This window comes from Oncorhynchus kisutch, linkage group LG17 (assembly GCF_002021735.2).
Source record: "Oncorhynchus kisutch isolate 150728-3 linkage group LG17, Okis_V2, whole genome shotgun sequence".
NCBI lineage: Eukaryota > Metazoa > Chordata > Actinopteri > Salmoniformes > Salmonidae > Oncorhynchus > Oncorhynchus kisutch.
This window is the reverse complement of record NC_034190.2, coordinates 64118788-64377724: the sequence shown is the minus strand read 5'-3', so window position 1 is coordinate 64377724 and position 258937 is coordinate 64118788. Positions and strand designations below refer to the sequence as shown.

Below are 258937 nucleotides of genomic sequence, written 5' to 3'. Positions count from 1 at the left end.
AATCCATGAGAGGCAGACTCGGCCACAGATGTCACATTTGTAGGCCGGCCCGAATGTTGTTACCTCTTTGCTTCTCTGTTGAGCTAAGGCTAGTTTCTCTTGTCTGCAGCCCTCTGCGACGTCCCTGCTGCCAGTGGAGACGATCCTAACACTCTTCCCAGGTGTTGACGTTGATGGCAAAGGACTTGAGGTCTTGCTTGCAGACATCTTTATAGCGTAGCTGTGGGTGGTCAGTTGGTATCTTTCCAGCGGACAATTCTGTATAGAGAATATTAATTCCGACGAACGTGGCCCAGCCTGCGAAGTCGTCGCTGCCTCAGAGGGAACATACTGGGTAGCTGTGCTCTCTCCAAGTGATGTCCAGTATTCGCCTCAGGCGGTGCAGGTGGAAGTTGTTTTGCCTTCGCTCTTGTTGTGAGTATGGTGTCCAGGTTTTGCTGCCATACAGGAGCGAGCTGGTGACACAAGCTTTGTACACCTGTACCTTTGTGTGTTCTGTGGTTGTTCCATACCCTGTATGCCAGTTTACCAAAGGTGGAGACTGCTTTTCCGATGCGGCTGTTGGTGATGGTGGACCCAAGGTAAGTGAAGTTGCTGGCGAGGTGGGAGGCAGCACATCTTGTTTAACTCCACCTCAGATTTTGAAGGGGTCTGAAGTGGACACGTCAAACTGGATGTTGCATGTTGGTGTGGAAGGACTGAAGTCTATGGGTTGGCAATCTCGTTTTTATGAGTGCCTTGAAAACACTAGCCAGATGCTATGAAACACAGTGTTGATTGCTAATTATCTGTGTGCGTCATGATTGCCTCATGAAGGACTCACTCGGAAGTGTTTATAAAATCACATTCCTGCGTATTGCTTAACCAACCGCTAACAGTCAAGTTATTGATTCAGCCCCCTTCTGAGATGATTAGTCATATCCTGCTCTGCTCAGAGATTCAGATGTTCCTTCCTGGAACATCGCTGAGTATAACAGAATAAATACAGTGCATTCGGAAAGTATTCAGATCCCTTGACTTTTTCCATGTTGTTATGTTACAGCCTTATTCTAAAATGGATTATTGTTTTCCCCCTCATCAATTTACACACAATACCCCATAATGTCAAAGCAAAAACAGGTTTTTAGATGTTTTTGCAAAAAAATGTAATCTAACCCCATTACATAAGTATTCAGACCCTTTACTCAGTACTTTGTTGAAGCACCTTTGGCAGCGATTACAGCCTCCAGTCTTCTTGGCTATGACGCTACAAGCTTGTATCCTGAGCTGTCTGGGACTGGTTTTCATCAAGGATCTTTCTGTACTTTGCTCCATACATCTTTCCCCCATCCTGACTAGTCTCCCAGTCCCTGCTGCTGAAAAACATCCCCACAGCATGATGCTGCTGCCACCACCATGCTTCACTGTAGGGCTGGTGCCAGGTTTCCTCCAGATGTGACGCTTGGTATTCAGGCCAAATAGTTTAATCTGGTTTTCATCAGAACAGAGAATGTTGGTGAGAGTCCTTTTTAGGTGTCTTTTGGCAAACTCCAAGCAGGCTGTCATGTGCCTTTTAACTTAGGAGTGGCTTCTGTCTGGTCACTCTGCCATAAAGGCCTGTTTGGTAGAGTGCTGCAGAAATGGTTCTCCTTCTGGAATGTTCTCCCATGTCCACAGAGGAATTCTGGAGCTCTGTCAGAGTGACCATCGGGTTCTTGGTCACCTCTCTGACCAAAGCCCTTCTCCGATTGCTCATTTTGGCCCGACTGCCAGCTCCAAGAAGAGTCTTGGTGGTTCCAAACTTCTTCCATTTATGTATGATGGAGGCCACTGTGTTCTTGAGGAGCTTCAATGCTGCGGACATTTTTTGGTACCCTTCCCCAGATCTGTGCCTCGACACAATCCTGTCTCTGAACTCTACGGACAATTCTTTCGACCACATGGCTTGGTTTTTGCTCTGACATGCACTGTCAACTGTGAGACTTTTATATATACAGGTGTGTGCCTTTCCAAATCATGTTCAATTAAGCATCTTTTTCATTATTGGGTATTGTGTGTAGATTGATTAGGGGGGGGGGAATAATTGTATCCCATTTTAGAATAAGGCTCTAACGTAACGGGAAGGGGTCTGAATACTTTCTGAATGCACTGTATGTCCAACATAGCTCCGCTGGACTACACATGAAGTGGTTTTACAGGGGAGTATCAAAATATGGCTCCCCCTCCTGATCGCTCCTCTTGCAGTGGTTCAGATGGGCTAGTTTGAGTTTCACAGGGCTAGTTTGGTAGCTCTGAGGAGGGAGGTTGTCCTTGACCTTGAGTTGTGGAGAGCAGAGTGGGAGGAGAGGGGCGCTGGGTGGTTCAGTTCAGCTAAGGAGTAGAGGGGGGCTCGAGGCAGTGGCGTAGCGGTTTGGTCTAGACTGCTTTGGGAGAAGGAGTTGGTTCGGGGAGAAAAAATGCCTACTGTAACAGTGCTGATGCACGATTTGAAACATGAAGGGAGGGCAAATGGAATCCCTGGCAGGAATCTCTAATCCCAGTGACTGGGTCATGGAGCCACTGGCGACCGCGTGAATGTACTTTGCAACCCACATGAGGGGAGGAGAATCTAGCATAGCCGACAACTAACAATTACCTATTCATTATTTGACTTGATCATTTGATTATTTGAAGTGCTCCAGGGAAAGGGGATAGCATCTAGCACTTGTTGAAAGTTTGATCACTATCAATTACTTATTTTCTTCTGTCTACATTATATGCCAGGGACCGTCGACCCAGAATGTTGTGTTTCATGGAGGGTTTGTTAAACTGTAGCATGATGGGTGAACAGAGCAGCACGAGCTGGGGAGACCGACTCCAGACCAACAAGCCTGCCTCTCCTGAGACGCATTGTTTCAGCAGCGGAAAGTAATGGACCTTTTAGTTTCCTTCCCCACAGCACAGAAGCCACCGTCCGGCCTTCCTATCTGTAACTAGGGAGGACAGGACGTGGCCTGGTGGAAGTGTCTGCTTGAGAAAACAGTGCCAAAAAGCATTCCCTTGAAGGGAAGATATTGCTAACCAGTACTATCTACCGTTATCAACACTTCCTCACTTTACTATTGTGTGTGTGTGTGATCCATCTTGACACAACATACAGTTGAAGTCGGAAGTTTACGTACACCTTGGCCAAATACATTTCAACTCAGTTTTTCACAATTCCTGACATTTAATCCTAGTAAAAATTCCCTGTCTTAGGTCAGTTAGGATCACCACTTTATGTCAAATGTCAGAATAATAGTAGAGAGAATTATTTATTTGAGCTTTTATTTCTTTCATCACATTCCCAGTGGGTCAGAAGTTTTACATACACTCAATTAGTATTTGGTAGCATTGCCTTGAAATTGGTTAACTTGGGTCAAACGTTTTAGGTAGCCTTCCACAAGCTTCCCACAATAAGTTGGGTGAATTTTGGCCCATTCCTCCTGACAGAGCTGGTGTAACTGAGTCAGGTTTGTAGGCCTCCTTGCTCGCACACACTTTTTCAGTTCTGACCACACATTTTCTATAGGATTGAGTTCAGGGCTTTGTGATGGCCACTCCAATACCTTGACTTTGTTGTCCTTAAGCCATTTTGCCACAACTTTGGAAGTATGCTTGGGGTCATTGTCCATTTGGAAGACCCATTTGCGACCAAGCTTTAACTTCCTGACTGAAGTTAAAGCTTTCAGGTTATGTCGATATAGGCCCCGTTTTACTGTGGATATAGATACTTTTGTACCCGTTTCCTCCATTATCTTCACACGGTCCTTTGCTGTTGTCCTGGGATTGATTTGCACTTTTCGCACCAAAGTACGTTCATCTCTAGGAGACAGAAGGCGTCTCCTTCCTGAGCGGTATGACGGCTGCGTGGTCCCATGGTGTTTATACTTGCATACTATTGTTTGTACAGATGAACGTGCTACCTTCAGGCGTCTCCCAAGGGTGAACCAGACTTGTGGAGGACAATTTTTTCTTCTGAGGTCTTGGCTGATTTCTTTTTGATTTTACCATGATGCCAAGCAAAGAGGCACTGAGTTTGAAGGTAGGCCTTGAAATACATCCACAGGTACACCTCCAGTGGACTCAAATGATGTCAATTAGCCAATCATAAACTTCTAAAGCCATGACATGATTTTCCAGAATTTTCCAAGCTGTTTAAAGGCACAGTCAACTTAGTGTATGTAAACATCTGACCCACTGGAATTGTGATATAGTGAATTATGAGTGAAATGATCTGTAAACAATTGTTGGAAAAATTATTTGTGTCATGCACAAAGTAGATGTCCTAACCGACTTGCCAGAACTCTAGTTTGTTAACAAAACAATTTTGGAGTGGTTGAAAAACGAGTTTTAATGACTCCAACCTAAGTGTATGTAAACTTCCGACTTCAACTGTATGTTGTGTTGTGAGCATGTTCTTGCTTGATCTTTAGTAATTTTGTGTTTTCTATATAGAAAACATTTGGAAAACATGCTCTTTCCATGACAGACCTATCAGGTGAAAGCTATGATCCCTTATTGATGTCACTTGTTACATCCACTTTAATCAGTTTAGATGAAGGGGAGGAGACGAGTTAAATAAAATTCACAAAATTTAAGTCCTTGAGACATGAATTGTGTATGTGTGCCATTCAGTGGGTGAATGGGCAAGACAACAGTTTTGGAGAGTATTCAAACCCCTTCACTTTTTTCTCATTTTGTTGCTGCCTTATTCTAAAATGGATAAAGTAGTTTTTTTCCCCTCGTCAATCTACAAGGAATTCCCCATAATATTCCTTTTTTGTGCAAATGTATTCAGATCCTTTACTCAGCACTTTGTTGAAGCAGTGATTACAGTGTCGAGGGTTCTTGGATATGATGCTACAAGCTTGGCACACCTGTATTTGGGGAGTTTCTCCCGTTCTTCTCTGCAGATCCTCTCAAGCTCTGTCAGGTTGGATGGGGAGCGTCACTGCACAGCTATTTTCAGGTCTCTCCAGAGATGTTCGATCTGGTTCAAGTCCGGGCTCTGGCTGGGCCACTCAAAGACATTCAGAGACTTGTTCCACAGCTTGAGACTGTAGGCGGATTGTGGCCTACCCTGTTCATAACTAAACTGCTAATGTATGAGAAATTCTAGGTCTCGATTACACCCCCACCCTTAACCGTACTCACAGAAGCTTACAGTCCACATCGAAGAATGGGGAGCCGCCCAGACCCATCGTAGTCAAATTCCACTACCTTCTTGGGAAGGAGGATGGCATCACAATACTAGTTTGAAAAGTATTTTTGAATAGTATTTTGAATAGTATTTTATTTACAGTACATGGCACAGTGATTTTTTACCAACTAGCTGCGGCTGGATAGCCTCGGTGCTTGGTGGCCTAGTCGTTGGAAGGCTTGACTGTAACTCCAGGATGGCCCAAGTTGGACCATCCTTATTGTCACATGTATAAACCTAATGAACACATTTAGATACATTTGCTGACCAGTAGTACTGTAAGAAATTGGGGGATTAAGGATATACCTTTCTCATTTAATGGATTTGACTTATTCCAAATTAAATTGGACATGTAGCTGTCCAGCTGTTTTGAACATTGACTTGGGAAATGGGAATAATTTGGAATACGTGCAATAACCTAGGTAGTACAGTCATCTTAACAGAATTAATGTGACCTGCTAATGAAAATGTAAAGAGACGACAACCTTGTGAAATCCTTCTTAGTGCGCGCCAGGTGTGTTTTGAAGTTATGTTTAAAGAGCCTTAAATGAGCTTGTGACCTTTATCCCCAAATAAGTAGACCTGATGCTCCACCTTAAATGGGAAATTGGCATAATGGGGAGGAGCACACTTTTTGGTAGGTTTAACTTATAACCAGAGAATGTCCAATAGATGATAGGGTATGGACTCCACAGAGATGTAGAAAAGAAGATTGTCTGCATATAAGAACACCTTGTGAGTTCAGTAGCCCCTTAGTATTCCCATAATCCTCTAGTCCACATGCAGGCTGATAGCAAGAAGCTCAATAGCCATATCAAATAGGAAAGGGGATAAACAGCAACCCTGCCTGGCCCCCCTGTGGAGAGGGAACAGAAGCCACTGGGGACGAGTACAAAATCTTAATCCAGGAAAGGAATGACGTGTCAAACCCAAATCTCTCTAGTACCGTAAATACATATTCCCACTCAACCCGGTTGTAAGCCTTCTCAGCATCGAGAGATGACAACCTCTGGCTGTCGAGTTGAGTGGGCAGAATAAACAACAAATAGCCGGCGCATATTATAGAAAGATTACCTACGTGAGACATCAGGTTTGGTCTGAGTTAATTATATCAGGTATCACTGTCTCTAAATGGCGCGAATTGACCTTGTGAGAATTGCATAATCGCAGCACAAAAGGCTTATAGGGCGGTATGAGACAGTCTTTTGGATTCTTGTCCTTTTAAGCAAAACCGAAATAGTCGCCTGGGTAAGTGTCTGGGGCAGTGTCTGACTAGAAAGGATTTCAATGCACATTGAGGATAGGGGATAGTTTAGAGGAGAAATTCTTTATAAAATTCAATAGGGAAGCCATCAGGCCCAGGAGCTTCACCGCTCTGCATGGACTCGGGTGCCAGAGTAGCTTCATAACTTATTGAGGCATCCATGTTAGTTTGTTCATCTGAATTGAGACCAGGGATGTCCAGATTGTAAAGAGCAGAGTAGAATTACTTAAGTTGATTTGATTGATTTCTTTGGGATTGGTAGAAGTTAAATCAGCTGCAACACAGATTTCAGGTATGGTGATGCTAGCAGCGGATTGTCGATGCTGGTGAGAACTTGCCAGCTTTCTCTCCGTGCTCATAAAATGGCTGCCTCGACTTAAACAAATGCTGCTCCATTTGTTTATTGGAAAGATTGTCAAGTTCCAATTGGTGTGCAGGCTCTCTTTGTAGAGTTCAAGAGTCGAAGAAGAGGCATACCTGTTGTCCACATCTAGAATGAGTTGAGATAGCTCTGATGCGAATGAGAATGAGTTGAGATAGCTCTGATGCGAATGAGAATGAGTTGAGATAGCTCTGATGAGAATGAGTTGAGATAGCTCTGATGAGAATGAGTTGAGATAGCTCTGATGAGAATGAGTTGAGATAGCTCTGATGAGAATGAGTTGAGATAGCTCTGATGAGAATGAGTTGAGATAGCTCTGATGAGAATGAGTTGAGATAGCTCTGATGCGAATGAGAATGAGTTGAGATAGCTCTGATGCGAATGAGAATGAGTTGAGATAGCTCTGATGCGAATGAGAATGAGTTGAGATAGCTCTGATGAGAATGAGAATGAGAATGAGTTGAGATAGCTCTGATGAGAATGAGAATGAGTTGAGATAGCTCTGATGAGAATGAGTTGAGATAGCTCTGATGAATGAGAATGAGTTGAGATAGCTCTGATGAGAATGAGTTGAGATAGATCTGATGAATGAGAATGAGTTGAGATAACTCTGATGCGAATGAGAATGAGTTGAGATAACTCTGATGCGAATGAGAATGAGTTGAGATAGCTCTGATGAGAATGAGAATGAGTTGAGATAGCTCTGATGAGAATGAGAATGAGTTGAGATAGCTCTGATGAGAATGAGAATGAGTTGAGATAGCTCTGATGAGAATGAGTTGAGATAGCTCTGATGCGAATGAGAATGAGTTGAGATAGCTCTGATGAATGAGAATGAGTTGAGATAGCTCTGAGAATGAGAATGAGTTGAGATAGCTCTGAGAATGAGAATGAGTTGAGATAGCTCTGAGAATGAGAATGAGTTGAGATAGCTCTGAGAATGAGAATGAGTTGAGATAGCTCTGAGAATGAGAATGAGTTGAGATAGCTCTGATGAGAATGAGAATGAGTTGAGATAGCTCTGATAAGCTTTTAGTGCGCTTTTTTTGGTCATGCGCTGTGTATGAAATTATTTGGCCCCTTAGATATGCTTTTAATGATTCCCACACAGTAGATTGAGACATGTCAGGGGTGCAGATGATCTGTAAAAAGACATCAATGTGAGTTCTGTATTTTTTAAAGGCACTACAGGATAGTAGTAGTGGGTCAAGTCGCCATGCGCGTTGTTACACAGTACTGTCCAGAAAGTGGATATCTAGCAGGTGTTACGGTTTTCTAGTGGTGATGAAGGAGAGTCGGACCAAACTGCAGCGTGTCGATTGCGATCCATATTTATTAAACAAAAACACGACTAAACACTACAAAACAATAAACGTAATGAAAACCGAAAACAGCCTATCTAGTGCAAACTAACAGAGAGTAACAAGTAAGACACTAAGGACAATCACCCACGACAAACTCTAAGAATATGGCTGCCTAAATATGGTTCCCAATCAGAGACAACGATACACACCTGCCTCTAATTGAGAACCACTCCAGACAGCCATAGACTTTGCTAGATAACCCTACTAGCAACAATCCCAATACCACCACCAAGACAAACACACCACAATTACAAAAACCCCATGCCACACCCTGGCCTGACCAAATGCATAAAGATAAACACAAAATACTTTGACCAGGGCGTGACAGGTCTATGGTCTGAGATAATGATGCGGTGATATTGGCTATTAGTTAGAAGATGAATAATTATATTTTCCAGCAGGAAAAAGTCCATTCTGAGTTTGAGCGGTGGACTGTGTAGCAGTGGGATTGCTCCTCCTCCATGGATCAGACAAATGATAGGATTCTAGAAATGAGTTGACTACTGAACCTGATTCTGAAATAACATTGTTGGGCTTCGGTCTGGATCTGTCGAGACTTGGATGTAATACACAATTGAAATCTCCACCCAGTATCAAATGATGAGAGATCAGTACGGGGAGTGTTGCAATGTGGTCTGAGAAAAATTAAGCGTCATCTCAATTAGGACCATAGAGGTAAGCCAGAATAACCTCTATGCTAAACAATTTCCCCATCACCATAACACATCTGCCATTAGTATCTGAAATGACTTTCCCTCTGACTTTAGCACCAAAGTTGGAGTGAAGTATTTGGTCTACCCATCCTCTCTTCAGTTTATCATGGTCGCTGAACTGGAGATGGGTCTCTTGGAGAAAAACAATGTCCGGATTTAAAGACTTAAGATGAGCACACACGCGTCTATGCTTGACCACAGGGTTCATTCCTTTCTATCCCCTGGAGTATGTGAATTAGGCATAGTCATAGTAATCATACTAACATTAATTTGTAATCACATGGCCAGTGTGCTGAAAAGGTCAGAGTAATGAAAAATAAATACAAGAAAATACCCAGAAAACCTTGGACCCCTGTGCTGGCCTTGTTGCATCTACCTCTCCTAGACTAGAGCAAAATACTACCATGTTAAACCGAGCCTCAGTATAGCTCTATCCAACTATGTTCTCTAATGTATCTTATGCATATTTGAAGGATAATAACAATATTCACTACCGGTCCAAGGTTTTAGAAAATCCTACTCATTCAAGGGTTTTTATTTTATTTTAACAATTTTCTAATAATAATAATAATAGTGAAGACATCAAAACTATGAAATAGCACATATGGAATCATGTAGTAACCAAAATGTATATTTATATTATAATTTATATTTGCGATTCTTCAAATAGCCACACGGTTTTGCCTTCATGACAGCTTTGCACATCCTTGGCATTTTCTCACCTGGAATGCGTTTCAATTGACAGGTGTGCCTTGTTAAAAGTTATTTTGTGGAATTTCTTTCCTTAATGCATTTGAGCCAATTAGTTGTGTTGTGACAAGGAAGGGGTTGTATACAGAAGATGGCCCTATTTGGTAAAAGGCCAAGTCCTTATTATGGCAAGAACAGCACACTTGCACATCATCATCTGCACATCTATCACTCCAGTGTTAATGCTAAATTGTAATTATTTCACCTATGGCCCTGCATGTCCCCAGGCACCCTCATTTGTTGACTTCTGTGATCGAAAAAGCCTTGGTTTCATGCATGTCAACATCAGAAGCCTCCTCCCTAAGTTAGGTTTACTCACTGCTTTAATACACTCCGCCAACCCTAATGTCCTAGCCATGTCTGAATCCTGGCTTAGGAAGGCCACCAAAAATTCTGAGATTTCCATACCCAACTATAACATTTTCCGTCAAGATAGAACTGCCAAAGGGGGATGAGTTGCAGTCTACTGCAGAGAGAGCCTGCAAAGTAATGTCATACTTTCCAGGTCCATACCCAAACAGTAATTAAAAAAATTACTCTCCAGAAATAAGTCTCTCACTGTTGCCGCCTGCTAAAGACCCCCCTCAGCTCCCAGCTGTGCCCTGGACACCATTTGTGAATTGATCGCCCCCCATCTAGCTTCAGAGTTTGTTCTGTTAGGTGACCTAAACTGGGATATGCTTAACACCCCGTCAGTCCTACAATCTAAGCTAGATGCCCTCAATCTCACACAAATCATCAAGGAACCCACCAGGTACAACCTTAAATCTGTAAACAAGGGCACCCTCATAGACGTCATCCTGACCAACTGGCCCTCCAAATACACCTCCGCTGTCTTCAACCAGGATCTCAGCGATCACTGCCTCATTGCCTGTATCCGCTACGGATCCGCAGTCAAACGACCACCCCTCATCACTGTCAAACGCTCCCTAAAACACTTCTGTGAGCAGGCCTTTCTAATCGACCTGGCCCGGGTATCCTGGAAAGATATTGGCCTCATCCCGTCAGTTGAGGATACCTGGTCATTCTTTAAAAGTAACTTCCTCACCATTTTCGATAAGCATGCTCCGTTCAAAAAATGCAGAACTAAGAACAGATATAGCCCTTGGTTCACTCCAGACCTGACTGCCTTCGACCAGCACAAAAACATCCTGTGGCGGACTGCAATAGCATCGAATAGTCCCCGCGATATGCAACTGTTCAGGGAAGCCAGGAACCAATACACGCAGTCAGTCAGGAAAGCTAAGGCCAGCTTCTTCAGGGAGAAATTTGCATCCTGTAGCTCTAACTCCAAAAAGTTCTGGGACACTGTGAAGTCCATGGAGAACAAGAGCACCTCCTCCCAGCTGCCCACTGCACTGAGGCTAGGTAACACGGTCACCACCGATAAATCCATGATAATCGAAAACTTCAACAAGCATTTCTCAACGGCTGGCCATGCCTTCCTCCTGGCTACTCCAACCTCGGCCAACAGCCCCCCCCCAAATCCAGATAGCAGATGTTCTGAAAGAGCTGCAAAACCTGGACCCGTACAAATTAGCTGGGCTTGACATTCTGGACCCTCTATTTCTGAAACTATCCGCCGCCATTGTCGCAACCCCTATTACCAGCCTGTTCAACCTCTCTTTCATATCATCTGAGATCCCCAAGGATTGGAAAGCTGCTGCAGTCATCCCCCTCTTCAAAGGGGGAGACACCCTGGACCCAAACTGTTACAGACCTATATCCATCCTGCCCTGCCTAAGGTCTTCGAAAGCCAAGTCAACAAACCGATCACTGACCATCTCGAATCCCACCGTACATTCACCACTGTGCAATCTGGTTTCCGAGCCGGTCATGGGAGCACCTCAGCCACACTCAAGGTACTAAACAATATCATAACCGCCATCGATAAAAGACAGTACTGTGCAGCCGTCTTCATCGACCTTGCCAAGGCTTTCGACTCTGTCAATCACCATATTCTTATCGGCAGACTCAGTCGCCTCGGTTTTTCTAATGACTGCCTTGCCTGGTTCACCAACTACTTTGCAGACAGAGTTCAGTGTGTCAAATCGGAGGGCATGCTGTCCGGTCCTCTGGCAGTCTCTATGGGGGTGCCACAGGGTTCAATTCTCGGGCCGACTCTTTTCTCTGTATATATCAATGATGTTGCTCTTGCTGCGGGCGATTCCCTGATCCACCTCTACGCAGACGACACCATTCTGTATACTTTCGGCCTGTCCTTGGACACTGTGCTATCTAACCTCCAAACGAGCTTCAATGCCATACGACACTCCTTCCATGGCCTCCAATTGCTCTTAAACGCTAGTAAAACCAAATGCATGCTTTTCAACCGTTCGCTGCCTGCACCCGCACGCCCGACTAGCATCACCACCCTGGATGGTTCCGACCTAGAATATGTGGACATCTATAAGTACCTAAGTGTCTGGCTAGACTGTAAACTCTCCTTCCAGACTCATATCAAACATCTCCAATGTAAAATCAAATCTAGCGTTTGCTTTCTATTCCGCAACAAAGCCTCCTTCACTCACGCCGCCAAACTTACCCTAGTAAAACTGACTATCCTACCGATCCTCGACTTCGGCGATGTCATCTACAAAATAGCTTTCGATACTCTACTCAGCAAACTGGATGCAGTATATCACAGTGCCATCCGTTTTGTTACTAAAGCACCTCATACCACCCACCACTGCGACCTGTATGCTCTAGTCGGCTGGCCCTCGCTACATATTTGTCGCCAGACCCAGGTCATCTACAAGTCCATGCTAGGTAAAGCTCCGCCTTATCTCAGTTCACTGGTCACGATGGCAACACCCACCCGTAGCACGCGCTCCTGCAGGTGTATCTCACTGATCATCCCTAAAGCCAACACCTCATTTGGCCGCCTTTCGTTTCAGTTCTCTGCTGCCTGTGACTGGAACGAATTGCAAAAATCGTTGAAGTTGGAGACTTTTATCTCCCTCACCAACTTCAAACATCTGCTAACCGATCGCTGCAGCTGTACATAGTCTATTGGTAAATAGCCCACCCAATTTTACCTATCTCATCCCCATACTGTTTATATTTATTTACTTTTCTGCTCTTTTGCACACCAATATCTCTACCTGTACATGACCATCTGATCATTTATCACTCCAGTGTTAATCTGCAAAATTGTAATTATTCGCCTACCTCCTCATGCCTTTTGCACACAATGTATATAGACTCTTTTTTTTCTACTGTGTTATTGACTTGTTAATTGTTTACTCCGTGTGTAACTCTGTGTTGTCTGTTCACACTGCTATGCTTTATCTTGGCCAGGTCGCAGTTGCAAATGAGAACTTGTTAAACCTGGTTAAATAAAGGTGAAAAAATCAATAAACAGGAAAGAAAGACCCAGAGTTACTTCTGCTGCAGAGGATGAGTTCATTAGAGTTACCAGCTTCAGAAAGTACAGCCCAAATAAATGCTTCAGAGTTCAAGTAACACACAGCAAATGTTTAGAGGAGACTGTGTGAATAAGGCCTCCATGGTTGAATTGCTGCAAAGAAACCACTACTAAAGGACACCAATAAGAAGAAGAGACTTGCTTGGGCCAAGAAACATGAGCAATGGACATTAGACCGGTAGAAATGTGTCCTTTGGTCTGGAGTCCAAATTTTTGGTTCCAACCGCCGTGTCTTTGTGAGATGTGGTGTGGGTGAACGGATGATCTCTGCATGTGTATTTCCTACCGTAAAGCATGGAGGAGGAGGTATGATGGTGTGGGGGTGCTTTGCTGGTGACACTGTGATGTATTTAGAATTCAAGGCACTCTTAACCAGCATGGCTACCACAACATTCTGCATCGATTTGCCATTCCATCTGGTTTGTGCTTAGTGGGACTATCATTTGTTTTTCAACTGGACAATGATCCAACGCACCTCCAGGCTGTATAAGGACTATTTTACCAAGAAAGAAAGTGATGGAGTGCTGCATCAGATTACCTGGCCTCCACAATCCCTTTGGAATGAGTCGGGCACCAGAGTGAAGGAAAAGCAGCGAATAAGTGCTCAGCATATGTGGGAACTCCTTCAAGCCTGTTGGAAAAGCATTCCAGGTGAAGCTGGTTAAGTGAATACTAATAATGTGCAAAGCTGTCATCAAGGCAAAGGGTGGACATTTGAAGAATCTCAAATAAACAAATAAATATTTTATAACACTTTTTTTGTTTACTACATGATTCCATATGTGTTATTTCATAGTTTTGATGTCTTCACTATTATGTATGTCCCCCCGACCAACCCCATCCACTTGGGATACAATAATTGGAAAATTAACCCAGTATAATTTAACATTTGTATGAATGTAATCCTCGGTTAAACATCCTAACAAGCCAGAACACCAAAAAATGACTGGCAAATGCTTGGTAATTAATACCTGTCCTGCAGTATTAATTACAGTCTGTACAACCTAAGCACTAAGGCGGACCAACCAGTCAAATAGTAAAGAATAATACAGGTGGTCCTTTGGGAGTATACACTTGTTAGTATTAAACATGCTCACAGTATGTTAGTAGGGTATCCTATTAAGACATGGACAGAGAGAGCTCAGTGTCTATCCGTAGGTAGGTTTGCACCCATGTTTTGAATCCCACTGTCAAGAACTCCCTTATCTGATCCCAATTCCCAAAATCACTTTAGCTTTAAACAAGCAAACTGCATCTCTCCATTAACATCTAATCTTATTACAGTTCACCTTTATTTAACCTTTATTTAACTATTTGAGAACAAGTTCTCATTTACAACTGCAACCTGGCCAAGATAAAGCAAAGCAGTGCGACACAAACAACAGAGTTACACATGGAATAAACAAGCGTACAGTCAATAACACAATAGAAAAAAAAAGGAAAGTGTATATATACAGTGTGTGCAAATGGCATGAGGCGGTAAGGCAAAAAAATTGGCCAATCTCTTCCCAGCATCACAGATTGACACGGCATTCCAGTTCTGACATAGGAATGGTCTGGTGTTTTTTTTGTGACACATTTGTCTCATTCGATGCTCTGAGGGTTGACCATAATATTCCCAATATCCACTTTTTTATATACCTGCAAACTCTCAGCTTTGCCAAAAAACATTTCCCTTAATTTCTACTCGAGCCCACTAAATAAATAAATCAAATCACTGTGTCCAGTCGAGAGGTGCTTAGATCTTAACCTGTATCTGAAGGGCACAATCTCCAGATTATATGACATAATACAGAACATTAATCCCGCCTTCCTTGGCAAATTCTAAATCTGCATGGGAGCAAGACATGGGTGGCAAGCTGCCCGACGATGATTGGTAACCAAGTATTGAGCATATCCACATCTCATCATTTTGAAAAGGCATGGGCTCATTCAGTTAAACATTTTGCACTGTCTCCATTACTCTAATGACAGATTGGCAAACATGACACCAGTGTCCAGTGACTGTGGGACACATTTTGGTCATGCCAATCTTTGAGTGGCTTCTGGGATCCCATTTTGAGGCATTCTCACAGTGTAATACAACTGTTAGCCTCAACCCATTCACTGCTATTTTTGGGGTACATCCCCTAGACCAGGATACTACCACACATCAGGTGAATGTAATATAATTGACCTCGCTGCTAGCTCGCCGTCTTGTCCTCTTTCTCTGGAAGTCTATAAATAAAATAATCTATAAATGAAGTACCCAAAAAATTTACAAATAAAAATAGAGATGATGGCCACAGTGGTCTTGGGGACCTTCAATGCTACAGAAATATTTTGGTACCCTTCTCCAGATCTGTGCCTCGACACAATCCTGTCTCGGTGCTCTACGGACAATTCCTTCGAACTCGTGGCTTGGTTTTTGCTCTGACATGCACTGTCCACTGTGGGACCTTATACAGACAGGTGTGTGCCTTTCCAAATCATGTTCAATCAATTGAATGTACCACAGGTGGACTCCAATGAAGTTGTACAAACAACTCAAGGATGATCAATGGAAATAGGATGCACCTGAGCTCAATTTCGAGTCTCATAAGTGAAAGGTCTGAATACTTATGTAAATAATATATTTCTGTTTAAAAATATTTTTATTAAAAACAAAACAAATTTAAACCATTTTAGATTAAGGCTGTAATGTAACAACGTGGAAAAATGTAAGGGATTTGAGTACTTTCCGAAAACATTGTAAGTGCCTTTACAATGGGGTATGATAGTAGGTGCCAGGTGCACCAGTTTGTGTCAAGAACTGCAACGCTGCTGTGTTTTTCACGCTCAACAGTATTTGTGCGTGCACATTCTGGAGCAAGTCCAGGGGCGGGTATTTCTAACCCTGCTGTCAGGGCCTGGCTACAGTCAGACCGTGGGAATGTGGTTAAGGATTTCTGTGGTATTTTTAATGTTTGTTATTAAATACTCCCACATGGGGCCATGACCAAACCCTCTGTCCCCCCTCTCTCGCTCTCTCCTTCTCTTCCTCCCCTACATATTTTTCTTTCCCGGGGAGGAAAAGCTCCCTGGATCCGATAACAGCGTGGCTCACGTTACCGTGGAGATCCGGGAAGAGCAGCTGACAACTGTTACTGCAGCTGGAGAAGTGAAGCATCCATTGTCACTGCCAAGAGGCACACTATACTTTATACCAGCCCCACCCTGCACACCAGCTACAGTATACAGGTAACTGCCAAAATAAAGGAAACACCATCATAAAATCTCTTAAATGGCTTTGAGCCGCCAGACTAGCTTCAATGCGCCTCGGTATAGATTCTACAAGTGTTTGGAAATTCCATAATTTGGTATTTTGTTGGTGGTGGTGGAAAACACTTTCTCAGGCTTAAGTTTTACATTGGTTTGAGATCTGGTGACAGACAGGCACACACCCTATGCTCCTTTTTAGACCCCTCTTTCAAAGTCAGAGATCTATTCTAGCCAGGACAGTAAAAAATAATAGGCAACTAGATATTTTTTATACATGACCCTAAGCATGAAAGGATGTTAATTGCTTAATTAACTCAGGAACAACACCTGTGTGGAAGCACCTGCTTTCAATATACTTTGTATCCCTCATTTACTTAAGTGGTTCATTTATTTTGGCAGTTGCTACATGTAGCTGCTATATCACTGGCTTGCACTGGGAGGAATTTGTCAAAAAATGTATGTGATACCAAAGCTGGACAGTTTCAGTTGTTTCAGCGAGACATTTCCCACATTACCCAGTGGGATTCCCAGTTAGATATGGACCAACAGGTGATACTGTGTCCATTAGCCAACGCTAAGCAGACAGAATTGAACAAACCTCAGCAGCCTATTTAGCCAGTGAGCGCCAACCCTCCTCTGAACACAGTTTTGCATGTGTAATTTAACATCACTTCTGTTTCTATCTTTTGCATTACACTGTCTTATGATACTCATAGGATCCTACATTCTTACTTGGCATGTGTTAGTTTTGAATTGCATGTATACCATAGATATTCTGGGTGATCCATGCTTTGCGGCGTATTCATCCCTCCTTGCATGTTTATAAGCAAAATATCAATGATTCCCTCTTTATCTCTGTGGACACTCTATGCCAGCCATTAATGTACTTAATCATCCACTACTTCCCCCCCCCCCCAATGTTTCTCCTCAACGATCTATTTTTAAGGATGCACGCAAGAGAGCATTCACAGAGACAGAAAAAACGTATTTTCCACACAAGCAGCCAAATTTATCCTTGTGGTTTTCCGTGTGTTTATTTTCATTTCTGGAGGGACAACATATCTGCGGGAAAACCAAAAGCTGAGGGCTGGTGCTTTCCCTCTATGGAGTGTAACGCTGGTAAAAATAGAACGTATTTTTTGGGGACTGGAATTGGGATTGAAATGTGTATCCCAGGGGTTTGCTCAGATTGCATGATGGTGAATCATACTTTTCTCACTCCACAGAAAATTGTAAAAAAAACACTCACCCTCTAGACAATAGAAACTGGAACATTGTAATTGTCCATTTGAAATCCCAATGATTTATCGTATAACTGTCACGTAACTTTTCTATGGAACAGCAGCTCTTTTTCCTCAATTCCACTGCTCTTCATTCCAGCTGATTACATGTTGACGGCTGTAACTGTAAGAAGTATGTGTGGGTTGAGAGGAATTCTGTCATTGGAAAATCCTCCTCTGCTGTGACTTTTGGTTTGAATTATGTTAACTTCTTCGGGATCAAATCAAAGTTTAATTGTCACGTGCGCTGAATACAACAGGTGTAAACCTAACAGGGAAATGCTTACTTACAGGCTCTAACCAATGGTGCCCAAAAAAATGTGTGTGTGTGTGTGTGTGTGTGTGTGTGTAGGTAAGTAAAGAAATAAAACAACAGTAGAAAGACATTTGAAAAAAGAGTAGCAAGGCTATATACAGACACCTGTTAGTCAGCCTTATAGAGGTAGTATGTACTTTTAGGTATCGTTAAAGTGACTGTGCCTATATGATGAACAGAGAGTAGCAGAAGCGTAAAAAGAGGGGTTGGCGGGTGGTGGGACACAATGCAGATAGCCCGGAAGGGAAGGGATCAGTGTCCCTTCCATGGGATGGTTGAGCTAACGTAGGTAACAAGAACATTTTCCAGGACATAGATATCTGATATTGGCAGAAAGCTTTAAAATCTTGTAAATCTATCTGCACTATCCAATTTACAGTAGCTATTACAGCGATACCATGCTATTGTTTGAAGAGTGCACAATTTTGAACAAAGTTATTAATAAACAAATTAGGCATTTTTGGGCAGTCTTGATACAAAATGTTGATCTAAAATGCAGTGGTTCATTGGATCAGTCTAACACTTTGCACATACACTGCTGCCATCTTGTGGGCAAAATGTATACTGCACCTGGGCTAGAATAATACATTATGGCCTTTCTCTTGCTTTTCAAAGATGATGTTACAAAAAAATACAAAATAACATTTTTTGTGTGTGTATTTTACCAGATCTATTGTGTTATATTCTCCTACATTCCTTTCACATTTCCACAAACTTAAGTGGAAATGTTTCCTTTCAAATGGTACCAAGAATATGCATATCCTTGCTACAGGCAGTTAGATTTGAGAATGTCATTTCAGGCGAAAATTGAAAAAAAGCGGCGGATCCTTATTAATTTCAGGAATCCATGGCCACTACCTCAAGGGGCACATTAAGCACAGCAGCACACCAAATACTATAGACCCTGGATAACCGGCAGTCTTGGACTGGCCTACTGTACCATGTTTACCTCTAAGTTAACAAAGGAGAATTCTATAGGAATCAAAGGCCCATTCCACTCTAAGTTATCCATAATTAGAATGTCTGTAGTCTGTGTGTCTGTCAGTGTGTCCATCTGTCTGTCTCCTCTCTGTCCAGCTCCAAATTGCAGACCAGCCTCCACAGCCTGTCATCATTTCACTGCAGCAGCTGGGAGATGGAGTGGAGAGAAGTGGCTGTCGTCGCTGGATTGGTGACTGGATCTTCTGGTGAGTCAAGTCTCTCTGCTGCTCCTGGATGAGACGAAGACCTGGCTGGACATAACAGGTTCGTATTGGCTTAGTGTCACATCTAGAGGCTTGTCTCTGTTAGTGACAGTTTCCTCAATGACTTGTCATCTCCTTCAGAGATCATAGTATTCGGCAGCAGTCAGGGTGCAGACGGTTGGCCGGTCTTCTGTAGGGGCCGGCCAGATAGTGTAACTGTGACTAATAGAAAACATAGAATCATGCAGCGTGCACAAACAAAGATGTGCCTGTGTGTCTCCAGAGCTGGGAATGGCCCAGATGATTGGCTGCAAGAGGAAATCATTTCCACAGTTGCTGCTCCATTTCATATAGAGGGGTTTTGTATGTGTGCCTATTTTGTTCCGCATGTCCTCATTGTCTCCAGTTGTAGGCCTTTACAGTGCCTTGCAAAATCGTTTATACCCCTGGGATTTCTTCACATTTTATTGTGTTACAAAGTGGGATTACTCAAAATATTCAAAGGTCAAGGTTGATTAATACAAATTTGATTACTAAAACATAGTTGTTTCATACACATTCAGCCCTTTGTTCAGGCAAGTCTACATTAGTTCAGGAGCAAAATTTGGCTCAACGAATCACATAAGTTACATGGACTCACTCTGTGGGAAATAATAGGCCTTAACATAATTTTTCTAATGACTAACCTTTCCTCTGTCCCCCATGCATACAACATCTGTAAGGTCCCTCAGTCTAGTAGTGAATGACTAACCCTTCCTCTGTCCCCCATGCATACAACATCTGTAAGGTCCCTCAGTCTAGTAGTGAATGACTAACCTTTCCTCTGTCCCCCATGCATACAACATCTGTAAGGTCCCTCAGTCTAGTAGTGAATGACTAACCTTTCCTCTGTCCCCCATGCATACAACATCTGTAAGGTCCCTCAGTCAAGTACTGAATTTCAGGCACAGATTCAACTACGAAGACCAGGGTGATCCTCATGAAGAAGGGCAGTGATTGGTAGATGGGTAACAATAACAAATCAGACATTGAATATCTCTTTAAGCGTGGTCAAGTTAATAAGGATGCTGTGGATGAAGTATTAAACCACCCAGACAGCTCAAAGATAGTCGTACTTCTGACCTGAGCTGCAGGACAGGAATGAAACTGTTTAGGGATGTTACCATGAGGCCATTAAAACACATACACAGTTCAATGGCTGTGAGAAAACTGAGAATGGATCAACAACATTGTAGTGACTCCACAATAATGACTTAAATGACAGTGAAAATAATGCAAATATACAGAGGAAAAATTCCAAAACACTATTTTGTATGCGACAAGGCACCAAAGTAATAATGCTTAGGGATACACTTTTAGGTTTAAATGCATCACTGAGTAACTGCCCCCTTATTTTCAAGTGTGGTGGTGGCTGCATCATGGTATGGGTATGCTTGACATCAGCAATTCCTGGGGAGTTTTTCCAGGATAAAAGGAAAGGAGATGGAGCTAAGCACAGGCAAAATCCTAGAGTAAAACCTGCTTCAGTCTGCTTTACACCAAACACTAGGAGAAGAATTCACCTTTCAGCAGGACAATAACCTACAACACAAGGATAAATGTACACTGGAGTTGCTTACCAAAAAAAGACAGTGACTGTTCCCTGAGTGGTCAAGTTACAGTTTGACTAAAATCTGTTAGAATTTCTATGGCAAGACTTGAAAATGGCTGTTTAGTAATGATCCCCAACATCTTGACAGAGCTTGAAGAATTCTGAAAAGAATAATGGACTAATATTGCACAATGCAGGTGTGTAAAGCTCTTAGAGACTTGCCCAAGAGACTCACAGCTATAATCACAGCCTAAGGTGTTTTATAACATGAATTGACTCAGCGTGCTGAACACCCCTGCACCAACTATTTTAGTTATTTAATTTAACAAAAATTCTAATTTCTGTAACTAGGTGCACAAGGTACTACTGTTAAATCGGTTGCTCTTTGGCATCTTAATTCCTATTAAAATGCTAAAAATGTTCTTCCACTTTGACATTACGGCAGACTCAGTAGCCTCGGTTTTTCGGATGACTGCCTTGCCTGGTTCACCAATTACTTTGCAGACAGAGTTCAGTGTGTCAAATCGGAGGGCATGCTGTCCGGTCCTCTGGCAGTCTCTATGGGGGTGCCACAGGGTTCAATTCTCGGGCCGACTCTTTTCTCTGTGTATATCAATGATGTTGCTCTTGCTGCGGGCGATTCCCTGATCCACCTCTACGCAGACGACACCATTCTATATACTTTCGGCCCGTCTTTGGACACTGTGCTATCTAACCTCCAAACAAGCTTCAATGCCATACAACACTCCTTCCGTGGCCTCCAACTGCTCTTAAACGCTAGTAAAACCAAATGCATGCTTTTCAACCGGTCGCTGCCTGCACCTGCATGCCCGACTAGCATCACCACCCTGGATGGTTCCGACCTAGAATATGTGGACGTCTATAAGTACCTAGGTGTCTGGCTAGACTGCAAACTCTCCTTCCAGACTCATATCAAACATCTCCAATCGAAAATCAAATCAAGAGTCGGCTTTCTATTCCGCAACAAAGCCTCCTTCACTCAAGCCGCCAAGCTTACCCTAGTAAAACTGACTATCCTACCGATCCTCGACTTCGGCGATGTCATCTACAAAATGGCTTCCAACACTCTACTCAGCAAACTGGATGCAGTCTATCACAGTGCCATCCGTTTTGTCACTAAAGCACCTTATACTACCCACCACTGCGACTTGTATGCTCTAGTCGGCTGGCCCTCGCTACATATTCGTCGCCAGACCCACTGGCTCCAGGTCATCTACAAGTCTATGCTAGGTAAAGCTCCGCCTTATCTCAGCTCACTGGTCACGATGGCAACACCCATCCGTAGCACGCGCTCCAGCAGGTGTATCTCACTGATCATCCCTAAAGCCAACACCTCATTTGGCCGCCTTTCGTTCCAGTACTCTGCTGCCTGTGACTGGAACGAATTGCAAAAATCGCTGAAGTTGGAGACTTTTATCTCCCTCACCAACTTCAAACATCAGCTATCTGAGCAGCTAACCGATCGCTGCAGCTGTACATAGTCTATTGGTAAATAGCCCACCCTTTTCACCTACCTCATCCCCGTACTGTTTTTATTTATTTACTTTTCTGCTCTTCTGCACACCAATATCTCTACCTGTACATGACCATCTGATCTTTTATCACTCCAGTGTTAATCTGCAAAATTGTAATTATTTGCCTACCTCCTCATGCCTTTTGCACACATTGTATATAGACCCCCCCTTTGTTTTCTACTGTGTTATTGACTTGTTAATTGTTTACTCCATGTGTAACTCTTTGTTGTATGCTCACACTGCTATGCTTTATCTTGGCCAGGTCGCAGTTGCAAATGAGAACTTGTTCTCAACTAGCCTACCTGGTTAAATAAAGGTGAAATAAAATTTAAAAAAATAAAAATAAAATTACAGAGTATTTTGTGTAAATTGTTTGCCAAAAAATGAACTACAGTATTTTAATCCCACTTTGGTCAACTGGAAGAAAAAAACGTTTTCATATTTTTATAGGGGATATGGTATACATGGATACCTCTCAAAGGGGCTAGGAAATATTATCAGCCACCTTCAGTCTGTGAGTAGAAGTGTAAAATAAGGTTATAGACTATAGTAGAGCAGCCAGATGTATTTGATGACTAGATGGTGGTGCTATTACTGCTGGGTCTGAAGATGAGGGTGTAGCCCCCAGACATGTTACAGTATGGAGGACTGCAGTCATGACGGCAGGCTGCAGCAGCCACAGAGTCAGGGCTGTGCTGTCTTACAGGAAATGACTTCACAAGGTGCTGGGACCTCCACCCCTCTCTGGGGTTGGTCTCTCTGGTCCCTCTCTCTCTCTCTTGGGCCGCATCCTTCAGTTCAGCCTCAGACAGCCTAAAGTGGGTTATTTATTTTAGTTCGCCTTGTGAGAGTTAAAAAAGGAATGTTTCAGCAACATAAAATGTTTCCTGTTTTGATGACTCCCCCTCTGAAAGTATTCACTCTGCAGAAAAGTCCCTGAAAAAAGAGCGGTGATGGTCTGCAATTTTTTATTTATTTATCCAATTGAATCAAATCAAATTTGATTTGTCACAGGCTTTGTAAGCAACAGGTGTAGAATAACAGTGAAATACTTACAGCCCTTCCCAACAATGCAGAGAGAAACATTTTAAAAACACAACACAAGGAATAAATGCACAATGAGTAACAATGACTTGGTTACATACACAAGGTACAGGGTTACAAGGTAATTGATGTAGATAGCCTATGTACATATAGGTAGGGGTAAAGTGACTAGGCAACATGATAGATAATAAGCATTAGTAGGAGCGTGTGATGAGTCAAAATAGTTACGTGCTAAGGGGGGTCAATGCAGATAGTCCCGGTAGCTTTTTGATGAACTATTTAGCGATCTTATGGGTTGTGGCTATTGACGCTTTGCTTATTGGATGGCTCATCGGAGGTCGTAGCGGGATTTCTTATAAGTGTCTGGATTAGTGTCCCTCTCCTTAAAAGCGGCAGCTCTAGCCTTTAGCTCAGTGTGGAAACAGAAACAGTCCTGTACCACGTGTACTGTGTTTCTTAAAATTCCTGTATCTTTGCACGTGACAGGGTCGTTTGATTACTTCATCAGTAGTGCCTCTATGCAGTTGCAGAATTGGTGATGTGAGACAGTGTGGCGATGTGAGACAGTGTGTAGTTCCTCAGTCTGTCTGCAGCTTCACACCATCAAAGCTGTCTGAACCACCCCCAGCCAAGCCCTGTGGGACCCTGCTGCTGCTAACCTTGTGAATGGGGAACTGACTGTATCTGGGCAGAGCCTTGGCCCCTGGCTCTCTCTCTCCCTCTGGGTCTGTCCACCCCTCACATTCCTCCCTCCTCCTGCCTGAGCTCTGCAGCTGCTCCTCTTACTCATGCTGCTGCATGAGAGAGAGAATTTGGTTTGGGGGGCAGTTGTTATAATATGTATGCTTAATACACTATATCCAAAAGTATGTGGACACCCCTTCAAATTAGTGGATTTCGCTAATTCAGCCACACCCGTTGCTGACAGGTGTTTACAATCAAGCACACAGTCATGCAATCTCCAAAGACAAACATTGGAAGTAGAGTGGCCTTACTGAAGAGCTCAGTGACATGCCACCGTCATAGGATGCCACCTTTCCTACAAGTTAGTTGGTCAAATGCTCAGCCGCAAAGTGGTAGGCCACACAAACTCACAGAATGGGACTGACTTTGCTGAAGCGCAATGCGCGTAAAAATCATATGTCCTCTGTTGCAACACTCACTACCGAGTTCCAAACTGCCTCTGGAAGCAACATCAGCATAAGAACTGTTCGTCAGTCGCTTCATGAAATGGGTTTCAATGGCCGAGCAGCCACACACATGGCTAAGATCACCATGCGCAATGCCAAGTGTAGGCTGGAGTGGTGTAAAGCTTGCCGCCATTGGACTCCGGAGCAGTGGAAACGCATTCTCTGGAGTGATGAATCACGCTTCACCATCTGGCAGTCCAAAGGAAAAATATGGGTTTGGTGGATGCCAGGACAATGCTAAAGTTTGGTTCAGGCTAGGCCCCTTAGTTCCAGTGAAGGGAAATGTGAACTCTACAGTATTCAATGATATTCTAGTTGATTCTGTGTTTCCAACTTTGTTTCTACAGTTTGGGGAAGGAACATTACTGTTACAGCGTGACAATGCCCCCGTGCACAAAGTGAGGTCCATACAGATATGGTTTGTCAAGATCGGTGTGGAAGAACTTGAGTGGCCTGCACAGAGCCCTGACCTCAACCCCATCGAACACCTTGTGGATGAATTGGAATGCCGACTGCAAGCCAGGCTTTCTTGCCCAACATCAGTGCCCGACCTCCATATTAATGCCCATGATTTTGCCATGAGATGTTCGACGAGCAGGTGTCCACATACTTCTGGTAATGTAGTGTACGTAGGTGGCACTGTGCATTATCATTTGTGTGTGTTCATGCTTATGGCATTTACCAACTGTGTTAATCTGCCAAATCTCTTCAAGCACCATGTTTGCACGATGTTATAATTATTTTGCAAGATAAATGTTTACTTGGCTGAGGATCTGAAATAGCTGTGTCTCTGACAGACAGGCCACAGCTGACTGGAACAGCAATCCCCCATCCACACACCCCAACCGACGCACACACACGTACAATCCCTCACCCAGTCTCTCACACAAATACCTTAGTGTGTCTAAAGCACATTTGTCTCTACCAAACCATAGCCTTTTCTGATGTCTTTCTAAAACCCCTCCTCTACATTTACGGCTGGACCGACCGGACGGTTGGGAGAACACTATCCAATCAGCCTCTACATGCCCTGAGACAACTGGCTCTGCTGGACCCTGGAAGATCCAGCCTCTGGTTCCTTGCTGCCATTTTCCTTCCTCTGTTTCTCCCAGACTCGCTCTCTCCATGGGAATTTCAGTAACAGGGAAAATGATTTTCCTCCTGACCAGAAGTACTACACCAATGTCTACCGGGATGAATTAATGAAGCTAATGTGCACAGACGTAATAACGATAAAGGTCAATTAATAGTCTGTCAGATACGTCAATATTAGGAGGACAGTAGGACATTGAGTATGCACAGGGTGTGTGTGTTCATATCTTAGGTATAGGTGTGTGCGTGCGTGCTGGAGAGAGTATTATGTGTGGCGAGAGAAACCACGCTCTAGTTTAGCACTACTCTGTAGGGAAGAGAAAAACATGACCCACTGGGCAAAAACGGGTGGAATCAGTGTTGTTTCCACATCATTTCAACCCCAAAAATCCATGTGAAGGCGTTGAATAGTTTTTGCAATGTTGATTCAACGTAAGGCCATTGTATATTTTTTTCATTACATTGTTTTTCACCCAACTTATAACCTAAATCCAATGACATGGTGAAATGTTTTGTTGATTTCACGTTGAATTCACATTAGTTGATAACTGAAGAAAATGGAAATCAAAACTAGACATTGAAGTGATTTCTGTGCCCAGTGGTGACCTTTGTGGTGCACTGCTCCCCAGCCTGGTCTCATAGACAAGACGTAACATAGTAAAAGTGAATCTGTGACACTCAAATTAGCATGATATTTTACATTTGGTATGGTTGCATAAGAGAGAGAGTTTTGTTTTTGTCTTAAGTAACCATCTCATCACAGACAACTTTAGGATTGTAGCTCATTAGCAACTTAAACTACTTTGTACTTATTAGCTACTTTGGAACTACTTGGCATGTTAACTAACCCTTCCCCTAACCCTTTAACCTCTAAACTTAACCTCAGCCCCTAACCCTAACCCCTAGCCTAGCTAACATTAGCCACCTAGCTAGAATTTGTCACATACAGTCTTGGGCCACAACTGGCAGTACATTTAGCAAATTCGTAACATATACGAAATGGGTGATGCACATACGCAAATGAAGACATACCGAAAGATATCATACTAAATGGAATGTCTCACATTTGTGACTCGTTTCAGGAAACTATGCGTATGTCGCGGGTCACTACTTCACAGGAGAGCCATTTGTACGTTAAATTAATTTAAAAAATCTAAATATAGTTTTTGCCAGAAATGTCTTCTGGGAGCTCGTAAATTCACTCTGGCGATCTACTCCGATATCAGAGCACTCTCATCTGAGTGTGCCAGAGTGCAGAATAACTGACAAATGTACAAATGCTCAGCACCCGTTGAATATGGCCAGTGTCAGTAAACGTTGGCAAAAAAGCGTAAATTGTTGCCAGCAGCACAGTTGCAGTCATCAACACTCTGGATAACATAAAAACATCCTGCTAGGGTGAGTAAAACGGTCAGTGTGCAGTTCTCTCACGTTAGCTAGTTAGCTTGAGTACTTGACTGTTAGAACAGAATGCTCAGATCAAATATTGTTGGCGCTGCGGTCCAAGACACTGCATCTCAGTGCTAGAGGCGTCACTACAGACCCTGGTTTGATCCCGGGCTGTATCATAACCGGCCGTGATTGGGAGTCCCATAGGGCGGTGCACAATTGGCCCACCATCATCCGGGTTAGGGGATGGTTTGGCCGGGGTAGGCTCTCATTGTAAAATAAGAATTTGTTCTTAATTAACTGACTTGCCTAATTAAATAAAGAATAAAAATATATATATTTAAGAGATGGGTGGGTCTAAAGCTTAAGAGGGTGTGAATGATGTTGAATTGGGTATAGACAGAGGAGCTCTCCAGTAGGTACCAAACATTCAAAGGCCATTTTCTCAAAAAAGAGAAGTTATAAGTTTATTAACTTTCAAAGCGGAATTACTTTCCTATTGTTCCTCAAATGCAGTATATGATATACCATTTTGTAGCTCTGTGTCTCTGCTTTTATCCAATGTTGTTACATAAGACTGAATCAAGGCAGTTGGTCACATTTACTGAATTATACGAAATACTCTGAGGCCAGGTTTCACTCCCTGAGAGGCCAGAGTCAGTACTTAACCCCTGGGACCAGTCAACATGGAGTCATGTCACATAATACCAGACCCAAACACTCTGACCCGTCTGTCTGAGAGCGCTCTCCGAATAGCCAATCTCTTTCGCCTAAAATGACATACCCAAATCTAACTGCCTGTAGCACAGGACCTGAAGCAAGGATATGCATATTCTTCATCCCATTTGAAAGGAAACACTTTGAAGTTTGTGGAAATGTGAAACTAATGTAGGAGAATAACACACATTAGATCTGGTCAAATATGATACAAAGAAAAAAACATGCGTACTTGTTATATATATTTTAATCATCTTTGAAATGCAAGAGAAGGCCCAGAATGTATTTTTCCAGTTTAGTCGCAATTTAGAATTTGTCTGCTAGATGGCAGTAGTGTATGTTCAAAGTTTTAGACTGATCCAATGAACCATTGTATTTCTGTTCAAAATGTTGTATCAAGTTTGCCCAAATGTGCCTAACTGGTTTATTGATACATTTTCAAGTACATAACTGTGCACTCTCCTCAAACAATAGCATGATATTATTTCACTGTAATATCTACTGTAAAATGGACAGTGCAGTTAGATTAACAAGAATTCAAGTTTTCTGCCCATATCAGATGTGTCTATGTCCTGGGAAATATTGTTGTTACTTACAACCTCATGCTAATCACATTAGGGCACGTTAGCTCAACGGTCCCGTGGGGGGGGGGGGATCACCGATCCCAAAGAGTCCCAACCCCTTCACATAATGTGCACCCTAACTTCTTACATATTACTTTGAACATCCATTGATGCAATTTCTCTCTCATTACTGGAAACCAAGGTAACCTTACTCCATAATTGACACAGTGAATAATGTTGAGAAACCAGAGTATTGCCACATACATAAATCTAAAAGTAGGTCAAGATGAAAAGTGTTTCTAAGTCTTTTCCATAAACATGCTGATGTAATGGTGACCTACAAAAGCAGATGGGGTTGGGGGCCCTCTACAGTCGCCTGGCTGTTCCGCCCCAAATGCCTGTTGGCTGTACAGGAGAAAAAAAGAGCACCAGCGCTTTAAAATCGCCTTCTCAACACACCTTTATGTTCTTTTCACTTTTTTTTCTGTTCTTAATAATGTTTTTGTGTTTGAGTTCTGGCTGTGTCAAAATTAAAACGGGATTGAAACTATTTCCCAACTAATTCCTCCTCCTCCATGAAACAAAGCGATAGAAACATGTTTTTATCCAAATGTTGTTGTTTTTTCCAACAGCAGGTAGATATGTTCCACTTGGTGGAACAGAAAGAGTAGGCTCTCTGAGTGAGCAGCAGCAGCCCAGGGTCTCTGTCTCCACGGAATCCATTAGGAATCTCAGAATCATTACTAAGGTCAGGGGGTCAAAGGGTTATGTCTGCTCTTACATCACAACCACGACCAGCATTAATTAGCATTATCCACCATGGCCTCTCAACTTTCTCAAATCTCAGGACCAGACCAAGCCGATTGGACCTGTGCTTAACCATGGTTTGACCATGTGATCCAGTTGAGGACAACAGAGGGGACATGATGTACCAGATGTTAACCAAAGGAAACAGTCTTCTGGAGATGTTAAACATCCTCTTGTGTGACTGATATTGGTGTCTAATACATGGTGCAGAAGCATCCAAAACATGCTGTTAAACCCACCACTATGTCCTTGAGCAGAGAGCTCTGTCTGCTGCAATCATCAGATATGGCCTTAAAGATGGGCCTCAGAGATTTTAACCCAGGCCCAGGCAAGCATCTGCAGCCTGGGCAATAGGGAGGGAGGGATTGGACATGGAGGACGAGAGAAGAGCATGCATTCTTTCTCTGTTCTGGTTGCATGTGAAGCTGAAGGCTACATAGCGTTACTGTGGTTCTGTGTGCTGTAGTGAGTCAGGCCTGTTTCCCAACAGCACCACATACACAGCCGGACCAGACCACACAGACACCAGGACCCTGCTGGGACTCTCTGCCCACCTCTCACAGAATCTCTCCCTCTTTCTCTCGCTGTGTGTGTATTAATCCCACAGGACTGTTTCCTCTGTCATTCTATGTCCTCAGTTCCCCATGTTTTTCTTTCCACCATATTGTTATTTAAATGTTGAAGATTCTTTGTCAGTATGCGGAAGAGGAAGCGACAAGTTATACTAGAAATGAAATAGGAGTCTGCAGCTGAATGCACAGTGATCCAAAAACAATCTGAGCATTGTTATCATAGGGGTAGATTTATTTGACTGGTTGTAAGGGTTGTGTACAGGCCAATATTAAACCAGATGAAAGCCTAAATGAAGCAGGAGAAAGGGAGGTTGACTTGGTTCCAGCCCAGAGAAGGAATTCCTCTTTCCCAAAGGGGAGTCGTCACATGTCGATTTTTTTAATGTTGCATTTTACAATGGGATTGTAACGGAGCTCATTTCAGGATACAGTGAGGGGAATGTAAAATAAGACATCCCCCTAGCCACTGTCATACAGTTTAGTTTTAGAAATCCATGGTTCACTAATTTGTGTGATGAAAATAAAGCTAATAGACATAGTAACATATACAGCAACAGTCCGTCAGTGAAACATTCCATTCATACTCTAAGGATTCCAAAAGGCTGTCTTTGGCTGTCCCCATAGGGGAACCCTTTTTGGTTTCATATTGAACCCTCTGTGTAAACGGTTCTACATGGTACCCACAGACCCCCCCCCCCCCAGTCTGACAGATCAGTACCTATCCTTAGTGGCTTTCTACTTCTACACTCATTTAACTGTGGCCTTTTGCATCGAGTCAACATCCACCTAGACTAGAATGATATATATTCCACACCATGTTCTCTAACCGACAGATCTACAGTATCATAATCTAGATTCAGAAAATATTTTCACATTACATCCCCTACACTCAGATTCAAAGATTAAGTTATTTTTCAAATACTGTGCATTCTCCCTCAACCACACGGTTGCATGGTTCCAATTTTTGGAAGTAAACATTGCGTAAGAAGAACATGTGCATTCATTCCACATCTCTTTCAAAGCGGTGTACATTGTAAGCAGGGCTACAGGGAGTCTAGACTTAGTGCCTCCTCTCTCCTGTCAGTTGGAGAGTGGCGTTAGATGCAAGGCTTAGCAGAGAGGTTGGTAAACTAAACAGAGGGGAGAGGACACAGATCAATCACTGCAAACATCACACATCCACATCTGTAGGTGTTTGTGAGTGTGCATGTTACGTACCCACTCTAGTAGGACCTCAGCCATGTATTTAATCTTGTTAATGATAAACACGTTCACTGTGTTTGCTGCTCTGCCGACAGTGACGCACAGCATTGTTTTATTTTTCCAGAATGAAATTCATCTGGCTTGAACAGTCTTCATAACCTGCAGCCAATTTATCAAGTCGTATTACAGTAATGAATGTGAAGGGCTTGGACTGGTTTTGTTAATGGAACTCTGCTCTCTAGTTTGATCCACAAGACTGCAGACTAATTAGTCAAACTGACCCAGTCAACAGTTTACTAACAATTAGCTAATCATCCCATCTACTATCAGCTCTCCACAGTGTGAGACGGGCAGTGCCATAAGAGACATGTTAATCCATGTCCCCCTGGTTCACCTTTCCCCCTGGACAAGAAATTCAATTAGGGTGAAATCCATCCCCTTGTGTGAGCAGTCAGACTGGGTACAGACTACTGCCTGTTGTGGCCCAGCAGCAAAGGCTAAACAGGGAGTACTGGGGGAGCTACTGTTATCACAAGATATGATGTGTGTGTGTGTGTGTGCATTCCTAGCAGTGAAACAGTGATGTTGGTATACAGTAGGACAAACAGCAGGGCTAAACATCTCTTATCTTTACCATTGTTGTTTTGTATATCATTGTTTGCAGTTGAGGCATAGTTTGTTTTCCATGTGGATGTCATTCTTTTTGCCCTTCTAAATGATTTTTGCATCTGTGTGTTGCCTCCTGATATAGTGTTTCCTGCCATTGTCTTTAGTAGACTGCCTCTGGCCCTCTCCGAGCAGTGCAGGTCCCTCCTACCTTAACCCCCCTCGCCGCAGCTCCTCTCTCTCACTCTCTCACACACACACACACACACACACACACCGCTACACACACACACACACACACACACACACACACACACACACACACACACACACACACCGCTACACACACACACACACACACACACACACACTGCTACACACACACACACACACACACCACTACACACACACCGCTACACACATCGCTACCCACACTCTAATCCTCTCTTTCTCTTCCTCTACTCTCCGCTTCAGCTTCTGAGGCAACTCAGACATAAGCTGCCCCAGAGTCAGCAATAAGGGGGGCAACTGCGTACAGGCTGGGCATACGTGTGACTGTGTGTGAGAGTCCACCAGTCAGCTCAGAGTGGTTCATCTCTTTCTCCCACTTCCTCACTCTCTCCCTCTGTGCCTTTTGTTCCCGCCCCTCACTTTCTCCCTGCTAGCCTGGATAGAGGGAGCTGACCTGCATGCTGTGGACTGGATATGGCGTAGAGACACCCTGACGCTAACCTAACTGGATGTTCACCCTACGAACTGGTAAGAGCCTGCTTCAGCTCTACTCTAACTGTGATAGTATGCACTGGGAAAAAAGGATTGCAAAAGGGTTCTTCGGCTGTCCCCCTTTTGGATTCCATGTAGAATCCTCTGTGGAAGGGATTCTATATGGAACACAAAAGGGTTCTACCTGCAACCAAAAAAAAGGTTCTTCAAAGGTTCTTCTCCTATGGGGACAGCCGAAGAACCCTTTAAGGTTCTAGATAGCACCTTTTTTTCCCCCCACGATTGTGGAAGGAGAAAGTCTCTATGTAGAAATGCCTTATTTTGTGTGTGAGAACTGGCTTTTAATTTAACAAGTCACTGGTGTAGTAACTTTGTTCTGTGTAAACTTTAGTTTTTTTTAAGTCCGTGCTTTAGATATTAACTTAGTACCCAGTAAAAGTGCTCTCTCACTCTATCATTCTCGCCCTTTCCCTGGCTTCTTTCCCTCTCTTCTCTTCTCCCCCGGCTCATTATGCATCCCCCTGCTCATGTTACCGGCTTCCTCCTGTGGTTTTCAGCACAGGTTTCTCCTCTGCTCTGAGTGTGCTCCCACGCTCCCTCAAAGAAAGGAAGGAAAACAATGAGAAGCATTTGCGGAGCCACAAGATGGAGCTGCTTTAATTTGGCCTGTGTCTTTAATAGACTGGAACATTTAAGTGTGGCTTTTTTTTGTTGCGTGTTTTGTTGTTTTTGGAATCACGTTTTCTTTTTTGGGCAGAGGGGTGAGAAAATTGGAAACAGACCCACCCACACTAGTGAGTCAGCCCGCATTTGTGGAGTGTTAACTTTAAGAGGGCAGAAAAATTGTCAAAGAGAGGACCTGCTAAAGGCAGAGGGAATTTGTTTTTGGTTATTCTGTTGATGTCACTTAATCCCCTTCGTTTACATGTACTTAGGAACCGGAGAGGAGGCTGCTCTGGCCCCTGCCATGGGCTTTTTTGAAAGGGAGGGAGTGGCTTGTGTTCATCTGGGACACTCCCAAGTGCTGAGTGCCGAGACCTTCCTCACCCTGCTCCCAAACACTCTGTTTCCCTTTGCATACACAACTGTTGGAGGGGTAGCAGAGTTAACTTGACTATGCGTAGGCTGGGGGAAGTCGATGCGTGGCCGCTGACGGTGTCCTACATGTTATCATAATAACACCAGGGGTTTGTTATGGCGATACATACAGTATTTAACCACCTTGTCACTACAAACTCAAAATCGATCATTCTCCACAATGAACCGCATGCAGATTTGTTTTACGTTCATATACTGTACAAACAGACAATCTCAAAGAATGCTTTCTATCTAATCTTAGTTGTTAGATTTGTGTATTTTTGTCACCGACCATAACCGATACCTTAATCAGGCTGATAATGTGGCACCTCACTTTAGAGTAGCCCATCATTCCCTATCCACATCCCTTACATTCCACTCTGATCCTATCAATTTATCTAACTTTCTATCCATGTAGCCTTTGTCTTCTCCCTCAATCTGACTGTCGCTGTCTGTCACTCATCTCTTCCTCCCTGCTGGCAATGCAGCCTGTGTATTCAGTGATAAGGGGCAACAGCAGTAGCCCTTCCTGTCCTGGCAGGAAGTGTTGATTTCCACTCCAGTCTCTGGGCAACCCTGTGCTGCGTCCACTGGGAACCTCCTTCCACTCTCAGCATGTGAACAGCTCGCAACACACATGGATACGCATGCACACCCACCCACACACAATTATTTTGATCAGAGTGGCTGTGATTTAATGCCCTACCGAGTAACACCTCTTTCAGACTGGAGGTAGCATAGTGGTGTGGAGGGTGCACAGTGGCTGTGTGTGCTGGGTCTGAGCTGTGTCTATAGCTGTAGGTCAGGAAGGGTTAAGGGGTCACATGGAGCCCAGGAGCAGGAGTTCAGAGCAGGATATCCTGTCAGGATATGGTTCTCTCTCCCCTCTATTCCCAGGCACGGGAGGGCTGTGTTGGAGCTTGGAGTCAAAGCTGAGAGTGAAGGCAGGGGGCAGGGTGGGTATTGTCACTCACGTCTCAAAACACATGGAGTGACACGGAAAGTTTGCACGTTGCCATCCAAGCGTTGTGTATCTATGGCAAACTTGTTTGGTGTATTTGATGTTGGACGATAGACAATGGTAGGCCTGATTTGTGCCTAGTGAATCAAGATGGAAGTTGGGAAATTATAGCCGACCTGTTGTTTTGTTGTGTTTGGTATTCCAGAGATGTTCTTATCCCTGTGGAGGCCACATGAAGTCTTTAAGTGAAGAGGTGATTCAGATGAAGGGGTTGAGAGTAATGAGGTGGAGTTAGAGGGGTCATGGAGAAGATGAAGCCACAGGGCAGCAAATGGTCCAGAGGAGACAGATAAAACAGTGGAGTGATTTCCTACCTGACTGCCTGCCCCCCTCTGGTGATATAGTGTAACTACAGATGCTGAACTTCAGGCCTCATAACAAACATTGTTGATCGTTACAATCAGAAAGTATTTTAACTTAGTACTCGTGTGACATTTTATATAATTCTAGGTACATACAGTTATCACATACAAGGACTAGATAGGCAACCGTTTCCTTGGCATCATACAAGTAACCGATGCAAAGAGAGACAAAGGAAAGACAACAGGAGAGAGAGTGACAGGCTGTTTCTGGGTTTCCAACACCCACCTCCTTTGTCTTGTTATTGTTGCGATATGAAATCTCATTCTGGATGTCATTACAGAAATTGTGGTGCCCCTCTGGGATTCCCCCTGGGCTATTTTGTTATCTCGTACCATATTGATATTGTCTACATATTGTCATGCATGAAATCAGTGTCAAGTTCCATTTGAGTAGGAGATTTACTTTGCTTGACTTTATTTTTCTTCATGACAACAGTTGAGGTTGATAACTATTCTAGAGAGACCGTCACGTGGGCTGTTTACTTTGGTTTTGGAAAGTGACTCTGAGCCTGGTGGGGTACTGAGTGTGAACAGAGCTGCTGATAATGTCGAGGATGAGCTGCTGTAACCGAGACGTTCCAGTTGGGCCTCTGACACAGCCGTATGTTTCAGACGCTCGCTCTCACACACCCGCCCACCACGTTAGTGAATGAATGGACACTAAAAAACATGGAACACGTGTTATGCATGTCCCTGTGAATTTGTGTGTATCTGTGTATGAAGTATCTGTGTATGCAGTATCTGTGTATGAAGTATCTGTGTATGAAGTAGATGTACGTGTGACGGATAAGCGAGGCCCAACTGACATACAGTATGCTCACCATCATGCTCCTAATTGGTGTCCACTACAGTTAGTAATGTATGTGTACAGGGATGTTTTGGTTTCTGTACTGTAAGATGAAGGGAAACTACTGTAAATAAACAGGATTATACCAAACTGGTTCCGGTTTCTTCATGTAGCCATATAACAGAGAACAGAGTGCATCGTTTTACTACAAACAGTGTGCACAGTAGTTTTATCATATTGTGCAGAACCACACACAGGGTTAAGAGGAGAGCATTATATTTCTTTTATCATAAAACCAAAGAAGACCCCCCAAAATGGCCTATTCTTAACCGACTGAGCACTTTTCTCATTTAAAACTTGTAACATGGGATTTCCACCAAGGTGCTAAGTGCTGGTCAGAGAGCCCACGGATTATTTTTCAGGCCTTACTGTTGTACAGAATGTGCTTTAGTCTTGCAGCAGCATTGGAATATTGGCTTGGTGTAGATGTGGAATGACTCACAATCCTGTACTGTAAACCCAGACCACACCCTCCTTCACTGCTGCTCCCTGCTTTTACAAAGCTAGCACACCCTGTTATCCAATTTCTGTCAACCTCTTTCAAACACGCACACACAGTACACACAGACATGCGACTCCACCCTTCTCTAAACTTCCACTGATCTCATTCTCAAAAAAACTGTCCTGCAAAAAAGTCCCTTCTCTCTCGCTCTCAAAATACTCTTAGTGTTATAACTGTATGGCTGCTTCAATAACTCCTTATCCAATATTCATCACATTCCTGCTGGCTTCTTAAAGAGAAGGACCATGCTGGCCACTGGGACCTCACAGCAGACGCACTACTCCCTCCTCTCCCTTTCCAGCTTTTAGTTTTTTTCTCTCACACTGCAGTAACAAAGTAGAAGCCTATCAATTGACATACACTGAGTGTACAAAACATTAAGGATATCTGCTATTTCCTTGACATGACTGACCAGGTGCAACTCAATATTAGGAAGGTGTCCTTAATGTTTTGTAAGTGTATATTTCTCTGTTTCACTCTCCCACGGGCTAGTGTTTCTGTTCAAGGATATTTACCAGGAGGTTTTCTGCATAAAGTCACTACACTACTGATACTATTCACACCATTGTGTATTGTGTTTCATATTGGTGAACTATGAGTCATACTCCACAGATTTAAAATGATCTAATTTATATACATTCAAGTAAATGCACAGTGCTGAATTTTCACAAGCAGACAAATGCATACTGTCCACACATGTAGCTAACATAAAGCCCAAAAGTGCCTTGATCTAAACAGCCTCATGAAGTTTGATTCAGTGGAAAGTCTCTTAACAGCTGGTCCACAGAACTCTAATGTAGTTACATCTGTTTCTATATTGAATTAAAATGCTTGTAATTACCAACTTGCTGCTTTTAAGCACAAAACAGAAGTGATTCTCTTTTAAGCACAGAACAGAAGTGATTCTCTTTTAAGCACAGAACAGAAGTGATTCACGGCAGGAAAACATATTTCACACAAATATAGAAATATAGATGAAAATTCACAAATTTAAATTCTAAAAAGCTCTATTCAGGAAGAAACCCATTCACAACCATGCCTATATTTAGATAGTGAGAAACAACATCTGTATTATTTCTTAAACCATATACACTTAGATGCTGAATTAGTGTGGATATCTCTTATCTTGATCATTTGTTCAGTGGTGATGGAGTAGGCCTATAAGGCATCATTTATACAACAGAATGTTAAATTGTGTGTGTAAAGATCAGTTGAGAGGCAGGGTGTTACATGAGTTGTGGTAAGCTCAGGCTGTCGGCCTGACATTTTACACTAAACAACAACCACCACTGTTGGCAACCTCTGGTCTCCCGGTAGCTGAATGCCACATCGAATCGGATTAAACTCCCTAAATGGATGGCTTTATAGCTATGCTACCCCTTCCCTGGTCATCTTGATCAGACATTGTACTAGACATCAGAAAAACTGAAAGTCCCTGTTTGTAAATGAGTGTGTGCGTGTGTTTCTGTGTGTTGGAGACAAGAGTGTAGAGTAGATGCATTGAGGCCAGGGCAGGCAGAGAGAGATGTAATCGGATATAGTTGTTTCATATGACCGGGTTTGCAGGCTGGCTGGCATTCAAGGGCCAAGAGGTTTCACTAAAGGTCAAAATGACAAAAACACACTGTGCTTGTGTTGTGTGTGCCTGACTGACTGAACGCTGACATACACTTCTGTATACTGTATGTGTATGAAGGCACACTACCGGTCAAAAGTTTGAGAACACCTACTCATTCAAGGGTTTTTCTTTATTTTTACTATTTTCTACATTGTAGAGTAATATTGAAGAGATCAAAACTATGAAATAACACATGGAATCATGTAGTAACCAAAAAAAGTGTATATTTGAGATTCTTCAAATAGCTACCCTTTGCCTTGACAGCTTTTCACACTCTTGGCTTTCTCTCAACCAGCTTCATGAGGTAGTCACCTGGAAGCATTTCGATTAACAGGTGTCCCTTGTTAAAAGTGAATTTGTGGAATTGATTTCCTTCTTAATGCGTTTGAGCCACTCAGTTATGTTGTGACAAGGTAGTGGGGTATACAGAAGGTAGCACTATTTGGTAAAATACCAAGTCCATATTATGGCAAGAACAGCTCAAATAAGCAAAGAGAAACAGTCCATCATTACTTTAAGACATGAAGGTCAGTCAATTTGGAAAAAAAGTTTCTTCAAGTGCAGTCTTAAAAACCATTGAGCGCTATGATGAAACTGGCTCTCAAGTGATAATGGCGCTGGAGAAGAAGGCAGAGGTTTTATGTGTCCCCAACCGATCGTTTTTTTTGTTTGTTTATTTGCATTTTTTGTAACAGATAATTTTTTAAACGTATTTTGTACATAATGTTGCCGTTAACGTCTCTTATGACCGAAAATAACTTCTGGACATCAGGACTGCGATTACTAACCATGGACTGGCAGAATCCTTTTTTCCTTTAACATGCCCGACGTGAACGATATACTGCTTTCTCGGGAACGAGAGGAGGCGGAGAAAAGGGGCCAAAGGGCAGGCTGCCTTCCGAGAATTCCTAGGCGATCGAATAAACCCCCACTTCCTTCCATTCTGCTAGCTAACATGCAATCTTTGGAGAATAAAATAGATGAATTACGGGCAAGATTAAACTACCAACGGGACATTCGAAATGGCAATATCTTATGCTTCACGGAGTCGTGGCTGAACGACAACACTATTATACGCTGTACCGGCAGGATTGAACAGTGAAGTCTGGTGAGAGAAGGGGTGGCGGTCTATGTATTTTTGTAAATAACAGCTGGTGCACGATATCTAAGGAAGTCTCGAGGTTTTGCTCGCCTGAGGTAGAGTATCTCCTGATAAGCTGTAGACCACACTATCTACTTAGAGTTTATCTGTATTTGTCGTAACTGTTTATATACCACCACAGTCAGAGGCTGGCACTAAGACAACATTGAATGAGTTGTATTCTGCCATAAGAAAAACGCTCACCCAGAGGCGACGCTCCTAGTAGCCTGAGACTTTAATGTAGAGAAACTTAAATCCGTTTTACCAAATTTCTATCAGCATGTAAATGTGCAACCAGAGGGGGAAAAAAAACTCTAGACCACCTTTAGACCACCTTTACTCCACACACAGAGACGCATACAAAGCTCTCACTCGCCCTCCATTTGGCAAATCTGACCAGAATTATATCCTCCTGATTCCTGCTTACAAGCTAAAATGAACTGAATCAATAAAAAAGTGGTCAGATGAAGCAAATACTAAGCTACAAGACTGTTTTGCTAGCACAGACTGGAATATGTTCCGGGATTCCTCCGATGGCTTTGAGGAGTACACCACATCAGTCATTGACTTCATCAATAAGTGCGACTGTACATACCCCAACCAGAAGCCATGGATTACAGGCAACATCCACACTGAGTTAAAGGCTAGAGCTGCTGCTTTCAAGGAGCAGGACTTTAACCCAGAAGTTTATAAGAAATCCTGCTATGTCCTCTGACAAACCATCAAACAGGAAAAGCTTCAATACTGGACTAAGATAGAACCGGTGCAGTGCAATTCAGATGCTCGTCGGATATGGCAGGGCTTGCAAACCATTACAGATTACAAAGGGAAGCACAGCCGAGAGCTGCCCAGTGACACGAGCCTACCAGACGAGCTAAACTACTTCTATGCTCGCTTCGAGGCAAATGGCACTGAAATATGCATGAGAGCACCAGCTGTTCCGGGAGACTGTGTGATCATGGTCTCCGCAGCCGATGTGAGTAAGACCTTTAAACAGGTCAACATTCTCAAGGCCGCAGGGCCAGACAGATTACCAGGACGTATACTGTGAGCATGCGCTGACCAACTGGCAAGTGTCTTTACTGACATTTTCAACCTCTCCCTGTCCGAGTGTAATACCAACATGTTTTAAGCAGACCACCATAGTTCCTGTGCCCAAGAACGCTAAGGTAACCTGCCTAAATGACTACCGACACGTAGCACTCGCATCTGTAGCCATGAAGTGCTTTGAAAGGCTGGTCATGGCTCACATCAACACAGTTATCCCAGAAACCCTAGACCCACTCCAATTTGCATACTGCCCCAACAGATCCACAGATGATGCAAAGCTTTCATCAAGGCAAAGGGTGGCTATTTGAAGAATCTCAAATATAAAATATACTTTGATTTAACACTTTTTTGATGATGATTCCATATGTGTTGTGTCATAGTTTTGATGTCTTCACTATTATTCTACAATGTAGAAAATAGTAAAAAAATAAAGAAAAACCCTTGAATGAGTAGGTGTTCTAAAACTTTGGACCGGTAGTGTATGTCGGGAGGTTAAGGTTCTATCTGCATTTTTGTCAATGTAATTATTGACGTAGCCTTGTTCTGTTCAATGTTCTCTACCTATATATTTCTCTAAATACCTCAATTCAAATTGCTGACACCATTCAAACCAATGCGGGTTCGGAACTTTGAAGCCAGTTATCTCAGGATCATCTTTTTGCAGATAGAACCTTATATATTTTAGGTCCCAGTGCCATTGATTTCTGTGTAGTTGTTTTTGTTCAGTTTTAGCATGGTTTCTATCCCTTTCGACTCACATGATTGACTTTGATTTAAATTAACACATCAGACATGTCATTATCAGGAACTACATTTCAGCAAAAAGACATAGCCTAACAGTTGACTGCGCTGTTGCTGCCATTCTGAGAAGTAGGGCTGACAAAGACGATCTTAGCTGAATCTAAATTTGACCTTGTATTTCATTGAGGGACATTATTTAGAGTGTGCGCGTGTGTGTCTGCCTGCCTGCTCAGAGACAATAACCAGTACTGAAGGTTTAGGCTAGAGGCTGGGCTCAGTGTTTACTCTAACCCGTGTGCCGCATGGTGCCACAGCATGGAGCTTGGTGTCCCAGGGGCCCAGCTGAGCCCCGCCTGGTACCCAGACAATGGCTGCCTTCATCCTGGCTTCCTCCTCCCTCCATCCATGTCTGCCTCCATCCTCTCTGGACCACCTTGTGATCTGGGGCAGAGGTTGCCAGGTCTGATCCTGAAAGGCCTAAAATAATATCTGTATCTAGTTAAATGACTTGGAATATAAAGAAAAGTACATCTTGCCTATTCTAATGTAACTTCGAGGAAGCCCACGATCTTGCCGTGGAACTTGGTTTGGGAAATGTATTTGAGAGTACTCATCTTGCATCTTTTTGGAAGCTTTGACTTATTTTGTGTAGTGATTTGACATTTAAAACTGTGTGAGAGAGTGAATCCTTGTCAGGTTGTGTAATTGTGCAGGTGGGAGTTAACTACGCACATGTAGAACACAGCTGACCACATCCTGTACATATAGAACTCACATAGAGGCCTCTTCCTCTCAAATTAACTGACATCTGAAAAATGCTAAGAATCTTACAAAAAATACATTTCAACATGTTTTCACAGTGTCCTCTCTGAGTCTAGCTTCTGTTTGGACATTTTGGATCAATTTGATTCAATTAAATTCTTGGAAGTCCCAAGAGTGTGTTGCATTGGCTTTCAAAGATTGTTATTAAAAATTAGGCACTGCTTCATCTGGGGAAAATAAAATAGTTTAGCATCAGTCTAGAGAGACAGATTGACTGCTGTCTTTTCCATTTGGGTGTTACATACAGCGTGGTTCACGTTGGCCAGCGCCTTGCCTCCTGTGAACCTAAGCTTGTGCCTGTGTTTGATCATATGTGTGTGCAGTGGCGGTCGGTGCCATTTAAGATGAGGGTGGACGATTTTCTTTATTTCGGAGCGTGGCCTTATTTCTATTACAGCATTTGGATTCACACAGCTCAATGTAACATCAATATGTTTAGGCCAGGGTTTTCCAACCCTGTCCCTGGAGAGCTACCTTCCTGTAGGTTTTCACTCCAACCCCAGTTGTAACTAAGATGATTCAGCTCATCAACCAGCTGATTATTAGAATCAGGTGTGCTAGATTGGGGTTGGAGCAAAAACCTACAGAACGGCAGCAGGGCTAGAGAGCCCTGGTTTAGGCTACTACTTGATTTTCCCCTATACCCACCATGAGGTTGCTACAACCTAGCCAACGAATTATGGTTTACAATGTAGTTGCACAGGTCATGAACACTCTAAGTAATTAAGGTGACAGACTGACATTCAATAACGCCTTGCACACTCTTGCCTGCATCTAGCTGATCTACAGGTGTAATCATTGGTCCAACAATTGCAAACAAGAGTTGCTATTGGACAAATTCAGGTAGGTTTATCCACATTTGCTTCTGTTTAAGAATTGTTTATTTTTTAACAGGAATGGCAGATTGAATACATCCCTGATCACCCGCAAAAACAGTTCACTTTCATAGCAGCCACATAAACAGCATGATCACTTTGCTCATTGTATAACTCCTTCTCGCATCTATGCACTCTCCTCCTCTCACCTTTTCCCTGGGGGAGAAAAAAAAATCTCCTCCTCTCACCTTTTCCCAGGGGGAGAAAAAAAATCCAAGCCAAACCTTCATACCATAACCGCTACACACAGCCTACATTGTTACCACCATATTAGCTAACGTCCTAGTCAACATAGCTACTAGAACTAACGCGTTAGTAAACCCGCTACAATCATGCAGTTTAGCAGTCAACTACTCACCACATTTTATGCACTGCAGTGCTAAGTTAGCTGTAACTTATGCTTTCAGTACTAGATTCATTCTCTGATTGTTTGGACAACGTGTCAGTTCATGCTGCAACAGCTCTGATAGTTTGGAGGACATCCTCCAGATGTTGTAAGTCTATAGAAGGGGGTGAGAACCATGAGCCTCCTAGGTTTTGTATTGAAGTCAATGTACCCAGAGGAGGACTGAAGCTAGCTGTCCTCCGGCTACACCATGGAGCTACCCTACAGAGTGCTGTTGAGGCTACTGTAGACCTTCATTGCAAAACAGTGCGTTTTGAATTAATTATTTGGTGATGTGATTATATGTATTATAGTTTAATCTAACCCTAACTTTAATGTTTCACTATTTTTATCTTCATGAAATTCACTGAGGAGGATGGTTCTCCCCTTCCTCCTCTGTGGAGCCTACACTGGTGTGTGTGTACCTTGCTGTGGGCTGCTAGACTGCTGTGCCGTTTTACTGTCACACAGGCTGTGTTCTCGTTATTTTCAGCTCATACCGGATGTGATTCAGATTGGGGAATTCTATAATTGACAAGACAAACCACACAAACGCACACATACATAAACACCCACACTTTGGGAGGATTTCTGGTAAGGGTGCTGGGCTCCCCCTGAGCTTATGCATTTAAAGGTGAGTATGGGCTAGGTTTCGTTTTTGGTGTGCATGAACGGTTTCTTTTACTGTTGGGCTTGAAAACTGGATCACAGATGCTGAGTGGAAATAAAAGCAGTGCTCAAGCTGGGAAAACAGCCTTTGAAAGATTAACTAAACTCTTTCATCTCATTGAGCACTTTGTCATTTCCTGTCCTCAAAACACACAACCCATGCAGGTGATGCTCAACCTCCTTCTCAAACCCTCACATTGTATTCTACGCTTCTCTACAAACAATGCAGGCAACTGTCACTCAAATGTTTTAATCTAAACGTCACTGTTTATATCATTACTGTTATACAAAGCATCAGGGTCACAGGAAGAGGCAGTGGGAGACCTGTGCATCATGTGACAGATAAAGGGACGTGTATGGGTTACCTTGTCTGAGAAATACACAGGAAGCCCTTGGTAACTATTCCTTCCTCTTCCAAGAAACATTAATCTATGATGTGACTCATAACTGGAGGAGAAAGGTATTGGTCAAGGAGCACCGTTTCCTAGAAGGCTATGCACTCATTAAGACATTTTGTAGAATTCATCTGTGAAATTAAAGTTGTTCAGATAAAGCTGACAAACATGACGTTTTCACTTTCGTCTTTTCTCTGAGTTTCATATTTCCCTGCTATACTGCCTGCTACATGAGCCAATAACCACTTGAGCACTTCTAAACACTTTATCATACTGTGCAGTTTACTTGATTGTGGTCATACATGTACAAATGTAGCTTTAACCATACATGAAAATGCTACTTTGAGAAACATTTTGGAAGAGTGGATATGCGTTATTACACAAGTTGTAACATGTTTATAGTAGTGTTGTCCAGAAAGTGCAAGTAAAGGACTGTCGTAACAGTTATTCTGTTCCAATAAACAGCTGCTGCTATGTCAGCAGGTGGAGCTGTAGAAACCATCTGACAACAAACTGTGAACAAAGTTTCAGACACTGATACGTAGTGGTTCGGATTGGCTACATAGTGTACCAATAGAAAGCTCATATGCGGAAACAATGGTAGAGAGAAGTCGTGTGACGCTATTTTTGGTGCTACCCGCTTAGATTTCTATTTTCGTCTTCTTCAGGGGCTGGACATACCAAGTTGCTTGCGATAACTAATTATTTCTCCCTCACTTGTAGCCTACTGACGAATCTCATCCTTGGCCACCGGTCTCTTTCCCTGTATGTTACTCGACAGTCATTTCACAAATAGGCTTCACAGGACTAGTAACAGACGACATTGGCTTTTTGGAGGAATATTTATCATGTGGATTTAGAACCTGTTGCGTTGTTGTGACATTCTTACAAGGTAACACATTTTCTTTCATGTGCTTACCAGATAATTGTTCTGTGTTATACAGTATTGCAGCAGTAGGCTAACCGACCTACCCGATGAAACTAACTGACATAGTGTAGCCTATTATTGGTACGTGCAGTTAGGTCTGTCATTCTACAAATAGGCTACATTTCGAAACATAAGTCCATTTCAAAGGGGCTACAACCATCGTATCCTGGTGGGATGTCTTTTAAACGCTGCCCTCTGTAAGCAGATGTTCAGGGCAGCAGTTTTTTTTTCCAGAGTGAGAGACCGCATTCCATTGCTGAATTGTTACACATTTCTCGGGAAAATCTATTACAATTTGTAGGTTATTTGTTTTAAAACAGCCTACACTTTTCATATACTTGAAGTTCGCTATCATTTAGGGGGCATGGATAATTAATTGCCTGTGGTTGTGAGTAATAAACGATATCTCCCCGATATCCCCCCGTCTGCAGATGGAATCACGGCGTCGGGACCTACGGTAGACAAAGCCCGGGACAGCTTTTTATCAAGTGTCAGGTAGCCCCCCCTTGTCACTTGAACTGCGCACTAACAAATATGTAACTACTTATTGCCACATATCACCTCACTGTCTTCAGAATAGTAGACTTACAAATATGATAGATTTTTCCTCCAGAATGAGCCATACATTTAAACAAACAGGCTACATCTGTTTGCAAATTAGTCATCCCCAACCAACTATTCACGGTTGTTTGAACAGGTCTCAAAAGTAATGCCGTTTTCAGAAACTAGCCGATCTATGCACTGGCAAATATGGAAATATTGAGAAGAAACATTTTGTTGTGGTATATGCTGCTAATGAACATCTTTTTTTTTCTTCATGATTAGTCACTAGCATGATTGTCTAGACATATTTACTTTTACAGCAACACAGAAGCGAGAGCATGCAAGCACACAACAAGACTACAGTAGGGTGACATTGGCTAGGGGATCCTATGTTCTTATGTTCTCACACCACAAGACTACAGTAGGGTGACATTGGCTAGGGGATCCTATGTTCTTATGTTCTCACACCACAAGACTACAGTAGGGTGACATTGGCTAGGGGATCCTATGTTCTTATATTCTCACACCACAAGACTACAGTAGGGTGACATTGGCTAGGGGATCCTATGTTCTTATATTCTCACACCACAAGACTACAGTAGGGTGACATTGGCTAGGGGATCCTATGTTCTTATATTCTCACACCACAAGACTACAGTAGGGTGACATTGGCTAGGGGATCCTATGTTCTTATATTCTCACACCACAAGACTACAGTAGGGTGACATTGGCTAGGGGATCCTATGTTCTTATATTCTCACACCACAAGACTACAGTAGGGTGACATTGGCTAGGGGATCCTATGTTCTTATATTCTCACACCACAAGACTACAGTAGGGTGACATTGGCTAGGGGATCCTATGTTCTTATGTTCTCACACCACAAAGTACTACCAGAATAACAAAGTAAACACAGTACATATGAAGAAGTAAAACATGTACAGCATCTGTTTATTTTGTACTTTCAGAAAGGCTAATATGTGTGTGGAATAGTTAGCACTGAGAGCTAAAGTCTGACTGTGCATTAGATCTGAGTGATAGCCCAAGCTCTTGCTGTGCCAGGCACATGTTCCATCCATGCAAAAGAGGCCATCTTCCTGGAGAAACGGAGGGAGGTCATGTCCGAAGCTGCAGTGTCCCATTTCATGTGTCAGTCCGGGCCAACTGACACGGCCAATCTCTTTTGTGTCCCTCTAATCTGTCTAGGGTTGAAAAACGAGGGTGTATTAGTTGACCAGTAAACTACTATCATTTTGGTATCTTTCAAGGATTATATGTCATCTATCACAAGACATCTAGTAACCCTTTTGGTACTTCCGATTATCACAGGTGTCTGTAATCATGTCTGGCCTTCTGTGTGGCCGTCTCACATTTGTAATAATGAAATAAGATGATAAAAAAATGGAATGACAAAGCTGTTAAACATTATCCTCCAACTTAGTGAAAACCATCGGGTTTAAAATGGGCTATTTATTTCAATATGTATTTGTTTTCAATGTTTTTGGCGTCAAACTGGTGGCAGTTGTGAAAAAAGACAATAGTTGGAAGAGCTGCAGAGTTAATTCAAATGGTTGTTAAGATGATTTTTCCATTAATTAGGCTATATTCGAATGAACCATGTGGTTTATCTACTAGAAACTCATGGACACAAATACAATAAATGAAAACTATGAATACTTTTTTTATTTTATTAAAAAGTTATTCAAGTATAAATGACCAAAGTTATGACGGATTGCCATAGATTCTGTTAATTACCAAAATTACTGAAGATTTAGTTAACTTTGGTAAATGACCGGTAGCTTTACAACCTTCTAATCTGTTCCTATTCATCAGAACGCTCTGCCTCTCCTTCTCCTGTAGCTGTTAATGCTGCTCCGATGAAACACAACAATCCCCCTTAATGAAGTGAAGTCAACGAGGTTATTAAAAGTAGTCTGTGGTCAGTCAGTACCTTGTTGTGGTTGTTACTCAGCTCCTCCTGGTGTGATTCTACGATAACCCACCACAGAAACATTATGAAGCTCAGCGTCAGTTAAATATCTTTTCTAGTCATTTGGATTTGGATCATGCCACCCTGTTCAGAGACTGGATCCAAGTACGTGTCTGTGGTTTGGTCTTTGCCTGGACGAGGTATCTGTTGCTTGTAAAACCACGTAGTGAAGAGGATGGGAACCTAATAAACATAGTCTTACATTTCCTTAACATACCAGGAGAGGAGGAAAATGTAGAGTGATCACAATAGCAAGATTGTTTTGCAGGGAGCTGCAGTAAAGATCAAGTTTCTGGTTGAAACCAGGGTCAGCTGACTCCCTCCTTCCCTCCACGCCGTCGCTGCTGTCTTGAGAGTAAAGGCCCAGCGGGTTGAACTTAACTCTTTTATTCTTAGTCAGGGAGCCTGAGACTTTTATTCCTGTCTTATTCCTACTGTATGTACGACACTACTGAAGTCGGATGGATTGATAGTTCGCGGTGTCTTATATCCAGGAAGTCATTTGATACAGTTCGAGGTTTATTATCCTTGTAGGGCCACAGACCTTGTGATCTCTGGAATCAAACGTTGTTGAACGGTAAATGTGGAGTCTGGATCCCTGAGCTAACGCAGGCCTGTCAATTCTGCTGTGTCAAATCAATTAGTCAGGGTTTAACCTGGTGACTTGCCCCTATTTAAGTTGTCCAGAATTTTCTTTAGTAATGGCAGCATATGCCTATAGCATTTCCCTCGGAGGCCAGTTGGACATGCTAGAAAGTTCAACTTCCAGCTCTGCACCAGGAGCTCTGTCTCTGTACTCAGGTAGTGGTGGTCTGGGCGCTGGTCTATTGGCTGTCAATGGTTTGTGCGGTGGCAGTCAGACTCAAAGATCCATGACCGTGGGTGACTTGTACTGGTCTAGGATCAGATTGCCTGTTGTTGCCAGGCAGGTCATGTGATCCCCTTTAGTCTCCGGCGTCTGGCCTGTGTAATGCAGACCATGAGAAAAGAGCAAAGGCCATGGAGAGCTGCTTTCCCAGGATGCACTGTGGCTCTCCTTTCTGCCGTTCTCTGGTAGTCGGGTCAGATCAGTTCGTGTGAGGCTGTGGTATAACGACAAAGCAGGGAATCATAGTCTCACCTGTCTCTATCCTCCACATCACCCCTTCTCTTTTTTTCTCTTGCTTGATACCGCAATGTTGCCGATAGACAAAATCCCATTTGCTTTACTAGAACATGGCTGTTCACAGAGCACCACTAGTCTATAACATGGCCTTCCTGTGGTAACTAAATGCCAGGAACCAAGAAAATGAATCTACTTATAGATGGGAGGCTTGTTTACTGGATTTAGAGATTGCTAAGTTTCTGGTCTCTGATAACGACGGGGTTTGCAGTTATTTATTCAGTATGTGTGTGCGTTACCAAGAATGTTAACATCCTCTTGTTTTTGTTCATTCAGTCAGAAAAGTGTGACTGCATATTCATGAGGTGTGTTCCCTTCAAAGGTTTTCCCAGAACAGTTGTTAAAGTTTAAAGTCTTAGAGTTGGAGAGAAAAAAACTGCAGAGCGACTCAAACTTGGTATAAAAAAAAGATGAGCAACAGAGCAGGCAGGAGAGAGTGAGCTCGCGGCAGAGTGAGCTCGCGGCAGAGAGAGGGTGTGAGAGAAAGGGTGTGAGAGAGAAGGCGTGCGAGAGAGAGTGTGCGTGCAAGAGGGAGAGTGAGAGAGAGTGAGTGAGAGAGAGTGAGAGAGAGTGAGTGTCCGTGAGAGAGAGAGCGGGCGTCCGTGAGAGAGAGAGCGGGCGTCCGTGAGAGAGAGAGCGGGCGAGAGAGAGGGAGAGAGAGCTGGCGAGAGAGAGGGAGAGAGAGCGGGCGAGAGAGAGCGGGCGAGAGAGAGAGAGGGAGAGAGAGCGGGCGAGAGAGAGGGAGAGAGAGCGGGCGAGAGAGAGGGAGAGAGAGCGGGAGAGAGAGCAGGCGAGAGAGAGGGAGAGAGAGCGGGCGAGAGAGAGGGAGAGAGAGCGGGCGAGAGAGGGAGAGAGAGCGGGAGAGAGAGAGGGCGAGAGAGCGGGCGAGAGAGAGAGAGGGAGAGAGAGCGGGCGAGAGAGAGGGAGAGAGAGCGGGCGAGAGAGAGGGAGAGAGAGCGGGCGAGAGAGAGGGAGAGAGAGCGGGCGAGAGAGAGGGAGAGAGAGCGGGCGAGAGAGAGGGAGAGAGAGCGGGCGAGAGAGAGCGGGCGAGAGAGAGCGGGCGAGAGAGAGCGGGCGAGAGAGAGGGAGAGAGAGCGGGCGAGAGAGAGGGAGAGAGAGCGGGCGAGAGAGCGGGAGAGAGAGCGGGCGAGAGAGAGGGGGCGAGAGAGCGGGCGAGAGCGGGCGAGAGAGGGGGCGAGAGAGGGGGCGAGAGAGGGGGCGAGAGAGGGGGCGAGAGAGGGGGCGAGAGAGGGGGCGAGAGGGAGAGAGAGCGGGCGAGAGGGAGAGAGAGCGGGCGAGAGGGAGAGGGAGAGAGAGCGGGCGAGAGGGAGAGGGAGAGAGAGTGGGCGAGAGGGAGAGAGAGCGGGCGAGAGGGAGAGGGAGAGAGAGCGGGCGAGGGAGAGGGAGAGAGAGCGGGCGAGGGAGAGGGAGAGAGAGCGGGCGAGAGGGAGAGGGAGAGAGAGCGGGCGAGAGGGAGAGAGCGGGCGAGAGGGAGAGAGCGGGCGAGAGGGAGAGAGCGGGCGAGAGGGAGAGAGCGGCGAGAGGGAGAGAGCGGGCGAGAGGGAGAGAGCGGACGAGAGGGAGAGAGCGGGCGAGAGGGAGAGAGAGAGAGAGAGCGGGCGAGAGGGAGGGAGAGAGAGAGAGAGAGGGAGAGAGAGAGAGCGGGCGAGAGGGAGGGAGGGAGGGAGAGAGAGAGAGAGAGAGCGGGCGAGAGGGAGGGAGAGAGAGAGAGAGAGCGGGCGAGAGGGAGAGAGAGAGCGGGCGAGAGGGAGAGAGAGAGCGGGCGAGAGGGAGAGAGAGAGCGGGCGAGAGGGAGAGAGAGAGCGGGCGAGAGGGAGAGAGAGAGCGGGCGAGAGGGAGAGAGAGAGCGGGCGAGAGGGAGAGAGAGAGCGGGCGAGAGGGAGAGAGAGAGCGGGCGAGAGGGAGAGAGAGAGCGGCGGAGGGAGAGAGAGAGCGAGCCGGCGGGAGAGAGAGCGAGAGAGGGAGCGAGAGAGAGAGAGAGAGAGAGGGAGAGGGAGAGGGAGAGGGCAGGTGAGAGGGGGCGGGCGGGCGAGAGAGAGAGAGAGCGGGCGAGAGAGAGAGAGCGAGATGGCGGGTGAGCGAGAGAGAGCGAGATGGCGGGGGCGAGAGAGAGAGCGAGATGGCAGGAGAGAGAGAAAGGGAGTAGGCAGATGTAAGGATGTCAGAAATATGTAATTATCTGCATTTGTGTGTGCTCATGTGCAGTTTAACTTAACCACTGAATTACACTGTAGCCTCTCCTGCTCAGGAAGCAGTAAACGTAGCAGAAACTTTCCTTCATGACTGTCTCTGCCAAGCTGGCCTTTGCTTGTTCTGTTTTCACAGTACCTTAGTGTTAGCCACCCAGGGGCCATCCATCTCTCCCCGCCCAGGGGCCTTCCTCTCCTCCATCTCTCCCCGCCCAGGGGCCTTCCTCTCCTCCATCTCTCCCCACCCAGGGGCCATCCATCTCTCCCCACCCAGGGGCCTTCCTCTTCTCCATCTCTCCCCACCCAGGAGAATTCCTCTCCTCCAGCATTCTCCACCTAGGAGCCAGACCACGACTCAATACACAGCGCTGACCTCTGAGTTATGTGTCAGAACTTTTGTTTTCCTGTTCCGCTCTCAGGGTGATGTAGGAAGAGAGGGTGAAAAGGGAAGAAGAGGCTTCAGGGACGAACAGTACTCCAACAGTGGAACTGGACTTGTAACTGTCATGTTTTATTTGTAATGACAAATTCCACATAAAGTTTGACTTTAATGAAAGCATCTCGCATAGTGTTTCTCTTTGAAGTCATGGTTATATAGTAAATGAAATCTAATGTTATTTGTCACATGCGCCGAATACAACCGGTGTAGACCATATAGTTAAATGCTTACTTACGAGCCCTTAACCAACAATGCAGTTAAGAAAAATAAGCTTAAAGAAAGTATTTACTGAAAAATGAAATTACAAATAAAAAACAATAACGAATAATTAAAGGGCAACAATAAAAGAACAGTATCTTTGGCTTTATACAGGGGTTACTGGTACAGAGTCAATGTGGAGGCTATATACAGGGGTTACTGGTACAGAGTCAATGTGGAGGCTATATACAGGGGTTACTGGTACAGAGTCAATGTGGAGGCTATATACAGGGGTTACTGGTACAGAGTCAATGTGGAGGCTATATACAGGGGTTACTGGTACAGAGTCAATGTGGAGGCTATATACAGGGGTTACCGGTACAGAGTCAATGTGGAGGCTATATACAGGGGTTACTGGTACAGAGTCAATGTGGAGGCTATATACAGGGGTTACTGGTACAGAGTCAATGTGGAGGCTATATACAGGGGTTACTGGTACAGAGTCAATGTGGAGGCTATATACAGGGGTTACTGGTACAGAGTCAATGTGGAGGCTATATACAGGGGTTACTGGTACAGAGTCAATGTGGAGGCTATATACAGGGGTTACTGGTACAGAGTCAATGTGGAGGCTATATACAGGGGTTACTGGTACAGAGTCAATGTGGAGGCTATATACAGGGGTTACTGGTACAGAGTCAATGTGGAGGCTATATACAGGGGTTACTGGTACAGAGTCAATGTGGAGGCTATATACAGGGGTTACTGGTACAGAGTCAATGTGGAGGCTATATACAGGGGTTACCGGTACAGAGTCAATGTGGAGGCTATATACAGGGGTTACTGGTACAGAGTCAATGTGGAGGCTATATACAGGGGTTACTGGTACAGAGTCAATGTGGAGGCTATATACAGGGGGTACCGGTACAGAGTCAATGTGGAGGCTATATACAGGGGTTACTGGTACAGAGTCAATGTGGAGGCTATATACAGGGGTTACCGGTACAGAGTCAATGTGGAGGCTATATACAGGGGTTACTGGTACAGAGTCAATGTGGAGGCTTTATACAGGGGTTACTGGTACAGAGTCAATGTGGAGGCTATATACAGGGGTTACTGGTACAGAGTCAATGTGGAGGCTTTATACAGGGGTTACCGGTACAGAGTCAATGTGGAGGCTATATACAGGGGTTACTGGTACAGAGTCAATGTGGAGGCTATATACAGGGGTTACTGGTACAGAGTCAATGTGGAGGCTATATACAGGGGTTACTGGTACAGAGTCAATGTGGAGGCTTTATACAGGGGTTACTGGTACAGAGTCAATGTGGAGGCTATATACAGGGGTTACTGGTACAGAGTCAATGTGGAGGCTATATACAGGGGTTACTGGTACAGAGTCAATGTGGAGGCTATATACAGGGGTTACCGGTACAGAGTCAATGTGGAGGCTATATACAGGGGTTACCGGTACAGAGTCAATGTGGAGGCTATATACAGGGGTTACTGGTACAGAGTCAATGTGGAGGCTTTATACAGGGGTTACTGGTACAGAGTCAATGTGGAGGCTATATACAGGGGTTACTGGTACAGAGTCAATGTGGAGGCTATATACAGGGGTTACTGGTACAGAGTCAATGTGGAGGCTATATACAGGGGTTACTGGTACAGAGTCAATGTGGAGGCTATATACAGGGGTTACTGGTACAGAGTCAATGTGGAGGCTATATACAGGGGTTACTGGTACAGAGTCAATGTGGAGGCTATATACAGGGGTTACCGGTACAGAGTCAATGTGGAGGCTATATACAGGGGTTACCGGTACAGAGTCAATGTGGAGGCTATATACAGGGGTTACCGGTACAGAGTCAATGTGGAGGCTATATACAGGGGTTACTGGTACAGAGTCAATGTGGAGGCTATATACAGGGGTTACTGGTACAGAGTCAATGTGGAGGCTATATACAGGGGTTACTGGTACAGAGTCAATGTGGAGGCTATATACAGGGGTTACTGGTACAGAGTCAATGTGGAGGCTATATACAGGGGTTACTGGTACAGAGTCAATGTGGAGGCTATATACAGGGGTTACTGGTACAGAGTCAATGTGGAGGCTATATACAGGGGTTACTGGTACAGAGTCAATGTGGAGGCTATATACAGGGGTTACTGGTACAGAGTCAATGTGGAGGCTATATACAGGGGTTACCGGTACAGAGTCAATGTGGAGGCTATATACAGGGGTTACCGGTACAGAGTCAATGTGGAGGCTATATACAGGGGTTACTGGTACAGAGTCAATGTGGAGGCTATATACAGGGGTTACCGGTACAGAGTCAATGTGGAGGCTATATACAGGGGTTACCGGTACAGAGTCAATGTGGAGGCTATATACAGGGGTTACTGGTACAGAGTCAATGTGGAGGCTATATACAGGGGTTACTGGTACAGAGTCAATGTGGAGGCTATATACAGGGGTACCGGTACAGAGTCAATGTGGAGGCTATATACAGGGGTTACTGGTACAGAGTCAATGTGGAGGCTATATACAGGGGTTACTGGTACAGAGTCAATGTGGAGGCTATATACAGGGGTTACTGGTACAGAGTCAATGTGGAGGCTATATACAGGGGTTACTGGTACAGAGTCAATGTGGAGGCTATATACAGGGGTTACTGGTACAGAGTCAATGTGGAGGCTATATACAGGGGTTACTGGTACAGAGTCAATGTGGAGGCTATATACAGGGGTTACCGGTACAGAGTCAATGTGGAGGCTATATACAGGGGTTACCGGTACAGAGTCAATGTGGAGGCTATATACAGGGGTTACCGGTACAGAGTCAATGTGGAGGCTATATACAGGGGTTACCGGTACAGATTCAATGTGGAGGCTATATACAGGGGTTACCGGTACAGAGTCAATGTGGAGGCTATATACAGGGGTTACCGGTACAGAGTCAATGTGGAGGCTATATACAGGGGTTACCGGTACAGAGTCAATGTGGAGGCTATATACAGGGGTTACCGGTACAGAGTCAATGTGGAGGCTATATACAGGGGTTACCGGTACAGAGTCAATGTGGAGGCTATATACAGGGGTTACCGGTACAGAGTCAATGTGGAGGCTATATACAGGGGTTACCGGTACAGAGTCAATGTGGAGGCTATATACAGGGGTTACCGGTACAGAGTCAATGTGGAGGCTATATACAGGGGTTACCGGTACAGAGTCAATGTGGAGGCTGTATACAGGGGTTACCGGTACAGAGTCAATGTGCATGTAGATAGAGGTGACTATGCAAAGATAATAAACTGAGTAGCAGCAGTGTAAAAATGTGGGTTGGGCAGGTGTCAATGCAAATAGTCCGGGTTAGCTGTTCAGGAGTCTTATGGCTTGGGGGGTAGAAGCTGTTAAGAAACCTTTTGGACCTAGACTTGGTGCTCTGGTACCACTTGCCGTGCAGTCCTGGATGGCAGGAAGCTTGGCCCTGGTGATGTACTGGGCCGTACCCACTACCCTCTGTTGTGCCTTGCGGTCGGAGGCTGAGCAGTTGCCATACCAGGCGGTGATGCAACCAGTGGTGCAGATGTTGAACTTTTTTTGAGGATCTGAGGAACCATGACAAATCTTTTCAGTCTCCTGAGGGGGAATAGGTTTTGTCGTGCCCTCTTCATGACTGTCTTGGTGTGCTTGGACCATGTTAGTTTGTTGGTGATGTGGAAACCAAGAAACTTGACACTCTCAACCTGCTCCACTGCAGCCCCGTCGATGTGAATGGGGGCGTGCTCAGTCCTCCTTTTCCTGTAGTCCATGATCATCTCCATTGTCTCGATAACGCTGAGCAAGAGGTTGTTATCCTGGCACCACACTGCCAGGTCTCTGACCTCCTCCCTATAGGCTGTCTCATCGTTGTCGGTGTTCAGGCCTACCACTGTTGTGTTTTCGGCAAACTTAATGATGGTGTTGGAGTCATGCAGTCATGGGTGAAGAGGGAGTACAGAAGGGGACTGAGCACGCTCACCCCTGAGGGGCCCCAGTGTTGAGGATTAGCGTGGCAGATGTGTTGTTACCTACCCTTACCACCTGGGGGCTGCCCATCAGGAAGTCCAGGATCCAGTTGCAGAGGACGGTGTTTAGTCCCAGGGTCCTTAGCTTAGTGATGAGCTTTGAAGGCACTATGGTGTTGAACGCTGAGCTGTAGTCAATGAATAGCATTGTCACCTAGGTGTTCCTTTTGTCCTGGTGGGAAAGAGCAGTGTTGAGTGCAATTAGGATAGCATCATCTGTCGATCTGTTGGGGTGGTATGCAAATTGGAGTGGGTCTAGGGTTTCTGGTATAATGGTGTTCATGTGAGCCATGACCAGCTTTCCAAAGCACTTTATGGCTACAGACGTGAGTGCTACGGGTTGGTAGTCATTTAGGCAGGTTACCTTAGTGTTCTTGGGCACAGGGACTATGGTGGTCTGCTTGAAACATGTTGGTATTGCAGACTCGTCAGTGACAGGTTGAAAATGTCAGTGAAGACACTTGCCAGTTGGTCAGCGTATGCTCGAAGTACACATCCTGGTAATCCGTTTGGCTCTACGGCCTTGTGAATGTTGACCTGTTTAAAGGTCCTGCTCACATCAGCTGCGGAGAGCGTGATCACACAGTCATCCGGAACAGCTGTTGCTCTCATGCCTGCTTCAGTGTTACTTGCCTCGAAGCAAGCATAGAAGTAATTTAGATCATTTGGTAGGCTTGTGTCACTGGGCAATTTGCGGCTGTGTTTCCCTTTGTAGTCCGTAATAGTTTAAGAGCTTCCACAACCGACGAGCGTCAGAACCAGTGTAATACGATTCAATCTTAGTCCTGTATTGATGCTTTTCCTTTTTGATGGTTCATGGGATGGCATAGCTGAGTTTCTTAAGCGTTCAGGTTAGAGTCTTGCTCCTTGAAATCGGCAGCTCTACCCTTTGGTTCAGTGCGGATGTTACCTGTAAGCCAAGGCTTAACTTAACTTAATATTAGGATTTTGTGCACCAGCTGTTATTGACATATACACAGACCGTCACCCCTTGTCTTACCGGAGACAGATGTTTTATCTTGCAGATGCACGGAAAACCCAGCTAGCTGTATGTTATCCATGTCGTCCTTCAGCCACGACTTGGTGAAACATAAGATGTTACCGTTAATGTCCAGTTAGTAGGATAGTCTTTTATTATCCAATGATTGCACATGGGCTATTCGGACTGATGGTAGAGGTGGATGACCCACTCGCCGTCAGGATCCTTACAAGGCACCCAGACCTACGTCCGCAATATCTCAGTTTCTTTTTGAATCACAAGGATCTGGGCCTTGTCGGGTATCAGCAGTAAATCCTTGGCGTCCAACTCGTTAAAGAAAACATTTTATATCTAGTACGAGGTGAGTAATCGCTGTCTTGATACCCAGAAGGTATTTTTGGTCATAAGAGACGGTGGTATAAACATTATGTACAAAATGAGTTACAAATGACACAAAAAAAAAACAGTGCCACAATTGGTTAGGAGCCTGTAAAACGGCAGCCATCCCCTCCCGCGCAATCTCAGATTTGTGGTTGCTCCTCCATGGTTCAGTGCAATAGGCTTGTGACACCCTTCCTGGGATGAGAGGCTGCTATGGAGGCCGTTACTGGGTGCATTCTCTAAACAACATGACCTAGAATGAAACAGCAGTAATTGATGCATGCAAGACCAGTGCAACCTTCCATATCGTACCACGTCGGCTGCGGCACAGCAGCACTTGATGTGACTCGTCTGTCAGTAACGATGTTAAGTTTTTTATTTTCTCGCTAAGAGATAGGGTGCTGATAGTGGTGGCATGGCTGAGACAGGTGTGTGTTGTTGTGTGGTTTGTTGATGTGGGTGTGTTGGGCCAGGCTGACAAGGGGACCATGCTGGTTCCTTTCCTTTGAAAGATGCTGTGTTGAGTGTCTTATCTCACTGGGGCTTTGTGGGGAATGTGTTTGATTTCGGGGGGTGGGTGGAGACACAAGGGGTATAGGGTAGGTGAGCAGACCTGGAGGGTGTAGGGTAAGACTGATATTGTCACTCTTGAGAGATAAACATGTCATCTGTCACATCCTAGCTACAGCACACTTCCAGGGAACCATGTCATCTATTGTTCATCAGTTCCTGTGTGTTTGTGTGCATGTGTGTCTTAGTGCTGAGCGATTGACCGAAATGTCGTTTTTAAATGAAAAAAAAAAGTTATTCACCACTGTTCAATTATTTCAATGTATTTATTTTTTCTGTGAGCTCAATGGCAGTTTTTTAAATAAATAAATAAGATCAACCCCGAACTGTGTGATGTAGTTTCCAACAGACCAATATTCAACATAGTTTAGCGCAGAAAAGTGGTAACTACAATGACCATAATCCATTGCGTGCCTACTTGTCTTGTCTGTTTCTTTTATACCTGATACATAAGAAACAGAAGGCGTGATTGAGGGATAGAAAGCAGTTGCTTCGAGGTATCTCTACCTAAAAAAATATATATATCTAAGTGATTGATAGTTGGTATTCAGAAGTCGTAAAAGTATGCCTTATTTACTTTGAAGAACTACTAAAATAGTGATTGTCAGACAACAGCTCTATAGAGATGAGATGATGACTTAGAATTAAACAACACAATAAAAAAAATGTAGTATACACAAATGAAATATTTTGTAAAGTAATGTGAATAAATGATAAGCAGTAATGGACAGTCAGTAGCATCATGGGACTTTTATTAATTGATTTATTCTGTGTTACAGCATTCAACCCACATAATGCATAGTGCTGTTCAAAGAAATTATGGAACTGATCATTCAGCGGTGTGTATTTTTTATTTATTTTACCTTTATTTAACTAGGCAAGTCAGTTAAGAACAAATTCTTATTTTCAATGACGGAACAGTGGGTTAACTGCCTGTTCAGGGGCAGAACGACAGATTTGTACCTTGTCAGCTCAGGGGTTTGAATTTGCAACCTTCCGGTTACTAGTCCAACACTCTAACCACTAGGCTACCCTGCCACCCCCTATGTGTGATGTGGTGGGTCCACTAGGGTCATCGCTTTAGGGTAATTTCGACACAGAGGGACGGAGATGACTGGAATGTTTATGTCGTGAATGTGATCTGAATTTAGAATGGTCTAGTATAGCTTTGACGTGCCTGCCGTCCATGGAATGCCTTGTAAAAATGATTCTAAAAACACACGCAATGATTTAAATCTTGTTTTTATGACTGCTCAGAATAAGTTCAGCTTTTTAAAGGCACTTTACACGTCTTCATAAGCTTTATTTTGGAATCCTGCGATTCCATTGGACTAAATTATACACAGAGGTTCGCGTAGGTTGCAAGCACCACTAAGACAAACGCTATGGCAGGACACACACTATATTATGCACTTGAAGACTAAGGTATGGACAAACAGAGAAACACTCGAAATACTCTGAGACAAACGAGCAGGCATCCACACCCGTGCGCGTACACCCACACACACACCCACACACAGGCTTTAAAGGGATAATCCAAACCACTAATTCCCATGATTAACACTGATAAATAACATATGTGAAAACAATATTTTTATGTGGACAAATGTTTCATTTTGTGAAAATAGTTATGCAAATCTGTTGCAGCTCAATTTGACTGCAAAACCCACAATGCAATGCTCTTTCTTACGCTGTCTGGCTAGCTAGCTACACACAAAACTACCAAAGTCAATATCAGCATGTGAAGTAGCTAGCTAGCTGTAAAATCACCTAAACCAACTGCACTATTAATTTAAGAATTTCAACCTGCAGTTTGTCTCAGCTGGCCATTATGTTGCTACGGCAACAACTGCCCTTTCCCACGTTTCCCACAGACACAGCAGGCGCGTTGCGACTAGTTGAAAAATCTGTCGATGTGCCCTTGAGCAAGGCACTTAACCCTAATTGCTCCTGTAAGTTGCTCTGGATAAGAGTGTCTGATAAAGACTCAAATGTAGAATGTCATGACGATATAGACTGATGGATGTGTTCTGGACAAGTATGCCCATACCATCTATTGGCTGATTTGGTGATCTGAAGTGCAGGTCATCATTTGAAATTGTTATGAAATGTGATAAGGGATCATGCTCTCTTCATTAACAAGGAATGACAAGTTCCTACACGATTTCCTCATTTCACAGACTTAGAAGTAAAATCATGGTGACCATTTGTATTTTAACCACTGATAGAGCATAGACTTTCACCAAATTGACAGGGGTTTCATGATTTTCTTTGTGTGTGGGGGGGGGATTATCCCTTTAAGGGAGTGACTGACCAGATAGCCTCACCAGCTGCTTCTGAAGCAGATGGTCTGAATGGCACTGACAGCTGTGGATTCCTTCAGACCCTCAACAACAAAAAGAGAGAGGGAGGTATCAGAGTATACAGTATGTGAGTGACAGGTGTTATGATTGGAAATCCTGTCTTGCACAAGGTTGGTTTAGCAACAGTTAAGAGAAAAACACCAATATCCTGACTGTGGCAAGACACCACTGAATGCTGAGGAAGACACATGACACAGTACATTATTACTAATACATTCAGGTTTATAGGAGTCAATGGCCTTGATGAAACAAGAGTCGGTTTTAACTATCAATCCCTTACTAACTCTTCCATCTCTCTTCTCTCTGTTGGTTAATTTGTTTGTTGTCCTGGCGCCTATGTAGTGAGTTATCCATTAAGTCACTCAGTTGAATGGGTAGCAGCTCCCCTTCAGCCATTTACTGGCTGGGCTACTGGCTGAATGAAGCTGGGGCTGGGGAGGCTGGAGAGGAGAGTCCTTCTGGCCCCTCGTCTTTCAGCTCAAATTCCATGTGAGGAAGAAAGTCTTTTTTTTCACCCTCTACAGGAATAGCTTGGTCTTGACAATACTGAACTAGCAACACAATTATTTGACAGAGCCTGTCTGAATAGTTGTAGAGTTATATCTCTACACTCGTGGTTTATTTGTAGAAACATCTGGTGTACATTGTTTACTATTGTTCATTTCAGAACAGCGTCACGTGGTTATTTAACAACAGTATTAAAGTGCATATGTTCTATGTTTGCATCTGAAGTGTGTATTTGCATTCATTTGGCCACTGAGCTTGGCTTTGGTTATAGCTTTACATAATACCATCTCACCAGAAGTTACTGGCTGGGAAGAAACCAAACCGAGGCTAAACTTTGCAAACAGGAAGTGTTTCTTTCTGTCTCATTGTTGTATTTTTATAGACTGCACTTCCTTTTGCCTGCTGTGGTTGCCATGGTTACATCAGCCCCCTGATCTCTGGTGGTGTTTATGGGATGGCCCAGGGCAAAGCAGAGCAAGGCTCTGTCTGTCTGGGAGCTGAGCCTGAATAACGGCAGTAAGAGTGATAGAAGGAGGATGTGGTCTGCTCAAAGATGAGTAGAGAAGAGAAGGGTGTAGCACCTCTGACTAATTATAGAGCACAGAAAGCAGAGGCAGAAGTGCTGCTGTGTGTGTTCTCATATCTTGCTATTTTGAAGTGTGGTTGGCTTGTTGTTTGGAACCTGGCCTTGTTTCTGTCCCAGTCTCTGTCCCCCTGAATGTGGCTGAAACATGAGTTCTGATCACTAAGACGTCCATGCTTGAGCAGGAAACCAAACAATAGACTACTATCAAAAATGAAGTCAGGGGAGCAGTTGGTGGGGAGGGCTGTGTGTTTGTTTGTTTATGTGCGTATGTCTAATTTAAAAAAAAGGCTGAGCACTTTTCTGGTGAAGATTAAAGCTCTTGCTCTGTTCTCCCTGCTTTCTGGGGCTGTCTGGCTCTCTGGAACTCATATTCACACTGCTCTGTTCTCCCTGCTTTCTGGGGCTGTCTGGCTCTCTGGAGCTCATATTCACACTGCTCTGTTCTCCCTGCTTTCTGGGGCTGTCTGGCTCTCTGGAGCTCATATTCATACTGCTCTGTTCTCCTTGCTTTCTGGGGCTGTCTGGCTCTCTGGAGCTCATATTCACACTGCTCTGTTCTCCCTGCTTTCTGGGGCTGTCTGGCTCTCTGAAGCTCATATTCACACTGCTCTGTTCTCTCTGCTTTCTGGGGCTCTCTGGCTCTCTGGAGCTCATATTCACACTGCTCTGTTCTCTCTGCTTTCTGGGGCTCTCTGGCTCTCTGGAGCTCATATTCACACTGCTCTGTTCTCCCTGCTTTCTGGGGCTCTCTGGAGCTCATATTCACACTGCTCTGTTCTCTCTGCTTTCTGGGGCTCTCTGGAGCTCATATTCACACTGCTCTGTTCTCCCTGCTTTCTGGGGCTCTCTGGAGCTCATATTCACACTGCTCTGTTCTCCCTGCTTTCTGGGGCTCTCTGGAGCTCATATTCACACTGCTCTGTCTTTGTAAAGGGAGTAATGGCTGGTTACAAAAACAAAACAGAAGCCTGTGGAGAGTGAGAGAAAGGGAGAGAGGGGATAGAGAAACTGGATAAGTGCAGAGGGATGCAGACACTTGGTTGTGACATTTGATTTGATTTGATTTGATTTGATTTGGTTGTGACCCCTTTAAGAGCGGCACAGGAGGTTTCAAGGCCCAGTTTTGAGAGCTTTTGTCCAACTTTTTGAACAGTGACAAATCTCACCCAATTAATACCAGTAGTATTTCAACAACCCATGTTACGGTAATGGACTCTTTCTCATGTTCTGTAGTAACATACTGTATGGAGAGACAGTGAGGCCCTCATACATGGTCCATCGTGTTGTTTTCCATCTGCACCTCCTGAACCTGCAAACGGAAACCTGAGGTGTTTTGGAAACTCAGGTCAGGACAGAATGCATAATGCATAAACCTCTGCTCCACTGTCAAAGAAAGAGGTAGACACACACACACATTGTGAGTTGACATTGGTTAGCTTTGACGTTGTTTCCCTTGTCTACAGGTACCTGTAATCTATTCTGTCTTGAACAGTGTATATATATAACGAGATGTGCTTGTCTGTTTTTATTCAGAAACTAAACTGCTCTGTGTTTTTCCTGGAGCTGTCAACCACTGTTGACAGGTCCATTTCACTTCGCTATGTTTGTTATCCTTGTTATACAAGCTGCCCTGTGGGCAGAACCTTTCAATGCTGATCTCTCTCTGCTAGAGCTGCTGCAATCAGATAACACACACACACACACACACACACACACACACACACACACACACACACACACACACACAGAGGTAGGCCTCAGGTGATTTACATAGCGATGAGGGCTGGAAGCACACCTTGCATTGGTTGTCTATAAATAGCTCTCTGGCAGCCCTGTCCTACCACACAATCAAATGAGCTGGCCTGATAGGATCACATCACACTTTACCAGTCACACTGACAGGATCACACTACACCAGTCACACTATGACAGGGTCACACTGACAGGATCACACTATACCAGTCACACTATGACAGGGTCATACTGTGACAGGGTCACACTATACCAGTCACACTATGACAGGGTCACACTGTGACAGGGTCACACTATACCAGTCACACTGACAGGATCACACTATACCAGTCACACTGTGACAGGGTCACACTATGACAGGGTCATACTGTGACAGGGTCACACTATACCAGTCACACTATGACAGGGTCACACTGTGACAGGGTCACACTATACCAGTCACACTGACAGGATCACACTATACCAGTCACACTGTGACAGGGTCACACTGACAGGGTCACACTATACCAGTCACACTGACAGGATCACACTATACCAGTCACACTATGACAGGGTCACACTATACCAGTCACACTGACAGGATCACACTATACCAGTCACACTATGACAGGGTCACACTGACAGGATCACACTATGACAGGGTCACACTGACAGGATCACACTATGACAGGGTCACACTGACAGGATCACACACTGACAGGATCACACACTGACAGTCACACACACTGACAGTCACACTGACAGGGTCACACTATGACAGGGTCACACTATGACAGGATCACACTGACAGGGTCACACTGACAGGATCACAATGACAAGGTCACACTATGACAGGGTCACACAAACAGTCACACTGGCAGTCTCACTGACAGGGTCACACTATGACAGGGTCACACTATACCAGCCACACTGTGACAGGGTCACACTGTGACAGGGTCACACTATACCAGTCACACTGACAGGATCGCACTATGACAGGGTCACACTATGACAGGTTCACACTATACCAGTCACACTGACATGATCGCACTATGACAGGATCACACTGTGACAGGGTCACACTATACCAGTCACACTGACAGGATCACACTGTGACAGGGTCACACTGACAGGGTCACACTGTGACAGGGTCACACTATACCAGTCACACTGACAGGATCGCACTATGACAGGGTCACACTGACAGGGTCACACTATACCAGTCACACTGACAGGGTCACACTGACAGGGTCACACTATACCAGTCGCACTGACAGGATCGCACTATGACAGGGTCACACTATACCAGTCACACTATGACAGGGTCACACTATACCAGTCACACTGACAGGATCGCACTATGACAGGATCACACTGTGACAGGGTCACACTGTGACAGGGTCACACTGACAGGGTCACACTGTGACAGGGTCACACTATACCAGTCACACTGACAGGATCGCACTATGACAGGGTCACACTGACAGGGTCACACTATACCAGTCACACTGACAGGGTCACACTATACCAGTCACACTGACAGGATCGCACTCTGACAGGGTCACACAATGACAGTCACATTGACAGGATCACACTGACAAGATCACACTGTGACAGGGTCACACTGACAGTCACACTGACAGGATCACACAATGACAGGGTCACACTGACAGGCTAACACTATGCCAGTCACACTGACAGGATCACACAATGACAGGGTCACACTGACAGGATCACACTATGACAGTCACACTGACAGGATCACACAATGACAGGGTCACACTGACAGGATCACACTATGACAGTCACACAATGACAGGGTCACACTGACAGGGTCACACTGACAGGATCACACAATGACAGGGTCACACAATGACAGGGTCACACTGACAGGATAAAAAAATGACAGGATCACACAATGACAGGGTCACACAATGACAGGGTCACACAATGACAGGGTCACACAATGACAGGATCACACAATGACAGGGTCACACAATGACAGGGTCACACTGACAGGATCAGACTATGACAGTCACACTGACAGGATCACACTATAACAGTCACACTGACAGGATCACACAATGACAGGGTCACACTGACAGGATCACACAATGACAGGGTCACACTGACAGGATCACACAATGACAGGGTCACACTGACAGGATCACACTATGACAGTCACACTGACAGGATCACACAATGACAGGGTCACACTGACAGGGTCACACTGACAGGATCACACAATGACAGGGTCACACAATGACAGGGTCACACTGACAGGATCAGACTATAACAGTCACACTGACAGGATCACACTATAACCGTCACACTGACAGGATCACACAATGACAGGGTCACACTGACAGGATCACACTATGACAGTCACACTGACAGGATCACACTATAACAGTCACACCAGCCTGAGAGAAGCCATTTACAGGATACAATGTATTATTCCACAGCTGTATTTCTTCCTCTGGGAAAGTTTAAGCAACTGTATTTCAGAAGTCATACTCATCTCTGGTGTTTCTTTTCTGATGTGCCTGTTGTGTGTGCTCTTTGTTGTAAGTTATGTTCTAAACCTTTATTAGTGGGAGGTCGATGGACACAGTGGGCCATGAACATTCCTGCTGTAATTCCTGACATACTTACCCTGCAGAGAAAATATACATACTGCTGCGCTCTCTCAACCCCTCTTATCTGACCTGACTTTGTCTAGCATACTGCTACAGCTCAGAGAGAGGGGAGGAGTGGACAAGGGAGGATAAAATAAGAGGAGTGGACAAGGGAAGAGAGGATAAGAGAATAGAGGAGAAGGGACAAGGGAGGAGAGGATAAGAGAATAGAGGAGAGGGGACAAGGGAGGAGAGGATAAGAGAATAGAGGAGAGGGGACAAGGGAGGAGAGGATAACAGAATAGAGGAGAGGACAAGGGAGGAGAGGATAAGAGAATAGAGGAGAGGACAAGGGAGGAGAGGATAAAGAAGAGGAGAGGACAAGGGAGGAGAGGATAAAAGAATAGAGGAGAGGACAAGGGAGGAGAGGATAAGAGAATAGAGGAGAGGACAAGGGAGGAGAGGATAAGAGAATAGAGGAGAGGGGAAGAGGAGAATGGACAAGGGAGGAGAGGATAAGAGAATAGAGGAGAGGACAAGGGAGGAGAGGATAAGAGAATAGAGGAGAGGGGACAAGGGGAGGAGAGGATAAGAGAATAGAGGAGAGGGGACAAGGGAGGAGAGGATAAGAGAATAGAGGAGAGGACAAGGGAGGGAGAGGATAAGAGAATAGAGGAGAGGGACAAGGGAGGAGAGGATAAGAGAATAGAGGAGAGGGGACAAGGGAGGAGGGGATAAGAGAATAGAGGAGAGGGGACAAGGGAGGAGAGGATAAGAGAATAGAGGAGAGGGGACAAGGGAGGAGAGGATAAGAGAATAGAGGAGAGGGGACAAGGGAGGAGCGGATAAGAGAATAGAGGAGAGGGGACAAGGGAGGAGAGGATAAGAGAATAGAGGAGAGGGGACAGGAAGGAGAGGATAAGAGAATAGAGGAGAGGGGACAAGGGAGGAGAGGATAAGAGAATAGAGGAGAGGGGACAAGGGAGGAGAGGATAAGAGAATAGAGGAGATGGGACAAGGGAGGAGAGGATAGAGAATAGAGGAGAGGGGACAGGAAGGAGAGGATAAGAGAATAGAGGAGAGGGGACCGGAAGGAGAGGATAAGAGCATAGAGGAGAGGGACCGGAAGGAGAGGATAAGAGAATAGAGGAGAAGGGACAAGGGAGGAGAGGATAAAGAATAGAGGAGAGGACAAGGGAGGAGAGGATAAGAGAATAGAGGAGAAGGGACAAGGGAGGAGAGGATAAGAGAATAGAGGAGAGGACAAGGGAGGAGAGGATAAGAGAATAGAGGAGAGGGGACAAGGGAGGAAAGGATAAGAGAATAGAGGAGAGGGGACAAGGGAGGAGAGGATAAGAGAATAGAGGAGAGGGGACAAGGGAGGAGAGGATAAGAGAATAGAGGAGAGGGGACAGGAAGGAGAGGATAAGAGAATAGAGGAGAGGGGACCGGAAGGAAAGGATAAGAGAATAGAGGAGAGGGGACAAGGGAGGAGAGGATAAGGTAATAGAGGGGACAGGAAGGAGAGGATAAGAGAATAGAGGAGAAGGGACAAGGGATGAGAGGATAACAGAATAGAGGAGAGGGGACATGGGAGGAGAGGATAAGAGAATAGAGGAGAGGGGACAAGAAAGAGAGGATAAGAGAATAGAGGAGAGGGGACAAGGGAGGAGAGGATAAAAGACTAGAGGAGAGGGGACCGGAAGGAGAGGATAAGAGAATAGAGGAGAGGGGACAAGGGAGGAGAGGAGAGGGGACAAGGGAGGAGAGGATAAGATAATAGAGGGGACAGAAAGGAGAGGATAAGAGAATAGAGGAGAAGGGACAAGGGATGAGAGGATAAGAGAATAGAGGAGAAGGGACAAGGGATGAGAGGATAAGAGAATAGAGGAGAGGGGACAAGGGAGGAGAGGGTTAAAAGAATAGAGGAGAGGGGACAAGGGAGGGGAGGATAAGAGAATAGAGGAGAGGGGACAGGAAGGAGAGGATAAGAGAATAGAGGAGAGGGACAGGAAGGAGAGGATAAGAGAATAGAGGAGAGGGGACAAGGGAGAAGAGGATAAGAGAATAGAGGAGAGGGGACAGGAAGGGGAGGATAAGAGAATAGAGGAGAAGGGACAGGAAGGAGAAGGGACAGGAAGGAGAGGATAAGAGAGGAGAGGGGACAGGAAGGGGAGGATAAGAGAATAGAGGAGAGGGGACAGGAAGGGGAGGATAAGAGAATAGAGGAGAAGGGACAGGAAGGAGAAGGGACAGGAAGGAGAGGATAAGAGAGGAGAGGGGACAGGAAGGGGAGGATAAGAGAATAGAGGAGAGGACAAGGGAGGAGAGGATAAGAGAATAGAGGAGAGGGGACAGGAAGGAGAGGATAAGAGAATAGAGGAGAGGGGACAGGAAGGGGAGGATAAGAGAATAGAGGAGAAGGGACAGGAAGGAGAAGGGACAGGAAGGAGAGGATAGAGAGGAGAGGGGACAGGAAGGGGAGGATAAGAGAATAGAGGAGAGGGGACAGGAAGGAGAGGATAAGAGAATAGAGGTGAGGGGACAGGAAGGAGAGGATAAGAGCATAGAGAGGAGAGGAGTGGACCGGGAGGAAAGAGCAGGGAGGAGGGGAGGGGAAAGGTTCAAACCAATAAAGCCCTTCATCCTCTAGCAGTGGACTGGAACATAGTTTAGACTCCCAGTAGGATCCAGGCCAACCATCACAGCAACACATACCTCACTAGTGACTATCTACCCTGACTGACCCACAGCCAGGCCTCACTATTGACTACCTACCCTGACTGACCCACAGCCAGGCCTCACTAGTGAATACCTACACTGACTGACCCACAGCCAGGCCTCACTAGTGAATACCTACCCTGACTGACCCACAGCCAGATACATAGGCTTCTGTTGTCAACAACGGCATGACAATGATCAAGAACGCTGCTATATTGACACTCATTTTGTACTGTGCCTACGCAATGGGGCAGAGCTAGGTTGTCACCTCAGGGACGACTACAGAGGCTTAACTCCAACAGTTGCCTGTTGTGGTGCTACAGGCCATTACATATCCGCCTGTCCAGTAAAAGACCAGACTCATCAGCTAGGTAAGAGTACTATAATACTGGTACTATAACAACACAGGGCGAGACCCAGATGCAGACACAGATGGTCGAGTCTCTGATATTTATTCAAATACAAGGGGCAGGTCGAGGGCAGGCAGAAGTTCATTAACCAGGTCAGAGTCCCGAAAGGTACAGGGGGCAGGCAGCAGAGGTGTGGACTCAAGTCACATGACTTGGACTCAAGTTGAGTCACATATGATGACTTGCAGCTTGACACCAATGACTCGTGACTTGACTTTGACCTTATGACTCGACCTGACTTGATACCCTCCCCAAGGCCAAATTAAAAATGATGCTATTAAAAAAAGTGCAGCGCATCAACTCTTCATTTAACGGATTACAGTTTGAATCGGACAGCAGCCAATCAAATTGTGCCAGCTGAGAAAAAGTTGTGTGTGGCAATGCAGAGGAACGTCGGTGTAACGGCGTTCTTCGTTTGTTGAAGGAGAGTCGGACCGAAATGCAGCGTGGTGGTTAATCATGATCTTTAATGAAACAAATGACGGAACGATACATGAACTAACTTATAAATACAAAAAACAACAAACGGAACGTGAAAACTTATTACAGCCTATCTGGTGAAACTACACAGAGACAGGAACAATCACCCACACAAGACAAAGCGAAACTCAGGCTACCTAAATACGGTTCCCAATCAGAGGCAACGAGAATCACCTGACAGCTGATTGAGAACCGCCTCAGGCGTTCCGTCATTTGTTTCCTATACAACACCCCTAATCAGCCGCGATCCCAAATACTACAAACCCCAATACGAAATACAACACGTAAACCCATGTCACACCCTGGCCTGACCAAAATATATAACGAAAACACAAAAACCTAAGACCAAGGCGTGACAGTCGGTGGGTGAATTCAGATTGAGCCATTGGAAAGATGATACACTAAATTATTATTTTCGGATATACAGACGTGATTACGGTGTCCTCTCTACACTGCCATCGAACGACCGCAGCAACAAGGTTTGTGACTTTAGAAGTGGGAGTGTTTTTGGCTCAGTGTGTCAAAATAGGATAAGTAAGTACTTTTTTATATGCAGGAAAGGTAGACATCTTTATTTTGACATACGAAAATGCAACAGATCCTCTTCAATCTGCCATTTCTTACTGTCAATATTATATATTAATATAAATTATAAGTAATAACCTAAATAATAATGATGAAATGCCATGATAATAAAAAAGTGTAATGGGTTGTTTAAAAAATATATATTTGGAAGTAAATTCATATAAAAGTCTACAAACATAATTGTTACCTCCCCTTTTTACACAGGGCCCTATAGGCCTAAGAGAACAGCAACATCTCAACAAAACACATCAAAAACAATACAAAAAGGAAAAACCAGTAACAGGGTGCAATAGTGAAAATGCATGTGTCTTATTACCTATGTGTCTTATTACCTATGTGTCTTATTACCTATGTGTCTTATTACCTATGTGTCTTATTACCTATGTGTCTTATTACCTGTGTGTCTTATTGCCAATGTGTCTTATTACCTATGTGCCTTATTACCTATGTGTCTTATTACCCATGTGTCTTATTACCTATGTGTCTTATTGCCTATGTTTCTTATTGCCTATGTCTTATTGCCTATGTTTCTTATTGCCTATGTTTCTTATTGCCTATGTTTCTTATTGCCTATGTTTCTTATTGCCTATGTGTCTTATTACCCATGTGTCTTATTGCCTATGTGTCTTATTACCCATGTGTCTTATTGCCTATGTGTCTTATTACCTATGTTTCTTATTGCCTATGTGTCTTATTGCCTATGTGTCTTATTGCCTATGTGTCTTATTACCTATGTGTCTTATTACCTATGTTTCTTATTGCCTATGTTTCTTATTGCCTATGTGTCTTATTGCCTATGTGTCTTATTGCCTATGTGTCTTATTGCCTATGTGTCTTATTGCCTATGTGTCTTATTGCCTATGTGTCTTATTACCTATGTGTCTTATTACCTATGTGTCTTATTACCTATGTGTCTTATTACCTATGTGTCTTATTGCCTATGTGTCTTATTGCCTATGTGTCTTATTGCCTATGTTTCTTATTACCTATGTTTCTTATTGCCTATGTGTGACGTTGTGTCAGTGACAGTCCTCTCCAATCTTACATTTCTTAATCTGTAGACTAGACTAATACTTAGAGGTAATAACTTGAATACTAATATGCTACTGATAATAATGGTAAAAGTTGCAGAGATAAAAGCCACTTGTTTCTTTCTGAATAGTTATGTCGGTGAACGTGTACATTGGCCTGGCCAAGTACCATATTCTCAAATTTCAAGGCCGTCACAGCCCTATTCAGTCCTGAAGTTTACAGGGCTATGCTACCTGTTGTAGCTGATGTGATGTGGTGTCCATCCTAAAAGTTGTGTTTGGCTGGAACAGTTCCGTTATGTTTCCACATGTTGAAAACAAAGGGCAGCTCCGAGACGTACACAGCACAGCTAACCCTGCAGGAAATCCTGTGCTGCAGACAGGAATGGCATGCCAGGGTTGACCTCGTGCACTAAACACACACACACACACACACACACACACACACACACACACACACACACACACACACACACACACACACACACACACACACACACACACACACACAGCAATAGGTGGGCCTGCAGGAAGAGGGAAGGAGGTGTTGAATTATACTGAGAGATGGTGAAAGACTCCTCCTCAGGAATACAACACACACATAGAGGGTGGATCATAATAACACAGTGACTTTCTCAGGGGTGTCAGGTTGTCATAACAATCCCCTGCTTTGACCTCTCTCCCTTTTCTTATCCTCTTCCCTCCCCTCTGCTCTCTACCCTCTCCTCCTCTCCCCTCTCCTCCTCTCATCTGCTCTCTACCCTCTCCTCCTCTCCCCTCTCCTCTCCCCTCTGCTCGCTACCCTCTCCCCTCTGCTCTCTACCCTCTCCCCTCTGCTCTCTACCCTCTCCTCCTCTCCCCTCTCCTCCTCTCATCTGCTCTCTACCCTCTCCTCCTCTCCCCTCTGCTCTCTACCATCTCCTCCTCTCCCATCTCCTCTCCCCTCTGCTCTCTACCCTCTCCCCTCTGCTCTCTACCCTCTCCTCCTCTCCCCTCTCCTCCTCTCATCTGCTCTCTACCCTCTCCTCCTCTCCCCTCTCCTCTCCCCTCTGGTCTCTACCTTCTCCCATCTGCTCTTTCCCGTCTCCTCCTCTCCCCTTTCCTCCTCTCATCTGCTCTCTCCCCTCTCCTCTCCCCTCTGGTCTCTACCTTCTCCCCTCTGCTCTCTCCCCTCTCCTCCTCTCCCCTCTCCTCCTCTCATCTGCTCTCTACCCTCTCCTCCTCTCCCCTCTCCCCTCTCCTCTCCCATCTGCTCTCTACCCTCTCCCCTCTGCTCTCTACCCTCTCCCCTCTGCTCTCTACCCTCTCCTCCTCTCCCCTCTCCTCCTCTCATCTGCTCTCTACCCTCTCCTCCTCTCCCCTCTGCTCTCTACCATCTCCTCCTCTCCCATCTCCTCTCCCCTCTGCTCTCTACCCTCTCCCCTCTGCTCTCTACCCTCTCCTCCTCTCCCCTCTCCTCCTCTCATCTGCTCTCTACCCTCTCCTCCTCTCCCCTCTCCTCTCCCCTCTGGTCTCTACCTTCTCCCATCTGCTCTTTCCCGTCTCCTCCTCTCCCCTTTCCTCCTCTCATCTGCTCTCTCCCCTCTCCTCTCCCCTCTGGTCTCTACCTTCTCCCCTCTGCTCTCTCCCCTCTCCTCCTCTCCCCTCTCCTCCTCTCATCTGCTCTCTACCCTCTCCTCCTCTCCCCTCTCCCCTCTCCTCTCCCATCTGCTCTCTACCCTCTCCCCTCTGCTCTCTACCCTCTCCTCTATCCTCTCCTCCTCCATCCTCTCCTCCTCTACCCTCTCCTCCTCTCCCCTCTCCTCCTCTCCTCTCCTCTGCTCTCTACCCTCTCTCCTCTCCTCTGCTCTCTACCCTCTCCCCTCTCCTCTCCCCTCTGCTCTCTACCCTCTCCTCCTCTCCCCACTCCTTCTCTCCTCTCCTCTGCTCTCTCCCCTCTCCTCCTCTCCTCTGCTCTCTACCCTCTCCCCTCTCCTCTCCCCTCTGCTCTCTACCCTCTCCTCCTCTCCCCACTCCTTCTCTCCTCTCCTCTGCTCTCTACCCTCTCCCCTCTCCTCTCCCCTCGGATATGTAATGGCCTGTAGCACCACAACAGGCAACTGTTGGAGTTAAGCCTCTGTAGTCATCCCTGATTCTTGAAATATATAACTCATTAATGATATATACACATTGATTGATATACGTGTGGTGCTGTAAAGAGCAAACCGTCTTACCACACCCTTCCAGAACCCCAGCTGGGCTCTATTAGCCTCCTAACTGGGAAGGTTCTGGAAGGGCGTGGTAAGACGGTTTGCCCTGTACAGCACCACAATGCCTCATGAGTTAGCTCAACTGTCATACTCCATCAGAACCCAAAATATAAGCTTGTTTTACTCCAATATTTGTAAACAAAGTCAATGTAAACGAACACCGTATAGCCTCAACATATTTTTTATATCATGGATGGACAGTTCCTTTGTTGTTGTTGCTTTTACAGTAGCAGTGGTTCACTTTGTTATCGTTTCAACTGCCAATATCTTCAGCAATGTTACTTTTGAAAAACTGCATACACATTATGCTCAGACATATTCAAGCCTTTTTTCCTTGGAGGATGTTGTTTGTGCTACATATCCTCTCGGCCGATGGATCAGGACCTCTGATGAGGAGGACAAACAAAAGTCACCATTGAAATTAGCAGCAAAGCCTGAAAGAAGTGTTCCTCCCACCCCAAAATAGATGCGGAATCCATGCCAATTAGAGACTCCATACCAGTCAGGGTCAACAAGAGGAGGAGGGGGAGGGAGAGTGGGAGGAGGGGGGGATGGAGGGAGAAGGACGGAGGGGGAGGTGTCTGACCAAAGTGGAGCAGATGTCACTTGGTCAACACTTCCTGTTTTGTTGGCCTTTTTATTTTGAGACGGCTAATTTGGAGGGCCAGCCAATCGCTGAGTCTTTGGCTCTATGTGTGGAGTTGGGCCTGAGATTTACACTGAGTCTTTGGCTCTATGTGTGGAGTTGGGCCTGAGATTTACACTGAGTCTTTGGCTCTATGTGTGGAGTTGGGCCTGAGATTTACACTGAGTCTTTGGCTCTATGTGTGGAGTTGGGCCTGAGATTTACACTGAGTCTTTGGCTCTATGTGTGGAGTTGGGCCTGAGATTTACACTGAGTCTTTGGCTCTATGTGTGGAGTTGGGCCTGAGATTTAGACTGACACTTTGGCTCCCATTGTTCCCGTTTCCCTTTCCTCCTAGCAGACCTGACCACAGAGGACATCACTCAGCGTCAGCTCAGTGTGTCTGTCTGCCTGCCTCCATCACCACAGACTTGCCACAACTATCTTTTTTTACCAGACTTGACTTGTTTTGTAACCCCAAAATAAGGACACAAATCAGCAGTTCACACGTGTTAGTTTCTTTCCCTGGATGTGTGTACTTACTCCAGGTTTGTACTACCGTTATGATAGTGGACAAATCATTTATTCATGCAAAATGAACATGTCAACTCATGAGTGGTGATAGAGGTAAAGTGGTTCAAGTTACAGAAAGAAAGAGAAAGTCTTTCTGTAACTTGAACCACTTTACCTCTATCTATGTTCTGCCTAATAATCTTGAGGGATAGAGGTTCCCGTACACACTGGTCATACTAGAACCGATCGAGGGCGAAGAACGATAGAGTTCTGGGAAGGAGATGTGGAGGAGAGACTGATTGGTCAGTGTCCAGTGGGACTCATCCTAGCCCTGAACCAGGCTTCAACAGACACATCTGATCTTCATCATCACATCACGCCATGACTTGTTGGCTCTGAGGAACAGTTTTTCCATCTGCCAGTTTCAGATTTCAGACACTCATTGTCAAGACGCACAGTTGACCTGTGAGCAGGGCTGACCGTATTACCGCCACACCGGTAGTCATGTACCACTATCATTGAGTGGCTGCTGCCAACATACTGACTCAAACCTCTAGTCACTTTAATCATAAAAATGGGATGTAATAAATGTATCATTAGCCACTTTAAACAATGCCACTTTATATAATGTTTACATACCCTACATTACTCATCTCATATGTATATACTGTACTCTATACCATCTACTGCATCTTGCCTATGCCGTTCGGCCATCGCTCATCCATATATTTTTATATGAATTCCTTTACACTTGTGTGTATAAGGTAGTAGTTGTGAAATTGTTAGGTTAGATTACTTGTTAGATATTACTGCATGGTCGGAACTAGAAGCACAAGCATTTCGCTACACTCGCATTAACATCTGCTAACCATGTGTATGTGACAAATGAAATGAGAAAAATAGAAAACCCTTTTGCAATTATGTTAGCACAGCTGAGAACTCTCTTCACTGTTGATGTTGAGACTGGTGTTTTGCGGGTACTATTTAATGAAGCTGTCAGTTGAGGACTTGTGATGCTTCTGTTTCTCAAACTAGACCCTCTAATGTATTTATCCACTTGCTCAGTTGTGCACCGTTTTCAGCTGTGCTAACATAATTACAAAAGGGTTTTCTAATGATCAATTAGCCTTTTAAAATTATCCGCTTGGATTAGATAACACAAAGTGCCATTGGAACACAGGAGTGATGGTTGCTGATAATGGGCCTCTGTACACCTATGTAGATATTCCATAAAAAATCTGCCGTTTCCAGCTACAATAGTCATTTACCATATTAACAATGTCTACACTGTATTTCTGATCAATTTGATGTTATTTTAATGGACAAAACCTCTGTTTTTCTTTCAAAGCAAGGACATTTCTAGGTGACCCCAAGCTTTTGAACAGCAGCGTATCTCTTGATTTCCAAGGCATTCTAGGGTTTGTATCATTCTAAAGTTTCTAGCATATTGGACCTGTTTGAAATGACCACTTTTATGCTCCACACAAGACAATCCACCTGCCACACCTGCTCCGGAATGGGGCAAATTGCCTTTCCATTTTATTCAGCTCAGTTCAATTATATGTTTCTGACTATAAAATCATATAAGACTTATATATTTTCTGCTAAAGGAACAAGCCTACAGCCTTCGGCATTGAGCATTGACAGATAACATACAGTAGACCAACTCATATTCTGTCCTTCTGAAATACATTTGATTCATGATGTTTCTTTAGACCCAGCTAAACTAAATCATGGATTTATTGTGATGGTGTGTATTCAATTGATTTATTAGACTTTTTAAAAAATGTTTACATGTATTTGTTCCAAAGGCACACATCAGTGGCTTGTATGTTTGGAGGCCTGGAGATGCTAAATGTGTTTATGTTCATTAACGGTCAATTACCGTGAGACAGGCAATCTTTTGCATGACAATAACCAGATGACAAAATGTCATGACTACCACAGCCGTACCTGTGGGAGGGTCAGACAAACAGGGTCTCTTTCTCACAGCACCCACACACACACACACACACTCACCCCCTTTCCCAGTAGGATCCATTACTGTGGAAACTAAAGGCGAGTCTTAAGTGTCTTTCCTGTGAGAAACAAAATAGTTGTGTAGGTAAATGTGGTCCCTCTCTTTGTGTGTTCTAAATATAGTTGGCAGTGGGAGAGAGATGGAAACAGGAATGACCCTGGTGTTTTCTGCTGATGAGTGGCCCCCTCTGTTTCCTTGTATGAGTCGCTGCTGTTACGTTCCTGGAATAATCCACGTGTTCTACCGACTCCCGAATCTCACACTATTCGCTATATAGTACACTACTTTTGACTAGGGCCCACAGGGCTGTGGTCAAAAGTAGTGCACTATATAGCGAATAGGGTGCCATTTGAACGCATCCACAGAGCCTGTTGACTCCTCGTCAAGAAGGATTTAAATCATTCCAAACATGATGGCGTTCATGTAGCCCCTGCCAGGTCTCCTTCCTCCACTCCAGCCTCCTAATATGGAGGCCCTAAACCCAGGGCTGTGTCAGAACATGTTAGGGCACAGGTGTTACAGCTGCGTTTACACGCAAACAACAACTGGACGTTGACAGACAAAAATGTCTGTCAGAAAATGCCCCCCCCCCCCCACCACATTCTTACACAGAAACACACTACGGCGTTAGCACTCACGCAAACACACACACACACACCTCATCAGCTCGTTTTCATTCGTACAATAGGGTTGTGAAAAGCACATTTTTCATTCTATTGATAAACACTGTTTTATTGTTTGTTCATTAGCAGTGGGGAGTGATTGATGTAGTCTAACAGTAATAGTCTAGTGAACAATGGACTGTTTGTTTAATGACACAGTATACATTGATGCTGTGCACTGTGAGGGCCTGTAAACAGCCCTTTGATTTCCATGGACGTCCGAACTAAAGCATGAGCTACATCATCCGTTTTCCCCATTCAGGGGTTGAGAGCACACAGCTGGCTATAGCAGTGTGTATGAAGGAGGCTTTCCTCCTCAAACACAGTGCGCACTACACTAAACACTAACGCTGAGAATTGCCAGGGACCTCACGAAACGATATTATCACAATGCTTAGGTGGCGATTACAATATATAGTGCTATTCTCACAATTCAACAGCAGTGTTAATGGAATCTATGGTCTCTCACCCTCAGTCACGACACACAACCTCTTTAACCCAGCTGTGAGGTGAAGTTCTGCTGCCTGCAGATCTTTACACTAGACAGAAACACTGTGTTTATACAGTATTTTCCTCTTTCCCCTTGTTTTTACTGGTGCTGCTCATGAATTGGACACAAGCCAAGTCAACTTTCATGAGTGACATGTACATCATTTGACTCTCACTTGAGACCTGTCATGGAGTTATGAACTCTCTACCCAAGACTGGCTGGGAAATGTCATGGAGTTATAAACTCTCTACCCAAGACTGGCTGGGAAATGTCATGGAGTTATAAACTCTCTACCCAAGACTGGCTGGGAAATGTCAAGTCTTTGTGTTTCATTTTTTGGGCTGTATGTGGGTGTGGGTGTGTTTGTGTGTGGGTGTGTTTGTGTGGGGGGGGGTATGTGGGTGTGGGGGGGGGGGTGGGCACGTGTCAGCACTGTGTAGGAAGACATGCATCTCTTTCCCAAACCCTTCCTGGATCCTGTTGAACGTGGTGAGGCATCTTCCCACTGACTCCCCCATGCAATGCAAATGTCCCAGAGCAGCATGCAAAGCCATAAACATCTGCCATTTATGTCACTGAAGAATGTAGAGTTAGGAGAGGAGTGCAGCCCAGTGGAGGAACATCGAGCCCTGGGAGTTAAGTGCTACTGCTGTACTGTAAGAAAACACTGGATCTGAAGTCCAGAGGTTGGTAGTAAGGAATTGATTTTCTGAGAAACTCAACACTCTCCCCTCCCTCCCTCCCTCCCTCCCTCCCACTATCAGAGTCCTCGGTGTCGGCGCCCCTGGGGTCAGTCCCCATGGACCTGCGTGTGACGGAGCGTGTGATGCGGCCGGGTTCGGACACAGCCCTGCTGACCCCCCTGCACCCCCCGCTGCTCCTCAGCCCCTTCTCCCCCCAGCCCTGCACCCCTTTCTCGCAGCAGCAGCTGCACCAGCACATACGGGTACGTTCTGTATGGCTATGCCCAGTCCCAGCACACAGTCCCCAAACACTCACACACTGCCAATCCAAGCATTTCATTACATGTACTTTATTTAATGTTTAAAACCTGTAATGTTTACATTTGTGCAAATCATATTAGTAATGACTTTCATGCTCCATTCGAGCTCATTAGTCCAAGTCTTTTTGTCAACCATATGTCACACATTCCCAGTTCAGAGGGGCTTTTTCCTGTTTCCACACATACTTTACTGAGTGTCTCATTGTATTTCAGTTCAACATGGAACAACGGAGACGTGAGCAGGAGCAGGAGAAACAGCAAGAGCTGCAGCAGCTGTGGCACAAGGACAAGAGCCAACAGAGTGAGTATCACTGTGTGTGTGTTTAGTTGTACTATCCTTGTGGGGACCAGAAGTCCTCACAAAGACTGTAAAACAAGGGACAATTCGGACAAGTGTGGACATTTCGCTGGTCCCCACAAGGATAAAGGCTATTTTAGGCAGATTTACAGTTAGGGTTAGTGGTTAAGGGTAGGTTAGGGTAGGCTCTGGTTAGGTGTAGGAAAAATTAGATTTTGAATGGGAATCAATTGCTTGGTCCCCACAAGGATAGAAAAACATACATGATTGTGTGTGTGTGTGTGCTTGCACACTGTAGTATTGTTGCCCTGATTTGAAAATGTTCTGCACAATCTGGTGTAAAGAGAGAGATCCATCAATGTCACTTTCACAAGATAAACATCCTGCACGCACGCACACACACACACACACACACACACACACAAACATAAACACAGATCCACACACACACACACACACTCTGCAAATGTACATTTTCACCCCACTAACTTAAGAATGTGTTGTGCAGAAGAAAACATGTAGACCCACCCATTTGAGAGGCATTTCCCTCTGCCTTTTCCCAGCAAACTGAGTCATCATAAATTGCACCTATACAAAAATAATACCAAATCTCTTACAACAAGCCTCCAAACGAGCTTCAATGCCATACAGCACTCCTTCCGTGACCTCCAACTGCTCTTAAACGCTAGTCAAACCAAATGCATGCTTTTCAACCGTTCGCTGCCTGCACCTGCACGCCTGACCAGCATCACCACCCTGGATGGTTCCGACCTTGAATATGTGGACATCTATAAGTACCTAGGTGTCTGGCTAGACTGTAAACTCTCCTTCCAGACTCATATCAAACATCTCCAATCGAAAATCAAATCAAGAGTCGGCTTTCTATTCCGCAAAAAAGCCTCCTTCACTCACGCCGCCAAACTTACCCTAGTAAAACTGACTATCCTACCGATCCTCGACTTCGGCGTTGTCATCTACAAAATTGCTTCCAACACTCTACTCAGCAAACTGGATGCAGTTTATCACAGTGCCATCCGTTTAGTCACTAAAGCACCTTATACCACCCACCACTGCGACTTGTATGCTCTAGTCGGCTGGCCCTCGCTACATATTCGTCGCCAGACCCACTGGCTCCAGGTCATCTACAAGTCCATGCTAGGTAAAGCTCCACCTTATCTCAGTTCACTGGTCACGATGGCAACACCCATCCGTAGCACGCGCTCCAGCAGGTGCATCTCACTGATCATCCCTAAAGCCAACACCTCATTTGGCCGCCTTTCGTTCCAGTTCTCTGCTGCCTGTGACTGGAACGAATTGCAAAAATCGCTGAAGTTGGAGACTTTTATCTCCCTCACCAACTTCAAACATCTGCTAACCGATCGCTGCAGCTGTACATAGTCTATCAGTAAATAGCCCACCCATTTTTACCTACCTCATCCCCATACTGTTTTTATTTATTTACTTTTCTGCTCTTTTGCACACCAATATCTTTACCTGTACATGACCATCTGATCATTTATCACTCCAGTGTTAATCTGCTAAATTGTAATTATTCGCCTACCTCCTCATGCCTTTTGCACACAATGTATATAGACTCCCCTTTTTTTTCTACTGTGTTATTGACTTGTTAATTGTTTACTCCATGTGTAACTCTGTGCTGTCTGTTCACACTGCTATGCTTTATCTTGGCCAGGTCGCAATTGTAAATGAGAACTTGTTCTCAACTAGCCTACCTGGTTAAATAAAGGTGTTCTCAACTAGCCTACCTGGTTAAATAAAGGTGTTCTCAACTAGCCTACCTGATTAAATAAAGGTGAAAAAAAATAATAATTAAAAGTAGAGGAAAACAGTAATGTTGTGCTCTGTCTTTGTGTGGCCATAAATACATCTGTGTGGTCTCTGAGCATTCCTCCAGTCAGACAGTATCTGGTAGGGCCTTGAAGAGGAGGGGAGGGGAGAGGATGAGCTGAGTAATGATGTTTTGACCTCTGCCCTGTGGGTCCCAAACCTGGTTCTCTGTGAGTGGCTGTCAATGGACCATTGTGGCTCTGAGCTGCTTATCTCTGTGTTTTGTGGGCTGGAGCTGAGGCATGCTAGACATCACGTGTTACCTGGTCCTCACACAGAACCCACTGTTCCCGTTGCCTTACACACACACACACACACACACACTGGGAAGGTCAGGTCCATCTGTGGATAGAGGGAGAGACTGATAGAGGGCCATTCCCGTTGTTTATTTTCTTTTCTTTTTATTTCACCTTTATTTAACCAGGTAGGCTAGTTGAGAACACCTTTATTTAACCAGGTAGGCTAGTTGAGAACACCTTTATTTAACCAGGTAGGCTAGTTGAGAACACCTTTATTTAACCAGGTAGGCTAGTTGAGAACACCTTTATTTAACCAGGTAGGCTAGTTGAGAACACCTTTATTTAACCAGGTAGGCTAGTTGAGAACACCTTTATTTAACCAGGTAGGCTAGTTGAGAACACCTTTATTTAACCAGGTAGGCTAGTTGAGAACACCTTTATTTAACCAGGAAGCTAGTTGAGAACAAGTTCTCATTTACAACTGCGACCTGGCCAAGATAAAGCAAAGCAGTTCGACACAAACAACAACACAGAGTTACACATGGAATAAACGAACATACCGTCAATAACACAGTAGAAGAAGTCTATATACAGTGTGTGCAAATAAGGGAGGTAAGGCAATAAATAGGCCATAGTGGCGAAGTAATTATACTATAGCTATAATAGTATAATACTATATTATACTATAGCAATTAAACACTGGAATGGTAGATGTGCAGAAGATGAATGTGCAAGTAGAGATACTGGGGTGCAAAGGAGCAAGATAAATAAATACTGTATGGGGATGAGGCAGTTGTGACAGGAGTGTCATACTGTTTCTAGTCTATCTTCAGTTACCAATCCCTGCAGAGTGATTGGTCTGATGGTCTCTATATATGTGTTGATTGACAGGTGCTGTGGCCAGTTCTCTGGTGAAGCAGAAACTCCAGGAGGTGATTCTGAAGAAGCAGAAACAACAAGCCCTGGGAAGAACCAGCTCCAACCCTCTCAGTGGTCCCCCTGTGGGCTATAGGTGAGAACTCTTTACACCTTCAGTAGCATGTGGGCTACAGGTGAGAACTCTTTACACCTTCAGTAGGATGTGGGCTACAGGTGAGAACTCTTTACACCTTCAGTAGGATGTGGGCTATAGGTGAGAACTCTTTACACCTTCAGTAGCATGTGGGCTACAGGTGAGAACCCTTTACACCTTCAGTAGCATGTGGGCTACAGGTGAGAACTCTTTACACCTTCAGTAGCATGTGGGCTACAGGTGAGAACTCTTTACACCTTCAGTAGCATGTGGGCTACAGGTGAGAACTCTTTACACCTTCAGTAGGATGTGGGCTACAGGTGAGAACTCTTTATACCTTCAGTAGCATGTGGGCTACAGGTGAGAACTCTTTACACCTTCAGTAGCATGTGGGCTACAGGTGAGAACTCTTTACACCTTCAGTAGCATGTGGGCTACAGGTGAGAACTCTTTACACCTTCAGTAGCATGTGGGCTACAGGTGAGAACTCTTTACACCTTCAGTAGGATGTGGGCTACAGGTGAGAACTCTTTATACCTTCAGTAGCATGTGGGCTACAGGTGAGAACTCTTTACACCTTCAGTAGCATGTGGGCTACAGGTGAGAACTCTTTACACCTTCAGTAGCATGTGGGCTACAGGTGAGAACTCTTTACACCTTCAGTAGGATGTGGGCTACAGGTGAGAACTCTTTATACCTTCAGTAGCATGTGGGCTACAGGTGAGAACTCTTTACACCTTCAGTAGCATGTGGGCTAAAGGTGAGAACTCTTTACACCTTCAGTAGCATGTGGGCTAAAGGTGAGAACTCTTTACACCTTCAGTAGCATGTGGGCTACAGGTGAGAACTCTTTACACCTTCAGTAGCATGTGGGCTACAGGTGAGAACTCTTTATACTTTCAGTAGCATGTGGGCTACAGGTGAGAACTCTTTACACCTTCAGAAGCATGCTTTCATTTTTTACCATTGCATTATGTGTCAGTATGTGTGTTGTGCTGAGTCATTTCACCTTGATTTCAGGTTCCAATTGATTATCCGACTGACTGTGATGAGTGTCTGTGTTTTGTTTTGTTTCTGTAGGGAGCTGGCTCCAGACCCCAGTGGGCCGCCCCAGCCTCTAGTGTCCTCCCCCGCACAGGGTTCCAGCGACGGCTCAGATGACACTCCTCTACGCAGGGCAGGTGTGGCACACACACACACACACACACACACACACACACACACACACACACACACACACACTAAACCAGGTGTTTGCCATGCAAATGTTTAGTTCTCACATGCCTTGTGCCTCAGGGCCTGATGCTATGAGGCTACACTCTACAATTAGCCCATAAGATCCTTGTTACAAAGCTGTAATGCTGTAAGCTGAAACACGGTTGCCTGCCCTTCACACAGCCCAGAGAGATGACTGACAGAGTATTCATTATAACACCATTATGACACAGTTAATTAGCCACGGGCTCCACATCACTGTCATCCTGTTCATAATACCTGTTTGGAATAGGATCTAGGCTTCACAATGCCTGTAGAACCTGTTTTAGAGAAGCTCACAGTAAATTTAAATGTTTCCTACATATGGTACATTCTGTACATCAGCAGAATTAAACTGCTGAGAATGTATGAATGGAGAGGAAATTCTATCTTTCAATGGTATTGATCCCGATTTGTACTCAGCTACTAACTTTCTTTTGTATTGGATAGTTTTCTGAGAAATGTATACTAATGATGTTATCTCTGTCGTTGAGCAGCCTCAGAGCCCAACCTGAAGGTGAAACACAAGCTGAAGAAACACCTGAACACTCGTAAGAGTCCTCTGACACGCAAGGACAGTGCCCCGTCCCCCATCAAACACCGGGTGCCAGACACTCTGGGTAAGTACCTCACTCTCCCAAACACTGCTGCCCGCTAGACTCTGTGGTGCCAGGGCCAATAGAATGACTGGGACATGTTGTGTTATGAACTCTCTCTCACTCCCTCTCCCTTTCTCTCTGCAGACTCGTCCCCCAGCAGCAGTAGCACACCAGTGTCTGGCTGCAGCTCGCCTAACGACAGTCTACCCAATGAGAACGGAGTGCTGCAATCTGTTGGCGGGCTGTCCCATGAGGTTATTATCCGATTGGTATTTACCCAGCCTCCCTTCCCCTACACACACATACACCTATACATATGCATGAAGCTTTGACTCTCCTCTCTAGTGTGTTTGTGTGGAGATGGGACCAGTAGAGCCTTAGTTTCTGGACTGTTTGTTCAGTGTGTTTCTCTAAGCTATGCAGTCTGGGTAATGAAATGTTTAAAACAGTGATACTGGAGAAGGACATCTGTCTGTAGCCCTGTAGCTGAACACAACACCAGATCACCTAATCAAACCCTCTCCACCTAGTTGAACACAACACCAGATCACCTAATCAAACCCTCTCCACCTAGTTGAACACAACACCAGATCACCTAATCAAACCCTCTCCACCTAGTTGAACACAACACCAGATCACCTAATCAAACCCTCTCCACCTAGTTGAACACAACACCAGATCTGGTCACCTAATCAAACCCTCTCCACCTTGTTGAACACAACACCAGATCTGGTCACCTAATCAAACCCTCTCCACCTAGTTGAACACAACACCAGATCTGGTCACCTAATCAAACCCTCTCCACCTAGTTGAACACAACACCAGATCTGGTCACCTAATCAAACCCTTTCCACCTAGTTGAACACAACACCAGGTCACCTAATCAAACCCTCTCCACCTAGTTGAACATAACACCAGGTCACCTAATCAAACTCTCTCCACCTAGTTGAACACAACACCAGATCACCTAATCAAACTCTCTCCACTTAGTTGAACATAACACCAGGTCACCTAATCAAACTCTCTCCACCTAGTTGAACACAACACCAGGTCACCTAATCAAACTCTCTCCACCTAGTTGAACACAACACCAGGTCACCTAATCAAACCCTCTCCACCTAGTTGAACACAATACCAGGTCACCTAATCAAACCCTCTCCACCTAGTTGAACACAACACCAGGTCACCTAATCAAACTCTCTCCACCTAGTTGAACACAACACCAGGTCACCTAATCAAACCCTCTCCACCTTGTTGAACACAACACCAGATCTGGTCACCTAATCAAACCTTCTCCACCTAGTTGAACACAACACCAGATCTGGTCACCTAATCAAACCCTCTCCACCTAGTTGAACACAACACCAGATCTGATCACCTAATCAAACCCTCTCCACCTAGTTGAACACAACACCAGATCTGGTCACCTAATCAAACCCTCTCCACCTAGTTGAACACAACACCAGATCACCTAATCAAACGCTCTCCACCTAGTTGAACACAACACCAGATAACCTAATCAAACCCTCTCCACCTAGTTGAACACAACACCAGATCTGGTCACCTAATCAAACTCTCTCCACCTTGTTGAACACAACACCAGGTCACCTAATCAAACCCTCTCCACCTAGTTGAACACAACACCAGATCTGGTCACCTAATCAAACCCTCTCCACCTAGTTGAACACAACACCAGATAACCTAATCAAACCCTCTCCACCTAGTTGAACACAACACCAGGTCACCTAATCAAACTCTCTCCACCTAGTTGAACACAACACCAGGTCACCTAATCAAACTCTCTCCACCTAGTTGAACACAACACCAGATCTGGTCACCTAATCAAACCCTCTCCACCTAGTTGAAGACAACACCAGGTCACCTAATCAAACCCTCTCCACCTAGTTGAACACAACACCAGGTCACCTAATCAAACTCTCTCCACCTAGTTGAACACAACACCAGGTCACCTAATCAAACCCTCTCCACCTTGTTGAACATAACACCAGGTCACCTAATCAAACCCTCTCCACCTAGTTGAACACAACACCAGATCACCTAATCAAACCCTCTCCATCTAGTTGAACACAACACCAGATCTGGTCACCTAATCAAACCCTCTCCACCTTGTTGAACACAACACCAGATCACCTAATCAAACCCTCTCCACCTTGTTGAACACAACACCAGATCTGGTCACCTAATCAAACTCTCTCCACCTTGTTGAACACAACACCAGGTCACCTAATCAAACCCTCTCCACCTAGTTGAACACAACACCAGGTCACCTAATCAAACTCTCTCCACCTAGTTGAACACAACACCAGATCACCTAATCAAACTCTCTCCACCTAGTTGAACATAACACCAGGTCACCTAATCAAACTCTCTCCACCTAGTTGAACACAACACCAGGTCACCTAATCAAACTCTCTCCACCTAGTTGAACACAACACCAGGTCACCTAATCAAACCCTCTCCACCTAGTTGAACACAATACCAGGTCACCTAATCAAACCCTCTCCACCTAGTTGAACACAACACCAGGTCACCTAATCAAACTCTCTCCACCTAGTTGAACACAACACCAGGTCACCTAATCAAACCCTCTCCACCTTGTTGAACACAACACCAGATCTGGTCACCTAATCAAACCTTCTCCACCTAGTTGAACACAACACCAGATCTGGTCACCTAATCAAACCCTCTCCACCTAGTTGAACACAACACCAGATCTGATCACCTAATCAAACCCTCTCCACCTAGTTGAACACAACACCAGATCTGGTCACCTAATCAAACCCTCTCCACCTAGTTGAACACAACACCAGATCACCTAATCAAACGCTCTCCACCTAGTTGAACACAACACCAGATAACCTAATCAAACCCTCTCCACCTAGTTGAACACAACACCAGATCTGGTCACCTAATCAAACTCTCTCCACCTTGTTGAACACAACACCAGGTCACCTAATCAAACCCTCTCCACCTAGTTGAACACAACACCAGATCTGGTCACCTAATCAAACGCTCTCCACCTTGTTGAACACAACACCAGGTCACCTAATCAAACCCTCTCCACCTAGTTGAACACAACACCAGATCTGGTCACCTAATCAAACCCTCTCCACCTAGTTGAACACAACACCAGATAACCTAATCAAACCCTCTCCACCTAGTTGAACACAACACCAGGTCACCTAATCAAACTCTCTCCACCTAGTTGAACACAACACCAGGTCACCTAATCAAACTCTCTCCACCTAGTTGAACACAACACCAGATCTGGTCACCTAATCAAACCCTCTCCACCTAGTTGAAGACAACACCAGGTCACCTAATCAAACCCTCTCCACCTAGTTGAACACAACACCAGGTCACCTAATCAAACTCTCTCCACCTAGTTGAACACAACACCAGGTCACCTAATCAAACCCTCTCCACCTTGTTGAACATAACACCAGGTCACCTAATCAAACCCTCTCCACCTAGTTGAACACAACACCAGATCACCTAATCAAACCCTCTCCATCTAGTTGAACACAACACCAGATCTGGTCACCTAATCAAACCCTCTCCACCTTGTTGAACACAACACCAGATCACCTAATCAAACCCTCTCCACCTTGTTGAACACAACACCAGATCTGGTCACCTAATCAAACTCTCTCCACCTTGTTGAACACAACACCAGGTCACCTAATCAAACCCTCTCCACCTAGTTGAACACAACACCAGGTCACCTAATCAAACTCTCTCCACCTAGTTGAACACAACACCAGGTCACCTAATCAAACCCTCTCCACCTTGTTGAACATAACACCAGGTCACCTAATCAAACCCTCTCTACCTAGTTGAACACAACACCAGATCACCTAATCAAACTCTCTCCACCTAGTTGAACACAACACCAGGTCACCTAATCAAACCCTCTCCACCTAGTTGAACACAACACCAGATCACCTAATCAAACGCTCTCCACCTAGTTGAACACAACACCAGGTCACCTAATCAAACCCTCTCCACCTTTTTGAACATAACACCAGGTCACCTAATCAAACCCTCTCCACCTAGTTGAACACAACACCAGATCACCTAATCAAACCCTCTCCACCTTGTTGAACACAACACCAGATCTGGTCACCTAATCAAACTCTCTCCACCTTGTTGAACACAACACCAGGTCACCTAATCAAACCCTCTCCACCTAGTTGAACACAACACCAGATCTGGTCACCTAATCAAACCCTCTCCACCTTGTTGAACACAACACCAGGTCACCTAATCAAACCCTCTCCACCTAGTTGAACACAACACCAGATCTGGTCACCTAATCAAACTCTCTCCACCTTGTTGAACACAACACCAGGTCACCTAATCAAACCCTCTCCACCTAGTTGAACACAACACCAGATCTGGTCACCTAATCAAACCCTCTCCACCTTGTTGAACACAACACCAGGTCACCTAATCAAACCCTCTCCACGTAGTTGAACACAACACCAGATCTGGTCACCTAATCAAACCCTCTCCACCTAGTTGAACACAACACCAGATAACCTAATCAAACCCTCTCCACCTAGTTGAACACAACACCAGGTCACCTAATCAAACCCTCTCCACCTAGTTGAACACAACACCAGATCACCTAATCAAACTCTCTCCACCTTGTTGAACACAACACCAGGTCACCTAATCAAACCCTCTCCACCTAGTTGAACACAACACCAGGTCACCTAATCAAACTCTCTCCACCTAGTTGAACACAACACCAGATCACCTAATCAAACCCTCTCCACCTAGTTGAACACAACACCAGATCACCTAATCAAACTCTCTCCACCTAGTTGAACATAACACCAGGTCACCTAATCAAACTCTCTCCACCTAGTTGAACACAACACCAGATCACCTAATCAAACTCTCTCCACCTAGTTGAACATAACACCAGGTCACCTAATCAAACTCTCTCCACCTAGTTGAACACAACACCAGGTAACCTAATCAAACTCTCTCCACCTAGTTGAACACAACACCAGATCTGGTCACCTAATCAAACCCTCTCCACCTAGTTGAAGACAACACCAGGTCACCTAATCAAACCCTCTCCACCTAGTTGAACACAACACCAGATCACCTAATCAAACCCTCTCCACCTAGTTGAACACAACACCAGATCTGGTCACCTAATCAAACCCTCTCCACCTTGTTGAACACAACACCAGATCTGGTCACCTAATCAAACCCTCTCCACCTAGTTGAACACAACACCAGATCTGGTCACCTAATCAAACCCTCTCCACCTAGTTGAACACAACACCAGATCTGGTCACCTAATCAAACCCTTTCCACCTAGTTGAACACAACACCAGGTCACCTAATCAAACCCTCTCCACCTAGTTGAACATAACACCAGGTCACCTAATCAAACTCTCTCCACCTAGTTGAACACAACACCAGATCACCTAATCAAACTCTCTCCACTTAGTTGAACATAACACCAGGTCACCTAATCAAACTCTCTCCACCTAGTTGAACACAACACCAGGTCACCTAATCAAACTCTCTCCACCTAGTTGAACACAACACCAGGTCACCTAATCAAACCCTCTCCACCTAGTTGAACACAATACCAGGTCACCTAATCAAACCCTCTCCACCTAGTTGAACACAACACCAGGTCACCTAATCAAACTCTCTCCACCTAGTTGAACACAACACCAGGTCACCTAATCAAACCCTCTCCACCTTGTTGAACACAACACCAGATCTGGTCACCTAATCAAACCTTCTCCACCTAGTTGAACACAACACCAGATCTGGTCACCTAATCAAACCCTCTCCACCTAGTTGAACACAACACCAGATCTGATCACCTAATCAAACCCTCTCCACCTAGTTGAACACAACACCAGATCTGGTCACCTAATCAAACCCTCTCCACCTAGTTGAACACAACACCAGATCACCTAATCAAACGCTCTCCACCTAGTTGAACACAACACCAGATAACCTAATCAAACCCTCTCCACCTAGTTGAACACAACACCAGATCTGGTCACCTAATCAAACTCTCTCCACCTTGTTGAACACAACACCAGGTCACCTAATCAAACCCTCTCCACCTAGTTGAACACAACACCAGATCTGGTCACCTAATCAAACCCTCTCCACCTAGTTGAACACAACACCAGATAACCTAATCAAACCCTCTCCACCTAGTTGAACACAACACCAGGTCACCTAATCAAACTCTCTCCACCTAGTTGAACACAACACCAGGTCACCTAATCAAACTCTCTCCACCTAGTTGAACACAACACCAGATCTGGTCACCTAATCAAACCCTCTCCACCTAGTTGAAGACAACACCAGGTCACCTAATCAAACCCTCTCCACCTAGTTGAACACAACACCAGGTCACCTAATCAAACTCTCTCCACCTAGTTGAACACAACACCAGGTCACCTAATCAAACCCTCTCCACCTTGTTGAACATAACACCAGGTCACCTAATCAAACCCTCTCCACCTAGTTGAACACAACACCAGATCACCTAATCAAACCCTCTCCATCTAGTTGAACACAACACCAGATCTGGTCACCTAATCAAACCCTCTCCACCTTGTTGAACACAACACCAGATCACCTAATCAAACCCTCTCCACCTTGTTGAACACAACACCAGATCTGGTCACCTAATCAAACTCTCTCCACCTTGTTGAACACAACACCAGGTCACCTAATCAAACCCTCTCCACCTAGTTGAACACAACACCAGGTCACCTAATCAAACTCTCTCCACCTAGTTGAACACAACACCAGGTCACCTAATCAAACCCTCTCCACCTTGTTGAACACAACACCAGGTCACCTAATCAAACCCTCTCCACCTAGTTGAACACAACACCAGGTCACCTAATCAAACTCTCTCCACCTAGTTGAACACAACACCAGGTCACCTAATCAAACCCTCTCCACCTAGTTGAACACAACACCAGGTCACCTAATCAAACCCTCTCCACCTAGTTGAACACAACACCAGATCACCTAATCAAACGCTCTCCACCTAGTTGAACACAACACCAGGTCACCTAATCAAACCCTCTCCACCTTTTTGAACATAACACCAGATCTGGTCACCTAATCAAACCCTCTCCACCTTGTTGAACACAACACCAGATCTGGTCACCTAATCAAACCCTCTCCACCTAGTTGAACACAACACCAGATCTGGTCACCTAATCAAACCCTCTCCACCTAGTTGAACACAACACCAGATCTGGTCACCTAATCAAACCCTCTCCACCTAGTTGAACATAACACCAGGTCACCTAATCAAACTCTCTCCACCTAGTTGAACATCACACCAGGTCACCTAATCAAACTCTCTCCACCTAGTTGAACACAACACCAGGTCACCTAATCAAACTCTCTCCACCTAGTTGAACACAACACCAGGTCACCTAATCAAACCCTCTCCACCTAGTTGAACACAATACCAGGTCACCTAATCAAACCCTCTCCACCTAGTTGAACACAACACCAGGTCACCTAATCAAACTCTCTCCACCTAGTTGAACACAACACCAGGTCACCTAATCAAACCCTCTCCACCTTGTTGAACACAACACCAGATCTGGTCACCTAATCAAACCTTCTCCACCTAGTTGAACACAACACCAGATCTGGTCACCTAATCAAACCCTCTCCACCTAGTTGAACACAACACCAGATCTGATCACCTAATCAAACCCTCTCCACCTAGTTGAACACAACACCAGATCTGGTCACCTAATCAAACCCTCTCCACCTAGTTGAACACAACACCAGATCACCTAATCAAACGCTCTCCACCTAGTTGAACACAACACCAGATAACCTAATCAAACCCTCTCCACCTAGTTGAACACAACACCAGATCTGGTCACCTAATCAAACTCTCTCCACCTTGTTGAACACAACACCAGATCTGGTCACCTAATCAAACCCTCTCCACCTAGTTGAACACAACACCAGATCTGATCACCTAATCAAACCCTCTCCACCTAGTTGAACACAACACCAGATCTGGTCACCTAATCAAACCCTCTCCACCTAGTTGAACACAACACCAGATCACCTAATCAAACGCTCTCCACCTAGTTGAACACAACACCAGATAACCTAATCAAACCCTCTCCACCTAGTTGAACACAACACCAGATCTGGTCACCTAATCAAACTCTCTCCACCTTGTTGAACACAACACCAGGTCACCTAATCAAACCCTCTCCACCTAGTTGAACACAACACCAGATCTGGTCACCTAATCAAACGCTCTCCACCTTGTTGAACACAACACCAGGTCACCTAATCAAACCCTCTCCACCTAGTTGAACACAACACCAGATCTGGTCACCTAATCAAACCCTCTCCACCTAGTTGAACACAACACCAGATAACCTAATCAAACCCTCTCCACCTAGTTGAACACAACACCAGGTCACCTAATCAAACTCTCTCCACCTAGTTGAACACAACACCAGGTCACCTAATCAAACTCTCTCCACCTAGTTGAACACAACACCAGATCTGGTCACCTAATCAAACCCTCTCCACCTAGTTGAAGACAACACCAGGTCACCTAATCAAACCCTCTCCACCTAGTTGAACACAACACCAGGTCACCTAATCAAACTCTCTCCACCTAGTTGAACACAACACCAGGTCACCTAATCAAACCCTCTCCACCTTGTTGAACATAACACCAGGTCACCTAATCAAACCCTCTCCACCTAGTTGAACACAACACCAGATCACCTAATCAAACCCTCTCCATCTAGTTGAACACAACACCAGATCTGGTCACCTAATCAAACCCTCTCCACCTTGTTGAACACAACACCAGATCACCTAATCAAACCCTCTCCACCTTGTTGAACACAACACCAGATCTGGTCACCTAATCAAACTCTCTCCACCTTGTTGAACACAACACCAGGTCACCTAATCAAACCCTCTCCACCTAGTTGAACACAACACCAGGTCACCTAATCAAACTCTCTCCACCTAGTTGAACACAACACCAGGTCACCTAATCAAACCCTCTCCACCTTGTTGAACATAACACCAGGTCACCTAATCAAACCCTCTCTACCTAGTTGAACACAACACCAGATCACCTAATCAAACTCTCTCCACCTAGTTGAACACAACACCAGGTCACCTAATCAAACCCTCTCCACCTAGTTGAACACAACACCAGATCACCTAATCAAACGCTCTCCACCTAGTTGAACACAACACCAGGTCACCTAATCAAACCCTCTCCACCTTTTTGAACATAACACCAGGTCACCTAATCAAACCCTCTCCACCTAGTTGAACACACCACCAGATCACCTAATCAAACCCTCTCCACCTTGTTGAACACAACACCAGATCTGGTCACCTAATCAAACTCTCTCCACCTTGTTGAACACAACACCAGGTCACCTAATCAAACCCTCTCCACCTAGTTGAACACAACACCAGATCTGGTCACCTAATCAAACCCTCTCCACCTTGTTGAACACAACACCAGGTCACCTAATCAAACCCTCTCCACCTAGTTGAACACAACACCAGATCTGGTCACCTAATCAAACTCTCTCCACCTTGTTGAACACAACACCAGGTCACCTAATCAAACCCTCTCCACCTAGTTGAACACAACACCAGATCTGGTCACCTAATCAAACCCTCTCCACCTTGTTGAACACAACACCAGGTCACCTAATCAAACCCTCTCCACGTAGTTGAACACAACACCAGATCTGGTCACCTAATCAAACCCTCTCCACCTAGTTGAACACAACACCAGATAACCTAATCAAACCCTCTCCACCTAGTTGAACACAACACCAGGTCACCTAATCAAACCCTCTCCACCTAGTTGAACACAACACCAGATCACCTAATCAAACTCTCTCCACCTTGTTGAACACAACACCAGGTCACCTAATCAAACCCTCTCCACCTAGTTGAACACAACACCAGGTCACCTAATCAAACTCTCTCCACCTAGTTGAACACAACACCAGATCACCTAATCAAACCCTCTCCACCTAGTTGAACACAACACCAGATCACCTAATCAAACTCTCTCCACCTAGTTGAACATAACACCAGGTCACCTAATCAAACTCTCTCCACCTAGTTGAACACAACACCAGATCACCTAATCAAACTCTCTCCACCTAGTTGAACATAACACCAGGTCACCTAATCAAACTCTCTCCACCTAGTTGAACACAACACCAGGTAACCTAATCAAACTCTCTCCACCTAGTTGAACACAACACCAGATCTGGTCACCTAATCAAACCCTCTCCACCTAGTTGAAGACAACACCAGGTCACCTAATCAAACCCTCTCCACCTAGTTGAACACAACACCAGATCACCTAATCAAACCCTCTCCACCTAGTTGAACACAACACCAGATCTGGTCACCTAATCAAACCCTCTCCACCTTGTTGAACACAACACCAGATCTGGTCACCTAATCAAACCCTCTCCACCTAGTTGAACACAACACCAGATCTGGTCACCTAATCAAACCCTCTCCACCTAGTTGAACACAACACCAGATCTGGTCACCTAATCAAACCCTTTCCACCTAGTTGAACACAACACCAGGTCACCTAATCAAACCCTCTCCACCTAGTTGAACATAACACCAGGTCACCTAATCAAACTCTCTCCACCTAGTTGAACACAACACCAGATCACCTAATCAAACTCTCTCCACTTAGTTGAACATAACACCAGGTCACCTAATCAAACTCTCTCCACCTAGTTGAACACAACACCAGGTCACCTAATCAAACTCTCTCCACCTAGTTGAACACAACACCAGGTCACCTAATCAAACCCTCTCCACCTAGTTGAACACAATACCAGGTCACCTAATCAAACCCTCTCCACCTAGTTGAACACAACACCAGGTCACCTAATCAAACTCTCTCCACCTAGTTGAACACAACACCAGGTCACCTAATCAAACCCTCTCCACCTTGTTGAACACAACACCAGATCTGGTCACCTAATCAAACCTTCTCCACCTAGTTGAACACAACACCAGATCTGGTCACCTAATCAAACCCTCTCCACCTAGTTGAACACAACACCAGATCTGATCACCTAATCAAACCCTCTCCACCTAGTTGAACACAACACCAGATCTGGTCACCTAATCAAACCCTCTCCACCTAGTTGAACACAACACCAGATCACCTAATCAAACGCTCTCCACCTAGTTGAACACAACACCAGATAACCTAATCAAACCCTCTCCACCTAGTTGAACACAACACCAGATCTGGTCACCTAATCAAACTCTCTCCACCTTGTTGAACACAACACCAGGTCACCTAATCAAACCCTCTCCACCTAGTTGAACACAACACCAGATCTGGTCACCTAATCAAACCCTCTCCACCTAGTTGAACACAACACCAGATAACCTAATCAAACCCTCTCCACCTAGTTGAACACAACACCAGGTCACCTAATCAAACTCTCTCCACCTAGTTGAACACAACACCAGGTCACCTAATCAAACTCTCTCCACCTAGTTGAACACAACACCAGATCTGGTCACCTAATCAAACCCTCTCCACCTAGTTGAAGACAACACCAGGTCACCTAATCAAACCCTCTCCACCTAGTTGAACACAACACCAGGTCACCTAATCAAACTCTCTCCACCTAGTTGAACACAACACCAGGTCACCTAATCAAACCCTCTCCACCTTGTTGAACATAACACCAGGTCACCTAATCAAACCCTCTCCACCTAGTTGAACACAACACCAGATCACCTAATCAAACCCTCTCCATCTAGTTGAACACAACACCAGATCTGGTCACCTAATCAAACCCTCTCCACCTTGTTGAACACAACACCAGATCACCTAATCAAACCCTCTCCACCTTGTTGAACACAACACCAGATCTGGTCACCTAATCAAACTCTCTCCACCTTGTTGAACACAACACCAGGTCACCTAATCAAACCCTCTCCACCTAGTTGAACACAACACCAGGTCACCTAATCAAACTCTCTCCACCTAGTTGAACACAACACCAGGTCACCTAATCAAACCCTCTCCACCTTGTTGAACACAACACCAGGTCACCTAATCAAACCCTCTCCACCTAGTTGAACACAACACCAGGTCACCTAATCAAACTCTCTCCACCTAGTTGAACACAACACCAGGTCACCTAATCAAACCCTCTCCACCTAGTTGAACACAACACCAGGTCACCTAATCAAACCCTCTCCACCTAGTTGAACACAACACCAGATCACCTAATCAAACGCTCTCCACCTAGTTGAACACAACACCAGGTCACCTAATCAAACCCTCTCCACCTTTTTGAACATAACACCAGATCTGGTCACCTAATCAAACCCTCTCCACCTTGTTGAACACAACACCAGATCTGGTCACCTAATCAAACCCTCTCCACCTAGTTGAACACAACACCAGATCTGGTCACCTAATCAAACCCTCTCCACCTAGTTGAACACAACACCAGATCTGGTCACCTAATCAAACCCTCTCCACCTAGTTGAACATAACACCAGGTCACCTAATCAAACTCTCTCCACCTAGTTGAACACAACACCAGATCACCTAATCAAACTCTCTCCACCTAGTTGAACATCACACCAGGTCACCTAATCAAACTCTCTCCACCTAGTTGAACACAACACCAGGTCACCTAATCAAACTCTCTCCACCTAGTTGAACACAACACCAGGTCACCTAATCAAACCCTCTCCACCTAGTTGAACACAATACCAGGTCACCTAATCAAACCCTCTCCACCTAGTTGAACACAACACCAGGTCACCTAATCAAACTCTCTCCACCTAGTTGAACACAACACCAGGTCACCTAATCAAACCCTCTCCACCTTGTTGAACACAACACCAGATCTGGTCACCTAATCAAACCTTCTCCACCTAGTTGAACACAACACCAGATCTGGTCACCTAATCAAACCCTCTCCACCTAGTTGAACACAACACCAGATCTGATCACCTAATCAAACCCTCTCCACCTAGTTGAACACAACACCAGATCTGGTCACCTAATCAAACCCTCTCCACCTAGTTGAACACAACACCAGATCACCTAATCAAACGCTCTCCACCTAGTTGAACACAACACCAGATAACCTAATCAAACCCTCTCCACCTAGTTGAACACAACACCAGATCTGGTCACCTAATCAAACTCTCTCCACCTTGTTGAACACAACACCAGGTCACCTAATCAAACCCTCTCCACCTAGTTGAACACAACACCAGATCTGGTCACCTAATCAAACGCTCTCCACCTTGTTGAACACAACACCAGGTCACCTAATCAAACCCTCTCCACCTAGTTGAACACAACACCAGATCTGGTCACCTAATCAAACCCTCTCCACCTAGTTGAACACAACACCAGATAACCTAATCAAACCCTCTCCACCTAGTTGAACACAACACCAGGTCACCTAATCAAACTCTCTCCACCTAGTTGAACACAACACCAGGTCACCTAATCAAACTCTCTCCACCTAGTTGAACACAACACCAGATCTGGTCACCTAATCAAACCCTCTCCACCTAGTTGAAGACAACACCAGGTCACCTAATCAAACCCTCTCCACCTAGTTGAACACAACACCAGGTCACCTAATCAAACTCTCTCCACCTAGTTGAACACAACACCAGGTCACCTAATCAAACCCTCTCCACCTTGTTGAACATAACACCAGGTCACCTAATCAAACCCTCTCCACCTAGTTGAACACAACACCAGATCACCTAATCAAACCCTCTCCATCTAGTTGAACACAACACCAGATCTGGTCACCTAATCAAACCCTCTCCACCTTGTTGAACACAACACCAGATCACCTAATCAAACCCTCTCCACCTTGTTGAACACAACACCAGATCTGGTCACCTAATCAAACTCTCTCCACCTTGTTGAACACAACACCAGGTCACCTAATCAAACCCTCTCCACCTAGTTGAACACAACACCAGGTCACCTAATCAAACTCTCTCCACCTAGTTGAACACAACACCAGGTCACCTAATCAAACCCTCTCCACCTTGTTGAACATAACACCAGGTCACCTAATCAAACCCTCTCTACCTAGTTGAACACAACACCAGATCACCTAATCAAACTCTCTCCACCTAGTTGAACACAACACCAGGTCACCTAATCAAACCCTCTCCACCTAGTTGAACACAACACCAGATCACCTAATCAAACGCTCTCCACCTAGTTGAACACAACACCAGGTCACCTAATCAAACCCTCTCCACCTTTTTGAACATAACACCAGGTCACCTAATCAAACCCTCTCCACCTAGTTGAACACAACACCAGATCACCTAATCAAACCCTCTCCACCTTGTTGAACACAACACCAGATCTGGTCACCTAATCAAACTCTCTCCACCTTGTTGAACACAACACCAGGTCACCTAATCAAACCCTCTCCACCTAGTTGAACACAACACCAGATCTGGTCACCTAATCAAACCCTCTCCACCTTGTTGAACACAACACCAGGTCACCTAATCAAACCCTCTCCACCTAGTTGAACACAACACCAGATCTGGTCACCTAATCAAACTCTCTCCACCTTGTTGAACACAACACCAGGTCACCTAATCAAACCCTCTCCACCTAGTTGAACACAACACCAGATCTGGTCACCTAATCAAACCCTCTCCACCTTGTTGAACACAACACCAGGTCACCTAATCAAACCCTCTCCACGTAGTTGAACACAACACCAGATCTGGTCACCTAATCAAACCCTCTCCACCTAGTTGAACACAACACCAGATAACCTAATCAAACCCTCTCCACCTAGTTGAACACAACACCAGGTCACCTAATCAAACCCTCTCCACCTAGTTGAACACAACACCAGATCACCTAATCAAACTCTCTCCACCTTGTTGAACACAACACCAGGTCACCTAATCAAACCCTCTCCACCTAGTTGAACACAACACCAGGTCACCTAATCAAACTCTCTCCACCTAGTTGAACACAACACCAGATCACCTAATCAAACCCTCTCCACCTAGTTGAACACAACACCAGATCACCTAATCAAACTCTCTCCACCTAGTTGAACATAACACCAGGTCACCTAATCAAACTCTCTCCACCTAGTTGAACACAACACCAGATCACCTAATCAAACTCTCTCCACCTAGTTGAACATAACACCAGGTCACCTAATCAAACTCTCTCCACCTAGTTGAACACAACACCAGGTAACCTAATCAAACTCTCTCCACCTAGTTGAACACAACACCAGATCTGGTCACCTAATCAAACCCTCTCCACCTAGTTGAAGACAACACCAGGTCACCTAATCAAACCCTCTCCACCTAGTTGAACACAACACCATGTCACCTAATCAAACTCTCTCCACCTAGTTGAACACAACACCAGGTCACCTAATCAAACCCTCTCCACCTTGTTGAACATAACACCAGGTCACCTAATCAAACCCTCTCTACCTAGTTGAACACAACACCAGATCACCTAATCAAACTCTCTCCACCTAGTTGAACACAACACCAGGTCACCTAATCAAACCCTCTCCACCTAGTTGAACACAACACCAGATCACCTAATCAAACACTCTCCACCTAGTTGAACACAACACCAGATCACCTAATCAAACCCTCTCCACCTAGTTGAACACAACACCAGATCTGGTCACCTAATCAAACCCTCTCCACCTTGTTGAACACAACACCAGATCACCTAATCAAACCCTCTCCACCTTGTTGAACACAACACCAGATCTGGTCACCTAATCAAACTCTCTCCACCTAGTTGAACACAACACCAGGTAACCTAATCAAACTCTCTCCACCTAGTTGAACACAACACCAGATCTGGTCACCTAATCAAACCCTCTCTACCTAGTTGAAGACAACACCAGGTCACCTAATCAAACCCTCTCCACCTAGTTGAACACAACACCAGGTCACCTAATCAAACTCTCTCCACCTAGTTGAACACAACACCAGGTCACCTAATCAAACCCTCTCCACCTAGTTGAACACAACACCAGATCACCTAATCAAACTCTCTCCACCTAGTTGAACACAACACCAGGTCACCTAATCAAACCCTCTCCACCTAGTTGAACACAACACCAGATCACCTAATCAAACCCTCTCCACCTAGTTGAACACAACACCAGATCTGGTCACCTAATCAAACCCTCTCCACCTTGTTGAACACAACACCAGGTCACCTAATCAAACCCTCTCCACCTAGTTGAACACAACACCAGATCTGGTCACCTAATCAAACCCTCTCCACCTAGTTGAACACAACACCAGATAACCTAATCAAACCCTCTCCACCTAGTTGAACACAACACCAGGTCACCTAATCAAACCCTCACCACCTAGTTGAACACAACACCAGATCACCTAATCAAACTCTCTCCACCTTGTTGAACACAACACCAGGTCACCTAATCAAACCCTCTCCACCTAGTTGAACACAACACCAGGTCACCTAATCAAACTCTCTCCACCTAGTTGAACACAACACCAGGTCACCTAATCAAACTCTCTCCTCCTAGTTGAACACAACACCAGATCACCTAATCAAACTCTCTCCACCTAGTTGAACATAACACCAGGTCACCTAATCTAACTCTCTCCACCTAGTTGAACACAACACCAGGTAACCTAATCAAACTCTCTCCACCTAGTTGAACACAACACCAGATCTGGTCACCTAATCAAACCCTCTCCACCTTGTTGAACACAACACCAGATCACCTAATCAAACCCTCTCCACCTTGTTGAACACAACACCAGATCTGGTCACCTAATCAAACTCTCTCCACCTAGTTGAACACAACACCAGGTAACCTAATCAAACTCTCTCCACCTAGTTGAACACAACACCAGATCTGGTCACCTAATCAAACCCTCTCTACCTAGTTGAAGACAACACCAGGTCACCTAATCAAACCCTCTCCACCTAGTTGAACACAACACCAGGTCACCTAATCAAACTCTCTCCACCTAGTTGAACACAACACCAGGTCACCTAATCAAACCCTCTCCACCTAGTTGAACACAACACCAGATCACCTAATCAAACTCTCTCCACCTAGTTGAACACAACACCAGGTCACCTAATCAAACCCTCTCCACCTAGTTGAACACAACACCAGATCACCTAATCAAACCCTCTCCACCTAGTTGAACACAACACCAGATCTGGTCACCTAATCAAACCCTCTCCACCTTGTTGAACACAACACCAGGTCACCTAATCAAACCCTCTCCACCTAGTTGAACACAACACCAGATCTGGTCACCTAATCAAACCCTCTCCACCTAGTTGAACACAACACCAGATAACCTAATCAAACCCTCTCCACCTAGTTGAACACAACACCAGGTCACCTAATCAAACCCTCACCACCTAGTTGAACACAACACCAGATCACCTAATCAAACTCTCTCCACCTTGTTGAACACAACACCAGGTCACCTAATCAAACCCTCTCCACCTAGTTGAACACAACACCAGGTCACCTAATCAAACTCTCTCCACCTAGTTGAACACAACACCAGGTCACCTAATCAAACTCTCTCCACCTAGTTGAACACAACACCAGATCACCTAATCAAACTCTCTCCACCTAGTTGAACATAACACCAGGTCACCTAATCTAACTCTCTCCACCTAGTTGAACACAACACCAGGTAACCTAATCAAACTCTCTCCACCTAGTTGAACACAACACCAGATCTGGTCACCTAATCAAACCCTCTCCACCTAGTTGAACACAACACCAGGTCACCTAATCAAACTCTCTCCACCTAGTTGAACACAACACCAGGTCACCTAATCAAACCCTCTCCACCTTGTTGAACATAACACCAGGTCACCTAATCAAACCCTCTCCACCTTGTTGAACACAACACCAGATCTGGTCACCTAATCAAACTCTCTCCACCTTGTTGAACACAACACCAGGTCACCTAATCAAACCCTCTCCACCTAGTTGAACACAACACCAGATCTGGTCACCTAATCAAACCCTCTCCACCTTGTTGAACACAACACCAGGTCACCTAATCAAACCCTCTCCACCTAGTTGAACACAATACCAGATCACCTAATCAAACCCTCTCCACCTAGTTGAACACAACAACAGATCACCTAATCAAACGCTCTCCACCTAGCTGAACACAACACCAGATCACCTAATCAAACTCTCTCCACCTAGTTGAACACAACACCAGATCTGGTCACCTAATCAAACCCTCTCCACCTTGTTGAACACAACACCAGGTCACCTAATCAAACCCTCTCCACCTAGTTGAACACAACACCAGGTCTGGTCACCTAATCAAACCCTCTCCACCTAGTTGAACACAACACCAGGTCACCTAATCAAACCCTCTCCACCTAGTTGAACACAACACCAGGTCACCTAATCAAACTCTCTCCACCTAGTTGAACACAACACCAGGTCACCTAATCAAACCCTCTCCACCTTGTTGAACATAATACCAGGTCACCTAATCATACCCTCTCTACCTAGTTGAACACAACACCAGATCACCTAATCAAACTCTCTCCACCTAGTTGAACACAACACCAGGTCACCTAATCAAACCCTCTCCACCTAGTTGAACACAACACCAGGTCACCTAATCAAACTCTCTCCACCTAGTTGAACACAACACCAGGTCACCTAATCAAACTCTCTCCACCTAGTTGAACACAACACCAGGTCACCTAATCAAACTTTCTCCACCTAGTTGAACACAACACCAGATCTGGTCACCTAATCAAACCCTCTCCACCAATTTGAACACAACACCAGATCACCTAATCAAACCCTCTCCACCTAGTTTAACACAACACCAGATCTGGTCACCTAATCAAACCCTGTCCACCTTGTTGAACACAACACCAGGTCACCTAATCAAACCCTCTCCACCTAGTTGAACACAACACCAGATCTGGTCACCTAATCAAACCCTCTCCACCTTGTTGAACACAACACCAGGTCACCTAATCAAACCCTCTCCACCTAGTTGAACACAACACCAGATCTGGTCACCTAATCAAACCCTCTCCACCTTGTTGAACACAACACCAGGTCACCTAATCAAACCCTCTCCACCTAGTTGAACACAACACCAGATCTGGTCACCTAATCAAACCCTCTCCACCTTGTTGAACACAACACCAGATCTGGTCACCTAATCAAACCCTCTCCACCTAGTTGAACACAACACCAGATCTGGTCACCTAATCAAACCCTCTCCACCTAGTTGAACACAACACCAGATCACCTAATCAAACCCTTTCCACCTAGTTGAACACAACACCAGGTCACCTAATCAAACCCTCTCCACCTAGTTGAACATAACACCAGGTCACCTAATCAAACTCTCTCCACCTAGTTGAACACAACACCAGATCACCTAATCAAACTCTCTCCACCTAGTTGAACACAACACCAGATCACCTAATCAAACTCTCTCCACCTAGTTGAACATAACACCAGGTCACCTAATCAAACTCTCTCCACCTAGTTGAACACAACACCAGGTCACCTAATCAAACTCTCTCCACCTAGTTGAACACAACACCAGGTCACCTAATCAAACCCTCTCCACCTAGTTGAACACAATACCAGGTCACCTAATCAAACCCTCTCCACCTAGTTGAACACAACACCAGGTCACCTAATCAAACTCTCTCCACCTAGTTGAACACAACACCAGGTCACCTAATCAAACCCTCTCCACCTTGTTGAACATAACACCAGGTCACCTAATCAAACCCTCTCTACCTAGTTGAACACAACACCAGATCACCTAATCAAACTCTCTCCACCTAGTTGAACGCAACACCAGGTCACCTAATCAAACCCTCTCCACCTAGTTGAACACAACACCAGGTCACCTAATCAAACTCTCTCCACCTAGTTGAACACAACACCAGGTCACCTAATCAAACTCTCTCCACCTAGTTGAACACAACACCAGATCTGGTCACCTAATCAAACCCTCTCCACCTAGTTGAACACAACACCAGATCTGGTCACCTAATCAAACCCTCTCCACCTTGTTGAACACAACACCAGGTCACCTAATCAAACCCTCTCCACCTTGTTGAACACAACACCAGATCACCTAATCAAACCCTCTCCACCTAGTTGAACACAACACCAGATCTGGTCACCTAATCAAACCCTCTCCACCTAGTTGAACACAACACCAGATCTGGTCACCTAATCAAACCCTCTCCACCTAGTTGAACACAACACCAGATCTGGTCACTTAATCAAACTCTCTCCACCTAGTTGAACACAACACCAGATCTGGTCTCCTAATCAAACTCTCTCCACCTACTTGAACACAACACCAGGTCACCTAATCAAACCCTCTCCACCTAGTTGAACACAACACCAGGTCACCTAATCAAGCTCTCTCCACCTAGTTGAACACAACACCAGATCTGGTCACCTAATCAAACCCTCTCCACCTTGTTCAACACAACACCAGATCACCTAATCAATCCCTCTCTACCTAGTTGAACACAACACCAGATCTGGTCACCTAATCAAACCCTCTCCACCTAGTTGAACACATCACCAGATCTGGTCACCTAATCAAACCCTCTCCACCTTGTTGAACACAACACCAGATCACCTAATCAAACCATCTCCACTTCGTCGTTTAGCCTTGGCTTATCAGAATAAGCAGGCTGTCCCACATGCATTTTGTATGATACTCTCACTTGTGTATACACTTAAACACTACACAACCACACACACTCTCACACACACTCACTATCTATTCACTATACATAAAATCACTTAATCACGTACATGTATAGTACACACAACACCTGCACCTGCGGAGGTACCTATCAGGTTTGAGAGTACACAGTCAAGGCAATATAGTTGAATTCATGTTGTATCCCCTCAGGCCCAGAGACTGCTGCTCCAGGATGGGTCTCTAGCCCACTTCACCATTCAGAGTTCCTCAGTCCTACCCACCATCACCCTGGGCCTGCCAGCCAATGCCAGGGTAAGCAAATCACACAATGTATGTAGACCTGTAGATGTTATGGAGGTTATGAATTCAATGCTTTTCATTATTATAATGAGATTGCAAAAAATAACAACACTAAGATTCTTCTTTGATAGCAACTAGTTAACTTTTCGCCACATTCTATGTGTATGTGTGCAGAGTGATGGAGACTTGTCCCCTCTGAAGGTGGGTCGGGTGCCTATGGTGACGGGAGGCCAGTCTGTCTACCTTCCCCTGGGGACGGAGGAGCAGAGTGGGTCGCTGTCCCCTCACTTCCAGCCTGTCCTCATCCTGGAGCCCTCCGGACTGGTGCACGCCCCAATGCTCGCTGGTGAGACACCACAGCATTCAAATACAATTCTGGCTTGTAATAAGTTTGACGTCCAATAAACATTGCCTTTGTATATGGTAGTGAAAATTCCTTTCACATGTAACTTGACTTTGACATAGAACAGGAGAAGTCCTTGCCAGGAATGTGTTACTTAAAAGTCTGAAACGATACTGAATTGCTAAACTGGATTCTGTCGGCATCAGGACTTTTCTTCAGCCTCCCGTGAAAGAGCTATGAAGAAAATGTTTATGCTGCTGTCATAGGTATTGTGACACTGCCACCTTGTGGCCTTGACAAACAGTCAGACTTATAGCCACACTCTGCCTGTCTCCTCTGGTCTCAGTTCCAGGCCTGGGCCCTGTTCCTCTGCAGTTTTCCCCCCAGACGGATCATCTGGCCCCGGAAGGGGGCCCTCACAAGCCTCTGAGCCGGACTCGCTCAGAGCCCCTGCCCCAGAGCCCCAGATCCCTTCACCCCCATCTGCTGCAGCAGCACCACAACAGCCAACTATTGGAGAGACTTAAACAGCAGACACATCTGGGAAAGGTGAGTGACTTACACACCCTCACAAATCCCTCTTTGCTCACATATACTCTCATGCTCACTCACTCTGTTGTAATGGATTATTTTTGTACAATCCAAGGAGGGCTTCATCTGCCAGCAGCTGTCTTTTTTGGCAAAAATACCTTGATAGAATTTAGTGAATAAAGCTAAATGGATCATTATTTGTGTGTTCAAGCTGATGTCTAAGACCAGTGAGAAGCCTCGTCTCAAACAGATCCCCTCAGAGGACATGGACTCTGAGGAGGTGGGGCCAGCGCCCAGCGATATCTATCAGGGCAGAGCAAGGGCGGAGACACTGAGGGAGACGGAGCTCGTGTCTGCGGCAGACAGCCAGGGAGGACAGATCAACCTGCAACACACACTGATACTCAACCAGGTAAGATACAGACACAGAGGATGGTAGAGGAACACTAGAACATGTCTTCTTCAACTTCCAGCAGAGAGCAGCAAAGGGTTTCATATTTGTTCGTGCAGGTTTGGCATACTCTTATTTATATAGATTACTGTGGGTTGAAAATCACAACAATCTCCCTCCCTCTCCTCTCGCTCTATCCCTCTCGCTCATCTCCCTCTCGCTCTATCTCCCTCTCGCTCTATCTCCCTCTCGCTCTATCTCCCTCTCGCTCTATCTCCCTCTCGCTCTCTATCTCCTCTCCGCTCTATCTCCCTCTCGCTCTATCTCCTCTCGCCCCTCTCGCTCTATCTCCCTCTCGCTCTAATCTCCCTCTCGCTCTATCTCCCTCTCGCTCTCGCTCTATCTCCCCCTCCCTCTATCTCCCTCTCGCTCTATCTCCCTCTCGCTCTATCTCCCTCTCGCTCTATCTCCCTCTCGCTCTATCTCCCTCTCACTCTATCTCCCTCTCGCTCTATCTCCCCCTCCCTCTATCTCCCTCTCGCTCTCTCTCCCTCGCTCCTCTCGCTCTCTATCGCTCTATCTCCCTCTCACTCTATCTCCCTCTCGCTCTATCTCCCTCTCACTCTATCTCCCTCTCGCTCTATCTCCCTCTATCTCTATCTCCCTCTCGCTCTATCTCCCTCTATCTCTATCTCCCTCTCGCTCTATCTCCCTCTCGCTCTATCTCCCTCTCGCTCTATCTCCCTCTCGCTCTATCTCCCTCTCGCTCTATCTCCCTCTCGCTCTATCTCCCTCTCGCTCTATCTCCCTCTATCTCTATCTCCCTCTCGCTCTATCTCCCTCTCGCTCTATCTCCCTCTCGCTCTATCTCCCTCTCGCTCTATCTCCCTCTCGCTCTATCTCCCTCTCGCTCTATCTCCCTCTCGCTCTATCTCCCTCTCGCTCTATCTCCCTCTATCTCTATCTCCCCTCTCGCTCTATCTCCCTCTCGCTCTATCTCCCTCTCGCTCTATCTCCCTCTCGCTCTATCTCCCTCTCGCTCTATCTCCCTCTCGCTCTATCTCCCTCTCGCTCTATCTCCCTCTCGCTCTATCTCCCTCTCGCTCTATCTCCCTCTCGCTCTATCTCCCTCTCGCTCTATCTCCCTCTCGCTCTATCTCCCTCTCGCTCTATCTCCCTCTCGCTCTATCTCCCTCTCGCTCTATCTCCCTCTCGCTCTATCTCCCTCTCGCTCTATCTCCCTCTATCTCTATCTCCCTCTCGCTCTCTCTCCCTCTCCCTCTCGCTCTATCTCCCTCTCGCTCTATCTCCCTCTCCCTCTCGCTCTATCTCCCTCTCCCTCTCGCTCTATCTCCCTCTCGCTCTATCTCCCTCTCGCTCTATCTCCCTCTCGCTCTATCTCCCTCTATCTCTATCTCCCTCTCGCTCTATCTCCCTCTCCCTCTCGCTCTATCTCCCTCTCGCTCTATCTCCCTCTCCCTCTCGCTCTATCTCCCTCTCCCTCTCGCTCTATCTCCCTCTCGCTCTATCTCCCTCTCGCTCTATCTCCCTCTCGCTCTATCTCCCTCTCGCTCTATCGCTCTATCTCCCTCTCGCTCTATCTCCCTCTCGCTCTATCTCCCTCTCGCTCTATCTCCCTCTCGCTCTATCTCCCTCTATCTCTATCTATCTCCTCTCGCTCTATCTCCCTCTCGCTCTATCTCCCTCTCGCTCTATCTCCCTCTCCCTCTCGCTCTCTCTCCCTCTCCCGCTCGCTCTATCTCCCTCTCGCTCTATCTCCCTCTCGCTCTATCTCCCTCTCGCTCTATCTCCCTCTCGCTCTATCTCCCTCTCGCTCTCTATCTCCCTCTATCTCTATCTCCCTCTCGCTCTATCTCCTCTCCTCTCGCTCTATCTCCCTCTCGCTCTATCTCCCTCTCCTCCTCTCGCTCTATCTCCCTCTCGCTCTATCTCCCTCTCGCTCTATCTCCCTCTCCCTCTCGCTCTATCTCCCCTCTCGCTCTATCTCTCCCTCTCGCTCTATCTCCGTCTCGCTCTATCTCCCCTCTCGCTCTATCTCTCCTCTATCGCTCTATCGCTCTATCTCCCTCTCGCTCTATCTCCCTCTCGCTCTATCTCCCTCTCGCTCTATCTCCCTCTCGCTCTATCTCCCTCTATCTCTATCTCCCTCTCGCTCTATCTCCCTCTCGCTCTATCTCCCTCTCGCTCTATCTCCCTCTCCCTCTCGCCCTCCCTCTCCTCTCGCTCTATCTCCCTCTCGCTCTATCTCCCTCTCGCTCTATCTCCCTCTCGCTCTATCTCCCTCTCGCTCTATCTCCCTCTCGCTCTATATCTCCCTCTCTCGCTCTATCTCCCTCTCGCTCTATCTCCCTCTCGCTCTATCTCCCTCTCCCTCTCGCTCTATCTCCCTCTCGCTCTATCTCCCTCTCGCTCTATCTCTATCTCCCTCTCGCTCTATCTCCCTCCCTCGATCTCCCTCTCTCTATCTCCCTCTCGCTCTATCTCCCTCTCGCTCTATCTCTCCCTCTCGCTCTATCTCCCCTCTCGCTCTATCTCCCTCTCGCTCTATCTCCTCCCTCTCGCTCTATCTCCCTCTCGCGCTAACGACTCATCTCCCTCTCGCTCTATCTCCCCTCTCGCTCTATCTCCCTCTCGCTCTATCTCCCTCTCGCTCTATCTCCCTCTCGCTCTATCTCCCTCTCGCTCTATCTCCCTCTCGCTCTATCGCTCTATCTCCCTCTCGCTCTATCTCCCTCTCGCTCTATCTCCCTCTCGCTCTATCTCCCTCTCGCTCTATCTATCGCCTATCTATCCCCTCTCGCTCATCTCCCATCTCCTCCCCCTCGCTCTATCTCCCTCTCGCTCTATCTCCCTCTCACTCTATCTCCCCTCTCCGCTGCTATCTCCCTCTCGATCTCATCTCCCCTCTCTCTATCTCCCTCCTCGCTCTATTCTCCCTTCTCGCTCTATCTCCCTCTCGCTCTATCTCCCCTCTCGCTCTATCTCCCTCTCGCTCTATCTCCCTCTCGCTCTATCTCCCTCTCGCTCTAATCTCCCTCTCGCCTCTATCTCCCTTCTCGCTCTATCTCCTCTCCCTCTAGTCTCCCTCTCCCTCTATCTCGCCTCTCCCTCTATCTCCCTCTCCCTCTAATCTCCCTCTCCCTTTATCTCCCTCCCGCTCTATCTCCCTCTCCCTCTATCTCCTCCCTCTCTCTCTCTAGTCGTTGCTATGGGGAAGAAACAGAAACAGCTGCAGCAGCTGCGTCGCCAGACAGCCCACATGGAGACACTGGCGGTACCCATTATGCTTGGCGGTGCCCACCGCCCCCTCTCCCGTACCCAGTCCTCGCCAGCCTCCACATCCCTCACGTTGCCAGACAAACCCCTACCCCTGTCCACCCCAGAACCACAGAGCAAACCACGCTTCACCACCGGTAAGAAGTGAACCACACACACAGGCACACTGCCACCACGAGGACCTACCTAGGTGTAGGTTATTATCCCTACTGTGGCCGTATTTCAATCTGAGGCCTGGTCAGGGATTCTCTGATAAGTTGATATTATTTAATTGCATTTTTTAAATTAACTTTCTCATTGTGGTTAGATCTGTCTTAAAGCTGTTGATTTGGAGGAAATGGGTAGTAATCACTGGAAATAGTCTCGTTAATGTCTGTCTGTGTTTGGTTGCAGGTCTGGTTTATGACTCTCAGATGCTGAAGCACCAGTGCACATGTGGTGACAACAGCAGCCACCCAGAGCATGCTGGGAGGATCCAGAGTATCTGGTCACGTCTCCAGGAGAGAGGTCTCAGGGGCCAGTGTGAGGTACAAACATCACCATTATCATTACACACGTATTACACATACATCCATATCACTGATTACAAGTTACTAGAAGACACCATAGCGGTCTCCACCTGGTCCCTTATCTGTTGCTCTGTCTGGTCTGTGTTCCAACAGACTATCCGAGGTAGGAAGGCCACTCTGGAGGAGCTGCAGTCGGTCCATTCAGAGCGTCATGTCCTTCTGTATGGCACCAACCCTCTCAACCGCCTCAAACTGGACAACCGCAAGCTGTCCGGTACGTCCTCACTACAGATGTTATGATGTACTGGTCTACTGCATCAGGCCTTGTGCCAGAAGCCTTTAGGTCAGTGGCTGCCAACGCTGGTCTTGAGTACCGCTAACAGCACACATTTTTGTTGTAGCCCTAGACAAACATGCCTGATTCAACTCATTGTGGGCCTAAAGATTAGTTGACAAGTTGAATCAGGTGTGCTTGTCGGGGGCTACAATAATAATGTGTGCTGTTAGGAGTACTCGAGGACCGGAGTTGGGAACCACTGCTTTACGTAACTGGTAACAGTTTGGCAACAGCACTGTAAAGTAAAGCTACTTACTCTGGTGTCCCTAGTAACTCTGGTGTCCCTAGTAACTCTGGTGTCCCTAGTAACTCTGGTGTCCCTAGTAACTCTGGTGTCCCTAGTAACTAGGGATTTGCCTTTGGTTAAAGTTACAGTATTGATAGCACTTTGGGATCCGTTATGTTTAGTAGTCAACTCAGTCATGTATTTAAGTTGTCACTACAGTGATGGTACACAAACGTACAGTAATGTCTGATACTCATTTCTAATGTAAAATTGTTTGAAAAGGAGCTGTTAACATTGATTGTTTGGTTAATAAAACTTCTCTGCGTTTTTCTCCCTCAGGCATTCTCTCTCAAAGGATGTTTGTGATGCTGCCATGTGGAGGAGTAGGGGTACGTGAGAGGCCCAACACACACACACACACACATTTTCCCCTAGCTCTCTCTCACTCACAACACGCACAACATTTCTCGATTTCAGTTGGCAATTCTTCCCTCCAAGTCCTTGACAACGGTTATATGATACAGTCCATTCAGATTGATTAGAGTGATGGTAGTTGTTGCTGTTGTTTCCAGGAGAGGGCCATGAGAAGACGAGGCGGTGGAAATGAAAGAGGAAAACATGAGTGCGTTGGGACATGTCAATAAATTGCCTGACGATCTCCATCGGACCATGACAATTCAAACTAATAGAAACAATATGCGCATGACGAGGGATTAAAGACATGCCTCCAATTTCATTGTCTGAGCCAGACGGCTAGAAATGCGAGTTTGTGAACAAACAGAAAAAATGGATAGATAAAATGGAGTGGACAGGAGAATGTTTAAGTCCCTGAGGGAATGCCAACCCCTCAGGTCTGTATATACAACACCATGTATGCATGGTCCTGTTCCTCTGTTGCCTGGATAGCAAATCTCTATGGCACAGAGTGTGTCTGTGTAAATATATCACACAGCTATATTATAGTCCGGTAAATGATTGAGGTGAGGTCTGTTTGCCTCCAAAACCAGTGTGCCTGTAGTACTATTAGTTGGTGTTGTTTAAACCATGGAAAGAAAAACACTTCACCTGATGCACTGGAACTCCCTATAGCATGCTAGCAGATTCTAAACGCATGCTTATGACCAGTTCCATCCAGCTTGACTGCTGTCCTGTCACTCACCCTCATGTTGTTTTGTTTTTGATTGGCAGGTGGATAATGACACAATCTGGAACGAGTCTCATACATCCACGGCGTCGCGCATGGCTGCAGGCAGCGTCACAGAGCTGGCCTTCAGAGTGGCCAAAGGAGAACTCAAGGTAAGACACCGATCTGTACTCTACTCCTCATCCAATCACGCTCTGGTCTGCCTCACCAACTGCCTTAGGCCACTTGACAAAGAATGCTGAATGATAATGTTTTGTTTGACTGTTTCTCTCCAGAATGGCTTTGCAGTGGTGAGACCCCCAGGCCACCATGCTGACCCCTCCAACCCAATGTGAGTCTGTTTCATATTCTCATATCTACTGTGTGTGTGTTGATTTTCGTGTATACTATCCTCCTTGTGGTGGTGCGTGCCCAGGCTAACCACAGCGGGCTCTGCTGAGCTTTGCAGTGTCAGCAGCCTGTCTGACGATGGATATTTATGGCCTGATAGTGAAGCTGGGAAGGAGAAGAACAGAGAAGATTTATGCCTCTTCTCTACTCTCCTCCGATTAGTGTGCTGAGTTGGCTCCTAGGAATTCCACCATTTTCTCTCTTATCCTAACCACGATCATCTTGTAGTGATAATGTATGTTTCTCTGCCCTCCACCCTCTCTCTCTCTCTCTCTCTCTCTCTCTCTCTGCCTCTCTCTCTCTCTGCCTCTCTCTCTCTCTGCCTCTCTCTCTCTCTGCCTCGCTCTCTCTGCCTCGCTCTCTCTGCCTTTCTGCCTCTCTGCCTCTCTCTCTCTGCCTCTCTCTCTCTGCCTCTCTCTCTCTCTCTGCCTCTCTCTCTCTCTCTGCCTCTCTCTCTCTGCTCTCTCTCTCTCTCTGCCTCTCTCTCTCTGCCTCGCTCTCTCTGCCTTTCTGCCTCTCTGCCTCTCTCTCTCTGCCTCTCTCTCTCTCTCTCTCTCTCTCTCTCTCTCTCTCTCTCTCTCTGCTACAGGGGTTTCTGCTATTTCAACTCAGTGGCCATTGCAGCCAAACAGCTGCAGCAGAAACTGAGTGCCAACAAGATCCTCATCGTTGACTGGGTAAGGGACTACAGTTGGAGTGGTTGTAACATTGACAGTAGCAGCGCTATTTGTGTTGCTGGTGTCCTCGTCTCAGTTGACTTAGTACTATTTTGACAATAACTACTAGTACTGACCTTCATGATGTACTGTATGTATAAACACATGAATTATGTACAGGTAACTGCCAAAATAAAGGAAACACCAACAGTGTCTTAATAGTGCGTTGGGCCACCACGAGCCGTCAGCACAGCATCAATGCGCATTGGCATAGATTCTGCAAGTGTCTGGAACTCTATTGGAGGGAGGCGACACCATTCTTCCATGAGAAATTCCATCATTTGGTGTTTTGTTGATGGTGGTGGAAAACACTCAGGCGCCGCTCCAGAATCCCTTTAAACCCCCTATGCTCCTTTGAGATCTCTTCTAGCCTTGGTAGCCAAAATAATGAACAACTGGGCATTTTTATACATAACCCTAAGCATTATGGGATGTTTTATTTGCTTAATTAACTCAGGAACCACACCTGTGTGGAAGCACTGCTTTTAATATACTTTGTATCCCTCATTTACTTGTGTTTCCTTTATTCTGGCAGTATGTGTACATGTATGTAAACACAGGTACAGTATACACATGAGTTCTGTCTCACATTAGTTACTGGTTACTATTGATTAGGCCTAGGATATGACATAACACGAGACAGCAGTTATTGGTTTTAATGTTACCAAATGTTCTCTTCCATCTCTGTCCTGCGGTTAGGATGTTCACCATGGTAATGGGACCCAGGAAGTGTTTTACAATGATCCCAGTGTGCTGTATATCTCACTGCATCGCTATGACGATGGCAACTTCTTCCCTGGCAGCGGCGGGCCGGCTGAGGTAATTGACATCATTGGTTCAGCTTTACACGGTGAATTCTGCTAGTAGGCTCAGACGACATCAAGAGAAACTCAAAGAGCTAGCTAGGTTCCAAAGTTACAGTGGAGAGATGTATGTCGAGATTATACTACATGTGCTGTGCCTCTAGCACCTCCATGTTACTCTTATTGACTGTATCCTCCTCTCCATGGAGAATGCTTTGTCTCAGTAGGTCTCTGTCTGTGTTGTAGGTGGGATCTGGTGCTGGAGAGGGCTTCAATGTTAATGTGGCCTGGACTGGAGGTCTGGACCCCCCTATGAGTGATGCTGAGTACATCACTGCTTTTAGGTAAGTCAGCTCCAACCAAGGTTATTATAGTCAACTGAAACTGAAACTAAAACTAAAACGAATCATGAAAAAAGTCAGAAAATACTAAAACTATACTGAAACTGTTATCTTTGACTGACTCCAAAACTAACCAAAATAAAAACCATAATGAATTATGTTCAGTTTTTGTTCTCTTTCTTGAAAGTTTTGGCAAAAATATAATGGAGTATTCAATGGGGTTTCTAGCTTTTTTGTAACGGGGTTTTCAAGCAAGGTCACATTGAGAATCACTTTTGCTGCAGTGGGCTAAATCAGGAAAGGAATGAATAATTGGTAGTCTTAAACAAATCTACTTTGAAATAAAAGTATAGACCTAAAAAAAACAAGCCACTTGACCATGTCAGATATAGAGTTGAAATGTATAACATTTTGAGTTTGCATCCCAATATTACACTTTATATAAATCACAGAATATAAATATATCGAAACTGTTTGACATAGAAACACTGGATTGTTGTCATGTTTTTATTATGAAATTATGAAAATTATGAACAACATTCCACCCATAGGGTCAAAGACGGCGCTTTTGGTCATTGACTGCAGGAAAGGGCTACTCAGTGAGATGACGTTGCCATGGTGAGCGCCGCAGCTATTGTCATCGACTGTGTCATCGACTGTGCAGTCAGGCACCAGATTGGTCGCGTTCCCCTGCTCAGACCTTGCATGAATCAACCATGTCATCGACTGTGCAGTCGGGCACCAGATTGGTCGCGTTCCCCTGCTCAGACCTTGCATGAATCAACCATGTCATCGACTGTGCAGTGGGCACCAGATTGCAATAACATGTTGGTTGTGTTCCTTTACTCAGACGTTGTTAACGCATGCCAGATCTTACAACAGATAGATAGATATTATACGTATCAGTTAACCACATCATATGCTATAGCAGTCTGGTGCCTGACTGTACATTCGATGACATGCACACAACCGTTGGTTGATGCATGCAGCATCTAAGCAGGGGAATGTGACCTTGATGTGATTAGCTGAGAGGTAAAATACCTATCCAGGTATTGTGAGATCTGGCAGGCGTCAGCAACGTCTGAGTAGAGAAACGTGCCCGTTGAGATAAGTGCGATGCAAGACTGCTCTCACACAGTCACACAGAGTAACTGCGCATGTGCACGGGTGCGCTTCACTCTGCTACAACATGGTAGATTCAGGACCAAAACAGCAGAGAAGTTTAGCCTCACGTTTAAACGCTCCTGGTTGTTGAGGAAATTGACCCACTACTACTGTTTACTTGGTGCGTCTTTGTCATCTCGCTGACTCTACATTTAAACCTAATGTAACTTTACCTAACCCATCACGTTGTTTTACTGCTCCCCAGTGGCAAGAAGTGACATCACCCAAAAAATCCCAAACTAAACAACATGTTGGAAGCTATACGGACACGCATGTTGCCCAAATCAATGACGTGTGTCTCACAGTTGAAAGTCGGGTGGAGACGAATGGTTAGTTGAGTCAGATGTCCTGATAATATCCCCTTAGCAGCCAGTGTTCCCAGCTAGCTAGTTTATGATGCAGCATGACTCTAGTTAAAAGGTGTAAAATGAATTGATGTTTATTTTGACGGGTGAGGGAGAAACATCTTGGACACCATCTGGATGTCACTGTGACATGCCACATGTCTCTGGCGGTAGGGAGCTAACCTGGCCATTTTGTTCCATCCCACTTGATTTTATTTTGATTAGGATAGCAGCCAACACGAGAAATAAATTGTAATATTGGTTGTAACCATCTGGGTGTCACCGTGATTCAGTCTACTGCTCACTGGGGAGAGTTTGCTCTACAATTCGGCAAAACAACATGGGGCACAGTGTCCTTCACTCCAGTTTACCGAGCACTGCTGTCAATATACTGTAAATTGAATGACACACTTCTGAATCCCAGTCATTTGAAGTGCATGTGTATGGTCCCAATTTTTAACATTTTAATACGATTTTTTGTAAGATTAAATTGTCTCCAGGTTTGGTTGTTGTTGTATTAAACAGACATTTCACTGACATTTCCTCCATGGCACTTAATTGCCACCGGTGGGAAGTTGAAAGTTCTAATGAAGTCTATATGTTTGTTTGGTCTGCTGTCTGGTGGCAACCATAGGAAACTGTAGCAACCACACAGTAAGAGGGTCCACACTGCAGGCAGACAACCAAGTGGGTGGGCCCCACCGTTAAGCCAGCGTAACAAAATGAGAATGACAACATAGTACTGGAAAAGTTTCAACAAATGTTTTTCACTTCAACGTAATAAGTAACAAACCAGAGTATTCCTAATATACCTTACTTTTCCACACAATAATGCACCATCCTTGGAAATAATAATTATAACTGTTTTTGTTATCTGAAAATACATATTTTGTTGCCACACGTCTGTCCCACACAGATTTAGAATGCGCAACAAATTTGTTGGTGAAATATTGTCAGTCGGTTTCTCTAAACTCCAGGGGTAGGGAATGCTGCCATCCACCACATACCTCTACACCCCTCCCCACCTCCCTGTCTCCTCTCTCATTCCTGTTCTCCTCTCTCCTTCCCTCTCTCTGATTGATCTTTAATGAGCCCTCTCCCTCTCTCTCTTGTTCTCCCTGTAGTCTGTCTATAGCTGGGCTCACAGGGGAGTATGGAAGGTTTTATTGGTCTACAGGGGAGGCGGGGTTAGTTAGTGTGGTGGGGAGTGGGGGGGTCTGGGCTGGAGGAATCCAAACGCAGGATAATGAACCCAAATGGATCCCAGATGGCAGGCTGTCAGTGACGTGAGGAGAGTGACAAGCTCCAAATGGGAACCAGACGCGCCTATGGCGGCTTTGAACTCGGGCGGCAGCGGAGATGCCTGCGTTAGCTTCCTTGCTAGCTGGCGGCTCCGCTCTGCACTGTGCTGGTTGACTCTCTGACAGAGAGGGGTGATGGACACCAGCCCAGAAAACAACAGGAGGCCCACTCCCTAGCAGCTCAACCCCAACCATGCTCTCCTCACTGTCTGAAACAGCCAGGGCTGTTAGTGGACTAAATGACATAGATGTTGTTTAATGTTTCTCCCTGCAGGACGGTGGTGATGCCCATAGCTCAGGAGTTCTCCCCTGACGTGGTCCTGGTCTCTTCGGGGTTCGATGCAGCAGAGGGACACCCTGCACCTCTAGGGGGTTACAAGGTCACCTCCAAATGTAAGCAAGGTTTTCCTCAGTACACATTAGACCCCGAGCTATAGCCTATAAAGTTATTTTAGATCTTTGCTAGTTAGTTCTTGATAAATGGAAGATAAGACATTTATAAGCATTGACCTGGTACACAATATAAAATGGAATGATAAAAAATCAAGTTGGAGGGACAATACAGATGTTGAATCTTAATGTAATCATCCTGTTGCAGGATAACTTTTCTGCAATTTAGGAACTGTTCAACTTGTAGTGTATTTGATGTTTAAAACGGCTCCTAAAGCTTGTACTTTCCACTTTGAAATTTCAGACTTGATTTTCCCCTCACGAAAAATGGATCAACTCAACAAAAATCCACATAATCATTTACATTTCTTGTTGCTGCAGGATTATTTTCCTGCTGTTGCAAACTGTCTCAAATTAAGATCCTACATCTGTAGTTGTATTTTTGTTAGTGTTGTAAGTGTGTGTCTTTAGGGATTTACTGTATGTTAATCTGCGCTGTAAATGTCGTAAAGATTGATACATGCCCTGCAGTATATTCCCATGTTGTCAATCTAGAAAAGGGGTTGAAATGCCGTATTGAACATGATTTAGGCTACATGCAAAGTTCCCGTGCTTAGTTGGCCACCAGATCCCATATTAACTGTGTTGATGTGGATGCGTCCGTCAGGTTTTGGGTTTCTTACCCGGCAGCTGATGGGTCTGGCTGGAGGCCGGGTGATCATGGCTCTGGAGGGAGGTCACGACCTCACGGCCATCTGTGACGCCTCTGAGGCCTGCGTCAGCGCTCTGCTGGGTATTGAGGTGAGACTGGTTTAAGGTGCATTAAAGCAGTTTATAAACTACTTTAAAACCCATTCCTAAATCATGTTAAGTATACCACACAGGTTTATGTGAAGTGTATTCCCTCATAAGGAATATTCAATGATATGAGTAAGAGGAAATCTAGGGAGGGCTGTTAAGGTGAATGTTGTTGATGAGTGGTCTGATGCCTTCCTGTCTCACTGTGTTGTCCATACAGGAGCCTCTGTCAGAGGAGGTGCTGCTGCAGAAGCCCAATGCTAACAGTGTTCGCTCACTACTGAGAGTCATACAGATACATGGTAGGTAAACAGTCATTCAACTCCTCATGTCTCAAATAAAGGACACCCGTGTCCCCCTTTTCCCTCTCTATTTCTCTCTCTATTGTATTTTTGTACAGTGGGGCAAAAAAGTATTTAGTCAGCCACCAATTGTGCAAGTTCTCCCACTTAAAAAGACGAGAGAGACCTGTAATTTTCATCATAGGTACACGTCAACTATGACAGACAAAATGAGGAAAAAAATCCAGAAAATCACATTGTAGGATTTTTTTATGAATTTATTTGCAAATTATGGTGTAAAATAAGTATTTGGTCACCTACAAACAAGCAAGATTTCTGGCTCTCACAGACCTGTAACTTCTTCTTTAAGAGGCTCCTCTGTCCTCCACTTGTTACCTGTATTAATGGCACCTGTTTGAATTTATCAGTATAAAAGACACCTGTCCACAACCTCAAACAGTCACACTCCAAACTCCACTATGGCCAAGACCAAAGAGCTGTCAAAGGACACCAGAAACAAAATTGTAGACCTGCACCAGGCTGGGAAGACTGAATCTGCAATAGGTAAGCAGCTTGGTTTGAAGAAATCAACTGTGGGAGCAATTATTAGGAAATGGAAGATATTGATAATAAGACCACTGATAATCTCCCTCGATCTGGGGCTCCATGCAAGTTCTCACCCCTTGGGGTCAAAATGATCACAAGAACGGTGAGCAAAAATCCCAGAACCACACGGGGGGACCTAGTGAATGACCTGCAGAGAGCTGGGACCAAAGTAACAAAGCCTACCATCAGTAACACACTACGCCGCCAGGGACTCAAATCCTGCAGTGCCAGACATGTCCCCCTGCTTAAGCCAGTACATGTCCAGGCCTGTCTGAAGTTTGCTAGAGAGCATTTGGATGATCCAGAAGAAGATTGGGAGAATGTCATATGGTCAGATGAAACCAAAATATAACTTTTTGGTAAAAACTCAACTCGTCGTGTTTGGAGGACAAAGAATGCTGAGTTGCATCCAAAGAACACCATACCTACTGTGAAGCATGGGGGTGGAAACATCATGCTTTGGGGTTGTTTTTCTGCAAAGGGACCAGGATGACTGATCCGTGTAAAGGAAAGAATGAATGGGGCCATGTATCGTGAGATTTTGAGTGAAAACCTCCTTTCTTAAGTAAGGGCATTGAAGATGAAACGTGGTTGGGTCTTTCAGCATGACTATGATCCCAAACACACCGCCCGGCCAACGAAGGAGTGGCTTCGTAAGAAGCATTTCAAGGTCCTGGAGTGGCCTAGCCAGTCTCCAGATCTCAACCCCATAGAAAATCTTTGGAGGGAGTTGAAAGTCCGTGTTGCCCAGCAACAGCCCCAAAACATCACTGCTCTAGAGGAGATCTGCATGGAGGAATGGGCCAAAATACCAGCAACAGTGTGTGAAAACCTTGTGAAGACTTACAGAAAACATTTGACCTCTGTCATTGCCAACAAAGGGTATATAACAAAGTATTGAGAAACTTTTGTTATTGACCAAATACTTATTTCGCACCATAATTTGCAAATAAATTCATAAAAAATCCTACAATGTGATTTTCTGGATTCTTTTTCCCTCATTTTGTCTGTCATAGTTGAAGTGTACCTATGATGAAAATTACAGGCCTCTCTCATCTTTTTAAATAGGAGAACTTGCACAATTGGTGGCTGACTAAATACTTTTTTGCCCCACTGTATATCCCTTTATTCTTGTCTGATCCTAATTATTGTAAAATGCAGAGACTTCCTGAGTACACACAATGATTTAATACAGTAGGCTACAAGGCTATTAATGATATTGATCTTTCACCATATGGACCCATGTGGTAGGAGGGACTAGCATTTATGTTAGTTGGACATCCAGACCTTCTGACTGCAGCCGAAGTGCCCACAGCTCTCATCCAAGTGTTTGTGCTTACTGGCTTTGGTTTAGGCAAATAAAGTTACCTGTTTTTCAGGTCAGTATTGGCAGTCCCTGAAGCTGTTCAGTAGCTCTGTGGGACTGTCCTACCTGGGTGCTCAGAGGAGAGACTGTGAGGAGACTGATGCTGTCAATGCTCTGGCCTCTCTGTCTGTGGGGGTCCTGACCAGCAGGAGGTATGACTTGACCACCAGTACCCAACACTCCTAAATATTCCCCACAATGTTCACAGTGAAGGGCAGACTCCTCTGTACAGTATGTTACAAATGTGATGCGTTATGTTTTTCCTAACCATCATCTCTGTGTTTCCCCCAGCCACCCAGACGAGCCTATGGAGCAAGATGAGGACTCCATGTAGAAGATGCTGACCTTTAACCTCACAGACCTCTCCTTCAGGACATCCCAATAGCCTCGGAGATCCTTCCCTGTCACACGACGAGGGGGAGGAGTGTAGATTGTGGATCTCTGCCTTAACCAGTGAGGCCCTAAAATCACACAGTGCCTCAAAGACCACCGTCCATTCTCCTCAGACTATATGCAGCGCACCTTAACACAGTGAAGAATGAACTCAACACAGTGGAACTCATGTAGCCTTCTGACACCACACCAAAGCCCTGTCAGTGTATATGTGAGATAAAAGATATTCTCATACAACTGATTATTAAACTAACTCTGTCCATGGTCAGCAATACAGAATCATTTGTATTGTGTGTATTCAGAAGGATACCAGCCCGGTGCCGTGATATTGACAACTTTTTGGCCTTTAAAATAAAAATTAAAAATGAAAGCACAGACATAATAGGTCTTACTGAGGCACTTATAGTAAAGCAATACTAGCACCAGGTCTGTGGGTGTCTCTTGTTGTGTCCGTGGGCAGAGCAGACACCAGTCAGTGGCTCTGAGGATGGCCCTGGAGAGAGAGAGAGACCGAGACCGGCTCGGTCAATCCTTGATGATGTCATTAATATTCAGTTTAACCACTAAAGAAGAAAATGAAGATGTGGTTTTATCTGTTTTTGCACTGTGCATTCCGTAATGTGAACCGTTGAAAATTCCAAACGCCGGGGGGGGGCTCTAGATTATTTAATTACCTGTTCAACTTTGAGGATTGGAAGATATTTTTCTCCTCTGAAATCCACTCACATTCTAAGAAGACTCATGCATGTATACACAAATTAGTATTTCTAAGTGCATTTGCAAAAACTTCCTGTTTGCTCTGATTGTATTCTGATTATTCCACTGCTGTTCTTAGACATGTCTCTATACATTGTTCACATGGACACATGTCTTTATACATTGTTCACTTGGACACATGTCTTTATACATTGTTCACTTGGACACATGTCTCTATACATGGTTCACATGGACACATGTCTCTATACATGGTTCACATGGACACATGTCTCTATACATGGTTCACATGGACACATGTCTCTATACATTGTTCACATGGACACATGTCTCTATACATTGTTCACATGGACACATGTCTTTATACATTGTTCACATGGACACATGTCTCTATACATGGTTCACATGGACACATGTCTCTATACATTGTTTGCATAGACACACACACACACACACACACACACACACAGTCAGAAATGCATTTCATTCGCACACGATTTCCCTTTATGTCTTACTGACATGATGAGGACCAAACTGAAATAAATAAACCAATTGATCTTATGAAGAGCTGAAGACCTACCACTGTTTGGGAGGAAATACAAAATGTATGTTCATTCCTACGGTAGTTACCATTGAGGGCTATTAGTAGTTTTATTATGCTAGTCAAATGCTCTAATGCACTTAATGGACATCTCCCAAAGAAATCTGTCTTAAATATGTCCGCAGTGTGACCGTATCACTGCAGTTGGACCAGTGAGGTTACTGTGTTAAGTTGATGTTTGTTTTTTCAGGACCACCATTTTGACCTGTAGACATGACTATTTTATTGTGTACATTCATTTCACAGTTCAGTTGCCTTGTTATTATCCACAAGCAGTTATATCAAGTAGAGCTCAATACGGTTGGTTATATCAAGTAGAGCTCAATACGGTTGGTTATATCAAGTAGAGCTCAATACGGTTGGTTATATCAAGTAGAGCTCAATACGGTTGGTTATATCAAGTAGAGCTCAATACGGTTGGTTATATCAAGTAGAGCCCAATACGGTTGGTTATATCAAGTAGAGCTCAATACGGTTGGTTATATCAAGTAGAGCTCAATACGGTTGGCTATATCAAGTAGAGCTCAATATGGTTGGCTATATCAAGTAGAGCTCAATACGGTTGGTTTGGTGTGTTATTCTATGTGAAAACCTTCTTTATGGACCATCCAACAGACTATTACTGTTAGCACTATGGAGATGTAGCTTTATGATGGTGTATACTTCTCCTATAGACCTTGTGGAGAGAGTCCATCTCCACTCGAATGTATGATACAGTACTTGACATCATGCTGATTATTAATTTTCAGATGTACTGTACCTATACACATCCACACTAAGCCTGCTCCAAACTGAAACTAGTTTGTGAGAATTCCTCAAGCCTATTTTGTGTGTTCATGAAATGACATCCAATGTAGATAGTTTTTGTTGTGAGTTGAAATGTTTTCCACATTCCACTTTTCACAGTTCCATTTTCTACATTCATTCTAGATGTTATGTAGTTTGTCTTAATGGGCATTTCATCTAGATTGCGCTCATTGTTGGAAGCTATTCGGTGAATGAAAAGAAACTGTCCACCATCAAATTCAGAAGACATATTTATGAAATGTGTTTTCACAAGATTCACAATATTATTTTGTATATGACCCCATACCTCTGGAGTGTGGCTGATTGTTTAAATGTATCATATGCTCTCTATTACTGCGTATTATTGTGTTTTCCATATTGAAGGAGTCATGTTCTTTTTTTATACAAAATCGAAGAGAGTGAGAGAGAGAGAGAGAGAGAGCATCCACTTCTGTCTAAAACAATATTTACAAGGCACCTTTTGAAAGGAACATGCTCTCTGTGCTGGTGCTCCGACTGGTGATACACATCAAGGTTGTCTTAACTAGACATTCTTCTCTAACCTCAGCTGCATCCTCACCCCTAGTTGGCATTGAGAGAGAGAGAATGGTAACCATGCTAACAAGTATTTTAGCCCTTTCCTCTTATACTCTGTACCAACCACTGTGGATAGCTATGTGTGTCTAGGAGACCATGTATGTGCAAGAAGGTCATAACTATTGCCAGTTTTCATTGTTCATTATTCATTATTCTTTGTATTAGCTATATGTTTTGTTTTCAAGACTCTGGGCAATGTTTGCCCATAAGGTCGCCTCAAAGACTTGTATAAAATTAAATAGAATCAGCCACCATCATTCAAACGCTCTTAGAACTGACAGTGACTGTGTTGTCTGTCTCTTAGAACTGACAGTGACTGTGTTGTCTGTCTCTTAGAACTGACAGTGACTGTTGTCTGTCTCTTAGAACTGACAGTGACTGTGTTGTCTGTCTCTTAGAACTGACAGTGACTGTGTTGTCTGTCTCTTAGAACTGACAGTGACTGTTGTCTGTCTCTTAGAACTGACAGTGACTGTGTTGTCTGTCTCTTAGAACTGACAGTGACTGTGTTGTCTGTCTCTTAGAACTGACAGTGACTGTGTTGTCTGTCTCTTAGAACTGACAGTGACTGTGTTGTCTGTCTCTTAGAACTGACAGTGACTGTGTTGTCTGTCTCTTAGAACTGACAGTGACTGTGTTGTCTGTCTCTTAGAACTGACAGTGACTGTTGTCTGTCTCTTAGAACTGACAGTGACTGTGTTGTCTGTCTCTTAGAACTGACAGTGACTGTGTTGTCTGTCTCTTAGAACTGACAGTGACTGTGTTGTCTGTCTCTTAGAACTGACAGTGACTGTGTTGTCTGTCTCTTAGAACTGACAGTGACTGTGTTGTCTGTCTCTTAGAACTGACAGTGACTGTGTTGTCAGTCTCTTAGAACTGACAGTGACTGTTGTCAGTCTCTTAGAACTGACAGTGACTGTGTTGTCAGTCTCTTAGAACTGACAGTGACTGTGTTGTCAGTCTCTTAGAACTGACAGTGACTGTGTTGTCTGTCTCTTAGAACTGACAGTGACTGTGTTGTCTGTCTCTTAGAACTGACAGTGACTGTGTTGTCTGTCTCTTAGAACTGACAGTGACTGTGTTGTCTGTCTCTTAGAACTGACAGTGACTGTGTTGTCTGTCTCTTAGAACTGACAGTGACTGTGTTGTCTGTCTCTTAGAACTGACAGTGACTGTGTTGTCTGTCTCTTAGAACTGACAGTGACTGTGTTGTCTGTCTCTTAGAAATGACAGTGACTGTGTTGTCTGTCTCTTAGAACTGACAGTGACTGTGTTGTCTGTCTCTTAGAACTGACAGTGACTGTGTTGTCAGTCTCTTAGAACTGACAGTGACTGTGTTGTCTGTCTCTTAGAACTGACAGTGACTGTGTTGTCTGTCTCTTAGAACTGACAGTGACTGTGTTGTCTGTCTCTTAGAACTGACAGTGACTGTGTTGTCTGTCTCTTAGAACTGACAGTGACTGTTGTCTGTCTCTTAGAACTGACAGTGACTGTGTTGTCAGTCTCTTAGAACTGACAGTGACTGTGTTGTCTGTCTCTTAGAACTGACAGTGACTGTGTTGTGTCTGTCTCTTAGAACTGACAGTGACTGTGTTGTGTCTGTCTCTTAGAACTGACAGTGACTGTGTTGTCTGTCTCTTAGAACTGACAGTGACTGTGTTGTCAGTCTCTTAGAACTGACAGTGACTGTGTTGTGACTGTCTCGTAGAACTGACAGTGACTGTTGTCTGTCTCTTAGAACTGACAGTGACTGTGTTGTCAGTCTCTTAGAACTGACAGTGACTGTGTTGTGACTGTCTCATAGAACTGACAGTGACTGTGTTGTGACTGTCTCGTAGTGCACCAGTGGGTATCTGTTGTCTATGAAGGGTTTAACTCTGTTAGAGTGTGTTGAATACTGTACATTAGCTCTCCTGTAAAGTTTTCCAGGGGTCTATGGGCCACACTCATTTTGTCTTAGTTGCCAGTGGGCCACTCCTCACCATTTCTTTTTATGTTGTCCTTTTTATGATCGACTTCTTGTCCTTTTTATGATCTACTTGCTAAAGTCACTGTAAATAGATACTCAAGACCAAAATGCATCACACATGTGCCTTGAATCATGTATTGGTAGCCTTCACTAACAAGTTTAGAATAACAAAAAATGACATTGAATCTTTTTTCATACTTTCATACTTTTATTTGACCTTGTTTGTTTCCTCCATATTTCCTATGTGTGTATAGAAAGAATGTCTATTTTGTACTGATTTTCTCTTAATTAAAATTGAAAATGTTGTGTGTGCACATGTGTAGGTGTGACATGTTTGATATACAGTGTACACTCTCATGGTCCATTAATGCATGTATCCACATGTGCTTCTGTGGTTGGGTATATCACAAGATTTCTTTCCAACCAATAAATATTTTAGAGGCCTTATTTTCCCCCAAAAGAACAACAGCTTTATGTGCAATTATACCTTAGTCTGCCAGAGCAGACTTCTTAACGAGGCGTATGTTCTAGAGCACTAATTAAGGCTGACAGGGTAACTCGTAGATAGATCCCAGGTTATTTCACACACAAACACAAAGAAGGATAATAGTCCAAGTATTTCATATGTATTTGATGTTTAGAAATGCCATTGTGTCATCGTCCATCTCCAAATATTGAAGGCTGATGGTGGACCATGCTGGTGTCGTCGCAGTACAGGGTTAAAGGTGAGACCGGTTATAAGATGAGACACACATTTTATTATATGGACAAGTAAATCACAAGGCATGTTTTATCCACATATCTACAATTGTAATACAAATACATTCTTTACAGCAACTGATTCCCTTTTAATCAAGAATGTTCTATTGTTTGTGACTACATGCATTCATACTAGAAAAGGAACATTCACATGACTTACATTTGTGTAAAAAACTGTTTCTAAGTCAAAGTTGCAATTTCCAGGTCATAAAATGCTATAGTTGTCTGTCTTCCAGGCCTGCTAGTAGCTCAAAATTGTTGCCCTGACGATTCGGTGTGCGCGCGAGGAAGCCGAGTCTCTACAGTACCTCTCCAGAGTGAGGGCAGGGCTGAGATCTGTGATTTAGTTGGTCCAGAGGTGTAAGTACAAACCAGTAATCAAAGGGATTGCAGACCAACGTGAAGGCTTCTCAATCGCCTTGGTCCTATGCTGGGGAGACACAAGATAGAAACATTCTGTAAGTGCTCAAACCTAATGCTAAATATGCTATTTCCTTTTGCTTTAAAGAAAACACATTCTTATTTCATGATGCCTAATAAAATCTCTGCACTTTAACAGTTAAACTGGTAATGGGCATAACTCCCTTCAGTATTAAAATGTTTACGTCCATTTTCCCTGGAGGTCAGGGCTGTGTGTTTTGTTGACCATGTCCTTGTAAAATGTGGTATTTTGATTAAATGCAACTGGATAATATCAATAAACATGCATATAAAGGCAATAGTAAACGCAATAAATATAAGTAAACGTCCAATCGAAAGCCAGAGTGTGGCAATAAGTTCAGCAACAAGAACAAAGCAGGCTAAAACACCAATGTATATTTGATCTCCATGAAAGACAGGGATAAACATTGACGCCTCCCTGACAGAATACAAATCTGTATTCATGTGGCACACACACACACACACACACACACACACACACACACATATTCCAAAGCAACCCCACAGAATTGCAGGGAGAACATGAGAAAGGTTAAGAAGACATTAGCTGGAGAATACTACAGGACACTAATGACAAAGGAGCAAATCATGTCTTCCTTCAGAATCAGCTTGCAGACACAACGGCCATCCCAGCAAACACAAACACTGAGGATGCATCACTCATATCTAACCGCCTATTCCTCCTATATTCATTTCACCTGGTATTCAAGAAAGGGTCAAAGGACATTTCACTTTCATTCGCCTCAAACACAATTTCTAGAGGACAGTGTTTGAGAATGTCACAGCAAATAACATGTCAATGTGTGCTAGGTTGTATGAACACACTGTGCTGACTGTAGTATGAACAAGACATCCCTCAGAAGCGTGGTAACGGTACCTCTTGTGAAGTGGGTAAAGCAGTGGTTTCAAATGGCAAATGTGTGGCCACTGGTGAAGGGAGGCACAGCCACTGATGAGGTGTCTGATAGCCATCTTTACCATGGAGATGTGGAGCTGGAAGAATCAATGGCACCTCTTTCATTTAACTTAGTGGTTTGTGGGAGTGCAGTAGACAGCCCTCGCTTCTCCTTTGATGGCTAACTGCTGCATGGTTTCTCAAAACCAGGTTCTTTTCTTCAGCCTCGTCAAGATCTATCTCATTTTCGTCCAAAAGGAAAGAATTTCAAAGGACGGTTTTACTACCAAAATAATCAAAAAGGGGACTTGGTTTGGGTGAAGGAAAGTGAAACTTGTAATGTTGCTTTTTTCACAATCATTTGGCTTCAAAGGCCGATTAATATTATTATTATTATCTAAAATGATGAGACTAGGTACAATGAGTTATGGCTGGCTGGGTAAAACTCTTTCTCTCTCTCTCTCTGGAGGAATTTATTCTTATGCATATCACATAAATATACAAATATATATATTTAAAAAAAAACATCAAGTCTATTACGAAGTTGTATATGATTACTTTGATGATTTCTTGTCCAAATACAATTTGTATATGTAGAGAAACTAGAATACAAGTAAGATTGTGTATGGTGTGATTTGTTAGCGTTCAAAGGCTATTTCTTACTAAATGTATGAAATAACAGAACAATGGCCTCCTATTAGGTCCATACTCATGATGATAATCATGGGCTACATTTAGCTACCATCGTATATCAATTTTCAGGACAAACTGATCTTGTAGAATAGTTACAGTATACCTTGTATGTAAAAACAGATTTGTGGGGACCTAAGATGTGCTGTTCTATGATCCTCCCTTGTGATTTACTTACTTGGCTTAGTTATTAGGTTTCATTCTGGCAAATGTCCAGCATTGCATTTGATACTAAATTAAAACACCAGGTTCATCTCTGATCACCTTCAGCAGATCTGTTGAATTACTACTTCTTTGCATGAAATATAAAACAGTGAGATTTTGTTTTGGAAAGATACTATTGAGTATGAATGGTTTGTATCGTGCATACCTGGTGTAGAGTGGTGGAGGAGTTAGATGGTGTGAGGATGAGGGTCAGAGAGCAGGGGTCAGAGGTCATGGGAGATTTGGTCCGGAGGGCGCAGCTGTGGGAGGGCGAGGGGGCAGGAGGGGAGGGCGAGAGGGTGTTAGAGAGGTAAGTGGGAGGGCTAGTGGGTAGCGGACATGGACCAGGCCCCCTCCATCCTCCACACTGAGAATGCATAGCTGAGTCTCTCGTGGGCTAGGTAGTTACAGCTGGCCAGCTTGGCGTCCATCTCATCACTCTGCAGGACTTGGTAGAGGAAGTCAATGTAGCGTGAGGCCAGCTTCAGGATCTGAATCTTGCTCAGCTTGTCTGACGGCAGCGTGGGGATGATCTTACGAAGCGAGGCAAAGGCATCATTCAGGGACTGCGTCCGTTGGCGCTCCCGTACATTGGCGACCACCCGCTGGTGCTGTGGGTCCTCCAGGGGCTGGCCTGGGATGGGGAGAGGAGACAGGGAGGGCTGGGGACTCTTCTTAGGCCTCTTGGGTCCTGATGGGATCAGACTGGGAGGCCCTCCTGTCGTTGACTTGTTGTCCTCTGTTGGCGATGAAATGTTGTCTTTCCTGGTGACCCTTTTGCGCCCGCCAGCCCCTGGTGTTGCCACCACCACAGGGCATTTGTTTGGAGCACAGTCTGGCTCCTCCTCGCTGGACACCACCCCTCCCTCAGGGTATTCACCACAGCTTGACGGATCCTCTCTCATGGCAGTCTATCTACCTAACCCTGTTTCTACAGCTACACTGTTTCTATCCCACTCCTCTGTTCTCTCATTCAGGGCCTCTAATGGGCTATGCCTCCTTTAGTTTCTCTGTTCTATGGCAAGCCTGTATATAGAAATACCAGAAGTGATCTGCCAGGTCTGCTAGCAATAGAAAGCAAATGGAAAAATAATCAATTCTCAGTATTGGAAATCCATATGTTGCCTACATCTAGACATGACAACAATTTAACAATACAATCTGCTCGCTACATTCAGAACGGCAGTTGCGTCCAGTATCCTAGCTCAATGTAAGACAGCAGCCAACCTGCATCTGGCTTTTTAAAGAAGAAAGAGGATGGAACTTGTAAGTTCCCACCCATCTGTTCCACAGATTGGTCCAGATGGGTTCTAAGGCACAGCCAGGCCAAGCATAACAGGAAGAGAATGCGTTTTGTGATTGGTAAGGGTAAAGGGATGAGGCGGAGACAAAGGCACGTGGGTTGACCAATCAGATGAGGATATTCTGCCGTTCTTTTTCGTATAAGTTGTCCAAGTTTATAGGTTCCAGATTTCTTCCAAAACAAGTAGCTCCCCTCCCCCATACCTCCTTTTCCCTTCTTAAAGTCTCCACAACTCAACACCATCATCAATTCCTTTGGATTTTGAAAGTAGGAACTAGACAATATTCTCCTCACATGATGTACTATAACTCCTCAGGACAGACCTTGTTAGTGTGCCCAGGTTTCTTAGAATAATTAGAGGCTTTGCATGAGGAAGAGAAAAAACACTCTTTAGTAGTTCTAGAGAGATAGATACTATAGAACTAGGCTGTCATTATCTTAACCTTTCATCGAACTGAATCGTCTGTACAGTTTCATTGCATTCAATTTCACAGTTCCATTGTTTTGTAAGTCAGAAAAAGCCTCAGAGACAGTGTGTTCAGATTCACTTTATTTTACTGGAGACCTGGCACAGTCTTCTGAGCGGTAGGCTAAAGGGGAAACTGGCATACCAGAGTAGCAGTGAAGTCTAATAGCAAAATTAGCTCAAGTAAAGGAAAGAATGAGAGGTTCTGAATCTAAGGGGTGCCTCTGGAAACATTTGTTTCATCCTCTGTGCCAGAACATGAACATACCCTTCAGTTCCACCACCATCACTCAGTTCTCAAACATTGCAGACATCCACAACACAAGAACAAAATCTATTGCTTGACTTTTGAGATTCGATTCGAATAGGCCTCAGTCCAAAACAGTTCCATGAATGCCCTCCAATGTAAAAGTGCACTGAATGCATCAGGGACGTTGGGTTGTGTTGCACTAGGGTACAATGTTTATATGTGGAATCACTTGAGTGCATTTAGTATGTGGTGTGGGTTATTCTCTGAAGAAATGTGGACCTGCGGAAAGAGACTTCATGTCAACATACTTACAGTACACAAACAAAATTCACCTACATCTGTTTTACCTACCAAGATTAAGTACGTGCCAAACTTTCCAGATAAAACACATGCCAGACTTCCACTGTCCGGTCCAGATGGGCAGTAAAGTTGGGGGAATCGGTGATCTGTTGATTTAAAATAATTATCTTGGTATAATCAGGAAACTGACCTGAATGAATACCCAACACTGGTCAGCGTATAGGCCTAGTAATACAAGCAACATTCCCTTTAAAGCTAGAACCCTTTATCTTTGGACATCAATAATGATATATACCCATTGATTCTTGAAAAAAAGAACTTATAAACGTCAACTGTCGTACCCCACCAGTACACCAAATATAAGATTGTTTACAAACAGTGGAGTAAAACAATGAAAATGTAAACAAACACTGTATAGCCTCAAAACATGGTTTTCATTTTGATATCCTGGATGGTCAATCCTATATATACAGTATATATACACTACCGTTCAAACGTTTGGGATCACTTAGAAATGTTCTTGTTTTTAAAAGAAAAGCTAATTTTTGGTCCTTTAAAATAACATCAAATTGATCTGAAATATAGTGTAGACATTTTTAATGTTGTAAATGACTATTGTAGTTGGAAACGGCTGATTTTCTTATGGAATATCTACATGGGTGTACAGAGGCCCATTATCAGCAACCATCACTCCTGTGTTCCACACGTTGTGTTAAAAACTAATCCAAGTTTATAATTTTTAAAGGCTAATTGATCATTAGAAAAGCCTTTTGCAAATATGTTAGGGTCTAGGCAGAGTTGCAAAGAAAAAGCCATATCTCAGACTGGCAAATAAAAAGAAAAGATTAAGATGGGCAAAAGAACACAAGACACTGGACAGAGGAACTCTGCCAAGAAGGCCAGCATCCCAGAGTTGCCTCTTCACCCGTTGACCGGTATTATTTAATGAAGCTGCCAGTTGAGGACTTGTGAGGCGTCTGTTTCTCAGGCTAGACACTCTAATGTACTTGTCCTTCTCAGTTGTGCACCGGGGCCTCCCACTCCTCTTTCTATTCTGGTTAGAACCAGTTTGTGCTGTTCTGTGAAGGGAATAGTACACAGCGTTGTACGAGATCTTCAGTTTCTTGGCAATTTCTCGTATGGAATAGCCTTCATTTCTCAGAACAAGAAGAGACTGATGAGTTTCAGAAGGATTTTCTTTGTTTCTGGCAATTTTGAGCCTGTAATCGAACCCACAAATGCTTATGCTCCAGTTACTCAACTAGTCTAAAGAAGGCCAGTTGTATTGCTTCTTTAATCATAACAACAGTTTTCAGCTGTGCTAACTTAATTGAGAAAGGGTTTCTAATGATCAATTAGCCTTTAGAATTATTTTTTTTTTAATTTAAACTTTATTTAACCAGGTAGGCCAGTTGAGAACAAGTTCTCATTTACAACTGCGACCAACTGCGAAAATGATAAACTTGGATTAGCTAGCACAACGTGCAATTGGAACACAGGAGTGATGGTTGCTGATAATGGGCCTCTGTACACCTATGTAGATATTCCCCCCAAAATGTGCAGTTTTCTGCTACAATAGTCATTTACAACATTAACAATGTCTACACTATATTTCTGATCAATTTGATGTTATTTTAAAGGACAAAAAATGAGCTTTTCTTTCAAAAACAAGGACATTTCTAAGTGACCCCAACATTTTTTGAACGGTAGTGTATATAAGTGATGGAATGTGTGGACATTATGGACAGTATGTGAATAGAATATATAGTATATTTAAAGAATACGTGGATAGAATAGTACATTTAAAGCAATAGTTGAATAGGATAGACTTGAGTAGAACACAGTATATACATATGAAATGGGTAGAACAGTATGTAAACATTATTGAAGTGACCAGTGTTCCATTATTAAAGTGACCAGTGTTCCATGTCTACGTACATACAGTATGGCAGCAGCCGACAAGGTGCAGAGATGAGTAACCATGTGGTTGCCGGCTAGTGACTATGTTCCGGCCAGGGTACTGGGTGTAGGCCGGCCAGAGATTGCTATTTAACAGTCTGATGGCCTTGAGAAATAAGCTGTTTTTCAGTCTCTCTGTCCCAGCTTTGATGCACCTGTGCTGACCTCGATACTTTTCTCCAGGCTCATCCCTTAGCTTTTTACCAAAACAGAGGTGGGGTGACGCTTTGTTATTGTTTCAATGAAAGACTAGCTTTAATTGGTACAATGGGGGGCATTGTTAGTGTGTCCTCATCAGAGTCATCGAGACGCCTGTGACTGATCAAACTATTTATACATTACAATTCCATTGAACACCCTCACCGTAAAAATAAATATCTCAGAGCTAACGGAATAATGGAAAATGGATATCAGGGTTGATATAAACACACATATACACAGCACATTTCCAAAGAGGGGCCAAGCGTACTCACAATACCCTGTGTTGTATGGAAAGCCCCCTGGAGATAGCCGACGTCTGGAAAAGGTAAGAAATCTCTGCCTTCTCCTGTTTGAACTGCACGCTCAAACGAGGACTTAGCCTAAATATTTCCACTGAGAGAGACGGCAGAATGTTATCACATGTGGAGGTTATATACACACCCTCACGCATATGCACAGACATACACACCTACATGCCCTTATACACACAGACACACACACCTACATGCCCTTATACACACAGACATACACACCTACCTGCCCTTATACACACAGACACACACATGCACCACATGAATAGACACACACGCATATACACACAAACATCCCTGTAACACAAACATGACTCCACATTCGGATATAGAGATGTGATGACAGCATATGGGTATACCTGAGACCTTCACTCAGTCAGAGAAACAGTAAATCATCTCCAGTTCAGATATAAAACGGAGGGGTGTATAAGAACTGAGACAGGTATCGTCTTCTGACTGGTTCTACCTTGCGTGCCACTATGTCATTGTCTCTGTAACATGGAGGAATGCCTGACAGAAAAAACAAGAAGAACCCAGTCTCAGAGTAGAAAAAGGGAATGAACGAAGGAGAGAGGCAGGGGAAAAAAAGTCTCCCCAAACAGAACCAGATGGAGGGTGTGGGGCGCTCTTTGATCTCCTCTACTCTGCCTGATTGATGTTGCACATTTCATTTCCTCGTCAGGGATGTGACATAATGTTTCGGCCACTATTTTCTCTTTTTTTACTAAGTTTTCTGCAGTGGTAACACACCAAACAATGAAAAGACTGACCATCGAAATCAAAAATGCTGGAAAAAGACAACTTGACTGGCAATATTTCTGAACCCTCCAGTTCTGGTGAATCTACTTGTATAATGAAGCAGTTCACAGCTAAACTGTCATAATAAGACACAGTGAAACTGCTGTGTGTGAGGGACCATGTCTGTTATAGCATGGCTGACATCCACCGGAATGTTCTATACTTTAGCTATGACCTCAGTCCACATCTATTCTAATTCAACGAGAGAAATGAGCAGTAGTAAAGCAGAGATCTCCAATGGTGTAACCCAAAGCTTTAATGATGACTGCAAACACACTGCTTTAATATCTCATTTCCCGACAGGTTATTTTGGACTCAGAATTGCTATTTAATAGATCTATTATACGGTGGTGAGTGAGTTATGACTCTACACAGGGGTTTTTCAATTATTCTTACAATATTTTGTGTGTGAAACATTGGCAGCCTTGAAGAAAAACTCCATTGCATGTTAAATTCGTATTATTTTCCCACATGCCAGATACTTTGAAATAACACTCAAACCAATCCCAAAGAATGGAAGCTAACATAGTGATGAATTGCACAAATTCCAACAGGGATACTTTCCCCTCCCTCCTGTCACACAGCCACCCTTCACCCCACTGCCCAAAGCTGTGGGACACCCCCACATCTGGCCTCCATTTCCTCCAGCGAAGAGACACTTCCTGTGGGCAGGGTTTGAGGGAGAAAGGGACTGCATGTCTAATGTTTGGATATGCTGAGGGTGCAGCAGGGGCAGAGGTGATATAGATTTGGACACAGTTCAGGGTCAGAGGGGTATCCACTAATGTTATGGTTAGAGCAGGATGTGCTTGGCCTGGATAAGAGACAGTTGCAGTAAAGAATATTACTGTCTCCAAGTTTCAAAATGTCAGTCTACCGTGACAGACAGTTATTGGTTGCAACTTTCTCCTAATACCTTAGTAAACGTAGAGCAGTGTTGTTTGATAGAAATACAGTAAGCCATCAAATGTAATACTGTGTAAATTAAACTGCTGTATAGTAAACAATATATACAGGTAGTAGGAATATTTAGGCATCTCAGACATTTTAGGGCCGTTCCAGAGACCTGTTTTAGAGTAAATCCATAAAAAGTGTCCTTCATATCTGACATTGCTTGAAAAGCGGTGGGATATTTGTTTTGAAGTTGGCTCTTGTAAACCCCCCCTCACCTTATGCTCGAAAAAGACTCATTACTGTTCCAAGATGGATAAAGTTTATAATCCCCCAAAATATGCTGGCCTACTGATTCTTTCTAAGGATTGACAAATGATAATTATCTCTCGCTCTCTACCCCCCTATCTCTCTGCTACTGTGATGGCACACTGTGGTATTTCACCCAATAGATATGGGAATTTATCAAAATTGGGTTTGTTTTCAAATTCATTGTGGCTCTGTGTAATCTGAGGGAAATATGTGTCTTTAATATGGTCCTACATTTGGCAGGATGTTAGGAAGTGCAGCTCAGTTTCCACCTCATTTTGTGGGCAGTGTGCACATAGCCTGTCTTCTCTTGAGAGCCAGGTCTGCCTACAGCGGCCTTTCTCAATAGCAAGGCTATGCACACTGAATCTCTACATAGTCAAAGCTTTCCTTAAGTTTGGGTCAGTCACAGTGGTCAGGTATTCTGCCACTGTCTACTCTCTGTTTAGGGTCAGTCACAGTGGTCAGGTATTCTGCCACTGTCTACTCTCTGTTTAGGGCCAGTCACAGTGGTCAGGTATTCTGCCACTGTCTACTCTCTGTTTAGGGCCAGTCACAGTGGTCAGGTATTCTGCCACTGTCTACTCTCTGTTTAGGGCCAGTCACAGTGGTCAGGTATTCTGCCACTGTCTACTCTCTGTTTAGGGCCAGTCACAGTGGTCAGGTATTCTGCCACTGTCTACTCTCTGTTTAGGGCCAGTCACAGTGGTCAGGTATTCTGCCACTGTCTACTCTCTGTTTAGGGTCAGTCACAGTGGTCAGGTATTCTGCCACTGTCTACTCTCTGTTTAGGGCCAGTCACAGTGGTCAGGTATTCTGCCACTGTCTACTCTCTGTTTAGGGCCAGTCACAGTGGTCAGGTATTCTGCCACTGTCTACTCTCTGTTTAGGGCCAGTCACAGTGGTCAGGTATTCTGCCACGGTCTACTCTCTGTTTAGGGTCAGTCACAGTGGTCAGGTATTCTGCCACTGTCTACTCTCTGTTTAGGGCCAGTCACAGTGGTCAGGTATTCTGCCACTGTCTACTCTCTGTTTAGGGCCAGTCACAGTGGTCAGGTATTCTGCCACTGTCTACTCTCTGTTTAGGGCCAGTCACAGTGGTCAGGTATTCTGCCACTGTCTACTCTCTGTTTAGGGCCAGTCACAGTGGTCAGGTATTCTGCCACTGTCTACTCTCTGTTTAGGGCCAGTCACAGTGGTCAGGTATTCTGCCACTGTCTACTCTCTGTTTAGGGCCAGTCACAGTGGTCAGGTATTCTGCCACTGTCTACTCTCTGTTTAGGGCCAGTCACAGTGGTCAGGTATTCTGCCACTGTCTACTCTCTGTTTAGGGCCAGTCACAGTGGTCAGGTATTCTGCCACTGTCTACTCTCTGTTTAGGGCCAGTCACAGTGGTCAGGTATTCTGCCACTGTCTACTCTCTGTTTAGGGCCAGTCACAGTGGTCAGGTATTCTGCCACTGTCTACTCTCTGTTTAGGGTCAGTCACAGTGGTCAGGTATTCTGCCACTGTCTACTCTCTGTTTAGGGCCAGTCACAGTGGTCAGGTATTCTGCCACTGTTTACTCTCTGTTTAGGGCCAGTCACAGTGGTCAGGTATTCTGCCACTGTCTACTCTCTGTTTAGGGCCAGTCACAGTGGTCAGGTATTCTGCCACTGTCTACTCTCTGTTTAGGGCCAGTCACAGTGGTCAGGTATTCTGCCACTGTCTACTCTCTGTTTAGGGCCAGTCACAGTGGTCAGGTATTCTGCCACTGTCTACTCTCTGTTTAGGGCCAGTCACAGTGGTCAGGTATTCTGCCACTGTCTACTCTCTGTTTAGGGCCAGTCACAGTGGTCAGGTATTCTGCCACTGTCTACTCTCTGTTTAGGGTCAGTCACAGTGGTCAGGTATTCTGCCACTGTCTACTCTCTGTTTAGGGCCAGTCACAGTGGTCAGGTATTCTGCCACTGTCTACTCTCTGTTTAGGGCCAGTCACAGTGGTCAGGTATTCTGCCACTGTCTACTCTCTGTTTAGGGCCAGTCACAGTGGTCAGGTATTCTGCCACTGTCTACTCTCTGTTTAGGGCCAGTCACAGTGGTCAGGTATTCTGCCACTGTCTACTCTCTGTTTAGGGCCAGTCACAGTGGTCAGGTATTCTGCCACTGTCTACTCTCTGTTTAGGGCCAGTCACAGTGGTCAGGTATTCTGCCACTGTCTACTCTCTGTTTAGGGTCAGTCACAGTGGTCAGGTATTCTGCCACTGTCTACTCTCTGTTTAGGGCCAGTCACAGTGGTCAGGTATTCTGCCACTGTCTACTCTCTGTTTAGGGCCAGTCACAGTGGTCAGGTATTCTGCCACTGTCTACTCTCTGTTTAGGGCCAGTCACAGTGGTCAGGTATTCTGCCACTGTCTACTCTCTGTTTAGGGCCAGTCACAGTGGTCAGGTATTCTGCCACTGTCTACTCTCTGTTTAGGGCCAGTCACAGTGGTCAGGTATTCTGCCACTGTCTACTCTCTGTTTAGGGCCAGTCACAGTGGTCAGGTATTCTGCCACTGTCTACTCTCTGTTTAGGGCCAGTCACAGTGGTCAGGTATTCTGCCACTGTCTACTCTCTGTTTAGGGCCAGTCACAGTGGTCAGGTATTCTGCCACTGTCTACTCTCTGTTTAGGGCCAGTCACAGTGGTCAGGTATTCTGCCACTGTCTACTCTCTGTTTAGGGCCAGTCACAGTGGTCAGGTATTCTGCCACTGTCTACTCTCTGTTTAGGGCCAGTCACAGTGGTCAGGTATTCTGCCACTGTCTACTCTCTGTTTAGGGCCAGTCACAGTGGTCAGGTATTCTGCCACTGTCTACTCTCTGTTTAGGGCCAGTCACAGTGGTCAGGTATTCTGCCACTGTCTACTCTCTGTTTAGGGCCAAATAGCATTCTAGTTTTATATGGTTTTTTTGTTAATTCTTTCCATTGTGTCAAGTAATTATCTTTCTGTTTTCTCATAATTTGGTTGGGTTTACTGTAATTGTGTTGCTGTCCTGGGGCTCTGTGGGGTCTGTTTGTGTTTTTGAACAGAGCACCAGGACCAGCTTGCTTAGGGGACTCTTCTCCAGATTCATCTCTCTGTAGGTGACGGCTTTGTTATGGAAGGTTTGGGAATCACTTCCTTTTAGGTGGATGTAGAATTGAACGGCTCTTTTCTGGATTTTGATAATTAGCGGGTATCTGCCTACTTCTGCTCTGCATGCATTATTTGGTGTTACGATGTAAACGTGGGATATTCTTGCAAAATTCTGCATGCAGAGTCTCAATTTGGTGTTTGTCCCATTTTGTGAATTCTTGGTTGGTGAGCGGACCCCAGACCTCACAACCATGAAGGGCAATGGGTTCTATAACTGATTCAAGTATTTTTAGCCAGATCCTAATTGGTATGTCGAATTTGATGTTTTTATGTTTTTTATGTCCTTTTGATGGCATAGAAGACCCTTCTTGCCTTGTCTGTCTGTCTCTCCCTCGTTGTCTGATTGAAAATTGCTACAGTATTTTGGAGAAAAGGGTGCAATGAAATGAATAAAAAAGTGGTGCCACTTCAAAGCCCAGCATATTACCAGGAGTTTAAAGTTACCTATGGTGCCAGAGTAGTTTTAATATTCCCTGGGAAATGGCACACGCCCTCGCAAGTCAGGCTCTGCCTCTAACAGTAACCAATCTGCCTCTTAATAACTAAATGGCAATTTATGAATTACAACTCAAATCTCTGCCATAATAGCACCAAATTATTCTCTCCAAATGCACTGTAGCACAGCAAAGTCAAGTCCCAGTCCAACTCTCCAGCAGAGGATGCCAAAGGCACTATAATAGTGAATTAGTAGTGGATACCTAGTGGCCTGGAATGTTTTTGGGGTACTCTCCCTGACATAGGCCACCTGTGTGCTCTCTGATGGTGTCAAGTTACCTCGATATTACTAAAGGTGTCCCTCAGGGGTCGATTTTGGGACCTGTCCTCTTTACTATTTATGTAAATAATATTGGTTTATCTGCAAAAACCTGTAACATTAATCTGTATGCAGATGACTCTGTTATGTATGGAATTTCCCAACGTCTGACCAGGCTACGTTGGAGCTGTAATCTGATTTTGTCGCCTTGCAGAAAGTCCTTGTTGATTTAAATTGGTACTTAATGCAGGAAAAACTACATGTATGCTGTTTTCTAATTCTCATAGAAATATTTTAGATGGCTTTCACATTTATGCATTGGATGGTTCTTTCATTGAGCAGGTTCCCACCTATAAATATCTGGGCTTTTGGATTTGAGATTGAAGCTGAGATTTAAAGTAGGCTTCTTTTATAGAAATAGATCATGCATCTCCCTAAACAGCAGGAAGCAGATTGTACAGTCAGATTTCCTGGCAGTTCTTGACTATGGTGACACCATGTATCGGAATTCAGCAGTCACTACTAATAAACATTCGGATGCCATCTACCATAGGTTTAATATCACTGCATCCTGTATCAAAAGGATGTCTGGTCCTTATTGAAGTCCCGTAGATCACTTCATTACCCCCTTGCTGTTTACAAATCTCTACTACACAAGATTCCAACCTACCTCACATCACTGTTAGCATTTTAAAATATGAGATACCAAACCCTTCACAGGTCTCAAGGTTCACAACTTTCGAGGTTCCACTAGTATATATTTTTTGAATAGCCTACCAAACTCCCTACATCTTGACACTCTGGTGCCTCTTGGCCAGTTTAATACTTTAATGTTGAATGAATTTAATGAGAGTCACAACTGTTTGGATTGAATGTAAATAATTGTACTTGTGGTGTTTGAAGTTGTAAGTGTTGATTCTGTAATTTGTAGTTTACTTTATTTTGAATGTGTTGTATTATTGTCCTCGGGTCACCATTGTAAATGAGACCCTGGTCTCAATGGGTTCTCCTGAATAAATACAAGTTAAATGTCAACATCCAAGATACAATTAATTGCATGAAAACTACAGTATGTTTATTATTTAGCGTTACATAACACTTTAAAGGTTGAATTTAGATTTTAATCTGCAATATTCCATGATATATGGTTGGGTTCAATTCCTGTTACATTCCTGTCAATTCAGGAAGTACACTGAAATTCTTCAAATTCTTGGAATTTGGTTAACTTTCTGAATTGACTAGAATTGAAATAGAATTGACCCGAACCCTGTTGTCTTCCGACAGGTGGCGTCACTCCTACGCAACGCTCGTCTCTCAATCAGTGCAGGCGGAATCGTCGCACGATCTAATGTAAGACAATGTCCCAACTCTGCTCTGTCTGTTGTTTGTTATCTAGGCCATATGTTTTAGTCATGCTGTATGATCACAGGAGGGCCACCTGGCAAGCCCCTGCTGGACTTTTGGAGCTTTTTTGACTTCCCCTGTTTTGTCCTGGAAGACACATTCCAGCATTTAAAAAAATAATAATCCTGTTGAAAAACAATACCCCACGTATAAATACAAACATGTACAAACACTTACGGGTAAAAATATGTGTTTTGAGCAAAATAGTGTTTTTCACTGAGTTGGTCTGAGTAGGCCATTCACGGAGTTGGTCTGAGTAGGCCATTCATGGAGTTGGTCTGAGTAGGCCATTCACGGAGTTGGTCTCAGTAGGCCATTCACGGAGTTGGTCTGAGTAGGCCATTCACGGAGTTGGTCTGAGTAGGCCATTCACGGAGTTGGTCTGAGTAGGCCATTCACGGAGTTGGTCTGAGTAGGCCATTCACGGAGTTGGTCTCAGTAGGCCATTCACGGAGTTGGTCTGAGTAGGCCATTCACGGAGTTGGTCTGAGTAGGCCATTCACGGAGTTGGTCTCAGTAGGCCATTCACTGAGTTGGTCTGAGTAGGCCATTCACGGAGTTGGTCTGAGTAGGCCATTCACGGAGTTGGTCTGAGTAGGCCATTCACGGAGTTGGTCTGAGTAGGCCATTCACGGAGTTGGTCTGAGTAGGCCATTCACGGAGTTGGTCTGAGTAGGCCATTCAAGGAGTTGGTCTGAGTAGGCCATTCAAGGAGTTGGTCTGATGGTGCCTTCTGATGTCATCCCCCCCCCCCCTTGCTTGAGGAACAATAAAGGAGCGATAGAGATGTGCCTTTTGTTAATTAAATCACATGATAAATGAGCTGAAAAGGAGACTGAAGTAGGACTTTAAGCCTGCATTGAATTCTGTGTTTGCTTGTTTTTAGTTGTCCTAAATAAACTAAACCAAAAAAATAGAGACCTCTTCTTATCCGCTGTTGACCTGGCTTAAAACTTGTAATTTTCCACCACTTCGGTAAAAACACAAAACAAAACACAAATTGGAAGACAGTGGAATTGTAATTTAAAGTGAAGTGTTTACAGTAAACACGGTAATATGGGGGACATGTTTGTATGTACAATACTGAGTTCATCCATCTTACATGGCAGTTTCCTATAACCCAAGCAACCATTCGTGTACAACTCTTCACCAGATCCTAATTTCTTTCCTCAGGTAAGAGATTATTTTTGTTCGTTTAAATACTTTTGATTAGTGGATTCAGAACATATTTTAAGAATGACGTTATTATTTGTTCTGTCGACTTACTGTCAAGGATGGCAGGAGTCTTGGCAGTTTCACTTCTAGGAATGCTATTCAGCATACGTTACGACTTTGGTTGCCAGTAAATATCATTGCTCACTTCCTTGTCTTGCTCTCATTCCCTTTGTCTCTTCAGTATGCTCTGAGGCCAGTGTGGAGAATCAGAGTGAACAAGGAAGGACCATGCCTCTGTCTAAAGCAGAGAAGCTGTTAGAACATGAGCTCAGCTGCCCTATCTGCCTAGAGCTCTACACAAATCCGGTCTATCTGCCCTGTGGCCATAACTACTGCCTTGCCTGCATTAACGCTACAGACGCCAGCAGTGGAGAGAAGAGCCTGCCTCGCTGCCCTGAGTGCAGAGAAGAGTACAGTGGTACAGAGACACTGCACAAGAACTTCAAGCTCTGCGGCATCATAGAAGGCTACAGGGCCATTGCGCTAGTGGAGAACCTTGGGAGAGAGCCGCTGGAGGTACACTGTGACCACTGCCTGGACACAGAGACGTTGGCCATCAAGACCTGTCTAAAGTGTGAAATGTCCCTGTGTGTCAGGCACCTGCAGCGCCACACTGAGAGGGAATCCTTCAGGAGCCATGACCTGGTGGAGCCCCAGACTAAGCTGGGCCTGAGGAGCTGTGCTATCCATGGACGCCTGCTGGAGTACTTCTGTGTCAGCGACATGACCTTCCTCTGCGCCTCCTGCTTCATCAAGGGCACCCACCAGAATCACGATGTCCTGACTATCGAGGTGGCTGAGGAGGAGATGAGGCGGGTCCTAGAGAGCCGGAGCAAGGAAGTGGCCAACAGGCTGCAGCTGACCGAGACCCTGCTGCAGAGGGCTGCTGAGGACCAGGGCACCTCTGATGCTGTGGGGGACAAGCTGATGTCTACTGCTGTGGCCCTGATGGACAGCATGGCTGGTCTGGTGAGCAGGTACAGGGACAGGATGAGCCTGCTGCTGGAGGAGGAGAGAGGCCATCAAAGGAAGATCTGGCAGAGTGGCCTGGGGCTCCTAGAGGAACAGCAGAAGGAGCTGATGGAGGCCAACCAGAGCTCTGCCGAGGTCCTCTCAGTGACTGATAAGCGTCTGTTCATCCACAGGTTCCTGCTGATCGAATCCCAGCTCACGGAAGTGGTGACAGGCACTGTGGCCAGAGTGCTCTCCAAAGAGCCTCTCAACACCAAGCGGCTTCAAGCCAGCCTGAGGATGAATGACTTCAGGGCAGAGATGGGGCAGCTCCTCCAGACCCTCAATGTCCAGCTCAACCCTCTGGAGTTGACCTTCAACAACACCACAGCGCACCCCAGCCTGCTGCTCTCCAACGACCTGCGGACAGTCAAGTACATTGGCACCAAGCAGGCCTCCACTGATAACCCAGAGAGGTTCAGTACCGCGCCCCAGGTCCTCTGCTCCCAGAGCTTCACAAGTGGGGAGCACATCTGGGTGGTGGAGGTGGGCGACCAGAGCATGTGGTCAGTGGGCTTGTGCTACAAGAGCGTGCCCAGGAGGGGTGACCACAGCCGGCTGGGCCACAACCCAGTCTCCTGGCGTCTGCAGTGGAAGAACAAGAAGCTGACGGCGTGCCATGCCTCCTCAAACATGGCGCTGGTTGAAAAGACCAATCAGCCGCTGAGGGTGGAGGTGGCACTGGACTATGAGGGGGGCACACTGATCTTTCACAGCACCAAGGGCTGTCGGGAGCACCTGCACACGTTCAGGGCTGTGTTCAGAGAACCTGTGTACCCTGCGTTCAGCATCCACTCCACCACAGCACAGTCCTGGATCACCCTCCAGAATGGAGTGTGACACCTCAGCTTCCCTGTATGTCCATCTATTAACCTTGAAGTGCCTTTGTTACTAACTAACCCAATCAATATCTGTAAATTATTCTAGGAATGGATCATATCACCAAACGTGAGTCAATTCTAATGAAACAGAATGTAATTGCCTCTTAAAATATACAGTAGAATCTGAATTCAAATGTAGTTCAGGCAGGTCCTTATATTGCTGTTTCATACATACATTACATACATGATTAGACGTAGTAAGTACAGATATGTATTGCTATTCGTAACTAAAGGAATGTAATTTCATTATTTTGTAAAGAGACGTGACTGTATTTGATGAGTGTTGCATTGTTTCATTCAGACCATACGTCTTGGTGGTTTTACATTGAGTTGTTTTAGAGTTGATACTTATTCATCAATGTACTATAGTAGGCCAGGCCTACAGTACATGTGAATATTGGATACTTTATATTTGTATTTGTTTCAGGGACAATATGAAACGAACATGTGTGATTTGTAATTGTATTTGAAAATCAGTTCACTTTGGATTCATACACAATAAACAGCTATAAGGCAATGATACTGTACTTTGTGAATCAAAGTGGTTGTTGTGGAAAGACTTGATCTTCAGGGGAGACACAATGTTTATCTGACAAATACACAGTGGTGGAAAACAGATGTCATACTTGAGTAAAAGACTTGATCTTCAGGGGAGACACAATGTTTATCTGACAAATACACAGTGGTGGAAAACAGATGTCATACTTGAGTAAAATACTTGATCTTCAGGGGAGACACAATGTTTATCTGACAAATACACAGTGGTGGAAAACAGATGTCATACTTGAGTAAAAGACTTGATCTTCAGGGGAGGCACAATGTTTATCTGACAAATACACAGTGGTGGAAAACAGATGTCATACTTGAGTAAAAGTAAAGATAAAGTACATCAATAGAAAATGTCTTAAGTCAAAGGGAAAGTCACACAGTAAAATACTACTTGAGAAAGTCCAAATGTATCTCATGTACAGTGGTGGGAAAAGTCTTCAGTTGTCATACTTGAGTAAAAGTAAAAAGTAAAAGTAAATGCTATACATCAAATGTCTTATATTAAGCAAACCAGACGGCACAGGGGCACACTCAGACATAATTTACAAACTCAGTATTTGTGTTTAGTGAGTTCGCCAGATCAGGGGCAGTAGGAATGACAATGCGTTATATTGATAGGTGCGTGAATTGGACCATATTGCTGTCCTGCCTCAGCATTTGAAATGTAATGAGTAGTTTTGGATGTGAGGGAAAATGTATGGCAGTAAAATGTACATATTTTCCTTAAGAATCTAGTGGAGTAAAAGTAAAAAGTACAGATACCCCAAAAAACAACTTAAGTGGAACTTTTATGAAGAGATTTCCAAGGCTTCAGAAGATTTAACCTGTATAATTTAAATGAGCAAAATGATGTATGTCCACAGTTCAAATGTTGAAGTCAGTAACTTAGTAGGACAGAGGGTGTGAAAGAGATGACTCTAGCAAAGCTTTCCAAGAATAACATCCCATGAGGCCCCACTCTGAAAGGTGAAAACAGTTTAACACATGCTGTACCCATCTTCAATTAGAACAACCAAGCGACCTTGACAAACCAACATAAATACATTGGACATTGTCAAAGACTCCAGTCACTAAAGTCATAGACTATTCTCTCTGCTAACGCACAGCAAGCAGTACCGGACCGCCAAGTCTAGGACCAAAAGGCTCCTTAACAGCTTCTACCCCCAAGTCATAAGACTGCTGAACAATTAATCAAATGGCCACCCGAACTATTTACATTGACCCCCCTCTTTGTTTTTACACTGCTGTTTATTATCTATGCATAGTCCCTTTACCCCTACCCACATGTACAAATGACCTGGACTAACCTGTACCCCTGCATATTGACTCGGTACCGGTACCCCCTCTATATAGCCTCATTATTGTTATTGTATTGTGTTAGCTTTTATTTGATTTCGTAAATATTTTCTCAACTCTATTTCTTGAACTGCATTGTTGGTTACGGATTTATAAGTAAGCATTTCACGGTAAGGTCTACACCTGTTGTATTCCGCGCATGTGACAAATAAGATTTGATTCGAACACAAATATAAACACAACATGTAAAGTGTTGGTCCCATGTTTCATGACCTGAAATAAAATAGTTCCATATGCACAAAAACCTTACTTCTCTAAAATGTTGTGCGCAAATTTGTTTACATCCCTGTTAGTGAGCATTGTATCCTTTGTCAAGATAAGCCATCCATCTGACAAGTGTGGCATATGAAGAATCTACGGAGGAGTATTTCTGTCTATAATAAAGCCCTTTTGTCGAGAAAATCTCATTCTGATTAGTTGGGCCTGGCTCCCCAGTGGGCTTTTCTTGGCTCCCAAGTGGGCTGGCCTATGTCCTCCCGGGCCCACACATGGCTGTCTACATCCCTGTTAGTGAAGATTGTATCCTTTGTCAAGATAATCCATCCATCCATCTGACAGGTGTGCCATATGAATAATCTACGGAGGTGTATTTCTGTCTGTAATAAAGCCCTTTTGTGGAGAAAATCTCATTTGGATTAGCTGGGCCTGGCTCCCCAATGGGGTCTTCTTGGCTCCCAAGTTGGCTGGCCTATGTCCTCCAGGGCCCACCCATGGCTGCGCCCCTGCCAAGTCATGTGAAATACTGAATTTATTTCAATAGACTGATTTCCTTATATAAACTGTAACTCAGCAAAATCTTTGAATGTTGCATTTATATGTTGCGTTTATATTTTTGTTCACGATACATTTCTCACACTAAAGAACCTGGCAGGCAAAAATAATCTCTTAAAGGGACATGATGGTGTTTGTCCTAAGGCTACAATGTACTAAAACTACCAATAATCACATTTGATTGTTAACCTATGTTTGCCTCAATGTACACTGTTGATTTCAGAAAAGCAAAACAGACATTCATCCTTATGAATGCCCTTTTACAAAAAGTCCCACTGTACCGTACAAATCACCACACCCTGTCTCAGGGATGGCTAACTCTGGAAATTAGTTTTTGTCTCTACTGAGTTAGGAAATCAGCTTTTAGTTTTCTCGCACCTTATTTGTGGAACAATCTTCAAAATGTTCTTACATTTTTTGTTCTGTTTTTTGTTTGTTTGTCTGGGCCAATTCAGAAAGCTGACTGAGGACCTTAATGCTGATTAATGTGTTTGTTTGTCTGGGCCAATTCAGAAAGCTGACTGAGGACCTTAATGCTGATTAATGTGTTTGTTTGTCTGGGCCAATTCAGAAAGCTGACTGAGGACCTTAATGCTGATTAATGTGTTTGTTTGTCTGGGCCAATTCAGAAAGCTGACTGAGGACCTTAATGCTGATTAATGTGTTTGTTTTTTATGACCATATTTTTCTTTCTGCTTGCATTTTGTATTTATATTTTCATGTGTATTTTCTGTCATTTATGTAACTTAGGGCTCATCTATAAAAAATACATTGGTCTCAGAATGACTCCCTGATAAAATGAAGGTTAAATAAATAGAAAATTATTAAGTAGGTACACACACTGGTTTCTGTCTTCCAATCTATCTTGCCCAACAAAACACATATTGGTTCTGATAGCTCATGGCCTGCGTATTTTGCAAACAAATATATATATATATATATATATATATATATTTTTTTTTTATAAATGTATTTTATTCATAATACAAAAATCAACTTACATTGCTACATCAACATGTCTGGCAAACCAAACCAGGTATTAACAATGCTCAAACATACAAAACATATCAATAAAAATAAAATACAAAAAAGAAACAATTATATTCACTCTGAAAATATCTTATTATAATGATTCATGAAGATGTTATTCTTTTTGTTATTCACTAGGGTTAGTGTTTTAATAAGATAATTCAATTCAATCAGAAACATTGGTAATTTTGGTATAGAATTTTGACATTTTTGTTTGTGTATAAAGTATTTGGCAACAAGAATTTAAAAAATTACATTCATTTCAGTGGTTTTGTTATCATTGCAATATTAACATATTATATATTTTATGTTAAAATGATAGGCAGTGTTCATAATGGTAAATAAGTACTTTGCAAGGTTTTCCCAAAATTCGGACACAAGTTTACATTCATTTTGCAAAACTTTGTGCACAGTGCCCTCTACTGACATATGACGTCGAAAATCGCATTAAAACAAATTAAACTACATTTCCCCTTAACCTTTCGGTAGCACCTCGAACGTCCACAAATTCCATTGGATCACATCACATAATCGTCCTATGGCGTACGAGAATACAAACCCATCCATTTATATTCAAATTCGTATGATTCGTTCTCGTATAGAGATTCAATCTGTCAAAAATAGCTGTCAACACAGTGGGGAAGTGAACACCCTTTTCTACCATTTGGAAGAATATTTGGACGATAGAGATGGGATCTGGTCAAAGTGCGACCAGGAAAGTGTCTTTTGGAGTGGATGATGAGGACAGAGTACGGGTTCTTCGTGGAGTAAAGGTAACATTCTTGGTTGCTGTCATAATTATATCTAGCTAGCTAGCTAGTTACACTAACGTTAGCAAGGTGGTGTTCAAATGTGTCACCAGCGTGAGACGAATGTTTCAATTCAATAGCTTTTTGTCTAACTGGTACAATAGTATTCGGTCCAATGGCTGTGAAAGGATGCTAGCTACATGTAGTGAGTGATGCTGCCAGACTAGCGCAGCGATGCCCCTATTTCTGTCACCTCGTATGAACTGGGCGAGGTTAATAACGTTAGCTAGCTAGGACATACGTGGTCATATAAAATGAGCCATTTAGGCGGGTGTATGCAGGATAAGAAACCTGTCATCACAGCAATGCATGTTAGCTAACTAGACATAATCTCGAGGCCTACTGTTCTAGTGGTTTACACTATAAGCCGATTGGGTATGGTAGCCAGCTAGTGACTAGCCAGACAGGCAGGCAGGATCATGCTGACCAGACCACTCGCGCGAAGGTTGCTCTTGTCCAGACGCGATCAGGACACGCAGGTTGAAATATCAAAACGAACTCTGAACCAACTATATTAATTTGGGGACAGGTTATAAATAATTTAAACATGTATGACAATTTCGCTAGCTAATGTGTCCTGGGATATAAACATTGGGTTGTTATTCTACCGGAAATGCACAAGGTCCTCTACTCCGACAGTTAATCCACAGATAAAATAGTAAACCAAGTTTGTTTCTAATAATCTCTCCCCCTTCAGGCTTCTTCTTTAGAATTTATATGGCAGTTGCCAACCAACTTTAAGGTGCATTACCACTGGACTGGTAGTGGTAATGGGACCGAGAGACTGAAAAACAGCTTCTATCTCAAGGCCATCAGACTGTTAAACAGCCACCACTAACATTGAGTGGCTGCTGCCAACATACTGACTCAACTCCAGCCACTTTAATAATGGAAAAATTGATGTAAAAAATGTATCACTAGCCACTTTAAACAATGCCACTTAATATAATGTTTACATACCCTACATTACTCATCTCATATGTATATACTGTACTCTATACCATCTACTGCATCTTGCCATCTTTATGTAATACATGTATCACTAGCCACTTTAAACAATGCCACTTTTATATGTTTACATACCCTACATTACTCATTTCACATGTCTATACTGTACTCGATACCATCTACTGCATCTTGCCTATGCCGTTCTGTACCATCACTCATTCATATATTTTCATGTACATATTCTTCATCCCTTTACACTTGTGTGTATAAGGTAGTTATTGTGAAATTGTTAGGTTAGATTACTCGTTGGTTATTACTGCATTGTCGGAACTAGAAGCACAAGCATTTCGCTACACTCGCATTGACATCTGCTAACCATGTGTATGTGACAAATAAAATTGGATTTGATTTGACTGGGGTGGCTGGGGTCTTTGACCATTTTTAGGGCCTTCCTCTGACACCGCCTGGTATAGAGGTCCTGGATGGCAGGCAGCTTAGCCCCAGCGATGTACTGGGCCATACGCACTACTATGCTTTTTAACCTATCCCCAAATTAATATAGTTGGTTCAGAGTTCATTTAGATTTTTCAACCTGCATGTCCTGATCGTGTCTGGTGTGGGTGGACAAAATCAACATGTGTGCGATGACGCCCGCGTGAGTGCGGTCTGGTCACAATGTAACGCGATCGTGGCAAAAATACATTTAGACATGTATGTTATTTAATGATTACATCCAGACTGCTCGCGCGCATCAACGAGTGGGTGCGTAGTCAGGCTCTAAAATAGTTTTGGTTAAAAAAATGTATGCTTGACGCGCTGAAAGTCCTGCTTCTCCCATCCCATTGATTTTTAGAAGCATATACCCACATGGGTGATTGAAAGATGAACTGAGGTCCACGCTCCAGTCCAGTTGGTGGTGATGATAATGCACCTTAACAGTTGGTTGCCAACCGCCATATAAAGTCAACAGAAAACTGACAGAAGAGAGATTTCTAGAAACAAACTAACTGTAAACGTCCCCTTTTATCTGTGTATTTATTCTCGGAGTAGAGGACACACACTTGTGTGACTCAAAATGGGTCAAAATTCCAAGAAAAAAGGCAATTTCAGGTAAAATAACAACCAATGTTTATATCCAATGACAAATTAGCTAGCAAGCTCAAGCTAGCTATCTAGCATGAGTAGAGGACCTTGTGTATTTCTGGTAAAATAAGAACCCAATGTTTATATCCCAGGACAAATTAGCTAGCTAAATTGCCATAAATATTGAAATGCTTTTCAACCTGTCCCCAAATTAATATAGTTGGTTCAGAGTTCATTTTGATATTTCAACCTGTGTGTCCTGATCCGATAAACACCAGTCTCAAAGTCAACAGTGAAGAGGTGACTCCAGGATGCTGGCATTCTAGGCAGAGTTGCAAAGAAAAAGCCATATCTCAGACTGGCCAATAAAAGATTAAGATGGGCTAAAGAACACAGACACTGGACAGAGGAACTCTGCCTAGAAGGCCAGCATCCCAGAGTCGCCTCTTCACTGTGTTAAGGTTTTCTTCCGGTGAAGGAGAGGAGGACCAAAATGCAGCGTGGTTATTTTGATACATGTTTAATAAAAGAATAAACATGAACAATACAAAACAAGAAACGTAACGTGAACCTAAACAGCCTATCTGGTGCAAACAAACACAGAGACAGGAACAATCACCTACGAAACACTCAAAGAATATGGCTGCCTAAATATGGTTCCCAATCAGAGACAACGATAAACACCTGCCTCTGATTGAGAACCACTTCAGGCAACCATAGACTTTTCTAGACAACCCCACTATACCACAATCCCAATACCTACAAAACCCCAAGACAAAACACACCACATAATTAACCCATGTCACACCCTGGCCTGACCAAAATAATAAAGAAAACACAAAATACTAAGACCAGGGCGTGACGCACTGTTGACGTTGAGACTGGTGTTTTGCGGGTATTATTGAATAAAGCTGCCAGTTGAGGACTTGTGAGGCGTCTGTTTCTCAGACTAGATACTCTAATGTACTTTTCCTTTTGCTCAGTTGTGCACCGGTTCTTCCCACTCCTCTTTCTATTCTGGTTAGAACCAGTTTGTGCTGTTCTGTGAAGGGAGTAGTACACAGCGTTGTATGAGATCTTCAGTTTCTTGGCAATTTCTCGTATGGAATAGCCTTCTTTTCTCAGAACAAGAATAGACTGATGAGTTTCAGAAGGAATTTCTTTGTTTCTGCCCATTTTGAGCCTGTACTTGAAACCCACAAATGCTGATGCTCCAGATACTCAACTAGTCTAAAGAAGGCCAGTTTTATTGCTTCTTTAATCAGGACAGACAACAGTTTTCAGCTGTGCTAACATAATTGCAAAAGGGTTTTCTAATGATCAATTAGCCTTTTTTAAATGATAAACTTGGATTAGCTAACACAGCATGCCATTGGAACACAGGAGTGATGGTTGCTGATAATGGACCTCTGTACGCCTATGTAGATATTTCATAAAAAAATCTGCCGTTTCCAGCTACAATAGTCATTTACAACATTAACAATGTCTACACTGTATTTCTGATCAATTTTATGTTATTTTAAAAACAAGGACATTTCTAAGTGACCCCAAACCTTTGAACGGTAGTGTACATTAGATGGTATGAAGAAGGAATTCTCCAAGCCACAGCTTCATACACTTGTCAGACATAGAGAACTGATACTGTATACAGGTTGTTCGGGTGCGATTGGTCCGTGGGTGGCTTTACATTTTTTTTGTGATTCCTCATGTCTTACGTTTTGGTAGGAAGAATTTTCGTCCAAATCAGATGTTGGGTACTATATTTAGTATCATCAGAATCCTATAAATTAAAATGGGCAATTTGGATGCAATCAATTATCTTAATTTCTCAGAGATCAAATAGAAGTTCAACAAAATAATGTTTCAGGAATGCCAATTTTACCTCTCTAACTGAACGATTTCAGAATAATCTGTGATGGTGGGTGTCATAGCTTGCTGAAATGACATGGAATGACTCAACACACACTCGTTGCAGACTGTTGAACCTTTGCACCTGCTGTCTGCCCTACGGGGAGTTTAGTCTAGAATAGACGTTGCCTTGTAAAAGTATCTTCTTGCTATTGATCAGTTTCTCTGAAATTATATCAACACATTATCATTGTCAACTAGTGAATAGAGTTTGATTATGGCATATAAAGGCTTTAAGAGTAGCTTGTCGAGTGTTTATAAATCAGTAATGAACAGTGACCTTTATAGGCTAACACACAAATTATGTGACGTACAACTATGGATAAACCCTCAACGAATCCTTTTATAAATTGTAAATAAAGAGGTTATTGAAAAATGACAAAATAATCTCAAGGGTTTTCAGGGATATGTTAGCCTTAATGCTAATCTTCCCTCTCGTCACTGTTGTGTTCAGCTGTCAGAGGATGTTCTCCAGAGGATGAGGGGAGCAGGTCCTGCCAACCAAACAGCAGACCTCAAACCACCTCCACCCACCAGCCCCAAGAAAGAAAGTAAGCTAATTTACCACCTCCACGTTTCAATCCTGCTCAACTCTTTATGACCCAACATAACAGAAAAAATGTAATAGCTGATGATAAATCTGTTTCACATAAGTAAGTGGGTTTTGAGACCTGAATGTACAGCCACATCGACCAGAGTAGGTGACTGGTCACAATAATACACCAAGGACATACAGTGACTTTGGAAAGTATTCAGACCCCTTGACTTTTTCCACATTTTGTTACGTTACAGCCTTATTCTAACATTGATTTAAATTGTTTTCCCCCCCTCATCAATCTACACACAATACCCCATAATGGCAAAGCAAAAACATGTTTAGAGAAATGTTTGCTAATTTCTTAAAAATCAAAAATATAAATATCACATTTCCATAAGTATTCTGACCCTTTACTCAGTACCTTGTTGAGGCACCTTTGGCATTGATTTACAGAATTAAGTCTTCTTGGGTAGGATGCCACAAGCTTGGCACACCTGTAGTTCTTTGCAGATCCTCTCAAGCTCTGTCAGGTTGGATGGGGAGCGTTGCTGCACAGCTATTTTCAGGTCTTTCCAGAGATGTTTGATCAGGTTCAAGTCTGAGCACTGGCTGGGCCACTCAAGGACATTCAGACTTGCCCCGAAGCCACTCCTGTATTTTCTTGGCTGTTTGCTTAGGGTTGTTGTCCTGTTGGAAGGTGAACCTTCGCCCCAGCTCTAGAGCAGGTTTTTTTATCAAGGATCTCTCTGTACTTTGCTCCGTTCATCCAGTCCCTGCTGTTGAAAACATCCCCACAGCATGATACTGCCACCACCATGCTTCACCGTAGGGATGGTGCCAGGTTTTCTCCAGACATGACGCTTTCAGGCCAAAGAGTTCAATCTTGGTTTCATCAGACCAGAGAATCTTGTTTCTCATGGCCTGAGAGTCTTCAGGTGCTTTTTGGCAAACTCTAAGCGGGCTGTCATGTGCCTTTTACGGAGGAATGACTTCTGTCTGGCCACTCTACCATAAAGGCCTGATTGGTGTAGTGCTGCAGAGATGGTTGTCCTTCTGGATGGTTCTCCCATCTCCACAGAGGAACTCTGGAGCTCTGTCAGAGTGACCATCGGGTTCTTGGTCACCTCCCTGACCAAGGCCCTTCTGCCCCGATTTGCTCAGTTTGGCTGGGGCGGCCAGCTCTAGGAAGGTTCCAAACTTCTTCCATTTAATAATGATGGAGGCCATTGTGTTCTTGGGGACCTTCAATGCTGCAGACATATTTTGGAACCCTTTCCCAGATCTGTACTGAGACACAATCCTGTCTCGGAGCTCTACGGACAATTTCTTCAACCTCATGGCTTGGTTTTTGCTCTGACATGCACTTTCAAAGGGTCTGAATACTTATGCAACATTTCAAAAAAACTTTTTCACTTTGTCAGTATGGTGTGTTCTTGTGTGTAGATTGCTGAGGATATATATATTTTAAAATCTATTTTAGAATAAGGCTGTAACTAGGGATGCACAAAATATTGGTGAACATATCGGAATCAGCCGATATTAGCTAAAAATGCCAACAACGGTATCGGCCCAATGTCTAGTTTAACAACGATGTCAAAGCAACGGTGCATACCTATATAACGTAGGTACATGACGTAATGATTCCACGTAAAATGTTGTGCAACACAGCATTCCTAACCTAGCCCACAATGTCGGCTGTGTGGATCGAGCAGTCAACAAGTCGAGCAGTCATTTGAAAGAGTAAGAAAATTGCAGCGAGACAACTCAAAGGCGAAATCCATTCAAGCCAAGATAATGGAATTCATTGCCCTTGACAATCAACCATTCTCTGTCATGGGTGATGTTGGCTTTCGCCGACTGGTCGAGCACCGATACACACTACCAAGTGCGCTATTTTTCAAATGTCATACATGCATATGGAACGCCGTTTGGGTCTTTGTGTCAAAAAAGATACAGTAGCACTGTCAAAGCTGTACAAGAAAGTCTGCAAACATCGGCCACGAAGGATGTGTGTACATTATCGCGTTGGTAATAAAGCATCATTTGTTTGACCGCAGCTTCTGGGGTAGCTAGCTTTAGCTTGGTACCTTGCTAGCACCAATACAACCAGCCTGAAAACAATGACCAGTAGAAACTGCAGTTATTTTCATTATTCTGAGCAATGATTTAGGAATCCTTGTGAGTAAGTATTAGCTAGGTTGCCATTTGTTTGCCTTTTGAAATAGAACTTCAGTTCATTAAAATAAATAGCTAGCTATCTGTTGCCCAAAGCTAACATTATAAGCAGCCAGCTAGCTTCATCTGGCTAGTGAGGCTCGACCGGACCGGGTTATGTGTTGTGAAGCTAGCCACAATAAGGATTAGGCACAGTAGTGGAATTTACGGTTTCAAAATAAATGTATGTCATTGACAGTGATGCAAATTAATACAAATAGTATAATTTTGCCATACTTTTATTTTGAAGGCTAACCGCAAAGTTCACTATTGTGGCTAATCCTTATTGTGGCTAGCTTCACATAGATGGTTCCGACCACCATTAATCAAATAAGAATTGTCTTATAAATTAGGGTTATTTTAGATGACACCTAGCTGTATAGTTAGCTAGCTAACTATAGCTACTGAAACAGGTGTCGTGTTGCTATGTTTTTGGGGAAGAACACTGTTTGCATCCATGAGCTAGCTTTTTTTTATGACTAGCACTGTAGGTGCGCGAGACAACTTTACCAGCATCATAGCAACATATTGATGAATTGTTGTGACATATGAAATACGAGTGATAGTGTAATCAATGTGTAATAACTACGTAAAAAATTATGTGACGTGCAGTCATATTCAGGTCCTGATTGGTCAACAAGCCTATTTGATACTTAAATAGTGTTATTTGACGTGTATCTTTTTTGACACACAAATACCCAAACGGCGTTCCTTAGAGGTCCTGATTGAGAATGAAACGACTGAACAAATGAACAACAAAACAGCACAGCAAGTAAGTGAAGGAAATAGGTTTTGACGATGTTTTACTGGTAATGGGGACAGTGTATTGGTGTATTATATGTAAATGCCAACAAAATAACTTTTTTGTGGGGGGGGTGCGTGCGTGCGTGTGTGTGTGACCTTTATTTAACTAGCTACAGCCTGGATTCGAACCTCTTGCACTGAGATGCAGTGCCTTAGACTGCGCTGCGTCCATGTGTGTGTGCTAACTATTTAACTGTACTAGAATGCTTAAAAGGCCGCAAAGTTTTTTTTTCTTTGGCAAGGAAGATATCAGTATCGGCCAAATGTCATATCGGTGCATTACTAGCTGTAACTAACAAAATGTGGAAAAAGTCAGAGGTCTGAATACTTTCCAAAGGCATTATATATGCAAATAATTGTCCAATATTGACTACTTTTTGTGATCAAGTCAAAGTTTATTGCCCTCGTACATAGATTTGCAGATGCTATGAAGGGTGCAGCGAAATGCTTATGTTCCTAGCTTCAGTGGTGTGGTAATATCTAACTATAAAAATACAAATAGCTACCTAGACTATCTGCATTGAACTCCCTTTGCACTAAATCTTTTGACTCATAACATACGCTGCTGCTATTGCATATTATCTATCTTGTTGCTTAGTCACTTTACCCTACCTATATGTACATGTCTACCTCAGTTACCTCATATCCCTGCACATCGACTCGGTACTGGTGTGTATTACCAAGTTATCATTACTCATTGTTTATTTATTCCTCTTGTTATTATCTTTCTATTTGTGTCTCTGCATTGTTAGTAAGTAAGCATTTCACAGTTATTATACACCTGTTGTTTACAAAGCAATCGACAAATCAAATTTGGTTTGACATGTATGATACAAAAAGTAAAATGACTAGAAATTAAGAAATACCAGAGCGAGCAATGTCAGAGTCCGGAATATAAATATATATAGACTGTGTATATGTACAGTATCAGTCAAAAGTTTGGACACACCTACTTATTCCAGGACTTTTCTTTATTTTGACTGTTTTCTACATTGCAGGAAATGTGCCATGTTAAAAGTTCATTTGTGGAATGTATTTCCTTCCTAATGCGTTTGAGCCAATCAGTTGTGATGTAACAAGGTAGGGGGATATACAGAAGATAGCCCTATTTGGTAAAAGACCAAGTCCATATTATGGCAAGAACAGGTCAAATAAGCAAAGAGAAATGACAGTCCATCATTACTTTAAGACATGAAGGTCAGTCAATCTGGAACACTTTCAAGAACTTTCAAAGTTTGTATAAATGCAGTTGCATGAACCATCAAGTGCAAAACACGAGCAATGGGCATTAGATCGGTGGAAATCTGTCTTTGGTTCCAACAATTGTCTTTGTGAGACGTGGACCAGCATCATCATTCCATCAGCAATCTAGTGTTTCAAGACTGTAATATGGCTCCACCTATGGTATGCTAGTGTAGACATGCTAGTGTAGACATGCTAGTGTAGACATGCTAGTGTAGGCCCCGGTGCACAACTGAGCAAGAGACAAGTACATTAGAGTGTCTAGTTTGAGAAACAGACGCCTCACAAGTCCTCAACTGGCAGCTTAATTAAATAGTACCCGCAAAACACCAGTCTCAACGTCAACAGTGAAGAGGCGACTCCGGGATGCTGGACTTCTAGGCAGAGTTGCAAAGAAAAAGCCATATCTCAGACTGGCCAATAAAAAGAAAAGATTAAGATGGGCAAAAGAACACAGACACTGGACAGAGGAAGATTCGAAAAAAGTGTTATGAACAGACGAATCGAAGTTTGATGTGTTCGGATCACAAAGAAGAACATTCGTGAGATGCAGAGAAGATGCTTGAGGAGTGCTTGACCCCATCTGTCAAACATGGTGGAGGCAATGTGATGGTCCAGGGGTGCTTTGGTGGTGGTAAAGTGGGAGGTTTGTACAGGGTAAAAGGGATCTTGAAGAAGGAAGACCATCACTCCATTTTTCAACGCCACGCCATACCCTGTGGACGGCGCTTATTTGGAGCCTATTTCCTTCTACAACAGGACAATGACCCAAAGCACACCTACAAACTATGCAATAACTATTTAGTGAAGAAGCAGTCAGCTGGTATTCTGTCTAATGGAGTGGCCAGCACTGTCACCAGATCTCAACCCTATTGAGCTGTTGTGGGAGCAGCTTGACTGTATGGTATGTAAGAAGTGCCCATCAAGTCAATACAACTTGTGGGAGGTGCTTCAGGAAGCATGGGGTGAAATCTCTTCAGATTACCTCAACAAATTGACAACTAGAATGCCAAAGGTCTGCAAGGCTGTAATTGCTGCAAATGGAGGAGTCTTCGACGAAAGCAAAGTTTGAAGGACACAATTATTATTCAAATTAAAACAGTGAAGAGGCGACTCCGGGATGCTGGCCTTCTAGGCAGAGTCTCTCTGTCCAGTGTCTGTATTCTTTTGCCCATCTTAATCTTTTATTTTTATTGGCCAGTCTGAGATGTGGCTTTTTCTTTGCAACTCTGCCTAGAAGACCAGCATCCCGGAGTCCCCTCTTCACTGTTGACGTTGAGACTGGTGTTTTGTGGGTACTATTTAATGAAGCTGACATTTTTATAGCTTTTTTTAACCAGAACAGACAATAGTTTTCAGCTGTGCTAACATAATTGCAAAAGGGTTTTCTAATGAACAATTAGCCTTTTAAAATTATCAGCTTGGATTAGCTAACACAAAGTGCCATTGGAACACAGGAGTGATGGTTGCTGATAATGGGCCTCTGTACACCTATGTAGATATTCCATAAAAAATCTGCTACAATAGTCATTTCCAGCTACAATAGTCATTTACAACATTAACAATGTCTACACTGTATTTCTGATCAATTTGATGTTATTTTAATAGACATTTACTTTTCTTTAAAAAACGAGGACATTTCTAAGTGACCCCAAACTTTTGAACGGTAGTGTAAATAGTAAAGTAAAATACAGATACTCCTCAAATACTTAAAGTAAAAATACTTGAAAGTACTACTTAAGTACTTTACACCACTGGTATTGTGTGTAGATTGATGAGGGGGGGGGGAAGAGTTAATCCATTTTAGAATAAGGCTGTAGCGTAACAACGTGAAAAACGTCAAGGGGTCTGAATACTTTCCGAAGGCACTGTACATAGAAAAGGTTATGATGAATAATGTTGTTTGCAGGTCCCCCTCCCTCTCCCCGTCCATCGCCAACCCAGCAGCAGCGCCAACCCCGGCCTCAGCCCAGTCCACAGACAGCCCACTCTGACACCAAGGAGGAGCTCAAGAAGAGGTGGGGTTCTGACCAGGCTTGTAAAGGCCTGGTAAAAGTCTCATGACCGTAATGTTAATTTAATCGTCTCCAAAACAAAAACATTGCAGACCAAACAATAACACTAGTGTTTGGACATTTATTTTTCTGATATTGACTTTCTCCTTTCACCTGTACTAAAAGACACGTTATGTGAAAAGTAATCCCTTATGAAGGTTAGTATAACCCAATTGTCTTCTATTGTAGACTTTTTACACAGGTCACATGTGGTATTTTCTGCCCCCTTGTGGGATGTCGTAAATGGCACAGTTAAACAGAATGGCACCATTGTAGGATGGACAGTTGTGTGTTTCATGCAGCGTGTCAGATCACAAAACGCTGGTGTGTGTGTGTGTGTTCCTCAGGTATGAGCGGCAGCAAACAGTGGTTCAGGAGGAGTTAACGAAGGTGGCCCGGCGAGAGAGAGAGGCAGCCAGGACAGAGATGAGCAAAGCACTGTACAGAGAGAGGCTTCAATCTTCCCAGGAGAGGGAAAAGACCAAACTACGAGTAAATCTCTATCTCTCTCTCTCTCTAGCTTTAGTTCTCTCTCTCTAGCTTTAGTTCTCTCTCTCTCGCTTTAGTTCTCTCTGTGTCTCTCTCTCTCTCGCTTTAGTTCTCTCTGTGTCTCTCTCTCTCTAGCTTTAGTTCTCTTTGTCTTTCTTTCTTTCTCTCTCTCTCTCTCTCTCTCTCTCTCTCTCTCTCTCTCTCTCTCTCTCTCTCTCTCTAGCTTTAGTTCTCTCTCTCTCTCTAGCTTTAGTTCTCTCTCTCTCTCTAGCTTTAGTTCTCTCTCTCTCTCTAGCTTTAGTTCTCTCTCTCTCTCTAGCTTTAGTTTAGTTCTCTCTCTCTCTCTAGCTTTAGTTCTCTCTCTCTCTCTAGCTTTAGTTCTCTCTCTCTCTCTAGCTTTAGTTCTCTCTCTCTCTCTCTAGCTTTAGTTCTCTCTCTCTCTCTCTAGCTTTAGTTCTCTCTCTCTCTCTCTAGCTTTAGTTCTCTCTCTCTCGCTCTAGCTTTAGTTCTCTCTCTCTCGCTCTAGCTTTAGTTCTCTCTCTCTCTCTAGCTTTAGTTCTCTCTCTCTCTCTCTAGCTTTAGTTCTCTCTCTCTCTCTCGCTTTAGTTCTCTCTCTCTCTAGCTTTAGTTCTCTCTCTCTCTCTCTCTCTCGCTAGCTTTAGTTCTCTCTCTCTCTCTCTCTCTCTCTCTAGCTTTAGTTCTCTCTCTAGCTTTAGTTCTCTCTCTCTAGCTTTAGTTCTCTCTGTGTCTTTCTCTCTCTAGCTTTAGTCTCTCTGTGTCTTTCTCTCTCTCTTTCTCTCTCTAGCTTTAGTTCTCTCTCTCTCTCTCTCTAGCTTTAGTTCTCTCTCTCTCTCTCTAGCTTTAGTTCTCTCTCTCTCTCTCTCTCTAGCTTTAGTTCTCTCTCTCTCTCTCTCTCTCTAGCTTTAGTTCTCTCTCTCTCTCTCTCTCTCTAGCTTTAGTTCTCTCTCTCTCTAGCTTTAGTTCTCTCTCTCTCTCTCTCTCTCTCTCTCTCTCTCTCTCTCTCTCTCTCTCTCTCTCGCTAGCTTTAGTTCTCTCTCTCTCTCGCTAGCTTTAGTTCTCTCTCTCTCTCTCTCTCTCTCTCTCTCTCTCTCTCTCTCGCTAGCTTTAGTTCTCTCTCTCTCTCTCTCTCTCTCTCTAGCTTTAGTTCTCTCTGTGTCTTTCTCTCTCTCTTTCCCTCTCTAGCTTTAGTTCTCTCTCTCTAGCTTTAGTTCTCTCTCTAGCTTTAGTTCTCTCTGTGTCTTTCTCTCTCTCTTTCCCTCTCTAGCTTTAGTTCTCTCTCTCTAGCTTTAGTTCTCTCTGTGTCTTTCTCTCTCTAGCTTTAGTTCTCTCTGTGTCTTTCTCTGTGTCTTTCTCTCTCTAGCTTTAGTTCTCTCTGTGTCTTTCTCTGTGTCTTTCTCTCTCTAGCTTTAGTTCTCTCTGTCTTTCTCAGTTTTATTTTGTCCGTCTGTTTTATCTTGTATTCCCCTCTGTAACGTCTCTCTCTCTCATCTTGGAGAGCCACGGTGTGTTCAGGCTTTTTGGACTAATGTATAATCACACCTCTGGGTATCTGTCATTGGTAACTTTTTCTTTCCACTCTACTTTGCATGATCTTTCTCTGTTACTTCATGTATCTGTGTGGGACATTCTCTGAAACCACAATCATTGCAGTGTCCGCTAGCATACCATAGGTGGAGCCATATTACAGTCTTGAAACACTAGATTGCTGATGGAATGATGATGCTGGTCCATGTCTTATGTCCCCCCCAATTTTTTTCTTCAAATGAACAACCACAAACGGTGCACTCTAACAGTCTGAAGCCGGCAGTCGAGCTTCACCTTGGCAATCTGCATTATACACACAGGTAAACGTGTGAACAGGTGCCGTATGCACACACACGTGGTGCATCCACAGGCAGTGATATGAAGGGATGCACACTGCACAGACATGCATTTACATATGACATATTCCTGTCACATCTTTGCATTGTTATCTTCCTCAAGTCCCCTCGGGCTAGTGAGGAGCCCGGTTAACTTTTCTTTCACAAATAGAACATTTGACAGCGCTCAAATTGCTTCTTTTTGATTATACCAATTTCCACCTAACCCTGTTTCTCCCCCCCCCTCTCACTCATCACCCCCAAGGTTGTGCTATCTTACGGTGTGTGAGCGGTAAATTGGACCCAGAGAGTTTCCTGGGGCTCTAGATAGGAGGGGACACGTGTTTTACACGCAGCCCCTTTCAGGAAGCCTGCACAGAGATGTGTTTTGGAGGCTCTTATCTTCGCTCAGACACACGTCGGACACTAATAGAAATTCGTTGGAGAGGGAGCGTGTGGGGAATGCTCAATGAGCCACCGGAGCCCAGGCCTCTGATGTGAAAGGAGGGGTAACTGGTAATTGCAGTTCCTCCCCCCATCACACCCTTCCTCTCCCCCCTTTCCATCTCCCCAATACATCCCCTCCCTGCCTCCTGATTAGTCAGGACATTAATGACAGTGATTGTAACCGTGGCAACCCTTAACCTTGGTGGATCTGCAGCTGTGGTAGTATTCCATCCTCCTCAGATGTGGAAGGAGACATCATTTCCATGATTTCCAAGATCCTAACTGAATACGGTACCGATGGCTTGTTTATGCTTTACAGTGGAGATGATGCAGGCTGACCCTCCATGTTAGTGCGGAGAATGTTGGGTTGTAGGGGAGTCCTCCAGCCTACATTGTGCTCTGCCTTGCCTGACATGCTCTCCTAGGCTCTGGCCTGGGCGTCAATGGCTCTGTGAATGGACTCAACTCCAAGAGATCAAGGATAAACTGGAGCCCTGGCGTCCCCTAACCAGCTATCTGCATCCGTATCAGTTACTGATGACAGGGTCTGTCCCAGAGTGTGAAGTCACAAGCTCTGCTATGTAAAAGCCTAATTACGATCACCAGAACAGCTAAACCAAAACATCTTGATGGCCATTTGGGCTCTAAAATTTGTTCATTATGATCAAATCAGATCCCCACAGTGAATTATTTTAACGTTCGCTACAAATTGATATTTTAGTAAATATTTGAGTAAATAGTGATCCATTCTGACTACTACATTTGTCGTCACACAGGGATACATGCCCACACAGACCTATCGCGGGCCGGCAGGCTACGAGGAGCCTCTGTCAGGATGAAAACGACTACATCGACCATGGTTCTTTGCTAGTTACCACCACTTACACCCCCATTGGGAGTTTTCCATAGGAAACTATCTGCTTAGTTTTAATGTCTATGGTCTGTCCACATAAAATCAATGATTGGTAGAGGTGGGACCAAGTTACTGTTATCCTAGTCACAAGGTCTGAGTCTCTAGTCGACTCCCAAGTAGAACGAGTTGAGTCTCGAATCAAGTCCAAGTCATTCATTCTAACTCATTTTTATCAACAAATTCCATTCATTTTTAGAGCTGCATATTTATTTATTTATGGAAATCATCTCACCTTACAATTTGACGTTTGCGCTGCTCCCGATCCTATAGCTGTACAGAAAATCAATCTGTTCGCTATCTCACCCGACCTGTGTTGATTGACAGTTTGTTGGTCCAATCAGAGGGCTGTGTGTGTAATATAATATTACATGTTCGATGCTACAGCTATTGTCTCTGGCTGAGTGGAGAGTACTCCAATGAGTTACAAAACCTAGCCAGATCATTTCTAGTCATCAGTCTCAAGTCAAACTTGAGTCTTGAGGCTCCAAGTCCAAGTAAAGTCTCAAGTTCTTTCTTTTCTATTAAGTCGTGTCCAAGTCATCTGACTCGAGTCCATAGCTCTGATTAGTACAAGGAAAGTAACTGGTTAATGAAGCAGCATTTGACTTCTCTGCTAATTTCCTGGGGGACTATTGTTGGTGTTAGTGATGGTTCACTATTTGACCATGGACCCGCTGGTCTGATCAATGACTCCCCTTCTGTGTCTCTGTGATTCACTGTCTCTGACAAACAAACAAAAGGTCTCTGCATCAACTCAATTCATTAGCACACTATTACACTCATTGTTCAGCCCCTCAAGTGCCTTTTGTCAGACTGTGTAAGAGAATAGCAATGTTAAAATTAGAGGGAAGATGATAAAAGCGTTTCTCTTGTCTTTGTCGGGGTTGGCGCCGAGCATCAGCCAAGGTCACTGAAAGCCAAGTCACTGGAGGATGTGAAGCGGAGCGTCAGGGCCCTCCTTTTATCCCTCGTTCCAGCCTGGACCGCCTCCTCCCTCCCTCTCCTCCTCTATCTGCCAAGGGCCTTGCTGCTCTGCGCCCTACAGTATGAATACTCATTGTTAATAGCACATTTTCGAGAGAGAGAGAGAGAGAGAGAGAGAGAGAGAGAGAGAGAGAGAGAGAAAGAGAGAGAGAGAGAGACAAAGAGAAAAGAGAGACAGAGAGAGAGAGAGAGAGAGAGAAAGAGAGAAAAAGAGGAAGAGAAAAAGAGAGAGAAAGAGAGAGAGAGAGAGAGAGAGAGAGACTAAGACAGAGAGAGAGAGAGAGAGAGAGAGAGAGAGAGAGAGAGAGAGAGAGAGAGAGAGAGAGAGAGAGAGAGAGAGAGAGAGAGAGAGAGAGAGAGAGAGAGAGAGAGAGAGAGAGAGAGAGAGAGAGAGAGAGAGAGAGAGAGAGAGACTTTTAAACCGTATTAATGCCCTTTTGCAGTCTGTCAGCAGAAATGGCTAGATAGTCATATTAGCATACTGTGGATTCTTTCCCCTCTCAGATCTGTACAATTAAAAAGCTAATTTCATTAGCAGCCTCCCAGCTTTGCTTTTGATACAGTTTCACACCAAATGCCATCTATGGTTTCTCAGGGCTGTTTGCACATTGCGACTCACTACATGAATCACAGTGAATCCTGTATTTGTTATGGCTCGACCGTACGGTATCTTATCCCCCACAGCAAGTCGTGTTTGGCTCGGGTTCCTTCCCTTGTCTTCGACATGTCCTTTTAGAGTTAAGTGGTTGTAAACTTTGTTATCACTACATTAGCATGCAGTTAACCTGATGCTTTTGTGAATGTATGACAAGGTTAACTGCAGGCAGTGCCCCCAATCCCAACCAGATTTCCATTAGACACTTCCTCATCTCAACACCAGATGGCAGTACAAGTATTCCTTATCCCAGGTCTGGATCTATGTGCTGCATGAAGGCCTACAGTAGGCCACTCGTCTACCTAAGTGTGTCATTTCCCTCTCCTAGGAAAGCTAGAGACAAATGTTATGATATCACCCCCAGATAATCGAATGAGCCCTAATCGCTCTCATTTTCACAAGGATATCCGTCCAGCAGACTAAGCCATTTACCTCCATTATAATATGGATGGTAGAGGGGTGCTGTACAACAGTATAAGCATAGTAAACTATTCTCTAGTGAAGATGGATAGAGGATTTGCAGTGGCAAGCTGCTGTGTGAGCCGACAGATGTTAAGTTTGATTGGAAATCTTTACCTTTCCGTTTGACATTATTCACATTTCCTCAGCTGTGGAGCCTATTGTCTCTAAAACTAGCGTCTTACATACTCAGACTACATTCCTTTATTGGTTTTCCTCGAAATTGGAACAGCTGTTTGCTCAGCGCTTCTAGAAAGATCCACTCTACTTACTGTAGACATATAGCAGCCTGCTTCATTACTGTGGCTCAGATGCATACAAAATACAAATCCAGCTATATATTGTTAGCATTTATGCTTTTGGCTCACGTTCATACAGAAGCCTTGTTAGAGGTTGAAGCCAACGGCTGAGAGGAGCAGAGCAGTGAAGAGCTGTCTGCTCTTTTGTGATGCAATAGTTTACAACTGGCAAGAACTGTGCCAGTTGAGGGTTAGTATGAAATCAATCAGACCAGATTGAGGGGAGTCCCAGGTGACAGTTTTCTGTCCTCTCGTTGTCGTGACCTGTCGTGTGTGATAGATTGGAGAGCTCAGGGTTCTTCTCTGAGATGGCAGACAGAGACACTAGTTATCTGTCCTTAGATGCTCTGTAGTGTGTCCCTGGTCCTCTAGAACACAATCAGTACAATTCTCTTCACTCACAAATGATTTTCTGCTGGACTGCTCAGTATGGATGCTGCAGAAGCTTAAAGTTAGCTAGTAAATATGAGTATTTTTGGTCTGTAACTTATTGTAGGGTGCTCATACCTCTTGTGTTGATTCAATTCATACCCTTGTTTTCTCTCTCTCTCGTTTATCAGAGGGCTAGTAGTAGCAGCAGTAATCGGGGCTGTGCAGAGAGTGAACAGGGCTTGCACAGATAACCCAGCTATCGGTAATTGTAATCTCAGAGCTGACATCTTTCTGCATGTAAAGCTATTAAGGCTCCGCTAGCTGCCTCTCACAAGCAGCCCAGAATGACAGTAATTGCAGACGAGATGACGGCAGGTGGAGGGGACAGAGATTTTATCCCTCACACTCTGAACGGACGCACCACGGCACACAACACACCTGCTGCTCACTACTCTCCTCTCAGAACGTGTGGAGTGAGAGGGAATTAGTCAGTTGGCTTGCTTCTGGAGATCTTAAACTGTAGAGACCCAACACTGTGGGATTATTTGTGTCTGATTGAGTTTAGTTTACAACTTGAACAGACTGTGTGGCCAGACTGCCACTGCTTTGTTCAGTCAATAATCATTGGTTTCACTGATAACTGAGGTCTGAAAGATACCTAATGAGACATCTCATTGGCTGATATCAAGGGTATTTGCACTTCGTCTGATGTGCGTGTGTGTGTGTTTGATTTGTTTACGTACATTGTGAGACTAGCTTAAGCCTTTTTCCTCTTTGTGAATGTGTGTGAGTGCCCCTCTCCCTGCTCCTTTTTATTTATCATCATTACTGTCAGGGTAGCCGGTTCCTCTTGGTGAATGTGTGTGAGTGCCCCTCTCCCTGCTCCTTTTTATTTATCATCATTACTGTCAGGGTAGCCGGTTCCTCTTGGTGAATGTGTGTGAGTGCCCCTCTCCCTGCTCCTTTTTATTTATCATCATTACTGTCAGGGTAGCCGGTTCCTCTTGGTGAATGTGTGTGAGTGCCCCTCTCCCTGCTCCTTTTTATTTATCATCATTACTGTCAGGGTAGCCGGTTCCTCTTGGTGAATGTGTGTGAGTGCCCCTCTCCCTGCTCCTTTTTAATTATCATCATTGCTGTCAGGGTAGCCGGTTCCTCTTGGATAAGAAGAACTGCAGTTGTTTTCCACCAAGGAGCCGTGCTGTAGAGTTATTAATGGTAGAAGAGATGGGGGAGAGGAAAGCCGGTGGCCCATATTGTCCTGCTCTCCAGACACCTTCCACTCTGGGTAATCACTTTGATTACTAACTGCTCATTTATTGCATAGCTGGGAGCTATGTGTTAAATACATGCATCAAAGTAAATAAACAGAGGAGAGGAGCAGACGGAGCTGAGACTGCTGCTATCAGATGGCTACTCAGCACAAACAACCCAGAGGAGGAGAGGGGTGTACAGGCTCTATGGGTTTAAGTTAGTGAGCGGGGCTCTTTTAATGTGCTCGAGACTAACTGTACTGTGATGCTGAGATACCATGTAGACTAGATGAGGGCAATGAGGAATGTAGCCGTCAAATCGCTCTGATTCACCATCTACTGTCCAGAATGTCTGTTACGATGACAAGTGTCTCTTTTAGCTTGTTCTGTGTTTAACGTCCCATATGATTCATATGCATAGTGGGGTGTTTGCATTATGCAGAACTTATTTGCATCCACTCCATCCGGCCTATGTACCGAGTTACAGCCCAACAGATAACCAGGCATGGACGGCCTTATTTATGAGTAACCAGCGCCCAGCAAGCTTCATTTCAAGACTTATCTGTGTAATTCATGTTTGGCTGAGTATTATCTGCTGGCTCCAGATTCCCGGAGAAGGAGAGAGCTCGTCCGATTGCCTTTTGTCTCTGCTGCAAATTACTTTTTTTAATTTTTTTTATGACGAGGTGTGTGTGGTCAGGGAGAAAGGGATTAGGCCTGGTGCTATAGAGCTGCTGGTCCAATGGCTCAATTCAGGGTGTCACTCATTAGTATTAGTGATGGTGCGTGCATGTCGATGCCAAATGTAAGGCTCTCAGATTGTATGTTAGGTATAGAGATGAGGCTGTAATTTAGCAGCTTGCTGTAACTACCTATAGAGAAAGTACACTGAATCCCCATCACGAATTGACCATATACTGTATAATGTGACGTGTGCCTGGCTCGATATGTAGGCTAGAACGAGCACTTGCTTGAAAAACATGTGGCACACCAGCTGCAAGTGTGAATAAGACTGACATGCAGACAGTAAGAGCGTAACACAGCAGAAGTGTTTTCAGAGCTAATTCCCCTCTCCTCGCTCAACTTTCAGCCAGTCCTGAACACCAGGGACTAATAGAGAGATTTTCCTTAGGCGTTTTACCGTGATTGTAACGCCTGTAATTTACGCTGTAGCTGCTGTCATCTTCACTCCTGGGCTGGCTGGCTGGCTGGCTGGCTGGTGGGCTGAGTCTAGAGGGGAGAGGAGAAGCTATAATGAAGCAGACACATACTAGAGACTTGAGGGTCTTTAAATGGTGTCAAAGGCCCTTTCACACAGGAAAGGACAGGTGAAGCTCTATAAGCAGTGACACCAGCTAGAGTGATCCGCTAGGCTAAATGCATTGTGTTTCGAAGCACGTGCTGGCTTGATTAGGAACCCTGTTTGAAGAACAGTACAGTGACTGAAAGCGCTCTAAACTTTGGACCCTGGTTGATTTCTGTGAGTGGAGAAAGTGAACGTCTCAGAAATGTTCTTTACTTTGAGTTGCAGAAAAGGGCCTTGGGGTTTGAGAACTGTCTCAACTGGGCAGAACTCTCAATTCAAAGAAAACACTGTTGGACAGTTCTACCAACCCCATGGCTGTAGCCAACAGCCTCTATCTCAGACAGTGGGAAGTAACCATCCTCTACTTGGCTCTTTGTACCGTCTAGTTTTTATACCCCACCGAGGCTTTCTCAGCCAAGCTATAGCTTTCTCACAAGAGCAGAACTCTTTATGAATAATGCCCCTCCCATCCAGCCTATTTATTTAACACACCCATTCTGTGTTTAGTCGATTTACCATTCAGCAGCCTATTTATTTAACACACCCATTCTGTGTTTAGTAGATTTACCATTCAGCAGCCTATTTATTTAACACACCCATTCTGTGTTTAGTAGATTTACCATTCAGCAGCCTATTTATTTAACACACCCATTCTGTGTTTAGTAGATTTACCATTCAGCAGCCTATTTATTTAACACACCCATTCTGTGTTTAGTAGATTTACCATTCAGCAGCCTATTTATTTAACACACCCATTCTGTGTTTAGTAGATTTACCATTCAGCAGCCTATTATAATGAGGATGAATCATCCCTCTGCTTCTCTCTTGACCCCCTCCTTTACCCACTCTGCCTCTCAATATTCACCGCAGCGGCCCTCTTACTTTTCTTAACTTCCTTTTCCTCTCTCTCTCTTCCTTCCCGTCCCTCACGTTCTCTATCGCTCACCTTTCTAGCCTGCTGAAGAGGTGGATGCCTGGGTAAGCACAGCCTGATATTCTGTTAATATCCCTGTCTTTTCCTCCCTGCTCCAACCACCATGTTGTTTCCCTGCATTAAGGCTGAATGTGTGCATGCAGACAGGCCACTCTGCCGCCGTGCTACAGAGCTATCCAGTTAGAAAATTGCATATGATCTGCGTGCTGATGGAGGTTGTTTTCTGTGCGAGAGACACGGGAGATGGGAGGAAAAGGGGGTGATTTTCGCCTGGGTGTAATTTAAGGTTGCGCTTTGTTGCGTTCTGTTGTCTGGCTGTTACATGCTACGCTCTCTCGCTCAGCGCTGCAGGAAGCCCTCGCATTGCCACTAGCGTCTGCCATGCACTCTGAGCACAGCCAACGGGGGGTGGGGGAGTGTGTGTGTGTGTGTCTTTAAGTGCATCCCCGCTGTGCTATGTCCATCTATGTGTATCTCGTCAGCCTGAGCCCCATTGACCTGAACCCGTCCTCCATGGTCATCTCCTCAGTTGTTTCCAGACAGTTTAAGGAAAGCAGCTGTCCTCCGTGACGTCTGTTGCTCTCTGTCCCTCCTCTCCACTCAGCTCTTAATCTCTTCACATACTACTAAACTAACTGTCCTACAGCCATACACTACTTACTTCCTCCTCTTTCTCTGTCTGCTGTACTGATCTCTCTCTTCTACCTTTCCCACAGATACTACTGTCTCTTTGGTATTTGCTACAGCGAAATTCAATAAATTCCCTGGTTTTCCAGAAGTCGTAGTTGGGGGATTTCCTGCTTATTCCCTCCTGATTCTGGGAATCCTCTAAAATCAAGGAATTTATTGAGCGTTTTTGTTGTTGTTGCAACACTGGCTACAGTTTTTACAGGCAACTACACAGTAAAGTCACTGGAGTGGACACAGCACACAGCCAGAGAGAGAAGCACAGCATCATGGATGAGGACGAGGAGTACTCCAGCCTGCGTGTCAGTTGCATGTTTGTAGTCATGGGGGTTGGATGTGTTCCTGAATGGTGCTTCCTCATCATCATCCTTTTCAATGCTTTGCTTTCTTTCACTCTGCTTGTATTTGGGATCCTTTCAGTGTTTTAATGTCCTCTTTGCATTGTGACTGACTGTCCAGCCATGTACAGAGTAGTCTGACTAGTGACTCCCTGCCCAACCTGACCACAGTGTGTGTGCTTTCTCTCTTTCAGGCTAAACAGTTGGAGAAGAAGGAGGCAGAGCTGAAAGCACTGGATGCCTTTTTCAAGGAGCAGTTGGCACAACTGGAGAAGAGGGTATGAGACCATTTTATAAAGAGAAACACACAGTAATACTATGCTACACACCACTGACCCTGACATACAGTATAAAGCTCCCATTTCTTCCCAAGCATAAATCAATGTAATTATGAAAATAGATATAAATGGGGATTGTTTCTTGACTTAATTATGAAGCCAGCCGTTAAAGCGTGAACATTCTCTGTGAGCCTCTTCACTTAATGTGTTGGGTGAAATTTTGCCCATCTGTTGTGATGAGCTTTCTCCTCATCACAAATGCACCCAGTAGTCCCATGCTTTCACTTTACTAACATGGTCAACAAGAGCAATTTACCCTTAGAGGGCGGGGGGGAGTAGTGTTTTTCTGGCTTTTAAGACCTTTCCCATCATTTTCCCTGACATTTCCGAGACATAAAAGTCGTGATGTGAAGCGCTAAGCAGCAGCCCTAACAGGCGCTGGCAGAGAGGACCTTTAATATCTCAGGCAGAGCAGAGGCAGTCCGGTAGGACCAGTAGGGAGACTCCTGGGGAGTTAGCATGCTATTTGTCTTGTGCTGCTGGCAGGGAAAGATGCAACTTGTGAACTGTGTCAGGAATTTGATAGGGCAACAATTGCCTCCCATAGAGCCACAGCAACAGTTAGAGAAAGGTAACGTAACATAACAGTGATTTACTGTTAGTGGAAGCAGTGTTGGAGTCAAGGGGTGGATATTTTCAACATGTTGTATGATGGTGGTAGTAATGGTGGAGACAGCTTTCATACTACATTTTATTATGACAAATGCTTTGTTACTCTTGGCCACAGATGGACTGGTCTGGGCTTGACTGTTTTCACACATTTTAAATAGCCTTTTTAATAGTGACTCTGAGTTCTATTACAGGGTAGTGAAGTGCTCAGATGGCTGCAAACGACAAAGATAATTCTGAATATTTTCTCCCTGAGGTGGCGAGATGAAGTCCATCTGCTTCATACTGGAGGTCATAAAGTGATGTGTCTTTGTTCAGCTGGCCTACACTACTACGCCTTGATTGGCCCCATCTTCGTTTCGACGAGTGAGGAGGAGACATTAAATGGAATGGGCTTTCCTTGCAGTGTGAGACGCGATGGAGCAGAAAGCGTCTGAGTGAAGCTGCCTTAAAGCCCATTGAGCTATTGGCTAATGAAGTCAGGGCTATTCTCCAAGATTTGCGATTGAATTTTTCAGAAAGAACAGACGTCTTCTTCTTCCCTATGTCTGGTCTTTCCCTCTTATCATTTACACACAGGACAAAGGAATGTTCTCCTCTTGTGCGTTCTGCTATCATTGTCAAATGGACTGGTTGATTTAGAATAAGGTCCTTTTTTAAATGAAGGGAGGGATCTGTTGGTATTGGGTGAGAAATGGCCCTCACCAACCTGTGCGTACCCTTATAGAAGACATGCCGACTCTGGCACCACTAATTTCCTCTGCGTGTCTTATTATATTGCTTCATTGATGGAAGCACCTTGTTGTCGCCAGCAATCTCCCCCAGCCACACACTGACAATCATAGTTTGTCTAGTGTGGATTAGCCCGCATTTTAAAGCACTGCAAGGCAACTCTTTTCTTCGTTTTTCTGCCGACTGCTGTTACTGCGTGGCAGTCTCAAGGAACACAAGGGCTTATATCAGAAATGTTTTACACCCTGCTAGATTATTATTGTCAAATGTATTCATAGCCATTTTGTGTTTGTTCACTTCGGATCCATTATTTGAACTAGAAAGCATGTCAAATCATACGCTCCAATCTTCATGCGTGGTCCTGTGAAAACGACGGGTTTTGAGAGAGAAGTATTACCAGTAGAACGGCTGTTCATGGTTTGTTGTATCGCTAATTTACCACACCACTGTCTTCTTTATAAAGACTTAGTTCCATGTCATGTAGCAAGCACTTTCCCCACTACCATTCATTCCTGGCAGTCAGACTTTGACCACCACATTGTAAACTGTCAAAGTGCCTGTTTGGGCACCAGGGGGCAGCTGTCTTGTGACAGTCTCCAATGTTGGTTCCGTCCACAGGCAGGCAGGCGTTGTAGATTAGCACAGACTGATCATTAATTACCATGCAATCATCATAAATAAACATTTAATATCCAGCCTCTATTCACCCGAGCAACACATTGAGCCACCATGTGTATGATAGCAGTGAGTCGTCTAGGCCCTGTGTCAGATGCCTCTATTTATATTTACCTCATTATAACAACGTGGCGTTTGCCAAAGGGATCAGTGACTGGCAGTGAAATGTTATGCGCAGTATTTGCTGTTGGGCTTTGGTTGTGTTATGATGGAGCCGGACCAGGGAGGCAGATAATGCTGTGAAGTTGGCGTGTCTGTTCAAACTGCTGTCACTCTGTATGGGGGAGGTGGGTGAGTCCCTGCCTGACAGACGGAATCAGAGAAGAAGAGGGATTCTAGACTTCATACCCTGAGTTCCATTTACAGCCAATGGAAGCCATTCGTTGGAGCTGTCTGTCTACATTGTATAGGTAGGCTACAACTCTGACGGTCTGAAACCGTGAGAAAGGCTTTCTATGAGTGCGAGACTGTTTGTGAAGACGCCACACGTAATCGCCTCACGTCTGTGAATTCTCCTGAATGCTGGAAGTCAGAGAGCTGTGAAAACTACTGGTTGTAAACAGCAATGTTCCGCTGCTGTTTGAATTAGCACAGGCTCTCACTAATCCAGCTAAAGCCTTCTGCTGGCTCCGCTGCTCTTGTCTACATTCCTCTCCTGCACCGCTCCTTGCTTCATATATCTGCGTTTCAAGGCTTCCTCAGCCCCTCACCCAGTACCCCCTCTTTCTCTCTCTCCTCCTTGTCACTAGTTGCAAAGCACTTTGACGCACTTGAACGTGGGTATGAGATAATAATCCTCCTGAAATCCTGACAGCCGTGTTGACACGCTGTCGGCAGGGGCCTCGTTCTGGAAATATGTGCATGACTCCCCCATCCGACCAGCTGAAGCAGCGTGTACCTGAATGGACAGAGAGCAGAGCAGCCGGCCGCCAGACAGCCCCCTTTAGCCTCGAGGCCCGCAGTAGCTAACCAATCACAAATTAATTTTCTTCAAAGCTTTAGGGGAGACAAATGCATTTTAATTTAATATTTTTTTAGCAAGGATTATTTTCCCAGCATGCCATACAGATGTAGGCACATGTCAGGGGCTCCAGGGGGTATAATACCTCTTCGCCTCTTAAACTGCAGGGGCAGCGGTTAGAACGATAGAGGACAGGAGAAGCATTCTAATCAGAATACTGTACAGGGTGCCTTTTCTCCGCATTAAAACCAGATTTTGCTGTGTTGCCGGTTTCTTATGGAAATGTAAGAAAACTTTCACATGAAAGCATCAAAGTTATCTGCTTATGTGTTAAGTGAGCTCTAAATTAGCCATATCAATATTTTAGGCGCAGTATGTTCCATCTGGAGATGTTGATAGCCTAAACATTGGGATGGGAACATTACCTAACATTTTCCCTTTTATAAAGCATTAGAGTAAGAATGACCCATTGGTAGTTTTGTTTTTATTTAGATTTTCTTAGGCTCTTTCAACTCAGACAGACAGCTCATACAAAGCTGCTCAGACAGACAGCTCATACAAAGAGAGACAAATGGAAGGTGTTGTCTAAACCAGAGTTTCTGGAGGACTAACACATCCTCCAGACACATCCTCCAGACACCTCGAGATTCGAGGTCGACCGATTAATCAGAATGGCCGATTAATTAGGGCCGATTTCAAGTTTTCATAACAATCGGAAATCTGTATTTCTGGGCGGCGATTTGCCGATTTAAAATAAAAATAATATTTAACTAGGCAAGTCAGTTAAGAACACATTCTTATTTTCAATGACGGCCTAGGAACGGTTGGTTAACTGCCTCATTCAGGGGCAGAACGACAGATTTTCACCTTGTCAGCTCGGGGGATCCAATCTTGCATCTTTAGAGTTAACTAGTCCAACGCAATAATGACCTGCCTCTCTCTCGTTGCACTCCACAAGTAGACAAGCCTGTTACGCGAATACAGTATGCCAAGGTAAGTTGCTAGCTAACATTAAACTTATCTTATAAAAAACAATCAATCATAATCACTAGTTAACTACACATGGTTGAGGATAATACTAGATATTATCTAGCGTGTCCTGCGTTGCATATAATCTGACTGAGCATACAAGTATCTAAGTATCTGACTGAGCGGTGGTAGGCAGCAGCAGGCGCGTAAACACTTTTGTGCGTTTTGCCCGCAGCCCTTCGTTGTGTGTCAAGCATTGCTCTGTTTATGACTTCAAGCTTATCAACTCCCGAGATGAGGCTGGTGTAACCGAAGTGAAATGGCTGGCTAGTTAGCGCGCGCTAATAGCATTTCAAACGTCACTCACTCTGAGCCTTCTAGTAGTTGTTCCCCTTGCTCTGCACGGGTAACGCTGCTTCGATGGTGGCTGTTGTCGTTGTGTTGCTGGTTCGAGCCCAGGGAGGAGCGAGGAGAGGGACGGAAGCTATACTGTTACACTGGCAATACTAAAGTGCCTATAAGAACATCTAATAGTCAAAGGTTAATGAAATACAAATGCTATCGAGGGAAATAGTCCTATAATTCCTATAATAACTTCAACCTAAAACTTCTTAACTGGGAATGTTCTCATGTTCTGAGCAAGGAACTGAAACGTTAGCTTTCTTACATGGCATATTGCACTTTTATTATTTACTTGAGGCTAAATTGATTTTATTGATGTATTATATTAAGTTAAAATAAGTGTTCATTCAGTATTGTTGTATTTGTCATTATTACAAAAAATAAATAAATCGTCCGATTTAATCGGTAATCGGCTTTTTTGGTCCTCCAATAATCGGTATTGGCGTTGAAAAATCATAATCGGGCGACCTCTACTCGAGATACCTCCAGAAGAACAGACCAGACACTGAGTGACTGGACATCCATTCCTGATCTCCTTGACTCCTTATTGCCTGCAGGAGAGCATCCATCTCAAACACAAGAGGCAGGTTGAGGATAATACGTCTAGTGTCTACATACAGTGCCTTGCGAAAGTATTCGGCCCCCTTGAACTTTGCGACCTTTTGCCACATTTTAGGCTTCAAACATAAAGATATAAAACTGTATTTTTTTGTGAAGAATCAACAACAAGTGGGACACAATCATGAAGTGGAACGACATTTATTGGATATTTCAAACTTTTTTAACAAATCAAAAACTGAAAAATTGGGCGTGCAAAATTATTCAGCCCCCTTAAGTTAATACTTTGTAGCGCCACCTTTTGCTGCGATTACAGCTGTAAGTCGCTTGGGGTATGTCTCTATCAGTTTTGCACATCGAGAGACTGAATTTTTTTCCCATTCCTCCTTGCAAAACAGCTCGAGCTCAGTGAGGTTGGATGGAGAGCATTTGTGAACAGCAGTTTTCAGTTCTTTCCACAGAATCTCGATTGGATTCAGGTCTGGACTTTGACTTGGTCATTCTAACACCTGGATATGTTTATTTTTGAACCATTCCATTGTAGATTTTGCTTTATGTTTTGGATCATTGTCTTGTTGGAAGACAAATCTCCGTCCCAGTCTCAGGTCTTTTGCAGACTCCATCAGGTTTTCTTCCAGCATGGTCCTGTATTTGGCTCCATCCATCTTCCCATCAATTTTAACCATCTTCCCTGTCCCTGCTGAAGAAAAGCAGGCCCAAACCATGATGCTGCCACCACCATGTTTGACAGTGGGGATGGGGTGTTCAGGGTGATGAGCTGTGTTGCTTTTACGCCAAACATAACGTTTTGCATTGTTGCCAAAAAGTTACATTTTGGTTTCATCTGACCAGAGCACCTTCTTCCACATGTTTGGTGTGTCTCCCAGGTGGCTTGTGGCAAACTTTAAACAACACTTTTTATGGATATCTTTAAGAAATGGCTTTCTTCTTGCCACTCTTCCATAAAGGCCAGATTTGTGCAATATACGACTGATTGTTGTCCTATGGACAGAGTCTCCCACCTCAGCTGTAGATCTCTGCAGTTCATCCAGAGTGATCATGGGCCTCTTGGCTGCATCTCTGATCAGTCTTCTCCTTGTATGAGCTGAAAGTTTAGAGGGACGGCCAGGTCTTGGTAGATTTGCAGTGGTCTGATACTCCTTCCATTTCAATATTATCGCTTGCACAGTGCTCCTTGGGATGTTTAAAGCTTGGGAAATCTTTTTGTATCCAAATCCGGCTTTAAACTTCTTCACAACAGTATCTCGGACCTGCCTGGTGTGTTCCTTGTTCTTCGTGATGCTCTCTGCTCTTTTAACGGACCTCTGAGGCTATCACAGTGCAGGTGCATTTATACGGAGACTTGATTACACACAGGTGGATTGTATTTATCATCATTAGTCATTTAGGTCAACATTGGATCATTCAGAGATCCTCACTGAACTTCTGGAGAGAGTTTGCTGCACTGAAAGTAAAGGGGCTGAATAATTTAGCACGTCCAATTTTTCAGTTTTTGATTTGTTAAAAAAGTTTGAAATATCCAATAAATGTCGTTCCACTTCATGATTGTGTCCCACTTGTTGTTGATTCTTCACAAAAAAATACAGTTTTATATCTTTGTCTGAAGCCTGAAATGTGGCAAAAGGTCGCAAAGTTCAAGGGGGCCGAATACTTTCGCAAGGCACTGTATCTCACTGCAGAATTCACTTCGCCCTCACTTTGTCTTTGGTTTTCTCAAAATGATCACTAAAACAGGAGCATGCGTGGGCTGGAAACCTGGTCTTTTTACAGCGTGTCAAAGTACCGTGTCAGCGGTGGGATCGTTTGCCTGGGGGATAAGTGCTCCTGGTGGAGGTGTGTAAAACAGCGCTTAGCCCACATGGACGCCAAGGCAGAGCCACCCTGCACACATCAAGATATTGATTGGATTAGCGCAGCAGGGAATGGCACTGAGGGTAGAAGGAGGGAGTGAAGGAGGGTGGAAGATGAGTGTGGCTGACTGGGGTTGCCAGCCAGCGTCTCGACCCAGGTACCAGCTGCTGGATTTGCACAGGCAAATCCGGTTAATGCGGGTAGCATTGCACACAGCAACGAGTGCCTTAGCGCAAATGTATTCAGGAATGCAAGAGGGAGTCCCATCTTTAGTGTCATCTTCTCCTTGTTCTATTCACAAGGGGTGGGTTTAAATGCCACTGGGCCATGGGTCTCTCAACAGGGCTCCCGAACCATCTTACGGCATTTAATCAACGTTTTCAATGAATCCAGGTATTTACATTCACCTCATTTTATATATACCCAGTCCCAGCTGTCAGTTTATTTTGGTTAAATATTTGGGACATCCAAAGATGCCTCTAAGCCCCCCTGGATAAATGTGAAGGAAGAGCTCCAGTTTTTGAGGATTCGTGTTTTGTTTTAGGTTGTTCTATGTGCTCCCTGGTGGTATGAACAGGCCTGAATGGAGATCAGCCAATCAAGGCTCTTTGAATGGATAAGAAGGAGATTGAGTACTGTTGTAGAATCTAGGTCAGTGTGTCTGCAATCTCACTTCACTGTCTCACCTTGCCAGCTCTCATTGTAGTGCAGACATAGAGCCACAGACACTCACTCACTCACTCACTCATTCACACAAAGACTATATTCCAGCATTTTCACTCACATAAATGGGTTAATAATTTTAGGCATGCACAACGTGGCTACAGAATACGTATTCCAGAGAAGCACAGTGGGTCACTGCTCTTTGGTAATTGCAAGCATCATAATCTCCTGGACCGGTGTTCACACAATAACAGTTCCCGCTGAAATTCCTACTGTAGCAAGTTATGAGAACCTCTTCACAGCCTCATTAAAGCCATTAACATTTAAGAAGCAGCAGCCCTTAATCGGGGCTTCAGAGAGAGCTCAGTTCAGCCAGAGGGAGATGAGGCTGAGCAGCGGTGGGCCTCGTCTGGCCCGCCTCCTCTCTCCTCCTTTCACTCTGACTGGAGAGGATGAGGGGAAGGAAACAGATGATAATTTGTCATCTTTGATAGTTATCGGATTAGGTGTGAATGCATACGAGTGGTGCTCCTCTGTCTCCACTGTCGGCTCCCTCCCCTTCAGATGACTTGTGTAGGGATTAGATGGTGTGAAATATGACAGAGACTGACCCCACTGGAACTTGATGAGTTGATGGGGATTCAGGGTTGGGGTTAAGCGATGATCACATCACATTCCTGCTCTACTCACTTCAATTACCCCCAGCTTTCCCTCCCTCTCCCTGCCAGAGGAGAAATATCCAAAATAATTAAGGGAAGCCTGTTTAGCCTGGGTTTATGGATGGTATTCTGAGGCACGGCCATTACCTCATTAAACTGAGGTGCTGCCTGTCAAGGTACACATGGAAATGGGATTCCACCTTGGCTCTCTCTTTCCTGGGCAGCCACATCAGTGATTGTGGAACTGAAAACCTACGGTACAGAGACGCGTAGTCTCTCATGACAGGGATGTAGGCATTAGACCAGCACTGTGCTTTGGACCGATTTGATTGTATGCTATGGGCATGGAGTCTCTTCAGCAGTAGTTAGAGCTGTTACTAAGGACTGCGTGGGTGATGATGGTCTCTGGGATGGTCTCTATAGCCTAATGAAGAGACTGTGTGTCTGTGACCAGGCCCACTGCTCCTTCCTCAGTCTGCCTGACTGACTGACTGCCAGAGGTGAAGTGACCTGGGATCAGAACACCCACTAACTACACCATGATGGTCATGCCAGGTCGCAATTGTAAATGAGAACTTGTTCTCAACTTGCCTACCTGGTTAAAGAAAGGTAAAATAAAAAAATAAAATGAAGGTTTTAACATCTTTACAGGTTCCTCTGTACACGCTAGCAAGGCATTTAACTGCAATTACATCAGCTTAATATCCAGTTCTTAACTGAACTGGCTGTTACCGAAGGCAATGATTTGGGATGGTGGGAAATTTGCATTTTATCAGGGGATCATGTTATTTTCTTTCATTGTGTAGAATTGTACACTAACTTACTGTAAAATTCTGCGTTTCCTCATCATGTTTATTTTTATATTTCAGAATTTGGATCGATACAAGCAAACCGAGAAACAGTTCCACGACCAAGCCACAAAATCCGAAGCTCTTGTAAAGTAAGTAGAACCGCCTGTTCATCTGTAGTAATGTTCACCTCCAGACTCTACAGTACCTGTGGAACTGCAGTCCCTATGTAGATGGGCCCCAACTCAACACCACAGACAGTCATTCACAAGCTATAACACTTGAAAGCATTCTACAAGATCTATGATGGATCCATGTACTCTGTAGAGCGCTTTTTCATCTCTGCTTTGCTGTAAATTATACACTGATTGTATAGTAGTTGCTCCTCTGTTTTGTCTCCCACTACAATTCACAGTAATTGATGTTGTCAGAATGGTAGAAGAGCTCGTATAAAATCGTTTTCCGGAGCCAACTAGTGCTGTGCTTTTGGTTTCCATGGAGATGGGTTGGCTCCCTTTAGACTCCAACAATGCACGTGATGAGGTGCGTTTTTCCCTCTAATTCACAAGAAAATGAAATGTCTTTCTCAGATGGAAACAGCCCAGGGATAGCAAGGTGCCGTGAATGTTTTCTCCTTATTATCATAGATAAGACATGGTAACAGTAACAGGTAGGTATGGCTGGGAGAACTGGAGAATGACAGATACTGTATCTATGACAGAATGTATTCACCTGTGCCTGGACTGTAGACTAACATTCCCCCTGAGCAGATCTGACGCTCGTGAAATGAATGCAGATTGTTTGTAGTGCCATACAACTGTTGGACAATGGAGCTAGGCTAGTAGCCCATCACACTTACACACTTTGCCTACTCATTATCACCAAAGTAAATGTCAGTGTAAATTCAATTCAATTAACCTCAACCGTACTTTATACATGAGCAAATCACCTGCCCAGATAGCAATCTTTTCTTTCCCAAACACTCCCCTGTGCAAAGTCCTGTAAATCGAATAAGCTTAATTTGGCAACAGTTTGATTAATCAGCATTTAAGAATTAGTTTTTTTCAGCTAAATAATTCTAATGAGAGATGGGGAAACTGCTGGCAAATGACACTGCAGTTCTAACTTTATTTCAGAATAGGGAGGCATTTATTTCCATTTCCTGTCAAATTGTGAGCTTTCACTATTAGCCTTATCACAGTTGACTTGCCTTCTTAGCTAATGCATTTACTATTGCATGTTTTCCAAAGACTGACCTCTATTCTGCACAGTACAGGGATTCCCTAATCACTATAGATGTTCATAGTAAATCCATGTGCTTTATCGGAAAGCCCTGATGTTAAAGAAGTGTTAAGCTCCATTTAGTTTGTTATGGTGAGTATTGAACATCTGGTGTTTCAATCCCATTGTAACGAGCTTAAACCTATTTTATAATACACTGTATTTTGGTCCATCCTCCCAGACGTGTTCATATAGAACCCAGTAGGATCAAGTAATACCAGAATCCTGTGCTACTTTGGCGGTGAGACCCTCTAGATATGGGAGCACAGAACTAATCATAATTTTTATTCAGAACTATGATATGAATCAAACTGCAGTTTGGTACAAAAGTCCTATACGGGTATCACATCAGTCAATTCATTGTCATGCTGTAGTTATACTGTAGAATCAGTAATCCAGTTAATTACCATAACCAAAAGTTGGAAGTAGAGCAGAGTAGTAGTACAATCTGAGATAAATGTGTTCAGATCCCCTATAGTCTTGGGGAAAGGCAGCTCTTCTCTCTTCTGCATCATGTGTAAATGAAGCAGTGTGTGTCAGGATGGTGGCAGCTGGTTAGGGACTGCAGTACTCCCTGCCTGTTCTGTGCTAGCATAGCTCCTTGTTGCTAACTAATGCAGGCCTCTAATCAGGGATTTGAGCTGCTAAGCTCACGTTAGCGTGTTGCCGACTGAAGAGACTTCCTCCCAGGCAGGAGAAATGGCTACACGCGCTCCCATCAGATGGCCATACGATCAGAGCGAGATGTGTGTGTGTGATGTGAGATGGATGTTTCTTCTCTGCCTCCAGTGCCTTCTGTTGCCATTTTGGCCTACCAGGTGAAGGTTAGAAGATTGAGTGAGCACACTGGGGTAAGAAGATCAAGGGCAGTGGGTTGTGGTTGGCCTGGGGGAAGGGTTACAGTGGAATAGAAGCCAGGATGTGGTCAGTGGGTTATACAGCCAGACTGGGTCTAAGGTTAGGGTGTTAAAATAGGGCTGCAAGGCCTGGGCTGGGTTTGCAGAAGTTACACTTTTCCTGAGTTCTACTACCAGAGCTGAAGCAGACAGTGTCAGTTTGCCTAGCTTCTACCTGCCTGCCTCCTCCACGGCATGGCACTCACTGTGTGATGTTTTAATTCAGTTTTTAATCCCTAGACTTGGAGAGGGTTTGCCAGGAGCGTCCTGTCCCTGCTTGTCGTCCCCGTGTGCACGCTGCTGCCTCATCTGGGCTGCAGCTCCCCTGACTCTCCTGGAACATGACAAGGCTGCTTTCTAACCTCTCTGTCTCTGTCCCTCGCTGCTCCCCGACTTAACTCCCGTTCTAGCACAAAGAGCAGAGCACAGGGCCAAGTAAAGATGGGATTCTGCTTTAAGTCAATCTCTAGTGTCCATAGTCTTCTAGCTGTTTTCTCTCTTACATCAGACACTACCTCTCTGACCGATGCTCTGCCTATCAGATATCTTCAATTGAAGAGAGCTAATGTGCTGTATTGTGGCCCCGGCAAAGGTTTACAAGTGAAGTAGTGGTCCAGGCACTCAGCAGTTTGTAGCAGTTTGTAGCGGTCTTGAAGCATTGCTGTTAATGCTGTATTGTGACACTTCTTCTTCATCGTCTGTAACGCACACCTTTTGAGCCTCCCAGACAAAGGAGTGTTTCTTTGATGGAACAGTCGAGGTGGCTGCACCATTAATCATCTTGGCAACATGCCAAGGCACTGCAGACCTGTCTGAGGTGAACAGAACACATTGCTACCGAGGAGCTCCCCTCATTGAAAACAAAAGACGACGCAGAAACGAGCTGTTCTATGCTATTGATATTAGCAGAATGCCCTGTAGTAACAAATTGACATTACCGTAGCCTAACTCCAGTAGAGAGGGGGGAGAGGATATCAGCCTGGTCAGGGGGCTGTACTGTCAGACACAGCGTGCTAGCTACAGCTAACAACTGGCCAATTAGCTAGCTCCAGCCAGACATTGCTCTTGTTGTTCTTGCTCCTGGTGTTATGGCCTCGCAGAGAAAAAGCCCTCATTATAGAAGACACTGGCTGTCCAGGGAGTTTCAAGCTGGCACTCCTCAGTGGCTGAGCACAGAACTGGACCAGCCCTGGGCCTGCTCTCCTTCCCTTTGCTGCTGTATTACTATCTCTACCATGATACAGAACCACAGCTTTTGTTCATGATCAGCCATGATACGGCTGTCTGGTGCTAACAGCAACTAGGCTGTAATTGAGATTGTCATGCATAAAAGATGACCACTTTGTAGAGGTCATAAGGATCCCCATTTTGACATGCACTACTTTCTACTGTAATTGTGGCTGAAATGTAAGGAAAGATCCTGTCTGCCTTGTGATCCATGAGACAGCCCTGAATAAGACAGCCTGACCATTCCTTAACAGCAACTCCCTCTGTGCGTGCGTACGTGTGTGTTTCATCAACAAAATAGTGACAACTATTTTTGCAGTGGCAATTGACAAGACTATAACTAATTAAATACACCCAGAAAAAACGACAACTTAACTAAAATAATTTTTCATTTCAGTTGACTAAAATGAGACTAAATTAACTGGACAAGTGTTTTTGGAGAGATTGAGAGCTTTTCAGTGATAAGCACAATTAATAGTAGTAGCACAGATGTTCTGTTCAGCAGTGGGAAGGATGTGCCACACCCAGCAAACACAGCCTACATCAGCTGGTGAGCTGCGGGGGAGCAAGCGATGAGTGTGGGCAGACAGGCTCCGCCTCCGATTATACACATCGTGCAGGCGGCTCTCTTATTTCACCTTAGCTAACCAATCACCACCAGCCTTCTAGTTAACTACCCTTTGCCTGGTTAAGAAACACAAGCTGCTTTCCAATAGCAGCATTGAGTTTAATAGTAAAACATATAGAGAAGTAGGCCGTCTTTGAAATGTTTAGTCTCGCTCAACCCTCCCACTTTTCCCACTGCATTTCATATCCAGGTTCTGTAGCCAAGTCTCCCTCTTTTCCTCAAAGAAAACGGCTTGACTAGCCATGGGGCTACCGTTCATAATGAGCCATAATACCGGCGCTGTGTTTTTTCTTCTTTCTAACGTGCATTAGCGGGCTGCATTTTACATTCATAAAAAATATCACGAGCCATACTAAAACTAGGCTACTAGGCAGACCGAACCGTTGACCATTTCTTTAGGCTACATCTTGTTCAGTCATGTTACCTTATTAGCTAGCGAGAGCTAACAACTTATTGGAATGTTCAGATAGTATATTTCTATGTAGAACAATCATGCCTCTCTGACATGTTGAGTAAAGAATAATGTTGGCTCTGTTACATGAATAGTTAGCTCTATTCATGGAGGTTCGAGAACCTTTTTCAAATGAAAGTGGCCCTGAACATTACCAGTAGCCTATATGCAAACATTTAGTAGCACAGAAGAAAATGAAAAGACATTGCCGCTACACTATATCTGACTGGTTAAATCATTTTTTTGTTGCGTCAATATGGACCCAGTGACTCAGACTTGAGCACTGGGACTTGGACTTCAGCACAGGGGATTTTGGACTCGATTCGGACACGAGGTTTACTGACTAGACTGCATCACTGGGCAAAACCGTTATTAGCTCCCAGTCAGTCATTAGCCCCCCTTCTTCTTTTGGACATCAACGTGGCTGCGGCGTCTGTGGAACGCTGATAACAATGGTAGCGACGCGACCAAGTGATCGAAGTGCAACCCATACTACTTTGCCAATACTTTGAGGCACCATCTGGTGATTGTGCTCTGCAGTAGTAATTGTCAGCGGTGTCAGATCCCTGCCTGTGTTTGAGCTGAGCTCTCAGTGCTCTGCCTCGGGCAACTCCAGGGCTGACAGGCTTAAGTGGGGGAGCATCGTGTGGAGGAGAGGAGGGAGAAGAGTCCGCCACTCCGCAGCCCTGCAGGTGAGATTGGCTGGGGGAGGAAAGGAGAGTGGAGGGGAGGATGCCTGCGCTGTGCTGCGCTCCTCACCAGCTCAGGAAATGTAAAAGCTGTCAGAGCCGGGACCCTCATCTGTCTGCCGAGCAACAGCCAGGGTTAAAGAAACGCACCTCTAATCTAGTTAATTTCAGCCCCTCCATCCCCAAAACATGTCAGTGAATTCCCCTGCAGATACAATTTGGGGACTTTACAGTGTATAGCCAGTGTGATTCATGTATTTATCTGGCTCTTGCAGTAATCTGCTGTGGCTTGGCTGAGGATGGCAGATCAGAGTTATCTCGAGGCGATGCAGTAGCTACTCTCTCTGACATTTGAGTGAGCGCTGGTTGCCCACAACAGCAGCAGCAGTGTAGAGATATGGGTGCCTCTCCTCTGACTCCTTCTGATAGCACCTGATCAGCTATGAGTTACAGAACTAGCACATACACAACCTCTGCCCTCAGCCAATCACATTCAACACAGCAACTCGTTTTGGAGTTTGTTTGTGCTGCTTAGCATTTCTATTGATTTGAATATACATATTGCAAGCTTGCTAATGGAACCTTTTGTAGTTGTTTTTCCTCTTTCCATTTGATTTCTAGTCTTTCATTTCTCCTTTTGCCTCTCTAAGCTCGGCAGACTTTCAGAAGTCAGCCTTTGTTTTTCCACTGCGCGTTCTCTGGAGGAGATTAAAAATAATTGAAATCTGCAGTAATTAAGGCCTAATCTCTGTGTTCCGTTATATTTACTTACAGATTTTGAATTCCGAAATTACTGCTCATATGCACAGCCTGCTTCACTCAAAGCGGCCTAAGCGGCTCAGTTAATATTTTTATTTAAGACCTTGCCTTCAATTTGGTTCAATTCGGTTCAGCTTTGGCTGCGGCAAACCAATTTTCTGCTTCAGGCCCCTTTAATAAACCTGCTGCACTATCTGGAGCTTCCTTCCCTGATGAAGGCAGTTTATTTTAAATTAAAGGAGAGTTCCTTATCTTACCAGCGCAAAGAAGAGCGTTGCTTTAGTCTTTTTCTCTGCCGCTGTCGTTATTAAACAGAGGAAGGAAGAGCTTCAGCTTTGGGTAAAACGGGGATCAGATACACGGACTCATCCTCCCTTAAACACGTCTTGATGGGCTGTTGATGGAGATTTATTTCCCATCCTTCGTATTTTTCTTCTCTCCTCTTAACCGTTCAGATAAGACAAGCAACTCACAAGGAAACGCTAGCGATAGCATATCGCTCAGCTGCTTGGTAATATGCTGCGTGATGTGATGGGAGCCTTGGATATGTTTTAATTGAAATGCCGGGGTTGGCTTGCACGCCGAATCAAAGCTGAGCCCAGGTTTTAATTCGGGTTTCAATTAAGTGCCGTGTCAAACGGTCCTCTGAGAGTAGCTGTTGGAGTGCATTGCAGAGAGAGAGGGAGAGGATAGGAGGTTTTAATGCACATGACTTTGCATAATCAATCAAATTTCATTAAGCATGGCAACCTGGCAATGAATCTGCCACAAAGTTCCATCACTGGGAAATCGGAATGCAGAGACCAATTATGTTACATATCACATATCATATTACAACAAGCTAATTCAATCTCTGAATTCAGCCTGATTTGATCAGCTCATTTTGATTCGTTCAATTAGGAATGATTTATTCATTTCTGCACCGTTTGTAATCTGTAGCCGTACGCTGGTTAAGGTTGATAGAAAGAGGTTGTACTGTACTAAGCAGCCCTCCATATTAAAGTCAACATCTTTCGGAAGACACAAACATAAACCGTTTACTCTGTGTCTGTGTCTATGGGAATCTTGGGGGCTCAATGACATCACTGCTGAAAGGTTGCCAGGGTGACCGTGTGTCCCTGCCTCCTCTAGCCACAGTATCAGGTTATTTATCATCGTTGTATTAGTCAATGCCGCGCTTGTCACCGGCTCTATTAGTGAATATCCTCTCTGCCAGTAATTCAGTTGAACCTGTCTCTCCCCACCTATTCATTCCACTAAAGTGTCCGCAGGATGGAGAGGGAGACATTTGTACACACTGGGGGATGTTGGTGTGTGTATTGGTATGTAATGTGAAATATGAGTGTGTGTTTGTGTGTATTGGTATGTAATGTGAAATATGTTTGTGTGTATTGGTATGTAATGTGAAATATGAGTGTGTGTTTGTGTGTATTGGTATGTAATGTGAAATATGTTTGTGTGTATTGGTATGTAATGTGAAATATGAGTGTGTGTTTGTGTGTATTGGTATGTAATGTGAAATATGAGTGTGTGTTTGTGTGTATTGGTATGTAATGTGAAATATGAGTGTATGTTTGTGTGTATTGGTATGTAATGTGAAATATGAGTGTGTGTATTGGTATGTAATGTGAAATATGAGTGTATGTTTGTGTATTGGTATGTAATGTGAAATATGAGTGTGTTTGTGTGTATTGGTATGTAATGTGAAATATGAGTGTGTGTATTGGTATGTAATGTGAAATATGAGTGTGTGTATTGGTATGTAATGTGAAATATGAGTGTGTGTATTGGTATGTAATGTGAAATATGAGTGTATGTTTGTGTGTATTGGTATGTAATGTGAAATATGAGTGTATGTTTGTGTGTATTGGTATGTAATGTGAAATATGAGTGTGTGTATTGGTATGTAATGTGAAATATGAGTGTGTTTGTGTGTATTGGTATGTAATGTGAAATATGAGTGTGTGTATTGGTATGTAATGTGAAATATGAGTGTGTGTATTGGTATGTAATGTGAAATATGAGTGTGTGTATTGGTATGTAATGTGAAATATGAGTGTATGTTTGTGTGTATTGGTATGTAATGTGAAATATGAGTGTGTGTATTGGTATGTAATGTGAAATATGAGTGTGTTTGTGTGTATTGGTATGTAATGTGAAATATTTTTATTATTTATTCACCTTTATTTAACCAGGTAGACTAGTTGAGAACAAGTTCTCATTTGCAACTGCGACCTGGCCAAGATAAAGCAAAGCAGTTCGGCACATACAACAACACAGAGTTACACATGGAATAAACAAAACATAGTCAATAATACAACAGAACAAAAGAAAACAAAAATGTTTTGAGTGTGTGTTTGTGTGAGACGGGAGGTTTCATTTCAGGTACAATGTGGAAACAGTTTTAATGTAGATGAATCAGGAATAGTGGTTGCCATTTAGCTTTCTTATTAACATAGAACATTTTATTGTCTTAACGTGTCCTTCACATCAATCCAGTGGAGGTTTTAGCATGTAAATCTTGGTGGGGCAAATTCAACCAACATATTGATTTTGAGATGCATGCCAGCGACACTACTACACAATAGTAAACAATAGATGAAATGCACTATAACGGTGACAAATGGTGCCCACAAACGGTTAGGGCCGACATAAAGCTGTCCCAACAGCAGAGCTTTCTTTTCACCACTACGGAGAGAATCCTTACCACCGCTACACCTGGCTATCAGCGGAGCCTTGTCTGGCAGCGAAAACACTTCATTCAGCCACTGATATGGCTGATTTGCTGAAAGATGCACTATGCAGAAATCTCTCTGCCATTTCCTGGTTGCTTGTTTTGTCAAGTAAACTAAAATTAGGTGATCTATTTGAATTTTAGCAAGTACAGTTTAGAGAATCGTTGTACCATATAAACTGCTGTGCAATATCTTTTCCATAATCCAGAATATTATATTTTCAGCGGTTTGAAGATGATGTACTAAACCGAAAGTAGAAAATACAAAAATGAAAACTTAAGAATAGAAAGACCGCTTCTTAGACTTGGTTTCAATGAGAATGACAGATCTATAACTCCCATTTCTCTGTACATATTGCATCTTTAAATAAATATGGTTTCTACTGACTCCTAGTGGATTTGTGTAACTCGATAAGAACCCATTCTCCTTCAATAATAACAAATGTCGACATTACTTTTTGACTTTTGAACCATACATCAACATTCTTATATTTATGTTCAGTAAATGTAACTTTACTCTTCTTTAAGCCACCACACAGAATGGAAGAGAGAGAGACGCGGACTCAGCGGTTAGCCGACCATTTTTATTATGTAGTCTAAAAAGGAAGGAAAAGACAATCACTAGAATCCACTTTTATAGACAATATACCAACACACAGATTGCACAAATGAAACAACCCTTGCAATATCAACTGGAATGACATGCGTCTATTAGTGAACCTTTTGTGGAACATAAATATTTGAATGGGAAGAGACTGTCACTGGCAAACATTACAGACCCAACAACATTATATAGTATCCCCTCCTCATGGTTACAGACCCAACAACATTATATAGTATCCCCTCCTCATGGTTACAGACCCAACAACATTATATAGTATCCCCTCCTCATGGTTACAGACCCAACAACATTATATAGTATCCCCTCCTCATGGTTACAGACCCAACAACATTATATAGTATAGTATCCCCTCCTCATGGTTACAGACCCAACAACATTATATAGTATCCCCTCCTCATGGTTACAGACCCAAGAACATTATATAGTATCCCCTCCTCATGGTTACAGACCCAACAACATTATATAGTATCCCCTCCTCATGGTTACAGACCCAACAACATTATATAGTATCCCCTCCTCATGGTTACAGACCCAACAACATTATATAGTATCCCCTCCTCATGGTTACAGACCCAACAACATTATATAGTATAGTATCCCCTCATGGTTACAGACCCAACAACATTATATAGTATCCCCTCCTCATGGTTACAGACCCAACAACATTATATAGTATCCCCTCCTCATGGTTACAGACCCAACAACATTATATAGTATAGTATCCCCTCATGGTTACAGACCCAACAACATTATATAGTATCCCCTCCTCATGGTTACAGACCCAACAACATTATATAGTATCCCCTCCTCATGGTTACAGACCCAACAACATTATATAGTATCCCCTCCTCATGGTTACAGACCCAACAACATTATATAGTATCCCCTCCTCATGGTTACAGACCCAACAACATTATATAGTATCCCCTCCTCATGGTTACAGACCCAACAACATTATATAGTATCCCCTCCTCATGGTTACAGACCCAACAACATTATATAGTATCCCCTCCTCATGGTTACAGACCCAACAACATTATATAGTATCCCTCCTCATGGTTACAGACCCAACAACATTATATAGTATCCCCTCCTCATGGTTACAGACCCAACAACATTATATAGTATCCCCTTCTCATGGTTACAGACCCAACAACATTATATAGTATCCCCTCCTCATGGTTACAGACCCAACAACATTATATAGTATCCCCTCCTCATGGTTACAGACCCAACAACATTATATAGTATCCCCTCCTCATGGTTACAGACCCAACAACATTATATAGTATCCCCTCCTCATGGTTACAGACCCAACAACATTATATAGTATCCCCTCCTCATGGTTACAGACCCAACAACATTATATAGTATCCCCTCCTCATGGTTACAGACCCAACAACATTATATAGTATCCCCTCCTCATGGTTACAGACCCAACAACATTATATAGCATCCCCTCCTCATGGTTACAGACCCAACAACTTTATATCGTATAGTATCCCCTCATGGTTACAGACCCAACAACATTATATAGTATAGTATCCCCTCCTCATCGTTACAGATCCAACAACTTTATTTAGTATAGTATCCCCTCCTCATGGTTACAGACCCAACAACTTTATATCGTATCCCCTCCTCGTGGAGAAAGCACATGGGCTAATTATAATACACAAAGTAAGCAAAACAATGAAATGCATCATTCTAACATTGCCTAAAATGATGAATAAGATAGACCTATATAAGCAATATAACAATGTAGATGTACAAACTATGACATAAGGGAACGATGCACGGATAAGGGGCAAGCTGTAATTTCGATTAAGACATGAGCGAGCTGAGATAGACGAGCTGAGATATTCCTATGCGTTCAGCACTTTTGAAATGGACAGCGACAGAATTCAGAATATGTCCCATTCTTACAGTATTCTCCCTGTACACCAAGTCAGAATAGTAGGCTAAATAATAGGGGCACATAAGCAAGCAAAAAATGCACTCACAATATCCGATGATGACATTTCTCTAAAACAGGCTACATGTGTACCACCTAATCAGAACAGTAGGCTAAGTTCTGAGGGGGAGAGTGACTACATTTTTAGAGTGAGACACATGGCTACTAACAGCTTACTACACAACATACACTTAGTATTACTTTCTTAGTTACAGTATATATATCTCCCTGGCATATCACTTATGCAGCATCATACAAGACATACAGTGCCTTCAGAAGGTTTTCAGGCCCCTTGACCTTTTCCACATTTTGCAAATGTATTAAATATAAAAACAGACCTTATTTACATAAGTATTCAGACCCTTAGCTATGAGACTTGAAATTGAGCTCAGGTGCATCCTGTTTGCATTGATCATCTTTGTGATGTTTGAGAGTCCGCCTGTGGTAAATTCAATTGATTGTACATTATTTGGAAAGGCACACACCTGTCTATATAAGGCCCCACAGTTGATAGTGCATGTCAGAGCAAAAACCCAAGCCATGAGGTCAAAGGAATTGTCCGTAGAGCTCAGAGACAGGATTATTTCGAGGCACCGATCTGGGGGAAGGGTACCAAAAATGTCTGCAGCATTGAAGGTCCCCAAGAACACAGTGGCCTCCATCATTCTTAAATGGAAGAAGTTTGGAACCACCAAGACTCTTCCTAGAGCTGGCCAAACTGAGCAAACTGGGGAGAAGGGTCTTGTTCTTGGCCACCTCCCTGACTAAGATGGTCACTTAGACAGAGCTCCAGAGTTCCTCTATGGAGATGGGAGGACAACCACCTCTGCAGCTCTCCACCAATCATGCCTTTATGGTAGAGTGGCCAGACGGAAGCCACCCCTCAGTAAAAGGCACATGACAGCCCGTTTGCAGTTTGCCAAAAGGCACCTAAAGACTCTCAGACCATGAGAAACAAGATTCTCTGGTCTGATGAAACCAAGATTGAACTCTTTGGCCTGAATGCCAAGTGTCACGTCTGGAGGAAACCTGGCACCATCCCTATGGTGAAGTCTGGTAGTGGCGGCATCATCCTGTGGGGATGTTTTTCAGCGGGAGGGACTACAGTAGGAGACTAGTCAGGATCGAGGGAAAGATAAACAGAGCATAGGTACAGAGACATCCTTGATGAAAACCTGCTCCAGAGCGTTCAGGACCTCAAACTGGGGCAAAGGTTCACCTTCCAACAGGACAACGACCCTAAACACACAGCCAAGACAACCCAGGAGTGGGTTCTGGAAAAGTCTCTGATGTCCTCGAGTGGCCCAGCTAGAGCGCGGATTTAAAACCGATCGAACATCTCTGGAGAGACCTGAAAATAGCTGTGCAGCAATGCTTCCCATCCAACCTGACAGAGCTTGAGAGGATCTGCAGAGAAGAATGGGAGAAACTCCCCAAATACAGGTGTGCCAAGCTTCTAGCGTCATACCCAAGAAGACTCGATGCTGTAATCGCTGCAAAAGGTGCTTCAACAAAGTACTGAGTAAAGTGTCTGAATAGTTATGTAAATGTGATATTTCAGTTGTATTTTTTTTGTATAAATTTGCTAAAATGTATAACTTTTTTTTTGCTTTGTCATTATGGGGTATTGTGTGTAAATTGAGGTAGCATACGTGTTCTGCAGTCGATAAGGAATGTACATACTGGGGGAAAAATAGCTGTCTACCAACTTCGATGCAATTAAGTGGTCTCTTTCCGAAACCTTTCTTGCACATGAGCAGTGATTTATGTCGCATGCCTCCATCACATGTGCAGTGTTAAGGTTTCTCTGCCTTGGTTCAGTGGCATCAACATGTCCTGTGGACAGTGCATCAGTTTGCTCGCAAACTGTGCCAATCACCGCACAACCAGAGAAGATGAACCATGCCTACGCGCTTTCCCTGGCTGCCCCTCCACCACAGAAAGCACTGAGCTAGGCTTGTATGCTTCTTTATTAACTCAAGGACATTTTGACATTTTACTCTTTTTTTTTTTTTTACATTGTTTGCTAAACTGATATGTGACACGAATTAATGCCAGAATGACTTGCAAAACAGGCATTTTTTAAATGTATTATTATTACTGTATTATTTGTTTTAAACAGGTGAGGCTCAAAGCATGTGGGGCTCAAAACCTGAATGACGGCTCGTCACTGCATCAATCACCTGAAATGAATTTCACAAAAATACAATGTCACTGATCACTGTAGTAATGTTGGACATGTTGCTTGCTGTGTTCTAATAAAAATCATTAAGCTGTTTCTCTTTGATGACCTTTGGGCTGACCCCTGACCTGTGTGTGTCAACAGAGCGAGGAACACAGAGCCTGTGTGCATCAACCTGCAGTCCCAGATCCTCAACTGCTACAAGGAGAACCGGGAGCAGACATTGCAATGCTCAGACCTGGCCAAAACGTACATGCAGTGCATCGACGCAGCCAAGAAGGTCAGTGTTCACTATAGGCTTTCATTCAGTAGATGCCTGGAGGTTATCATGACCTCTTTCTACACAAATAGCTAAATATATTTTATAGTCAATTCACCGGTTCATCTTTTTTTCCCAACCACATCCAGTAAATATAAAACGGTATTTTTGTCCCTGCTTCAAATAACCAGAGCCCAGGTTCCCAAAAGCATCTTACGGCAAAGTTCATCATTAGAGCCTTCGTCTGAGCATCGTTAAATCTCAGAGCTGTTTCCCAAAAGCCATCATTACTAAAGTCGCACTTGAAAGCGCTTGTTATTTACCGACCACCTCAGACCACTCGTAGAACAGCTAAGTGCGTTGTTGGATGCTTTTCTGCCCTTCCGCATCACTTTATACTGTTCACAGAAGATCTCTGCTAATCACTGAATCAAGTTTATCGGTCTCGCTGTGACTGCCGATAACATCAGGGCGAAATCAACTACAAATACAAAGTTACCAATGGCAATTTTTACAATCCTAGGATAAAAAGAGGCTTCAAATGAAAACCGAGATGACTGCAAAGATCAATACAGTATAGGCTACATATTTATATCATATTGAAATTAATTTCAGCGTTCTCTCTGTGTGGTGTTTTGGGAACCGCATGTTACATCTTCGGTCGTTGTAGGAACGATGCTTCGTTAAAACACCTGTAAGCTTAAGTTCCATCGCTATGGGGATGCTGGAACTTGTCTACAGGAGTGTTTGCAGTAGTCAAAGTAAAGAGGTTTCTAGCCCCCAAGTCAAATCTGGCTCCCTTACAGTTTTATAGCCTCCTCTTCACAAGAGTGCTACCCCTAGATATAGAGATAGTTCCTTGAAGTTTGTGTACTAGCAGCATGATATTCTACTGTAAGAGTTGAAAGTGCACTTGATAATATATACATGCCACGTACTGCACTGTTCTGGTCTGCTCTGGCTCTACACCGAGGAAAGCTCCAGGGCGCTCCAGCTCCTTGCATGGCAAGTACTCATAAAGCATGTGCTAATCAGCTCTGTGAACCTCCTCTCCTCCAGCCCTGTGCGTGTGCGTGCCATTCCATCGCACCAATCTGAGCCAACAAGGAACTTTCTCTCTACATTAGCCCAACTAGATAGAGGTTTGAAGTCGGGGATACCTTTTGAAGAGACTGTGTGAATCCCAAACCAGCCCCTTGTCCCTACCAACTCCCTTGGAGGGCCCTCCGTTGTCACGTGTTGCTGACAAAACTCAGAGGGGGAATTCAAGAGCGACGAGGAGATCAAATTAAGCTTTCAACTTCGGGACACACTCGTGACTTTATTGAATTCAGTTCATATTCCACATTTAAATAATAAAACGAGCATGAAATTCTAATGGAAAAAATATCCCCAATTGTTTTACAAGATATATAAACCTCTATCATCAATCAATCAATAAAATGTATTTATGAAGCCCTATTTACATCAGCAGATGTCACAAAGTGCTTATACAGAAAACCAGCCTAAAACCCCAACCAGCAAGCAATGCAGATGTGACTTAGCACGATGGCTAGGACAAACTCCCTAGAAAGGCAGGAACCAAGAGAAGAACCAGTAACAGTTTAACATTTAATTTGGGAGGTATTTCATATGTGCCAAGCCTTGAAATCAGACACAAGCAAATACAGGTGGCTTATAATTAGGCATGCCTCTCCATTATTTTGTGTGAAATTCTGCAATCTAAAAAATAAGGTGGTTATGGGATACCACTTCACTGTGAAGCTGGCGGAGTAGCTGGCTCGGTCCAAATGGCAATCGGAGGGTCTAATAAACCCCTAAACCTTCCATCATTTTCACTCCCTCAGCTTTGGGACACTTGTGCATATGGCGGAGGCGCTCGCAAATGGAGGGGTGAGGGGAAGGGGTGATTTGGGATTCAGCCTCTTTTATCTAAAAGAGTTTTCGATTTGGTTTTAGTCATTTTAAAGTATATTGAATTTGCAGAGCAGTGAACATCATCATCATGGAGTGTTTTCTATCCATGTCTGAGGCCAGTTTGATGTAAACATGGTGTGGAACCAGAAGACTTTCCTATGAAATGCTGGTATCCCTTTCATACACAGACCAAAATCCATCTAATTGACCATGCCTGCATTTTTATACCAGCTTTTCTGTCCATCTGAAAGGTGTAGAGGGAATATAAAACCCACCTGAAGATCTAGTCATGATTCCTGAATTTTTACAGAGCTGTCACGCCTTGGTCTTAGTATTTAGTGTTTTCTTTAATTATTTGTTCAGGCCAGGGTGTGACATGGGTTATTGTGTTGTCGTATTGTTTTTTTTTGTAGGCATTGGGATTGTGGTTGATTAGGGGTGTGTCGAGTGTAGGCTTGGCTGCCTGAGGCGGTTCTCGATCAGAGTCAGGTGCTTCTCGTTGCCTCTGATTGGGTACCGTATTTAGGTAGCCTGAGTTTCGCTGTGTATTTCGTGGGTGATTGTTCCTGTCTCTGTGTAGTTTCACCAGATAGGCTGTATTAGGTTTCACGTTCCGTTTGTTGTTTTTTTGTATTTATTAAGTTATTTCATGTATCGTCACTTTTTCTTCATTAAAGAACATGAGTAACCACCACGCTGCATTTCGGTCCGACTCTCTTTCGACAAACGAAGAACGACGTTACAAGAGCCTGTAACCAAAATATAACTATCGTTTCTGTGGGACTGGTTCTCAGATTTTTTTTGCAAGTAAATTAATAAACACTTCCTGAAATATAAATGCAAACAGCCCCCATGGTTTAACAACACCCCCCCACCCCCTCCCAATTTACCAGTTACCCACTTATCTGTATAAACTGAGTATACCTGCAAATAAGTGGTCAATAAGGGTTTGTTTGAAAGGGGGTCATATAAACATATTGTTTGCAGGTCTGAAATGGGTGTAGTCTAGTTACTGTATGATTTCATTGAAGTTAGTGTAGGAGAAGGCTGACCGTCCAGACCCACTGCAGACCTCACACACTGCCTTATTAATGCTCAGCAAGAAAAGGCATCTTCAGGTGTGTGTGTGTTGTGTATCTCCCCCTCTGGTGAAGATGGGCTTGGGTTAAGGTGATGGTTAGAGGGGAGGAACAGAGGCAGGCCTTAGAGAGGGGATGTCTGAGGCCAGAGCGGAGCCAGTGCGGTGGCGTCTGGGGAGGGGAGCGCGTGAGGCTAGGAGGAGGCTGGGAGGTGCCCACCATTGTCCCTGTCTCGGATAATGAGTTGAGATTGCCTGATCCGTCTCCACGCTCCGCTGGATTCTCAAGTAATTTACAGAGAGAGAGAGAGAGAGAGAGAGAGATGCCCTGACTTTGATGGTGATAGATGTTTTGAGCTTTCCTGCATTTAGCACAAAAGAAAAAGGTTGGAGGGAGAAAGAGAGAGAGAAAGAGACAGGGAGCGATGAGAATGCGCTGGTTAGGGTAGCGTGTCTGATGCCGGATTGATGTTGCAGTACGACCAGGGTCGGTTTTAGACCTCAGAAACTTTTAATGCTGTTTTCTCCCTGTGTGCTCCCTTCTCTGTAGCCCAGACTTGGCATAGACCGCCAATGGAGGCTTTTGTGTTAGTCTGGGCATTTATTCCCAAAGCCCCACTGTCAGCCTTGGGAAGGAGTGAGTGAACCTTCAACCCTCCCTCTGGCCTCCACCTGTCCTGCAGCAGTTTACACCTCCAGTCTGTGTTGAATGTTGAATGTGTTGGACTGCTTTATGCAGACTTTCCCTTTAGAGTAAATGCTCCAGTGTCTATTGCCCACCCCAAATGTATTAGGTACAGCTGAAGTGGGAAGTTTACATACACCTCAGCCAAATACATTTAAACTCTGTTTCCCGACATTTAATCATAGTAAAAATTCACTGTCTTAGGTCAGTTAGGATCACCACTTTATTTTAAGAATGTGAAATGTCAGAATAATAGTAGAGTGATTTATTTCAGCGTTTATTTCTTTCATCACATTCCCAGTGGGTCAGAAGTTTACATACACTCAATTAGTATTTGGTAGCATTGCCTTTTGAATTATTTAACTTGGGTCAAATGTTTCGGGTAGCCTTCTGCATGCTTCCCACAATAAGTTGGGTGAATGTTGGCCCATTCCTCCTGACAGAGCTGGTGTAACTGAGTCAGGTTTGTAGGCCTCCTTGCTCGCACACACTTTTTCACTTCTGCCCACAAATGTTCTATAGGATTGAGGTCAGGGCTTTGCGATGGCCACTCCAATACCTTGACTTTGTTGTCCTTAAGCCATTTTGCCACAACTTTGGAAGTATGCTTGGGCTCATTGTCCATTTGGAAGACCCATTTGTGACCAAGCTTTAACTTCCTGACTGATGTCCTGAGATGTTGCTTCAATATATCCACATAGTTGTACTTCATCATGATTCCATCTATTTTGTGAAGTGCACCATGCCCTCCTGCAGCAAAGCACCCCCACAACATGATGCTGCCACCCCCGTGCTTCACTGTTGGGATGTTGTTCTTCGGCTTGCAAGCCTCCCCCTTTTTCCTCCAAACATAACGATGGTCATTATGGCCAAACAGTTCAAGTACAATCTTTGTCCCCATGTGCAGCTGCAAACCGTAGTCTGGCTTTTTTATGGCGGTTTTGGAGCAGTGGCTTCTTCCTTGCTGAGCAGCCTTTCAGGTTATGTCGATATAGGACTCGTTTTACTGTGGATATAGATACTTTTGTACCTGTTTCCTCCAGCATCTTCACAAGGTCCTTTGCTGTTGTTCTGGGATCGATTTGCACTTCCTGAGCGGTATGACGGCTGCGTGGTCCCATGGTGTTTATACTTGCGTGCTATTGTTTGTACAGATGAACGTGGTACCTTCAGGCGTTTGGAAATTGCTCCCAAGGATGAACCAGACCTGTGGAGGTCTACAATTATTTTTCTGAGGTCTTGGCTGATTTCTTTTGATTTTCCCATGATGTCAAGCAAAGGGGCACTGATTTTGAAAGTAGGCCTTGAAATACATCCACAGGTACACCTCCAATTGACTCAAATGATGTCAATTAGCCAATCAGAAGCTTCTAAAGCCATGACATCATTTTCTGGAATTTTCCAAGCTGTTTAAAGGCATAGTCAACTTAGTGTATGTACATTTCTGACCCACTGGAATTGTGATACAGTGAAATAATCTGTCTGTAAACAATTGTTGGAAAAATGACTTGTGTCATGCACAAAGTAGATGTTCTAATCGACTTACCAAAACTATAGTTTGTTAACAAGAAATGTGTGGAGTGGTTGAAAAACGAGTTTTAATGACTCCAACCTAAGTGTATGTAAACTTCTGACTTCAGCTGTATATTTGTCTCTTTCCAGAAGCTAATGTACCCACATGGAGTGATATTCACACATAACTGCAGTTATTTTGTTTACAGTGTGTCTCAAACTGGGTCGCTGGAAGTCATTTAGTAATTTCATTATTATACATTACATTTCTTAAAATCGGTCACAGGAAAATCTATCATCAGTTAAATGTTTTCAATCAGAAGTTTTTATAAATCAATTCTTTACTTATTATTTTGGTCTGGGTATGTTTTCATTGGTGGTTCACGAAGCAAAATGTTTGGGAACCCCTGGCCTATAGGACAGTCTGTATTTGTTGCTGAGATTCTATCTGCCTTTTTCTAACGGTGTGCTGCTCAGTTCTGACCTGTCCCTGTGCTGTATGGGAAGCTGCCACCTCATGTCTTAACCTACCTGAGCTCCTGATGTTGACAATTCTGCAGCCTCAGCTCTCTGATTGGCTACCCTGCGCTGTTGTCGATGCGGCACGTTTATTTTCACTTCAGACCCTGGGGTCACCGTCTTCGCCCCTGCCTGTCATAGGTCTCTGAGACACACAAGCTCCTCTGCCAGCGCTACTCTAATCCTGTCAGCCTCACAAACACACTTTCTCTCTCTCTAGTGCGCACACGCACGCATCCAAACCTGCTCCTCGCCATCAGCCGTCAGCTCCACTGTCCATCAGGACACACTTTGTAGATTTACTGAGTGCGTTATGTTCGATCCACTCAGTCCGTTGGCAAGGGCAGAATATCCCCAGCAGCTTGGTTAACTAGCCAAGCTGTTGGACCCTTCCTGGTCTATGGAAGTTGAGAGACCACAACAGCAGGCCGGCAGGTCAACCACAACAGCAGGCCGCCAGGTCAACCACAACAGCAGGCCGGCAGGTCAACCACAACAGCAGGCCGCCAGGTCAACCACAACAGCAGGCCGCCAGGTCAACCACAACAGCAGGCCGGCAGGTCAACCACAACAGCAGGCCGGCAGGTCAACCACAACAGCAGGCCGGCAGGTCAACCACAACAGCAGGCCGGCAGGTCAACCACAACAGCAAGCCGGCAGGTCAACCACAACAGCAGGCCGGCAGGTCAACCACAACAGCAAGCCGGCAGGTCAACCTATCTGCTTTGTAGCCTTGGGCGGGCCCCAGTGATCGAGGGCTGTTATTAACATGATTAATGGGAGTGTATGCTGTGTCTGGGGCTTTAATGATGTGTGAACAGATCAAATCAAGGCAAATGAACTCCGTATTTCCTCAGGATGACGTAAGTATGGTTCTACAGTAGATCTGAGGGAGCTGATGTTTTTAAGTTCAAGTGAGAAAAACCTATTGATCTGTGTTTTAGATTGAACTTATGCTGCAGGGCAGATATTACACTGTTAACACCCTGTCAACAGAGAGATGAGAAGAAATATAGGAACAAAAACAACAGATAAGAAATAAAGGTGAGCGGTAAGAAACAGAGCGGGAAAGAGAATAAGTACATGGACTAGGTCTCTTAAAGCAGGAGACGGAGGAGCTGGGAGTGAGAGAGAGGAGTGCTATTTAAGGAGGTGAAGAGAGATGGACAGCAGAGGGACACGGAGAGGGATGCCAGTCCAGGTCCCTCATCACTCAGTCTTAATGAAGAGCAATGTGTTCCTGGCTGCACAGGGCCTATACAGACCGCAGGCTTCTGTCCAACCAGACTGTCACACTGCAGTAATCACTGCTCCACACACAGCTGAATATGGACCAGACCAGTAGCTACACTTCTATAGCTGATTCCAGATAAGTAACTACGATTCTACAGCCAAAGCCTTCAATACTCTTCACATACAGTATGTTATAAGTTGCAGATGTATGTCTAAATTCACACCAGTTAAACTTTTGCCAGATGCAAAACTTCAAGAGCATAAATAGGACAACAGTAAGACAAGTTGTACAACAAAGTTTCCCTGTCTAGTGGCACTTTACTTTCTTCACTTAGTTTTATTTCAGTCTTCTTTGGCAATTACATAGGTTAGTGTTCCATCCATGTGTAGGGTGAAGAGGCTGTCACAGCTCTATGACCTCTTGTGATTCAGTCAGTGTCCAGTGAAGAGGGTGACAGTGGTGACAGCCAGACCATCGCCCTGTGAGAGAGAGCCAGTCCAGTGTGTTAGACTGAAGAGCCCCCTCTCTGCTCTCTGTGGCCCTCAGCAGAGCCTCATTAAAGAGGCAGGAGCCAGGCTGTGGAGGGACTGGCCCTAATCACTAGTTATCTATCTGACTGCAGCCCAGAACACACAGCAACACACACAGTAGAGGCATAGTCAACCAGGCCTGCAGTGGAGAATCATTCCAATTATTTCAATGTGAAACCCCAGCGTGGCGAGCACACTGGTGTGTGAAGTCAAACACGGCAGTCGGAGGTTGGAAACTTTGGCCTCTCTGTCTCTCTCTCTCTCTCTCTGTCTCTCTCTCTCTCTCTCTCTAGAGTCATCAGAATCTGAGAGAGACAGAGACAGAGAGAGAGATGTTGTAGCAGTATAAGGGGCAGGAGCTGTAATTGTGTTTTTCTGTTTGTGTTTGACCTCCCGGTATATCTCTCTTTTATGTTTCTTCCTCGTTCTTTCTTTCACAGTGGATTCACTGGTTTAATGTTCTTATTGTCTGAGGCGTCGTCATAAAAAGCCTTTCCCTCCTTTCAGACATGAATTGATCCAGGCTCGGAGAAGCAGCCAATCAGATCCAAGACCATTATCTCTCTGGCGTCACCTTGCTATTCGGCACATTGTTTTCAGGCAACACAACATGCAATAACGGCACACTTGACTAGTGAATAGCACGGCGCATCGGGGGAAATTTGTTTCCAATTTAGTCCAACAATTGCAAAGGTTTATGTAATGTGTGTTTTTTAATGGTAGTTTGGTTTCAGGGCCTAAGTATTGTTCAAGGAAAGGGTATACTGGAACATTTCTGTTATAATGGTATTCTAGAGCAAGTCACAATCATGTTTTTCTTCCACAGATGAAAACAGAGAGGTAAATGTACAAGTGGATCGATTTGTTTTCTCCATCACAATACAAGACGTTGTGCGCATCTCTGCCTGTTTGGAGTAAAAAAGTCACTAAGGTCTTCCAACTTAAAACCCGGCCTCTTCATTTGGTTCATAACCTGTGTCGTGTCTTTGGCATCATTAAAAGTGAAGACTGTTATTTTATCAAATCAATTCTCTGTAATTATTATTACGTGATTAAACTAATCATGTAAATTGAATTAACTAGGAAGTCGGGGCACCAAGGAAATTATTCAGATTACAAAGTTATAATTCTTCTAATATAACTTCAGATATTTTAATATCTGATCAATTTGTCTTTAATGAATTATTCTTTACCTCACGTTAGTCTCATTCCAAACATCGTAAATTGTTGGTTATCTGCACAAACCCAGCCTAAACTATGAATCATCCATACACCAATTGGCTTAATCATTTATTTACTAACTAACTAAATAATCACAGAAATGCATGAACAAGCAAACAGTAGATATTGGTTACTAACAATGATAGGGAATAGGGAATATCCCCTTGTGGGCTAAACCGATATGACGGCTTGGTGGACAAAGGGAAGGGGGTGTGAACTGAGAGAGTGGGAAAGACCAAATGGATCACTAAACACTGGATAATTATATTAATTTAAATGCTAATCCTTTGCACATGAAGACTCGCTCATTCGGGAATAATTGCAATCAATATATTTACGCCATTATGTAGTTGTCTTCTCTGTTGGAATCGTCAGTCAGTTCATCAGAGAGTCTCTGGCTACTCATGGTGGCGGCTCCTGATACTGTCTGTTGTATGGATACGTCAGGCGTCCATGGTTCTTAGAGTAGATGTTTTGGCGGTCGGCGCTATTCACATCCCAGGTTTACATAGTTTCTAGCTGCAGACTAGTAATTAGTATCTAAGTTTTGCTCTTATTCTGTAAGGATCGATAGTCTCAGCGTCTAACCGTTTCCAGCCGTGTAGCCAATGCTCCACGTAGTATAGTTTTCTAGTTTTGGTACTCAAACCTGTACCACCTCAGCTTACACCGAGGTATGCGTGGTCCGAGAGGTTCATCTCACTCTGGAGATTCGTCCACGTCGGTCAGTGTTCTCGTACTAGATTTGCTACCTTTCCAGCTTCAGTCTGTTAGGCTGTAATCTAGGACTCACTTCTTCTTGGGTGATCAATAGTTCAGAGTTCATACTATTTCACGTGTAGTGCAAGCTGTCATGTTTCCTGGCCTGTACAGTTGAAATTAGAATTAGCCAAGTCCTCCCATATTTGGAATTTAGGTGACATTGGGTCATGGGGGCTTTTATAGAAATTTAGAAACGGGGTTGGTTCATAATTTACAACCAATGCCTATTCACTTGGGGCTTGGCTCCTGACAGTTAAACTTTACAATGAAGGCAAATTCTCTCATTTTAAAAGGTTAACATCACATTACATCATTTCACAAGTAGTTTAATCTTTACTCATTCATATTATAGAATAATTAGAAGCAAGCCTCATAAATGTACCTGTATAAACAGAGTTAGGGTAATGTGGCTGTATTGTCTTTCATGAGGTCACAAACATGAAACAAAATGGACCGGGTCGTAGCTGGCTTCTCCACCGACCGTTTACACATTCTCCAAAATATGGATATGGTTCAATTCTCAAATTCTGGAATGTAGTAGAATTTGGCAGGAGTTCCTTTGTTCTACTGTGAAACACTCTCTCTCCATGGCCAGGGAGAGTCTCTTTACGGAATTGATGATGTGGGGGTTAAGTTATAAAACTGCCCCCCCTCCTAACAGGAGAGGGGGGTTGTTCACATCTCTGCTAGCCAACTCACTGAAAGGGCTAGCGTCATGACACCTGCCTCCATCACAATCACAATGTTAACCTCTTCACCCAGCCACTGATGTAAAGTGTCTCCCCTGCCGTTCATGAAAGTCTGTCTTTTGTTTTTCTGTACTGTAATTTGCTGTGCTGTGCACTACAGTAGCACTACTATAATGGGAATTATAAGCACTCATTTTTGCACTCTGTTTTGTCGCTATGGATTATTCAAAATGTTCTGCTCGGCGTTGTGACAGAGGTGACAGAGAGGGTGTGTTGGTTCTCTGTTTCTTTATCTCCCTCTCTTCTTTCAGTCTCTGTCTTTCTCATTTCCCACTCTGTTTCTTTATCTCCCTCTCTTCTTTCAGTCTCTGTCTTTCTCATTTCCCACTCTGTTTCTTTATCTCCCTCTCTTCTTTCAGTCTCTGTCTTTCTCATTTCTCATTCTGTTTCTTTATCTCCCTCTCTTCTTTCAGTCTCTGTCTTTCTCATTTCCCACTGTTTCTTTATCTCCCTCTCTTCTTTCAGTCTCTGTCTTTCTCATTTCTCATACTGTTTCTTTATCTCCCTCTCTTCTTTCAGTCTCTGTCTTTCTCATTTCTCATTCTGTTTCTTTATCTCCCTCTCTTCTTTCAGTCTCTGTCTTTCTCATTTCCCACTCTGTTTCTTTATCTCCCTCTCTTCTTTCAGTCTCTGTCTTTCTCATTTCTCATTCTGTTTCTTTCTCCCTCTCTTCTTTCAGTCTCTGTCTTTCTCATTTCTCACTCTTGTTTCTTTCGCTTTCTCAGCCCACATTAATTTATTCAGCTTCACCTCACCAGCCCCTTGTTAGGACCAGAGAAAGCCCCCCATCTCACATACTGTATGGTCTTCCCAACCTCTAGTACTGTCAAGCTGGCACACACAGTGCATTTGGAAAGTATTCAGACCCCTTCCCTTTTCCAGATTTTGTTACGTTACAGACTTGTTCTAAAATGGATTAAATACATATTTTTCCTCCTCAATCTTCATTTTATTTAACCTTTATTTAACTAGGCAAGTCAGTTAAGAACAAATTCTTATTTACAATGACGGCCTATCGGGGAACAGTGGATTAACTGCCTTGTTCAGGGGTTAGAACGACACATTTTTACCTTGTCAGAGATTCGATCCAGCAACTTTTCGGTTACTGGCCCAACACTCTAACCACTACCCCATAATGGCAAAGTGAAAACAAATTTTTATGAATATTTGCAAATGTATTAAAAATAAAAGATGGAAATACCTTATTTACATAAGTATTCAGACCCTTTGCTATGAGATTCGAAATTGAGCTCCGGTGCATCCTGTTTGGATTGATCATCTTTGAGATGTTTCTACAACTTGATTGGAGTCCACCTGTGGTAAATTCAATTGATTGGACATGATTTGGAAAGGCCCACACCTGTCTATATAAGGTCCCACAGTTAACAATGCATGTCAGAGCAAAAACCAAGCCATGACGTTGAAGGAATTATCGGTAGAGCTCCAAGACAGGATTGTGTCAAAACACAGATCTGGGGAGGGGTACCTAAAATGTCTGCAGCATTGAAGGTCCCCAGGAACACAGCCTCCATCATTCTTAAATGGAAGAAGTTTGGAACCACCAAGACTCTTCCTGAAGCTGGCCGCCTGGCCAAACTAAGCAATCAGGGGAGAAGGTCCTTGGTCATGGAGGTAACAAGAACCTTATGGTCACTCTGACAGAGCTCCAGAATTCCTCTGTGGAGATGGGAGAACCTTCCAGAAGGACAACCATCTCTGCAGCATTCAACCAATCATGCCTTTGTGGTAGATTGACTAGACGGAAGCCACTCCTCAGGTAAAGGCACATGACAGCCCGCTTGGAATTTGCCAAAAGGCACCTAAAGGACTGTCAGACCATGAGAAACAAGATTCTCTGGTCTGATGAAACCAAGATTGAACTCTTTGGCCTGAATGCCAAGTGTCACGTCTGGAGGAAACCTGGCACCATCGCTACGGTGAAGCGTTGTTGTGGCAGTATCATGCTATGGGGATGTTTTTCAGCGGCACGGACTGGGAGACTAGTCAGGATCAAGGGAAAGATTAACAGAGCAAAGTATAGCGAGATCTTTGATGAAATTCTGCTCCAGAGTGCTCAGAACCTCAGACTGGGGTGAAGCTTCACCTTCCAACAGGACAACGACCCTAAACACACAGCCAAGACGACGCAGGTGGCTTCGGGACAAGTCTCTGAATATCCTTGAGTTGCTCAGCCAGTGCCCAGATTTAAACCGGATCGAACATCTCTGGAGAGACCTGAAAATAGTTGTGCCGCGACAATCCCCATCCAACCTGACAGTGCCTAAGAGGTTCTGCAGAGAAGAATGGGAGAAATTCCCCAAAAACAGGTGTGCCAAGCTTGTAGCGTCATACCCAAGAAGACTCAAGGCTGTAATCGCTGCCAAAGGTGCTTCAACAAACTATTTTGACTTTATTTATTTTTAACCTTTATTTAACTAGGCAAGTCAGTTAAGAACAAATTCTTATTTACAATGACAGCCTTCCGGGGAACAGTGGGTTAACTGCCTTGTTCAGGGGCAGAACAAAAACTGTTTTGCTTTGTTATTGTGTGTAGATTAATGTGGAACAAAAACAATTTAATGAATTTTTGAATAAGGCTGTAACGTAACAAAATATGTAAAATGTCAAGGTTCTGAATACTTTCCGAATGCCTTCCAGGATACATTGACGATTGATAAAGCTATATCTCACCTCTGGAGTAGTTTCTACCACGGCAAAGTGGTGTAGCATTAACAGTGATGCGTTAAACATTGTCTCGCTCTACCCCTTCCCCTCTCTCTCTCTTTCCCTTTTCTATCCTCCATCTCTTTTGTTGTTTCACTGAGTGCTATCGAACAGCACATCAAGATGAATCCAAAGCCGCCATTTTGGGCTTTCATTAGCGCTGTGGCCCAGGCGGCACCGTCAACACAAAGCTTTCAAACGTCCATCAGTGAAGGGATGGACACAATGGGCTCCAGGGGTTGCTGGCTGACCTTTCCACAGAGCCTCTCCTCTTGTGCCACCAGCCTCTCTCTTTCTCTGTTTCTCTCTCTCTCTCTGTCTCTCTGTGTGATAGATCATAACACAGGTCCAGGGCCCACGTATTGTGGAGTTGAAAGCCACCTCAAACGCTGAACAATCGGCACACTTTGGCTTTTCTGTAGCGCATTTCACAGAACGCCTGTGCCTGGGGTTGGACCCTGCTTTATCCCCGTGGGTGAAAGGCTGTGTAAGGCCCTCAGCTGAGATAAATGTACAGCCTGCCTGGTCGTCTGGGGGGGGATTACCTTAAAATAATTTCTCCCCATTTCTAAAATGTTTTCGTAAAATAAACGTGTTGGTTGTTTTTTGTGGCATCCTGACTTCCCCAACCAAGGCTGTGTTGATGTGCTCACTTTCATGTGCAACTTCAAAGCAATTGATCCCTTTCCTCGTCAATACAATCATCAGAAATAATACATCTAAAATAGTCAATAATACATCAGGGGCTAGGAGCAGCTATCTCTCCACACAGGAAAGCTCTTCGTGGAAAAACAAGCACTTGCATCACATCTCCGGGAAAAAAATGTCCTTGCCTGCCTGTCTCTGTGGCGGAGTGGAGGTTATCGCCCAGGAATTCCAATTGCCTGCCAGTCATCAGATAAGATGAATTTCCAATTGAGCTAAGCCTTTGCCATGGAGAAAGGACGAGTGCTCGGTTCCTTTCCTTTATGCCCCAAAACTATCTGAGCAGAAAATAAATGCCATTGCCCCTGCCATGGAGGAATCAGGCTAGTATAACTTTCCTCTCAGATGGAATGTTGTCACCAGATGGTTGAGATATGTTCCTGGCTGTAAAAATGGACTGCTTTCTAAACTGACTGTGTATCGGTGACATACAGCATAAATTCACTTTCCATCAATTCTGGAAGTTACAAAATAATAATTTTTTTTTTATTGATAAAGATGAAAGAAAAGAAGAGTCTAATCATCAATAATGTACAGACACTCATTTTCACTCTACCTTCAGCTGGTTAGATGTCTCTGTCTGGACACGCAGGTTAGCCTTTTGGCATGAATCGTGTTCTGGAGGCAGCTCTGCAGAGTGGTCACTTGCTGGCACAGCCACAAAGTCATACAATCTGATTTTAAACCTAACTTTAACCCTAACCTTAACCACACTGCTAACCTTAATGCCTAACCCTAACCATAAATTAAGACCAAAAAACACATTTTTGTTTTCATATCCTTTTGCAATATAGACAATTTAGACTTTGCAGCTGGCCTATCCAAGGGGAAATCGCTCGGTTCCGACTCTAGGACACAGAACAGCATCACACCAATTTAACATCACTCCCAGACACAGTCACAGAGGTCATAGTTCGCATGTACAGTGGCAAGAAAAAGTATGTGAACCCTTTGGAATTACCTGGATTCCTGCATCAATTGGTAATCAAATTTGATCCAAGTCACAACAATAGACAAACATAGTGTGCTTAAGAAAGTTCAGCGCTGTTCCTACTCTCCCTAGGAGTGGCCGTCCTGCGAAGATGACTGCAAGAGCACAGCGCAGAATGCTCAAAGAGGTTAAGAAGAATCCTAGAGTGACAACTAAAGACTTACAGAAATCTCTGGAACATGCTAACATCTCTGTTGATGAGTCTACGATACATAAAACACTAAACGAGAATGGTGTTCATAGGACACCATGGAAGAAGCCACTGCTGTCCAAAAAAAAAACATTGCTGCACGTCTGAAGTTTGCAAAAGTGCACCTGGATGTTCCACAGCACTACTGGCAAAATATTCTGTGAACAGATGAAACTACAGTAGAGTTGTTTTGAAGGAACACAACACTATGTGTGGAGGAAAAGAAGGCACAGCACACCAACATAAAAACCTCATTCTACTGTAAATTATGGTGGAGGGAGCATCATGGTTTTGGGCTGCTTTGCTGCCTCAAGGCCTGGACAGTTTGCTATCATAGAGAGAAAAATGAATTCCCAAGTTTATCAAGACATTTTGCAGGAGAATGTTAGGCTATCTGTCCACCAATTGAAGCTCAACAACAGAACGGCCTCAACAGAAGAAAATATGCCTTCTGGAGTGGTCCAGTCAGAGTCCTGACCTCAACCCGATTGAGATGCTGTAGCATGACCTCAAGAGAGCCGTTCACACCAGACATCCCAAGAATATTGCTGAACTGAAACAGTTTTGTGAAGAGGAATGGTCCAAAATTAGTTCTGACCGTTGTGCAGGTCTGATCCGCAACTACAGAAAAGGTTTGGTTGAGGTTATTTCTGCAAAAGGAGGGTCAACCAGTTATTAAATCCAAGAGTTCACATACTTTTCCCACCCTGCACTGTGAATGTTTACACGGTGTGTTCAAAAAAGACATGAAAACGTATAATTGTTTGTGTTATTAGTTTAAGCAGACTGTGTTTGTCTCTTGTTGTGACCTAGATGAAGATCAGATAACATTTTATGACCAATTTATGCAGAAATCCAGGAATCTTCAAAGGGTTCACATACTTTTTCTTGCCACTGTGTGTTCTCTTCTGGGTTGACCTCTCATCACTGTGGTGATTATTTAGAGGTCAGCGGTCAACATGCTGCTGTCTGACCCCAGTGGTCAGAGCTTCCTGCTGAGGAAAACCTCTTAGCTAATCAAGACTGACCCTACAACAGCTCAAACACTACTATAGCCCCCACGAGGGCTATAGGGGAACCTATTACATTTTTAAAGGTGTGTGTCTGTTTGTCTGTAAGTGTGTTTAACGGTATTGTGTTGACTCTGACTGGGGTTCGAGTTAGTCAATAGATATCCCCCCCAGATAAAGTGAAACAAGTGCGCACTTGCAGAGCATGTATTCACACTGTGGGAACTAAATTGGCAAGCTCTGCAAGTCTCTCCCTGACACACACACACACACACACATACTTTCCCTGCAGGTGGAGGCGTTGGTTTGTGGCGAGCAGCCACGTCCCTCACACTGTTCTCTGATGGGATGTGTTGTGGTCTTGGTCATGACGTAAGGCGTATTGATTCTGCTGCTCTCTGATTGGCTGTGTGTCTCGGCAGGCTTCTCAGTGTGTCCTAACCTCACGCTGCAGGTCAATATCCCATTCTGCATCCTGCCTGGTTCCTGCCTGGCCTGCCAAGCTTCCGAGCGTTGTTCCAGATGAACCTCTGTAACATGCTGTTATTCCTGCCCCCTCTGCAGCAGCACTTTGCTCTTCATGCTTGGCCCTGTCGGTCTGTTGAGTGTCTGGATGCTTTCAGAGCTCTGGCCAAATGAATACATGAGGACGCAGGAAGTACTCTATGAATCACCTGGAACCAATTTCTGCACCAAATCTAGTTATGATGCTGTCAGAGCCTACAGTAACCACTGGGCACAGACTTCTGTTCAACGTTTAGTTTTAGTTGAGGTGTCAACTAATGTGAATTCAATGTGAAATCAACCAAAATGTCAACATGTCATTGGATTCACATAGATTTATATTTTAAATGGTTTGGAAACAACATTGATTTCATTTAACCTGTTTTTGCCCAGTGGGTACATTCTAGAAATGTTTTTAAAGACTAAGGCCATCACTGACAAGCTAATGATTTTTTTTCAATTTCTTTCCATCTTTGCTTCTTTCTCTGAATGAATGGACAAACTGTGGCTGTACAGTATACTTATTTGTTGTTGTCAGAGATGGAGAGGTCTTCTCCAACAGTAATCTATGAGTACTCTCTATGAAAGTGCCAGTGGTTCCGCCCCACCGAGAGAATCACTACAATTACCTGACCTGACCATAGACATCATTCGGGCTGACTTTTGGTGGGTGCTGATTTAGAAGAGAGACTCCTCCCCCTAGTCACACATACTATTCACACCCCTGACCTTAGCGTCACAGCACTAAGGTCAGGGGGCGGGGCAGACGTTATTATCTAATGGACAGGTTTGACAGAGGAGCGGAAATCATGGCACTCGCCTTACAAGACAGAAGGAGGTCAGGGGCTGGGTAGACATTTTGTTAACAATTGAGCTGAAGTGAGTTTGAAGACGTGTGTGTTGGGCTGTGTATTGATCTGAAGTATTGGTGATTTGACATTGTCCTCTCCTTGTTTTCAGAACCTGCTGGTAAACCATGGATGAAGAGCAGTGGAAAAGGATGAATGAAACTCATGTCCATGAACAGTTTTACTGCAGCACAAGACTGGCACTTCCAAATCTCTCGCTGATTAATATTTAGGGGTAAAGAGCTGCTTTGGTGTTAGCATAATGCCTTTTATACATTGTTTTAATCATTTTATCTTAATTTTGAAGTTGCACTACGTAGATGCTACTGTACATTTTACAGGGTAAAATAGATATTTGAAAGAGGACTGACTGGTTTTAAGTTGTATTTTGTTTTGTATTTTTTAACAGTATACTCAGGACTTCCTGACCATTTATCAGGTTTCTACCATATCCATTCCATTATTTCATCAATTAAACCATATCCCTATGCTGATGTCTGTCTGGTTCTTGGTTTGGCTATAGCTGTGCCTGTATAGTACTTGTAAGTGGCTATATTGAACCACTTTCTTCTGTTTCTTTGTAAAACTCAGAACGCACGTAGAAAACAACACATTTCTTTTTGGTCATTCATTCTCTTTTCTCTTGACATTTATTCTCGTTCTGTTTCTTGACGTTTATTCTCGTTCTCTTGGCATTTATTCTTGTTCTCTTTCTTAATATTTATTCTTGTTCTGTTTCTTGACATTTATTCTTATTCCGTTTCTTGCCGTTTTATTCACAGAGAAAATATCTCATCCTGTGATAGATGTGTTTCTGGGGTTGCCATGGCAACAGGAGAGTGAGAGTGGGTAGTAGATGATAACCCTGGTGTCTGTTGGAAAGACCAGCTCATACAGGTGTTTGAGCTGCCTGAGAGCATGTTATCCAGCCCACCAGAGACGCTCTCCTCTATTCAAAGGCGAAAACATCAAGGCAGTTTAATTTTGGTATGACAGAGATGAGACGTGGTCAAGAAGAAGCGGTGTTACACCTCACCAGTGGTTTAAACAACTGGAAAGTACCTCAACCACAGAAGCACCCATCCCCATTTGGCTGTCATCACAAAGATCAAGTGGTGTTTCCTATTGGTCCAATTCATTAAAGCACTGCTAAAAGTCATACTTCTGAGAGGAATACTGTCTGTACTCCTAGGAGAGGAGGCTGTGATTGATCTCAGAGTAGGGTGGTTTTCACGTCAAGCCGTGGTGACAGAATTTGTTGCCTGACATGAAGGGGTGGATGGGTGTATAACAGACGCAGAACAGGATGACGGAGCCTCAATCTTTCTGCCATGCGTCTCTTATGAGGAGCGCTGCCTTTCATAAGGTTCTCAATCAGAGTGCTGTGAGGAGTGACAGGGTAAAGCGGACTCACAGACCACCATAATAACCTTGTGACAACAGTAGTACTATTGTCTTGGACACCCCCACATGTGCCTGACATTTTGAGGATGATAACCCTTTGGGCAAACAATGTGGGAGGTGGTGGGCTGCTCCGGGCTGTGTTATTAGAGGAGCACTGCCTTATCCAGTCATATCACTGGGGCTGCCGGGAGGAGGAGTCCACAGAGGCTAGACACACCCAGCTGACATTTATCCTCAAATACCAGGCTACACCCCCCCCCCCCAGTTCACTTATTAGCTCTTCTTCTGCCTGCTCTGTGTGTAAACAGGAGAATAATTACAGCAGTGTGTAGGTTCGGACGGTCAGATATCTGCTTTATTGCTTTTTTCAATCTGCAGGAGTCATCGCATGTCAAGTGGTGCAAGTAAGGAACACCATCCTTCATTTGTTCAAATGTATTTATTTCACCTTTATTTAACCAGGTAGGCTAGTTGAGAACACCTTTATTTAACCAGGTAGGCTAGTTGAGAACACCTTTATTTAACCAGGTAGGCTAGTTGAGAACACCTTTATTTAACCAGGTAGGCTAGTTGAGAACACCTTTATTTAACCAGGTAGGCTAGTTGAGAACACCTTTATTTAACCAGGTAGGCTAGTTGAGAACACCTTTATTTAACCAGGTAGGCTAGTTGAGAACAAGTTCTCATTTACAACTGCGACCTGGCCAAGATAAAGCAAAGCAGTGTGACACAAACAACAACACAGAGTTACACATGGAGTAAACAAACATACCGTCAATAATACAATAGAGAAAGTCTGTATACAGCATGTGCAAATGAGGTAGGATAAGGGGGGGGGGGATAAATTGGCCAAAGTGGCAAAATTATTACAGTATGGCAAATGAAACACTGGGGTGATAGATGTGCAGAAGATGAGTGTGCAAGTAGCGGTACTGGGGTGCAAAGGAGCAAAATAAATAACAATATGGTGATGAGGTAGTTGGATGGGTTATTTACAGATTGGCTATGTACAGGAGCAGTGATTTGTGAGCTGCTCTGACAGCCAGTGGAGATATGAGTCTCCAGCTTCAGTGATTTTTGTGGTTCGTTCCAGTCATTGGCAGCAGAGAACTGGAAGGAAAGGCAGCTGAAGGAGGAATTGATTTTGGGGGTGACCAGTGAAATATACCTGCTGGAGCGCATGCTGCGGGTGGGTGCTGCTATGGTGACCAGTGAGCTGAGATAAGAGGGGGCATTACCTAGCAACGATATGAAGCGAGTGTAGCCGATGTGAAATTGCTTGCTAGTTAGCGGTGGTGTGCGCTAGTGGCGTTTCAATCGGTGACGTCACTTGCTCTGAGACCTTGAAGTAGTGGTTCCCCTTGCTCTGCAAGGGCCGCGGCTTTTGTGGAGCAAATGGTAATGATGCTTCGAGGGTGACTGTTGATGCGTGCAAAGCGTCCCTGGTTTGCGCCCAGGCCAGGGCGAGGGGACAGACGTAAAGTCTATACTGTTACACGAGGGCCAGCCAACAAGAGCATACAAGTCGCAGTGGTGGGTAGTTTGTGGGGCTTTGGTGACAAAACGGATGGCACTGTGATAGACTGCATCCAATTTGCTGAGTAGAGTGTTGGAGGCTATTTTGTAAATGACATCGCCGAAGTCAAGGATTGGTAGGATAGTCAGTTTTACAAGGGTATGTTTAGCAGCATGAGTGAATGATGATTTGTTGCAATATAGGAAGCCGATTCTAGATTTTATTTGGGAATGGAGATGCTTAATGTGAGTCTGGAAGGAGAGTTTACAGTCTAACCAGACACCTAGGTATTTGTAGTTGTCCACATATTCTAAGTCAGAACCGTCCAGAGTAGTAATGCTGGACGGGTGGGTAGGTGTGGGCAGCAATCGGTTGAAGAGCAGGCATTTAGTTTTGCTTGTATTTAAGAGCAGTTGGAGGCCACGGAAGGAGAGTTGTATGGTTTTGAAGCTCATCTGGAGGTTAGTGAACACAGTGTCCAAAGAAGGGCTACAGAATGGTGTCGTATGCGTAGAGGTGGATCAGAGAATCACCAGCAGCAAGAGCGACATCATTGATGTATACAAAGAAAAGAGTAGATCCGAGGATTGAACCGTGTGGCACCCCCATAAAGACTGCCAGAGGTCCGGACAACACGCCCTCCGATTTGACACACTGAACTCAGAGAAGTAGTAGTAGTTGGTGAACCAGGCGAGGCAGTCATTTGAGAAACCAAGGCTGTTGAGTCTGCCGATAAGAATGTGGTGATTGACAGAGTCGAAAGCCTTGGCCAGGTCGACGAATACAGCTGCACAGTATTGTCTCTTATCGATGGCAGTTATGATGTCGTTTAGGACCTTGAGCGTGGCTGAGGTGCACCCATGACCAGCTCGGAAACCAGATTGCTTAGCAGAGAAGGTACGGTGGGATTCGAAATGTTCGTAAACTTGGATTTCAAAGACCTTAGAAAGGCAGGGTAGGATAGATATTGGTCTGCAGCAGTTTGGGTCTAGAGTGTCTCCCCCTTTGAAGAGGGGGATGACCGCGGCAGCTTTCCAATCTTTGGGGATCTCAGACGATAGGAAAGAGATGTTGAACAAGCTAGTCATAGGGTTGCAACAATTTCATGACCCCCCATGAGCATGGAAACACAGCTCACACAAGCGCACACACCCTCTCAATCAACAAAGACAGGAAGAACAGCTGCTGCATACTATATGATGTTGTATCATTTGAACTCCCTCTACTGTCTCAATCTCAGCTGATCATGCAAAGTATGTTCAGGTGACACATTCTGACTTTGAACGCTGCTTTGGAACTATTTTCCTGAGGAAAATTTGAAGGAATTCTAAGAGTAGTGTTTTATAGCTAGAGAGTAATTCCAAAAAAGCATCTTTACAGTACTGAGAGACCACCTAATTGGTCTCAACACATAGAAATGTAGCATTATAGGAAGCTGCTGGCGGGCAATCTAAATAAAAGATGACGTGATGCGGTCACGTAGAAGTTGCCACGGTAACCGCTGCCTGAATGCCTTGAGAGATGAGTTTTAAGGCACCAGGTTAGAAAATGACATCCTCTGCATTCAAATGCGTCTTCTGTTGATCCCATGTCTCAACCAATTACCACAGGAGCTATCGCTGCAGATGTGTTCCATTCAGCCTGCTGAAAGCCTCCTTTTAAATGTGAACACGTACGCTTAACACCCACGGATGCATCTCAGGAAGCACAGTACGACACTGTGAAGCACGTTCTTTTCATATCCATTCATATTCATTTCATATCCATTCCATTTAATGTCCGTGAATAGTCTCTTGCTGTTGCACTTGGGACTAACAGAGTGTGACTTTTGTAAACAGGCTTGTTCATAACTAAGACCTTCTTCGGGATCAGTGTCCCGTCCACGGGATGGTTGAGCTAACGTAGGCTAATGCAATTAGCCTGAGGTTGTAAGTAACAAGAACATTTCCCAGGACATAGACATATCTGATATGGGAAGAAAGCTTAAATTCTTGTTAATCTAACTGCAATGCCCAATTTACAGTAGCTATTACAGTGAAATAATACCATGCTATTGTTTGAGGAGAGTGCACAATTTTGAACATGATAAGTTATTAATAAACAAATTAGGCACATTTGAGCAGTCCTGATACCACATTTTGAACAGAAATCCAATGGTTCATTGGATCAGTCTAAACCTTTGCATGTACACTGCTGCCATCTAGCGGCAAAAATTGCAGCTGGGCTGGAATAATACATTATGGCCTTTCTCTTGCATTTCAAAGATAATGGTACAAAAACATAATACAAAAGAACGGTTGGTTTTTTCTTTGTATGATCTTTTACCAGATCTATTGTGTTATATTCTCCTACATTCGTTTCACATTTCCACAAACATCAAAGTGTTTCATTTCAAATGGTACCAAGAATATGCATATCCTTGCTTCAGGGCCTGAGCTACAGGCAGTACCAAAAATTGAAAAAAGGGGGCGGATCCTTATTATACACTGAGTGTACAAAACATTAGGAACACCTGCTCTTTCCATGGCATAGAGAGACCAGGTGAAAGTTATGATCCCTTAATCATGTCACTTGTTAAATTCACTTGAATCTGTGTAGACAAAGGGGAGGAGATAGGTTAAAGAATGACTTTTAAGCCTTGAGACAATTGAAACATGGATTGTGTGAATTGTGTGAAGATTTAAGTGCCTTTGAACGGGGTATGGCAGTAGGTGTCAGGTGCACCGATTTGAGTGTGTCAAGAACTGCAACACTGCTGGGTTTTTCACGCTCAATAGTTTCCCGTGTGTATCAAGAATGGTCCACCACCCAAAGGACATCCACCCAACTTGATACAACTGTGGGAAGCATCGGAGGTCAAAATATGCCAGCATCACTGTGGAATGTCTTCGACACCTTCTAGAGTCCATGCTTCCAAGGGGTGGCAACTCAATATTAGGAAGGTGTTCCTAATGTTTTAAACACTATGTGTATATACATTATTCCAGGGATAAACACATTATAGTGATATGGAAATTGTCCTGAAAGCATTTAATTGAATTCCCTTGCATGCCAACTTGTCAGTGTGAGGGAATGGTGTTAGCTGGGGATGGGATTTCCTGCAGTCTCTGCTTGTCTTCACAGGTCTACTGTACACTGTATTACTCTTCACACGCCGCTGGCTTGACCTCCTCTCTACCTACATTTAAAACCCATTTAGCATCTCATGCAGCAGAGGTCCTCACACCTGAAGAGAAGAGGGGGTAAATAATGGGACATGAAGATACGGTATGTAAGGCTCAAAGTACAGGACAATTACTTTACACATGCCTGGTAAATGTTATGGACGGAACATGGACCACCAACTGTTTCTACCACCAAACCACTCCCCTCCCATGCTGCAGTGTAGACTAACATCTCTCTCAGTAGTCTCCAAACAGTGGTTCTCCCTCCTCCCAGGCTCCTACATAAGCCAGCTCACGAGGAGAGCAGTACTCTGACAATGGTCCTTAATTAGAGCGTGCCTCTGTCTGACAGCCTCTATTCTGCTCCAGCATGTCCTGCTCTACATAACAGCTCCACACAATCCCTGCTACCAGCTTCACAGCCGCTTCACCACTAATTCAATCCACTCCCATCTTAGCCCCAGTGGTTAATGCAGAGCGGAACCAGTCCTATTCTAATTGAATAAGACCTGGTTAGTCCGCCTCTTCTCACCAAGCCTGGATCAGGGATTGCTAAGGAAGAAATGCAGTGGTTGGGGAGAATGCTGATACACTGGTTGGAATTGGCTGTTTCTCATCACCAAGGCTAGAGTGCCACAAGAATATTTGAGTGACACAAAAATTACAACAATATCAATGGGCTACATAAAGAAACGTTAGCTGACATGGGCTGGCTGATCTGTTATAAATATCTCTCTAAGGTATGTAATGACCGACATGATAAGAGGAACTGATGATGCACTACCCAACTTCAAAATGGCACCTTGTGCATCCTACTATTACAACTTTCAAGAGTACGTTTAAAGCCGGACTGAGTTCCTTTAAATCACCTACTCATTCAAGGGTTTTTCTTTATTTTACTATTTTCTACACTGTAGAATAATAGTGAAGACATCAAAACTATGAAATAACACATATGGAATCGTAGTAACCAAAAAAGTGTTAAACAAATCAAAATATATTTTATATTTGTGATTCTTCAAAGTAGCCACCCTTTGCATTGATAACAGCTTTGCACACTCTTGGCATTTGCTCAACCAGCTTCATGAGGTAGTCACCTGGAATGTGGTATTTCTTTCCTTCTTAATGCATTTGAGCCAATCAGTTGTGTTGTGACAAGTCCGGCTTTAAACGTACTCTTGAAAGTTGTAATAGTAGAATCACTATTTCTAAATTGGGTCGTGCATCTTCAGTTCCTCTTGTCATGTTAGTCATTACATACCTTAGAGAGCTATTTATAACTTGTTATAAATGTCCAGATCAACTAGCCCATGTCAGCTAATGTTTCTTTATGTAGCCCCATAGACCCCTGCGCCACCTCCTGCAGACACCTCCCTACAGTTTGGTTACCACTGCTGTAGAGGAGTGTGACAATAAAAACTCTCATCATTGATTTGTCACTATGCTACGCAGTGAACTTTCCTTATTATTTTTTACTTTACTTTCAGTTCTTTCCACTCCAACACACCCTCCCCTCTATCTCTCCTCGTGGTGGGTGGTTGCCTTGCCTCCCCTGACTGCCCTTTGGCATTACAGCACACACAGCAGGCCTTGGCCCTGTGGCACAGCACACACTCATTAAAATCACACTCAGTGGCTCTGCTTCTCTCTCACCACACACACCAGCTCTCTCATACACACCCAGCACTTCTTTGGGAGGACAACAGGAGGCACCCCTCTCTGAAACCTTAGTTTAGCTGTAAACTCATCTCCCCATATTAACCTGGGCACTCAACAACTTTTAGTGTACACGTTTTGAATTAGTGGTGACTCGAGGAACCCTGGAGATCTTCAAAGAACCGTTGCTAGTCAATAGTTAATATTTGCACCTTCGGTTAGTATGAGGGGTTCTTGGAGAAACCTTTAATGGTTCAATGTAGCAACAGGTTCCTTGAAGAACCCTTGAGTGGAGGCGTTTCTTTAGTAGCTTTAAGATATATATTTTTTGGGGCCAGTAATTGTCATTTCTGTTAATCTGTTCTGTTGTATTGTACATGTTAAGGTTGAACAGTGACAGATTTGTAGCTTCACCGAGGCTGAGAAAAAAATAAGGAACCCGCATACTGCTCTTGATAGTATCACTGCTCTTTAATAAGCTTTATGTATCAGACGCAAGGCCTTCGTCAGAGCTTTTCTGAGTTTTTTAAATTAGCACCCTTATGTAGATTAAGCCCCACCCACATCCGTTCCACGGATTGAATGGGGTTGGAGTCGAGAGAAACCCAAATAAGCACTACCAAATATAACAATATGCATTTCATAAATATTCAAATGAAGTGTTTATAAAACGTATTAATTAAACACGTCTTTAAAACCACAATGCGGACATCGACCTACCGAGTAAGTTTTCATAGATTATTGGGTACAGTGCAAGGAAAAGCTTCACTGAGGCTAACAGAGGTGTTGGAAGAGTTACCACTTTATTACTATATGTAATCAGCAATGTTAATGTTATATTAGAATATACAATATGCATAAATATTCAAGGTACATTACATTTGCAGTGTACGAATTTAACATGATGAACAGGAATGCATGCTAATGGAAGGCCAAAAACAACTCTCTGAAAGCAACGCCACCAATCTGATATGCTGCCACCTCTACAATATTACTATTAAAAAGGTTCAAAATTGAACCCTTTCCCTCACGAAAAGTTTCCGGTTTGAACCTTCAGACAGGGGTTGCTCGAAAACCATTTTCAGGGGGTTTCCTTGAGGAACCATTTAGATCTGGAAAGTGTAGGCTGACTATGTATAGTATGTGATGACTAATCAGACCCACATAAGCTGTTGCCCTTATAGTATTGCCATTATTGTGATTATCAACCCACTTTTGTCGTGGTTATTAATATCCACCTCCTCTGTATCATATTGACTGCCTGTGTGCCTGGTCTGATAGTCTGTGTCTGCATACGCCTGCGAGTCCAGTCGTCCCCAGGGGAAATCAGCTCAGAGCATAGAGCGTTTTTATCACCTCCTCCATCTGATTAGACAGAAGAATGGCCTGGTCCCTGACAAGCCTATATACAGCTAAAGACTTCTCCCTTATGACATTACACCTCCGGATAAAGGAGTTCCACATCTCTGTAATGCCATTAGACCGGAGAGGAGAGGAGAGGAGGGGAGAGGTTGGCCTGCTTAACCCTATCGTTTGAGGACTACATCAATTGAAGAGCGAGCACACAATTTAATCCTCCTTTAGGAATTAGGATTACACCACCGTCTTCCTTTTATCGCTCATCTTTTTACTCCGGGACGCATTTCCTTTTCCCTCCCTTTCTTTTCCCCATAATGGTCCCTGCGAAGTGGCTTAGTGCTTCATTATTGTGGATTTCTTCCTCTATGGTGAGAGTTCCTGTTCCAGCAGCGGGAGCCCATATTCAGTTTTCTACCAAAGAGTCTGGCAGACAGCACTTCCTTCCTGCTCCTCTGGGCATGTGGCTAAGATGAAAATGATCACTGTCGATAGAAGTCCTATTTGTTGTTGTTCATTATTCATCATTGACTTGTGATGCTCTTTAGTAACAAGCATCTGACACAATAGACCATGTATTATTCCATGATAATCCAGTTGTCCATCAACGTTCATTCTGCTGCATATTTACCTTGAAAACAAGTGGTTGTTCGAAATCATCAGTGTTGGAGGGGAATGTGTGTCGACATCCTGTCAAATCAAACTAGATAATGACATGGAGTTCTGCCAAGAAACGGCATTGATGATGTCTTGATTGGTAGCCCACCACATGGTTCAGCTCTCCTATTGGCCAAGCATACTGTGAAACCCACTGTATTCTATAAATCCAACTGCTCGTTATGTGCCCCTGGTCTATGTATACTCTTCAGTAAGCCCTGATATCCGCTTCCTTCAGTGGTTTATCATCCTGACAGCTTATTATACTGTACATATACATGTAGGTAGCTGTTGATGGTTTTGGTGGTGCTGGACACACTTTTCCCATACTGTAACAGGTGGTTGCTATGGTACCATGTTTAACACAGTATTCTCCTCAGTGGGTGGTAAGAAAACAACTGGAGAGAAGAAAACGTTCTAAGCTAACAGTAAGTTATTTCTCAACATGTATACAGCAGGTTGAACTGCTCATTACTGCAGAACCTCAAGTATAGGACCCACACACTCTTACTAACATTCATGGAATAAAATACGCTGTATCTGTTCCTCAGTAACACATTTACTACACTTGTACAGTAAAACCTGTATTGATTTATCTTGTACAAGTACCTGTGTTTTTGCCGTGAAGGGCTTGAGGTACCCTCTGACAACGATAGATGGCAGTCTTGTACTCGGAGTGTGCTGATAATACCAACGGAGCCAAGCCACTCTTTGACTTTATATTTTCCGGGTTTTTTTTCAGGAAGGCTACGGTCTTGCCTCAGATCAAAAATGCACAACACAATACTTTTAAGTACTGTGGGATGTATTAAGTGATGCTATGAATTATTACACGCTGTGAGGTGTGTATGTACACAGAAACATCCATACACCTCCGCATTCTCAATATTTGCTGACGATACTGATGTTCACAGTGATGCATCCTCTGCCAATTACAGTCTAGTATTAGAACTAGCTGTTAGAAAAAGCACAATCGGAAAAAAAGACTTGACAGGGTGCACAGTCAGGAAAAATGCTACTACACATCAATACAAGCTTAGTATATACCAATAACCCCTCTGGATTGTAGCAATTCAACCCCTACCCAGTGGGTACCCCTGGCATAGAAACTCTCTAGTTGTGCAACCATGTGTGCCATGTTGACTGCCTTGCCTGGCCCCTCCCACCTGTTACTCTCTTTAGTACACCAGCCAGCGCCACCTCCATAAATCTGTGTCTGTCATGCTCCGCATATGAAACAGAAGTGATGACCACTGTGATTTAGTGCTGCTGGCGCAGGTTCTGGCTGTCTGTTCGAGTACAGCACAGGGCTCCTCTTTTTACAACAGATCCACAGTGACATGATTCATGGTGTCCTGCCTCAGAAGGGGGCAATGCACCCCAGCCGTGCTCACACCATGCAGGGCTGGCCCAGCCATTAGATCATAGGCCTGATGCACTGACACACAGGAGATTTGTCAGTATGATGCAATCTTATACACACACATACGGTACAGACACAAATGAGCAAATCAGATCATCAAAATCCTCATCATATACTAATGTAACTGTATATTCTCAGGTTGTGTAGCCCTGGTGCAAAATACACACACAGTCTGAGAAGAAGAGGAGAGACTGTAGCAAATTGGTCCTCACCTGCATAATTCAGGTGGACCTGCTACTCCTAAGTGGGAAATGGTGTCATTGTTCGGTCCTGTGTTTGTTCCACAGACAGTGACACAGAGGGCTGGTCACTCTGAGAGAACGCCTTGGCATTCCAGATTACAGTGAATTTATATCACCTCAGGTGCACTGTTCACACAATGGTGAGCTTCATTATATGGAGAACATTTATAAAAGCTTCACCTGTCGATCATGGGTGGGGTGGGGTGGAGGGGGGTGTCGTGGTCCTGCAGGTGGTCTGAAGTCAGCTCCACTGTCCCTGTCTGTCTCTCCTGGCTTGGCTGTGCCTGCTGGCGCTAGAGATAGCATAGCTATACTCCCAGGTTTCCCAGCTGTGCTACGGTAGGATGGGCTGTACACAGAGCAGAACAGAACAGAACAGAGCAGAACAGAGCAGAACAGAGCAGAGCAGAACAGAGCAGAACAGAACAGAGCAGAACAGAGCAGAACCGAACAGAGCAGAACCGAACAGAGCAGAACAGAGCAGAGCAGAACAGAGCAGAGCAGAACAGAGCAGAACAGAGTAGAGCAGAACAGAGCAGAACAGAGCAGAGCAGAACACAACGGTGGAGGGGAGTAAGAAGAAATCACAACACCCAGACTAACAGTGCACCTCCTCCGCTGTAGCAGAACCAGGCTATAGATTTCTGTCTGTCTCTGAGGGACTGGTTCTGTATCATTACTAGAGAGATGGTTGGTGGTTTGTGGGAGATGGGAAAGAAGCAGGGGTAACACTTCATACGGTTGCTCTATACAACTGTAATGACTCTAGTTACAACATTGTATCAACATGCTCTTATTTAAACACATGCAGAAACACACACAGCCTTTCCAATATCCAGTATGGTCTGGGTGTTGTGACTTGCTCCTCAACATTCTCCAGAGGTAGGCTGCGTGTATGTGGCATCAAGGCATGGGGGGTGGTATTCTGCCACAGCTGACATTCCCCCTGCACATCTGTAGGACCCACAGCCTGCTAATGTTTCTGTGAATGACAGGAAGAGACACACGGACCGTTCCTGAGTCACTCCCCATTTCCATCAGGAACTGCGGAGCGGCAAGGGACCAGCATGGAAAGGAGAACGTTGTATTATTAATATTACCCCAGATGGTTTTAGGGCCACAGCAGGTACATCCTAGTCCGTATACTGAATGTGTTGTTGTGTTTGTTCATTAACTGGCAGTCCGGACTATACCAACATGTCATCAGAATACATTAAATTCATGTAGCTAGCGAAAGCAGACAGACTGTATCTCCCAGAGGTGCTGTAAGCTTAGTAGAGCAACCCAAATATGAATCTCAGAATAGAGACTTCAGTGCTTTCTTGCTGTATTTCAATAATGCTATTTGGGACTGACCCAGAAACCTGATTATCACTGTTGATATATTACAGCTTTCAGTCCAGTTCTGTAAGGGGAGGTGGAGTTAACATGTGGAAGATCACAACTTGATCGGGCTGAATAGTTTTGGGGATTTCTGTCTCGCTAAGCAAAACAATTGTGCCCATGCTCCCAGCGCTCCCAGCAGTCCACTGGTGCGAGTGCTTCTCATTTTGAAGAGTCTAATAATGTGAGAGCTTGTTTTGGCGACGCAGCTGGTATGTTTGACTAGGCAGGCTTGCATGTGGACAGCCGCGCAGTCCAATTGGTACACAGTTGATGTGGTGCTGGGGTCGGAGAAAGGTCAGCCCTCACTTTGAGTTCAGCATCTGCAACTTTCTTACAGGCAGATACAGCCAGGAGAGAGAGAGAGAGGGGGGGGGGGGCGTTTGCCAAAGACCCTCAGGATCAATAAACAAAGTAAGATATGAGTCTCATATCGTAAGATTCACAAATCATTTATTTTTCTCACAAACAAGTAACTGCCAAAATAAAAGTAACACCAACATAAAGTGTCTTAATAGGGTGTTGGGCCACCACAAGCTGCCAGCTTCAATGTGCCTTGGCATAGATTCTACAAGTGTCTGGAAGTCTATTGGAGGGAAGAAATTTCATAATTTGGTGATTTGTTGATGGTGGAAACGCTGTCTCAGGCATCGCTCCAGAATCTCCTATAAGTGTTCAATTGGTGTGACTGACACACACACACGCACACACACACACACACACGCACACACACACACACACTTTAAACCCCCATGCTCCTTTGAGACCCCTCTTTCAAAGTAACTGAGATCCCTTCTAGCCATGGTAGCCAAAATTATGAGCAACTGGTCATTTTATACATAACCCTAAGCATTATGGGATGTTTTAATTGCTTAATTAACTCAGGAACCACACCTGTGTGGAAGAACCTGCTTTCACTGAACAAAAATATAAATGCAACATGTAAAGTGTTGGTCCTATGTTTCGTGAGCTGAAATAAAATTTCCCAGAAATGTTCCATACGCACAAAAAGCTTATTTCTCTCAAATGCTGTGCACACATTTCCTTATGTAATAGTATAACTTTAGTCCGTCCCCTCGCCCCTACCCGGGCTCGAACCAGGAACCCTCTGCACACATTGACAACTGACACCCACGAAGCATCGTTACCCATCGCTCCACAAAAGCCGCGGCCATTGCAGAGCAAGGTGAACCACTACTTCAAGGTCTCAAAGCGAAGTGACGTCATCAATTGAAACGCTATTAGCGCGCACCACCGGTAACTAGCTAGCCATTTCACATCGGTTACACTCACCCCCCTTTTGACCTCCTCTTTTTCCACAGCAACCAGTGATCTGGGTCAACAGCATCAATGTAACAGTATCAACTTTAGTCCGTCCCCTCGCCCATACCCAGGCTTGAACCAGGGACTCTCTGCACACATCAACAACTGCCTCCCACGAAGCATCGTTACCCATCGCTCCACAAAAGCCGCAGCCCTTGCAGAGCAAGGGGAACCACTACTTCAAGGTCTCAAAGCGAGTGACGTCACCGATTGAAACGCTATTAGCGCGCACCACCGCTAACTAGCTAGCCATTTCACATCGGTTACATTTACATCCCTGTTAGTGAGCATATCTCCTTTACCAAGATAATCCATCTACCTGACAGGTGTGGCATATCAGGAAAATTATTAAATAGCATGATCATTACACATGTGCACCTTGTGATGGGGACAATGAAAGGCCACTTTAAAATGTGCAGGTTTGTCACACAACACGATGCCTCAGATGTCTCCAATTTTGAGGGAGTGTGCAATTGGCATGCTGACTGCAGGAATGTCCACCAGAGCTGTTGCCAGATATTTGAATGTTAATTTCTCTCACAACCGCAGACCACCCCAGGACCTCCACTTCCGACTTCTTCACCTGCAGGATCGTCTGAGACCAGCCACCCGGACAGCTGATGAAACTGTGGGTTTGCACAAACTAAGAATTTCTGCACAAACTGTCAGAAACTGTCTCAAGGAAGCTCATCTGCGTCCTCGTCGTCTTCACCAGGGTCTTGACCTAGTTTGGCGTCATAACCGACTTCACTGGGAAAATGCTCACCTTTGATAGCCATAGGCACACTGGAGAAACAGTTCAACTATCGTGGGCACATGGCAGACAGTGTGTATGGATGAAAAACAGCTTCTATCTCAAGGCCATCAGACTGTTAAACAGCCACCACTAACATTGAGTGGCTGCTGCCAACATACTGACTCAACTCCAGCCACTTTAATAATGGGAATTGATGGGAAATGATGTAAAATATATCACTAGACACTTTAAACAATGCTACCTTACATAATGTTACTTACCCTACATTATTAATCTCATATGTATACGTATATACTGTACTCTATATCATCTACTGCATCTTTATGAATACATGTACCACTAGCCACTTTAACTATGCCACTTTGTTTACATACTCATCTCATATGTATATACTGTACTCAATACCATCTACTGTATCTTGCCTATGCCGCTCTGTACCATCACTCATTCATATATCTTTATGTACATATATTCTTTATCCCCTTACACTTGTGTCTATAAGGTAGTAGTTTTGGAATTGTTAGCTAGATTACTTGTTGGTTATTACTGCATTGTCGGAACTAGAAGCACAAGCATTTCGCTACACTCGCATTAACATCTGCTAACCATCGCAACATTAACATCTGCTAACCATGTGTATGTGACAAATACATTTTTATTTGATTTGATTTGGTATGGTGTTGTGTGGGCGACCGGTTTGCTAATGTCAATGTTGTGAACAGAGTGCCCTGTGGTGGTGGTGGAGTTATGGTATGGGCAGGCATAAGCTACGGACAATGAACACAGTTGCATTTTATATATGGCAATTTGAATGCACAGAGATACCTGACGAGATCCTGAGGCCCATTGTCGTGCCCTTCATCCACCACCATCAGTTCATACTTCAGCATGATAATGCATGGCCCCATGTCACAAGGATCTGTACACAATTCCAGGAAGCGAAAAATGTCACAGTTCTGTTATGGCCTGCAGAATTATCAGACATGTCACCCATTGAGAATGTTTGGGATTCTCTGAATAGGCATGTACGACAGCGTGTTCCAGTCCTTGCCAATATCCAGCAACTTCGCACAGCCATTGAAGAGGAGTGGGACAACATTCCACAGGCCAAAATCAACAGCCTGATCAATGAGGCTGATCTATGAGAAGGAGATGTGTCATACTGCATGAGGCAAATGGTGGTCACTCCAGATACTGATCCACGGCCCTAACTTTTATTTTAAGGTATCTGTGACCAACAGACGCATATCTGTATTCCCATTCATGTGAAATCCATAGATTAGGGCCCAATGAAATACTTAAATTGACTGATTTCCTTAACTGTAACTCAGTAAAATCTTAGAAATTTTTGCATTTTCCGTTTATATTTTTGTTCAGTGTACTTTGGAGCCCTCATTTACTCACGTGTTTCCTTTGGCAGTTACTTTTACAATTTGTAAAACAGATCAGTGTATTCCTCTCTTACACAACGCATGCTGGCCTTTCCCATGTTGAGAAAGCATCTAGTGTAAATTAGAGCATTGTTCCCCAGTGCTGCTGTGCTGCCTGTCTGAAGGGATTATGATTGTGATCACTCCTACTGTAGCCTATGAATTGGTCAGAGTCTAACATGCTGCGCCTGTAAGCCTATTAGGAAAGGGAATTCACTGAGTCCTTTCTTAGGATAAGCCAACTGTAAACGCTACGTACATGAGCGGCGAGAAGCCTGGACTAAACGCGGGATTTAAGGGAAGAAAAGAGGAAACAATACATGGGGAGAGAAAACCACTGCATCTGCAGAAACGTCTGCAGACAAATCCCTTAATGGTGAAAAAGATGCTGGGATTTACATTTAGCTGTTTCCCCCTCAGTGACCATAGTTTGAGAAACATGAAGAGGCTCAGCTCAATCTGCCAGAGAAGACTTGGCGGCCATGGCACTTTCACTGGGTTATATGGAGCACAAGCTAGGAAATCATAGGAAGTGGAGTACAGCAGAGAATACACTGGATAGGAATCTTTCCTGTCTATATATCTGTGTGGTTAAACCATTGTTCACTTCATGCTCATTTAAGTTTAAATTGATACTTAAACCAATAAAATATTTAAGCTCATTCCATGGAGTGTCTCCTGGTTTTTGTTTTTTCCTTTCAATTAAGCCCAAGACAACCAGGTGAGGGGAGTTCCTTGCTAATTAGTGACCTTAATTCATCAATCAAGTACAAGGGAGGAGGGAAAACCACTCGGCCCTCTGTGAAATGAGTTTGACACGTGCATTAAACCAAATAAAAATTGGGCTATTATTTGAGAAAGAAAGGAAGAAGCTTTTTATGTCCAGTGATGCTGGTATTTTCATAGAAGAGGACACTACATCACTCTTCCTCTGTCAGCATACTGAGGGCGGTGGGTGTTCAGGTGCGTTGACACAGAGCATCACAGTCACTCAGTCTGAAAAGACATTCTGGCACTTTCCTAGTGTCTGAGGAGACCAGTGCACTCTCGCTTGAAGGCCGAGGCACAATTCACTCTCTGTTAGCCCTTGGTTGGCATGTGGGTTTAACAGCAACATAGAGGTCGAAGCAGTGGGAATGAAATGCTTCACCTCTGTGCACAGGACTGATTATTCAATACACACACATATATGAGCACACACATGTCAAAGGTATTCACAAAGGTGCAAGGTTTAAACTCAATACTGCTCTTCAGGGCGTACTGTACCATAAATACAACCACACCATTACAATACCACATCACAAATTGCTTCCTTCCCCATCACACTCTTGACTCTTCCATCCAAGCTTGAGACCTCCCTATAACCAGCAGAGAGGGAGTACATCTCTGAGCTCTGAGCTGTGATTCAGTCTAATGCCTGGGTGGTGAGGGGTGAGCCTCTGGCAAGGGCTGGATGTGTGATGTCAGCCATCATGGTGGGCCCATCAGCCTGCCAAGGTTCCAGGGCTTACCTTCATCCACTCTCCTCACTGGTTTTCCTCAGGCTGGAGGCTGGAGTCTGTTACTGGGGCTGAAGCATGCAGGCTAGTGGCTGCACACTGGTTTACCATAGGCTGGATTACACAACACCACACAGCAGCAGCTGACTTTACCCCACAGAGGACAGCAGACCTTACCATTGAGACACTATAGGGCTTTCTCCGAATACGGTGCCATTTCGGACACAGACTGTTTTACCATGTGTTTCCTATTATTTGTCAACATAAACAGGGCCTCGTCTAATCTTTGTTTTCCACATGCAGAGTGCCTGTTCTCTGGGACCCTCTGCTCATATAAACTCTCCCAGTTGTGACAGACAGTGATGCCATGGGTGGCTTATAGAACCCATCACTACCACCAGATGGATCTGCTCATTTCAGGCAGAGCTGGGATCTCTCCACACAACTCCTAATGCTCAACTCTCCTAGGAGACAGTGTTGACAAGGTCTGCCTAATTGTAAATTGTAGAACTTGTCTCCTTGGTCAGTGAATAGGCAAGCAACAGGTAATTATTGCTTTGATAGACAGTATGTGAAATAGGTGGGGGAACATTCCTGAGACAGAAAGCATTAGTTTAATCCATTCATCACATATACTGTACATAACTCCGTCTGAAAGGGTATCATTTTATGCCTATAGAGGCCATCAGTTACCTTGCCATTCATGCACAACAGAATAAGTCTATGTCACAGTCAGAGGATAATGCCGATACAAGTGGCCCTTTCTTAACGCGCCCACATAACAAGCAATTGTGCCTCGCATACTCCCTTTAAAGCAACTCGGTGTCAGAGCATTTCGTATTATACTTGATTTATATCCGAGACACTCCATGTAGTATCATTTGTTACGTTTCGTATGGTATGTATTAATTTGGAGATGCCCATCATCCATTTCGTATGATATGTTATGAATTACAATATGTTACTTATTTGCCAAACGTACAAAATGTTACGAATTTGCAAAACATACAATTTGTTATTGCTAATGCTACCTGGCTAATGTTAGCTAGGCTATGGGTAAGGGTTAGGTTTAAGGTTAGTGTCACGCCCTGACCTTAGAGATCCTTTTTATGTCTCTATTTTGGTTTGGTCAGGGTGCGAGTTGGGGTGGGCATTCTATGTTTTCTATTTCTGTGTGTTTGGCCAGGTGTGGTTCTCAATCAGAGGCAGCTGTCTATCGTTGTCTCTGGTTCTCAATCATACTTAGGTAGCCTTTTCCCACCTGTGTTTTGTGGGTAGTTGTTTTCTGTTTTTGTTTGTTCTCTTTGTTATTCAGTGTTCAGTTCTATTAAACAATCATGAACACTTACCACGCTGCGCTTTGGTCCACTTCTTCAAACAGCCATTACAGAACTACCCACCACCAAAGGACCAATCAGCGTGGCAGAGAGGACTGGAGATGGGAGGACATTCTGGACGGCAAGGGATCCTACACATGGGAGGAGATCCTGGCTGGAAGGGATCGCCTCCCATGGGAACCGGTGGAGGCAGCCAGGAGAAGGGAACCAGCGGTATGAGGGAACACAGCTGGCAAGGAAGCCAGAGGGCGAGCATGTGACTGGTCAGGCCCCGTGCTATGGGGTGACGCGCATTGTGGCTCGGCTGAGCATTCACAGGCCGGTGTGCTCGGTGCCAGTGTCCCTCATTTGCCGGGTGGGCCAGCTCTGCGCTTGAGACCGCCAGTGTGCCTCCACGGCCCAGTGTGTCGGGTGCCTCGGCCAAGGAGGAGGCCGCCTGTACGTCTCCCCAGCCTGGTGAGTCCGGCGCTGCCAGAGTCGCCCTCCTGTCCGGCGCTGCCAGAGCTGCCACCGTGGATAGATGCCCACCCAGACCCTCCCGTTTAGGTTTTGCGGCTTTGGGGGTACTGTCACGCCCTGACCTTAGAGATCCTTTTTATGTCTCTATTTTGGTTTGGTCAGGGCATGAGTAGGGGTGGGCATTGTATGTTTTGTGTTCTATGTTTTCTATTTCTGTGTCTTTGGCCGGGTGTCTATTGTTGTCTGTCTATTGTTGTCTATTGTTGTCTCTGAGAACCATACTATTGTTGTCTCTGAGAACCATACTTAGGTAGTGTAACGGCTTTCTTCCTGGGAAAGAGAGGACCAAAGCGCAGCGTTGTGAGTGTTCATCTTCTTTAATAATAAATCCCAACTGAACACTTCAAATTACAAAACAACAAATGTGAAAACAGTCCTATCTGGTGCATAGACAGGAAACAATCACCCACAAACCCCAACACAAAACAAGCTACCTAAATATGGTTCCCAATCAGAGACCATGACTAACACCTGCCTCTGATTGAGAACCATATCAGGCCAAACACAGAAACAGACAAACTAGACACACAACATAGAATGCCCACCCAGCTCACGTCCTGACCAACACTAAAACAAGGAAAACACACAAGAACTATGGTCAGAACGTGACAGGTAGCCTTTTCCCACCTGTGTTTTGTGGGTAGTTGTCTGTTTTTGTGACTGCACCAGACAGAACTGCTTCGTTCGTTCTCTTTGTTGTTTTTGTTATTGAGTGTTCAGTTCTATTAAACAATCATGACCACTTACCACGCTGCGCTTTGGTCCACTTCTTCAAACAGCCGTTACAGTTAGGAGTTAGGTTAAAGCAGGGGTGTCAAACTCATTCCACGGAGGACCTAGTGTCTGCTGGTTTTACCTTTCAATTAAGACCTAGATAACCTCTTGAGATGCCGTAGCAACAACAGTCAGTATATACTTCCTCAAAATAGTCTGAATTATACTGAGAAGTCAAGATATCTGTCATTAATTTTTGCAGAGGTCTTAGTCGAATAATTTGACATCTAACTAAGATGTTTGGTGCTGTTTCTCATGTGAATGCTTTTGCATGAAAACTACTCATCTCTTGTTGAATGACAGTAAACACTTAATTGAAGAATCCCCTTAGTTCCCACTCCTATTTCATTTGAACCTTTTATTTAACTAGGAAAATCAGTTAAGAACAAATTCTTATTTACAATGATGGCCAAACCCGGACTACACTGGGTCAATTGTGCGCCACCCTATTGTGCGCTGCCCCACGGCCGAATGTGATGCAGCCTGTTACTAAGAGTAGTACTGTTGACCAATTACCGACAAAGGGGTGCAGACTTCCGCTACCAAACGTCGACTTGCCTCAAGAACAAAATGTGTGTGCTTGAACCGCTGAAAAAAGCCCTGTCGAACACAAAAAAAAAAAAAAAAACACCATATCATACTATATGCCGGACCGGATTTGACTGGAAGTATGCGACAGGCTTTAACAAAACGGATTTCTCTGGGAGGTGTCCTCTAATATATAATGTCATTTCGCAGACGCTTTTAGCCTAAGCAATTTATAGTAATGCATTTTACGTATTGGTGACCCCGGGAATGTAACAAACAGCTCTAGCAGCTCGACCAACTGAGCCAAATAGGACCCCTCTCCATCTTCCTCTACTCATTGAGATCTGAGATAGATAATGACATTCTCAAGGAGGGGAGTGAGGGCCTCGATTAATCCCACCCCCTCTGACTCAGAGAGGCCCAGGTTCCAGGAGAGGAATGCTCCTCTAAACGCCCCCCCCCCCCCCCCCAGTTTCCTCCCTGTAGCCCCTTCCTTGGGCTGCGTTAAATCTCTTTGAGGCCACGTGGTGTTTAAAACACCACTGGGGAAATCTCCCTCGCTACTCCTCACTTCATCTGGAATTAATCCAGGCCGTCTGAAAGAGGAGATGATTTTGAGGAGGCAGGGTGGGAGAATTAAGGCATGGCATGAACTGGGCTCCGCTCTGCAGCCAGGTACCCTGGACGTGATCTTCACCCTTAGTGCTGAAAAAGGTTGGAGCTGTTCAGGGATGGTAAGAGATGACAGCAGAGCAGAAAGGACTCAGATGGAGCTGTTCAGGGATGGTAAGAGATGACAGCAGAGCAGAAAGGACTCAGATGGAGCTGTTCAGGGATGGTAAGAGATGACAGCAGAGCAGAATGGACTCAGATGGAGCTGTTCAGGGATGGTAAGAGATGACAGCAGAGCAGCGAGGACTCAGATGGAGCTGTTCAGGGATGGTAAGAGATGACAGCAGAGCAGAAAGGACTCAGATGGAGCTGCTCAGGGATGGTAAGAGATGACAGCAGAGCAGAAAGGACTCAGATGGAGCTGTTCAGGGATGGTAAGAGATGACAGCAGAGCAGAAAGGACTCAGATGGAGCTGCTCAGGGATGGTAAGAGATGACAGCAGAGCAGAAAGGACTCAGATGGAGCTGTTCAGGGATGGTAAGAGATGACAGCAGAGCAGAAAGGACTCAGATGGAGCTGCTCAGGGATGGTAAGAGATGACAGCAGAGTAGAGAGGACTCAGATGGAGCTGTTCAGGGATGGTAAGAGATGACAGCAGAGCAGAGAGGACTCAGATGGAGCTGTTCAGGGATGGTAAGAGATGACAGCAGAGCAGAGAGGACTCAGATGGAGCTGTTCAGGGATGGTAAGAGATGACAGCAGAGCAGAGAGGACTCAGATGGAGCTGTTCAGGGATGGTAAGAGATGACAGCAGAGTAGAGAGGACTCAGATGGAGCTGTTCAGGGATGGTAAGAGATGACAGCAGAGCAGAGAGGACTCAGATGGAGCTGTTCAGGGATGGTAAGAGATGACAGCAGAGCAGAGAGGACTCAGATGGAGCTGTTCAGGGATGGTAAGAGATGACAGTAGATTTCTAGGTTTCATTGGGGGAACAGTGTCATGTGTCATTCCATTTCCCTGTACCTACTATAACCTGTAACCCTTGACAGTTATAGCTGAGCATATGAGGAGCAGTCAAATGACAGAGCTTTCTTAGCAGCACAAAATCACTTGGTGGCAACAGTTTTTTACAATGACCTCTATTGTACATATAGACGGGCACGTGAACATAAATGCATATTATCATTTCATGTATTCACATCTCTTTGTAATTTCTTTATTTGTCATACGGACAGCTACCGTACTTGTGTACTATTTTTATTACTGCCAACTGTTGGCCTCTGATTGCCAAAATACCTCTTGTCTGAGTGATGCTGACACAAGAGAGATAAGGTTAACCTGCTTTTGCTGGGTCAGAGTTCTTATGAAAGAAATGTTCACATCTCTGACATTTACCGTCACTGTTAACCACCAGGATCGACAGGGTCATAGTCAAGAGGATATTGCAACTTATTAAGGAAATAAAATATACTCGTCTCCACCTTTGTCAACATATTTCTACTGCAATTTCAATGTCAATGGTCTTTCCTTTCACTGAGTTTCCATTGAATCTGTGTTTCCATATCAGCAGAATTCAGAAGACAGTTGATGCATTCTGAGTAATAGAGATCCTATTAAATGACTAGTATTCGTATTTCACTGAGTACCAACTCATAACAGACAGACATGGACAGGAGTCTGCAATGCAGGTGGTCGGTTTGTCCCACTTAGGCCACCCTCCCTGCCTTCCCTCTCCAGACTCTCAGCCTGCCTGTGGGAGAGACACTGCAGTAGCCGTGCCTGTAACAGTAGCAGTACTGCCTGCCAGTCTGAAGCTGATGAGCTCTGGCCTTGACCCACCCACATCAGCAGATCCAGAAAATGAATAATAAATACACCAGCGAGTCTTTTCCACGTTCCTGTCATCACTTGTTTGGTGTGTCCTCCCATGACCCTCTCCCCATGTGCAGAAAGGGCACAGTTGTCAGAAGAGTCTAAGTTGTTTCTTTTCTGTATACAGGCACAGACAGGGTCACTTAACATGAGCAGTACATACTGTTGGGAGTATACTATTCATGGCTCCAAATGTGGAAGTTGTGTTTCTCACAGTTTAAATCTCTGATGTGAAACATGAACACTTAAAAATGTGCCATCAGAATGACCCTTTACAGGGTGTCTTCCACTGGGGTAATGATCAAACCAATATGCAATGTCCTGGACAACAGTGCATTTTCGTTGGTTTTACTTTGCTTTGCTTAACAAAACATCCTACAAACTAGAGTATCATAATTGTATGGCCACTGTGCAATTGACATCCTACTGGTCTATGTAGAGGCACTAACCCAACACAACTCAACCAAGTCCATACTAAATTGCATAAGATTCTGAGTAACCTTTTGGGTGTTTTAAGCCTCTGTGGCCTCGCTCATGCCTGTCCAATTCCCCCTCAGGCCCCATCCGCCCTGCACCCCATCCAACACTGTGTACCGTACAGCTGAGCAAGCCTGGCCTGCTTTGTGTGATAGCACAGATTTAATAATAACACCGTTTTGGGATGAGAATTGAATTTCATACTTGGACGCCCTGACACTACATGTGTTTCTTTTTAATAAAGAGCAGAGCCACTCGGCCTAAAGGAGATAGCTTTTCTCTTCTCGCCTCTGTGAGCATAAACTCAACTGTGCCGGTTGCTCCACCGTGCACCTTTGCGTTGGATTGAACATCTGCTGGGTTGAGCACTGCAATTTAAAACTGCTCTTCTCTCTCTCCTTGCTCCTTTCACATGCAATCTCCTCTCAGCCTTCTACTGCCAAGTCCATCAGCAGTACAGGTTGCCTTCTCTGAACTGGAGAGAGCTGGCCAGCACTCTGACTTATCATGTTTAAAACCAAACAGATATTAAAAGGAGTCTTGGTGGGGTGAGAAGATAACAGTGCCCTCTGTCATTTTTGGGTCAGTGAAGTATTCTTTCTTCTTTTGGCTCTTTTCCAAGCTTAAAAATATAAACATTCACTCGCAACACCATGGGCCAGAAAAGGTTGAATACATTGGCCATTCTGTCAATCCAGCATGACTTCTACCATGTTCAAAACAACTGGAAACTCAGAACTGGGAAATCTCAGATTTCAGTGAGTTCAAGACAACTGGGAACTCTGGAAAAAAAACTAGCTCCATTTTGAAAGTGCTGAACGAATCGGCCTACCTCGTCGCAGCTTGTTTGCTTGCGCTTGCTTATACTTAGAGCTAAGTGTTAATGATACAAGAACAAACAGTATGGACCTCCTGAGTGACGCAGTGGTCTAAGGCACTGCATTGCAGTGCAAGAGGCATTAATACAGACCCGGGTTCATTCCTGGGCTATGGCCGTGAGTCCCATAGGACGGCTGTCACATTGGTATAACGGAATCTGGAGACTGGCGCAGGAATGCATAATAGGGATTTTTATTTACCCAAATTACAGAGCGCCATGTAAAGGCACAGGGACGAAGACCAAACAAACACATACAAAACACAGAGTTGAAACCCAAACAAAAGACCGAGGAGTACCTCGAATAAATACACCGGGGCGAGACCCGTAATCATCCAAAACAACACAGCACAGGTACTCACACGACCAACGGACATTGGAACAATAATCGACCGCCCAATGGTGAACCAAAGGGCACACTTATACAATTACTAATCATTGAGGAAATGGGACCAGCTGTGCGTAATGACACAGTTCCAGAGGGATCCGTGACAACGGCGCACAATTGGCCCAGCATCGTCCAGGTTGGGGGAGGGTTTGGCTGGGGGGGGCTTTACTTGGCTCATCGTGCCCGAGCGACTCTTGTGGCGGGCCGGGTGCCTGCAGGCTGACCCCGGTAGCCAGTTGAACAGTGTTTCTTCTGACACATTGGTGCGGCTGGCTTCCGGCTTAAGCAGGCGGTGTTAAGGAGCACGGTTAATCGGGTCATGTTTCGGAGGATGCAGGACTCCACCTTTGCGTCCTGAACGATGAGACATGATTGTAATTGGGGGTAAAAAAAAAGAACAAACATGAATTTACTGAACATAAATGTAATAATATTAGTAGTCCAAACTTATTAGTAGTCCAAATATTAGAAGTCCAAACTTCTGAACCAAACTTTGTTATTATTGAAGGACAATGAGGTTCTTATCGACTAGAAACCACATTTGTTTAAGCAAGTCAGCCATATCAGCTATGGCTTTAAAAAGTCAGTAAATGAGGCTGAATGAACTGTTTTACTGCCAGACGAGGCCCCCGCTGATAACCAGGTGTAGCGATGTTAAGGATTCACTCCATGGTGCTGAAAGGAAAGCTCTGCTGTCGGGACAGCCATAACAGTATGTGGGCATGGTTTGTCACCGTTATGGTGCTATTAATGTATTGTTTAGTGTTGTGTTGTGGCTTTGGTGGCATACATAATGGTGTTTGCCCCACCAAGATTTACATACTAAAATTGCCACTGTAACTAAGAATACAATATGTTTCTAAACACTTCTACATGAATGTGGATGCTGCCATGATTACAGATCATCCTGAATGAATTGTGAATAATGATGAGTGAGAAAGTTACAAATGTCATACCCCCATGAGATGCTTACCTCTCACCATTACAATAACAGGGGAGGTTAGCATTTGGGGGGGAGAGCGGGGGAGTATGGTATTTGTACCTTTCTCACTCATCATTATTCACAATTCATTCAGGATGATCTGTAATCATGGCAGCATCCACATTCACGTAGAAATGTTTAGTAACATGTTATCTTCTTATTTACAGTGAAGTGACTCCAAAATGACACATATACAGTATTTACTAATCATTTATATTGGGAACAAAATCATCTGAAACACAACCAAAACAAACAGCAAAGTCATACGGTTAAAGTAGTCATTGCATGCTATGAATATTTAAAAAATACTTCACCTTTTACTACTTAGATGCAAATATACTGTAAGTGAATTTGTCGCAATACTTTTGCAAAAAGTGCTGTAATGTTTAAACGGTTCACCTGATATGGATGAAAATCCTCAGCACTTTAACCTCATGATCATTGTTTGATTTCAAATTCAAACTTTTGAAGTACAGAGCCAAAAGAAGAATTATTGTCCCAATAATTACGGAGGACACTGTAAATCCAGGGTTGTTTACGGTGTCATCATAGAGGGATACCAGTGATACAGCAGTGAGAGAAGAGGGCAAGAATTGAAGAACTGCCTTCTTTTTGATAAACAAAACGGCCCTTTATGTTCCTGTTGTAATCTATTAAAAAACTAAATTTTACAACTTGTGTTTGAAGATGACCATATCAAATCATTGATAGAATTTTAGATGAATACCAACATTGAATAGCATACGGCAAGAGTGCTGTTAAACCCAATTTAGGGATCAAACCAAGTTAGGAGACTGCAGGGAGAATGATAGTATTTGTTTAAAGTGTTTTCTCAAACTTCTCCTGGGACCCAATTTCAAGTAGAGCAACCACAGCATATTTACTCAAATCGTCAGCAGCCAAATGATTGACAACAAAACAAACAAAAGGATTGCTGCAAGCTCTATTCAGAGACTTTGTATTATGCCCTCCACACCACCAGGGTATGGGCTAGTAGTCATGACCTGCAGGAGGGCCCCTGACCTGGGGGACAGGCCCTCCACACCACCAGGGTATGGGCTAGTAGTCATGACCTGCAGGAGGGCCCCTGACCTGGGGGACAGGCCGTCCACACCACCAGGGTATGGGCTAGTAGTCATGACCTGCAGGAGGGCCCCTGACCTGGGGGACAGGCCGTCCACACCACCAGGGTATGGGCTAGTAGTCATGACCTGCAGGAGGGCCCCTGACCTGGGGGACAGGCCGTCCACACCACCAGGGTATGGGCTAGTAGTCATGACCTGCAGGAGGGCCCCTGACCTGGGGGACAGGCCGTCCACACCACCAGGGTATGGTCTAGTAGTCATGACCTGCAGGAGGGCCCCTGACCTGGGGGACAGGCCGTCCACACCACCAGGGTATGGGCTAGTAGTCATGACCTGCAGGAGGGCCCCTGACCTGGGGGACAGGCCGTCCACACCACCAGGGTATGGGCTAGTAGTCATGACCTGCAGGAGGGCCCCTGACCTGGGGGACAGGCCGTCCACACCACCAGGGTATGGTCTAGTAGTCATGACCTGCAGGAGGGCCCCTGACCTGGGAGACAGGCTGTCCACACCACCAGCGTATGGGCTAGTAGTCATGACCTGCAGGAGGGCCCCTGACCTGGGAGACAGGCTGTCCACACCACCAGCGTATGGGCTAGTAGTCATGACCTGCAGGAGGGCCCCTGACCTGGGGGACAGGCTGTCCACACCAGGCCTCCCAGTTGGGACCACTGGTTAAAGAGGTTTAATTAACTCACATCTCATTGTTCACAACCATCTTATTTCTGGGGGTCTGAGTTAAAGAATCTAGCCAACGACGTGGGCCGCCAGTTATTATAACTCATAAAGAAACACTTTTACATACAAACCAAAGACTTCCCAAACCTCCCAGGCTGAATAATGGGCGCAAATTAATCTCAATACAGTTTTTTTTCTTCAAAATAGCACTTTCAATTTCTCTTTTTTAATTCATGGTTGCCATTGGATGTATCAATTGTGCGGGGAGGAGAGGAGAGGGACGTTTTTATTAATTGGTTTGATATGGATTAGATATGAGAGCTGTTCCCACACTCCCCTGCAATCGCATTTCAATTAATAACACCCACTGAGGCGTTGCCTGCAGATGTGGAATAAAGATGGCCTGTCACTCACACTGCAAGGAAGCATTTGCAATTTGTCACTGGCTTCCTCCTCTCTCTCTCTCCCTAACCCTCAATATTTTTCTGCTGAAATCACGCCACATTTTATTCATTTATTTATTCTCCCTGGGATTGGTTGGGTCAGAGCGGGGAGAGAAAAGCACAGAGCTGTTAAGAGGTTTCTCTTTACGGAGATGGCATGCAACTTTAAAACCTGTCCTAGTGCGCCACATTTCAAATGAGATGGGAGACAACACAGCCATTTCCTATTAGGTTGAGCCTCTCTCCTTTCTCGGCTGAATGGTAACCTGCAGAACCAACCCCCTCCCTCTTCCCTTTCTCTCGCCTCTTCTGGACTCTCTTTCTCCATAGTTATTCTCAATTGACAACGGCTATTTATTTCAGAAAACTAAATAGGAAATCTCAGAGGATCAATTGTTCTCTCTACGAGGAGCTTACTTTTCACATAATTTTTTTCTCCTTCTCCTCATCTGTTCACTCTGGCAAGGTTGGCTGGATGCAACAAGCAACTAGCATCCAGATTGGTCAGGCTCTAATGGACCTGAGATAAGGAATGCAGATAGGGTCTTCCAGGGCCCATCTCAAGGTTTTAGTTCAAAAGGAGCTGGACGGTACCATTTGCTCTACAGTATACCCTACCAAACCGAGAGCTTGGGACTACAAGGTTCTATCTGCAATAAAAGGAAGTTCCGAACCCTCATTGGTTTGAATCGGTTCAGCTATTTCTATATTGTATTCGTGAATTGGGGTATTTAGAGTACTATATAGGTAGAGAACACTGAACAGGACAAATATGCAATAGAACCTTATAGTCCCAAGCTCTCAAACCACAAACATTGTCAGGTCCGAAAAGGACGGTTGCTATGAAGAGAACTCCTGACTTACTGACATACACTGGGGGAATGGTTTTGTCTTCCACAGCAGCTTTCCTCCGAAGGTGTCCACTTAACCGTCTCTGACTGTCAATGTGAAGTGAACATAATGTGAGTATATGGAGCAGAGTCTTTGTTACTGTAACTTTGGACTGTGTGTTGCTGTACACAACTAGAGAGGGAGGGAAAAATATACGACAAGTGGGAGGGAGATCAAATGAAATAGAATGGGGAAAAGCAGGCAGAGAACAGAACTATGAAAATAGAAGCAAGGGGGAACAAATGAATGAATGGCAGATGAAATGGCACATGTCAGAGTGGTGCAGGGACGGATGGAGCGGGAGAGGAGCGGGAGAAAAGTGGAGTTTGCTGCTGAATGGCGGAAGATGAATCACAGGCAGAGCAGAGCAGAGCGGTGATGTGCCGGCTCATTTGGGATCTGATGTGTCGGGGAGCGGCGGATGGGTGTTAATGAGGAGACTACGTGACTCTCTAAAAAGCCTGATGCATCCCAGATCGGCCCAGGGGGAACAGAGAGGGGGAACAGCGCTGGGGGGTGAGGAGAGGGGAGAGGGGGCCAAACTCTAAAACCTGGAGGCTCCCACTACACTGCTTCACCATGTAGCCTGGGACAGGGCTTCTCTTGTCATTAGCAGAGACAGGTGTATTTTTCTAGCAATGTATGTATGACAAGAAGTCAATGTGGCAACTGTCTGACTAGGATTTTCTTGCAATAGCTGTCCTCATGATAATGAAAACATGTCACGTTTACATGTAACTGGAGAGGTGTTTTAGACATGTAGGCATAATAACCCCAGGGTTTCCGAAAAGAGTAGTGAAATACAGGCCATCTGTGAACACATCTGGCCTGTTTGTTATCACTGATTGCTACCACCCAACATTTTGATTGGAATATAACTGAACTCACATTGTTCCTTAATCCAGCTCTCTAGGAGGAATATACGGTTTACAATTACTGTTACATAAGTCGAAATGCTGATTGCTCATACCTGTAATTGCCTGCAGTGCTGATAACAGTTGTACCGTTCGTTAAATTGGAAGCAACACAGTGTAGAATAGTGTCGACAGGAGAAAGATAGGGAATAGCTCCATACTTGGCCTAAAATAAATCATGTGCCATCTCCCACTACAGACAGCTCACCTGTATATGCAGAACACACTAATGACTTGTAGCTGATTGAACTTGTTTGTTTGTGTCCTCATCGGTCTGGAAAACACTGTCTGGATGAGAATTGAAAAAAGACTGCCTTATAAAACCAAAGCCAGGCCGTCTAACAAATTCTCAGAAAGGACCCCTAAAATATTTGTGGCTAGTTCAATCAAATGAAACAATGTAGCATTGTTCAGGAGGCTGGGTGCTCCTCTTGCGGCACCAGTCATTGTTCAGGAGGCTGGGTGCTCCTCTTGCGGCACCAGTCATTGTTCAGGAGGCTGGGTGCTCCTCTTGCGGCACCAGTCATTGTTCAGGAGGCTGGGTGCTCCTCTTGCGGCACCAGTCATTGTTCAGGAGGCTGGGTGCTCCTCTTGCAGCACCAGTCATTTTTCAGGAGGCTGGACGCTCCTCTTCCTGCTGTTTCTAAGCATAAACGACCGCTAGGGGGCACCAACGTTTTCCATAATCAGTTTTCCTCTTGTTTGCAGTCACTGACAGTCACTCAGTTAGCCCATGTCAGCTAACATTTGAAAGATTGTTAGGTAAATTAGTCTAGCCAGCTATCTAAACCTTGTAGTAATCATGGTCAAATATAAAGATCCAGTTCCTGCCCCAACAGCAGTCCCAATACCTTACCATGGCTACAACTGGCTATCAGCGGAGCCTTGTCTGGCAAAGAATCAGTTCATTCAGTCTCATTTACTGCCATTATAAAAACCCTAACTGATATGGCTGATTTGCTTAAACAAATGTGGTTTCTACTGACAATTGAGATGTACAAACTATGGCATAAGGGGACAACGAGCCGATAAGATGCGATCCGTAATTTCGATTAAGACATTAATGAATGAGCTAGGACGGACGTAGTCAATATAACTATTTGTTCAGCCCTTTTGAAATGTACAGTGACAGAATTCAGAACATGGGCCGTTCTTACAGGTCCGTGGGACGACGCACAATTGGCCTAGCATCGTCCGGGTTAGGGTAGGCTTGGCCGGTAGGGATGTCCTTGTCTCATCGTGCACCAGCGACTCCTGTGGCGGGCCGGGAGCAGTGCACGTGAACCAAGGTTGCCAGGTGCACGGTGTTTCCTCTGACACATTGGTGCGGCTGGCTTCCGGGTTGGGTGTGTTAAGAAGCAGTGCGGCTTGGTTGGGTTGTGTATCGGAGGACGCATGACTTTCAACCTTCGTCTCTCCCGAGCCCGTATGGAAGTTGTAGCGATGAGACAAGATAGTAGCTACTAAAACAATTGGATACCACGACATTGGGAAGAAAAAGGGGTAAATAAATAAAAAATAAAAATAAAAATGTTAACTATTTAAAATCAGATCCAACATTAATATCAAGGGGATAGAAATCCAGGGTTTAAAATCCACAATTTGGATACCTCTACAGCCTCATAGAGGATCTAGATACTTTCCTAACCTGTCTGGATTACAATTCAATTATGATATACTATGATATAATTAAGTACACCATATTACGTATTGGGTCACAAAAAAATACACATTTTACATTACTGTGTAGTTGTCCAATAAAACAGTTTGATAGTGATGTGGACATACATGGTATTCATATCCCGAAAGAAAGAAATTATCTCACAACAAGACATTTTTATGGAAAGTTAGCAAAAATAGATAAGATCTTGCTTCCATGTGTGGAAAGATCACCCTGATTAACTCTTAGGTCATATCCCTGTTTACCTATTTACTTTTGGTTTTGCCTACACCTAGCAACCTGTTTTTAAAATGATGTAAGCAAACAATATTCCATTGTATTTTAAACGGCATGCCAGACAAAATTAAACAAGCCTATTTAAATAATGAATATAAATTCAGGGGGGCAGAAATGATTAAATATGAAATCATTAGACCTCTCACTAAAGGCTTCAGTCATACAAAAGTTATTCTTAAATCCAAACTGGTTTTCTAACAGATTAGTAAGGATGTCTCACCCTATGTTCAAGAGTTCTTCTGTCCAGTGTCTGTGTTCTTTGGCCCATCTTAATCTTTTATTTTTATTGGCCAGTCTGAGATGTGGCTTTTTCTTTGCAACTCTGTCTAGAAGACCAGCATCCCGGAGTCGCCTCTTCACAATTGACATTGAGACTGGCGTTTTGCGGGTACTATTTAATGAAGCTGCCAGTTGAGGACTTGTGAGGCGTCTGTTTTTCAAACTAGATACTCTAATGTACTTGTCCTCTTGCTCAGTTGTGCACCAGGGCCTTTCACTCCTCTTTCTATTCTGGTTAGTGCAAATTTGCGCTGTTCTGTGAAGGGAGTAGTACACAGCCTTGTCATTTACATTATTAACAATGTCTACACTGTATTTCTGATCAATTTGATGTCATTTTAATGGACAAAAAAAAGAAGCTTTTCTTTCAAAAACAAGGATATTTCTAAGTGATTCCAAACTTTTGAATGGAGGTGTATATATGGGGGATACAACCAAACCAGCTCTGCAGATTCTGCTGCAAAGAGACAGAATCATTAGATCATTTGTTTTGGTACTGTCCATATGTAGCTTGTTTTTGGTCGCAGGTCCAGGAATGGCTGAAGAATTGCAACATTTACATGGAGCTAACTCTGCAAATAGTACTGGGTGATTTGAAAAGTCATAGTCAATCGATCAATAAAAAATGGTACTTTTAACAAACATTTTCATCTTTAATATATAATCTGTAGAAACTATGAGAATAGACAGGTTCAGAACTTTTGTGAAACACCACAACGCAGTTGAAAAATATATGGGTAAATAGAAACTGGATGATGTTCAGAGATAGATGGGAGGGGTTGAGTGGAGCTGAAGGGTGGGACTTAAAACAACAAGATAACTCATGTAAAATATACTGTGTCCGTCAAATGTACAGTTGAAGTCTGAAGTTTACATACACTTAGGTTTAAGTCATTAAAACAAATTTTTCAACCACTCCACAAATTTATTGTTAACAAACTATAGTTTTGGCGAGTTGGCTAGGACATCTACTTTGTGCATGGCACAGACAATTTTTCTAACAACTGTTTACAGACAGATTATTTAACTTATAATTCACTGTATCACAATTCCAGTGGGTCAGAAGTTTACATACACTAAGTTGACTGTGCCTTTAAACGGCTTGGAAAATTACAGAAAATTATGTAATGGCTTTAGAAGCTTCTGATTGGCATAATTTGAGTCAATTGGAGGTGTACATATGGAGGTATTTCAAGGCCTACCTTCAAACTCAGTGGCTCTTTGCTTGACATCACGGGAAAATCAAAAGAAATCAGCCAAGACTTCAGAAAATAATTGTAGCCTTCCACAAGTCTGGTTCATCCTTGGGAACAATTTCCAAACGCCCGAAGGTACCATGTTCATCTGTACAAACAATAGTACGCAAGTATAAACACCAAGAAAGAAGCCACTGCTCTAAAACCGCCATAGAAAAAGCCAGACTACAGTTTGCAACTGCACATGGGGACAAAGATCGTACTTTTTGGAGAAATGTCCTATGGTCTGATGAAAGAAAAATAGAACTGTTTGTCTATAATGACCATCGTTATGTTTCTGAGGAAAAAGGGGGAGGCTTGCAAGCCAAAGAACACCATCCCAACCGTGAAGCACGGGGGTGGCAGCATCTTGTTGTGGGGGTGCTTTGCTGCAGGAGGGACTGGTGCACTTCACAAGCTAGATGGCATCATGAGGAGGGGAAATGATGTGGATATATTGAAGCAACATCTCAAGACATCAGTCAGGAAGTTAAAACTTGGTCGCAAATGGGATTTCCAAATGGACAATGACCCCAAGCATACTTCCAAAGTTGTGGCAAAATGGCTTAAGGACAATAAAGTCAAGGTATTGGAGTGGCCATCACAAAGCCCTGACCTCAATCCCATAGAAAATTTGTGGGCAACACTGAAAAGCGTGTGTGAGCAAGGAGGCCTACAAACCTGACTCAGTTACACCAGCTCTGTCAGGAGGAATGGGCCAAAATTCAGCCAACGTATTGTGGGAAGCTTGTGGAAGGCTACCCAAATGTTTGACCCAAGTTAAACAATTTAAAGGCAATGCTACCAAATACTAATTGAGTGTATGTAGACTTCTGACCCACTGGGAATGTGATGAAAGAAATAAAAAATAAATCCTTCTCTCTACTATTATTCTGACATTTCACATTCTTAAAATGAAGTGGTGATCCTAACTGACCTAAGACAGGGCATTTTTATTCTTATTAAATGTCAGGAATTGTGAAAAACTTGGCTAAGGTGTATGTAAACGTCCCACTTCAACTCCACATAGGTTCAGACTTTTTGTGAAACAGCACAGTTAAAAATACATGGAAAAACGAATCTGGATGGTCTTCAGAGATAGATGGGAAGGTTTAAGGGTAGGTGAAGGATGGGATTAAAAACAAACAAAAGATAACTTGTAAAATACATTGTGTCAGTAAAATGTATATAGTATGTACTGTATAATCTGGACGTAGAAGCTTAAGTGTTGTTGTCCATTAGTTTACTTCAATTAGCGGTAGGGTTATGGGAAAAGGAAAATATATTTTCAAATAAAAATTATATATATAATAAGAGTCAAAAGTTTAGACACACGTCATTCCAGGGTTTAGTGAAGACATCAAAACTAAGAAATAACACATATGGAATCATGTAGTAACCAAAAAAGTGTTTAACAATCAAAATGTATTTTATATTTGTGATTCTTCAATGTAGCCACCCTTGGCTTGGATGACAGCTTTGCATCAAGGCAAGATGTTGAAACATTAGCAGCTTTAACTTTAAAGCTGCAAATGTTTCTCTCCACCGACAACAGGGGGGCCAGAGCTAGAAACGGCCCTAGCCTGCTAATTGACGTTTTAAGTTATGCTCTTCTCCCCAAGCAACACTATTGAGGATGCAGAGCGGCACCTTGCCTTGAATTAAACAATGTGACTTCATACCGGAAGAAATCAATGCGCTTAATGCAATTTCTTTGGCTGAAACATGGTGAGACATGGAGGCCCATTAGGGATGCCAAAAGGTGACATTCTCATTCAATGTGGAGAGCTTAGAGACTGTGAACTAACAACAGGCCTGATCCACTGCAATATCCTTGTCACTACTGCTTTAGCTAGCTAATACACTGCCAAAATGTTAATTCTTCTCAAACAGAATGCATTATACGACTTTATTAAAAACATTCATACTCCAAGGGTTTTGTAAAAATGTCCCCCATGAATAATTTATACCACTTTTATAAGTGAACCTATCCCTAAGGGGTATAAAGGCTTTGCTTTAAGAATAGAAAGGTTCCTGCTGTTTGCGATGTCGATTGTAAAGCCATGAGAAGTTTAATTAGAACTGATTAATACAGATTTTTATCAATGATGTTAAATCAACCCTCAGGTTACTAGGATTACACCAGATTAGATTACACTGGCACTGTTTATACTGTACATTCTTCATTCACCTCTGTCATAGACATTGTGTAAGGTAAGATGACGTCTGTCTCCACCCCCTTTCCTTTCCCTGTCCTCTGCTCGTCACTCGTTGATGATGGCTCCCTGACATGGAAGGTGTTTTTCTCCCCTCCTTCCTCAGCCCTGACAGGCTCTAATCCACATATTTTGTCTCCCTGCATCATTCCAGCTTGATTTCACACAAGTAATTCCCCCTGCGCCGCACCCGTCTCTACCTTTCTTACAGGCGGTGCTCTCCACTGGTGATTCGGCGCATCCCGAGTGCTATTACAGCATCACTTTGCATTTAGATAACCGCCGCCTCTCCCAACAAATTGGCCCGCCACAGCAAATGTCTGAGCTTGTGGTGAGGGGGATGAACAGTTTTGGATTGAGCACACCTGGCTGGCTCTTCTTCCCTGGTCTTAGCAGTCATATCGAACCACAACACACTCACACACTGAGCAGTACAACAGCTGACAGTGGCTAACACGGCTAGCCTATCATTGAAGAAGAATAGAGTCATCAGAATCTGGGAGATAGAGAGAGAGAGAGAGAGAGAGAGAGAGAGAGAGAGAGAACTAAAGCTAGAGAGAGAGAACTAAAGCTAGAGAGAGAGAGAGAGAGAGAGAGAGAGAGAGAGAGAGAGAGAGAGAGAGAGAGAAATAAAGATAGTTAGGATAGAGAGAGTGTGAGCAGGACCTATGAAGAAACACAATCAGTATGTCTTGGTTGACTCCGTCATATCCTCACCTGGTCTGTCCTATCATTGCTAAGAGGATTGGCCTTCCTTAATGAATCAGCATTGAGCTGAGTTCAACTGTGGGTTGTCCTGGCGCAGCAAACGCCCCCAAGGGAGGCCAGTTTGGATTTGGCTTCACACAAATAAAATCACATCCTGAGCAAAACGTCATCATTGTCAGGTCTGCTTGGTCTGTGTCTGGTCTGTTTCTGGTCTGCTTGTGTTGATGTCCTGCAGTAGCTACTTTGCTAAATCGGCTCTTTCCAAAGCCATGGGTGGAGATGGGGATTGGGACTTGTGGTTTTAACTTAATTCTTTGTACAGGCCAATGATTATGACGGTAATTCTGTTCTAACCATAAATTAATTTATTGTGCCACTGGCCTGTCACGATTTAAGTTCAATATGTAGCCTAGATGTAGCCTAGTAGGCTCGCTTTAACTAGCTAGCTAACTTAGCTGGTTCATTTTTTTCCCATGCGAGGAAGTTAGGCTAGCAAGCATTTTAGCTAGGTAGCCTATGAAAACAAAAACAAAAAATGCACAGAGCCATATACTGTTCTGACAACATGAAAGAGAGGTGGATGGCATTAGCGTTCAACTAGTCCTCAATCAGTACCATGGACAGCCACATGATATTTAGAAACATTGATTGGATTCAATTGTTTGTGGTATCTTTAAGTTTGCTTTCAGTGTATTAAACTAAGCATATATAGCCTTGATGATTTGACGATGTTTAAATGTTTAAGTGTAAATGGTGCTGAAAGGTGGAGGCGAATGTCTCTGCTGAGCTGACTTGCAGTAACTCTGTGGTCCTAAATCAGTAGTTGCTTAATAAACTGTTGAAAACATTATTAACTTGCTTGACCATGCTGTGGGTCATATAACTGTTTGTTACATGCAATATGCTTTGTGGACTCCACCGGACAGATGTTGCTCTCCAGTTTTGTGATGAAACAAACGCATGTGTAGTTGAATTTCCTCCGCCACTGTGTGACTGTTGTCTTTTTGTTGTCACAGCCTTATTGTATATCATGGTGGCTTATGAACTAATGGGCTGTCGAGCAAGCAACACAATTATCACCCCTCGCACCCCCTTCTCACCTTGGGGAAACCAATTCACTTACCTACTGTCATTCAGTAGTAGGAAGACCAACACATTACTAGAAGATACAAAAATGTTTTCTGTTTTACATTTTCATTTTTACCAGAACAACAAAGCAACTAGATCAGGTCAAGTGTAGCACTGAGTGCTGAGTGTCACAACATGCCAGCTTTATGTGGCATCACTCATCCCTTCCCTTATCACTGAGTGCTGAGTGTCACAACATGCCAGCTTTATGTGGCATCACTCATCCCTTCCCTTATCACTGAGTGCTGAGTGTCACAACATGCCAGCTTTATGTGACATCACTCATCCCTTCCCTTATCACTGAGTGCTGAGTGTCACAACATGCCAGCTTTACGTGGCATCACTCATTCCTTCCCCTATCACTGAGTGCTGAGTGTCACAACATGCCAGCTTTATGTGACATCACTCATCCCTTCCCTTATCACTGAGTGCTGAGTGTCACAACATGCCAGCTTTACGTGGCATCACTCATTCCTTCCCCTATCACTGAGTGCTGAGTGTCACAACATGCCAGCTTTATGTGGCATCACTCATCCCTTCCCCTATCACTGAGTGCTGAGTGTCACAACATGCCAGCTTTATGTGGCATCCCTCATCCCTTCCCCTATCACTGAGTGCTGAGTGTCACAACATGCCAGCTTTATGTGGCATCACTCATCCCTTCCGCTATCACTGAGTGCTGAGTGTCACAACATGCCAGCTTTATGTGGCATCACTCATCCCTTCCCCTATCACTGAGTGCTGAGTGTCACAACATGCCAGCTTTATGTGGCATCACTCATCCCTTCCCCTACACACACTATACAGTAACTCTCACTAAATATGAAGCGAATGACAAGACACTACTGAAGGGAAAGGAAAAACAAACCATCCATCTCACACCTTTGTCAGTGTTATTCAATAGAGAGGTTTGGCACTACTGTCACTGCATTTTCCATACAAAATAAAGCCATGCTGTTTGATCACTGTAAAACTGTACATTTAGAATAATATTGAAGGTCTTATACTACATTCAGTGTACATAGTACTCTAGGAAGTGGTACATATACATAGGCCCCCCTCTCTCTCTAATAAGATTGTGCGTGATAACTGCTGCTGTCAGAATTGCATAATTCATCTCAGTTGAGTGGAGCTTGGATTGCCGATAGGGGGTGAATGTTAGGAAGTGCTGCCATGTCTTTGGGAGAGGGCGATGCATTACAATCACTTAGGGATGCAGAGAGGCAGCGTGTGGTGTGGAGATGGCCGCTGGTGCTTACTCATTGCGACCTACACCAGTGCTATGCTCCCTGTAGCCACCATAATCAGGTCATGCTTTGCTGATGAATTGCAAATGGTGGTTGTGGAGCTGTAGATTAAGGGATAGTTCTGTCTCTGGGCCCTGGGTAGCTGCTCATTTACAGTACTGACTCTGGGCCCTGAGTGGCTGCTCATTTATAGTACTGACTCTGGGCCCTGGGTGGCTGCTTCTAGTGATTCAGCACAACCAGTCACCTTACATCTTTGGATGGAAACAGTGGTGACAGAGAAAAGTTGACACAAAACTGGATTTGACCATAAACTGATGGGATTAATGGTAACAATCTATAGGCATATATTTGAGATATGGCCTACATTTCAATATAACTAGTTGACATGACACTGATAGAAGAAGTCATATGCGTTAGCTGAAGCAGACTCGTTTGCTCTCTAACTCTAATCTAACTCCAGCCAGTGTTCTAGTGACACGTGCTAGGCCAGTGGGTGACAGCCCAGCCATACCAATAAACACACACCCTGACACCAAGAACAAGCCATAATTACCCAGCCAAGGGAAACAAAAAAGACTCACTTTAAAGGAGTCTGCCCTTTGAGCAGGCAAACTGCCTCTCCCACCCACCCACCCACGCTCGCCTTGCTCCCACACTTCTTAGGGGAGTTAATTTGCCCACTGAGTGGAGTCTCAGGCGGTAAAGAATACTATGATCTTCATGATCAAAAACAGGCTACAAAATGTAACAAACACCTCCCATCTCTCTCTCTCTTCACTGTACGTACGCCCCCGTAGCCTGACACATCACAGGCAGTTGAGGAATGAAGCCTGAGCTTTTTGGATTTGTTTCGAAGAGAAAATAATGTTGGTCTCTAATTACTTTCCTCCAAGCTTGCTCTTTCTGACAAGATTGTAATTATGATTGGGTGTTGGAAGATGTGGATGAAATGGATGGCATGGTTTAAGGCGATGCCAGCCGGATGGGGAGAGATAGGCTACGAGCAGAGTTGTTAAAACATTAAAACACACTCTGGATCCATGTCATCCTCACCCGGGGTGCCAACGCAACAGGGCACAGCCCGTCAGAGTACAGAACCGTCAGAGCTTCAGGACTCAGCATCGCCACTAGAGGTCTGAGAGCTGTTCACAGCGTGAGGCTCTGTGTGAAGAACAAGGTGTTGCAGCAGCGTATGAGTTAGTTATAAATGTGTTGAGAGGGTTATCTACATAAATCACCTGTTGCATAGAAGTTGCCAGGAAATGAAATTTCACAGATATATTATGCAAATACAGATGGAGAGAGCATGGAGTCATGGAGAGGACAGGAGGGGATGTGAGAGGAGTGAGGAGAGCAGAGGAGTCAGAGGAGAGGACAGGAGGGGATGTGAGAGGAGTGAGGAGAGAAGAGGAGTCATGGAGAGGACAGGAGGGGATGTGAGAGGAGTGAGGAGAGAAGAGGAGTCATGGAGAGGACAGGAGGGGATGTGAGAGGAGTGAGGAGAGAAGAGGAGTCATGGAGAGGACAGGAGGGGATGTGAGAGGAGTGAGGAGAGCAGAGGAGTCATGGAGAGGACAGGAGGGGATGTGAGAGGAGTGAGGAGAGAAGAGGAGTCATGGAGAGGACAGGAGGGGATGTGAGAGGAGTGAGGAGAGCAGAGGAGTCATGGAGAGGACAGGAGGGGATGTGAGAGGAGTGAGGAGAGAAGAGGAGTCATGGAGAGGACAGGAGGGGATGTGAGAGGAGTGAGGAGAGCAGAGGAGTCATGGAGAGGACAGGAGGGGATGTGAGAGGAGTGAGGAGAGCAGAGGAGTCATGGAGAGGACAGGAGGGGATGTGAGAGGAGTGAGGAGAGCAGAGAAGAGGAGTCAGAGGAGAGGACAGGAGGGGATGTGAGAGGAGTGAGGAGAGAAGAGGAGTCATGGAGAGGACAGGAGGGGATGTGAGAGGAGTGAGGAGAGCAGAGAAGAGGAGTCAGAGGAGAGGACAGGAGGGGATGTGAGAGGAGTGAGGAGAGCAGAGGAGTCATGGAGAGGACAGGAGGGGATGTGAGAGGAGTGAGGAGAGCAGAGGAGTCAGAGGAGAGGACAGGAGGGGATGTGAGAGGAGTGAGGAGAGCAGAGAAGAGGAGTCATGGAGAGGACAGGAGGGGATGTGAGAGGAGGGAGGAGAGCAGAGGAGTCATGGAGAGGACAGGAGGGGATGTGAGAGGAGTGAGGAGAGCAGAGAAGAGGAGTCATGGAGAGGACAGGAGGGGATGTGAGAGGAGTGAGGAGAGAAGAGGAGTCAGAGGAGAGGACAGGAGGGGATGTGAGAGGAGTGAGGAGAGCAGAGAAGAGGAGTCATGGAGAGGACAGGAGGGGATGTGAGAGGAGTGAGGAGAGCAGAGGAGTCAGAGGAGAGGACAGGAGGGGATGTGAGAGGAGTGAGGAGAGCAGAGGAGTCAGAGGAGAGGACAGGAGGGGATGTGAGAGGAGTGAGGAGAGCAGAGGAGTCAGAGGAGAGGACAGGAGGGGATGTGAGAGGAGTGAGGAGAGCAGAGAAGAGGAGTCAGAGGAGAGGAGACATGGTAGGAGTGGGCTCCAAGACTCAAGGCAGCCTTCATCTCCCCCTCATCTCACAGGGCTCACCTTGCCTTACGACAGGCTTTGATCTGGATTAAACCCCCCATGTCCCTGTAGAATTACTAATACACACAAACACACATCTCGGTTCAAACACCTCTCCTGTGTTTTGCTGAGCACATTTCCTATATGGCTGACTCATTAAAACAACATTATGGTATATGAGGAACAACAGCCAGGGTCATACAACGTAAAGCCTAACCCTAAACTCTCTAGCGTCTACATTAATGACGAGGTTGTGATTTTCCACCCAATCTAAGGACTTTTTGTGAGACATGGATGAATACACACAACAATCAACATAAATAATGAAAGTGGTTTCCATAGTCGATCATTAGAAGCCTCTGATTCTAAATTGATTCTAAGTTCAATTGTATGATGTGGAAGGACTGAAGATGCAAATTACTTTGTAGATTGAAAACAATTTGTGTGAATTAACAACCTGCCTAAATGACTAAACACACACAGGCACAAGCACGGACACACACTCTACAGTACAAAAGCAGAGGCACATCAACGAGATGACCACATCCCGTCCTACACCCCAACGGCCTACATGAAAACGCACTTCCGCCCCGTCATCACTAATGTGGTAACCTACAGTATTATCCAATATTCACAGGGGAAAATAAAGATAATTTCAGGGGCTCAGCTCCGCTATCAAGCCAGCCACACTTGGGTTTATGTACCATGCAGAACTGAGCTGCCAGCCAGCCTGCCACACAATATGTGATACTATACTGAAGCTCTATCAAATAGATTATGTCAAACGATTAATCTCTTTATAGAGAGAAATAAAACCAGATCAAAAATGGATTTGGATTATTCTGAGTGTAAGTCTGTGGATGTCTGTGCTAGCATTTGTGAGAGGCTCTGTGTAATCATGACGTGTATACCGGTATGTGTAAAAATGAATGATAATCTGCAACTGGGGGAGTGCAAGAAAACCTTGGCAGTGAGTCTGTGGGTCATCTGTGAGTTGGATGTTTTTTGAATTGTGTATGGCTCAGAAAGAGTGACCTTTTTCAAATTTGGGGAAATATAATTGTTAACAGACATGTTAGTCACCAGCAGATCGGACCTCCTCCATCCTCATCATCTGGTCACTTTTGATGTTCTTTGTGAAGAACCTGAACAGGAGAGGGACACTCCTGGTCAAGAGTCAGGTCCTTCAGTTGCTGGATTTGTGAGAAAATTTGACCTACCTAGCTGTGATGATGACCCAGAGACGGCAATCATTACGCACATTTTTGCTACTAACTATTTCACTCTTTTAAGGCTCGTATATATTTGCTGAGTGTTTTGCAGCGTTTGTTTGCCTCTATTTCCTTTAGAGAAGTGTTTCTAATTTTCATAATAGTGTTTATTGTCATTTTTTTCCCTTTCCTGAAACTTGCCTGTTGTAATTTGTCAGGAAAAAACATTCATGTATTTAGTCGTTTTGTGCCAAAATGGTATTATAGGCTCTGAGAATTGTGGGGATAACTTGTGGGGATAACATGTGGGGATACTTAATTTTTAATTTATTTTTAAGGGTTTCAAAATGGTTCATAGGTTGTCCCCATAAGACAGAGGTAGGCAACCCTGGTCCTGGAGTGCCACAGGCACTTAATGTTTTCATGTTTAAACGGCCTGGAGGACCACGGCCCAGATTCACAAAACCTTCTTAAGACGACATTTCTTCTTAACTGCCATTTTAGAAGACATTTAAGCAAATTTGATATTACTCAAAACATTTATTGGAAATGTTTTATGTTTCTCCTTAAGAATAAACGAGAATCTTGAAAATAATGTTATTGGTAATGTTGTTAATTCCAAGATAGCTAAACCCTTGTCTTAAACTCAGGGCAGTGAGAGAAGAAGCTCATGAAAGCAAATGAACATGTTTAATAAGCTTCATCTGAAAGTTTCAGTATTCATTATTTTAAACCCAAGAACATGTTTTAGAGCAGTAATCTCAGTATGAAATATGCTAACATGATTGCCATTGCTAGCTAGATAGCTAGCTAAATCGGTTGCCAAGCAACAATCATCTTAAGAAGATTCATAAGAAAATCATTCAATCTTAAGATATTGTTGGGGAATTGGACTTACGAACTATCTTATGAACTTCTTGTTTTTTTCTTAATTAATAAGCTTCTTAAGTTTTTGCATAATAAGTGTTTTGTGAATCTGGGCCCAGGTGTGTTTAATTTAGGCAATCACCGAAATGATGCCTAGATGGTGTGGTGCCTAGTTGGAACAAAATCCTGCAGTATCTACAGCACTCCAGGAACAGGGTTGTCTACGCTTGCCATAGGAGAACCCTTTTTGGTTCCAGGTAGAACCATTTTTGGTTCAGGTAGAACCCTTTTGGGTTCCATGCGGAACCCTCTGTGGAAAGGGTTCTACATGAAACCATTGTTCCCTCTAAGCTGCGTGTGGGCGCACAGCTCCCCCAGGACTGCCATGCAGAAGAAATATCAGCCCCTGTGGGGAAAGAACGAAATTGAACTTCACTCTACTTTCTAGAGTTTTCCCTGTTAGTTAACACTATCAATGTTTCCCTTTTGTGTGTGAATTAAGATTGAATCAACGCAATATTAGCCACATCAATGCAACATACCGAAACAAAACAAACTACACGAGACTTAGTATCCAAAACTCAATTTGAGTAGGATTGAAGTAGGATTCTACACAGACCAGTGTGACATAACCAATCAGGTGCTCCAGTAGCCCTATATGCAAATAGACCGTTGCCAAATATGGATCCATGCCATTCACTTTAAACTGGACTGTGTTTACACCATACGAGTTTGTGAGTAGATGTGCTTGTTTTGAGATCAAAGCAAGAGCTGCATGTAGCCATGTGTGCACATTATTAGCCCAGTTATAGATCATTTGTAGTCAGCAATGGGGGAGTATTTGCTTCCTACAAGAGCACAAATCCTGTACATTTCTATAAATCTTTGAAAAGCAAGTCAGTCAGGCAGAGGGTAGCATAATTCATCTGATTCTCTGTAATAATGGTATGAGAATAATAATACATTTGATTTTGTAAAGTGGTTTCTTGATCAAAAAACACAACAATATTTTCAGTCACCTCCTTGTCTGAAAGACAAGTGGATAAACAGTTTAATTTCAAGCCTGGCATGTTTTCTTTTAAGTCTCATGGAATGTAGGCCTACAATGAACACCACACATTGGCTGCTACTGTAGCCTGAATGATAGAATGGCTATTTCCATGTTCAAATGTTATGGGATGCATTTTCTCCATTGTTTTTGATGGTAGGCCCTATGTTAGGCCTACATGATGATCAAATAGCCACAGTAGCCTACTTGGCCACTGTTAAAACTGTAACTTATTGCGGGTACACCCTCAGTGTTCACAGTAAACGTGCTTTCAGAGAGCTGACATTTGCTCTGTGCCGAAAAAAATTGAGGGGACATTGCATGGAACACAAAACAGTTCTTCCTGGAACCAAAAATGGTTCTTCAAAGGGTTATACTATGAGGATAGCCGAAGAACCCGTTTTGGTTCTCGATGGCACTTTTTCCCCAAAGAGAATACATTCCACTAAAGCTGTTTCCTAACACAGAAGGCATTTAAATCAGTTTCAGCTCTTCGGGTGAAGAGGGGAACAGGCTAGCCATATACTGAACGCAATCCTCAATGATAACTCTCTGCTCCTTTATTCAATAAAAAAATCCGAATTATCGTTCCTCTTGTGCCTACCTTTACCTCCCGTGGCCGTGAGACAACGTATGGCGACCATTAGACACTAATAGGCTATATTAGACTATTATGTTGGAATGGTTTAACATCATGAAAAAATGATCTTCAATCAATCAGTGTTTGTAAAGAATTGTGACAGACGACGTTGCCCTTTAACAGAGCTTTCGAATCCAGTGGTCACTACCGTGCCTAACGCTGCCACCTACATGCGGTAGGCGGCGACGCGACCAAGCAGACAGCGGCCGCGCGCATTCCTGCGGCTCAGAACGAGGCTGACTTTCTATCCGGAGCTCACCGCATACCGCTCCATTCAAGCTGTGAGAAGCTCAAGACTCGGAACTCGGAGCTTTGGACGAGTATCGTGACAGCCGTGGAAATGTCTGCAAGTTTAAGGTTTTAATCATGCTGAGGAAAACAAACCCCAAGATCACAATTATCCGTAAGTAGAGCAAAACTTTTCAGCAACAACTTGATTTACATTGCGGTTATTACAGTGTAATTTGTAGCGTAGTTTGTGGCTCCATTGAGTGACATTCCTTCTCTCTCCCCCAATGCTTTCCCCCGATGTTTCTATTCGTCGTGTCGTCGTATCAGTATAATTCGGATAGGCAAACGAGGACTCAATGAATGCGGATCTGGGGGATCGTTTTAGTTCAAGTATCTGCGATCTCTCAGTTTATTCAGGTTTGGGCACACCGCATTCTTTGCCAAAATGATTTAACGACATATTTGATATCATTGGCAAGTTGGTGAAGTCGACCAGTTACATTGTACTTGCCGAATGCATACAAGTAGCCTATCAAGCAGCCGTGTGTAGGCTTCATAGCTGGGGCGTTATCTCACATGCTTAATGCATTCAGGTTAATAAAATAGGAGCTCAACGAAATAAATGTTCAACTCCCTTGCACAGATAGAGCTTGAGGTTTGCCACCGTATCATTGCCTGGAGAAAATGAAAAATAAAATGGCAATTTATTGAAGTCATTTTCAAAGCTTTGACATGTCTTGGTGCGGGTGTATCCCATCTCATCAACATGCGCTGACACTTATGGCATCTTATGAAGTTTTGACACTGAATTCGTAGGTGACGGCTGTTTGGGCTATGTTGGATGTAGGTTAGCCTGTGCAATTCATTTAGATGCCGAACAAAATGGATAAAAGTGGTGGCCTATGACTATGCTGGAACGTGTTGATAAGAGGCTCGAAAATAACATCCACTTTAGACTCTCCGTCCAGGCTAATGCTTGATGGGAATGTAATTGGATGTTATTGCTGAACGCATATTAGTGTTCAGACATCAGTGTGCCTATGAGATTCTTCTTGAAATGTGAGTCCTTGTATTTCCTCATTTATTTGGGAATTAACCATGGTGTTAGCGTTCCGTTTTTAGCTGTTATCAGTGGGCTATGTAGGAGGCTATGTAGCCTCTACTGGCTCTCATTCATTATTTTGAACCTTATTCCAAGTAGATAGAATAGTCTATTGATATGCTGTCGCATTTTTAGGATTCCCTATCGCAGTGTGTTTGGGTTTGTAGCCTACATGCATGCGGTGCTGACCGTGGGTGTGCACCCAGAATCTCTATTGATGTTCTTCCCACTCCCACAGCATATGCACCAGTGGTAGGTTTATATCGCCTAATGTGTAAATAAATAGGCTACTATATGTAATTACATTTTTATTAGGATTGTATAGCCTACTGGTAGGTTATGTGATAAAGGGGATGCAAATGTGTTTTTAGGCTACGCATAACCAAACAGTCACTCTTCTTATTATGGGAGCCTTATTGGAGTACTCCATACACTACCGCCCAAGTTTTGTTTAGCCTGCACTGTGGATTAGATAGCCTGTTTATTGGTAGGCCTTACTCATAAATAGCACAATGTGGATGCCAGGCTATAATAAGCCATCACTGGATGTAACAACCTTTATAGGCTATTCCTCCTCAATTTTCAATATTTACAATAATTTTTATTTAATTTGTACAGATATCTGTTAGATGTCAGCGCATTCATCTTGCTGAAAAAGTGAGCGATATGGGGTTTTTCCATATTTTGTTACATTACAACCTTCTTCTAAAATCGTTTCTTTATTTTTATTCCTCACACAATACCCCATTTATTAATTATTTTTTTTTAAATATAATTTTATTATTTGTATAAAAAATGTTTTTAACCTTTATTTAACTAAAACAAGTCAGTTTTAAGAACAAATTGAATAATGAGTGAAAAAAGTTTTTATTTTATTTTTTACAAATGTATTAAAAATAAAAAACAGAAATACATTTTTTACATAAGTATTCAGACCCTTTGCTATGAGACTCGAAATTGAGATCAGGTGCATCCTGTTTCCATTGATCATCCTTGAGATGTTTCTACAACTTGATTGGAGCCAGCTGTGGTAAATTCAATTGATTGGACATGATTTGGAAAGGCACACACCTGTCTATATAAGGTCCCACAGTTGACAGTGCATGTCAGAGCAAAAACCAAGCAATGAGGTAGAAGGAATTGTCCATAGAGGAATTGTCCACACAGGATTGTGTCGAGGCACAGATCTGGGGAAGGGTACCAAAACATTTCTGCAGGATTGAAGGTCCCCAAGAATACAGTGGCCTCCATCATTCTTAAATGGAAGAAGTTTGGAACCACCAAGACTCTTCCTAGAGCTGAATGTAATACATAGGCTACAGTAGCCTACAATCTGCACATTTTTACAGTTGAAGTCGGAAGTTTACATACACTTAGGTTGGAGTCATGAAAACTCGTTTTTCAACCATTCTACAAATGTCTTGTTAACAAACTATAGTTTTGGTAAGTCGGTTAGGGCATCTACTTTGTGCATGACACAAGTAATTTTTCCAACAATTGTTTACAGGCAGATTTTTTCACTGGTAATTCACTGTATCACAATTCCAGTGGGTCAGAAGTTTACATACACTGAGTTGACTGTTCCTTTAAACAGCTTGGACAATTCCAGAAAATGATGTCATGGCTTTAGAAGCTTCTGATAGGCTAATTGGCATCATTTGAGTCAATTGGAGGTGTACATGTGGATGTATTTCAAGGCCTACCTTCAAACTCAGTGCCCCTTTGCTTGACATCATGGGAAAATCAAAATAAATCAGCCAAGACCTCAGAAAGATTATTGTAGACCTCCACAAGTCTGGTTCATCCTTGGGAGCAATTTCCAAACGCCTGAAGGCTCCACGTTCATCTGTACAAACAATAGTACGTAAGTATAAACACCATGGGACCACACAGCCGTCATACCGCTCAGAAAGGAGACGCGTTCTGTCTCCTAGAGATGAACATACTTTGGCGCGAAAAGTGCAAATCAATCCCAGAACAACAGCAAAGGATCTTGTGAAGATGCTGGAGAGAACAGGTACAAAAGTATCTATATCCACAGTAAAAACGAGTCCTATATCGACATAACCTGAAAGGCCGCTAAGCAAGGAAGAAGCCACTGCTCCAAAACCGCCATAAAAAAGCCAGACTACGGTTTGCAACTGCACATGGGGACAAAGATCGTACATTTTGTCCTCTGGTCTGATGAAACAAAAATAGAACTGTTTGGCCATAATGATCATCGTTATGTTTGGAGGAAAAAGGGGGGGCTTACAAGCCGAGAACACCATCCCAACCGTGAAGCACGGGGGTGGCAGCATCATGTTGTGGAGTTGCTTTGCTGCAAAGAGGAGGGACTGGTGCACTTCACAAAATCCGATGATATCATGAGGATGGAAAATTATGTGGATATATTGAAGCAACATCTCAAGACATCAGTCAGGAAGTTAAAGCTTGGTCGCAAATGGGTCTTCCAAATGGACAATGACCCCAAGCATACTTCCAAAGTTGTGGCAAAATGGCTGAAGGACAACATAGTCAAGGTATTGGAGTGGCCATCACAACACCCTGACCTCAATCCCATAGACAATATGTGGGCAGAAGTGAGCGAGCAAACCTACAAACCTGACTCAGTTACACCAGCTCTGTCAGGAGGAATGGGCCAAAATTCAGCCAACTTATTGTGGGAAGGTTGTGGAAGGCTACCCAAAACTTTTGACCCAAGTTAAACAATTTAAAGGCAATGCTACCAAATACTAATTGAGTGTATGTAAACTTCTGACCCACTGGGAATGTGATGAAAGAAATAAAAGCTGAAATAAATCCTTCTCTCTACTAATTATTCTGACATTTCACATTCTTAAAATGAAGTGGTGAACCTAACTGACATAAGACAGGGAATTTTGATTAAGATTAAATGTCAGGAATTGTGAAAAACGTATTTGGCTAAGATGTATGTAAACTTCCGACTTCAACTGTATATATATGGCTTTATTGAATTTTTTTAGGAAAACTGCTCATGTCCTGCAATTAATTTTTTTTATCCACAGGGCAGAGAGAAAAGTGTGCAGTTTTATTGATACTGTGCATTCAGAAAGTATTCAGACCTCTTGACTTTTCCACATTTTGTTACGTTACAGCCTTGTTATAAAATCAATCTGCACACAATTCCCCATAATGAAGCGAAAACAGTTTTCACTTTTTTATTTTTTACTATTTATTG

General features: G+C 44.1%; 5 protein-coding genes across 7 annotated transcripts in view; 4 read left to right on the top strand and 1 right to left on the bottom strand.

Annotated features, from left to right (window-relative positions):
* The first annotated feature begins 31895 nt into the window (after window positions 1-31895).
* LOC109908089 (histone deacetylase 7) lies at window positions 31896-124771 on the top strand. The gene is made up of 26 exons (XM_031793320.1): window positions 31896-32188; window positions 77483-77664; window positions 77935-78022; window positions 80998-81118; window positions 82199-82299; window positions 82870-82992; window positions 83116-83240; window positions 104032-104133; window positions 104296-104467; window positions 104811-105013; window positions 105207-105407; window positions 105469-105505; window positions 108608-108820; window positions 109077-109210; window positions 109346-109466; window positions 110095-110144; window positions 110944-111051; window positions 111175-111230; window positions 111879-111966; window positions 112705-112824; window positions 113055-113152; window positions 116233-116351; window positions 117016-117149; window positions 117367-117448; window positions 119413-119551; window positions 119691-124771. The coding sequence occupies exons 1-26, from the start codon at window positions 32170-32172 to the stop codon at window positions 119731-119733; spliced, it is 2979 nt and encodes a 992-aa protein (XP_031649180.1). The 5' UTR covers window positions 31896-32169; the 3' UTR covers window positions 119734-124771.
* On the bottom strand, window positions 124654-132337 carry twist3. The gene is made up of 4 exons (XM_031794353.1): window positions 132200-132337; window positions 129819-129913; window positions 127615-129746; window positions 124654-125648 (listed from the first exon to the last, which is right to left on the bottom strand). The coding sequence occupies exon 3, from the start codon at window positions 128351-128353 to the stop codon at window positions 127772-127774; it is 582 nt and encodes a 193-aa protein (XP_031650213.1). The 5' UTR covers window positions 128354-129746; window positions 129819-129913; window positions 132200-132337; the 3' UTR covers window positions 124654-125648; window positions 127615-127771.
* An 8323-nt stretch (window positions 132338-140660) lies between these two features.
* Window positions 140661-143177, top strand: LOC109908689 (E3 ubiquitin/ISG15 ligase TRIM25-like). Its single transcript, XM_020507340.2, has 2 exons — window positions 140661-140726; window positions 140950-143177. Exon 2 carries the CDS (start codon window positions 140997-140999, stop codon window positions 142617-142619), a length of 1623 nt encoding a protein of 540 aa, XP_020362929.1. The 5' UTR covers window positions 140661-140726; window positions 140950-140996; the 3' UTR covers window positions 142620-143177.
* Window positions 143178-146893: 3716 nt separating this feature from the next.
* Window positions 146894-209559, top strand: chchd6a (coiled-coil-helix-coiled-coil-helix domain containing 6a). 2 transcript variants are annotated; one of them, XM_020506538.2, is made up of 9 exons: window positions 146894-147138; window positions 151568-151664; window positions 157821-157929; window positions 158313-158457; window positions 167977-168000; window positions 169176-169259; window positions 178289-178359; window positions 191772-191907; window positions 209178-209559. In XM_020506538.2, exons 1-9 carry the CDS (start codon window positions 147055-147057, stop codon window positions 209199-209201), a joined length of 774 nt encoding a protein of 257 aa, XP_020362127.1. In that variant the 5' UTR covers window positions 146894-147054; the 3' UTR covers window positions 209202-209559. The 2 variants fall into 2 exon arrangements, with proteins under 2 accessions (XP_020362127.1, XP_020362128.1); XM_020506539.2 differs by lacking the exon at window positions 167977-168000 and having other exon boundaries at window positions 146895-147138.
* Window positions 209560-254670: 45111 nt separating this feature from the next.
* The window catches only part of LOC109907019 (plexin-A1-like), a 274450-nt gene continuing 270183 nt past the window's right edge, over window positions 254671-258937 (top strand). For both annotated transcript variants that reach the window (XM_031794352.1, XM_031794351.1), the window contains exon 1: window positions 254671-254805. The gene's annotated coding sequence lies outside the window, so the exon portion shown is untranslated. The remainder of the gene's footprint in view (window positions 254806-258937) is intronic.

Coding starts and splice junctions, on each gene's coding strand:
- LOC109908089 (XM_031793320.1), top strand. Junction 105,014..105,206: donor AGCAGACACATCTGGGAAAG/GTGAGTGACTTA, acceptor TGTGTGTTCAAG/CTGATGTCTAAGACCAGTGA. Junction 109,211..109,345: donor GTCTCAGGGGCCAGTGTGAG/GTACAAACATCA, acceptor GTGTTCCAACAG/ACTATCCGAGGTAGGAAGGC.
- twist3 (XM_031794353.1), bottom strand. CDS start 128,353: ATGAGAGAGGATCCGTCAAGCTGTGGTGAATACCCTGAGGGAGGGGTG.
- LOC109908689 (XM_020507340.2), top strand. CDS start 140,997: ATGCCTCTGTCTAAAGCAGAGAAGCTGTTAGAACATGAGCTCAGCTGC.
- chchd6a (XM_020506538.2), top strand. CDS start 147,055: ATGGGATCTGGTCAAAGTGCGACCAGGAAAGTGTCTTTTGGAGTGGAT. Junction 151,665..157,820: donor CACCAGCCCCAAGAAAGAAA/GTAAGCTAATTT, acceptor TGTTGTTTGCAG/GTCCCCCTCCCTCTCCCCGT. Junction 168,001..169,175: donor CTGAAGAGGTGGATGCCTGG/GTAAGCACAGCC, acceptor TCTCTCTTTCAG/GCTAAACAGTTGGAGAAGAA.